This window comes from Trachurus japonicus, chromosome 5 (genome assembly GCF_045865225.1).
Source record: "Trachurus japonicus isolate A0001 chromosome 5, Traja_1.0".
Lineage (NCBI taxonomy): Eukaryota > Metazoa > Chordata > Actinopteri > Carangiformes > Carangidae > Trachurus > Trachurus japonicus.
The window spans coordinates 15,858,960-16,143,063 of NC_140911.1; the positions used below are offsets into that span (position 1 = coordinate 15,858,960).

At 41.7% G+C, this 284,104-nt stretch overlaps 3 protein-coding genes across 13 annotated transcripts; 1 reads left to right on the plus strand and 2 right to left on the minus strand.

Moving 5' to 3' along the window:
- The first annotated feature begins 371 nt into the window (after positions 1 to 371).
- On the plus strand, positions 372 to 9,351 carry cfap92 (cilia and flagella associated protein 92 (putative)). Its single transcript, XM_085776533.1, has 13 exons — positions 372 to 608; positions 799 to 983; positions 1,163 to 1,382; positions 1,670 to 1,783; positions 2,164 to 2,348; positions 2,478 to 3,343; positions 3,441 to 3,635; positions 3,868 to 4,141; positions 4,230 to 4,388; positions 6,064 to 6,240; positions 6,626 to 6,776; positions 8,536 to 8,729; positions 9,053 to 9,351. The coding sequence occupies exons 1-13, from the start codon at positions 380 to 382 to the stop codon at positions 9,242 to 9,244; spliced, it is 3,141 nt and encodes a 1,046-aa protein (XP_085632659.1). The 5' UTR covers positions 372 to 379; the 3' UTR covers positions 9,245 to 9,351.
- Positions 9,307 to 31,104, minus strand: acad9 (acyl-CoA dehydrogenase family, member 9). Its single transcript, XM_085776534.1, has 18 exons — positions 30,864 to 31,104; positions 29,187 to 29,280; positions 28,969 to 29,070; positions 27,551 to 27,657; positions 27,323 to 27,423; positions 25,423 to 25,501; positions 23,758 to 23,929; positions 19,999 to 20,072; positions 19,802 to 19,877; positions 18,462 to 18,532; positions 18,220 to 18,339; positions 17,996 to 18,124; positions 17,609 to 17,688; positions 16,300 to 16,426; positions 15,592 to 15,669; positions 12,281 to 12,409; positions 10,148 to 10,220; positions 9,307 to 9,842 (listed from the first exon to the last, which is right to left on the minus strand). Exons 1-18 carry the CDS (start codon positions 31,047 to 31,049, stop codon positions 9,742 to 9,744), a joined length of 1,899 nt encoding a protein of 632 aa, XP_085632660.1. The 5' UTR covers positions 31,050 to 31,104; the 3' UTR covers positions 9,307 to 9,741.
- A 3,763-nt stretch (positions 31,105 to 34,867) lies between these two features.
- iqsec1b (IQ motif and Sec7 domain ArfGEF 1b) lies at positions 34,868 to 238,867 on the minus strand. Of its 11 annotated transcripts, XR_015035841.1 has the most exons (17): positions 238,215 to 238,553; positions 165,574 to 165,681; positions 128,325 to 128,378; positions 58,002 to 58,281; positions 53,266 to 54,527; positions 52,491 to 52,652; positions 50,200 to 50,322; positions 49,180 to 49,346; positions 48,588 to 48,727; positions 47,940 to 47,969; positions 47,646 to 47,771; positions 47,444 to 47,543; positions 46,568 to 46,729; positions 45,439 to 45,615; positions 43,544 to 43,593; positions 35,486 to 39,908; positions 34,868 to 35,449 (listed from the first exon to the last, which is right to left on the minus strand). XR_015035841.1 is itself a non-coding variant. In XM_085776535.1 (16 exons), exons 1-16 carry the CDS (start codon positions 238,496 to 238,498, stop codon positions 39,384 to 39,386), a joined length of 3,750 nt encoding a protein of 1,249 aa, XP_085632661.1. In that variant the 5' UTR covers positions 238,499 to 238,553; the 3' UTR covers positions 34,868 to 39,383. The 11 variants fall into 11 exon arrangements, 10 of the variants coding, with proteins under 10 accessions (XP_085632661.1, XP_085632668.1, XP_085632662.1 ...); XM_085776535.1 differs by having other exon boundaries at positions 34,868 to 39,908; XM_085776542.1 differs by lacking the exon at positions 43,544 to 43,593 and having other exon boundaries at positions 34,868 to 39,908.
- Between the last annotated feature and the right edge of the window lie 45,237 nt (positions 238,868 to 284,104).

The window sequence follows — 284,104 nt, forward strand, 5'->3', positions numbered from 1 at the left end:
TTTAATAATGAATTTATTAAGGTGGGACTTTTCATTAATGGATTTTGAAATTGTGGTAGGCCTACTGTATCCTACAGGTGTTTTTTTTTTTTAGACAGACAGACAGACAGACAGACAGACAGACAGACAGATAGATAGATAGATAGATAGATAGATAGATAGATAGATAGATAGATAGATAGATAGATAGATAGATAGATAGATAAAAATGGGCAATTAAATTATAGTGTGTTCGATTAGGCTATTTATAGTGGATACTGAAATGTTAGATAAATACACATTGTGTAGTTCATACTTTAATAGACTGCATATAATTTAGGCTAACTAAACTTTTTTTTTCATTGTTTTTCATGGAAAATATGATGTAGCATCAGACCTCATGGCGGACGTGCCAGAGACAGATGTTTGTAAAGCAGATTCAGACTGCGATGATGGAAAACCTACAGATAAAGGGCAGGAAGATGTCCTTTCTCTTGAATCTGAATTACCACTCGTGAAACATAATGTGGAAAATAGGTCAAACTCAATTGAGGATATCACATCACAAACAGACGACCGCTCCTATCACATCACATGGACAGTTTACATTGCCCTTGCTGTTCCAAGAGGTGAGTTTTTCATGCAGAACCTACAATGGACTAACATAAGCACCACATGGATGTTTAAAAGTACTCAAATTGAAAGTTGCAAAATGGGACTGGTATTGTACTGAAATGTAGGCTACTACAAAGTATAATATAAGAAACAGAGATCACAGATTAGTTGCATTCTTTGACACAAATGTTTGTCCTGTTTTAGGGGAAGAAAGTGAACAGGCCAAGAATGCAAACAGAGACTCAAGTGCTTCTTCGGTGAAAACCTACAAAGCTCAGAGCTGCTATCATATTGAATACAAACTGTTCCCAGGTGATGAGGAGACAGTCAAAGCAGACCTAATAATGTTTGGACCAGTAGCTAAATTGTGCAAAGACGATGAGCTCCAGGTGAGCCTGAACGTACAACAATAACTGCTTTAGTGTCATCTAAAGTTACAGTAAATGACCTGTAACTACACAGGAATTGTTATTGACATGACAGGGTTTCTTGTAACTAGCACACATCAAAACATTCCTAGTGCTGTAAGTGCCTTGAATGCAATAGAAATGTGTTAATTTTGTGACAGGTTCTGAGAACATGGCATAAAGGAGATCAGACATGGATTGGTTGGACCCAGAGTTTCAAAGTCAAGGTCAACAGGGACTTTGTGATCAGTTTGCTTCCTCATAAGATCAAGCTGAAGGTATGCAACAGTAAGGACAAACTGTGCAGCCTGGCCCGCTATGAGAGACAGAAAGGCTTTAAATTGCCACCGGATCTGCCTGAGGATACAAAAGACATGTGCAGTGAGTACATGTACATTATGATCAAATCATCTAAACAAATTTAATATTATATTGCATATTTTCGCCTAAGGGTGGTATTAAGACTATATGCTGAATAAACTGAGAGTCTTATGTGAGAAGACAATCGAAAAACAAAAAAGGGAAGATCCAGCACGGGGCTTACAGTTTCAGTTGTCAGTAGTAAGTGCTTCACCATAAGTGAATACACTCACTGATTTAATTTGTATGCAAAGCAAAATTTCAATGTAAACCCTTATAAATAAGTTTTTTGTGACCCTTTTTTGCAGAAAAGATCCTGAAACCAGATCGCCAACAACCCATTTCTGAATCATATGACCTTGAGGACATAAAAAAGAATGGCACCACAGCAGTTCACGTCAGTCTCATTGGTTTGTTAGCAGGTGAGTCAAGTTTTTATATTTAATTAAACCTTAGGACTGTCAAGAGCAATATCTACTTGCAATGCTTCATTATCACCTCCAGTAAACAGTTTATTTGTCTTCACTTCCGTTTTAAGGGCCTGAACAAGTTAAATTAGTCCTGTTCAGCACATTTCATTTAGATTTATCTTGCGGACCATCTAGGTTGGGAATTCTTGCTTTAAAATAATGAATTAGATACTGACATAAATAAAATTGAGATTGCGAAATTAGGTTCAAGTAAAACTTCAAGGAAAAGCCATCTTTGATGTTTGATGTCACTATTAGAAAAGCTAAACCAATGGTAATAATTTTAACTTCATGTGAACATGTCTTGTCTGTTTCATTTCTGTGCTTGGCAGGTCACATCTCAGTGACTGAACGCTTCCCAGTCTGTTCATGTGGTGTATTTGAGGTCATGTGCAACATCTCTCTGGACAGACCTCTGTTATCTGACCAACTGAAAGTTGAACTCAACCCACTGGTTATCACAATTTTGTCAGCCAAATCAATGCCTTCCTCCCCAGTGCCTTTCCACGTGCTACAGGTGCGATCACCATCTCATTTTATGCTCATTTTCTTTCTTTTTGACTGATACTGATTGTATTGCAAACTTTAACACTGACCATTGAGTTTTGAGATTTAAGCCACTGTATGTTTCATTCCTTTCCCCCAGGAAAAATGTATGCCTGTGTATTGCCAGTACAAGTTCCATAACTTCAGCGTGCACAGAACAAAGCATCACAAGCATGGCCCCAACATCTACTTCAGAGATGTAAATGTGATCCTGACAGGCTTGATGAGTCCTCAAGAACTCCAGGAGTTCCTGTCCAGTCCGTCTCTGCAGATAGAGGTTCATGATCGAGACAGAAAGTTGGAAGAAACACCAAAAACTCCAGCAACGCTTGGCACAGGCTCAGATGATCGCAAGCGGAGTGACGCATCCCCATTCAAACATGAAACGAAGGCCTTTGACTCGTGTGGTATTGTAAACCTAGACCTGTCTGAGTTGCTACATGAAGAGAAAAGACTAAAGTTGTACTTACCAATCAAATGCTGCCCTCCACCTCCACGGCTGGACAGAAAGACCACTGCCCAGAACAGGATGGCGACAGATGCAGATGCGAGCAGAGATCCCATGCCACTGGCCCGTTACTATGATTCTAATTCTCAACTCAAAGTCACAGTCGAAATAGCTCACGCACTGAATGTCAACGATGATGACGGTTGTTTATCGGAGGCTTATAATGGTCCATTTGGCCGCATCATTTACCTCTTTCATTACAACAACGTCTCTGTAATGACCAAGCTGAGGTCAGAGATCCTCACAATCAATGCAGCCGCCTTCCGTCTGGGCTCACGGTCACTGGAAGACATAGAGAGGGCTCTGTCCAACTACAAAATTAACTTCAGGCATGACGAGAGCAAAGATCTGGATTTTGTCTCTGGATTCCACGTGCTAGATAAGAGGAGGCACATCTTTGTTCTCGAAGGGCTGAGAGACAAAGCAGTGAGGAGACTCTGGGAGGCTGTCCCTATGAAGTAAGGCTCTCAACCCCATCTGGCCTCTCAGTGTGCATTCACAGTTTTAGCTGTGCTGTCTGTATGTTCAGTATGTGTGATGGTTTTTTTTTTCTAGTGTAAGGGCCAGTGAGGAAGAGCAGGTGGTCGTCCGCTACAATTCAAGCCTGAGTTTCTTCAGGCGCATCTATGACTCATTAGATATGGGCTTGTGTCCAATCTACCTATCTGCATCACTGAAGACCATCATGAGACAGCCTCAGATTTACGTTAGAGGCATGATCTCCGAACCCTGCTTCCAGGCTTTGTCAAGGTAAACATGTAGTGACATTAAAGACGCATTTGAGCATCTTGCCAGTGATTCAGCATGTTCTACCCCACTGGCTACTAATCAAGAATGATGAGAATAAAAATAAGACTGGAACACAACACAAGATGATGATGACGTTCAAAATTTCTAAAAAAAAAAACCCAAAAAAAACCAAAAACTTGCATGAATCTGAAGGAAAATAACTGACTTTATGTTTTTTTTTTAACTTTCCTAGGCTGAGCCAGATGTGTCAAGTAAGACAACTCAAAGATGTGGTGAGGCACAACCTCTTCCCCTCAGCTGACATGATTCTCAGCATGAGCAAGGAATATGGCATGCATGAGGATCAGTGGAAGCAAAAAGCCCGAGCGAACACCGAGATGGACAAGCCCTCTCTGCCTGTCAGGATGAAAAGACATATGCCACTCGACATGAACAACAGAGAATATGTCAGATGGAAATGCAAAAATCAGGAGATGCAACTCCAGAACTTCAGGGACTTTGTTCAGGTCTGCAGGAACTAAATGGTGTTTAAATGCAGTAGAATCTGCGTAATTTATAGATTCAACTCATGCACTGCATTTTCATATATTCCAGGAAAATATTCAAATGGTGCAAGAAGAAAGTGAGAAGGTGCAGAAGCCAAAGGCTGCCGTGATCAGGATAGATCCACCCATGTCAGAGCACATCTACAGCATCCAGACCTTCAACTCAAATGTGCTTGCCAAGGAGCTGCTCCAAAAAGAGATGGCTAAGGTTTGATTGATATATGGCTACAGTGTATGATATTGTTTTGTAGATAAAAGCTCGCTGGCCAGTTTGTTAGGTACATAATGGGTTGGAACCGTTTTTCCTTCAGAACTGCTTTAATTCTTCGTGCATAGATTCAACGGGGTGCTGGAAAACATTGCTCAGAGGTTTAGGTCCATACTGACATGATAACATCACGCAGTTTCTGCAGATTTGTCAGCTGCACATCGTTACACAAATCTCTCCTCCTTCCACCACTTCCCAAATGTTCTCTATTGGATTAAGATCTGGTGATGGTGGAGGCCGTTTGAGTACAGTGAACTCATTGTCATGTTCAAGGAACCAGTTTAGGATGATGTCAGCTTTGTGACATGGCGTGTTATCCTGCTGAAGGTATAGCCATGAGAAGATGGGGCTGGACAATAACAAAGAGACCTGAACTGTTGGTATACGGCATTTAGTCCAGTCATTTTATGAGAAAAGGTTAAACAAATTGCAACAGAAGCAAACTCATCTGATTTTGTATCCTCAGCATGTCCTGAGTGAGGGAAAAAAAGCCCCGAAGAATCCCATTAGGGGAAAGTTTAGAAAAACACCCAAACATATCCCATTCATACGCATATAAAAAAATGTTTTCACGTGAATAGGGTAAAATTTTTAACCTTTAGATATCTCCATGAAAATTACTGAGTTGATTACTTATATTAAGACAAACAAAAAATGTATTACAAGTTTTTTGAAATTCTTTGTTAACATGAGAAAATTTGCATAAATTTGCATAAATTCCACCGTTTTGACGGCACATGTTGATATGAAGTTTCTGTGGTACCATGGAAATTTGAGTGAGTTGACTCCATCGGTCAACCGACAAGTTGACCACTTTAAATTTCAAGATGACTGCAATTTTTCAAGACATCCCCTAACCCTTAGTAGAGCAGGTATGACATGCTCCGTCTCTATTAATGCTCATGGGTAGCCTAAATTGGTTCCATTCCTTTTTTAACTGTAATATCATATTATATAACATATTATATGTTAACAAGATTGAACAAGACATTTTCACCTGCTCTACTCAATGTTTAGATCAGGTGTTGTATGTATGCAAATTAGCCATACGTAATTGGATTATGCACTGTTGGCTCATGTCATACCTGCTCTACTAAGGATGTGGCTGTCTTGAAAAATTGCAGTCATCTTGAAATTTAAAGTGGTCAACTTGTCGGTTGACCGATGGAGTCAACTAATTCCAATTTCCATGCCGGTACCACCACAGCAACTTCATATATACATGTGCCGTCAAAACGGTGAAATTTATGCAAATTTATACACATTTATGCAAATTTGCTCATGTTAACAAAGAATTTCAAAAAACTTGTAATACATTTTTTGTTTGTCTTAATGTAAGTAATCAACTCAGTATTTTTCATGGAGATATCTAAAGGATAAAAATTTTACCCAATACACGTGAAATTTTTTTTTATATGCGTATAAATGGGATATGTTTGGGTGTTTTTCGAAACTTTCCCCTAATGGGATTCTTCGGGGCTTTTTTTCCCTCACTCAGGACATGCTGAGGATACAAAATCAGTTGAGTTTGCTTCTGTTGCAATTTGTTTAACGTTGACCCCTTTTTTGGCCTAAAATTACTGGACTAATTGTGTTTCTCTGGTGATACCTTCAGATGCCTGGGAGGAGGTTCACCTACAGTCAGCAGTACCACAGTGCTACACTGGAGCCTGGAGACTTGACTTCTGTGAATGACTCCAGCTCTGCAGCCTCTGAAGTTTGGTTCTCGAGTATCAAGTCCACAGTGCACCCCAGACACCCAGGCAAGGCTCGCGTGGAAGAGCTGAGGAAGGTGATGTCAGTCTTCATCCTTACGTAGTGTGGGGTTTCACAGGAACGGGAATGAGTTTATTGGCATTCCTGTGAAATTTAATACAGGGATACAGTTTTTATCACTGTTTACTTACTTGTCCTTTTTCTATGACCCAGTGTGTTTAGGTTAGGATAGAATAGCGTGTAACATGACATGACTAACAATATTAGCCCTGCTGCCGCTTCAGTTGACAAGACCAGACCAGAGAATAATTTATCACCCCAATGGCAGTTAAAATAACATTTATAAAAAAAAATTCATAGATATAGGGCACTTGATTAATCTCCAGAGGTGTCCAGTGATAGCGTGTGTTTATAGTAAAGAGCCAAATTGATGACACTGATACTGTTCACTGTGCATGTAGCCCTGGAGAGAGAACATCCTGCACGCCAACACACTGAAGCCCACACTCTCACGCGACAGATGGGCCTGGAGCCAGCGCCACGAGGACTTTCAGATCTACAGCAGACCTCCCCCCGTCTTCGGCACTCCTTTGGACGCTTTTTACCTGGCTGGTATGAAGCTAATAATAAACAACTCTGCATCATTGTACCAGAAAACACTTTAAACTGTTAGAGGTGTTAGGTAATTTCACGTGAACATCTGTTTTGTTGTATGAATATGTATTTTTTCTTTTCTTCTTTCCTATGAGAAACTGGCCAGATATCACACTGAGATATTTTCAATGCAGTGACATCAGATGCAAGTGTGACGGCCCTGACAATCAAACTAAGGGCTTTAATGTGGGCCAGCAAACACGAGAAATCCATGAGAATGGCGTGTAGCCACAAGATGTCACTTACTGTACTGCAGGCCACACGACAGGCTGTGGGGCCTAGTTGCCAAAACCTAAAGCAAAACATACCCAAAAATTACATTAAAAAAAGTATTACATTGGGGCAAATGAGCCAGTCTCTCACACCGTTTAGGGCCACAATTTCCCATATTTTACCCTCTTTTTGGGGAAAGAAGAAGCTATATTAAAGTCTTTAAGACATAATTTTACAAAAAACTATCTCTTCCCCCGATTTCTCTCCGGCGCTCCAGTTATGACAGGGTTCAGAGACAAAGTAGAGACTCTGGGCCTCCTTTCCTCCTCTCTTGGAGCTTAGAAGATGGCTGAGAGGAGTCAATGCTTTGTTGTGACATCACAAAGGTGCAGATGATCCTGATGCCTCTTTTTGAACTTAGATGTATGAGTTGCAGTAGGCCCTACATCCAGTGGATATTTCCAAGCAAGCCAGCAGGTTTCCAGGGAAAGAAATAAACAGCAGCAAATGGAGCTGGTTATAAAACAAACCACAACAAAGATGATAAACATTCACAGCACAGTGCAACATCTTTATCATATTTTCAATACTCGATTTTCCTCTCGGACCTCATTTTGTCAAAGAACTATTTTTGTATGGTAGAATCTGCTCCGTGAAGCAAAACTAAACAAAACAAAACAAAACAAAAAACAATGATTATCCAGCACATGTGAGATGTTTCAAAGCACCACACCTAATAAGAATACGTTTAAGGGGTGTGGGTTTTGTGTAGGTGATGGGGGTGGAGTTGGGAGTGACTGCAGCAGAGTGTTATGTCTGGTTACATGTAATTTGTTACATTTTATGAGTTTGGTTTTGTTCAGTGAAAGGGTTTAAATGAAGGCAGTTTGCCTAATTTAAAACTGATGGGGCTCTCGGGGGAGGGAAAACTAGAGCTTAAAATGTGTCTTTGGACGACTTGAACCAGTTTATACTCAGCCATGCCAAACTATGTTAACCACTTGGCAGTCTGGATTGTTTTGATGCTTTTGGTACATATGGTGTGTTGCTCTCTTGCCACACAAGCTGCCTGTGTGGCCGTTTCATTTTAAGTATGTAAATGGTGAGTGATTTTATCCCATCTGGCGCAAGTGGCTATTAGAGATGAGGCTGTAACTAGCATGAATGCGCTGAATATTACACTTTAAGAGTATCCAGGAGTGGATTTTTTCCTATAACTGTCAGAGCTCTAAGCTTTTGAGAGCCAATATTGATATGTTTTGATTGAAGCTCCAGATGGTGGATATTTGTGCCAATATTAGCCTTAACTGCCAAGGAGCACACTCCTACACCACGCTGGAGAATATATTTGGAAAGTGGAGGACCCCAGTGAGATCAGCAGTAAACAAACATAATCTGATGTGTCCAGGCCTTAAGTGCAGTAAAATCATTCTCCGGCCTGTTAAGTTGTTGGTTATATGAAAAGTAAAGCATTAATCCTACTTAGCGTGCTGTTGGTCCTCAGGAGAGCGTCTGCTGCAGCATCGGCTCGAAGCAGCCAGAGCGCCTCTGAAGAAGATACTTCCTGGTAGCAGCACCAACCAACCAGACAACAGCTCGGTCTCAGGCTTCATGGGAGGAAACTCAGAGACGATCCAGGATCTACTGAAAGATGAGCCTGAGAAGTGTTCGCTGAGGAAGCCAGGCCTGATGCTGAAGGTACGGTGTTACGTTACTGAGATGAACCGTTTTTGGACAGAAACGATGACATGATTAATACAAAGAGAGTGAACCAAAGACTGAGAGAGTTGAAACTCACCTTAAAGCTCCATTAGGCCCAAAACCTATAAGTCTCTGTTGGTTCATCACTGCACCCATCCCCTCTCACGTTGTCAGTTGGTCTTTTGATTTTGTAAAAAATATAGCTGTAAAATACAGCTGTTCTTCAGTCCATTTTCACAATGTTTGCTACATGCTTGGCTGCAGTTGCTGATAGCATCTACTGTAAATACTTACTGGACTGGCTTGTATTTGTGTTGCAGCCTTTGCCTAAACCATCTGCGATGAACCTGCATGACAACGAAGCAGAGACTCCGACTCTGGCTCCAGGCCTGTGCGTCGATCACAGAAAGAACAACTCCATACCCAGACATTTCTCTCTTAACAAAAAGGACTACATGTCAGTTCAAGTTGGAACTTTTTATTTGAAAAAAAAAAAAAAAAAAGCTTCATAATAGTAGAGTAATATGAAAAGTTTCGGTCTTAATCTAATAATATCTTAATCTGTTGTTTCCTCTAGTGGGTTTAGTGAGCAGCACTCCTTCCTGTACAAGTGGACTGCGCTGCGTCCGACAGACACGTAGAAGAGGATCTTCACTTTTCAGGAGTGCATGAAGACTCCTTCATCAGCCATCCAGCCTTCCAGGAATACTTTACACCCCGTACTGTATCTTTCATACCAAATAAGCTAACCTCGCATCAAGTGCAATCATTTCTTACAGCACTAAAGTTAAAGAGCACTTTGGATTGAATTTAATAAAAAAGCAAGTACCATAGAACTACCATTACATCTGAGGTTTTATGTTTGAAGCCATGGTTAAAAAGAGACAGTAACTATTAAACACAAATCTCTTAATTTAATCTTTTAAATAATTTTCAACAAAATCAGGACTAATACAGATGTGAGTCACTGGGACAACGAATCTGACGGTGCTCTGGTCACTGGCAGAGCTCAGTATGTTCTTTCAAGAGGGTGAGAGCAGATGTAGGCTCTGTTCTCCAGGACCTCCCTGGCGATCTTCTTGATGTTGGCATCGTTGTTCTCAGGGGAGTCTGGAACGGATTGAGACGGGGATTAAAAACAAGCTGCTTTCATTAGGTGAATATAAAATAAATACAACATTCTCGTCCGTCTGGATGTCACAGGATAACTTGTGTACAGGTTGTTTATAAAAAACAAAAAGTGCGCACAGTGTGACAGTGAAAAACAGCGGGGGGGGGGGTTCGAGTGTTGGTATGTGGGGCTTGGTGGGGAAATTCCGCAACACATGCAAGTCTTTTCTACTGAGATGCTGTAAAAAAAAAAAAAAAAAAAAAGCACAGGGCTGTTCTCAATTACCATTTTTTGTTGTACTTACGTTTTTGCAACTGAGTCATCATGTAGTTGTTCTTAAAGAAAGCTTCGGCGCAGAAAGTGTTTGCTAGCAGCACCTTGAAATGAAACGAAACAACATAGGCACGTTACCAAAACCTGCAGGCATGAGGCCGACTGGTAAACAGACAAGAAAACTAAATGCAGTGCAGCAGGCAGATGCACAAAGTGTAATTACATGAGATCAAAGACTGACTATTGTGAGCATTTGTTGGTTCTATTTTCATCCACAAAAAGACTACAACACTTAAATTGGAAACATGACACACGCTTTCATCAATGAAACACGTGTTTTATAGAAAAGATTCACTTCACCAGGTACAGAACAGAACACGACCAAAGCAGATGGAAGTTTAAGACGTCAGCCTGTATTTGCCTTGTTGGTTTGGATCTCGTGTTACTTTGATCCCCAGATATTAACATCTATCTTTGGAATTGAATACAAATTAGATATGATCTCTGACTGTGGCAGCTGCACATCTCAAACACGAGTGGTGCAAAAGTGGATTAAACAAAACATCCAGTGCCGTCTTGAATGTTTCTCTTTCGCTTTGCATCCCTGTTTCAGATTATACACACACACACAGAACTGTCCTACAGTCTGTGTTTATGCTACATAAAAACTTTCCCCATGAAAATAAAGATGCAGCTTTTACAAAATAAGAATAACTGAACTGACCTATTTGAATAAATCAAAAGGAGGAGCAGATAAAAGGCCTGATTAAACATGTTTACAACATGAATGGAAAAAAAAAAAAAATTGGGTGACAACATGTCCTGAAATGCTGCGGCAGTAATAATTGCTTTCAGCAGACTACAGCTTCCCACTCTAAATTAAATCAACCTTATCTAATTACATAACAATGTGTGTGTTGTTATGACCGATATGTATACTGAGTAACCTGATTTCTGGATAATTATACTGTAATCTAATGAAAGGACCAAACTGTTGTGTATCACCACAATAGCAGTGAAGTACAACAGCAGTTAATCGTTAAACCACATATTCAGATGCTGCGTTGTTAACACTTGCAGCATTTATAAACAGTGAATGATCCATTAAGAAAGATTTTATAACAACCTAGAAAGTATCTATAGGTGCATCAAAGTATTGATGTATTGTACTGAAAGTGATGATAGTGGTATTCAGTGATCTAGCAGTGCTGTACCAACATCTGTGTTGCTTTTACCTGGTCACTGCCATTTTTCCTCACTCACCTCTGCTCAGTTTCTCTGTTCCATATACAGAAGTTGCTAACATGAAAACAACACAGTCAATATGACCACTTTTAATTGCCAGGTCCAGAACAACAACATTTATTGAACTTATTTTGTGTCATCGTTCATTTCTGCCAGTGTCCTGTGAGATAAAAACACTCTCCCTCTGCCTCTCACTGTCCTTTAAAGGAGACATATCATGCCCCCTTTCCACAAATTAAAATAGTTCCCAGGTGTCTTAAAGACATGTCTGTGCCATGCTTTGGCCAAAATACCCCAAGGATCAAACATCACAGCTCTTTTCATCCTCGCACAACAGCCCTGTTCAGCCCTGTCTGGTTTCAGTGCCTGTCCCTTTAAATACAAATGAACCACTGCTTGCCCCACCCCACCCCTTCTACTGGTCCCAGGTAGGGGTGGTATTATGCTAATTTGAAACCTAGTTACATCACTGGAAAAAAAACTGAAGAAACAGCTCGTAAAACCACGTGGATTTCAACCTAAGGAGCCTGAAAATGACACATTCTTTTGTCAATTCTCACATTTTGGACGAAGGAAGGCAAGACAAACACCCAAATATATGTTAAAGAGCTCTTCAAAAAGTGATATTTCAATAATATGTCCCCTTTAAGATGTGTTAGAATGGTATTCAACACCATTACTTAGCAGGTGACATGTTAGTGACGTGACCTGCTACAAGCTGTTATGAAACTATTAATTATACACGTTAAAAGGAAAATTAGCCAAACCACATGTGGTGTTTTGTTTTTTTTTTTTGTAGAAAAGAGGTTGTAGATCTGAGGAGTACGACTGCACCTCCCACATTTTGCAGAGAAACTACCAACCCCCAATGAATGGGATTTGAGTGTGTGTGTAGTGTATGTGTGCGTAGTGTACACACCTCATGGTCGTGATTCCTGAGGCCGATGCTGATGGAGCGGCTGGCTCTGGACAGGACAGCTGTCATGGCGTAGAGGTTGATCAGCACATCTGCTACTCTCTTCAGGATGAGCTGTTCGTCCACGATCGTCTGACAACATCAGTGAATAAAAACAAGGACGCTGTAATCATCCATCATTTCCAACCTCAGCAACAGTTAAAGTTTCTTCTACTTATGCGTCTGTGATCTGATGGGGGGGGGGGCTGGGTATAGTTTTGTACTTCATCAGGTAATTTAATAATTTTCCTATGAAGCTCAACCCGGAGAAAAAGGAAAAGTACTCGGAAATAAGATTTGTTCCTGGCCGACCTGCGACCAAGAGTCCATCTTTCTCTGGATGAACACTGACTCACTGCTGCTTAGAAAACAGCTGTGATTAATTACTTCCTGTATTTAGAGACACCGACACAGAGCAGAGTGACACTCAGATTATATCTCAGTGTATCCTATCTCTCTGAGAGAACCTTCGCAGTGGTTTTAGGAAATACTTCATCATCATCCGCCCGTCTCTCTTGTGGTGTCCCTCAAGGGTCCATCCTTGGCCCGTTATTATTCTCCATTTACATGCTCCCTCTAGGTCAAATCATCCAGAAACACAACATCCATTTTCACTGCTACGCTGACGACACTCAGCTCTATGTCCCTTTAACTTCCTCAGACCCCACCTCGCTAGCTTCCCTCATGGCCTGCCTTGCTGACATCCAATGTTGGATGTCTCACAACTTCCTCCAACTAAATGCAGATAAATCAGAAGTTCTTTTGTTCGGCCCTCTCAGCTACAACTCCCATACTCTTAACTGTCTTGGCTCTTTGGCAGCATGCGTTAAACCTGTTGCAAGAAACTTGGGTGTGTTATTCGATTCTCATCTTTGTTTCGAGGCTCATATCAAGAAAACTGTACAATCCTGTTTTATGCACCTAAGAAATATTTCTAGAATCAGACCGTTTTTATCTTTCAACGACCTCAACAAAGTGGTAAATGCCCTTGTTTCCTCCCGTTTAGATTATTGTAATGCCTTGTACACAGGTCTCAACCAAAGTTGTCTCCACCGCCTGCAGTTGGTGCAGAATGCTGCGGCCAGACTTATTACTGGAACTAGAAGATTTGAGCATATAACACCAGTTCTAGCTTCTCTTCACTGGCTGCCCGTCAAATTAAGAATTGATTTTAAAATTTTATTGCTAACTTTTAAAGCTCTTCATGGCCTTGCTCCTAGCTACATAACTGAGCTTTTAATTTTATACAAACCAGCTGGTAACCTCAGGTCATCAAACCTGTCTCTTTTGGTTGTACCCAGGTCTAGGCTGGTGACCAAAGGTGACAGAGCTTTTGCCACCTATGCTCCTAAACTATGGAACGACCTCCCTGAGGACATCAAATCCGCCAGCTCACTAATGAATTTTAAATCCCTTTTAAAAACCTACTTTTATAAAAAAGCTTTTTAAATCCCAGAAGGCAGCAGTAGGATCTATCTATGCTCTTATTTCTCTCTTGTATTTATCGACTCATTTTACTGTTGTTTGTTAATGTCTAATATTGTCCCTTTGCCGTTGTTCTATTGTTACTGTATTTTATATACCTGTCTATGCACTTTGTAACTTTGTTAAGAAAGGTGCAATACAAATAAAGTTTATTATTATTATTATTATTATAATATGTAAAACCTGTGGGGTCTAGTTTAGTGGGAACGGGACCTTGTACTTTTGGTAGATGTATATCTTTACAGGATCAAACGTAACTTCTCAGTGGGAGGAGCATCAGAGTATATGGCTGTGAATCACGTCTGAACCCACATTCATTAGAGCTCACGCAACGAGGCCTTCACCAACCACTTCAAGCAGCTAACATTAGTCTGATTGGTTATAAAAGCAAAATTACAGTTTCTTGAAACTTAATTTTGGTCTTCATTTATTTCATTTATCATTTACCCCACAATAGAAGTGCTTGTTTGTTGTGCTGTTTCGACTAGTTGTGATGTTTAAGAAAATAAGACCCAGACCTAACATAATAAATCAGCCCCTCCCCCTTCTTAGATTTTAAATGATCAATCATGAAGGCAAAAATACCAGAGACAATACTATAAAAATCATGCTGCTCTTTGAACTGTGCCTAAAAGGGGCTGGGTATTATACCGCACTAATAATTTTGGGAGACTCTTGGGGTTTGTCAACATTAAGCTGCTAAAAGTTGTGAATGTGTTTTTTCCCCCCCCATGTATAATCCCAGTGTTTAAATTTGTACAGGATAAACTGAACCGTTACAAAACACTAAAAGCCAGCACATTGAGGTTGTTAGGAAGACGACCTTTAGTCAACTCCAACTCTGTCATGACTCATTTTAAATGTCAATAAAGCCAAATATACAAAACACTACTTTTTTGTCATAAATTTCCTACACGCTTAAAGCTTTAAAACAACATTTTATAGTTAGATATTAATGTCTAACTAAAGCTCGGAGCCACCGACCCTACAGTCATCCATCGGTCCTGCTGCCTTTTAGTTAGTCCATCTCACCTTTTCATTTTTTTTTTTTTACCTAAGTTCCTCAAAATACCTTAAAGCTGGTGTAGGAGGAGTGAGTTTTGGACAGAAATACATCCAGCATATTGTCATTGAAATGGTGAGAGACGTCTTCACCTCCTCTTGGTTCTGTTTTCAGACTTTAAATACTCAGTGAAGTGTTTGTCGTCTTCTTTCTTCCTACATTTATTCCTACCCCAGGTCTCCTCAACAATCAATAGGAAAACCGACATCACTTCCACATATTGTTGACCGTTAGACTTAAAGGGCTAATTTATGTATTGTTTCAGCAGAGAGAACTGTAAAGTTCAGGCTCATGTTCTTCCGCTCATGAAAACTGCTGAGTGATGAGAGCCCACCGAGGACACTGTTGGATCAGAATAAGAGTGAACTGATACAGGAAGTGGGATTTGGAAAGCTGACCTGTTTCCAAGAGGTTTGTGAAAAGACATGATTAGAAAAGCACAGTCACACGGAGGCTCGGAGAAGAGAAGAGAAGAGAAGAGAAGAGAAGAGAAGAGAAGAGAAGAGGGGAGACAGAGGAGCAGCTGCCCGACAGATGAACACCTCAGAAACACTGATTGGGGAGATATGAACAGATCTCTAACAACATTACAAAACAATGCCTTCATTCAGAACGCAAATGCGATTTTTTTTTTCCCCCAAAAGGAACAGGAAACATTTGAGCAGGAAAATCTCCACAACCTTTTTTTTTTTTTTCTTTCCAGGATGTAAAATAAATCAGACAGTACCTTTCCATATCTGTAGAGCAGGCTCTCCACAGTCGATCCAAAAACGCTGATGTTCTGCTCCAGCTTCTTTGCACTGTCCTGTAAACAGAAAACTGTTGTTGTTGCCTCTAGAAAACACACAACACATCTATGATTAGGGGTGGGCGATACGGCGATATTAGATCGTGAAGGATTAGAGCGTGTAGACGATCTGCCAAAGTGCAGAGATCGTAGGATCGTCTGGGGCTCATTCTATAAACTGCAGTTCTATGCTGCAAAGCGCAAACAAAGGACATTTGCAAAGTTTGCTAAAAGAGATAACAACAGTTACTTTATTTGACCCTTTTCAATCAGCTATTTAGTGTTTTGATACACTTAAATCCTGTTAAAATGACTGTGTTGAATAAAACAAACAGTAATGTCTTCATTAATATTTTACTTTCAAGTTTATTGAAAGCTACCTTTTATGTTGCAAGAGTGCACTTTATCAGAGTGTTGTTGTTTACCTTTTACTATGTTGTTTGCACATGTTGGCAAAACTGCAACTATTTAGATTAAAATCTGTTAAGAAAGGTTCTTTGGCCTAAATTGTCTGTTTTTCTTTTTTCGATTTAAGATCGTGATGAAATCGAAATCGTGACTTCATTTAAAAAAAATCGTGATATGATATTTTTGCCATATCGCCCACCCCTATCTATGATCCTTTGAGAGTCACATTTATGTCCTTACTGCCATGCTGGGATGCACCACGCCGTCTTTTCCCGTCAAGCCGTAGTCCACTGTAGCTCCTAATGAGCTCTTCAGTTTCTTGCCGACCATCCCCAAAGCCAGCCCTATGTTTCCTTTCTTCATCTCCCTGGGGGGGGGGGGGCAGAGCACAGAAAATATTTTTAACGATTTAAACAACCCTATTGTGACGTTTTAGAAAACTTTTTACACACGAGAGGTCAGAAATGTATCACTGTCAGACGGACTCATGGGTAATTCTAAGATAAAATGATCTAATTTTCTTTGAAATAAGGTTTATGAACCTACTAAAAAATATCAACCAACTGTGTAGTGATTCAGCTCTACAGTTAATGAGTATTTCAGTGGGTTTGGTCCCACAATCTGTAATGTACATTTTAGAGAGACGCCTAAAAACTCTCATTAACCCAGACAGACGACACACTCCCACCACCAAACAGCAGACAGTCGGCATCCAACTTCTGAAACTATTGTACTATTATTTGTACTATTTATCTATCTGAAAGGATAACCTCCTTTGAGATAGATAAATAGTACAAATAAAAAAGCAACTGGACTTAGTTATTTGCAGTTGCTTTCGATTTAACCTCCTTTGAGATACTATGACCTGGACAAATGAGAATATGCACAGGCCTACTATTTATCTAGAAAGTGTCACAACATCTTTGGTCTTTATCAACTCCTGCCCATGTATCTGAATGTAGCTTTAAACAAAGCACCACACTCACCAAAGTCACAGTCTATATCTCGCCATATACTGTATACTGTTCTATAGTATTTAATTGTTAAGATGCTTATACAAAACAAAAGGTGACACTTCACTTAATGTGAAAACATAAATCCAAGCTGCATCTAGTGTTTTATTGTCCTGCCTGATTTTGCTGCTCTTTTATATAGCTAATGGAATAAAAAATAACAACAATGACAGTATTGTTGTGCAAAAATGAACAATAACATTTCAGTTTCAGAGTGTTGTGATGATCTGTGGCTTTTATATATTCCATATTTATTCCTGTGACTTTGGGGCAAAACAATATCTATCTGATCGTGTTCACTTCTCCCATTGAAGTGAATGGACTGAGATCTGCTGCTCTGGTCTCTAAGGGGGCGGGGAAGTGGATACACATGACACAGTGACAGGAAATCAAATCAAATCTGTCATGCAAGAGCAATGAGAGAGGAGCCTGAATAGTCCAGAGTTAATAAGAACAACATAGTTTTGATTGATTGATTGATTGATGTCAGTATTATATAAATATCTTTGTATTTTACAGCTTTCATGTCATCTTACTTCACTTTCGCTGTGAGCACTTTTCCGGCGTACTGCATCCCAGTGAGAGCAATGTACATCCGCAGGATTTCATTGGTCCCCTGAGAACAGAAAACAAAATATAGGAAATGGCACATCATCAATTTCACAGTATTATAGCATTCATATGGCGATGCAGGCGACACAAGTGTTTCCTCTTCAATACAAATGTTAAGATTTAACATTCCACAAATCAGCCATTAACTTTTTGTTGATTTGATTTAAAGGTCAAATGTGCCCCCTGATGGCCACTTGCAGAAAGGATCCTGGATAGGAAGTACAAATAATTCTCATCTAGCAAAAACCTTTCTGACGTAAAAGCTCCCAGACAGACGACAGATTAGGCTGTGTGATTATCGGTATCAGTACCTCAAAGATGGGCAGGATGCGACAGTCCCTGACGTAACGCTCGTACGGGTAATTCTTTGTATAACCCAGACCTCCGAGGATCTGAAGAGCTTCACTGACACAAATCCAGCCTCCCTCTGAGCTGAAGACCTGAGCAGGAAAGACGGAGAACGCACGTTATTATTACAACTTTTGTCTTGTAGCAGTTTTACATGAACCGAGTCGTAGAGACAAATCTGACTAACCTTGACCATGGCCGCCTCTACGGAGCAGTCAGGAAGCCCCGGCCTGTCCATCATCCCCGCGGTCAGGTACGCCATGCTCTCCATCACAAAGGCATTCAGGGCCATCAAAGCAAACTTCTCCTACAGTGACAGGACAAAAACACACACACACACACACACACATAAACACACATAAACACACACATGAGTCACTGGAGCCGCGGAGATGACTCAGATTCCTGTGTGAGAAAAGTCAACTGCACCTGAATCATCCCGAATTCACTGAGGCTTTTGTTGAACTGTTTCCTGGTTGCAGCGTACTCAGCAGTCAGCTCTACAGCCAGACAAAGATGTTGTCAAAACCCACACACATACTGTTGTACACACACACACACACAATAGTCTAACAAAAGGTTTCTCAGTTGTTTTTTATAGTATTAGTTGTCCTCAATAACATACTAAAAGTTTACCAAAATTTGACCACTAGAAAGGTGTTATTTTCAAGATGGCGTCCAAGATGGATAGGAAGCCTGAGGAGACACCACAGGTGAATAGGGTAAAATTTTTAACTAACAGATATCACCATGAAACTTCCCAAGTTTATCACTTACATTAAGACAAATATTTTTTGTATTACAAGTTTTGTCAAATTGTATGTTTAAATATGTAAATTAGGCAATATCTCTTTAAATATGCGCTAATTTGCATACCCGAAATCTGAACAATGGATAAAAGCCACTTTCAAAATTCTTGTTTTATTTTGTTGACATACTAGAGTCAGAAGTTTTTACAGAGGGGATTTTGAATGAATATCTCTCTTTATCACTCTGTAAATGAGAAAATATTCAATTCAAGTTGGTCGTGTTTTTAGGAGTAAAATGTTGTATAAATCAGGCTATGAATGATATATCAACAATCCCCTCTGTAAAAACCTTCAGAATATAGAAAAAACTGGAAGGTTTGGTGTCTGTAAGTGCCGCTGAAGTGGAGATTTCGGGCTCTTATACAACATTTTACTCCTAAAAACACGACCAACTTGAATTTTTAGGGCTGCTAGTATTTTCTCATTTACAGAGTGATAAAGAGAGATATTCATTCAAAATCCCCTCTGTAAAAACTTCTGACTCTAGTATGTCAACAAAATAAAACAAGAATTTTGAAAGTGGCTTTTATCCATTGTTCAGATTTCGGATATGCAAATTAGCGCATATTTAAAGAGATATTGCCTAATTTACATATTTAAACACACAATTTGACAAAAGTTGTAATACAAAAAATATTTGTCTTAATGTGAGTGATAAACTTGGTAAGTTTCATGGTGATATCTGTTAGTTAAAAATGTTACCCTATTCACCTGTGGTGTCTCCTCAGGCTTCCTATCCATCTTGGACGCCATCTTGAAAATAACACCTTTCTAGTGGTCAAATTTTGGTAAACTTTTAGTATGTTATTAAGGACATCTAATACTATAAAAAACAGCTGAGAAACCTTTTGTTAGAATTTTTTTAGGGTTAGGTGTTTTTTTTTCATATATGCACCCGCCTACAAACACACACACACCAGCTCTTATTCAGTTACGTCTACTGCTGCATTTGGTTTTTACCGATTAGTTTCTTTATCATCCCAGCTGCAGAACTCCCCATACTGAACCTCCCCGAGTTCAGGATGTTCATGGCAATCTGTCCAACACAAAGAGACAAAAATGACTCAACCTCACACACACACACACACACACACACACACACACACACACACATCGTCTCACTGCGACTTACAGACGGAGGGCAGTATGGAGCTTACCTTGAAGCCGCCACCTACTTCTCCGATCACATTCTCTACTGGCACGGGGACGTTGTCGAACGACACTTCACAGGCTGAAAAAGTGAAAAGGTTTCCTTAAGAACTACACAAATAACCCTTACATACCCTAAACATCATTCTTTTAGGCTGAAATTTTATGACTTTTCCTAAAGTGACCCAAAATACACACAAATGAAAATATTTTTAAATTGTATACTTTTGAACAGGTGCTACAAATTTTTATACACTGAGGCTGTTTCGGGTCAAATTTGACCCGTATCTGTTTAGATGGATTTTAGATCCACCAGTATGGGCCAAATCAAGGAAAATTGTGGTTTTAGGGAATCTTGAAACTGTGGAACTATACAGGCCATGTTTGTGTGTATAATTTATGGGACAGTGGTGACAGAAACAGAGTTCAAGGGGGACTTCGACACTGTCACGAGAACTGCCTGTGTTCCCACCACATTTGCCCAGGTTGCCACAGAGACAGACACCTGCTGGTCTTTGAGGGAGCATGGGGAGACCTCGAAACAGTGAAATAGTAAAACAGCATAGTAGTGATCATACAGTATGGTGCACAAATAAAAACAGAGGTCATCTGAGGTCAAGGGGTGCCTTGACACAGACACGAGATCTGCACCTGCAAGCACCTGCACCTGCAATGTAATAAAATAATCTATAAAGTAACAAATTTGAATCAATTTGCGTTGGGAGGGTGGTGGTGGGGGGTCATGACATAGAGGTTCCTGAGCTGCCATTTCAGTGACTGACATTGTGGCAGCGAGACTTGGTACAACAGGCCCTTTATCTGATCTTCCAAAAGGAGGAGGTTGATAGTGATTTGGTGGAGGATGTGCCAGAGCAGGAAGACAATGCTGAAGAAAACCATATTATATATAAAGCAGGGAGAGTGCATTTTTTTTTATAATAAGCATTTTATTATTAATGTTTTTGTGTTCTACTGTAAGTGGTAAATGTTGAATTAACCTCCTAAGGCCCAAGGAGTTTTTTTACATGCATTTTTTATTTCTCTTTGCTATTTGGGCTTATTGGAACCTAATTAGAATAAAAACTAAGCATCATCTTTTGATATGATGTACTTTTTGAGAAAAATGATGTCCACATATGTGGACTCTTGTTCCGAACTTCCATAAAACACAATTAAGTCACCTTTGTGTTATAGAATGAAAAATTCTTTATTTCCACCTTGAACACAGCAGTTTTTTTCCTGACTGCTTTTGCATGTATTAATAACACATACACACACATTTTTGAACATGTTTTGAATATCAGCAAGTAAAAAGCTAAAAGCTAAAAGCTGTACAGTACATTGTACCATTGTATGTATATGTATTTAGTGATTGAATTGTTATTTATTACATTTAGACAATGTACAGCTTTTTAGCTGCACCAGAGTTAGCTTCAAGCTAGTTTAGTTTACTAGCATATTACATTTTACTGACATTTTTAATATTTTTTAGGCCTTTTCTCGAAAATTGCATATCCATAATAAAATGAGTATATCTCTGCAACCACAAGGTCTATTTGAATACTTTTGGTGTCATAGTAAAGGGAAAAAAATGAGGAATTGCTGAGATGTGTAAATTTCAGTATATCTGTTACTGGTGAAGAGTAAATGAAGATGACACACAGAAAAAAATTAATAAAATTAATATTCGCCTTAAAAAAAAATCATATTTTTGATGAGTGCCCTTTAGAATAATGCTGATGAAGCTCAAACTCTCTATAAAATCATTGTACAACATGTGAACATTGTCTCTGCAGTGGTTGATTCTGATTAATTGAAGCAGGACAAAATGATTGAGATTTTACTACAAAATATCCAGGCGAACTTTCCAAAATGTCCATTTTTGGCACAGCTTGGAACCACCTGCTACTATAAACTATTGTTTAATCTTTATTTTCACACAATTTGGATAAACTAACTGAAAATAAATCTACTGGAACCGATTGTAAATAACTAACATAGTGGATTCAGTGTCTCTGCGCCCTGCTGCTCAGAGCAGCTTGTTTGGGTGGGTTTGGCTTTCAGCCTCTATCTCTGCAGCGGAGTGGTCGATTCGAGTGAGTGGCGGCTCATTTTAACCAATAGAGAGAGAGGAATGACGCTAGACCCAGGTCGATGTGATTGGCCGCACTGGCAGCCATGTGACAGCCATGAACCAATCAGATCAGCAGATCCACGTGCAGGCCAACGTGGGGTTGTGTGCGCTCCGTCAGGCTCCGTGCAGGCTTCCGTGCAGGGTCCTAGAGCCGTCGGATTTCGGCCAGGCTGGTTCAGATGTAAACACTAGGCAGAGTTCAACTGGAAATATTGTGGATTTACCCATAACACAACCTTTTCACGGCAAAACAGCAAAGGTAAGAGCAAATGTACGACCATGTTTTGGCCACGCAGTGTCTGTTTTTGCTCGACTTTGCTGGTTGTTGTCTTCTCCCTCTGCCGTGCTGCTGCTAGCTGCTGCTGCTAGCTGCTGTTGTTGAGGGACACCCTGATGTTCACGTTCAGATGAGAGGTCGCTGATGTGTTTTGCATAATGTACAGTAGTATACGAGCCAGAAATGTGGCGACTGGGTCCACACAGAGGTGCTTTATGAAGTTTGATGTCTAGTTGTTTGTTTGAGTAGTGTTTGGGCTGTGTTTGGGTCATATAAACATGGTTTTTTACACGTTGTAGCCCAGCTTCTGCTGTTTAATTTGACATATAATATGACCATATTCTTTCATAATTAGTGCACTGGGGGCTTATGCATGTCTTCAAGTCCCCCAAATGGGGGACTCTGGATTTTAACAGGTTTTAACCCAACTGATCTATGTATGTATATATGTATTTAGTGATTGAATTGTTATTTATTACATTTAGACAATGTACAGCTTTTTAGCTGCACCAGAGATACTTTTTTTCTCATTTTACATGTGTGCATGTTTACAAGCATTTTAGCTGTTTCGAGGAGCTTCAGTCCATAAGTACACATATGTGTACTTCACGTTTAGCGACATGCTAAGTTCTTATTTTTACTTTTTTTCCCCCAAATTTGCTTGTCATAACAAATGTCCAACACTCCTATAAATATCTAAATAAGAATAAGCCATAAAATAAGACAGGAATTCTTACCTGGTCGATGTTTGTGTATGGAGCGGCCACTTGAATCTTCCCTTGTGTTTGCCGCCATATTGAATTTTTACCGTAATATGCTTGACTCTTCTGACACCACCAGATGGCAGTGTAAGTGCCCAAGTATGTGTCCACAACACCCCCAATTCAGCAGTGAACACAAATATGGACATAAGAGCTAAAAAGTGCTGTCCACGTATGTGGCCGCTAAGCCCTAAGAGGTTAATATTGATAATTATGATTTCTTATGATATAGCATTTAGCTTATAACATATAGCACCTAATGGTTGCAGTGGTTAAACATGGTCATATTATGAACTCCAACAGTTCCACAAAGTTCATGCCATTTTAAAATTCAATGAAATATATTTAAATCATTGTGGCTTTTATGGCTTATGGCTTTTTTCATAGGCTATTTAAACATTCTAAATAGATCTGTAGTTTAAAATTCAATATAGACACTTACTATGAGGGAATTCTTGGTCCGGGTCAAAATTGACCCGAACCATACTGTGAAGGTATCAAATTTGAACAGTATGTAAGGGATAAAGGAACAAACTCAACAAAGGTCATTTATTCCCAGTACTCATCCTAATATCCACACTCATGGGAGACGTACTGTTGGAGCCCCTGATGCCAAGCTTGTCCTCCGGCTTGCCGCTGGTTATGCCCCCAAAAGCCCTCTCCACGATAAATGCAGAAATCTTGTCCTTCTTGACACCGTCCACAGTCACCTCCGTCCTGGCAAACACCGTCATAATATCTGCAGTCGCTCCATTGGAAATCCAAATCTGGTAAGACAAATTTAAAGACATGGGATATTTTATGGAGCCATTTCCCTGACATTAAAAGTTGGCATTGAAAACAGAATTTGGCATTGTAATAACAATTTTTGGCATTGAAAATAACATTTGGCATTGTAATAAAAGTTGTACTGACACTGAAACAAGTATCGGCATTGAAAAATGTTGGAACACAGGCATAAAAAATACAATATTTTATTTGGATTAAAAAAATATATAATTATCATGTAGTTTTCAATGTCAGTCTTCAGATTTATTCTTCATGTCCATCTTTTTCAGTGTGTTTTTTTACACTGCATTCCCCCCCCCCAGTCTCACTGGTTTTCAGTTTCAATTTTTTTTTTCTGTTTCACTGTTCTTTTTTTCAATGCCAAGTTACTGTCAGGGTTTTGTCGTGGAGGGGAGGGTCTGAGGGGAGGGGCTAGGGACGCATGAAGAAGAAATCTGAAGACTGACATTGAAAACTACATGATAATATATTTTTTTAAAAATCCAAATTAAATATTGTATTTTTTATGCCTGTGTTCCAACATTTTTCAATGCCGATACTTGTTTCAGTGTCAATACAACTTTTATTACAATGCCAAATTCTGTTTTCAATGCCAACTTTTAATGTCAGGGAAATAGCTCCATAATATTTAGGGTATAAAACAAAAAGGAGAGGGTTTTTTTTTTTTTTTTTCATTTTGAATTCAAATTTGAAGTCCAGACTTAAAGGGATAGTTCACTCTAGAATGATATTTCGCTCATTATCTACTCACCCTCATGTTGACTAAGGGCTGGAAGAAGCTTCAGAGTCCTCCGTCCCTTCTCTGAGTTACAGGGGGTCTTGGCGTAGCAGTGCATGTCCATATAACGGTTGCAAAGGGACACCAGAGCTCTTCGTAAAAAAACACACACAAAAAAACATCCAAATACCTCCATGCTGCTCGTATGTAATGTCCGTCTTGTGCTGAAGCCCCAAATTGCGTAATTGTCCCGAAATTTTTTTTAAAAAGTCTATATTTTAAGCTTGTTTGTAGCGGAAGCTTCTCGAAGCTCCTCTTCCTGGTCCGTCCAAATCTCGCGTTATTTGCGCCGGCGTCAGTGCAGTTACTGCAAATCACGCAAGATTTGGACGGACCAGGAAGAGGAGCTTCGAGAAGCTTCCGCTACAAACAAGCTTAAAATAAAGACTTATTTAATTTTTTTCGGGACAATTACGCAATTTGGGGCTTCAGCACAAGACGGACATTACATACGAGCATCATGGAGGTATTTGGATGTTTTTTTGTGTGTGTTTTTTTACGAAGAGCTCTGGTGTCCCTTTGCAACCGTTATATGGACATGCACTGCTATGCCGAGACCCCCTGTAACTCAGAGAAGGGACGGTGGACTCTGAAACTTCTTCCAGCCCTTAGTCAACATGAGGGTGAGTAGATAATGAGCGAAATATCATTCTAGGGTGAACTATCCCTTTAAGAGCATCTGATTCTTCTCACCTTGGAGCCGCTGATCAGGAAATGTTTCCCGTCCTCTGACAGCGTGGCACGGGTCTGAATGGAGGCTGCATCACTGCCACTGAAATGATCGAACAGAGTGAACGAGTGAAGCTCATGCTGAAACAGAAGGTACAGATGCCTTTACAGTTTTACACTGGCAATAGAAATGGCTCATTGATTGGCTGGATCTTTTCCCTTAAAGTATTATAAATGGATTGGTCAAAGGATGCGTGGTCAACATGTGTCGGCTATTTGTCACTACAGTGCTTAGAAAAAACATTGAAGCCACTCTAGAGTTTGTATCTTTAATTATCATTTAACCATTAAAAGAATGCGTGTTTTTCCAAACAATTATCCTGACGCTCATAGAAAGATTAAGGAGGGAAGATAAATATAATAATTATATTGCTTCTAAGCTTCTCAGAATGTGTCATTATCAATGGAAAACACACAAAAATACAAGTTGCCAATGATGAAATGTATACATGCCTGGAAAGTCTATGATGCACATTGCCCATTTCATATTTATCACACTGTATTATCTCACACACAGCTCTCTGTAACCTCTCAGTGACCTCAGTAATCATTAAACAGTCATCTCGTACTTTTGCTATTAATTGATCTGATCAGAAGTCACAGATACTGGTTCCTCATCCCCAGTGGTCTCAGACACGTCTGATCTGCTGTCATTAAAACCCTCCGTTGTTGAAGAAAATGCAGTTTTGGACACCAGAATACAGTATAGCTAATGACCGACAGAGTGAGACAACAGCAGGGGGTTGAATGAAGGGAACAGGGTCCTGGGTTGTCAACGACCTGAAGCAAAGCGCTCGTCCTGTTCAAGTCAATATTTACAAATATTTAAGCACTTTGGACAACAACTCCAGTTTTGGGTGTGTGTGAATAATTCTCATGTATACCACAAATACAGTTGGAAATATACAGTTGTGCTTGAGAGTTTACACACCCTAGAGGATTTTGTAACTGTGTACCATTCATTAAAGCAGAAGTAAGTGATATTTTTGTGTTAATATAAGTCTTAAATAGTTGTATCTTCCGACAGCAATCACTTACATAGAGTGTTTGGTCTGAAACACGGGTCTGTCAGTCCCTCTGCTCTGCTCTGAGCCGAAGAGAAAACATTTATCGTATCCTACAGTTTTTATCCAATGAGGAGAGAGAACGGCATGCAGGGCTGTGTGTGCAGCCAAGGGACGCCGTGAATGTGGCGACGTAGGGACGAGGACTGTTATGGTGCGTTCAAGGAAACTCGTATTTTTCCGACCGTGAAGTGGTACCAGTTCGATCTGGTGCGAGTTCACCGGTCGGAAGTTACGAGTGGCCGTTATAGTGACTTTCACCGGTAAAACAGGTCGGAAAAACACGAGTGGGTTGCCTGGAACGCTACAAAGTCGTAAGTTGTGACTTGAAGCTGTAATTTACGGTTTTAAAAGCCTGCCTGGAACGCAGCATTAGCGAAAACGACCGGACCACTTACTTCTGCTTTAAGGAAAACATGAGTGATCAGACAAAACAGATGTCTCTTATTTTTAAAAGCGATTCAAATTAAACTGTTGAGACATCCAGAAATAACACAATCATTTAAAAAAAAGATTATCAGAGAGTCTGACCAAATTTTTTTTTGATGGTACCAGACCGTGGCTTGGTATCAACAGAACCCCTCAATTTCCACTTTTATGAGAGCTTGAACTCTGCTGATTGGCTTTCTCAAGTCTTTGAATATCTTTTTATACCCCTCTTTATGTTTTATAAAGTTGAACAACCTTCTCTCTCTGGACTTTAGACAGTTCTTTTGCTTTCCCCGTGGCTCAGAAGAATCCAGCAAAGTCAGTGCAGCAATTAAATGGATGAAATGGTGTTTGTCTACGTATTCATTTACCTCCCAGGCTCGGTCAGGCAGAAAGCTGCGATGTGTTCTCCAGACGCCAGTTTGGGCAGATACTTCTGCTTCTGGGCTTCGCTGCCTGCGATCAGAATCCCCTGAAACAACAAACGGCTGTTAGCGAACCACACGAGGAACGGTCTCAAAAACCTCACATGGTGTCACATCAAGTGCTGCAGTCGTCATCATAACACGCCAGACAAACAGATCGATGACTATTCTCACCTTCAGTCCAATGGCCTGATGTGCAGCCAGTGTCACAGCTATAGAGCCATCTAACGAGATGATCTCTGCCAGTCGTGCATACATGGTGTTGGACAATCCAAGACCCCCTGAGATGAACAAATAATACATAAAAAAACAGTGTCACTTTGACAAACTGTGGTGCGGTATCGGGGAACTGCTTCATGATCCAGGCACAGGTGACGTCACAGGAGTTTCCTACAATCCGTTATTCAATAAACATGTTCGACAGCGTCACAGTGTGAGAACTCACTCTATAGACCCCAGGGCGAGAGATTAATAGGGAATAATCACTGTGAATGGTGATGAACAAATACTACTGGCTGCTACTTTCACTAAATATGTTGACTTATTAACCTGTTTCCCCCAGGACATGAACAAAATCCCACAAATACTGAGGCAGGAGGAGCAAACACAGCATCAGTACATACAACGGTGCATATTCATTATGGCCTGAGAGCGAGTCCATAGCACTTTGTTAAAGGGATAGTTCAACATTTTGGCAAATTGGCCCATTGCCATAATCCCTATAGTCATAGCAGTAGGTTCGTTACCTTTAATTGTTGGTGTAAGCTATTTTTAGAACGGAGGAGCGCAGCAGCAGGCTGCTCAGAGCTACGCTATGGAGGCTAAAGGAATTTCTTGGTTTCGCTCATCAAACTCATCAAATACACAACCCAACAACTCCAAAACGCTGTCGTGGACAAGTTGTGACCTGCACATTCACCACGCTATGAGATAATAACGGAACGTTACGAGACAGAGTCATTTTAGAGGTAAATTCATGCAAAACCGCTGATGCGCGTTGCGTTCAGGGACAGTTTTTCAGCAACCAGACTCTGTATTTACCCTGTATTTACCTCGAAAACGGCTCCGTTTCGTAACGTTACGTTATTATCTCATAGCGTGGTGATTGTGCAGGTCACAACTTGTCCACGAAAGCGTTTTGGAGTTTTGGGATTTTGTATTTGATGAGTTTGATGAGGGAAACCAAGAAATTCCTTTAGCCTCCATAGCGTAGCTCTGAGCAGCCTGCCGCTCCGCTCCGCCGTTCTAAAAATAGCTTACACCGACAAATAAAGGTAACGAACCTACTGCTATGACTATAGCGATTATGGCAATGGGCCAATTTGCCACAATGTTGAACTATCCCTTTAATCCCTTCACTTCTTAACCAGTGTGGTCATCGGGTCAAATTTAGTTTTTGATCAAATGCCATTAAAAATATCAGAAATCAGTTGCGGTCTTGGCCTCAGTATAAAGTGTTGACTGGACGTCAGCTGGCTACAGATGTTTCCTAACAACCAAGGTTCAGGTTTTACTGGTTGAACCTGATGTATTAAGGAGGTCTTCAAAGGATCTTAGTTATTCCTTTACAACAGGTTTCACAGTCATCTCACCGTACTCCTCAGGAATCATGATGCCAAACAGCCCGAGCTCCTTCAACCCATTCATAGTCTCCGGGGGGATTTTGGCTTCATGGTCAATCTTCGCTGAGTCGACTGGAAAAACAAACAGGAGTCAGGAGTAACTGTCGATTCATACGTATCACAGGGAGCCATTGGATCATACTCATTATTACATATTAACTGCATCTGTCACACAACACTTCTCTCACCGTCCTCGGTGAAGAATCTTTCCACCGGTGCAACCAGCTGGCTGATCTCCTCCGCTTCTTCATTTCCAACCTCTGGATAAGGGAAGACCTCAGCCTGGAGGGGAAAACAGCAGCAAAAGAAGAATTCAGATCTTTTTCTTTAGTAAAAACATAGTAAGGTCAAAATAAAACATTACAAAGGAAAAACTCTACAAGAAAAAAAAAAAAATCCAACTACAATAAAAGATGAAAGTATTGGTGGTTCAAGTCTCCAAATAACAGAAGTGGACGGATCCCTATGACTAACATTATCGCTCTTATATAGGACTTTAAAAGTATATTTAATCAAATGTCATTGAATACAGTGAAGGTTACAACCAGCTATAGTTAGTTACTCTGCATGAATATCTTATATAGCCTAACACTGGCATCTTTTTATTTCAGTTATTAGCAAATAATAACTGACATATGCATGTGTATGTGATTATTTTCTTCTGATTATACTGGTACATTTGTGAGCTTGGTCTTGCATTTCACTGCACTGTTTTTAACCTTGGTTTTGGCTTTGCATGTGACAAATATCTATCTATCTATCTATCTATCTATCTATCTATCTATCTATCTATCTATCTATCTATCTATCTATCTATCTATCTATCTATCTACTAAAACAACAAAGATAAAAGGTGTTACAACCATCCCCACCCTACCATTGTTTGACTAGCTGTACCAGCATGGTGGTTTGAAATAAACATTGATGAAATGACTCATATTTTACCTAAGAACCTGCTCTTTCATCTGAAACAAGTTACCTAACTCACACTTCAACAGTATCAATACTAGTCAAAATGTAGGCTTGGTCCAAAAGTTTCTGACCTAAAAACAATGTTTTTGCCTGTAAAAACCTACACAGCCATAGTGGACACACATGATATTGATCACATAACTCTAATGTTATCCCTTATTGGTGAAAGTGATGCTGTTAAAACCATCCCCGGTCTGTTTCTTTTTCCTCCTGACCTCCAGAGCCACTTGATTTATTCTTTTTTTTTTTTTTTACCTGAATGGCCCTTATATGTGACGTCGAAGTTACTGTTTGAGGCAAGGTTTTTTTTTTTTTTTTTTTTTTTTTAAATCAACAGCTTTATTTAAAAGAAGCTGACAAGTACAAATAGGTATACAAGGAACAGTATACAATGAAAATACAGAGAACATGTGCCTGAGGGGTGATGTTCATTATATAAGAAGGTTATACATATTACAAAGGTCTCTGGTTTTAATAGCCTTTTCATTTGCTGATTTGGTGATTAGCTTAAAATAAAGTTCCATTTCTTTTTGAAAAACATAAAAGCAAGGGGTTTTCTTAGAAAATTTACTTTTATGAATATGAAATTTTGCAAAAAAAAAATAAAAACAGATTTACTAAAAAGTAACATTTTCCTTCTTTCTTGGGATACTTATGGAAACCAAAAACAACATTTTCCCAAAGTAAAATAAAATCTATTGTAAAAGAGTCAATAATAAATTTGCTGAGGTCGGCCCATAGTTTTTTCGTGTGAGAGCAAAGCTGTTTGAGGCAAGGTGAGCTCAGATTTATTCAGGTTTAAGTCTCCCCCATCATCACACACCGTCATTTAAACTGGTTGCCCCTGCCCTGCCCCTGCCCTGCCCCAGACTATGGTCTCACCCTGGTCTTACCTTGTTCACCTGCCCGAGGAACAGGTCCTTGGCGTAGAAGAGGTTCCTGCTGTGGGTCTTGAAGGACCTCCGCTGCAGGTGAAGCTGCAGGTTTCTCCCGGCATCGGGCCTCACGCTGCGGGCGAGCAGCCGCTTCCCGACGCGTTGGGCGGTTTTAGAAAAGACGATCAACCTGTTGACGTTCATCTTTCTTCTTGCTCCGACATGAACCTTCACCTGCTCTGGTCCATCGAGCCGCTGCTTCACTGTCTGACTGAAATTATTTTACCTTTCACCCGATTCTGTCCCGTGTTGATGACGTAGGCACTGTGATGGTTAAATAACACGTTCACGGACCCTCGGAAACGGGAACTTCATCGGAATAAACAGCTGTTACTAAAAACGGTCCTCTATTTTGATTAGGCTATGTATTATCTAACGATAATAAAGATAATAAAACAAGAAAGATTTAAAAAATAAATAAATAAATAAAAAAAGGTGTTTCAACCATCCCCACCCCGCCATTGTTTGACTAGCTGTACCAGCATGGTGGTTTGAAATAAACATTGATGAAATGACTCATATTTTACCTAAGAACCTGCTCTTTCATCTGAAACAAGTTACCTAACTCACACTTCAACGGTGTGTAGATACTAGTCAAAATGTAGGCTTGGTCCAAAAGTTTCTGACCTAAAAACTGTAAAAACCTACACACTTATTGACACAGCCATAGTGGGTACACATGATATTGATCACATAGCTCTAATGTTATCCCTTATTGGTGAAAGTGATGCTGTTAAAACCATCCCCGGTCTGTTTCTTTTTCCTCCTGACCTCCAGAGCCACTTGATTTATTCATTTATTTTTTACCTGAATGGCCCTTAATTATATGTGACGTCGAAGTTACTGTTTGTATTATCTAACGATAATAAAGATAATACATAAAGAATAAAATAAAAACGGTATGTCCTAGCAGAGCATCAAATATGTAGGAGGAGGCAATATGAAATGTAAAGACGTCGAACATCATGGGCTCAGTCTACAATGCACACATGCTTATTTTCTTATGAGAGATATTTTTCTTTTTTAAATCGCAGCTTATTTGACTTTGACAGTTTATATCAACTATAATAAAGTAATTTACATATTTTTCCTCTTATGTAGAAATGTGACAAACCGCAAAAACGTTTGTATCACTTTACTATTGTCTGTGGTTTTATTCATTCAACTCAAAGATCAAAAGCATTGTTTTTACATTTATTTTCACTCTTTTTTTCTCCATGCGGACAGAAAAGAGCCTTTTCATGCACTAGACCTACTGGTGATTTTTTTTTCTTTTTTTTTTTACAAAAATGGATTTAGGTCTAGAAAATGTGCATTGTGTTATCCCACTATTGTAGAAACATGTAGGGCTGCTGTAGCAAGAATTAACCATTAACATGCAGATGTTTCTAGTATTTTCACAGAGAATCGATTGTTTCCTTTAACTTCTATTATGTCGTACTGGGTTTGCTTTTGTGATATTTTCGACAGCACTTGAACACACCACAGCAATGTTATGCCTATATGTACCAGCCGGTGGCGCAATGTGCAAAGGAGCTGGGGCTGCTAAACAGTAAAGGGTTGAACCATGGATCTATTATGGGGTTGAACAAGTTAATAAAACTGTGTTTTAGCAATTACACATAGGCCTAACTTTATTTTTTAGAAGTGGTGCATGAAATGTAGAGTAATGTCAGCAAAGAGTAAATAGGTTATAAAACAGTGAATTAAAATGACAGATAGATAGAAACAGCTGGTCTAGTCTAGTGTTACTGACTGCTCAGCTTTATAACACAGACCATTGTGTGCTGGCAGAGGAAACTGGTCCATCCCAGCTGCTGCGTGGTGGTGGTGACGTCGTCCGTCCTCCTGCTGACAATGATGGTGTGGGCCCTCAAAGCTGCTGTGGTGGTGGTCTATTTTTAGCTCCAACAACCTCAAGGGCCACATGGACAAACAGGGCAAACTGTCACTCAGACCACCACCTGCCACAGCCGGGCAGCACCGAGAGAAGAGAAGAACTAGTGCTGCTGCTGCTTTGACCTTCATCAGCAGAGTCAAAGTCATTTAGTAGTCAAAACTAACCAGAGACATTAGAATTTTTAACACAAAGGTTAAAGTCTGGCTGAAACAAAATCAGAACTGTATGCATTTTTAATGTGTCATGACTTGGCATGATTTTAGATGTATTGTACATTTTATAGTGTTGTTATGTAATTTTGATGTCTTTCTTCTTACCGTCTTTTTTTTCTACTAAAAGCCTAACTAGGTACCTTAAAAATGTGAACCCATAGACACTGGCTATTGTACAAAACCTCGCAGTGCAAACAAATGTATGATGATGTCTATACTGACCTATTTATTTTACTATTATTTATTTAATTTTCTACTTTTATATTATATCTATAGTATTCATGTTATGACCATGAAATATCTCTGTGCTTGATGTGCTGTGTTCTTTACTTTTTCTTTTTTTTCCTTTTTCCCTCTTCTCTTTTTCCTCCACTTATTTTTTCTCTTCATTTTATTTGTATTTTCTTTTTTCATTTTTCTCTTCATTGAAAATCAATAAACATATTTAAAAAAAAAAAAGCCTAACTAGGGGCGGGAGTTGGAAACTAGCATTAGCTATAATCTCTGTATGCAGAACATCAGTCACATTGACTTGTTTGTAACAAGTGGAAGTGTCACTATGTTAATAACCTGCATTGTCCCTATCAAATAAACTGAATTAAATTATTTAGGTTAATACAAATACCTCGGTGTCCCTGAAGGAAGGAGGCCTCGGTGTTGTTGGGTTGGATGGCAGGAGGAGGGTGGTGGTGGTGGTACAAAAACACAAACACGCAGCAGCCTGTGTGTCACTTCAAGGGCAGCAACATATACTGTTACTCCTCCTGAGGTGTTGTTTTCTGGGAATTTGGGGGATTTTAAAGGGAAACTCCACCAATCCTACACCCAGTGTTTAATTTAGGCTCCTCGTCATGGGGAGGAGAACCCACCCTGTGAAAATATGAGCTCTGTGTGTGTGTGTTGTGATGATGTAATCAGGATTATTGTAGCTTGAGTCAGGATAAACTTCACGTTTATAACAGAAAGACTGTGCTAGAAAAACTTGTGGCTGGGCTGGAGATGTAGAGAAAGTGACCGAGCAGGGAGCGTCTGAGGGAAGATGTGAAGTGTTTACATTAGGGAGATGATCCGGTCCTGAGGGCCAAACGGTTTACATTCATCAACTACACACAAATTACACATTGCATTGTTTGTTTAAAGAGACCCAGTAGGCTATACTGTACTTTCCTCCGACTGAATAAATGTGTAGCTAAATAATGTGACACCACCTCCATGCTGGGAGACAGAAATGTAGAAGATTTCCAGACTTTTATTTTGGCAATTTACTGTAGGTGTTTCTAAACTTCTGTCTGACACCCCTTATATTATATATTACATTGCATATTATATGCATAACTCCTAAATGCCACTTTGTCCTAAATGCAATCACAGTTATTAATCAGTGTTTTCCTACTCAGGTCTATGAAGCCCCCCTGGGCCAGAGTAATTATGAAACACATGCCTTTTCTTTTGGTAGAAAATCCTTCACGAGTGCAGGACAGGACTCTAAGAAAAAAACCTTATATTAGTGTGTGGTCATAAGATGTTGGCACTATTTCTTTTTTTCTAAGTGGAAATCAAAAAAAGAAGAAGAAAGTGAAGTCTGGATTTTGAGATGGCTTTAAGATAAAAAGCGTAGAGAAGTGCGACACACCCTTGGACTCTTGAACCACTTCCTTTATTTAGGTAGCACCACTTTAAGGTAGAACAACCTCTATAAGAGCTTTTCTAGGACTCTGGGGGAAACTACAAGAAAAGCCTAATGTGGTCTTAGGACTCTTATCTGAGGCCGCATTTAGGCAGAAACGCTTATAGCAAGATGGACTGAGAGTCATTCAAGAGAGGAAAAAGCAGGGACACCGAGAGGCAGCTCAGGTTTTACAGTATATCATTTTATTTTGCGTTCTCAACATCGTCACAGTACTAGTTTTACATCAATAGGGTTTTGTCTACTTAGAAACAGAATGCATAATAAAATAAGAGCACTCCTCCCTTCCCTTTGACTTCAAAAGTGGGCTGTGAGTGTGAGAGAACAGGAGTGTCCCAGGAAATACGTCTGAAGCGGTGGTAACTGTGTAACAGTTGGCTGTTCATCTCTAGATCCTATGATAATTCAGTCCTGACGGAGGCAGAGAGAAGCAGTTTGATGATTATGTAAATATCAGAGGGGAGCAGGAATGCACCTTCAATGTAACTGCAGACACTGAGTAGTAGTAGTAGTAATAATAATAATAATAATAATGATAATAATAATAATAATTTACAGAGTATTTACATATGTTTTCTCATTCTTCACTTCCCACCCACCCTTTAAATGTTTCCTCCCTACTTCATCAAGTCACATTAGATTTCCCAAGATGGATTTGCTATTTACACTCAGCAGTATACTGCAATGTCCTAATATTGTACAGTGAAAATAGAGGTGAAATGCATGCCGGAGTAGAATGACACAACTTCAAATGAAGACACACACACACACGCACGCACACACACACACGCGCACACACTAGCAGGCCAGAAATCATCTAAATGTAAACAAGCATCAGTCAGAGAAATCAAAACTACACTGAAAGTCGAGGCTCTAGTCAAGCCCGCTGATCGACAAAACAACAGACAGAGAAAGAAAAAGAAAAAGAAAAAGGAAGGAAAAGAAACAGTAGGCATCAATGGCATGCAACAAAGCACCTCACACAGAATCTGGACAGGTTTTACAATAGATCAGTCTTCTGACGGAGGAAGGTTGTGACCGAAAAAGACTTTGGATCAATATTAAATCAAAGCTATGTTTCCTATTGTTATTCCATAATGATTTGTCTGAGGACAGACTTGGTCATATGTGGAGTTGTGATGGGTCGGTCACCAATTCAATTTGGTTTAAATTATACTAACCAAGCAAAACTGGCACTTTCCTGACTCCGAAGCACAAAAACTGCACCGAAATAAATAATGTAAAAGCTGCATATTTTAACATGTTTGTCATATCAGAGATCGCATTTTGAAATGTTTTGAAAATGGTACCACTTTCTAATAAGACAACAGCTGTGGTTGTAACCAATGGTTTCTTAATGGTAGTTCAATACTTACACTTTACAAGTAAGTAATGATCCATCTGCATTGCCTGGACATGAAAACCTCCTCCATCAAGGTTTTCCCAGAATTACTTTGCCGTTCAAAGTCCTGACACGTCTCGGTTTAATAGAGTTAGTAGAGGATGACCTGAGGAAACAGCTCGTCACAACAAATATCTGCTATTTACTGTGAGAGATGAGGGGAAACCCTTTTAGTTCATCATGAAGACTGTTTGACCACTTAAAGCTGCCCTACTGTACGTCTTGTTTTACATTCAGTCTTTGTGCGATTGTGTTCATTCTCCTCCTCCTGAAACATTAACGAAACTGATTTTGTGGCGTATTTTACATTGTGCGACGTTTACGTTCCTCTTCTTTCTTTGCTATCTTTGCCTGGACTTTGCTTCCCCTGCCAGTCGTCCATCAGCAGACCAGTGTGCAACCGGGACAACAGGTTTGTGTATTGTGTGTCTTATTGTGTGCGTGTGTGTGTGCACAATAGAAACAAAGCACTAAGCACTTGGCCCACTAGTGGTCAAACACTCGACATGGTACTGTACGTTTAACTTCTGGAAAAATAACTGAAGATTACTTGGTCTAACATCTACAGTATATAGTATCAATAACTCATTAACATCGACAGCTGCAGACTGGATGGATTAGTGGAAATAATAACATCTGTAAGAGATGATTTAGTGAGGTTTAACACCAGGCTGGGTGATGTGTTTAGGACTGGGTAACCCAAAAGACGATGGGCTTCTTAAGGAAAGAGGAAGCATCGGGATTTAATAATAAACCACTGGTAAAGTTGATCGGTTCCATACACTGAACTGACTAATAACTTTGATGAGTTACAACTTATAAAGCCGTTAAAGAGGAGGCGTTATTAGGAGGCGGTACCTTGAAAACCTTGGGGGTGAGAACAGTTTGTACATCTATTTAAGAATACCGATCTACTGGATTTCACTTGACAACAGTAATGTGTGAGCCATCGACAGAGATGGATGATTAATTAATATGAAGAGTTCCATTCGTTATTCTGAATCACTGTCCGTCAACTATCACTTTGAATTCATCCTTCCTCCTTCACGCCGGCTGTAAGGATTACTTCTTTTTTTTTTTTTTGGCCTCTTACTGTACAGCTGTGATACAGATGTTGCAGCCTGAACTGCAGTTGTACACCAAGACCCACTATAGTACTGTGTGTGGATCAGGAAAAGATACAGATTTGGTTATCGTCTAGGAGTGCCACATAGTATATACTATATCTGACTTCAGCTTGATGTAATTCAAGAAGTCGAAACTATTCTACGATTAATTTATAACAACTGTGGACTGTAACTCTGATATAGTAGTTTGGGAATACACAATAGTTATAAAATAGCCTGAAAATACATCGTTGCATGCAGTTATTCACTTTGACGTTCCTCTTCTTCTCTGACATTCTCTCAGTTTGGAAAGTCCAGTTTAGTTGCTGCAAATCAAAACGGACACTTGCACTTCAGTGATACAATGAGGGAGAAATGACGAAGGACTCTGGAGGGGGGGGGGGGGGACAAGGACAAAGTCAACAGAACTAAAAACCAAATGGAACAACCACCAGTTTGCAATTGCTCTAAAAAGTAAATACATATTGCACAAGTTAAAAAACTCCATCTGGTAGTTTCAGCAGATACAGACTAAACTCTGCCGTTGATATCAACTACGTAGAACAAGTGCTGTGTCTATCACTTCCAACAGAACAAACGCTCCGGCACACCAGCCCTCTGCCTTTCGCTCACAGATACTACACACTACAGATACGACTGTGCTCAGGACGGCCAGGAGGTACAGCCAGCACATCCCATAATATGTCAGAACGATGATTGATATAAAACTGCCATTTGTGGTGAGTGAAGCGTACGAATGCTATCACCATCACATAGTGATAATTATTGATTTCTGTACTGTGGCGTCTTTTGTGGCTCCGAGGGGGGGGAAAAAAAAAAAAACGTTTGATGGAGAGGGAGCGAGACGGCGCAGCGCACGACGCACGACGCACTCGCCGCTCGACATGACGCACAACAACGAGGCCGAGGGAGGTACAGGGCACACTCAGCCAGCTGAGAGCTTCCGTATCAGGAGAGACGCCGGGACAGTCACGTTGCTGTTTCCCTGCTACACAGTTTGCACAGACTCCTTCGATTCCTATTAAAAAAACGTGAAACCTCCTCCTTCGCCTCGTCCTCTTCCCACAAACCGGACTGAAGGAATCCTACCAGGTCGCAGTAGGACATATAGAGCATCTCTTAGTGTTTATTGGGACTCTAAAAAAATAGTTTTAAAAAAATGACGGTGGACAAGCAGCCAGTACTGAAGGGGGTGTGAGGACATTCAGGTGAAATCTGTTAGCTCAGCAGCTCACTGTGGCTTCCTGTTTCCATAGTGGGGGGAGACGGCTCCAAAACCGATGAACTGCAGTGGATGAGACCGTGTCGGCCGGTTTGTTCTCCAGCTCTCAACAATCTTAACAGAGTCCTAACTCCAAGGCAACATTTACAGTCGTGTCCCAGCTTACTGAGTCGGCTACCTAATAGAAGATTGATCTCTTAACAGTGAAACTACGCCACCTATGTGCGAGTATAATACTGAGTTTTAATTGATGTTTAATTGTTCTGTAATAATAATTATAATAACAGCTGATATTATTATCTTACAAAATACTATGCACAATATACATTAAGCGTTTTTTTTGTGACTAAATTAGTAAATGCTTCAATAATTGGCACATTTATCACTGCTAACAGAGATATCACAGTGCACTGTGAGCTACTGCTACATTAAATACTCGTACAGCTACTGCTGAGGCAGACCACCTGTCTGTCTGTCTGCCTGTCTCTGTTCAGCCAACCTCAATACTCACACTAGATTAAAATCATTTTGTAGACATTGAAGTCGAGATTACTATTTACGTCTTCTGTAAAATACTAGTAAGTGAGATATTTGATCATGTTCTTTAATTTACTGAGGAGAAACAGTAGTTGTGGTCTTTGTGCATGCTCTCGCGTTGGCGTCCGCTGCTCCTGAAGCAGGCAGACGTGATTTATGACCTGGAACAAAATGAAAGGAACAACAGGAAAGTAAATGCGTTTGGGTTGAACAGACCGCCCCCGTGACGAGCATAACAAAAAGACGCTGAAAGAGACACAGGATCTCGTCCGGTTCCACGTCCCCAGACGAGCGATGCACAGTGCGGTCGCCTCGTCGGCCGAGAGCCTCGGAGGAAAAGAAATCAAAGTTCAGTCAGAGAGCTCGCAGAGGCCCCCCCCCCCGGCGCGTCTCACACCACCGTGCTGATGCCGCTGTGCTTGGGCTTGGTGCTGCCGGGGGCCTGGGAGGGCGGCGGCGGCGGGCCGTGGTGGTGCGAGCCGTGAGGAGGGTGGGAGGAGTGCCCCCCCCCCCCGTGGCCGTGCTGCGCGTGAGGCTGGTAGGGCGGCTGCTGGCCGTGGGACGAGGCCGGGTGGAACTGGTGCGGAGGGTGCTGCAGGTGGGCCGGCGGGTGGTAGTGGTGGTGGTGGTGGTAAGGCGGCGGGTTCTGGCCGACGTGGCAGAACTGGGCGTGGTGCGGGTGCGAGTCCGTCTCGGACCGGGCCGTGTGGTGCAGGTTGGCGGGGTGCGGGGTGTGGGAGATGAGGGTGGGGTGCAGGGCCTGGGGGGTCGGGCTCGGGGACTTGACGCGCCTGGTGCCGAACAGAGATCCGAGCAGGGACGAGGAGTTGGGCAGGGACTGGCCGCTGTGGCGGGACGGGCAGTCTCGGCTGGACGGGGTTCTCCGCCGCATGTGAGGGCTGCTAATGATGGACCCCTGCAAGAGAGAGCTCAGTCAGAACACAGCAGCAGACAGTCCATGTTTGATCTAGTTGGAAAAAGTCAAAGATAAACCCGCTGTGTGTTCAAATCTGAGCCTTTTTGTGATTTATTTATTTTAACTAGGGCTGTCAAACGATTAATTTTTTTAATCGCGATTAATCGCATTTTTTCCATAGTTAACTCGCGATTAATCTCTATTAAAAATATTATATATGGCGCTTTGGACTTTCAACCCTCCAAAGTGTTGAAAGTCCAAGCCAAAGTGTTATAATCTCTAGACAAACAACTTTTAGACCAGACCTAGCAGGCCTAGTACCTAATCATAACACATGATGCATGAAACTCACACAGAATTGAAACGAATTGCATCCAGTGGAAATTGCCCTTTAATTTGCTACGCCTCTGCCTGGCCATGTGCATTTGTTGACAACAGAAGCCGTCAAAAAATCAATACATCGCCACGTGCATTTGTTGACAACAAAGCGTCAAAAAATCAATGGATGGAGCTGTGGATATATGTTAGACTGTGTATATTTGTGTAGCAACCAACTTGAAGGTGCCTTACCGCCACCTACTGGACTGGAGGTCCCACACTCCAGTCCTCCAGTCCAGCAGACAGAGGACAAAATGGGCCGCGATTAACCGCGATTAAAAAATTTAATCGCGTTAATTTTTTTAATTAATCTAATCGCGATTAACGCGTTAACTCTGACAGCCCTAATTTTAACTTATTCTATCTATTTTGTTTTTAACTTATTCACTGCTCCCTGTGTCGTGCTCTAAACATGTTTTACAGTTATGTTATACTCAGGGTTCCTACACATTTGAAATTTCCAAATTCCATACTTTTTCCAGACCCTAATTTCCAGACTTCTCAGTAAAAAAAATCTAATAATTTGTGATATTTAAGTAAATAGACGTGCATAATATAAAAAAAGTATGCAATTTATAATTTCTTTTCATTATTCTGAATGGGTATGCCATTATGCAATTGCAACCAAATAATTTCCAGAAGATTGTAGCTAGATACAATAGCACATACAAAATAATTAACTCAAATAACTTCAGATAAGACCAAACCAAGATAAGATAAATAAAATAAATATATTTCTATACAATAGTTTCCATTTTCCATACTTATACCTGGAAATGTATAAAATCAAATTCCATACTTTCCATACTTGCGTAGGAACCCTGTATACTGGTACTTTTATGGGGCATTTATTGTGTTTAGGGATGTCACGATTACTTGTTTTGACAATTAATTGTGGTATTAAACGCCACAATTAATTAATCGTAAAGATTCCTAAATACCGTCACTTTCCAAAAAACATAACATGAAACGTAACATGAATTGGTAGGAATTTAAATGTTAGCGTGTCATTTTTTAATAATAAAAAAAAAAAGCAAAACAAAACAAAAAACGATTAAAATAAATGCAAATATTTGGTATAGATAACAATTTATGACCTGAAACATTTCCCCTGGGGGATTAAGAATTGGTCATATATTAATAGATACTTGAAACATTTTGTATAAATAATGAGTAATGTAATTATATTTTGACTGTATTTGATTTTACACATTCATAGTGTTGTGAAATTAATTAGTGCATAATAATCGTGATAATCGTAACACCGTGATTATTTCTCTGACAATAATCGTACCAAGAAAATGTATAATCGCGACGTCCCTAATTGTGTTATATCAGTGAGCTTGATACCTGTCCATGTCTCTAAGTGTTTTGCTTTGTGTTTTGTCCTTTTAAACTGGATTTACTCTGCTGCTGCAAAACAAATCTACCGACGGGTATTGATAAAGTTACTTGACTCGATTTGAGAGGGGAGACTGGCCTCTGCAGTGTGCACGGCCTCATCACAGACTCCGTACAGCAGAACTACCTGCATGAACGGCTACAGCTGATCTCAGATCTCATGGGATGGCTTGTCTTGTGTTGTGTAAAACAGTCTCCATTTCCTCTGTTTGTCTGTCCACGCTAACATCTCACGCTCCACACACACACAGCGGCTTGCTGAGCCTGTGAGAGCTGGTGGTATCTGCTCTGTCATGAACAAACAGATTCCAAGTCTTCAGGCTCTCTCTCTCTCTGTCTCTCTCTTCTCCTCCTGATACTGTGGTGAAACCCTGTCACTATTATATCTGGTTTCCATGGTTACAGTATCCTATTTAATATTCATGTGCCCCCAGTTTGAAGACAAAAGTGTGATGCTACAGACTGTGTACAGTAAAGTACGGTGTACGTTATCATTTTGAGCTGACAGGTTTAGGTTCATTGTAAGTGCACTGCTGACTTCATTGATGTGCATTGATGTTTTTAAATCTCTGCTCAGTGAGAAAAAAACAATTAAATATTAAGTCTTTTCTTGAGGAAACAAGAGACTGTAACTCAGAACATAAAACAGTCAAAACCAAGGTTTATGTTAAAGAAATGAAGCAGCTATTTCACAGCCATGCATCACATGCACATCCTTTTTGCAGTCTATGATGTGTGCGTGTGTTTTGTTTCATCTTTTGACAACATTGACTAAATTGAATCGGTCTCAGATTGTTTTGTGGTAGGTGTATAACTTCTTTAGTGACCCCAATACCAATACTACTCTAATGAGAGTAGAATCCATCCATACATATTACAGTACCTGTTCATCTTCAGGTGAGAAAGTGAGAGCTAAAACGTTTTAAATAAGAAACCAAAACAACATGGAGCACATCTGTTTGTTCTGTTGTCAGAAACATTGATTCATTTCATATTTACTGAATACTGATCTCTCAACCAGCCACTAAGCCAAACGACACAGTGGCCAGGGCCGAGTTCTTCCTACTCTATCTGCCTAAACTCATTCAGTCTGACATGTTCGCCAGCTAAGAGGTAGGATTTTTAGTAATGCCTCTCTCTTGGCAGCTTTGTGACAAAACAACATTTTTAAAGTCTAAGTTAAATCAACATTAAAAAAAAAAAAAAGTACAGCAAGGCTGATAATTGATAATAAACTGTTTTTGTGTGGCCACATTTAAACTTAAAGACAGAAAAAAATGTAGAGATCTGTCAGATTATCAGCAACTAACTTTTGCTAACACACTTAGCTGCATACAAAAGGCCCTGGCCCTCATCTGGCTTAGATTCTTTCAGTGCAAGTGGGACAAGGTCAGAGGTCAATGAAAGGAAGCAGTGCAAGTCGGTCACTTCAAACTGCGAGCATGCAGGAGCTGGAGCTGAGGCACAGCCAGGTTAAATTTGAGCAAACAGAAAAAAAAACAAAAAACAAAAAAACACACACAGTTCTGAGAATGGACAAAAATATAACCCAGTAAACAAGAGAAGGTGACTCAGGGGTGAGGGTTTAACGTCAGCACAGAGCAGCCCTTATACTGTATGAGTCGAGACTGTTATTAGTCATGCCATGCTGTACGTGAAGGGTTAGCCACAGCAGATCGGTCCCGGTCAGCCCAGCGCATGCACAGTGTCCAAGGTGCTCACAACAAAAACACCCAAAGCAGAAAAGAAAACTCAACAGTACAAACAAACAAAGAAACAATACAGAGACTAGTGTGTTGAGCGTGAGCGACATTAAAATCAGGAGGACAGCTCCACATCAGTTGCATCCTACTTACTTCCATATTGCTGTCTAGTGATCCTGCACTGCTGCGTCTCCCACGCTTGCCTGCCCAGAACATGTAACATGACAGATTAGACACGCCTGGTACTGTAAACACGTGAAGGTTCACACATCCCTTTGTCTGGTGTGTGTGCACTGAGGGCTCTAGCACTCTAAGGAGACGAAGATGGCACACGACTAACTAGCAGCGGACTGTCGGTGCGGCGGAGGGAGGTGAGTAAGGAGTGACTAAGGAAAAAGGGAAGAAGCGAGTCACTGCTACAACTCCACGACAAGCTCAGCTTCTGGGAAACTAATTTCCTTAGGTGTCTACACGGCGACTTCAGCCACAGCTGGCAGGACACCGTCCCATTAGTAAGAGAGTTGCAATCTCGCTCCCTTTGCTCCTCCGGTCCACATGTCGACGTGTCCTCGATCAGGAGACTGAACCCCAGATTGTGCCTAATGGCTGTGAGTCTTTACATGAATGGGTGAATCTGGAAATCCTGAACGTCGGTCCTGACCGAGTCACACTGGATCCTATATTTCCCATAAAGTAAGTTTTAATCAGATTTTATTTGACTAGCAATGAGCACATACAGTACAGGCCAAAAGTTTAGACACACTCAATGCATTTCCTTTATTTTCATGACTATTTACATTGTAGATTCTCACTGAAATTCCACTAATGAACCCTGACAAGGCACACATGTGAAGTGAAAACCATTTTCAGGTCAGGTTCACCTCTTGAAGCTCATCAAGAGAATGCCAAGAGTGTGCAAAGCAGTAATCAGAGCAAAGGGTGGCTACTTTGAAGAAACTAGAATTGGTGGGGGCAGAGATAGAGGAGGAGGAGGAAGAAGGAGAGGAAGAAGAAAAGAAGAAAGAGAAGACAAAGAAGAAAAGACGTGTTTTCAGTTATTTCACACTTTTTTTGTTAATTCCACATGTGTTCATTCATAGTTTTGGTGCCTTCAGTGAGAATAAAGGAAACACATTGAATGAGAAGGTGTGTCCAAACTTTTGGCCTGTACTGTATTTCTAACTCTTTCTGATATGACTCGGTGAGATCTAATCATCACATCACTACGACATCCACAGGGTCGTTTCCTTCAGCTTTGACGGAGCTAAATCCACGGACACAGAGGAGGCAGGCCGAGCAGCAGCAGCGATCCCCATGACGAGTAAACTCGATGTCAACTGCAAACCATGTCGATGTAATCTCAGAGACACTGTGTAATTCCTAAAACAGCTGTGAAAGAAAACACAGGCCTAATATTATATACAGCGCAGACTGCCGCCACCTCTAAATGCGTCGATCAAAAACAAACACTTCATTTTATCGCGATGTTGCTTCACTTCACTTGTCTAAACACAGTGTTGAGGTCACTGAGTCTGTGTGTGTGTGTGTGAGTCTGTGTGTGTGTGTGTGTGTGTGTGTGCGCGCAGTGAAGGCAACTCCCTACGCCCCGTCTGAATCAACTGCACAACATTAATTCCTCTTACCACTAAGACGCTCAAATTGATTGCAGTGACCTACATAGCTCTGTCTCCTCCCCTGCTGGTGACACGGGATTATTAGTTGATAGCCTCTAGCAAATCACACCTTGGGTCCATTCGCAAACACACACACCCGTCTCTCTATATCTCCCCCCTCGGTTCACCTGCGTCGTCACGGCACAGGACGGTTGCCGTGGCGACCACCCAAATGAAACCTGTTTTCGGGAACACGACCTATTCCAAGTCCGCCCCGCCCCCACAAAAAAAGATGTTGGTAGTGTCATGCCAGCATTCAGCTCAGGTGTACATTGTACACTGTACTTCTTCGTCTAGCACAAGGATGAGACATTACGTTATGTGTTACCATGGCAACACCCTCCTCTTTTCTCTCTCTCTTTTTTTTTTTTTTACCTGCATCTGAGAGGTCACGTAGGGAGCTGCTGAGGGCGCTCCTCTTTAAACCTTCACCAATGGCGTAGCTGTCGTCAAGGCTCGCTCGGCTCAGGTTGCCGTTTCCTGTTTCCTTCTTCAGCCCAGAACTCTGCGACATGCTGGGTCGCACCACCCCCTTCTGCTTCTCGAGCTCGGCTGTGAGGGACACACACACACACACACACACATGCACGGTTGAGCCAGACATCCTCACATGGTGTATACAGGGTTCCTACACATTTTAAATTTCCAAATTCCATACTTTTTCCAGACCCTAATTTCCGGATTTCCACTACATAAAACTCAAACTCTTATCAAGAATATTTGTCTTATTTCTAGTCAAAATGTCATTTCTAGTCAAAACAAATCTCATTATACTTAAAATAAGACTCATCACATAAAAAGCAGCTTGTTTTTAGACACTTTTTACTTCTTTCAAGCAGATTTTTCGCTTGAAATAAGTAGAAAAATCTGATAGTGGAGCAAGTTTTTTCTTTCTATTACGAGCACAAAAATCTTGCTTTCACTGGCAGATTTTTCTACTTATTTCAAGTGAAAATTTGTTTGAAACAAGTGAAAATGATCTAAAAACAAGTACATTTTTAGGTGACGAGTCTTATTTTAATTGGAAAGAGATTAGTTTTGACTAGAAATGAGACATTTTGACAAGAAATAAGGCAAATCAAATATTCTTGGAAAGATTTTGAGTTTTTGCAGTGTCTCAGTAAAATTTTTTTTAAATAATTTGTGACATTTGAGTAAATACCGTAGATGTGTTTCACATTAATAAAGCATGCAATTAATCATTTGTTTTCATTATTCTGAATTTGTATACCATTATGAAACCAAATCATTTCCAGGATATTGTAGCTAGGTACAATAGCGCATAGGCTACAAAGTAATAATGTGAATAAGACCAAACCCAGATAAGTATTAAGATAAATAGATTTCCATACATTAGTTTCCGTTTTCCATACTTTTCAAGACCTGGAAATGTATGAAATCAAATTCCATATTATTCCATACTTTCCATACTTGCGTAGGAGCCCTGTGTATATGATATGGTGTTAAATGAAGGCAGATTATTATCCACAGTTCTGCTGCTCACACTCTATCCGATACTTCTCCATCTCTTGGACTTCAGCGATTGATTCTCGCAGATCGTCAGTGAACTTTTTGCGGTCCTGAGGATTTGGTGCATTGAAGTTGATGAGGACTTTGATGTCAGCTCCAGGGATGGCCGAGGTCAGGCGGACTCCATTAGGGTAATCTAAAGAATAATGATATCAACACTTTAACCCCTGTACATAGAAAATAAACAGACCAATAGGGAGTCAATGGCAATAAGAGCTTTTTAAATGAAACAGAAACCAAACTCATGTCACAACAAGGGTGTAAAGAAGCTTCCATGAAAAGCTTGTATTGTTATTTCCTGAAACCGGTGTATGTTTGTGTGACCGCTGCCTGTGCTGCCAGACACAACTGGAAACGCTGGTGGGGTTCGTGTATTCATGTAGAATTCCTCTAGGGGTCGACAGAAGTCACGCACTACAGCTTTAATGTAGAGCTTGGCTAGGCCTTCAAAACAGACATTTCTTGGTATACTTTAAATATAGGCCTGTTATTTTGCGTGGATGTGGAATTAATCTTACAACTGTGGACATAATTAATATGTAAGAAAATTTATTGTAAATGAATTGCAACAATGAGCAACAAGGCTGCAGCAGCACCAACAACAACTAGTGCTGTTGGTTCAGAGTTGGTTCATCTGAATGCATGTTTGTTTTCTGGACTCGAGCTGCATCTCATCTCAGAGGCAGAAAGACCTTTTCTGACCTTTTTGAATAATATATTAGATATATTAGATTCAATCTAAATTAAACTGAAACTGAGCATTACAACCAAACTGAAATTGAAACAACCAATAAATATCACAACAAAAACTAATGAAAAGTCAAAAAATGAACATCGCTGTGGCACTTACATTGATTTTCAAAGAGCAGCACTTGCATGCCATAAAGTGAGAAGGACTGCCGGAAGCTGTACGTCACTGAGTTCTTCTTCTTCTGGAAAATTTTGGTAACCTATAAAAAGAATTTAAAAAAAAAAAGTGTACTACAGTAAATGAATAATATCAACAAGTCTCAACAAGTCTTTGTAATGTGCTGTCATGCTGTTTGTCCTACCACAAGCAGGTCATTAAAGAGGAAGATCTCCCTTTGGTGCAGGCCCAGCTTTTGTGGTTTGTTGGGGTCGGGCACTTCAAAAAGTCTGCAGTAACACACCAGCCTCCGGTGGGGCAGCGATAGTACCTACACACACACACACACACACACAATCATTGGTCTACTGTTGCCTTTCAAAGTACCAAACTTTATAAAATCCACAATCGTTACATCGGTTCTAGGAAGCCGCTGGGTATTTTACAAATATTTCCACTCAACCCTAAGTTGTAGACGGCATGAAGAAGCGGTACTTACGCAGCCCAGGCCGTGGTGTAAAGAGCCGATCTATAAAGTGAGCAGACATGCAAGAGTCATTTTACAGGGATCAGTGAATGCGTATGGGAGCTTTTACAATCCTGATATATCAAAGAAACGCCAATCCGCCTAATGTTCAACATGAAATACCAGCTACATTTGAAATCTGTCCTTTTAAAATGTTGCGTCTCCAGTGTGTGTCAACCTTAATGATCGTGATAACGTCAAGCTTCCTCGCACTTCTGCTGATTTGTGTCACTATGATGGAGGCAGTTTGATGAAGAGGTCATCCAATTCTATTTGAACACCTTCATGATTGTTGTTAATCTTATTTATGAATACAGCGCTTCTCTTGGCTGACACTCAGGGCAGAAGACATATTACAGTCATTCAGCGTGAAGGTCTCTCGCCCTGAAGAATTGATGCGTCGCACAATGAAGAAAGCGGCCTCAGATAAAGAATGCACTTTCATTTCTTTTCCTCTTCAGAGGATGTTGGCTGTGGGTAAGCCAGCTCTCACTGCGACAGCTTAGAGGTACAGTGGGTAATTTGGTTGTGTGCTCCTGCTAGATTCAGGTCTTGAAGAGAGGGCGAGATAAAAGCAGTCACACTCTACATGAAGGAGCCCAAGGGCAAACATGAGCTTACCGGCTTTTTTCCAACAATGAGTTTTTCCACTTTTTGAACCTGGGACACATGGTCTTCATTAGTCTTGAGCTCCCGCTTGCGAATCCGCTCATATATCCCTACCAGCATCTCTCGGGGGATGTCCTCCCCATCATCTACTCCTGAGGATGAGAGAGAGAGAGAGAGAGAGAAAAAAAAGAGAGAAGGATTAATGATTAACTGAGATTTATGAGAGTTGATGAACCCCTGAATTTACTTACACACTGCTGTGCTGCACATATTTCTCACAGTGCCGACAGAAACGTCCTTCAGAACTTGCTGAGGATGACTACTTCCCCTCCACTCAATACTGTACTTTAATTACTGACACTCCAATAGGCAGAGAAATGAGTTAGCCATGCCACAAAGCCCCTCTTAATACCCTCAAAATCTGTTGAGGGGAAACTAAAAAGTGCTTGGACTCCACAAAGCATACTTGACCATGACTTATGGAAGAAAAAAAAAACTTTTGCTATAAATATTAATCAAGGGGAAATGCATGAACAAAACATTTATCCTCGACACCACACAGCCTCAGGAGAATATTGGTTTTATGGCAACAGAAAAAAAGTACCTCGAAGGTTCTTCACAAAGTCCTCCAGCTTCATCTTCCTCTCAGGTTTGACGTTGGGGCTGTACATGTCGGTGTTGAGGAGGATGATGGCAAAAGCCAGGATGAAGATGGTGTCTGGGTTCCTGAACTGTCGCACCACACCGGGGTTGCAGATGCAGTAGCGTTGGCTGTTGAGGAGAGAGCCAGACACAGAAAGTGAAACTGAAGGTTTTCTCCCCTCCAGGCTGGAAGAAGAAGCAGTAAACTTCCTGTTCAGTGATTGGTTCCACTTATGGCCAGCGGTATCGATGCTGAGATTGATATTGAAGCTCTCCGCTATCTGCGCCGTGGTCATATTTAGTTAAAGAATCCTTCATAGCCTCAGGTCAAAAGAACAACTGAGCCTGTGCTGGTGATTGAAGACTGTCGATAGAGCCCGCAGCCATCAGACAGGCCATTAAACAACCTTCTCCATGAAAGAGAGCTCGTGATCTTATCCGCGCCGGGCCGCAGACGAGCGCCCAGATGATCAGTTATCATTATCTCCCCTCTGTAACACTGACTGTGGTGTTTACTGAGGCCACAGCGTCCTTGCTCGGTGATGACTGAAGCGGATTCTCTGTGGATGTGAGATCGCCTTTCTACCTGAGGTCTGCAGCAAATAAATGACGAATAACAAAACAGAAACATCTCCTGACCCCGAGGGAGGTTTTCCACAACTTTTTAAACTTATTTTCTTTAAAACATTTTGACTAATGATGTGGTAGAACAAAGTCAGGATTTAAAATAGCTTTGCACTGCTCCATTGATCTCTGCCTGAGAGCGTTTCAGTACGACAGTGACTTCTTACTGTCTTCTCTGTTTTGGAGGATAATGCTGTTTTGAGTATACAGTACAACCCATATCATACATATATAAACCACATCTGCAGAAACATCGCTGTATTTCTCTTCCATGTGGCCGTGGCTTGAAGCAGCCATCACTGATTCTGAGTTGGTCTGAGAGATGAAGCCGTGTCACGTGGCCCGTAGTGTTTCTTACCTGTAGGCCTCGATCAGCCGTTCAACCTTCTGTGCTTCTCCCTGGACTCTGATGTGAGCCTGGAATTTCCTGAGCGCTTCGTCCAGCTCCATACTGGAGAAGTCCATTTCATCCACCACACAGCTGTTGAGAGACACAGTCAGTGGTGATAAGACCATCAGTTTGGATAGGGACATATAGAGCACTGTGTCTCAGTGTATACATATAATGAATAAAAAATACTCCTAAAGTCTGTGAAAAATGAACCTGTCTTTTTATGGTAAACATGAAAGCCATTTGCTAATGATTTTTATGATAATCCAACTAAATCAAAGGATTAAAAATGCACCAATTGACCTAATTATAGTAACAAGCTGCTGGAAGGTTTCCCATAAAGATACTGTATGTCATACAGTATAATGTCTCTTTATCAAGAATGATGTTCCCTCAAACTGTTTGCTACCTTTAAAGGGATACTTTAATATCACACATGGATTCTCTGAATATTTGATGATTGGTAGTTGATGGTTAATACAATATTTAAACAACATACAACAATATATCAACATAAATGACAGGTTTTAGGACAGATATGTATTTATGTAATGTTTTGATGCAGTCTGGTTTTAAATACATAAACACATATTCTTATCAATGAGACATAATTATGCCAATATATATGAACTTCCAATTTCTAATTGGTTCCCTAAATTTACATGCATGTCCATACACAGGATTTTATTTACTTCATATGTGCAAATATTTCATATTTGGAAATTGAAAATATGCACATATTTCACATTAGCACAAAGGGTGCATTCACATTTCTAAATATTCAACATAAATGTGTTCCTTTACCAATATGAGAAATATCTTATTCACTCTCCTGCTCAGTTTGTGACAGTTTAGCTCGCCTGCAAAGCTTCAGTGAGTCTAATGTTTTTACCTAAAAGATTTAAAATTCATGATGTGGACACATCAGATTTCCACAAAGTCGGAGGAAGTAAAAGTCTGTCCTGTTTACTTTCTGGGTTGGAAAGATTTTTGGCCACTTGCAGAACTCCACAACAACTAAAAAGTATACAAACATGTTTTATTCATGATCACCTTATAAAGTTGTTGTGGCTAACGAGGTAGCAAACAGGTGCTTATCTAATCCAGTAGACGGGGAGCGACATTAGCAATTCATTTGGAGCGGTGTTTATGGTAATGGTAATATATATGGTAATATATGTATGGTATAATAATCACTCTCCTTTTAGCTCTGTTTTGGTGTCCATCGGCCCCAGAGGGAAATATCTGCCATTGTTTTTATTGACTAGACACTAACTTTATCTGGCTGCTGTTTGGTGCTGGGCAGGAGGTGTGCACTGAATATTTAAGAAGCTGGAAACAAGGCTGATGGGAGTGTTGAACCAAACAGCACAGCGTCAGGCCTTAAAACCAAAACAGTTTGCTCAAAGACACTAAAGAAACTCCACAGTAAGAGAAGAGGGGAACTGTAGAAACAGGTAATTGATTGAAGGTTTATTTGATCTATCGTACATAATATGCACTGATTTGTACAGCTTTAATGCAGGACTACTTAGCTGAATAATAAGTAAGTCACACTTTCAGTTAAATAAAGGAGCGAAGCACTTATTTTTGTGAGGATTGTGGCCTGGCTCTCCAGAGCTCCGTTACCTCACATGCCAGGATTTATAGACGTTTTCTCAAGGAGGCCTTTAGATATGCCTGTCAAACAGTCACTGATGGACCTTTCTCTGCTTTATCCTCCACTGAATCTCAATGGGCTCTGATAGAGCTGCTGTGCTTTTAAGTGTGCCTCAGATAAGTCTGTCCAGGCTAAAGCATGAAATTGAGGCGCAATTTGAATAATGCAAAGAGTCACTACTGGAAAGTACAAGATCTTGATGACTTCCCTTTATAACTTAGAGGAGTGAGAAATATACTGTAAATGGAAGCTGTATGTTTATCTGAGCATCAGAGCAATTTCCTGAGCGGATTCTATTTCTGTTTATTTCCTGGATCTAACTTGAGTCATTATGTTGTACTTAGAAACTCCAAAGACTGTTTGAATGATACGAGATTGCAAACTGGCAACCTTATTTGCAACTAAATGATGATTTATAGTTATGCTCCTAGGGGGCAGATAAACAGATGTGCACTGGTAGAGGTAGGGCAATAAATCAAAAGCCTGTTTTGGGTGAATCTGGGTGTTTTCAGGGTGATCCATCTGCACCTCCATATGACCCATCAGCACATAGAAACACGTCAAAGAGGATGCAAACACGGGGGCACTCGATACTCACTCGAGGACATCTCTGTTGAACTGTTTCTGTCTGTTACCCAGGAACTCGCCAATCATTTGCCTACTCAAGCCCTTCCTCTGGAGCAGGAAGTGGGCCACACCCACCGGAGTGTCTGGAACAAAGTTTCGCTCAATCAGATACTGGATGCCTTTTTCTGGTTTCCTGGAGGCACAGGAGAGGTTAGAGAAAGAGAGAGGGAGAGAGAAACAGAGACAAAAAGGGAAAGAGTGAGGACACAGTCAAAATTTGCGATTATCCCACTGCACTTCTGCCCCGGGCCAAATGTGTGTCAGATGAGGGACAGGATTTAAAGAGGCAGGGAGGGAGGTGGTGGGATGAAATGAGGCTCAGAGTGGGGAGGAGGAGGGAGCTACTTTTCTCTCTGGTGTTGATCACAAATGATTAAAAGAAACTTAATGGCCGACTCTGAAAGAAACCAAATCCACAATCATCTATGATTAAACATAATCACACAGGCTCAAGATGAAGATGAAGTGGGGCAGAATGAGTCCCAGGCTCATTTGCACCTTAAGTAGAACAGGCTGATAAGTTCTGTTTCAATCCACATCGCAGCGTATTTATCATACAGAAGAGTTTCATGTTGGGTTCTTCAACCAAAAATATTCTCTAAGCAATAAGTAATGGGCTGGATCCAATTTACATAACCTCTTCCATCCCTCATTGGGTACGTGATATGTGATTGTGCAATGCAGAGGCTAAAAAGTGCAAGCGATGCATCACGTTGTGTCTAGTTTGTGTAGTGGACCGCACATACTTGTTGAAGAGGTTCAGGCCGATGCGGTAGTGCCTCTTGCGGATGATGTCGTTGCTGAAAGCGGGCGAGTCCCAGCTGTTGCGAGTCTCTTTGTGGTACGTCTGCTTGCTGAGCGTCTGCTCCCTCAGGCTGTCTCTGGACGACGACTCGGAGCTGCAGTTAATGGTGTCGTTGGAGTTGGATGTGCTGTTGATGCTGTCGTTGTCGCCGTCCGAGAAGTCCGACTCCGACTTGCTCTGTCGGTTCGCGGTGCCGTTGATGGCCAGGTGGGCCTCCAGTTGCCGCGGCCGATGACGGGGAGCGTCGTCCTCCCTGGAGGGCCCGCGGGGCGGCAAGCCGTGGCTGATGTGTTTGGGGCTGCTCTGCTGGTTGCTGAGGCCCCGTTCGTAGGCGTTCTGTCTCTTCAGAGAGCTGCGGTCGGAACGGTCGCTCAGCTCCACCGAGCTGTCGCTGGGGGGCTCGATGGTCAGCAGGGGTAGGTGGTCTACCCGCAAGCGCTGCTCTTGGCACTCCAAAGAAGGCGTGCTGCGGCAGCTGGTGTCCGTGTCCCCCTTCTCGTCCTTCTGAGCCAGAGACCAGTAGTCCTGGGAGGAGGTGAGGGAGCGCTGGCGCAGGTCCGACTCCGTGCTGGAGGGTCTGTCCACGGACTGAGACAGAGGCAGCGGCGGCGACAGCTCCTCCTCGTCGATGTAAAGGGTCACGTCGCTGTAAGACGCCGTCATCTCGTCCAGTTTGCGGTGCTCCGAGGCGCCGTGGGAGGGTTTCACCTGACAGCCGACCTCCCTGTCCATGTCCTGGTGGCCTCTCCCCGTGTCCGAGTGGCCGTCGTCACCGTGGAGACTGCGGCAGTTCAGAGCGTCGTCTATGGACTCGGCCAAAGATTTGACCTGCCTGGAGAAGGCGTCCTCTAGTTCTGTGATGGCGTCTGTGAAGTCGCTTTGCGTCGTCGGGGTCTTGGCCTGCACGCCCATTTCCCCACCGTGCTCTGACTGCACCAGGGCGCCGATTTTGGTGCCGTCGTCTGTTAGCGACACCTGCTTTCCCTCGAAGTAGGAGCTGTGGACTTTTTCAGGTCCTTCAAAGGAAAACTGCATTCTCATATTGGATAGGACGATCCGTCTGGACATACGGTTCTCAGACATAGAGCTTCTAAGACGCTCAAAGTTCTTGTTCATCTGATACTGGCGGAAGGCTGTCTGGATGGTGCGGGCTGCATGCCGGGTTATGAAACGCCCACCATATTTGCGCTCTAGCATCTCCACCTGCAGGGACAGAAGGAAAGTTGGTGTCAATAGATCCCTCTGAGAAACAACTGGAACAGTCTCAACAGTCTGTTTACTGCCTTCGTATGTGTGAAATGTGAAATATTATGTTGTAAGAGACATTTCGGCTTTTAGTTTGGTGTTTTTTGTTTTTTGTGTTTTATTTTAGTAAACTTCCGCTGATACAGGAAGTGACGTAACATACTACGAGCAAGAAGGGGGAGATTTGAACAATGGGCAATCAGTGCCAGGTGTTGCTGATCGAAGCACACAACTTTTTGACCGTGCTGTGCCGTGCCTTAAAATAGATGTTGTTGTTTTACTAATAAGTTGGATTTTTCTTTAGTTTAAAGATTAGAAATAAATACCTTTTTGTTTATCAGTGGACATTAACACCATTGTACCAACACACGCGTCATTACGTTGATCAGCAACCGTGACTTTCTTTTTATTTGGGTTTGTGAAGAGAAAGGTCACTACATGTGAAACAATGGACCTTATCAGGAGTTGAATCATGGATATTTGTCACGGCGATGGCTCAGCTGTCGTCATGCATCACGGCTCTTTGGTTATGTCATGTGTGATGTGAATAGCCACATCACAGACTTGGCAAGAACACTGCCAACACGGCCTCACCCTCGCTGCATCACACTGCCTCTCTGATCTGTAGAAACTCAGTGTGAGTCCTTCATCTATAACCTGCTGGAGCTCCTATGTCACCAAACCACCACAGAGCCACATTAATGAGAGCTCAGCCAAGCCTGTCTAAATACAAGATTATTTTATCAGACAGGTTATATAATGTGTGCTGTTTGCTCAACAGTGGTTCCATTAAATTAATTTCAGCTGGAGTACAATGGTTTCCCACAGCAACCTGTTTTTAGAGAGAGACTTCATTCACAGGAATCTCTCAGATCACACCTGCAGCACAACACGCTTGACTGGTTTCATCAATATCTGTATATTCCAAGCAATTACACTTCACCAAAATAGGTGGCTTCTAGCAGAGAGCAGGATCAAGAGGGAACAACATTTCTTTTTTTCAAACTTATGAGGGTTAGTGTTTGCAGGTTGTTGTGTTTTTTGTGCATGAGTATGAAATTAAAAAAACAAATAAACGTCAGTCTAGAAATGCCAACTTTCACTTGAAAAACTAAAGCAAGACTATTACGTACTCTGGGAACATTGACTGCACAGAATGAAAAATAATGCTGCCGTTATCCACTTCTGTCACAGTTTCAGAAACTCAAGACAAGTGGAGGTGGCATTTAAAAAAGAAATGTAGGACTTATTAGACTCAGACAGACCCCCGGGGAAGATGGATAATGTTTGACTGTGATGAGAACCCAGTTTGACTGATAAACTGTTAATGGCCTAAATAATGATGGAGAATTGCTCTTGAAAGAACCCCCAAAACCAGGATTTATAGGACAGATATGATTATAGCTGGCCACTGTGGTGCTGTTAGACATTAATTAACCAAGAAAAGACTTAATAAAAAAAATGGATTAAAATATAAACTGATTAATAATGAGTGTTACAGTGCAAAATACATTTTATTAGAGGAAGGGAGACTATTACCACGCTAAGGAATCAGTCAGGGGTATAAACTAAAATGACTTGGAAACAGATCATTACCCTGAAGTTAAATGCCTATGATTAGTGTGCAGGGCTGTATAATGTCGGCTCACTCTCTCACTCCTCTACCTTTAACACACTGACCTCCTTTCCCCCACATCTGGACTCATGGTGTAAAATGACACTGCTCATGTTTCTCTGCTCCATGTGAAGGTCAAAGGGGATTCAAAGTTGCCACAAGGACTGTGGGCCATGACAGCGAGTCTCACTACAAGAGCCTACGGTACAACTGTGACTGCTTAACAAGAGGACACATGACTATTACTTAACTTGTATTTGACCTGTAGTAATGCTATATACAGTATATTATATAGATTATGAAAATAACACGAAGAGGTAATAAATATTTTAGACTATATACTTCATTATACATTCAGTTAATGCAGTTAATAGTTAATACAGTTCCAATTAATAATTCAGAGGGATGTTTTGTTACATTTTGACCAGCATTATCTGACAGTTATTGCGTTGTCGTTGACCTTGCACTGCTCATTGTACTTCCACAGTTTTCAGTTCTAGGTCAGTATCTTTAATACCCAAATGGATTTGAATGTATTCACTTTTAGTTCTTTCTATTTGGTGCATGGTGTTCCTCACTGGAGACAGTGAACTGTGAAATTACACACATTGCTCCTTTTTCCTACTCGTTGGTGGAGAGCCTCTCCCTGTTTGCGCTGACCACATTAGGTGTATTTGGATCTGGCCCAAAACTACATGGGTTCATTTTGGATCAGGGCCAAAATACCGGTCCTGGGAAAACCTGTACTCTACAGCCTCTATGGAAGAATATGTTACCGGGCAAAATTATTTGACAAAACTTAAAGTGGGGTCATTTTTTCAGTTCAGGCAACCTGACCTGTTTGCGCTGATAGCTGGTTAAATAGCTGTAGGCTCATATAAAAGAGCAACTGATGTCATCGTGAACATCCAGTATGATAGAGGGTTGTGTGAACCATATTCCTCTCAGGAAATAAAGAGGGCGTTGTTATAACACACACAGTTCAGTACTGACCACACATACTCTATGTGGCTTCTTTGGCCTTTGTCTTATTGCCTATTGCTCACAGGGGCCTGACACAGTCCGGCTGATGTTTGATGTATTTTTAACACAGTTCTCGCTCCACCCTTTATCCAGCAATAGATTATGAGCACTTGTGTGTAGTTGTTTGCTAGATTTGTGAGGACGTGCTTTCTGATACTACACATGTGGTTCTTCCTCCTTATTTTACCTGCTTCCACACACATTAAGTCCCTGTCTCTTCAGTGGAATCACAGCACATGAGCCGAACACTCTGAAAACGTTTTGCGCAGCTTGCAACACATTGAACAAACACTGTCTGTTTGTATTGTGATATGCTTGTGTGTGGTACCACCTTTTACTGTACTTTTAGTTGTTGTTGAGCTTTGTGTCTGTTTTATCTCTACAGGTCCAAGTCATGTTGCTGGAGCAGATTCAGCGTGCATGCTGTTTTAAACATTGATTGCTCTCTGTAGATCAGAATAACTGAATAACACAGTACAGTGCAGAGGAATAAACCATGTCTAAAATTAAGTTGCGCTCATTTATCGTGGAGTGGACCACTTTGCAGTAGCAACATTGACATATTATCAGTGTTGGTACACAGTAACCTAATCACATACTGTATCTCACTGACAGAGAAAAATTGTTATTTATCTGGAACCGTTTTGGAGGAATTTCAAAGATAAGTTAAACTCACTGAATCACCAAAACAATGAGCTTGAAATACAAATATTATTATCAATATTGTTCTAAAGTTTCAGACTGGTCATTCAACTCTTGGAGTCTCTGTAGTTGTGTGTCCCGCCCCCTCTCACCTGCTTGTCCTGGAGGTCTGATGAGAGCTCATAGCTCTCTGACAGGGAGCGGGAGCGCTTGATGGCCTCCTCCTCTGCCTGCTTGCGGAGGATGGACTGGGAATGCTGGAGTTTGGGTCGGCGGGGCCGCGGGTGGCCGGGCAGCAGGATGTGTCCGTAGAGCTGGCTGTCCAGGTGGTCGGGACCGAGCCCGCCACTGTGGGTCACTGGGACGCAACTGTAGCCGCCGCTGGGGTCCACAGAGGCGCCCACCTCGCTGCCTGGAGCATCACCTTCCACACTGCAACACACAGAGACACACAGCAGCACTGTGGCTTAGTTTGCTGAGTCATTTTCCTCAGGGCTTTGTGTTTCAGCACGAAGCACGTGACAGATGGGAAAAGTGAACTTTGATACTGCTGGCAGGGTATAAATATGAGTGACAGAATTTATAGCAGCAGTCTGAGGACAGAAAAAAGCTCGAATCATCCGGCTGTAAGACTGCGTAAATGTATCTTGATTAGAAGAAATGAAATGAGTATGAATAAATCAATAATAGCAAACAACCACATAGAGCTCAACAGACACTGAAATCACTGTGCCTTAATCAGCAGCCCACTCTTTCAGTGAAAACAAAGCAGCACAATGTCAAGTGTGATCAAAGCATGTGACGTGGTGTCTTGAATATTAAGATCAATAAAGATCTCTGTTTTCTCACAGGAGTACAAACACTAACCTGGACGTATGATTGGATAAACCACACATCTATTCACTTCCTCCACACCTCTTACACTGCTGTGATCAACTGAGAGGGCTGAAGTGCATTGTGCTGTGTGGTACAGCACCTGGAGACATCTCACTAACTGTAACTGTGAAAAAATCAAAGCTGCTTTTTTACTTGAAGGAAAAAGACAGAAACCTGATCTGACTGTTTTGCTAATGTGTGAAATAACAAGCCGTCCCTCTCCAGAGACACAAGCCCTGATTGTGAGAAGAAGCAAAATACTTTTTTTTTCCCAGATCTGGATGCCAATATACAGTAAGAGGATTAAAATGAATATTATTCTGTACATAGAAACTTCAAATGAATGCAGAAGCCAGCTCAGCAAAGAGAAATTGCTGACATGAGAACAAGGAAGGAATGTGAATATATATCTGAAACCAAAGTGAAGAAGACATGCTGGGAAAACTGTTAGTCACGTATTAAACTGCATAAAAAAACAGCCAGTGTGGATGTAACAGATACAACTCTGCAGACAAACTGATGGAAGAATCAGTGACGTCCGCTATTACATTACGTTGATATGGGTATAATATAAAGTTCTCTCTTCTCAGTGTTCATTTACTCCAGTGACCTATTATTATTAACTGAGAACTGAGTATTTGTGATTGACACTGTGGCTACGGAGCAACAATGGAGAGTAGGCTACAATGTTTGTTGCTTAGTTTAGTTTATCAGTGTGTCTTAGCATTTCTTAATTTTTAGCTTTTGTTTTTACATTAATGTTGTTGTCCTGTCATGTTTCTTAGCTCATTTCACTGCAATGATCTTTTATTATTGTACAGTATGTGACAAATAAACTCTCTAGAAATCTTGAACAACCCCTGACAAGTGGTTTGTATAGTGTATGTGTTTTAAGCGAAGCGAAGCATGTCCTAGTAGTTTACAATGCCACTGTCAGACAGTAGAAAACAATAAAGTCATGTTACAGGGTCCAGGCCCATTGTTACGTGCCTACGTAACATTTGACCTTGTACCAACAGCACAGTCAATCACCCTGAGAGAGAAAAATGCCCCCACTTCATCAAACAAAAGCTGGAGTAAGGAGACGTCGTTCAGGAGCTGACTTCCTAAACGACATGTTGCCAGTTAAAGACTAAGGTGAACTTTTTTTTTTTTTTTTTTGCAAAGTACGAATCAATATTCTTTCATTTTGTTTGTCAAAAGTTGATGGATGAAGTGGAACGGCTCAGAGCAAGGACATCTATCTGGGGACATCTATCACCATCTAACCCTGTCACATGCCTGCACCTCTGTGGGAGAATGTGTCAAGGTTAGATAATACGGGCTAAAATAAATCCTTTAATAGGAAAGAGATGTGATGTCCAGAGGAGGCTCAGAGCACTAAACACACAAAAGCTAAACTAGTAACAAATAGCAGCTGTCATTAAGCCAGAAGGCGGCATTTATCCCAACGTGTACATCATTCATGCACACCGGAAAATAATCAGTGAGAAATATATTGATGTACTATTTTATTTATTTATTTAGTGGGATGAGAGGACTTCTCATCACCTGCTTTGGACGATATTACCCTAGTAAGGTCTCTAGGTCTGACCCCAGTGCCTCAAAGCTTCGAAGCCCAGACTGTTGCCTGGGTAACCTACAGCAAAATCAGCTGTAGACTGTAGAAGTGAGACAAATCACCTGAAACCTGTAAGTAACAGCTCACTTACTTAGCTCAGCCACTGCTGATGTTAGCTGTGAGTCTAACATCTAAAGTCTGAGTCTGAGTGTGGCCTCTCTCTCTCTCTCTTATCAGCCGTCATCTGGGACAGAGACGTGGTTTACAGGACCCTGCTGGCTGCTCCACCTCCACCTCCAGTCAGGAAGCTGTCGTTACGGTTACTATTATAAGCACAGAGCGACTCGGTCGGGTTACAAACAGCTGTCTCCCTCTTGAAGGTTGTCGACATCACAGATGACGACTAACTTTTGCCCCTGACATAACTACTACAACTGGCAGAGGTCACCTGATTATGAAATCTACGCCACAGGCTCAAATAAGCTGCGTGAGTATGGGGTCGTAATTATGGCAAGGAGAAGGATGGCACAACATTTATATGATAGATGTTAACTTTTAAAGAGGTGGTGGCACTGTCAGACCAGTGGTTCTTCAACTGCACAGTCCTATCAAAGGAGTGATGAGATAAATGAGGCGTCTCAAGATAATTTAAGGCACAGAGTAGAGTAGAAGGAAAACATTGTTCCTTTGCCAATTTTTCACCTCCTCAGGCGGTTATTTGAATGACAGCGAGAATGTAAAGCTAGTGTAAACCAGCTATGATGACCTCTCTCCAAAGGTCAAAAACATGCCACACAAACTGAAATGTTAATGTGCTGTAACCGTTTCTGGGCAAACAACGGCAAACATTGTGGCCGAATGAATCAAAACCAGACTTCAGCTCAGCACTTGACTCACAGACATGAGGTTAAATAAAGAGACAAAGTTCCTGTAACTCCCTCTCACTTTAAAAAAAAGGTAATTTTGATGTTGAAACCAAAACAAGCTTTAACAATAGAGGTGGCGGATCACAAAATGTGCAAAAATATCATTTGAAATAGACCATTTTGTGATTAAATCTTTCATAAAATGTCCCTTCTCCTCCAACTGGACACTCACTGCTGACTGTAAAAAGCTCTTCCTACATGCTCAACACATTCTTCATCCTAAAAGGAACAGATCTCCTCTGACAGAGTCCTTTAATTAGAGTGAGGGGTGGGCCGTGGCGTCTGCCTCAGCAGAGGATGTCTAATTGGAAAAATATCCAATTGTTTAGATGGAGGAGCTCAGCTGAGAGCAAGGGAAGGCAGACGCCTCTAGGAACGCAGAGTGAAGTATGATAGCACTTCAGACATGTTTATGTCTTCGCTCAGCTGGTTATGTTGCTGGACGAGATGTTCTGCTCCAAGTTACACAAAAGAAGTCGAAAAATTCAAACAACAAAGACAAACAGCCTCATCAAAGTTGGGTGGTTGAGGACAGCCATTCATTGCAAAACACAGACGTTTAAAATTTCAACACATGGACCCATTCTTCTTCCTGAGGCGCAGAGGTCGAGTCACTCCAGCAGCCAAAGCATTACTGATCCAATTCCCTCAGAAAGCAGAGGGGAAGCAAGAGACAGAGAGAGATGACTTTGGTCCGACCCGTTGACTAACTGAGAGACTTCTGCTGTCTGTGCCAAGAATTCATCCAGCCTCATTAAAATTAATGCACTTCACCTCGAAAAAGAAAAAAAAAAAATCCCATTTTAAGTCAGAGGCAAAATGGATAAAAGGGCAGAGGAGGGTGATGAGAGGTTGCGGTTGTGAGAGTATGTCAAGGCAGAGGGAGGCTCGTTCTCAACCTGCAGTCATCCTCAGATGGAGAGGAAATTGGGCTACTGTCCATTGATGTAATGCATTTTCATCATAAAGGAAAACAAAAGGAAAATGGTTGGTGTTTCATCTTGACACAGACCCACAGTGCACGGTGCACTACAAAGCCTCCCTCTCAAGTCTCATGTAAAATAAAAATAACCCAAACTGCCGCTGAACTGTGAAAATCAAATACTAAACACAGACAAAATTAGTGTCAGAAAGGTTTGTTTTATAGATCATCTTTCATCTCAGTTAAGAAGGTAAGCCACAATGTCTGGAAAACAATTTCCACCTCTAGTTTATTTCAGGGTTTTAAGACTAAGATGTAGGCTACAGTATGATTTCAGATAAATAATAGCTCATTGAACTTAGCCACTTGTGGCATTAGGGTGAGGTGTTTATATACAGTAGGAGCACTCCCACTTCAGCAATTTAGAGTTGAGTCTGAATTACGTTCTGCCTCTGGTTACAGCAACTGCAAACTAATTCTTTCTCACCACAGAGACAAGTCCGGATCTAGATTTGAGGAACTTGTACATGAAGTTCAGGTATTCTCTGAAGTGAATAATACATATATAGGTCAAGAAATGCCCATTATGTGCTTAATAAATGCATCAAGCAGTCTTGCTATTAGCCATTCAAATGTGCATTATAACCTTACACTGCTCCCCAACCCGTAGACACTCTGTCGCTCACAATGTCTCAATGAAAGAGCCACAATTAAAAACATGTTACTCCCTAGGGCTATGGATGTACAATTGGTTAACACGAGCTTGTGTTCTCTCCTGCGTTTAGTAGTCGTCTTTTATTCAGCGATGAACAACACTGTACAGTAACAGCACTTAAACTCTGTCAGTATACAGTCTAAATACAGCGTGAAGCGGAACCGACACCGTAGTTAATACAATTAAAGAAGGATGTTGCAAGACAGGATCATGATCCGTCCATCTAGTGTTGCTGTGCTGCCGTCGATGGGTGAAATTACACAATGAGATAATAAAACACAACCTACGCTTCAGGTATCTCTGACGGGACTCCAATTAGTGCCTGAAGTTTGCCATCACCCGACACAGAGTGTTACCGTTTCAGCTAATTGGATAAACTGGGTTCGGACATTTTTACTGCATCTACACTTAGGAAGAGTTGAGCACTGAGAGACATACGGCGACGAGACTCCGAAAACTGTGGATCACTTCTATTACTCCAACACCAACAGTGTTTTCTGTTAGACCACCCCTGTGGTAAACAACCAGGTTCATTTTGTCAGTTTCACAAGACTCCTCCAGAGCCACAGAAGAGATTATACAACTGTTTTCACAAGATAAAAACTCCCCCGAGACGAGTAAATAAACTTTGACTTTAACTTTGTAACCCCTCCCTGCTCTTATGAGGTGGCCATCAAACAAATGTGGTTTTAAAATGTAAAGCCTCTACACTTATATCAGCAAGTTTTTATAGCAAATACACCCACATTAAAGGGGCGTGCACTTCACCTTCACTCATGTTAGATTACAGACACCTACTTAATCCAAAAACCCACAAAGTACTGCAGGGTCTCATGACAGAGCATAAACTGCTGGCTGATAGAAGTTTAATGGTGTGTTTGTAGAGGAAGGTGTTGGTGTTGGTGGAGCCAGCGGAGGGGCAGGTGAGGTGAGGACAGCTCTGGTGTCAACACCTCCTCTGGAGATGCCCTCGCCGCGCCGCTGAGTGGCTCTCCAAGTGGAGCTTCTGCTCACCGTGTCACTCGGCAGTGATGAATTAATTACTCCAACCTGCCACTCACCCACCCACACACACCCACCCCCTTACACACACACTCACAGTCTGCTACTTCTACTAGTCCACGCTGCGCTGTGTATTCACAGTGACTGTTTGGCATGTTTTGAGTAAGTGAGTAACTCTGAGAATCAGCTTAAGCTGATTAAAGATGAGTTAGAGGGCACTGGATGAACAACTGAAATATAACTCTGCTGCGTTCAAATTCTTGGCACACAGCGGGAAAAATCAACGCCCGACTCATCAGTGAAGCACTGCCCTTTGCTGCATTACTAATGAAGCACAGTATTTACACAAAGTGCACGCCTTGTGAATGTCATCAGCAGCTCTGTACCCTGGCACAAAATCTGCTGCATTAAAGGCAATTTATCCAATAAGGAGTAACAGCAGTTCTGTTGGACATTAGTAAATGCTTTCTCAATTGATCTCGGCCGAGTCTGGCAGCAGAGCCTGAATAAACGAGCGAACATTAGTGAAATGTACAATCTGCTTCACGAGACTAATCCGGAGCCAAATCAGTAAGTAAGGGCATGTCAAGCAACTATTAAAAGTATCGACCTCTGCACACAGCACACACACACACACACACACACACACTCAAAAAGTTGATCTTACCAGCTGTCAGATTCCAGCTCCAGTAAGGACTGAGTCCTGTCAGAGGCACACTGCAGACACCACATGTTGCCCTCTGAGCCCCTACACCGCACCTACATCGCTGCCCTGAACTCTGCTACTCCATCCCTGGGCTAAATGTAGCTCTCACAGCACTGGCCGCACAGCTCGGACACCTCTGTCGCTCTGGCGTTCTTTCATCCCACCAAGGAGGGGCGTTCTCAGGAAGAGGGAGGGAATTCCTTCATAGGAAACTGGGTCGTATAGCAGCAGGAGAACTGGTGTCTCACGGATCAAGAGAGGGTCTTAAACAGGAAGGGGCAACAAGTAAGAAGTAGAAATGGGAGAGAGCGAGAGAGAGAGAGTGAGAGAGAGCACTGGTGGCTTTATTAATAGCAAGGGGCAAGGATGAAGCCTGGGGAAACCCCTGGATATACTATTTTAGCTGTGGTCACTGGGGAGGTACAGTATGGCCGCAGTAATGTGAGCTTTACATCCGTACAACTGTCTTCAGATGTCAACCCTCAGCTTCATATGGAAGACATACACAGCACATCCTCCACTTTTACAACCGCTGATCAAAAGTCTTAAAAAAAAACCGAGTGCCTGACATGATACCATCACCACCGCGGTCCTGTGTCCCAGACAACAGCTGTGTGGGCCATTCGACCCACGTCAAGCCATCCTTTAAACAAACACTAAGCCAGCTAAAAGGGAACGTTTGACTCACATCTCCTTCCGTCTCTGTTGCTGATGTTTAGGGTGATCCCACACACACACACACACACACACACACACACACACACACACACACACACTCCACTCCTATTCCCCTGAAAATTGAAGCGATGAGGGGGCCTATATCCATTCTCGCATAATGACATCATTATCCAAACAACGGGTGTGTATCAAGTGGACTGAAGATGTTATCGGCCAAGGCAACCATGCAGTGTGAAGCAGAATGATAACAGAGCTAATAGGTTTAGTTTGGGTTAGGACACGCCGTGGCTGTAACGCCCTCGTGATGTCTGATTCTGCACTGTAGCCTTTAGTGAAGCTTAGACATTTATAAAATACATACCTCACGAAAAAACCTTAATCACCCTATATAATGTGGAAAATAATCCTTAATTGCAGTATATAATAAGTAAGAGGGAACAGGGAGTTGGTGCAGAATGCCTCTCCAATGGGCCATTACAGATGTAAATACACAAAATGTTTCCCATATGGTGAAGGTTCATGTTAAGTGCATAAAGTAACAAAACTATTTAACAAGAAAAACTATTAAAATGTGGCCAAAAAGTCCAAGATCCTACAGCTCTCTAGTGCTAGAGACTGTGATCCTCCGTGGCCTTAAGACTGAGATCAAATCTGAGTTTACATTCAGGCAGACCCTAATTTAAACATTAAGCCAAGTCCAACTCTATCTAAGCCAGTTGTCTCCTTCAGCATTAACCACAGCCGTGAAGCTTAACGTAAAGCTGAAGCAGTTAACACCCACTTACGTGTGTTTGAGCACAGAGAGGGACAGTTTGAGGCAGCTGCCTTTGATCAGACCTTGGGTTATTTTTGTCCCCTCTCATCTCTATCTTGACAGTGAGTAACCAGACTGTACAGACAGTAGTTAGGAGAGATGTGAGGTATTTTTACCTCACAGCTGAGATTGAATCTGTGCCAAACACTGGAGGGGATACTCTTGTCAACAAACCCTGGCTTCGGGACGAGCGCAAAATTTATGATCTGAACTGTGAATATCCCTCTATACTTATGATGTTGCGGTGGACAGCCTCGCTTGATGGTGGTGCCAAGATGGCAGTGACACTGAGCCAATAGAAAACTGAACTGTAATGAGATTATAGTCACTGTATCATTGCTTTCACCTCATTAACGTTGGTGGTAAGAACATAGTCAGTTTATAAACAGAAAGAGCTAATTGTAAGTTGTAGTAGTACTGTATCTCCAATGGTGTACGGCAATACTGGGATTTCAGGAAATAATCATATTCTCTTTTTATTATGTGTTAAGTACGGAGCTGGAGTTCTATTCAGAGTTCAAGTACACACCTGCAGGGATCATTAGTGATCAAAAGCTTCCTGAGTAAGACGTATCTGCTTTGTTTAATCTGTACAAACAGAATAAACAACAAATTCTGGTTTAAGGAGGATTAATTCTTGCTAAACACCAGAGTTTCTCCATCTGCCTTACTCCTCTGTTCAGTGTTTCCGCTGGTTCCCAGCGCTCACAAACTAAAATCAAACTACAATGTAGAGCAGAGGTTGTCAGGAGCCTCATCATTTTACTACTTAGTGGAAAACTGACCATGGCATATAGCAAATTGACTTCAGAGAGCCATGTGAATGCATTGAATATGAAAAATTCACACCCAACCAATCAGCTCTGTTTACCCCAGAAGAAAATGTTCATCTTTAGGAAGAGTTCAACAACTAACGAGTGAAACAATAAAAACAAAAATCTGACTTGGGGGGAAAAAAGTGGGTGTGGTCTCTAAAATCTCTTTCTCCTCTCATGGCTATCTCTATCACGATAATGAGCCCTGTATTCCTGCTTTTTGTTGTTCGGTCATCGGTTGTTACCATGGTAACATTGGTCTCAGAACCGACTGAGTCCTACCACATACAACCAAGAAAGTATAGAAGCTGGTTGTTTTTCCTCACTGATAGATCTGAATTCAGAGACTCTCAACATACATGATAATATCCCACCGCTGCTAATTATGTTGCTGGTTTAATTTCAAACCACACCACGTCACGTCAGGTTTCCCTCATGACCTTTAAAGGTGCATGTGCAGAATGACAACACCTGAAGAAACCACAATGGGCTGTGCACATGACAGGAATAACTGAAATATACTCCGGTCATGTTTTCTACAGTGTATTACCTTAACAAGATAGTTAAGGCGATGGTGCCAACCTCAGTTTTCAGACGGCAGCTGGCTCTTTCAAGGGCCTGTGTTGCAGACACACCTGTCTCACTCCACAGTGGAGACAACAGGGTCCTTCGTCCTAGCGTTAACCTCCACATCAGTCCCTGAGGGGGAGTCACAGATCTGCTCTTTAACTATAGGTACCATAAGACCCTCCATCATGTCTTCCCCTCCTTCAGCATTCAGGGTGCAACATGCCACTCCCACAGCGGTGATGAATTTCACATATTGCATGAGACTGATTCTCATTCAGCGGGGGACAAAAATAGAGTCGCTGACAGACACTGCATTTTCTGCTCTGCTTGGTAAGTAAATTGACCAGTTTGTGTGTGAGCGTGCTGGCTGGAGACAAATGTGTCTGCGCCTCCGTCCACCTTCCCCAGGTGCTGCAGTCTGCAACCCCAAACAACGGCAGCGCTCATTAGAAGCACAAGGAGCTGCGCTGAGATTCACAGCACAGAGGGAAGCTGGCACTCTGACGGATGTGCAGTTCAATGTCACCAAATTATCTATTCAAATAGCATTTTAAAAGCTCCAACTCCACCCCAGCATCACTCGAGTCCAGAGAAATATGTACTGTACTCCTCACCAACATACTGATCTATTCCTGTCACATCACTATGTTATAATACCAACATTTCTGCCCTAGTGACAGTTCTGACACCTGTGGTCACAGGTGGTAACAACTACAGCACCCAAACATGATGAAGAGCCACTGGAATAAACATGCAGACATTTTAATCTGTCATATGTATTGGCGGATATTGTTATTGCAAAGTCAGTTAGATGATTGTTTCTGAATTTTCATTAAAATTTTCCCTGATAAAAATAATGATGATGTTGAAGTTGGAGGAGATTTCTTAACATCTGAAGAGAATGGTTTGCAGACATCGCTGAGGAACCACAATATTCCATTTATAGTCTATGGTCTGTCGGTCCATATATGCAATTAGGTGATTTCAATAATATTCCTTTGAATTATACAACCGTAATTACGTTATATTGGTCTATTTATCAATGTAATGCCACCTTAATAACAATTTCTATAAAAATGATGAGAAAATACACTATCTATACTCATTGTATTTCATTTGTTTTTCCAACAACATCTGCTTCTGGGTCTGTTTTTTAGACCATTTAGTTAATAACGAACGATGACCCCCATTATTCCCTAACGTTAACAAAGGTCTTTTAGTAGGCTAAACCATCCATACACAGGATGCAGAACACAAATACTTTATGACAAGAAGGAAAAAAAACAAAACATTGTGAGTGCAATCCAGGCAGCAATTACATTTCCAGGGTAGAGTGTGTTTGTTGTAGCCTGAAATATGAGATTGTATTTGACCTGATTTCTTTTACAATCCACTCAACCTTAATTAGGAGCCAGAACTACATGTACACAAACACGCATGCAATTGAACAACAATTTAGTGAGTAATAAAGCTGTTTTCCATTACTCAACATAATCTTGGGCTGGAAAACTGTGCGCAGGCCACATCAACAACATGCCTGAACATTTATAACTATCTTCTGTGTAGCCATCATATCCTGTTTACATACACTGGGGAGTAAATTCATTTTGACATCCCAACGGAGATCTAGACAGCAACTGTCCCTGCGCTCTGGCCGGACTCCAACGGCTTCACCCACACCCCAGATGAGTGCAGCGAAGGCCCTGGGCCCAGCAGCAGGCTGACTGCATCTCTGCTGTCCACTGGAAAAGCTGTTCACTTCAACCCTCTAATCCCACAACCACCCACGTGCGGCCCCTTAGAGGGAGGCGGTGGCCCGGCCCTCTCAGCCTGGAGCTTCTCCACCAGAGAAACAGAGAGAGAGAGAGAGGGAGGAACTCATGGGCTTGTGCCTTCATCATACATATGCATTTCATAAAGCCAACAAGCTGCACAGTCAGGCGCTGGCACATGGAGACACAGTTGATGTTTTGCTGATGACCATATGGCCGTGGATCCATCTAATGTTTCTGCTCTGCTGTGGCCGTCCCTCTGACCAGGGTGCAGCACTCGGCTTATCTCTGCTAATCCTCCAACCGTAACTCTGCCTCCACCCTGTTCCTGAGCTGACTGTAAGCTGTAGTGCCGGGGCCGAACCAACACCATTAACCCACAGCATTGTTGTTGGGCAGCAGATACTGAGCACTCTCAGGAAGAGGCTGGGGTGGGTTTATAGGATAGTTCCAGTTTATTAACAGCCTGGGTCTTTTTTCTTGTCGTTTTGGCCATCGCTTATATCACCGTCCTCACTTGAGTGATAGCTGGAATCTGGAAACTTTGGTGACCAAGTCTGATGGTGCAGGAAACACAAGCAGTCAGAGGATTTGACAGGAAACAACCACAGAGATTAGTGTGTAATAATACCTATTAACACGAGAAAACAAGTACAAAGATCAAAGTTCAGCCAGTTTGGGTAATTCTAAGGCCTTATTACTATTATTTACTACCAGCCTACTTACTGCGGCTACATAAGGTTGTCAGATCTTCCCAGCAATTGGTTTAATTCTTAACTAGAAATCCAGATGTGAATTTGGCATGCTTACAATAGTTAGACATTTTCGGGAAATGCATTAAATAGATGAAATAACATTTTCATATGCTTAGCTTCACAACATGGCATTAAACAGGTAGAAGCTAGCATGGCTCTGTCCAAATAACCATCTGTAGATGGCATTTCCTGATTGGGCTGAGTGAGTTCATACTGTCTTTCAAGATTAATATTAATGAAAGTTAAGATAAAATTTCAGATTTGCTTTAATTCTGCCATAGGGTAGTTTGTCATTTTCCATATCTCACTTAGCAAATGTCGCTGCAGTTCCAGATGAAAGCAAAGAGCTTGTGGAGTCCAGTGTTATGATTGCTCATGGGAATGGTGGCCAAAATAACTAAAATAAGTCCCAAGTTGTAACAAACTGAATTTATCCTTGAAGTAAGCCATCAGATTTAATCTCAGCTAGACAAAATAAGGCATACCTCTGACTCAAAAATAAATGTGTCATTTCCAGGCACGGAGTAAATCCTCACATCACAGTGTTACACAGTATGGGTTAAGTTTTTTTTTATCATCGACTCCCATCTTCAGTGTTTGTTTTTCTCAGGTCTGAATGCTGTGCAGACGATCCCAGTGAACCCCGATGCTATCTGATAACTCCAGACAGGAAGTGTTACGCTACATCATCAACTGACACAGGAAGTTCAACTAACTGAGATTCTGTCCATAGAAAACTCCCTCCCAATCAGATTGCAGCATGTGATGCTAGATAACACGCACTGAAAGAGACAACTCATCACCGATCATGCACAGTACACACGCGACAGGACGTTCTCTCACACAGGAGACACAACAGGTCCCGACATGTTTAGTTTGCACTGAAAACACACGAGAGCTGTGCAGTGACGTATACCCGAGGTGCGTCTGGACGAGCTGCTTCATCAGTATTCATAAACACTTTGCTATTCCAGGAAGAGCAGCCCAGCTGAGCGTGCCCAGACTGTGTCTGAGAATGGCTGGACACTGGCTAGGTTTGAAGGAGGAGAAGACAAAACATGAAAACAAAGAGGAATGTAAAAGATGAGGAAAATTTAACTCAACAAGACAGATTTCTACACCACGCTGGTGTAGTTTTGCCATCGTTTTGTCTGTGTTGTTTGTTCCCATCCTCTCCTTTTACTCCACTGAACTCTCCAGGCAGCTGTGAATCTAACAGCTGTGAATCTAATTTAAACATCTGACTAATTATACCAATAAAACCTTGAAATCCTAACAACAACCAAGTCTTGGAAGCAGGGAGAGGGCTGGATTTTAATAGCTGGCTCACTTGGTCATTTGGTGCCACTTGAATTTGTCCATATGACGCACATTAATGGAGCAAACACCCACACATTTAAATTGTTTTATTTTGCAAAAATCCAGATCAGAGGCTCAGTGTAATTGCTCCCAAGTTTTTGCTCAACAGCCAGGTATCGGCACCGAGATGCCGAGGTTAATGGTTGTTTGCGTTAGTGAAGTTTGTTGGGCAGAAAATGTGCGACTGTTGCACATTTGCTTTAATGGGATTTTTTCCCCTGCTTTTGCCGAGGTTATAAGGTTGGGGAGCTGCAATTAACAGCTTCACAAATACCTCGGATCTGACGTGATACACTGCTTCAGTGTCTGCGTTTTGTCCGTCGTCAGCTCTGTGCGTTAAGTTGTTTATTCTTCAAACCAGTTGCATGAAATGGGATTTAACTCCAGGTGGAGTGGAGAGGTCCGACGCTGCCAAGTCTTCACTCGCCTGAATGTTCCACACACTTCTGCGAAAACTGAGTCTCTCTGTCTCAACTTTTTTTTCCCCTTTCCTCTAACAGCTGAGACCCTCTGCACATTTACACCCTCTAGAGGCGAAATTACATTTCAGTCGGCAAAACTCATTAAGGTGAAACCACTAGACGACGTACAGACACAACTCAGCACTCAATTCAGTGTTTTACAGAGGTACTTAAGTGATTAAATTCTATCTATCATGACAGCACCTCATGAAAAGGGGTCGTGAAGTTGACCCTGCACGACCTGAGTCCACCTCCACCTTCACCAACAATCTACCAACTGTGTGACAGACTAACCAGGCCAGTGGTGAACTATAGGGATGAAAAATACAGTAGATGAAGGCTGAATTATCTGCACAACCCTCGGAGGTCCTCCCCAGCTTATTCATTCCTCTCTCTGCTCTTCCCTTCCATCCAGTGCTGGCACAGGGTGGGCAGTGCTGCTGCCAAAGTGACTGATGGACAGTACCCTCCGCTGTCCGCTCTGAGCCCAACCATCAGGGCGAAATTATGCAGCCTGAGATCCTCGCTGAGTGGCCGTGACAGACTATAGATCCGCTTGCCACCCCTGCCGCTTTCAAGGACACTTTATCCAGACGAAAGGGAAGGAACTGGGAGCTCAGAAGGACCAGCTGTACATCATCTGCCGCGAGGCACAGGACTGAAAACTTGGTGGGGTGGGGGCAGCGTCTATTATCTACCACTAGGGAAGAGCCAAACCCATCTGGTTCAGGCCTAAAAAGGATAGTTCTCAAAATGTCACACACAGAGTCGGGAAATAAATGACAAAACGCAAGGTGTTAGACTAACACAGAAAATTAAATGTCATCCTGGATTACAAACATTAGGAAAGTAGCTTTTCTGTGGAGCAAAGCAGCAGCTGTAGCCTGCACCGCCAGCGAACGGATGCCAGGACTTTAAAAACAAATCAAGCCAGAGAGACAGACAGAGAGAAAGAGAGAGAGAGATCACTGTGAAGACAACAGGCATAAACCTACCTTTGATGTACAGATAAAGCTGAGATAAAGTAGCAGCTGACTCCTATAGTGTAACCTGACTGGTAAAAGTTAAACCTCCACAAAGATGTCCAAACAGGTAAGAACAGCAGGACGCCCTCTCCGCTCCTTCACACTGATGGATCTCCAGTGGAACGTGGATCTGGTTCTGGTTATTGTGGTTGGTATAAGCACCACCCTGCCTGCCTCTCTCCTGCCAGCTCCTGTCCCGTCTCTCTTTCTGTGCTGGTGTTATTATACACACACACACACACACTCACACTGAGGCTATTGAAGGACAGGCAGCACCTCTGTCTACATGCCGGCTCTGGGCGCTGTTGATGTTGGCATCTGAAATAAAGGCTGCCTTTCTCTTTCCTGCGTGTCCTCCTGCCCTCCTGCTGGAGTTTTCACCTCTGCCAAGGAGAGCTGCGAGGCTGAAATGGGAGTAAGGTTGTGTGATGGCGTTGTGCTGGCTGTGTGTGTGTGTGTGTGTGTGTGGGAGTGGCAGCCTGGTGTGACACACTTGATTACCCCGGCTGATTGGGGATTATTTTTGGCTTCCAATGGCACCCTCCTCGAACTGAAACTCTATGCTGTGTTTTCTTCTATAATTATCTCTTCCCAGTTGTCACGTCAGTTTGTCTGTCACTCATCTGACACTGAATTGTTTTCTTTTTTTTTTATTTACTGCATGCTATCATGTTAACCATCACATGACACTCAGAGCTCCCTTCTCACCCTGTTAATAGACTCCTTGTAGTTCACTCTGGGACTAAATATGGTCTACAGTATGTAATAGGAACAACTGTGTATTATATAACTTAAAGCTCCACTAAGTAATTATGGAAAACGTGTAACTTCTCCTGACAAACTGGAAGAAAATTATAACCAGACTATTATAACTCCTCCTTGCCACAGGGAGCTTTTCTAATCCTTTTGGTCTTTTTTTTTTTTTTTTTTTACACAGCATCTGTACAGTGATTTCCACCACTTTCACCAACATCACTTCCAGCAGCAGCAGGCAGCCATCTTCAGTGGAAAAAAAAAAAGCTCTAAGAAGCAGACTCTAAGCTGCTGGCCCTGAACAAAATATTTCACGGACAGTTGGAGACCAGTGGCTGAAGAAAATCACCTTTAGTAGGATAAATCACGTAAAGTGGATAAAGGGGAAAAATCTTTTTTTTTCCTCAGGAGAAAAACAACAGTTAAATTTGATTTATGTCAGTCAGGTGAAAACAGACGTCACTACAAATTATAGTTTCATGTCTGCTGGATGATGTGTAGCCTGAGTGAGCAATTTATAACAATAATTATTTTCTAAAGTGGTAGCCATAGAAATGTTGTAATTAATATGTCAGCTTTGAGGTCTTCATTCAGCTGCCCTGAAAAAAAGAACTTGAGTGTCGACGAGGAAACTCTCATTCTTGCTGCAGATGCACTAAAACCGCAGCCCTGATGCATTATCAGTAAAGAGCTTACAAGACACAATCTACAGACTCATAAAACTAATGCTGTGGTCTGATCACTTGACTCCCATTAATTGAGTGTATTCCCTTATATTCCAAAGAGCGTACTCGACCGTATGTCAAAAGTCGATCTCCATAATTTACATCACATGAATCTGCATCGGGCTCACAAATGGCCTCCTTAAATCGTGCTCTGCGTCATCAAATTGTGGATTAGCCAGTAAACACCAAATTTACATTTCCAATCTAAGCGTATGCTGTCCAATAGGTCTGCGCAGTATTTGTAATTAGACTAATTGTGAGTCCCATCTGGTAAAACTGTCAATATTAGTCTTTATACGCCACACACACAGGCCCCTGGTACCATCCATGCATACCAACGTACAGTATATAACAGAGACGATCGGTCCTTCAGTGCATCCTACTAGCTTGTTGCTTTTCAGCTTGTTCTGCTACATTTAAGATGCTATTTACACCATAATGCTGACTGTGTATATTAAAATATCTTTCACACATGGACCCTAGTTGACTTTTCTCATCCTTTCACATCTGTCCTCCTCATGAACACTTCCTCTTCAGATGTGACCTCTGCTAACCCTCTGAACCTATCCTCTTCCTGTCCGTGCCTGCAGACAGAGGAGCCCTCCCGCTCCACAATCCACTGTGTGGACAACATGTGTCAGCCTGCTGCAACCCCTGTCAAGGATGTTTTTGCCTTCTATAGAGACGCCTCTATTAAAGCTCCAAAACATGACAAATCTGGGTTGACAAGGAAGATGCTGTTCAAACATGCAATGCAAGTCATGGTGGTGTAATGTGAGAAAAGAAACATTATGAAGGAAGAATAGAAAATGATCTCATGTAACAGGGTGTGGAAGGTGGAGATGTTTGAAAGAAAAGGAATTTGCCTGACTCATGATTCTCATAATTACTGAAAGGATGAGAATATGTATAGAGCATGGGTGTCTTATCCGTAAAGTGGGGGTATCCCTCACTACTTCACCAGGTAACAAGGGACATGGAGAACCAGGAAACTTGAAAAAAACCTAGAAACTAAGAAAAACAACTTTATGAGTCTGACGTGTTTCGGCTCAGCCTTCATCAGGGTAATCAAGAAACACAATAGATTAAAAAAAATCACTATACAGGTAGAACGTATACGTAGGTAACATGTTCATTCATGTTCACATGTTCAACACATACAGTATGTTGCTTGTCTTGTTTCTACTGTCCTGTGTCATATGTGTTGTTAATCACCCAACTTGCACAATAAAAAGTAAAAAACAAAAGTATATAGGCAGATAGATAACAAGCTTAGCCAGTCACATGCATCCGGATGGTACGTTACCCTGAAGGACCTCTAGTATGTAGCTACAACACTGACAGGGTCAGATCCATTTATATCTTGGAAGAACACTAAAATCTCAGCAACTTTCAGATGAAATACGATGTGGGCAGTCAGCAGAACTTATTTTCCTGAGATAAAACAAGCACATATGGAAGTCATGAGGAGAAATGATTGGTAATTGTTTTGTAAGGATCAGAAGGTGAACTGTGCAATATATCAAAGAGGACAGGAAGGAACATTTTTGTGCTCCGTCCCAGTCATCATTTTCCAGAAACTACTGTTGAGGGCCTCCACTTCAACCATTTGTCAACAGTTTTTTTCTACTGCAGTGCGTCCAACGTGTGGGACTGAGTGGGACGGGGTTTGACAGCGGTAGGTAGAGTGAAGGAAAGTGAGACTTGAGAAGCACTGACGACAACGGTACCTCTGGCTGTTTTTTGAAGACGCCAGTAAGTGTCTCAGTCAGACTCCAAAGGCAAGAGTTCTCCTCAGACAATGATGTTTTTCTACAGGAGAACTGCAGGAGTTCCTGTCTCCCGAGGCGGTGAATGTGGTGTCTGACTCTCTGCCAACCCAACGGCCTGACAGGGCCTGCCAGTGTTTAAATAATTGCCAGGTATGAGCACTCCTCCCTACTGTGCCTGGCTTCCCATCCCTGAGGTTACCGGCCATGCCTCCTATCCATGGAAAGTGATTATGACCACAAAGGTCAAGACATTATTTTAAAAAACAAACAAACTATTAAAGCATTGATCTGATGAATTCAACGTTCATGTACACCATGGAGCGATTCTTGAACATTACAACCTTTGGAGTTACTAACATAACAGAAAGCTAATGCACAGTTTTAAAACCAAAATGATATCTTTCAACTAAGGATGCTGGTACTGGTGTGAACAGGAAGTGGGTTGTGTTCTCTGCAGGTGGTCAGTTGCAGAAAATACTACAAAGGAAGAACAGCTAAGACAGGAACCATGATTGTTGTTGCCATTACTGATCTGACCCAGTCAGGAGGTGAGCTTGGGTGTCTGTCGTTTTCTCAATCTCATTTTTTGATTATCCAGACAACAACAGAACCATTGAGAACTAAAACAGGTACAACAGCACCAAGAATCTCTGTTTGTCATGACGTGATGCATTTTAAAGCTATTATTAGTGGGGATGTAGTCTGAGTTCAGATGTTTTATCAGATGTTCAGATGTTTTTTTTTAAGTTTAATGTTTGTTATTAAAGTATTTTGGGGGGCTTTTTGTGCCTTTTACCGTGAGTTGAAGAGAGACGGGGAAATGTGGAGTGAGAGAGAGGGGGAACATCATACCACTGACTAACTATGTTTTTTGAGAACACCTGCCATCACTCATAAATCACTCACAAATATCTACACTAAAGCCAGCACTTCGGAGGGAAATTGCTGTCTCTGAAAGATTAGAATTGTATCTTAACTACATTATCTTCAAAAAAAATCTATGTTATCGCAGTTCAGTGCTATTATATTTACAGAAACACTCTAGAAGGAAATTTGTGCCAATTTATTGATTAAACTTTGAAGACCTGATCTTTGTTCTCCAAACTAGATCTCCACCTTTGGGGAAACAAAATATAAACTGAGTCTTGGAGAAAACAGAGCTTGTAAAGAAAGCCGCATGCTGATCTGGGCCCAGTAGAAATATCAATTAAATCAATACAACTGTTGGATCAATGAAGTCAGATTATCATCAGATTGTGAAATGGCAAAAAAACATCAGTGTGGAAATGAGCGAATCTTTGCTAGTCATGAGACCCAAACTGCTCCAACCAGCCGCTCTGTGATCCAGAGGTGCAGCATCGTCTCTCCTCACATTCCAGCGCCTGGAGGCTGAGCATCTCTGCCTCTGGAAGTGTTTTCCTCTGGTGGGGAAAAGCCAGCAGCTAAACCACAATCACCACGGGCCATTTGGCTTCAAACACGCGGCTGTGCTACGAGTGGAAAAACACAACATGAGGGGAATACCATGTGCCGTACGCCTCTGATAGCTCACTTTTGGCTATGGGAGACACCTGAAAAATACTTGAAGGCCCGGGTGATACATCACTGTCCGACAATGAGGAAAATGCTGTAGAACTCATACTATGGCGAGGGAACAGGTTCCTCTTCCTCTGCTATTTTATGTCTTTATGAGATAGACAGCAGTCAATGGACAGGATATGAGCAGTGAGAGATGACTGTAACACAGGTCAACAGCTGAAATCAACCAGAGCTGTTGCAGTTTAATGCAACTTCCAGCAGCAGCTTATTGAAAGGTTGGCTTTTGGCATTTACCCTTGTAATTTATAAGCACAAATGAGGCCAGGGCAAAACCGTACACTTCGCCCCTTGACACAGACACACAGAACATTTTATGTGCCGCACCAAGCTTCATGTGACTGAGCTTTTCCAAAGCACAAACTCAAGTCTCAAGTCATTTTCCTTGGCAAGACTAAAGGAAAGTACACCCACTATGAAAGCTTCATTCAGTTTCTGAGCAGGAAAACACATTATTTAAATGCATCCCATCTGAAGATCCCAATCAGAGTTACAGAAACAGTTTCTGCCGGGTGTTTGTTACACATACAAAGGATGAAACAAACACATTTTCTTGGTAAAGACTCTCATTCCTTTCAGCAGGAACACAACACAAATTTGCCTGAACTGGTCACACCTCAGTGAGAAGTGTGGAGCTTGCTGAGAGCGCTAGCCACAAGCCTGTGGGAAGTCTTGCTCTGAGGTTAAAGTTACTCATGTTTTAAACTTTGTAAAAATCCACTGCTATGATTCAGATTTAGTTGTTTTTTTATTTTGTTTAAACTCATAAAACTCATTTATTCTTATTTCCTCATTTAAAAAACCTGGATGACCACTACCACTGCTTGTGGCACATCACCACCTGACATCTGGGGACAGTTCTGAGGGAGGTGGAAGACACACGCCAAAACTAGCCAGCAAGGTAAAGAAAACCTTCTTTGTTTATAAAAAAGAACCAACAACTAAAGTATTATTCAGTAGTATTCAGTATGAACTTTTACAATACAGCAGAGTATCAGTGTGATTAGTAGAGGAAATACCAGAGACATGTTTCAGTCTGATCTGGACTCAGGTGAGACCAGCAGATGGATCAGAACTGCTGGTGTAACACTAACCTGTCCCCACAGGTTGATAGGATTAGTCCCTAAGGTCTGTGATGTATGAGACTGTGGTTGTGCGGACCTGTTCTCATGAGATTTAAGTACTAGATTAAAGTGGAACCACTCAGTTACAGTAGGCTACTGAATGATTATTTCACCGATGATTGTATTGAATAAAAAACACCATATGGGGCAAAATAAACATCTTTAGAATAATCTACTCTATGAGGATACAGGGATCACACTCTCTACTATCCAAATTTAAGCAATTTTGTGATATCGCTCTAATCTTTCCCCACAATTACAGTAATAGCCTGATTTCCATCCAGCCTCATGTTCAACAAAGCAACATAGTTTCTTTGCTTTGACTTGTAAGTAAGTAGCTATGTCTCATGGCTAAAGCTGCCATGTTGTAATAGTGAAACTAAAACACTGTGACACAGCGTCGTTCACAGCATACATCATATCCTGAGTGCTATGTCTGCTGACAGTAATTGTGGTAATAACTGCAAGAGACAGAGCGAGCACCAGCACAATAATCCCCTGCAGCTTTTCCCTGCCACATGTTACCGGGCCTTATAGCAACCTGTTGACACCAATCCCAGAGAGCCAGTGGGCCAATGCTGGGCATGCATAAACAGCCTGTAATCCGCAGTACACACTGGCTGAACCACGCAATTTATCGCTGGGCATGTGAGTGGCAGACAGCTGCGTGTGTGCATGAGGACGACTGTCCAATAGCGGCTAAATAATCACGTTCACATCTAGCACGCTGGGAGAATACACTTGTTTATATACGAGGCTCTAAACACTTTTCACTTTGCTGGGTCAAATGTTTCTTGTGTCAAGATCATAAATGTGTACCGATGTGTCACTGTTTATTTTCTCCTTATGAATACTGCTTTAACCCATGGCATGAACTACATGTTTATCATTGTAACTATGCCAACTAATGTAAGACTGTGGCATTGCTAAACCTTTGAGGGACACACAGGAAACCTCCATGACAACTACAGTGGTAGTAGTATAGTCGATGACTATCATCTGAAAGTTAGTCTTATTCATGAGTTTTGATATAAAGACACAAGTTTGAGAACATTTGAGGAATAAACAGAGATGTATTTCTATCCACCTATTTCCAAACATCAAAAACGTACGCCGGTTTTGCTCTTCCGGTGGAATTGTATGTTTACGTTTCCATGGTTTCAGTAGTCGTGGTAAATGCTTGGATCTTTTTTTTTTTTTTTCTTCATTGAAAATCTGTAAAACGCATGGATCATCACGCCAGCTTTTAACAATGGATATCACACGAATGGACATGTATTGTTAAAAGCCAGCGTTAATAGATCCATGCGTTTACTTTACCGCAACTATGACAACTGCTGAAACCATGAAAACAATACAATACAATTCCACCGGAAGAGCATTTTTTGACATTTGGAAAAAAGAAGCTCATGTTGTTAAAGGTCACATGACACATTAAGCAGCTGTACAATGCTTGTGTACACAGGAGCAGCTTCATCGGCGTCCTGCTGTCATCCACCTCACGTGCTTCTGATCCGATCCAATCACAACCTAAACCAATCTATTGTCTATCTATCTTCCATACATGTGTTACACTGGTTATGTGTCGGATGGTGACACACAGTACATTCAATACTGAGCCTGAATGCATCCTGTGTGTAGACGGTGACAGACTGATGTTGTTGCTGCTGCACCACGGGCATACTGCTGTGTAGACATTGTTGTAGTCTTTTATTCAAAGGGGAGGAATTCAGTGAGCAAGATTATCAGTCGAACTAGACATAAACACAACCACACACACAGCCACCTTTCAGTACCTGATAATACACGCTGCTCCAAGTATGGTGGTTCCTGTGTAAGCTGTGACGCACCAGCCAATTGTATTGTATAAACCCCAACTCTGCCAGAGGTATAGCATAAAACAACCATGATAAAACCTTAAAAACCATCACACAACCCTTCAGCAGTCACCGTGCTTCTTACGGGTCACGGTGCCATACTGTATTTTTGTGATACTGGGTTTTAAAGTACCAGTAAACACATGTAAAATGTTTCTGTCACCAGCCACATGCTTACAAAACTTCGGCCTGAGAAACTAACTGCCTCAGTCCTTTGCACAAATCCAGAATCTGGGTTATCCACCAACACTGAGCACATGTGAAGTATAGACATGGATCTAACAGCCTCATTGTTTATTCTCTGTCAAACGAGCCACATCGCATTAACTTCTTCAAACACAAATTTGAGGACTTAAAGGAAAAAAAAGGAGAAGCTGTCAGACTAGAGCATTACCAACTCAGTGTCGTCCATTTGAATTCGGTTCAACCTCAACAAACTCCATTCACAACCGTTTCCCCTGGAGTGGAGATTCCTTGGTGTGATAATGAATGACAGGGCAGCGAGCGGAGCCTCTGTCCGGGGCCCTTTCTAATGCCTTTGAAACGCAACGCGAGATGACTCATCAGACACTTGTCACAGCGCTCTGGCTCCCTCTCCTCTGCTCTGAATACTCCTGAAAAACTCCTCTGATGGGCCCATGATTTATTTAACACATGCTGATGTATTTTGCATTAAAACAGCCCTAAATGCTTCAGTGCACTTCACTGGTGGAAAAGTCTCCTCCAGCACAGATTTGGCTGTGTTATCCCCTCTAAACACTTTTTGCATCATCAGTTTTGTTTTGCTGAGGACAGCCCGGGTTTCAGATTCAAAGCGCGCAGGAAATGTTTTTGTAAATGTTGGACGACAAAGCAAATTCCCTCTGTCATGCCAGCTGAGATACACAGCATCTAAAATCATAAAGGTTGTACATTAACTCACAGACAAGGCATAGATCTTTTTTTTTTGTGAGCATAAAAACAACAACAGCACAGTTCGGACCATTTTAATTCATAACCACAGAGGATTTCATCATTGTAGAATTATCTGATACCAAGCAGCTTAATGCTGCATAATCTACCCAACCTGAAAATCCTGCCCCTGAGGATATAAACCAAGGACCGAAAAACAGATCTGGCCTCAGAGATGGAATTATATCCACCAAGATCACACAAGTCACACATAATCCTGCGCTGAGGGCCAGAGCCCCAAACTCATTATTGATGAATTAATGCATGCTTTGCTTAAAGAGAAAAAAAAAAACCTATTGTAACTGTATTAAGATATGCAAGATGAGGAGAAATGTTGTAAGGCTGAGAAGTGGCTGCATAAGACTGACTCTCCATCTAATTTGCAGTAATGGGGAGCATGGCACAGGAGCACATTCACTTTGAAAGTTGAAATGTTGTCTAGGTCAGCAGCAGCAGAGAGCAGCCTGATGTAATGAACTATTCCTGGGTCTGTTTAAAGGATCAATAGGGATTCATCACACGGCCGCCCTGTGCTCAGCAGAAGAGCACCAGGAACCAGGATGCAGAAAAAAGACACACACAAAAGAAAAGAAACAACAATCAATGCCCCCACCTAGTCTGTAAAGCTGCTTGGAGGACACAACAGCCTCTTCATGAAGGGAGAGGAGAGATGGAGAGAGAGAGAGAGAGAGAGAGAGAGAGAGAGAGAGAGAGAGAGGAAGGACAACAACAACAGTCAGGCACTGTCTGAGAAGTTGAAACGTCCCTTCAGCCTCAGTTTGCAGCGAGGCTGTGGGTGTCCTCCAGCACAAACATCAGCTGCCATGACATCAGACTATGGGAAGATGGGAGGAGGTAATGGCTGAGGGAGGGAGGAAGGGAGGGAGGGAGGGAGGTGGAGGATGGATGGTGGTGGTGGTGGTGGTGGTGGTGATGTGGTGTGGTACTGGGGTGGGGGGGCATGCCAGTGCAGCTGCTGCAGTCATCTCTGCCAGACACCTGCCTGGGCTGAGGGTGTAAACAGAGCATGCAGCCTGCAGCAGCACTCCTCTCTCTCTCCTAACCTCACCTCACACACACACACACACACACACACACACACACACACACACACACACACACACAGACACACACAAGCCAGTAAGTGCTCCTAACAGAGCGCAAAGGCAGATGACATTAGAGAAATTAAAAAAAATACAACAGCCATGAGACACACAAGACGGGAAGAAGCGAAAGCGGCAGCCCTACCGGCAGAGAGAGACAGCGAGCGGCCCGGCACACAGTCGACACTGGCAGGATGAGAGCGAGGGACCATCCTTACACATTCACCTCCAGCTGCACAGAGAGACGGCTCGGGCCCTCTCCACCCTCCCTCTATCTGCCTCCTGTGCTTTGAGCCTCTCTTTACCCCCCTTCTGTCACTCTCCACATGACTCTCTCAGCCCCTCCCCTCTTCACTCCCTCCCTCCCTCTCTCTCTCTCTCTCTCTCTCTCTCCAACCCCCCTGCCTCTCGGCGGAGTTGTGTCCAGCCTGATGCAGCCTGGCGAGTCCTTGCCTCTTACTGGCACTGCTGCAAGGTCAAGGTTTGTCTTTTGCACCTCGTCCCTCACAGACACGAGAGACAGAGAGAGAGAGAGAGAGAGAGAGAGAGAGAGAAAGAGAGAGCAGGTTTTTTAATTCACTCATTTCACCGACAGGCTCCCTCCTCCCGGGGTGAAGGTGTGGTAATTAATGAGATGAGCTGCTCTGAGTTTGATTGCAGGGAAACTGTGCAGACTTCTCTGGTAGTGAAATGGAAAATAAATAAAAGGGAGGGTAAATTATGACTGTGACAAAGCAGCAGCCGAGACAAAAATCAATCATCATCGAGATGGTTTACTCACTGCTTTTCTCTCCCTAAAAGGCCCCATCAGCAAACAACACAACCAGACAAGATAACTGAGTAACCTAGGTTACGGAACGTGAAGATTACCACAAATAGTGGTATTGATGGTGGTTTTCAGATTGAATAGCTGAGTTTTGGCACTGAATTACTAAAAAAACTGCAAGAATATAAAGATGTTTTTCCAAAAAAGAAAAAGACAAAAAAAAAGGCTTCTCAAAAGCGGAGTGCTGTTTAACACAACTTTGTTGTGTCTTGTCACTGTCACTGACTTGTCTTATATGCCTGAAGAAGGTCACAATAACCGAAAACTTGCAATAAATTGATATATGCACAGTGTTTTGAGTGTGCCATTGCTATTTTGTTGTTTTCTAAGTAATAAAACACTGTCTACCAGCAGCAAAATCAACCCAACCTCATATCAGGAGAGGCGAGCTTTTAAATCAGCCTTCCTTCTCCTCGGTTTATTACCTTTTCCTACTCCTGCTCTGAGACCAAATTCTGGACAATGAAGAATGTAGCTTTTATTTTTTGTTATCACTGTAGCGACTACTTTTTAAAAAGTCCATATGCAGATTAAGGGTGTTTAATAAGACAAAAAGCTGGTGTAGTGAAGCCGATGTCATATCTGGCCCTCTGCGTTGTGTTTCTCACGGCCTGCCCTACGTAGGTGGGGTTCGAACCCTGGTCTCCTGCACGGCAGGCGACTATGCTAACTGCTCCGCCGAGAGGTTGACAACCACTTGGCAAGTTGGTTAGCACGTCCTTTACGGGTGGAGTGAGTGCACATCCGTTACAGCAGCACCAAAAAAATAAAATATCAAAACAATACAACAATACAGTGATTTAATAATGATAACGATGACGACGGTCAACAAAAAATATCAGGGCTCTACAAACTCCCTTTGTCTAAATTCTCATCGCCACCAAGTGAACAGGCAAAAGATGAAGAAAACCACACCCATCTGTCCATCAACGCATGGATAGATGACACAATAAGTAAAGCCAGTACAAATACTGTATATAAAGACAAGCAAAAACCTATTTTGGCTCCTACAATCGCGTTTTGTAACAATCCTCTTGCGGAGCTGAAGCAAGACCAAAAAGAGCAGACAACAGATGATTAATGAGAAAAATACCACTGCAGTGTCATCATTGTACAAGACAGGACTTTTTGAACAAACATGGCAACAGCCACACGATGTTGACACTCTGTTAGTTAACTGCATGCGTTTCTCATTTGGTATCACTGGTATCACCAGAAAAGCCTACAGGAGAAAAAGATCCAGAACCAATAACATGATGATGCTTCTGTTGATACCTCAATTTTATGAATGAACAACAATCAGGAGACCAGTCAGAACACTACTTTTGTCCAGACTGAAATATTTCAACAACAACTGAATGGATGCCATTGCTGGTGCCAAGAAGCCAAGACCAAATGACTTCAGTGATTCTGTGCATTTTCCTCTGGCACCATGAGCAGGTTGACATTTTTATTTTCTATAACTATTAGATGGATTACACTCAGGATAAATAAAAAAAATCATGTAACTTTTCATCTACTGTTACCACCACCAGGCCAGAAATTTAAATTAGTTAAATACTCTGGTTCTATGACAAATCATATTCCCATCTTAAAGTGTGTATCATGCAGATGTTGGCACGCCAGCATAACATGCTCATTGTAGATGCTAAACATGGTAAATATTGAACCTCCTGAACAACATTATGTTAGCACTGTCTCTATAATTGTGTTGGCGTGCTGACATTAAAATTAGAGCCCCACAGAGCTCCCAGCACGGCTGTAAACTCTTAGATATGTTTCCTGTTAGGAAAGGTTCAAGTTAACATGTTCAAGTTTGACTAAACACAAATAGACGGACTTGAACTTTGCCTAAAGAAAGTAGAAAATGACAAGTGTGGTCAGGCTGGTCAGACTGTAACAGCAACTCTTGGCCCACATGGCTCATCCAGACTGAAATTCTCTACACAACACAGCAGCACAGCATAAATGGACTGGTCTAAGACTCTGCTTTGCTAAAAAAAAATGATCATGTTATATCTGACTTTGTTCAAACTGTCAAAACCTTCTGAAAGACAAGCTGATGATTGAGCATGCAGCTCTGTATCTGACAGCAGAGGGAACGTTAACCAACAAACACAAACAGAGAGAGAGAGAGAGAGAGAGAGACCTCAGAAGATAAGACTTACTGTTGCGACTGTAAACTGCATCTGGCATGGAGCGGCATTAATATCCTGAGCGAGCCTCTCTATCCACCTGGGAGGAAGTTTGCCAGGGGTCGTGCCCCCTTCTAACCCGGGCGCTTGCAGGCCTGTCGCCAAGACGACTGATGTGGCAGCACGACTGTTGTTGGTGCCAGGACGTACAAACAGAGAGACGGAGGGAGAGAGTAGAGACAAGTTGCTGCGTCTCCAACCACTGGGCCTATAGGATTACTGGTAATGGGATTTCCGACTAATGGCTCCTTCTGACAGGTGGTGTCCCCGTTTAGCTCAAGTTCAGCTTTGGCTATAAAAACATTGCTGAGGTTTAAAGCTGGCCTTTCTCCGTCCTGCAGAAACATCTTTCTTAGAGAGCTTTTAAGACCAGTGTGGAGACTTTTCTCCACAGAGAGTACAAAAATAACTACCAGTGGGCTCAGACCCACCACCTGCAAGCAAGTGATAATACCCTCAAGTAAGGTAGATTACTTAGTAGCATTGTTGTAAACAAGTAAAAGTATTTATTAGATCTTATTCAGTTTAAGGATAAAACTAGTTGTTACTAGTTGTTTACAGGATTAAAAAAATACATATAATATAATATAAAATAAGAGTAAAAGACAGGGAGAAATTCCCCACTTTTAGTTGTTAGGCTTGATCAAGATTTGCAGTTATGTTTAGAAAATGGTTGTAGAAATTTGCAATCTTTACACCTGAATCTAGATTGTGACGTCACTTCATTTTCTCCTTTTCAGTCAAAGCTCCTGGTGAGCAAGTACACATTACGTATCATATATTATAAATGGACTACAGTGTTGAATTTAAATGCCAGCCACGGTGTTTGCATTTGATCCAAACTGTGCTTGTGACATTTAGCGAAGGACTGCAGTAAACACAGAGCTGTGAAATTTTAACCCTTGCCGTTCAAAAAAAGTGTTGAGGATACAAATCTCCTTTGCTAATTGAAATCAATGTAACTCAAACAGGAGAGAGCAAAAACAGCCCCCTGATGGTGGCTACAGATGTTATCTGCTGCTGTCTGTTTGCAGCGTCAGTTCGGCCTCGCTGGATTGACTGGGGGTGAAGCATCATCCTCAAAAGTACAATAACCACTTGTTGTGCTACACAAACACATAGGAAACTCCTCAAGAGCACGTCTACTGTACCTACACGTCCCTCTCTCCTCAGCTGTATTTCTCTCGTGCACATTCAATAAAATTCACGGTGTCTAGTTTTCAATGAGGTGGGGCAGGGCAGAAAACAACAGAGTCATGGGGAGGGCGAGGCTGAGACAGAGAATGACAACAATAGCTGGAGGCACGTCATAATGTAATGATGCTAATGAGGATAAGGCAGCTTGTTACCTTTCCTCCATAAGCCTCTGAAGGCGGGACAGCTTGTGACATCGCAGGGATCAGCAGCACTGCTTCACACATTGCAACATGAAGCAGCATCAGGGTGTTAATGCTGTGCAGATGGACACAAACACAACCCAACCTGAGCGCCAGAGGAAAAAGTTGTGGGGATCAGTTCGCTCCCCTGCGTCTCACTCCTTTGGGTATATGAACATTTGAAAGGTTGGATGACAATAAAAGCAGCAGTGAAAAGATACTTTTAATCTCCCGTCTGTTTCTGAGGTGCTTGTTATCAATTTTCAACAGAAAGGCTGTTCCAACATAATGTCATTTCCCCTTGTTATTGAAAAAAACAACAACTTTCACTTAAATGACCGGCATTCCTCATCACTGCATCTGTCTCTGTTCCTAACACTTTCTGAACTCATCTTTAAATGATCATTTGCATCATTAGAGTTAACTTAAACTATTACAGCTGTAACCCCACCCCTGTCATCCACACACACACACACACACACACAGCACACTGCACATTTTCAATGGTTATTATTATTAAGTCGCTCTGTGTCTCTGTTTAAAAATCGAAGTTGCTTCATTAATGTTTACAACAAAGAGATTAGAGACTGATGCAACTACAGTAGGGGCTGCAATTAAAACATTTAAATTCACATTCATTCGATTTATGCAAAATAGATAAATTAATAAAACAAAAATATATATTTACATGTAAATGGAGCAATATACAGTTCAGGAAATGTAATTGTACTTGTAATTTGGTCTCTCTTTCCCTATAGCCTCACAGCTGTATGCCATTACTAAAACAAAAATAATTCATTTATTTGCAGAACATTACGATGTCACAATGACAATGACCTTTCGACCTGCTAGATATTTAGCATTTCACAGAGACTGTGAACTTTGACCTTTGACCACAAAATTCCACACAGATCCTTTAAGTCCAAGCGAGTGTTTGTGGCAAATCTGGAGAAATTCAAAGTGTTGCTGACAACATGACATGAATGGGACAGGCTGTGACCATGCAGCACAGACAGACATGAAAAGCTTTCACACAGAACGATTATTTGTCGTGTTGTTGAACTTCAAGCCGACCTGTGTTAAACCCACTCGTGAAACCAAACCCACCCTCATAACTGACATGTAACAAACTGAGAACACAGAACCGCATTGATGTCATGATTTGAATGAAAAAAAATAATGAATTTTGGAAGCAGAAAGAATAATTAACAGAACTAAAAATCAGAAATCTGAAAATGTAAGATGTCGGAGTAATTGCTTTGTATACAAGGCCATTAATTAAATAGCTCAGAGCGGTTTATAATTAGAATTTGCAGAGATGTAGAAATTACATAATAGAGGTAAAACCTTGACAAATGGTTGGTGTATTTCTAGGCTGCTTTTTTTCCAGGTTCATTATTTGTCAACTGGTTGTGTGAATGTGATAACACTTTATGCAGAAACATTTTATATAGCTTCGTTCTTTTTGAACGCCCTCTATCCATTAACTTGAATTAATATTACCGTACACTCATAGTGTTGTAATAAGTCCTCATAATTAGTTAATTACTTATTACCATGTCACAACAGTTTGGCACATTGCACAAAGAATTAAAAACCACAGCTACATAAAAAAAACTAAACTAACAAATATATATTATACACACTACACACCTGTCCAAACATGTTGTACACAGAAAAAAGAGAAAAAAGAGAGAAGTACTACAAGCCTGAACTACATGCCGAAGAAAGCACCAGTGCGGCTTCAGTTTTCAAGGTTTCGTGGTTGTGTGGGGAAGCGGCCAGTAGAGGGTGTCATGATTACAGTTTCCAGCTCCTTCCAAGCTCAGGATCATGTGCAGCAGCACTTTGATATTCAAGAACCAACAATGGCGTTAGAATGAGGTGAGAAGCCAGCGGAAATCTGGCACATCTGACTCTTACATCATCCAGAAAGAACACCTGATACCTTTCACTTCACACATGTCCTTCTCCTTATGCTTTCAGACACAATGTCTGATGTAATTCTCAGACCTGTTCCAGAAATAATTATTGGGGTGAAGCGTCTGTTTTCTGTTTTCTGATGAGGCAGAAGAAGTTTTTTTTTTCTGTCTTTTGACCAAAGTATTGTCTCCTGTAATTCTGGAGCCTCCCTTTCTTCTCCCACCAATTAGAGCCAAGCATGCTGAGTGAGGGGGAGGAGAGAGGATGGACCATCTCCATCAGCCTGCTAACCACTCAGGGGAGCTCATTAGAGTGGCCCGCAGCCCAGAGGCTTGGTGTTGTGCTGGCACTACTTCTGACACCACGTCAGTAACATCAGCTTCAACGCCACCGAGAGAAAGAGCTGGAATGAGACAGCAGAGAGGAGCTTTCAACTGCGTCTCCTGACAGCCTGTCACAAGGTGTCCAGATGTGAGGTGTAACTTATGGTTTCTCAACCGCGCTGATGTGTCATGATGATACAACTTCCTTTAAGCCGCTTCCTAATTGAATCAAGCTTTTTAATACGAAGAGAGAGAAAGAAAAAAAAGCAGTTCAAGGGGGACGGCGGCGAGACATAAACCTCTGAAGACAGTTTGCACGCTAGGTGGATGTAATCACACGACGCTTTAGTCAGAAGAGCACCTCTGTATGCCCTGTGCAGCGTGAGCGAGAATCTGAGAAGCCTGTGCTGTCGGGCTGGGAGGGAGGGAGGAGACGAGAGCCTTTTCTTCTGCTACGTGCGGGCTTTTGTCAAAACGTTTAACCATAAAATGCTCAGCCCCTATCACACCGCAGCCCTCATTCACTCCAGAGAAAGGCGTGTAGCCATACCAGACGGACCAGGGGTTGGCCGGCATAGCAAGCCATGCAGCATGTGTACATAGACCTGGCATGCCCCGGCGCCTGCTGTGAGAGAAGACGGCAGTGAGCGCTGGATAAGGTCCACTGACTCACCATGACAACAAACAGGCAGATGTTTGTGTGACCAGGCAGAGCTGGATTTAATGAGTGTTTACCAGCGTCCTGTGCAGAGAGATGTTGGCCACATCCTGCTGTCAGGCTGCTGTGTGCCACCTCACTGCGCACATGATGCATTCGTTTGAAGGAAGGTTTGGTTTATTACAGCTTGGGTCTTTTTTTATTTTTTTTTAAAAGGTCTGGCTATCAGACCATTCGGTAACAGCAACACTGTTGTCGCCAAGTCCAATGGTGAGATCATGGAAATACTGTTTAATGTCCTACAGCTTGTTGTTGGTTGACTGGATAGCAGGTTTCAGGTAAACTCTCAGGGAGTCCAGAGCTTGCAAGGTTGGATGCCGGGTCCAAGTGGGCCAGGCATGAAGCCAGTTGAGGGTGGTGCCTGCTTTGTAACAGGTCATTATAAGGCCTAGTTTCTGAACAGACTGAGTCTTCACTGTAACAGAACCTAAACCTGCTTTGTAATCAAAGAAGACAGGGACATCTATGCTTATAATATACAATATAGGACTCCTTTTTGCCTTAGTTGTGCAGGTTTCAAGTGCATTTCATCCATTTAGTTATCCATTGGGTTCACTTTCTGATTTACGCCAAAATAAAAATGGGTAAATAATGACGGCTACATTCCTGGTTTATTGAAAAACCAATAACCTGACTGCTTGTCATTGTGGCATTGCCAAAACAATTATTTACTCAAGCTGATTATTTTTGCTTCATTTTGTCAGTCAACAGTAACTGCTTCACCTATTTCTGATAACTATTAACCTCTCAAGTCACTTTTCAAGCAAAACTGAATCCTAGTTTCTTAAATATGAAGATGTTTCCGGTTTTCCTTTCTCTGCTTGACCTGCCAAATCCGTGAATTAACAACGCTGTTTCTCCATTAGGTTTGTATATAGAGAAAATGTTTTGCATTTTGTAAAAAACATAATTTTCTTGCTCTTGCAAATTACTTGTATAGAAACATTATTTCCAAAAGACAGCATTGGAAAAAAACAAAACAGATACTTGCTCTGCGAGTCGAATGTAATGATAATACACAAGAAAACAACCTGGGGCTACGGCGTTCCCACATCCACTTTGGAGAGTTTGATATTAATGTAGGGAGGGATATACAGAGAGGGGCAAAACTATCAAATAAGATCCTGTAGTTGTAATAAAGGAAAATGCCCTCAAACCTACCATTACCTGTCTGCCTGCTGGTCCTCACTAAAACAACCATAACAAACAATAACTGCTGATGTTTATTCATCAACACATTTACACTGAGAGCATCCTTGAACTGAGTATTCAACATGACCTCCTGTGACAAAGTGCCAAGTATGAACAGGCAGATATTAGACAATTTCATGGCATAGCCTATCACACAATCTGTCTAACTTCTGGACAGTCAAGATATTAGTCACAATAAAACGTCTTTCAAAAGTCTTGTCTCTCATAAAGTATAGTAAAGTTTCACTAGCTTCTAACTTATAATTGATAACGATTTTTCGTCAAACGCTGAACAACTAAAACTGAAAACAGGTGGAAGAATTGTTTTGAAGGAGAAAGTCCTATCTTGTTTTGGTGGACAAAGGGAACTCATACTGATGAAGTGTTAAACTTTGTTTCTACAGAGTGACTATTGTCCCTGTGAAGTTTACTGTCTTCCAAATATCTCACGGCAGTTCCATCTTGACTTTACATTACAGACATTCATAAGCAAAACCCAACTGCGAAAATGTCAGTTAGCCAACAAATGGGTTTACCAACTAATATCAAGCGTCTGTCCAACATCTGTTTGATGTTACATTGTCAAAGCTGGGTTGATGGAGGGGATCAGGAGAAAGCTGAATAAAGGATAAACAGGACAATGTGACAGTTTTTCAAAATAAAGCAAAGGATAAATGTCAGTGACACTCATTATGTCCCTGATGTCCATTATGGTTTCAGTTGTGTGGATAATCTGCTACAGTATGAATTCCTAAAAGGCTTTCTCTCTCCTGTATAATCAAATAGTTTATCTGCACAATCAACTGAGCAAGAGAGAAAAGCATGGCTGAAATGTTTCAAATAAACATGCAACACGCACACTTATAAAACCATTATAGACCTCCAGTGCAATTAACTACACCTGGATCAGGCAGCTCTTCAATCAGATACTAATATCTGCAAACTGCATGCTCTGTCTCTCCTATTCAAACCACACCCACACCCACAGAGTGACATTAAAAGCTAATCAGATGTTAAAAGGCTTTTCATTAGGGTCAGAAGAAGACAGATTGGTGTGTGGGGACCACTGACTGAGCAGCAGCGCTGGCCAGTAATTGCTAGTGGTCCACCACCTGCCCCCCAGTTACACTGCCATCTCATCCTAGTGCTCATAAAACACACTTCCACACACAGCTGTGTACTACTCACAGCTAAAAGCCCAATTCACTGTCATGAAACTGTCTTTCTCAAGCTTTATTTGAACCAACTTGTTTGGTGTGGGTTGACCAGAGGTTAATGTTTGTGTTTTCACAAAGGTGGGATGTGGGGGAAAAAATAGATGTCAGATATTTTAGCTGTTCAGTATCAGTACTAAATAAATCCAGCAGACTAATATTATGCTAAGTTAAATGTTAGCAGTAGATGGTTAGATGTAACTATATCATTTCTTATTACATTATTTACTCACAAAGAGGCAAAAACTGGTTTTCATTACTCTGTTGTCAGTGAACAACTTTTCACAACTTAATTTCTAACAAGTCCCTCACAATAACAGTAACAGCTCTGTGAGGCTGTGCTAAGTGGAGCTTTGAGCTAAATGTCAGTGGGAGCAAGAATGACAATGTAATCATGCTAATGACTGTGAGGCAATGTTTACATTCACCTTGTTAGTTTAGCATGTTTTAGCACTTTAGCACACACCAGCTGAGGTTGACAGGAAGGAGTGTGGACACAAAGCAACATAATCATTTGGTAGAGTCGGGCCATTTGAAGGTTTCTCAGCTGCGACCACCGGCTGGAACAACTAACAGAAATAAAATTCTTTCACTAGACTTTTTTAATCTTGTGATTTGGCTGTCAGCCAATAGGAGTTTACTCTTCAAGGGAATAATGGACAAAGACTGACGTGCAGTGTTTTTTTAGGGGTTTAAAATATTTCTGCACAAACGTACAGTACGTATTCACTTGACATGGAGACTGCTAAGCCTCTGTGACCATTTTCAGGTTTATTCCTTCACTGTTGGGACTAATGCATAATAATGCATAAAGTATAGCCCACAAAACATATTGGTGATGCTGTGTGTACTGTACTGGATGACTGCTGTCTGGATGAGCAGTAGGCAATAAGGCGGGGAACAAATAGATGATAACTAATACACACACACACACACACACACACACACACACACACACACACACACACACACACACACACACACACACACACAGAACAGCGAATCTCCTGTCAGCTCCATCCTCCCTCTTCTGAGTCGTCTCTCTCTCCTCCCTCCCGTCCTCTCAATCTCCTCCGCATTAATTATGACATTGGTAATAAAGGAAACTGTTTAACGGGGAGGAATTGCAAATGAGCAGGAATTGATTGGGCCTTCTCTCGTACTAATTGATTGCAGTCTTCAGCCACAAATAATAAAAGAGGAGGAACTGGAGGAGGTGAAAGACAGAGAGCAAGAAAATTAAAGCGGAGGGGCGGTGAGATGGGGGGGTCAAAGGCTACTCCATCCCTGGAAGGTGGGGCAGTGGGAGGAGAACAGGGAAACAAAGTGGGCAATAATAACTCGCTTCTAAATAAAGAACCATAATTACTGAACTGACACTTCATTAACATCTGTTTCTCACAGACTTGCACATATCATAATTTCCATTAATTGGCTAGATGCAAGACGCATGCAGAGACAGTATAATATGCAAACATATAATTCAGCATTTAGTTCAGTGTCTTTGAATCCGACAGGACTTTCCTCAAGGAATAACAGCACTAATGTGTATGTGGCTGGTTTTTACACCAATGCCACCGGCTGATACAACTAAGAAGTGAAAACAAAACCCCGGCGTAAACACCAGTGATGGATATTTTCCCAGAATGCAAGGCCAAAGGGTGTGGGTGAGTAGCAGAAGGTGTTCCAGGAACCATTAGCCCCCCATTGATTAGCTACGAGCCTGCACATTATAAACAACATCGCTGTGACTCGAGGTAAATAGCTGACAAACCAGCCCACACTACTGTACGTTTGTCATTCTAAGTTTTCTCAGTAATGAGAAAAAATATTTCCAAAAAAAACGTTGCTTTTTCAGGGTAAAGTTTATGTGTTTTCTTTGGATCTGATTACCAAAAGCTGCTGAGAGCAGATTGTAAAAAAAAAAAAAAAAAATACATATTCTTGAGGGATTGATATAAAAATAATAGATAAAAGTGCTTAACACTCTGTTTTGACTTTAAATCAAAGGCAGACTCTCTCCAAATTATCTTAAATTAGAAAAATACCATCTTGTGTCTGCTTCCCCAAACCCGCCACATGACTTGCCTGTGGTTTGGGGCAACAATTTGAGTTAAACAGTGATGTTTTAAGGAATTACATAATACATGACCAGCCAGTGGGCGGCGGCACATGTTCCGCTCTGCGCTGAGATAATGCCGAAACCCTCATTCAGTCTGCACTTCAGTGGAAATCCACCATGTTGTGTTTTGGGTTAGTTATGCATACACACAGTCACAATCTGGCAAGTGCTAGCTCCAGCTGTTAGGTGGAACTTAGCAATCCTTTCTGAATTTACAGAGACGCAGGGCGGAACTGTTCCTGAGGAGAAAATAATGGACTTTCTGATGCCATACTGGGAAAAGCACTTTGGAAACAGAAGGTCATGGCGAATATGGCCAATAGCTTGGATTTTAAGTGGTTGCAGGATCCTGTGAGAGGACTGCTGTGTCTTTAATCCGTCCGAGCGCCATTAGCAGGTGACACATCGCTGTTATCAAAGACAGGATGAGGCCGGGTTTGGCGGGGGCAGCCGGGGCCTGGCCTCAACTACCTCCTGGACCACTGACAGCCCAGGTTATAGCCTAGCCGGCGAAGAAGAAGTGATCTGCGCTCAAGGCCACTGTGGTCATTAATGTTTGATGAGCCCTGCTTCATTGAAATGCATAAAAGATGGACACGGACCCCAGGTGGCGGCTGCGTCCCTGACTGCCCCCACCACTGTCCAACCATTATTGACCGGGCCACGGGTCACCACTGATGCTAGAACTGGGCCAATTACGGCGGCCGACAGTGATTAAAAAGGACTCTGAGCTATACAGTTCCATCCAAATTATTGCGTTGACATTTAGTCATTGTTATAGCTGTTTAAATTCATTATAGTTCCATCCAAGCATATACTGAGAGCAATAAACGCAGATGATATTTCTGTCTAACCGAAACATTACAGCTTAATCTCCTGGTACTACTGACATAATAAATGTGGACTGTAAATTCAGTGGTTGGAAGTAATGAGTTAATTCACTCAAGTACTGTACTTATTTTTACTGTATTAGAGTATTCCCATCGTATGCGACCATATACTCGATTTTAGAAAGAAAGATCGACTTTCTATCCTGAGGTTACTTTTCAAATTATGATTTTACAACAAATTTAAAGGTTCCTTATCCTACAGAGGTTGATTACCATGTGTTATTTGATTATAAAGCAAATCTAGGTTATATTAATACTGTAAAAGTATCAAAGTGCTCACTCAAAAGAGAAATACACACACCGAGCCTTCAAATGAGCTGTCGGGATTTCTGTAATTTTATGATGTCACAGCGAAGCAGTCACCGTTCTCAGCTGTGACCCTCATGGACTCGTCATCCAACCTTCTAGGATTTGGTATCCCTGAGTGTTTTTTTTCCTGAAATCTGCTATACTTATATTCAATCACTCAGAAAATGGTCAGCCAATCAGAAGGCAGAGGCTGAGAGCCTGCTTGCTAAATTACTTAGCTTACTAAGCTACTAAAGCTCCAGAGAGGAGCCTGAGAGGGGAGATGCAAAACTTCTTTGTGCTTTTTTTTATAGATACACTAAATAAAACAAATTGCAGTTTGAGGCCAGGAAAGGTAAAAAAAAAAGGGCATTGACAGTGTCCAGGTTAGATATTGGTGTTGACTTTTCCATAAACATATGCATAAAGACAAAGGAAAGTGTGACCGACAGAGATTCAATTCCAGAAAGAAAAGGAAAACAGCACACAAATAACCTGCCAAGGCTACAGAGAACTACAGTACAGAATCAGATTACAGGTGGAAATAAGACACTGCATCTCTGAAATATTTATAACAGCTCATTACAATGCTGGCATTCAGTCGAACAACAGGCAACACTATTAAAGCACTTCCTTGTGCAGAGTTTACAACACTACACTATATCCTCCCGGTGTTCAGATTCTACAAAAGTGACAGAAATTCATGGACAGGTAGACGAAAAAAAAGAAAGACAAAAGCATTGGAAGCAGACAAAACTTTTCTGAAATCCCCAATTGTCTGCTGTGTCTGTCACTGCTGAGAGACACAGTCAAGGTAAATTAGCTTTTTACATAACAAGAGCAACTCTACGACAAGACAAATCAGGATGAAAAGAATTCCTTCCACGCTAAACACGTAAAAGTGTGAAATTGCTGAGGAATGACAGCTGGAATAAAGTGACCTTGAAATCAACAGAACACAGATGCCAGCTTCACTGACAGACATCAAAGCATACTGAATGAGAGGAAACGGCGTGAAGGTTTTCTCTGAAAACATAAACGAGTCATTCACATGATTTTTTTTACCACGAGCCAGTCAAGGTCTAATAATATCTCTTTCCCTGAATACTCTTCTCCTTCTGCCTGAGCATGAATCAGACCACACTCACCGTACAGTACGTGTTCACTTCTCCCGTCTTGCTGCTCTGTCTGTCTCCATATAGTGTTAAAAACCCATCGCTGCCTCAGGTGTGTTACGGCAGCGAGCGAAAGGCTGCTGCCGCTTTAACGGCTACGGTTCAGAGGGAGGCGCTGTCAGAGAGCGACTGGCTAACAGCTGACTGACTGACTGACTGACTGACTGCTCGCCGCTGTTTACACAAGGCCCTCTAATTTCAACCTGCAGGAGCGGGGAACCGAAATGGCTTTTACCTTTAAAGTGCAGCCTGTTGGAGGGGGCCAGGTCGACACTGAAGGCATCACAGAGTAGAAGATGACGCACCACCAGACATCTGCTCGTAGAAGACAAACCGCTGGCTCTGATCTGATCTGCTGTGCTTGCCAGGAAGTTGTGAGGGTCTGTAATAGTCATCAACTGTTGTGGAGCTGAGCTGAGGTATTGTACCTTCTCTCCTCGGGGAGACCGGGAGCACAGGATGCATACGAACACACACATGCACTGTACTGTGTAGGTCATCAGCTCCAGCTCCACTTAAATAAATAATACACTGCGCTCCTTTGGCTTGCAGCTGAAATGGCCAGATCAGGTTCCCCGGCATCTACTGTTTCACTGGCAAACCTTTTTTTAAAGCGCCTGCATTGCACACACACAGCCTTTGAAAAAAAAAAAAAAAAAAAAACACAGTGTGCTAAGAGTTCAAACAGTCTTGGCCAGCCTCTGCTGTAAAACCAGGCTCTTTAAAGAGAATTTATTAGAAAACAGCTCCAACGAAGCAGGTTAGACATTCCCCACAGATAGCGAATATTGTGGGAAAACCGGCGCTCACACATACACACAGATGGGGTTGGTATGTAGTCAGGCGCTGGTGGTGGTGGTGGGGGGGGGCAGAGTAGCAGGGTCAGAGGAGAGTGAGACCTGCATGTGAGAAGAGGGGAGTTATTGAGGTATGACTTCTGTCTTCAGGAATGTTCTGCAGGAAGATGACACGACCGTCTTCTCTCACACCAGGAGTGCTATCAAAGGGTCGATCTGTCAGTCCCAACAATAACACTGTCAAAGGCCCAACGGTGCACAGGACAGACAGAAAACAGTAGCCATTCTTCCTGCAGTGGCTGGGAGCACTTCAGTCTGAACGTGTATTATATCATTCAGCTTCCTATGTGAACAATGGGGTCCCGAGTTAAAGTTGAGGTGATCTAGTTAAGAGTCGCCCCCTCTTAGGACCTTGCATCTTTAGTAATGATGTGACACTGTGCAATTGTTTTCCAGCGTATGGGAAATAATGCTGTTAATTAAAGCAGATATCAGTGGAATGTTTTTGTTAATATAAGTCCTAAATAGTCCTATTTTCCGTCAGCAATCACTTACATGAAGTATTTCAGCCTAAACACGAGTCTCTCCGTCACTCTGCTCTGCTGTAACCCGAGGAGAAAATTTTCCTTGTGGGATACAAGTGTTATCCAATGAGGGGAGAGAACGGCATGAAGGGCTGTGTGTGCAGCCAAGGGATGCGCGTGAATGTGGTGACGTAGCACGAGGACCAATTGATGCCTGACAAGGGCGGGGGCTGCTAACTCATGGTGCGTTCAAGGAAACTCGTACTTTGTGTTTTTCCTTCCTGTGAAGTCATACCAGTTCGATCTGGTACGAGTTCACGGGTCGGAAGTTACGAGTGGCCGTTATAGGGAACTTTCACAGACAACAGGACGGTAAAAACACGAGCTACGGGTTACCTGGAACGCTACCAAGTCGTAGTTGTGACTTGAAGCTGTAACTTACGGTTTCAAAAGCCTGCCTTGAACACAGCATTAGCCGAAACGGCCGTGCCGATGATATCTGCTTTAAGTTGTTAAGTGTTCAAAGTTACATAGAAAGGTTAACCATTTCTAAAATAGCCCTCAGAGGTTTTAGCTTCTTTCAAGCTTTAGTTTTGCTTTGAGGCCACAGACTCTCTCTCTCTCACTACATTTATGCAACCGTAACACGACAGGGCTATTTATAGCTAATATGTTACCTGCTGAGCACCATAAGGCAAACAAACTTAGAGGAAGTTCACGGCAGAGCTGCGAGTGAAAGTAAGAAGTAAGTCTGAGTGAATGTTAGATTCCTCAGGTAGGAAGAACTGCAACTTTTACTGTCTTGTTAACCTACAGTATTTGATGATAGCTCACTGTCATGTTAGGTGTACCGCAAAGAAAAGAAATTAAACCAGCTTTAACTTTCTTCTTCAGCTGCCACTGTTACTGCAATACAATGACAAAAAGTATTTTATAGTGAAACTAAACTACATGTGTGGATAGTATATTGTAAGATGGCTGTTTAGAAATACCACATGTTCGACTTCAGCCTCCAGGTCCCGTGTGGTAATTTTTAGCTGAGCAGACAGAGGGGACTCCCAAGCCAAGAGGAAAAACCATGTCACCGTGGCGATCATGAGAAATCAGCAAAGACGGAAAAAGTCTGATGGCCAAATTACACAAGACGGTGTGCGTGTACTGGACCAGACAGGGATCTGAAATTCAATAAAACGGAGCGGACTTCGCTGAGAGGGAGGAACAGCTCCGTACTAAAGCATGAACTCCAGGCTGTGGCCGGCCGACCCACGGGGACTGGAATTACAGACCAGAGGAGCTTATGAATGGTGATTGGCTGCTGCTGACTCAGGCTGCTCTCGCCACAATAGCCACTAATTTTAGCCTTTGCAGTGGTGAAATCACTGTGTGGAACCATTAATGCTTTAACCCGTCCCCTAAAGAAGCTCTCTCCATCTCTCATGGCCGGTTTCAACTGTTATATAAAACATCTCAGGGAGGGAACTGTTGTGAAGAGTGTAGAAGCAACAAGTTCAGTGAACCCACCTCCTGCTGTCTACTGCAGCTTCAATCTGCTATGTACAGTATAATCACAATTCATCTTTTCATCTAGTGACCAATGCTGAAGCCATTCATCCACTGAAAAAATAATCATCAGAATCCCCATTTTCATCCAGCACTTTATATATATATCCTTCATGTTAATTAATCAATGTTATAAGTTAATTATGTGTAATCAGACATTTTGATTTCCATCTTTTTACATGTTTCTTGCAAGTTACTGAATACTTGTCTACACTTTGTGGCGCTACAACGTTTTTTGGATTGTTTGACAAAACATGCATACAAACAAGTATAAAGAGCGCAACTCCTACTTTGAAAACTTGTAATTTGCATTTTGCTGATTGATTAATTAGCTGAAAAATAATATAATTTGCAGCTGCAATCAGAACTCACTGAAAAACATTTACAGATTTGAGCTCAACCCACAAGATGCCAAACATTTCACAGCTTCCAGAATGTCAAAATCCGCCAGATTAACTAAAAGTGTAAAAAAAAACCACAAAAAAAAAACACAAGACAAAACAATGAGTGTTCACCCAGCACATGGATCAGCATTGACCTGACAGCGTCTCACCCAGCGTGCCACCAGCTTTGGAGTAAGAGGATTCCCCTACCTTATAGTCCGCACTGAAATGCAGTACTTCCACATTAGATTCCACATGTCCCCGACATCATCGGGACAGAAACTTGAAATTTGGATTTGTTAAATTCTCTGATGAGAGGGTAAGAAGTAAAAAAAAAAGAGCCAGATGTTTCAGGGAACTAAAGGCTGAAAACTCTCTGAATGAGAGAGGAGCTTACAGGAGTCCTCCTACCAGCATCCACTCAATGCCACTCCTCCTGCCTCTCTTCACTTGACCACAAAACATGAACTAGTCTTTTCTTGTTCCGCAGGAAAAATGACTAATTCTCTCTCCTGGAGGTTGAGTTACTGCTCCTACTCGGTTCCTTTTTCCCCTCTGTTCTTGTCTGAGGAGCGCAGAGCACAGACTTATCCAGCATTACCAAGTAAGGCCAGCAACTAAGTGGTCCAGACAGGGAGTAAAATCCCTCCTTGCTTCAGTGTGTAATGCTAGCGCATGTTCACATTCCTCCAGCCGGCTGCAGCCCCTTCTCTAGCAGTCTGTCACTTACTGCTGCCACACTATTCACCCCTGAATTATCTCCCTGCTGCTGTGTGCCAAGTGTGGAGGTTCAGGCATTGTTGTTTTCATCGTACATGTGTTGGATCGCACAATTTTTCCCACAAACTCTCAATAGATGGTATCAATGGTAAGAGGTGTGAAATGCACTGCTGCTGAATATGTGCAGTGGGTTTTGGACGCGCTACACTGTTTGATGTGCCACTTATCAACCATGTCATAACAGAGTTGAGGAGAACAACAACAAACAGAGGATTAACGTCGTTTTGCTGAGTCTGTAAGAGTGGAATGCAAAATAAAATTTGGTTAACTTGAGACTTGTGTGTGTATGTGTGTGTGTGTGTGTGTGTGCAGAAGAAAAAATATATCTGCAGGCCGTGGTAGATGTTAGATGTGAACAGCTGTGCAGCCAAAAGATCGGTCAGTGTGAGACTCAGTTGCTCATGTTATGACTCCAGATCTGCAGCAGTAACCACAGATGCCCGTCTCATGTCTGTCAGGATCACAGTCCTGGTCGAATCCTCACTGCACACGCCACATCGCTTACCAGAGTTGTGTTGATATGAAGACAAAATCTACTCTCCCTCTCTGTCTGATTATTGTTCTAATATACACACATCGTTTTTGTCATCTAAATGAGTAGATAGTAGTTGAAGTAGATGAGTAAAAGTCGGGCATTCAAATTTGATCATATGTAAAAGTGCACCAATATCACCAGCAACAGAGAATTTGCAATGATTGAATGTAAAAGTAAGTCATAATACTGTATAGAAAGATATTTTTCTACTTGTGGGTTTATTTTAATATTAGACCGATTACTGTTGTAGCTTGTCACTGTGATTGTAATTTTAATTACTTTGCATATAATATTAGGGAATTTCATTTAATACTGTTCTTCCACATCACTGATTTATACTTTTTGTCTGAATCGGCATATTTAGCATGCACAGTATAACTTCAATGGAGTCAAAAGAAGTAGAATTTAAATTCTCAAGTAGAAGCACATCCTGAAATGTGTAAAATATGTCTTTCATCAGTTTCCTACGGGCAGGGAATGATATATTGAACAATATTTGTGGATAATGTCTGTAGTATATTTGTGATACTTTATGTTTCTGTTCCCTCAGTCTTAAATAATTGATGATAACAGTTTGGAAAAGCAACTTTTCCGAGCAACATTCAGCTGCATGTAAAGGATACGCTGACACATAGTAATGCAAATCCTTCCAGTGAGCATGTGAGAAGTTTGCCTTTGTTATTTTAGACGTTCAAGAATAGCCAAGTATTTTCACTCCTGTTGGCCTCCGTGGCCTTCCTCTGAGCAGCTGCCAAACATATCTCCCTCAGTCTGTCCCCTCATCTGCCTGTCTATCCGTCCGTCTGTCTGTCCATGTGTCTTTGACCCCCTGCTTTTATGGTGGGGTCGGATCCTGGCAATCAGGAAAACTTCAGTCATTAAAAAACTCTGCTTTGTCAATAAAGTTCCTCTTTTGAATAATCCAGATAGAGTGAAGAGACAAGATCAAAAGCAGAGCAAACACGGCGGACATAATGAGTGCTTCGTACAGACCAGTCAACAGTGGGAGCATCAATAACACTGTGTGCCATGCCACGGGCAACAAAGCTCTGATTTACAGGGACTGCGGCTCCGAGTTGCGCTGCCACACTTGTACGCATTCGCGCAGCAGATCGATTTGACAGGGGGCTTCAGACTTTGATGTTTCCATTTCACGCCATGAAGGGAAATCACAGACAGAGCGGCTGGTATCAGACTGACCGCTACAAGGCGTATCTGCCACCGGGTGGTGCAGGACGGGCTGGCAGGCTGAGCGCCCTGCTGCGCCCGGCGTTGTGAATGAGCTGCTGGCAGAATATGACGGAGCTCAGTGTCTGTATGGGCCGATGCCTTCTCCTCTTGGCTCAGAAATGAATGGAATTAGTGCTCCATTAAAAAAAAAAAACTGCACTGTCTTTGTAACACACACATTAAACAATTCATTACTTAGAGCTTCTGCTGCACCCTGCTCTCCAGTTTGTTATACAGCAGGGCCTTCTCTGAGCATGAAAAACCAAATTAAGGCCAATAATGTGGTTTTGGTGAGCTGGTGTGAATCTGGAAAGCCTCTTGAGATTTATCAGAAATTCATCTGCATTTGTAAAGACTAGGGGTGACCTCCGCTGGGATCGATCTGAGAAAGACCATGGACCTACTTCATTCCTGTACAAAGCCTTTTGATGTCCTGAATTCAGTCCTCGGAGCACACGGCTCCCTCCAGTCCAGAATGAGCGTAGAATATTAAAGGCCACAGCTCTGTCTGTTAACTTCAGATAAAAACACTATAATCAGATGAATCCTTGAGGAAAAAGGGCAAACCCTCGATCTTTGTGCGAGGGGAAACTAAAATACATAAAGGAGCCACTTTCATGTGCAGTTATTCTGTCAAGAGAGAACAGTGATACATGGCAGGGGCTCAGGTCAGGTCCGCCTGGGTGTAAGTGGATGAAGAGCAAGTGTGAGGCAGAGTGGAGTCAGTGGGTGTGAATGATGAAAGGGTGGAGAGGTGGTGGTAGAGATCTTCAGCGCTGATGAACTACACAGTGTTTGGACATTTTGATGTGGGCCCGTGACCTTTTTTAACCTTGCTGCCTCAACTCCAGCTCTGTGTACAGAACAATCACAGGTACTCCTCACGCTTCGTCAGCACAGACGCCATTATTGTCAAGCCAGGCTACTAACAGACAGCTAAAACCCATTAGAAGGCAAACAGTGGGGTTTGACAGATTTCTTCTTGGGTCATTGATCTGTTGGAGTGGAGCGAAAAAACTAAGAGATGTTGCAACACAAAAACATACAAAGAGGCTATTAAGGGGGTCACTTCACCCACCTCACAAAGAATCTCCTCTATTTAGTTGTATCTGGATATGAAGATGGTGCCGATAGAGTGATCTGGAGCGGAGGTGAGTTAGGCAGTAAGTCTCAGCATTTCAAAATTATATTTCAAATAATTCAACATCTCTTTCCATAGACTGAGTTCAAATCGCTGTGGAAAACTCACAGACTTCGGGGCAGGCAATTTCCATCTACTCTCTCTACTCTCTTCACTTTCAATGCAAAACATGTTGTTCACTTTCATACTGTATTTACCTAGAACCATTACCAAGCGTAACTGATATGGCACATAAGCACTAGCTGCACTATTTAAACGTCACAAAACATCAGTTTATATATTTAGATTTTATTTATTTATTTATTTAATTTTTAGGTTTTTATTTTTCAGATGTATATCAGATGTCGGAGGGAGTTAATTAAAAAGGCCAACTTCCCTTTATACTTGTGTATTCGTGAAAGATAAACTGTCAGTAAAACCTACTAAATGCCATTTTAAGCATGTTATTATCACTTTGAAATAGTAAATAATTAATATAAATGGTGGAAATGTAGCAGGAGGTATCTACGCTGCTTTCCCCACTGGACATGGCTGAAAATTAAAACTCAATCATGATAAAACAGGGACAAGAACATCTCCAAAAGTCTCCATTTGGGAAGTGTTTTACAATGAAAAGAGGTCTATTCTCTGAAAATAACGGTAGGCTATACCAAATTACTAACGACTCACTTTGCCACCCTGTTAAAGCAACCCCCACCTCTTTGTACTTCTTCTCCCACCTGTGTACCAAGAACTTGGCACTGAAGCCCCAAACAGATGGAAGAGGTGATGCTGTGAGAGCAAAGAGTTACTTTTCTTAGTTGTTGCATCACTACAACACAGTGACTATGTGAGAAATCTGGATGCTGTTTAGTGTGTAATTCATCAGGAATACATAATGTATCCTTGCTGATTCACATCCTTATAAGAAGCAATGGGAGCAATGTTTTTTTTATCATTTTAGCAAAGTGACACTTTAAAAAAATGTGTTTTGGTTAAGAGGTACAGGAGTACACCCAAATATGGAGATTATGGAGAGGTACATGGGAGCAATTGTGTGGGTACACAATACACATAAATATACACAGCTCTTTTTTTATTGATCTGAACTGATTTGCATTGCATATACAGTATAATGTCTTGTAATTGGACAAGGAAATACTCAAATAATTGCAATCTGTCTGTTATTATTGTGTTTAATCAATCCAATTCAATTTCTTTATTTATTTTCTTTTAATTTATATAAAATGTGGTCAGATTAATATAATGTATGGCCTGTGCTTCAAAAAGTGTAAATAACAACAAAAGCAACAACAACAAAAACCAGACTGTTAAATGCTGCTGACTTTCCAGTGAAAGAGCAGGTCTGTCCTCACACTGACCCGAGCACACAACTACAGCTGATTACCCTCTGGCTCCCAAAACCACTCAGAGGCCCCGCAGCAAATGAGCACTCTCCAGTTCAACCACACTCAAAAACAATACAAGAGTTTGGCTCATCCTCAAGCTTAATGAAATGGGTCGCCAGCATCCAATCACCGGCTGGTATTTAAATGGAAGCACGCGCATTAAGCCGCATCGTGGGGGGATGTTTTTTGTCTTCACCCCCAGAGACACGGTTGGTTTGCATGGAGGAGAAAGTTGGGGGGGGGATGGGTGGACTCATGAATAAATATGGCCCGGAGGTGTGTGACAATTCACGCCCGGAGATGCTCCTCTTGAACATTATATCCTCCTCCTTTTTGATTACCATTCTCTGAACCAGACCGATAGTTTGCTCACTTTCAACTGACCCCACGGGTGTCTTTCTCATTACACTGAGAAAATGAGATGAAACACAGGCCAGGAACAGCGGCTAAAATTAGCTTTCACGATGATGTGTGCCTTATTTTGGCTGCAGAGTCATACACTGTACAACCCATTTGAATGTTTCAGGAGAAAAAAAAAAAAAGGTTGTGTGACTTTCAGGCTGATGTAAATGGGCCATTTTGCTGCCATATTGGTCCACAGCTCTTCCTCATCCTTCACCCCCTGAGCAGGGCAGCTGATGAGCTAGTGTTATAGCTTGTGCTGGCAACATAACAGGGACAAACCAAACAAAGAAAAATCCACACACTCTTCATCAGTCTATTCCCATGGCTCCTCCTCTCATAAGTAGATACAACATCTCTTTGATAACCAAAACACACTTTGAATTAATTTAATTTAATTTACCAATAAGTCCTAGTTTCTCAAATCACTCCATTAGTCTATCAATTTAGTATTAGTTGACATAATACCGTTTGTAAAGAAGAATGGTCAAATTGGAGCAGTACAGACAGACAGACTTTCAGTCTTTGATGACTTACTACATTTCCTACAATGCAACAAAGTTCTGTCTTTTTTTGACCCTCTGAATGCCAATGTCTTTCAAACTCCGGTTTATGTGTACAAACACATGCATTTACACTGAAGATATCACACAACTGTTTGCACAGGCTGAGTAATGCTCTCTGTGTTGACTGAAATGACTTTGACGTGTATAATCTGTAAAGTGCTGCTTTAACTTGTAGGTAATTAACACAGTATCAAAAACACGTCTAAGCACACCTAAGCTGAGCGTCAACAAATGTCATGCAAAAAAAAGAGAAGAAAAAAAAAGTTATATAGTCTGGTTGGAAAACGTTGGCTGCAAACGTTGGATTCTCAGTGGTGAACAACAACACTGACAGGAACAGCAGAGTGCAGCGCGTGTGTTGGCTCATGCTGTCGAGCCAATAACTTTGAGTGGGACCACACACACAATGGACTGAATACTGTGCTGGAGCTTGTCAGGGCCAAACCACAACAATAGCACTTCCTTTCAGACCAGCTGACCCCACTGACACGTGGGGCCCGTGTCCCCATTTCAGTCACCCTCAACATAGGAGAACAAAACAACAGAGGGGCTGTCCATCACTTAACGTCTGGCTCAAACATCACACTTTACGAGGCTAGAGGACACAACACAAGTCTGATTATCCCGGGCACCGTAGTGTGTGCTGGTTGAATCCCCACCGGATTACCACAAAGCACTGACACCATGTTATGGTATTATTCCAAATCTAAAAAAAGGGCCACGGCTGTGTGTCTTTTTCCTCAAGGCCTAGATGAAAGACAGAATTTTTATGCTTTAGCATCAACAGACAGTACATACTGCATGAAGCACCTTACCTTTTATAGAAACCATGCAGAGGCTGCAGACAGAGGAACTGCCAGTAATCCAAACAAAAAGCTTTGAACTTCAACATTTTGTCAGCCCGTAACAGAGGCTTAGATTAAAAATGTCATTCCGCGTGGGGTCCATAGAAGAAAAAACTTTTTTTTTTCCTACAAAAAGTGGCTTACACTTGGAAGAACAAGAGCGAATTCTGCACAGCTCAGGCTGAATGGCAACAACACTGACATCCCACATGGTGCAGTCCCATCTCAGCATCTGACTGTGCATCTGGCCCACATGGAGGGGGCTGGACCTCCATCCCTCTGCTCCTTTGTTAATCCTGAGTGGGTCCTATGCTGTGCTGTGCTGTGCTGTGCTGTGCTCCCTCTATGTCCAGATGTAGTAGTGATGCCTTGATAGAGATGTTATCCGCTGGACACCGTGCGTGACTTCTCCTGAAGTTGTTGGACAAAAGGTTTGTCCCGGCCGCAGCAACCCCTCTATCATACAAATCCTCCTCCTCACCCCACTGCTCGCCTCCTCTCTCTCTCTCTCTCTCTCAGCGCTCAATTTCTCCCAGTCAGTTAAGAGCAGAGCAGGTTCCTGTCTCCATCATTGCTGCTCTTCACAGTTGAGTTACAGCTGCTCCTATTGTCTAAGCAGCCACACACACCGACAAGGTTTGACTCTGCTGCGCCTCGCCAGGCCAACAAAGCACACAAAGGCCTCCCTCTGTGGCCGTATCAATTAGGCTTTATCAGATGCTGCACAGTCTCTGCCAGCCCGGGCTGCTCGGAGACGAGCTAATCAGCAGCAGCACATGGTGCACAGAGGGGCGAAGCCGGCGCCCACGAGGGACGGCCTCGTACACACACACACACACACACACACGCACATAAAGCCTGGGCTGGTTGCCAGGACAACCCTAAACAGCAATAAAAGACACTGATGGACCCTTGATGTGACTGCGGCTGATTGGTTGAAGAAGAGAGCCGAGGGTCGGGGTGAAGAGAACCAATCAGTGCTGTAATCAGAAATATTGAGCAGGCTGATTATTGGAGAAAGAAGGAAAAAAGAAAATCAGTGAGTGATCCATAATCAGAAATTCATGGTGAAAGTTGTAAAAAATAATATTAAATTAAGTGGAGAGGCCAAGTGCAGATGCAGGGGATGAATTAATAATGACTATAGAAAGATGGGTCATTAATAGTTTATGATTACATGTTCCCCAAAGTACAGATTTGTGCAACAAATCAGCCTGAGCCCCGTGCCACGTAGGAGCCGTACAGGTTCTCTACATGAAAAGAGAAAACGAAACATGCTTCGAGGCCCAACGTTTCTTGGATTCTTGTCAATACAGCGCAGTGGAAGAATGATTGCGTATGCAGAGTGGTTTACAGTATCAAAGAGAAACGTTGGCTCAGCTCAAATATGTGACTCACTTTCAACTTTAGCGGTGCTTAACTGTACAGCACGAACCCCCAACACGCCGGAGTGCCATGGTCACTCGCTGTTTAATACAGATATCACTGTTGGCTGGGTGTCGCTGCTCTCTCTCTCTACCAGGATGATTCTGCTGTCAGTATACTAACATCCTGGCAGAGACGTCTAAAAAAAAAAAAAGAACGCTGGATGTGAGACCGACCGGCGCCGCCACAGCTCACAGAGCCACGGACCGGGGCTGGGTGCGGAGGAGAGCTGCGTGTAGCGATACAGCAATTATTCAGCCTGGCACGCTGCTTTGAAGTGAGAACAGACAGCATTTTGTAAAAGGCTATGAGTCATGACAACATGCAGGGGAAATTTTTACAATACTGTGCACTGACTGAGGGATGATGCTGCAGACTGAAACACAAAGTCCCATCTCATTCTGCATGATAGGACTGACCCAGCTGATTGAAGCCCTTGACTAATCAAAGCAAAGCAATATTGGGGTCCAGTAATTAGTCAGAACACATTTAGTGACTCAGTGAATGAACATGGGCAGTAGGAAATTTTGTGTTCCACGTTCACTTTGAAGGATTTATGGCAGACAGAAAAATGAACCATCATAATCAAAGCAGCAGACACAGTGATACCGAGCCTTTCATCCAGACATAAAGAGAAATGCAGGCTGTAGGTGGAAGCAGACAAGCTGCCATTACTGTGGTGCTACCTGACAAGTAAAACTGCACATAACACAATGTGTGTGAGGGATTGCTAAACATTTAGTGCCTTCAAATCTGTCCAAAACATAATGCTCAGAATCTAGAAAAGCTATTCATAGATTTAGTTTTTCTACAAAGCTTACATTAGCATTGACAGCAATTAATTCATTTACGTAACAAGGTCAGCATCAAATTTAATTCCTATACTCAGCAAAGCCTTTAATTTTGCTTCTCTTTCAATCATTATTTTCTTCTGCTGATTACAGTAAGCATTGCTAACCAGCTAGCTCCAGCCTGACTGGCCCATCACATCACCTTTGGATACTGAGTCACTGTGGTGTCTGGTCCTCCCTGAAGTAATAGTACTCATCGTAACCTCTCAAACATGGCTGAAGCTGTGACCAAACTAACACCCCGTCCTGACATACAGCGATGCGACAGCGACAGCGACGCGAGCGAGGAAAAGTGATTAGAATGCGTAGTTTTCAATCAGCCTGTCCTGACGTGCCGCGAGCGACGTAGCGCCGTCCAGCGATGTCGCTCAACCCTGAAATTATCGCTTGCGTTGTCTCTATCTGGACGACATTTCGCGGCGGTGTCCCGCCCCTAAACACTTCTTATTGGTTGAAAAGTACACGCTGCTTTCTGTTGACAAGCAAGTTATCAGAGAGAGGAGAATATGAGAGGAAAAAACACTCAAAGATGTGAAAAACGGCAACCAGGAAATGCCAGGAATCTCAAAATAGCGCCACAAGTTTGTGTACGTCCCTTTATAATTCTGATTCTGAACCAATAGAATATACTTGCGACAAAATCATCACGCTGCATATCAGGACACCCTCGCACGAGTTTTCGTTGCCGTTTCGCTTGCTCGCTGTATGTCAGGACGAGGTGTAAGTCAACAGACGACCCTAGCATTGCAAACACTTGCTATATAGCAATTACCAAACTTAGAAACAGCTTCTCCTCTCTAATGTTGTCAATGAACTTTAGCTTTACTTAAATAGGCAGCTAGATGTTGCTCATTGTGTCGTCAGCTGCTCTGTTCAATAAAACCAAACCTTCATTAACTCCTATGTTTGTATTAAACGCTCAGGCTGTGAACATATACAGGGCAGCTTGCTGAAAAATGACCATGGACACATTGGCTATGATGAGCCATCCCTCTGGTTTGGTTTGGACAACTGGTCTGTCAACCATGATTAACCCAAGCATGTCAAATTTCTGTGCAGAGTAAACATGTTGATTTGCATTTTGACTTGCTTGAGAGTGCAACACATAAATCAGCCGCTGGATTTGCTTTAGGCTGATATCCCATGACAGGGTGAGACCCTGTCTGTCTGGGAAATGCCCAGATGTTTTCATATCAGCTCCCTGCAGACAGAGCAGCAGATCATGGTACATGATTGTTGTAATGTAATGTTTTAAAGATACTGTCCATGGTGACGGTTCTAATTTAAGCAGCACTTAAGGATGGTGCAGTGAAAGTAATTTCCTCTGAATTCATTCAGTGCCACGAGAGGACAGATTATAGACTGGGCCACACATGTTCCTCTTGCTTCATTAAGGACCAGTGTAAACACTTTCCTTTGTCTCACTGACAGACAGAGGGGGGTATCCCTCCCAGGGTGGGCCAGCAGCACATTACTGAGCAGACGGTGCAACCAAATGAGGGACCATCTATCATGTGGTTTCCTAGAGCCCGAGGTCTGCATGCAGGCAGAGTGAGATGTAGCCCATGCCCGATCACCAGTCTGCCCTGGGGTAGACAAAAGGAAATCCCACAGCAGAATTTATCATTAATTACCACTGCCTCATTCATATTGTTTGGGGATCATAGTCGGAAGTCTCATTTAGGATTCAATCAAAACTGATGATGACAAAATCCCAGAATTTGTGCTGACAAACCGAGACGTCACACTGACACAAAATGTTCTGCAACTACAAAACTGACCAAGGATCTGAAGTAAGGCTTGTCTTGTTGTCTGGCTGCACCAGATGCAGCTCTTCCTACTCCCAGCTGTGGGCTTTAGGTGAATCTGCTGGAGGAAAGCGTTATGGTAATAACTGCAGAATCCATTTGGCAACAGAGGAAGGACAAGCCCTTCACTCCAGCTGAGCTTTGCTTTAATTTGCAAACTTTAACTGACTTAGGCCTTTGAACCTATAGTGCTTAAAGCAGGTCAGGGTCTAACAAGCAGAATTATAAATGTACACGTCACTAGTTTGTAACGAAGAAAAAGACTTAAGAATAAGAATTATGGAAAAGTACTGAACCGGTTTGCACCAAATTTGGGGGAGGGATGTGGCTTCAGCCAAGGAAGAACAAATTATACTTTACTACAGGTCCAGCTGAAAGAGCAGCCGGGGGAATTATTTAATCACTTTCCTAAGGATAGGATAACGTTTTTTCATTAGACATTTCAGTTGTTTTATACTTGAAATTCAATTCAAGTATGTTTTTCCCCCCCGGATCAAAATCACAATAAACTAAATTGCCAGTGTTGCTCGATGACTGTATCTAAAATGTTGTATAAATATGAGTCATACAGTACCAGTGTTAGATAATCGATTTTTTTTTATTCAAGAAAGATTAAACAGCCAAAGGAAGGCAAATTGGATTTTTTTATGACCCACCGTAAAGAAAAGTACAGTAAGGTAAAAAGTGTGGCGATGTGGAATAAAGAGAAACAAAGTCTACCTCAGGAGGAAGTTATGCTGGATTGATGGCTCAACAAAACATGGCGATATGACACAGGAGAGCAGAGTTCAGGTTCGCATGTGAAACCAGCAGTTTATACTGTAACCATGGCAACAGAGATTGTCTAATGTTGAGGAAGTACTTATTTTAACCCAAATGATAATCCTTTTCTAAACCTAACCAAGCCTTGACTGTTATTATAGTAACCGCGGAGCCCACGATGTCGGCACAGAGCTATTTTCAGGAGAGACTTCTATGGGTGGAAAAATAGACCTGGTTGTTTCAAGGAGGAGGACTTAACCACCATTCACACATCCTATCCAAACACATACTACATGCTCCGTTTTGTCCATCTTGCAATACGATAGGAATGATTTTTTTTTTCGTGCTGCTGCAGTGAATATTTTTAAAAAGGTAGTTGTCATTTCCCGTTAGTTCCTTCGGCAGATCACCAAAATGAGATGATAGGCATGTCAATGGAGTCTGCAGCCCCAGAGTTAGCTGTGTGATTTTCCAGACATTCCCCCAAGATATATGAATTTTTGAAGATGCACCCCCCCCCCCCAAGAAAAAGTTCCATAAATTTTCAGCTTCAGAGTAATGAAAAGTACGCACAAGATTCTTCTTACAAATTCACAACAAAAGCAGAGAAAGGAGACAAATACAGCCTCACACATGTTCTCCCATTATTCAGTGGTTATTTTATCATGCAGCCATGGGCGTGGTAGTGGGGGGAAAAGTGGACCTGACTACCCAGGGCCCGAGTAGAGAGAGGGGCCCATGAAAATCCTGATTTTTTTTTTTTTTTTTTGTGATGTTTTTATTTCGAATGAATTGGGCCCTCCAATTAATTGGTGTCATAATTTATTTCAAATATATTGATAACATCAAATGAGAGAATGAACTTAATGTCACAGTTCTCCCAACATATTAGACATTCTGGGGCCCCCCTCTTGGAGATGCAAAATGGTTTAGTCCGCCCAACAGCGACCGGCAACAAGTGTAAGGTCAGACAGTGCGCCCAGATCAGAGACCTGTGTGCAGGACATCATGCTGCCCAAAAAACATAAATCGGGCTATCAGAAAAAGAAAGAGAGGAAACAAAAAGAAAGACGGCAGAACGAGGGGAGGCAGCTGCTGACTGCTTTCTTTCCCAAAAGTGAACCAAGTTAGCTTGTCATGCAAAGTCCAATTAAAGTTAACATAGTCCACTCCAGACAGCTGCTGCTTATATTTGTATGCTCACGTGAAGTCTTTAGCTTAGCTAGCTGCCAACCAGGCTGCTTGCGGCTGTTAAGTATAAAGACAATTACAGGCCAGCTAACGTTAGTTGTCAATATTAACCAGTTTCAGAAACAGAGAGTGGCGCAGCCGCAGCAGCTGGAGCAGCAGAAGCAGCAGTGGTCAGTCCTGGCAGCTCTTCTGAAGATGAGATTAGAGATGAGCAAAGACAAGGTGAGATCGTTGTTCAAGTATTCAAAGGCGAGCTCCCCCCTCCGACCCCCCCTTACGTTGGTATATTGGTTCGCGAGGTGGAGAGAGAGAAAGAGAGAGAGTGGTGCTGACTGGTAGAATTGCTGTCTAAATATGAGTTGTTTACCTGAAGTTTAAAGTAAGTTAGCCTTTTGGTTCAGTGTGTGTGCTATAGCATTTTGTCTACAGCAGAGCTGAAAGTGAAACTCCGTGCTGAGATTTAATGAATGATCCATCTAGCAATATTGCTGCTGCATATATCAACATGTAAATAACATACCAATATCACTGTAGGCTCAAGTGCACACTAGTAATATATTAATTGAGCAATAACGCAATTTATTATTTTTGTCTGGTAAAAAGCCTTAGCATTGCGGTGCAGTGCTGTGCTTAAAAGCTATTGTATTGTCAATGTTCAATAAATTCATGATGTTACCAAAGCCAATGAATAATCATGTTAAATAACTGTGATCTCACTATCAATCAAAAATGATTGTGATTCTGATTTTTGCCACAGATAGATAGATAGAGAGAGAAAGAGATAGGTCTGGGTGGTGAGAACATAGAAAAACAATTAGCTATTCTTCTCAATCTGGCTGAAAAATGGCTTAAAACATTTCAGAACCACTCATCAATATAATCTGATCTGATTGTAGTTGATTGTAGTAGATTGTATAAATACACCCCCCCCCCTTTTTTTTTTTCTCTCACGCGCCTCGCGGGCATGGATAGGGGCCCACTGACATTGAGAGTGTACAGGGCCCAGAATTTGGTGCTACACCCCTGCATGCAGCTCTACTTCCCACCTCGCTTTAGTATCATTTGTGGTTGCTCTGCCATTTGTAATGCCATTATAAAGCTCCATCCAGTTCTTAAACCACTATCTCTGGTTAGCCCAGGTTTAATTGCTTGAGGTTTAATAGTGAATTAAGTCAAGGGTTTTATATTTTCCTGACCTCCAATCCTTGCTTACACTGGACTCTCTTTACATAATATTCTCTCCATTTCCACTTGGTCTCACATCTACTGCCACACCAGAGAATTATAGTTTTCATTTGGGCAGAGAGGTAATAGTCCCTGAGGTTTCCACCTCTTTCCCTGTCGATGGTTAATGTTCCATATCTAATCTATGGTTTCTTCCCTTTCTGAACAAATCGTGAAACGTACTTCTCCCCATTTGTGACAATGCCTGATTATAACTGACAATGATGCAAATAGATGCAGTAGTTTTGGTGAAACAAACATTTTAATGGTCTCAATTATGGATGTCCAATCATTAATGTCTTTGTGAACACTGTAGTTGTATGTCAGCGACATTTCAGCATAATTTTAGTGAGTTAGTTACCTTTATTTAAACTCATGAGTACACTAAGCCAAGCCTCTTACAGTGCAGATGAGCAGGGTAATTCAATTTACTGGGTGTACTATCTGTTTTATATCCTTTATTGTAAGATCTTTATCTGTTTCATTCATTTTGATTGATTTATACAATTGAAGAGAAGTGTATAGTATCCACCATCAATTCCTTAACACCCACCATACTTATCATTCAATTATATCTTTCTTGAGGTTCACACCTACATCTACAAAAAAAACATTGATTATCACTGACACTCGTTTAGGTTTGGTTATGGTTTATACTTCCTGGGATCGTTGTAGGGACTGGCTGCCAGTCCTGCTGCAGCCATCTTTCCACAAATGTAATAGAAAGGCTACAAACTGAAATTGAGACGCAGAACTTTGTTCCAAGCTGCAGTCCCTGTTGTATGAAGTGTGAAGAAAAACTCCTCAGTCCCAGCATAAGCTGAAACTGGCAACCACACACAGCCGCATGAGGCCCAGACAGAAACTAAACAAAAAAAAGAGTGGAGCAGTAACATTTTATTCCAACCCCTGCTGGGCCAATGAAATGGTTGTTAGGATGTTACTGATGAGCACATTTGAAGATGTCAATATCAGAAAGAGGCTTACTTCAAGAAAAAAAAAAGTCTGTCGGCGGGAACGTTTGTTACTTTGATCATAAAAAAAAAGTTTCACTGCTTTTCACTTTCAGTTCAATCAAACCCAGGGAGAGTGGAAAAGAACATGACAAACACGACGATGCTGTTCTTCCCATGCATCACACATCATGCTACTCCTGTTTATGTTTCCTTACCACTGCAGGAGGACCTGATTATTGGGGGAAAAAAAACACAGTGGTTTGTATTTCCTCGAGAAAACCGGCAGCAAAAACCTCTTCCAGCAGCCTCACTTCTGCTGATTCAGTTGGCAGAACAGATCCCATTATCTTGTTTATCCTCATGGAAATTTAACAGTTTACCAAGTGACCTACATTTTCTCTACAGATTCAGGTCTCAGGCAGGCATCTGAAGAAACGCAGTTTGTTGCCGAGTTTATAGGGAGTCTGTAAATTTGCATGACGTGATCAAGATAAGAGCTTGATGCCTTGTTCCCTGGGAGTCCGAGGGCTGAGCTTTACAGGCGTGACTGAGAAAGTGGGAGAGTTGAGGATGACACATTGGTGCCATTATCTGAAGGCCGCACCTCAGCCCTGACCTCCGCTGCTCAGAGTTCATTAAAGGCCTCGCTCTCCGGCATCATATAATGTTTCCTGTCAGATATGGGGTGTGTTCCCTGACGCCGTGTTAATTCCCCCAATAGGAATAAGGCGCTCTCTCTGCAGAGATGGACGGGAGTGATGAACAGCCGGCTCCGGTCTTATCATCACCTTTACATTCTCAGCTCAGGAAACCAATAAAGATGGCCCGAGGCATCCTTTCTTGGCCCTAACTGCTCCCATGAGCCTGCTACCACCCGCGGGACAACCATCCATGTAATTGCAGCTATTGTGAGGCCACGCGGAGCCAGCTGAGGTCTAAAGAGGAGCGATGACTGGAGAGAGGAGGAGGAGGACGACTGGAATTACGTCTTCACGTGCCGTACATCAGATGTTGATTGATGGCTGTCTCCCTCAGCCTTGGTCCCAAGCTCAGATGCTGCCCTGAGGACTGAGCTCTTTTACTGACTAAAGACGAAAGCTTCCCACAAAGCTCCAGGTGAAACTCCTGACAGCTCTCTTTAGCCTGGCTTGACACTACCATGGAGGTGCTGTTGTCACATACTGGGAGAAGAGGAGGCTGCCACATGGGCGCACCCATTAAACATGTAGGAGTTAATGTATAAGAAAAAGTTAAATCAACGCCCTGCAACTCCAAACAAAAGATTTCATTATCCTCAATAAAGATGATTTGTTAAACCCAGACAACAAGAAATCCAGTTAACTATAAATATCCTATGTGGCTCATGCAAACTGCGTTTATATAAGGCAGCAAACTGTCACATTAAAGAAGCTGAAACTATACATTGATTAAGTAAAAGAGACTCTGATGTATTACCTGTTAACTGACTTATCATTTAATTACAGTCAGTCCACCACCACAAAAAAAGCATGTTATTTTCATGTGACAAATTGAGAGTAGGTTTGTTATCTTTGCTGTTCAACATCAACATTTTTTACTGAGACACATGTGAAGAAAAACAGCTTAAAGTCAAAGCTCTATTCACAGTCTATGGAAAAGAAATAGCAAGTGGTGACAGGTCTTTATAACTGTTGTCTCTGCAGCATACTGTATCAAACTCCTCTCCCTCTTGCAGCTGTAATGTTGTCTCCACCAAGGCCACTCTGCCTACTTTACTGTCACTTTACACCACAAAGAATGAGAACAACACAAAGCCAAGGGATGATGGAAACCGGAGAAAATACTACTTTTGTTCTGATGGATGGATCATTTATTCCCACAGATCGGTTTAATCGGCATGCGGACCACTGAACCATGCTAACAGTGTCAGTGTTTGAGGTTGTCGGCATTAGGGAGTGTTTGCAGCCTTCTCTCAGATGCTGCTTATCTCCATCGACCACAGCAGCCTCCCGGTCATCTGAGGATTAATCTGCTCTAAGGAGCACATTAGTAAAGCCTTAGAGGTGTGCTCCCTCTAGTGGATTGCTGCCCTAAAGACCAACAGTGTGTAAACACACCAGCAGAGGTGTGGTCACACTTGTCACTGTGCTTCACATGAGGTGAAAGCTTGGCGCTAAATATCAGTGACTGTGACTGTGTTGGCGGGTTTTTCATGAGAAGGCTCTTAAAATCCTTGATGCAATTAAAGCTGTCACTGATGGCAACTGGCATGAACAGTACAGTAGGTCGACAGTGAACATTACAGATTGTTATTACTGTAGGGGATAATATATAAAAAATTATTGACATTTTCCATTGTGGCTTTAACAGAGATTTTTATAGAAAAATAAATAAATCAAAATATTAATGTAATGATAACGTAACAATACCTACTACTGTACCTACAAACTGTGTGGTTCTCAAATAAAAGTACAACTTTTCACAGCCTTTTACTAAAACCATCAAATTTGTGATTTCAATATTTTTTAACCATTTATATAATTTGTTATTCCCTTTGATTAGGTGTCATTGTTGTGTCAAGTAATCAGAGAAAAAAAATCTGAGTAAATGTTAAAACAGCTCAGCTTCCAGCTGCTGGAGGTATCCCGTCTCTGGCTGATGGTAAAAAAAAAATCTCCTGAACATCTGGTTCCTACGTTCTCAAAGAAACAATGTGAAAAAAGTTCCCTGTTTCCTGATGTCAAATGTCCGCGGTGCAGCATTGTTGAAACACTGAGACTGGATTATTCAATGTCTGATTGCCTGAATCACTGACACCTAAAGGAATCCAAGGAAAGTGAAGCTCACTGTAACGCTGTTGAAGACACACTCACGGTCTTTTGTTGTTGATTTGATTGAGAGACCCTGAGAGGCAGAGGCTACCGACACGTGCATGCAGAGTCTAATCACCTGTCAGTCATCAAAACAGTTCTCTGATCCTTCAGTTCGCTGAAGGTAAAGAAGTATCATCGGTGAAATGTATAGTTTTATTGAACCAATTATTCCTGAATCTGCATCAAAGTTAAAGCAGAAGTAAGTGGTCCGGTCGTTTTCGCTAATGCTGCGTTCCAGGCAGGCTTTTGAAATCATAAATTACAGCTTCAAGTCACAACTTACGACTTTGTAGCGTTTCAGGCAACCCACTCGTGTTTTTCCGACCTGTTTTACCGGTGAAAGTCACTATAACGGCCACTCGTAACTTCCGACCGGTGAACTCGTACCAGATCGAACTGGTACGACTTCACAGGTCGGAAAAATACGAGTTTCCTTGAACGCACCATAACAGTCCTCGTCCCTACGTCGCCACATTCACGGCGTTCCTTGGCTGCACACACAGCCCTGCATGCCGTTCTCTCTCCTCATTGGATAAAAACTGTAGGATACGATAAATGTTTTCTCTTCGGCTCAGAGCAGAGCAGAGTGACTGACAGACCCGTGTTTCAGTCCAAACACTCTATAGAAGTGATTGCTGTCGGAAGATATAACTATTTAAGACTTATATTAACACAAATACATCACTTACTTCTGCTTTAAGATGGAATTTGACTCTTGTATCAGCTTTAACTAAAAACAATCAACGTCAACAAGTTGATGTTCTGATCACACCCATATTTAAACCACTCTTCATCTTGATCTCAACTTCACATGTGTAAGACGCTATCACAGCAACATATAAAAGACAAACACACATCAAATCCACCTCTGTTCCTGCTGTCACAATACAAGCCACAGTCAAAACTGGTAACAAAACTGTAGATATTATGTAATTTTTTGTTCTATCTTTTTTTGAAAACCATTTTAGGACATACTGTATACCGTATAAGGAAAAAGCATCTCAGAGTTCCCCATGGCATCAGCTGACTGACAGCCGGGAGCTGGTGTTGCAGGGAGACTGGCTGTCAGCCTCTGTAGTGTGCTACTACTCTGTGTTGTAGACAACAAGTGTTGATCCGAGGCACTTCTCTCTTTTTATTTAAACCTCAGCGGCCATCCTTCGCTATGTGTCTTCTTACAACAACAGTAGGGCGACTCATCGTGCTGTTAAATTTAAATTCCACAAGATGCCAGTTTCCTTAGTCTGCTGGAGCTATTCCCCACAATGACAGACTGGCATACACAGTGTTGAAACCACAGCTCCTGCTTAACCACAGGTAACAACAGTGTCACATGCATTTTAGCTGCTGGTTAGCTGCCGGTTCAGCTGTTGATCTTACCGTTATATGTTTCAAGTTTTTGTGAAAAGCTCATTAGCTTTGAATGTGAAGTCACAATCAAACAAGTCGATGAGTGCGAGGCAGCACCGCTATTTATTCATGAAGAATATTTGAGTAAACTGTGTATTATATAAGTCACACTTACAGCCTGTCTCAGATTATTAAAATGCAGGTTAGGTTTTAAAGATGTCAGGTTTTGTTCTTAGCGGAGATACTGTATCGTAGCCTCTCGGCGTGTTTCTCTGTGTTCTCGTTGCCTCAGGCAGGTAGAACTGGAGCCTCAGTGGTCTGATCCCGTCTTTGAAGTACTTTTGAGTGGCAAGTGTGTTAGGCGACGCCAAAAACGAGATGAAAGGTGAAGCAAAATGTCAGCGGAGCCACACTGCTCAACCTCTCATCTGTTGACTGCACACGGTGCAGTCTATTTAATGGTGTGCATCGGAACAAATGGAGAGGATCATATTGTGAGTGAGGAAATGAAGAAATTAAGGAGGTCAACAAATCATTAATTAGGGTGATTTATCGCAGCGAGACCTCCGCTGCGTAGAGGCAAGTATTTCTGACACGGATTCCTTTGAAATATTGTAAAGCAGAAGACACAAGCAGGTTAAAAGAGCAGCAAAGGTGCTGCCCATATCACACTGCTGTTTTATCACTCATGTGTCTGAGTGCAATCACCACACAACTGAGGCTGCATGATGTGTTTTGGCTATAATGTCAATGTCAATGTTATATACAGTACATACTGTATTTGCAGCCATGACATACAGTAGTTTTACTTAACAGGACCTGGTTTGCAGTTGGATTTCTAAGTATGCCGTTTTTGTTCTTGTGCATGTAAACATCATATCCGGATTTCAGAAAATAGGATACGCCAGTAGTGCGGTTTTGAGAAACCCGGTTTTGAGAAACCCGGTTTTGCTCCCCAGGGAACTGTGAAAGTATACGCCTTATCCTCAATGGCGGCGGCAAACCGCTTTTGGGGTGACGAAGAAACTGAGCTTTGTCTTTTAATAATGAAAGAATTAAACATCATTCGATGTTTCAGTGGAAACAACTTTAATACTGACCTGTTTAAGTCGGTGGCGAATAGACTGCACAACCCTGCATGTACTGTGTGTTGTAAAAATCAAACACTAGCGCCTGGTAAATAAGATGCAATTGTCACAAACGGGGATACTGGTATTTATCATGTAAACAGGGATATGAATAACCAGGTTTCTCTACAGTATGTTCATGTAAACACAGTATCCCGAATATGATCATAACCGGGATATTAGTCCATGTCCAAATGCACTGATTGACAACCTCTGAGTCAATGAGAAATAGGGTGGCTAATAAAGCTTAATGGTCCAAAAACCAGTCAAACTAGGCTGTTGCTAAACAGAATATTCCTCAGACTCCCAGCAGCTTCTCGATGAAGTGAAATGAGGTTGAGTTGACACCTGACCAAAATATCCACACACACACATCTAATTTTCATTCCATATTCTGAGGTTGTATTTGATATCCTCTGACCCACACATGTAATTTCCACTGAGGATTCAAATCTCATTTTTGTTGCTGCCCATTTTTTATGATTTTAGTCTGATTACTCACAAAAATGACTCTGACTCTCCAGCTGATATAATCCACATCACTAAGGCTCAGAGATGATGAAAATGTAAATGTGCTCATCAAGGTTCACTTAAGTCATTACCAGCAACTTAAAGCAGAGCACTTTTCTTTGATTGAATCCAGCTGTCTGTGCAGGCTGCGTGACAGCTTGCATTTATACACATGTAATCCGAGGTGTTTTTTTTTCTTACACGCCACGTCTAATTCTCTGCATTTTAAGAGCATAACTACAGTGATTGCGCACTGGCCTATGACTGCTTTCCAAAACATGGATGACCTACAACTCACCAGTCTGCCTGAATGCCTCCTGCGTAGAGGCACGCTCTGCTCACACACCTCTGTGTAGACACTATGTTTGACACAGATCATCACAAAATCATCAAACCAAAAACCAAAGGACACAGACAGTGGACTCACACGAACTGTGGTTCTTTTTGATGCCACACTGAATGTTGGAGCACACAGGCCGAACAACTGAATCATAAATTGCAACTTGAACTGAACTTTCTTTGCCCAGTTTCCCAGAGGAGGTGCAGCAAGTGTTAAAAATGCTCTATGCTGATTTACAGATAATAAATGAAAAATAAAAAGATGCAGAACATTATAAAAATGCTAAATTTCATACAACATGCTAGGGCTACCAGTGAAAAATGATAATATTGCAGCAATACATGTTTTTTAGGAGTTTCATAGCTTTTTTTCCCATCATCCACATCCACGATTATTTTTTATTTGCCATTAAAATGCTGCTTCCTCATTCTTCCTCAAACTTTCATTCATTCAATCATGTGCTCTTTTCCTCATTATCACTGAGCTTCAATATTCAATAGTTTTCCATTAAATCTGAATCAATTCATATTAAATCTCAACTTGCCTCAATTGTATGTTATCCAACCAACTTTAAGAGAAACAACAGTTTAAAATGTAAATACTTTTTTTTACCTTTTCCATTTGTAGCTTTAATATTTTCACCAAAGCACAATTTATGACATTATTAACAGTATTTACTTGGATGAAAAGCTCCACAACAGTGTGTCCTTCCAAACACAAAGGCCTGATCTTTCATGACAATCCACAGACCTTGAAGGCTGCTTCCTGCTGGATATACTCCAACCAAAGCAGTGCAGCTACAGCGAAGCTGTGAAGGTTTTATGTTATTGTGTTCTCAGAATGAATGTCCCTGTAAGGCCACTGTACTTCAGGAGAGTCAGACACTAAAAATGCTGTTTATATTAGTCTGAGCAGGTCAACTACCTGTGCCCCCACTCCACACAGATGTCTTTTATGAACAGAGTGTTTTGTATGCAGACCAGGTTTTGGAAGACCCAAAGAAAACTGCCCTCACTGTCACTGAGAAGCAGTAACACCCCACTTTTTCTATTTTTCTCCTCAGGCTAGTGGATTTAAGGATATAATATGACCCGCCGCCATCCTGTGCCAAAATATGTGAGTACACAAGTGTGATTCTCATTTTTTTTGTGCTGACAAAATCAATTATTTTGCTACGTAGATCGTCGAGTCAGATAAGAAATTTAATCAGTATTAATCTCCAAAACATCCTGGTGGCTCAGCAGGCAGAGCCATACATCACGCACTGGTTGATCTAGTCTCATATCTATTCTGTTATTTTTATTCTCCAATTCATATACCACCAGAAGGCAATCAGAAGGCTTTAAGTTTGCATGCACTACTGAGGGAAGGATATTTATGCGTTTTTAGGTTAGCATGGCAGTGGACTACAACACAAAGCAGAGTTTAAACTCTCACACATCAACCATATCTACATCAATGCATGTTTTCTTTTAAGATCAGACTCACACAGCTGAAGCCCCAGTGAGCAGCCAACTTGGAAGTCCCAAATGGCAGCTTTTTCCTACCAGCACCTGAAAGCAGCATCACAGCCAGAATCTAATCTAATCTAATCAAGCAGAGGGAAATCTTTCTGCCAAATATCACCCAAATCTGTTTGTAACTTTTGGAGATAAAAGACAAACACACAGGCAAACATGTGAGCTTCCAGTAATCACCACAGAGGAAAATATGGCACTGACACAAACAGACTCACATCTGCGACTAACGATTATTTGCATTATCAGATTGATTAATGTTAAATCCATAAATTTGGCAGAAAATACTGAAAATGTTCTACATGAGCTACTTGTGGAGGTGGCGGATGAGGGCGTCTGAGCCTCCAAACATCAGCTGAAAGTTTATGAGCTTCATTTCTAATTCAAAATTTTGCAGCTACATTTGTAGCCCAGCTCAGTCCAGCGTGCATACTGGTCACTCGTGGTGCATATGCACTGAATGTGATTGGTTGTGTGCCGCTGGTATAGTGCAATACACCCAAAATGATAACAGCATTATTAATTAATCTCTCTGCAATGGGTGTTGTATTTTCGCATGAATAGTGCAGCATAAACACACAGTCAGTCAGCAGTTCACTGAACCACATAATGTTAGTTTAGTGGATCATATTCTGCTTTTCTGGCTGTATAACTAAACACACCTACAATTAGCATATCATAGTAAAATTCTGTTGCAGCACCTGCTATTAATAATTAAGTTTCCCCTCATTTCCCCATAGCTGTAATTATCTGCCAGCACCAGTGCTGATGGGACATCTTCAAACTGCTTGTGTTGCCAAAACAGCAACTGACAATTTCAAAGATACTACATTTACAATGATACCAAATAGAGAAAAGAGATGAATGTGCATATTTGAGAGGATGAGGTCAGTGGAAATTCGTCTTTGACAAGGACTAAAATATTAATCATTAATTCATTAATAAATGTATTGTGTTGGTACATATCACATAATAGTATAGTATAATAAAAGTGTGATGACTAGCACCAGGGAGCAGTGTTTGTCTCAGTGATACTTCATGCAAACTGTCATTGGCCAGACAGCAACACTAAACATTATACTTTGTCTGCAGGCTGTAACTGACAGCTCCAGCCCGACTGCACAGCCACAGACAGATGTGGGCACAGGTACACTGAGTGTTCAGCATGGCAGGGCTGACTGCTAGCTAGCCTCCATGCAGATTTATGGAGAGGCAAGGCCGCTTTGATCTGTGATACTCTCAGCTGCGCCCTGTTGCACTGCCATGAAAGAGACTTTACAATTAGATCAATTCAACACAAACAGTGGTGGCAGGAGAGCGAATAAAAAGCTTGATCTATTTATGGTTTCTTCACACACACACACAAGCACACACACACACAATGACGACGCTCATATGAGGTTATTCTTAATTAGCTGCAGTGTCTCTTGCCTTACGTATCATCCGGCAATTTCTAGTCGTAATTACTACTGCCTGCTCCAATGTGCTGCAAAGCTCTTATATCATTGTGGCCAGCATCAATAGCAACTCTGCTGCATGCCGAACACACACTGATCTCCCACCACAGTGCACTGAGGCTAAAACACCAGGGCTAATTTGAGCAGCATTCAGCTCTTTTAAGACTCTTTGCCTTTGTTTATGTCCCATTAAAACAACAGTGAGCATGGGACATGGAGAACAGCGACGTTTAAGATTACACTGCCACCGAGTTCATGATTTAGTCATTTTCCAGGGCAGTTTAAAGCAAAGCACAAAAGCTGTTTGACACTGCCACAGTCATCTCTCAAGATGTAAAGGTGCACAGTGAGTAAGGCATTAAACTTTAACTAGCAGGGCTCCTAAATATTTTAGTGCCCTATTCATTATAGACAAGTGGGCAGACATCAGTGGAGAGATTTACCTACGTATGTGATAACTGTGGATGAGAAACACTGTTGACACCCAAAGGTCTTGGAGTATGCTCTGTGGAAACGTGCTGACAAAGAAGTTTCCTATAAAGTCCAATCAATCAATCTAAGCCACAGCGGTGCAGCCCTTCGCTGCTGTGTTTGATATTGCTGTCATGAAGAATGATACTGTATATGCACACACACAGTTAAGGCAGACAGCAAGATAAATGAGAGGGGCCTATATCAACATCATCCCCACCATTCACTGTGTGACAGATTAGTTTCTCAATAATTAACAGCCATTTGAGTGTAATTGTTAAGCACTTCTCTCGAGAGTCTTTACTCATTAATTACGTCATTGTTTTGTTTGGAAACGTGTTACTGTATTATTACCGCTCAGCTCTGACTGAGTCCAAAGATAAATGCAACACATTTACTACAAACCAGTGTGTTCAAAAAGTCTGGATAAAGCTTCACTAACTAATTCCATACTGCCAATTGATTTCATCACTTTTTGTACAGTCAATCCTGGCGACAAACCACACCAGATTTCTTTTACTGGCAGCAGGAGATCATCCAGTACAATTTTGAGCCCGACAGACTCACACCAGTTGTGTACGGTATAGAAAATTTGGAGAGAAAAAAAATACTGGCCAAGATATCAGTGCCATAGGCCATGTCCACACGTAAACGCAAACTGCAGAAACCGGATCCTTTTCTATGCGTTTGGGCCTATCATCCACACCTAGAAACTGATATTTTCACAAACTCCTTCTGGGTAGTACAGTAGACTTTTCGAAATTGCTGCGTTCACGTTTAATTGTGGAGAAGAGAAAAATCAGACTGGAAGTATGTATGGAAGCAGACACCTAAAGGAGTTTTGTTGAGAGTAAACGGAGTCTGTAACAGAATTAAAGAAAGGCGATGTTGGACAGATTGATTGTGTGGCCAGAAACCTTTGAAAATGTATGCTTTTATCCCCCACATTCTCTACCGACTTCAGAGTGCTCACTTTTCTATATGCACTTTTTTCCTAAGCTTTTCATTTGTTTTGAAGAACGTCGTCAACAGATAAAACTTTCATCCATAGTATAACTATAATTCCATTTTAAATAATTATTATAATTCTTTTTTCTTCTGTTTTGTTATCTATGTCTTTTTATCCAGAACAAATGAAGTCTCTGCCAGTTGGGGGGAAAAAAAGTGCTACATAAATAAACTTGACTTGTCTGGGTTGTCTTGAATAACAGGAGGCACAAGGTCTTTCCAGCAAAAATTAAACTGATCTTTTTTTTTTCTCCAAGTAATATGATATTGATGGTTAGACAGGCTACACAGACACTGACCTTGGTGCCCAACAATGGACATTTCTGATGGCAGTGCCTGCTACCAAATTAGGCAGAAAGTTGGTTGAGCAACAAGTGGAAGATTAGGTGCAGTTCTTAGCTTGCAAAGGTCTGGCCCAATGCGTTAGCGATGTGCTTGGTGCTGATGCAGAAGATATCAAACAGCTCTTGGAGCTTGATAGCAGTGTATGTATACCAATACCACAATGCCTGATCTGAGGTTCCCTAAGGAACTTAGATGAATGATCTGAAAGCAACCACATACACCGATCGTCACCAAACACTTCCTCCACCACATGAGGCCATAATGTGGGAAAGACAAGTCCAAGTTCAGGCCCAGTTATTTCTTGCATAGTTGGATATCCACAGAATCACATTCCAGTGTTAGGACACTCACTGAGCTTGTCAGGAGGGAAGAGAAACCCCAATCAGATTTTCCACATTTCCCAGTGTCACGACAGATTGGATTAGTTCTGGATTGCTCTGCCTAGCAAGTGCAAAACGGATGAGAAGCTGATTAGAGTCACTCAAAGCTCTCCTAATTCTCCAAAATACTTTTGTTTGAAAGACTGAAGGAACGTGTGTCTCAACAACAAGGCTAGAAACCCCTGTTGGCGTCTTTGGTGAGGTGTGAAGTCAGTTTTCAGTCAGGAGCTCTGTTTGGACTTAATGCCACCAGCTTTGTGCCAACACACCCACCGGCCACCTTGAGCTTGAGTGGGTTACACGATCAGCCATCGCCATCAAGACTGGCTCTGAACAAGCCTGGGCTTTGCAGCTTTGCCCTTAACTGTGAGAGGGGAGGGGCTGCTTGGTAATATGATGAAAACCCTGCTTAGCGCAGGCAAGCCTTGGGTGGAACAGATGGAAGCTCCTTCTTTCTTATGCAATCCAGCATTAGTGAAGCAGAAAATATGACTTTTACGTGACTCCCTGGATGTCAGATAAAATAAAGAGCCTAATGAACGTCCTGGGACGAATAGATGAGCTTTGTAAACAGCCGGGTGGTGAGATTAACAAGAGGTCAGCCCGGCCCCCCCAAAGAGCCCTGCTGCCTGGTACTGCCGAGACTGATTTGGTACATTTTAGTGAGCAACTGAGCATCACAACACAGTCAGTTTAAATAATGTGCAATATATCATATAAGCTTGATGCATGAAACTACATTATGACTTATCTAGTATAGTAAGTGTCAAGTCTGTCTTGAATGCCTGAACAGTTCCTGATTTTTTGCAGCTTTCTCATTAATATTGATCACCTTCATAAATATTAGCATTGCCAGTGAGGCAGTATTCATTATTCCATTATATCAGTCATTATACTGCAGGAGGTTCTGTATGTTTTTTCTGTAAAACATATCAATATTCTATGAATGCATATAAATGACTGTATATGGCTTATATCTTTGTCTTCTCCTGCTTTGGTGCCTTGATCCTCTAATTATCGCATCCAAAAATTTGATTGTGTTTCAGTGTGTTTAGTGGAAAACGACCATAAAGTGGGTAAGTGTATGCAGACAGCATCACACAGGCAGTGAGATGCTACATTTGAAGGTCCCAAATTGACCAAAACTGGGAGATTAAACAGAATGAGAGAAGAGGACGCACTGGTGAAAGGCTTTGAATAATAATAACACTTGAGAAAGGGGTGAAAAAAAAAAAAAGGCAGCCTTCTTGAGACCCCTTTCTAAAAATAGCTTCCACTGGTGTGACATCATCAGTGCTATGCAAATATCATCCACCTTTACTTCTGTCGGTGCAGCAGAAAAGACTGTGTGTGTGTGTGTGGAGTGTGTTTAACCCACAGCTGCACCTGTGAGTGTCAGCGCTGACGACATGGACACACACATAAACACATGCACATGCAAAGAGCAGCACACACACTGTTTCCTATGATACATTCACTTTCCTGCATGACTGTAAAGAAAGTGAGAAGATTAACTAATATGACTCTTGCCATTACAGTACAGTCGCTGGCAAATTCTGACTCTCAGATTTCCTTGACTACCACCTCACCCCCCCCCCCCCCAAAAAAAAGAAAAAATCCCCCAGCATGCAACATTTATAGAAGTACTCACAAGTAATGGTGGCGTCTGTGAATCATGGCAGAGCTGGGAACCTCTGTGTCTGGTCTGGGGGAGCAGGAGAGCAGAAAGCTGAGGCACACAGACTGGCATGCAGTTAAGGCTCCCTCGGTCACCCACCAACTCTCACACACCACCACACGTACACACACACATTCAGACACACACACACACACACACACACACACACACCCTGACTTGGCTTGCTGCTCATTCAAGCTTGGTCACAGTGGGGATGATGGCTCACATGCAGCAGTCTCATGATGTAACCGCCGCTGCTTCTCTCATTAGCAGCAGCCAAAGCACAAACTCTACTGCATTTAACCTTCGCAATCCATTATGCAGCACGTACATAGACTAGAACTAATACGTCTACTTAATCCTATCTATTAAATCAATATCTATTAGTGATGTGTGTTGTACAGCAGGAAATGAAAAGTATATTCTTTCATTTCCATTTATCTCTGAATCTGAATTCAGGTTAAAAGGCTCTTATTTGAAGCTTTAATATTTGAAGAATTGGCACTATTTTGCTGAATTACATTAATGAAAAAAAAATCCAACTTTAAATAATACATTGTAGGGAAACTGCACTGTTTTCTATTATGTCTGCTCTCACATGAATGTGTGTTTGCATAGTGGGTGTGTATCTCACTGTTAAAAGACCTACATAACATTCAATGCAAAGGCTCACTCTGTATTACTGTACTGAGAAGGGAAAAGGGGATTGGCCGCCTGGTCTCTATGGAAACCGCTGGCTGCGTTGAGGGCAGGTCCACAGAGGAAAAGGCATCAGGGAATCAAATCCTCTCTGCGTTTCTCATCCAGAGTTGATGAATCCTCTGCAGCTAATAGCAGCACTGTACAAATGACTGGGCAGGTACAGGACTAAATCACATTCACGTTTTAATACTGCTCAATATGAGCTGCTCTCACGCTCGCAGACACGCACAGTTGTAGTGAGTGGAGACGACCCGAGGGAGATGCTGCAAAACCTTCAACTTTAGCTCTTTTAGGTATTTTTCCTTGTTTTCCCCACAACAGACGAAAATGCTCACGGTTTTATATGCACTACTATTCACTGCCGCCACTGAGGCTGTACACAGTCACATTCACAGAGAGTACATAAATAAAAGATGTGTATACCAAATGTGCAACAACAACAATTCAAATCCACACTTGGTATGACACATAACTTTACACTATACACCTCAAAACAACCTCAATCTAGGGCTGGGCGATATGGCAAAAAACGTTATCACGATATGTTTTTCCATATTGATCGATTCTCGATATCGTCTCGATATGTATTTTTTGCTGCCGCTGCCAGTTCAAGCAGCATCCTGACTGAATCCCGAAGAAACCAGAGAATGTGTTCAGTTTGGGAGGATGACATGAGTTCACTTTAATGTTCATTAAGGGTGGAACAGTTCAATAATCCACAGTTTGATTTGATTTACATTGTTGTTGCTGGAGCCGGTGCATATTCTCATTTGCCCAGGTCATAGTATTTCAAAGGAGGTTAAATCGAAGGCAACTGGACTTAGTTATTTGTCTAGGAAGACGTTTCACCTCTCATCCAAGAGGCTTCATCAGTTCATGTACGCATCTGACCAGGCTGGGACTGTGGGACATTGTGCTGTGTGCAGTACTGGGACTGGTCCAGTCCCAGCCTGGTCAGATGCGTACATGAACTGATGAAGCCTCTTGGATGAGAGGTGAAACGTCTTCCTAGACAAATAACTAAGTCCAGTTGCCTTCGATTTAACCTCCTTTGAAATTGTTGTTGCTGTTGTTTTCTGTTGTCTTTTTTCTACCATACATCAGCTCTAAAATGTGTCAATCATGAGGCTTTAGTCTTTCTAGTTATTTGAACAGGTTGTAGACAAATATTTAGCTTTTTAGCTGCTCTGACACCAGGCTTTATGCCGAGCCCACTCTGATGAATCCAGGTGTGTCTGACTCTGACCTCAGTAGTCACAACAACTGTCAGACACACCTGGATTCATCAGTTTGTCCAATAATGTAAGACAGGAAGGAAAGGAGCCTGTTTGAGCTCAGGAAGTAGTGGAGCTGTGCATAAAGCCTATTTATTGATCTGACTCGGTAACCACGAGCGCAGTTCACGTCAACTCAGGTGATCTGCAGGTTGTTGTTTCACTTCACCGCTCCGACGCGACGCTCCGTGTGTGTGTGCGCGCGGCGCTGACAGAGAGAGAGGGAGGGAGAGAGGCTGTCGGCGCATACTGTGAGTGGATTTGACTCCGCGCGCACTGTCCGCGGACTTTTGCGGTTTCATAGGCAAGCATACAGTATCACATTTGAAACAGATTGAGTCCGCGCGGTCATAAAAATTGAGCTTTGCACGGAAGGGACCGGCGGACGCCCGCTTTGGGTCCTCGTCTGCCTCGAGTGCGCGCGGACATCCGCGGAGTCAAATACGCCGGAGTATGTGGGGGCCTGAGCCTAGCGCATGTTGTTCACACTGTACATGAGCAAACAGACATGTTACCGCAGAATAAACGTCACAAGCAGCTCCGTGTTTCCTCCACTTTCTGACCGTGGTAGGCTATCATCAGGTTGCTCTGACTCCACACTGACAGGCTTCTTTAGCCGGGACAGACGAACTGATGCTGAACTTTCACTTTATCACAGCTTGGGATCAATAAAGTATATCTATCTATCTATCCATCTTATCCTTCCTCCCTTTAGCTGCAGCAGCTCAAACAAGCTCTGCATGCTCAGGACAGGAGGCGGAGTATCAGACGGAAGTGTGGCCGGCTGCTGTCGCGCATATTTACTTTCATGTGATATCGAGGAATAGGGCCATAGCTTATTATCGAAATCGTTCAAAGATTTATCGCGATCCCGTATCGAGATCGTTATATCGCCCAGCCCTACCTCAATCCATCCAAATGTACAAATTGTTTTACTAGAAATTCAATAAATCTTTTAATATGGCAAGTTTTACCGTAAACATGAACTTCACACCATCATCAGTGGTTTGGTTCATAACTAAACATCTCCAAACCATCTGAAGAGGAATACAATCCCTCACCAGCTTCCCACCAATATACGATGTCAATGGTGTTGGGAATGCAAGGAACTATAATTTCATATTGTCTTATTGATATGTCCTGTAGAAAAGCTGTATAGTTGAATTAGACTTTAAAGCAGTACTAAAGAACTTTCAGTTTTGGTTGAGTTTGGCGGTGCCAGTGGCCCAAAGCGGTAGTGTTTTGCCTGAAGGAAGACTCCATTTCCCATGAGCACCAGCGCATAGCACCGTAAACATCCTGATCTCCCGACGCATGGAAATTAACAGAAGACGTCCAAACTAAGTTTCTGTTATCAGTGGATCATTTCACAGTAAACACATATACACAATCAGACGGAAAGGTGCCGCATTGCTGCTCCCTCCTCGTCGTGACTCGCAAAAGTGAAAGTGAAACTTAAGTGAGAGCCGGTTTCCCACCATGCTTAGTGCCAGAGAAGGCGATACAGACCATAATGATACAGACCCCCTCAGGCCATGACAGAGGTGTCATTCAACCTGTTGTAAGTCGATGTACCATCACAAAAGTTATGAAAATATTATATGAAGGTTGAAAAGTTCCTTAGTGTTGGTTTAACTATTCAATGAAAGTCACATTACATAGATGTTTGTTGTGCAGAGAAACAACTCAAAAGCTCCTCGGTGACACAGTTTAAAGAGAGACACACAGGCCCATATTAAGTAGTTAAAGTGGCTCTGCAGCTGATAATGGACTTGTCTCAGGGGAAGCGGCTGGTGGCATCTTGTCACCTGTGAAAAAGGACTATCGAGGAGGAGCAATTCAGCTGAGTGACACCACCGGCCACGTTTAGCATTTTTTCAGTATGCATTGAGCTGTCCTTTTCTCCCTGAACAAAAACCATGCCAAACCAACTGATGATGGTTTTTAGCAGGGGATGCACCGACGACAACTTTTCAGCCGTCCCTTCCATTTGTAACTGCAGCAAACAAGTGAAGTTTTTTTGTGGCCTCCTGGAAGATGTATGCCCTTATCAGGGAGAGGTAAGGGAGGGCGGACTCAATCATGCTATTGTGGGATTCGAGTAAAGGCTGGAAGTAGATGGAGGGGCGGGCAAATTGCTTAACAGAATGAAAAGCTGCACCATCACTCAGCAGATAACATGACTGCTGAATACGCTTTGCATGTATCACACGCCGCTGTACTCGGCTGCAGATTCCTCACAGGAATACACACTGTGCGGGGATGGCTCAACCTTTTTGACATGACAGGAGGCTAGGCATAGGGGAAGCGGCGAAACAACTATCGCAGACGAGGCCTTTACAGCAGTTGTCATGACAATAGCGATGGCTGAAAAGCAAAGATCCTCTCCGACCCCTCTCTGGAGATTCGCTGACATTCGGCCCCACTCTTCTTGGACAAAAACCACGGAGATCAGTGCTGTGGCTGCAGCTCCAACAGTGCCTCGCCCTCCTTGCTCTGTCTAGTCTTAAAGATTGTGAATGGTCCAGATGGGAGGTGTTTTGAGTCGCCTCACAGCCCGGGGGGGTGGGAATGTACAGGGGGTGAGTTTGTCAGTTTGATGAATAGTGCTGGATCAGTCGCTGCATGTGCTCAATGCATCGTGTGCATTTGATTTACCGAACCCTTCCTTCGATAGCGGGGGATCAGTAAAACCCCTGGGTGCCGTCATCTTGCTTTCTACACTACAGACACTGTGCATCCTTAGAGATATACAGGCTGGAGCGACACTGACAGCCACATCCCCAGTCTGATTCATCATCACCAATTGGTCCCCGGGGAGTCGGACTGGTTTCAGGGACTCGGTCCTCTGCGTTAAGCACCGATGGCCGTCTGCCACCGACAAATTGGAGCATGGGGTTGACAACACTTAGGAGGACATCATCAGTTGGGCTTGGTCTACACTCTACCAGAGGCTCTCTAGCATGTGATACTCTGAGTAATGAGACGACATGACGCCTCAGTAGCTACAGCCAAGACTGGAGAGAAAGGAAGGATGTAAAAAGATAGAGAAGAGCTTGATTCGGTAAACCCACGGACACGCTGGCTCTATTGTGCTTTATGGAGTGCTGTGATCGTTCAACAGATATTTGGCCTGTGAAATGTCCAAAACTTTGATTAAAAGGAGAATCATTGTCAGGCAGCACCTCAGACCACGGTCTCTCACTGAGAGATTTCCTCACTGTTTCTTATCCTTGGGCAGAATGGGCCTGATGGTCTGTTATGTAATAGGCTTATAGGAAGGAGACATGTTTATGTGGTACTTCTGGACAAGCCTGCTGAGAGAATCTCAGTAAGGTCTTCTCTTAGGCCACTAGAGTAAACAACAACAGGCACATGTACTGTATTGCTTGCAATTGAAAGATTGACAACAGTAAAAACAAGAAAGCAGAGGTGAAGAAATGATTCTTCACTTCTCTTAGGGGGAAGACCACGCTGGCTTCACAGCCAATGGTGGTCTACAACTGAGACATGGAGACATTCACTCTCTGGCTGGGGAGGAGGCTAGAGGGCGTAGAGTGGGAGGAGGTGTGTTGTTTCTTGTGGTAGCTGGAGGTTGTGTGAAGTCATACTGCTGTGACATCGACTGAAGACAGGCATTAGGGCCCAGAAGTGGAGTCTCTTTTTACTCTGAGAGGGGAAAAAAAAAGCCCGCGGCTCACTAAAACAACAACAACACCCGAACACATCACTGCAGTTACTGCACTACCCCACTCGCAGCTGGGAAAACACAGGAAGCAGAATGGGAGGGAGGCTGTGAAGTGGCAATTCAAACACAAGATTGTTCACTGAGGGACATGATGTCAGCTTACTGCGTTCAGTGTGACAAGAGCTATTATGCAGATTGTCTCATTGGTAAGGATAGGAGTGAGCGAACAGCGGTAATGGACTGTGTGTGTGTGTGAGTGAGTGATTAGAAGGAAAGTTTTTAAAGAATCACTGACTGTGGTCACTGTCTCCCTCCTCCGGCTGTCCTGCAGTAAAAACGTCAGGCCGGTTTGAGATACATTCTCATTTGTCATTTACTGACTAATGCTTCTTTCTGAGTTTATGTTATCCGGTAATAACCAGACTTTCACCGGTAAAATACGATATAAAGTAAAAATTTACAATGCATCAGCTGGTCGGAAAAAAGTCTGTTTATCTGAACTACCCAACTCACTCAGTACTTGGTGCAGCGTGATGTGCCGGTGTTTCTCAGTTGGGGGGAACTATCCCTTTAAGTACTTTCTGAGAAACTGAAGGAGGGATGTATCCACCCTTGAGCAGTGACTACATTTACTAAAGCGCTGTACTTGATAAGAATTTGACATAACTGAATTTCACCGAAATCCTCCTGTTTTATGATACTTAATATTTCTGTAAGAGAACATTTTGGTTTTAGTCTGTTTAATCATTTTAGAAACGAAGAAATGATTATCTAATCAATGAGGGTCAGCTGCTACTCTGAGTGGTATATGTCGTCAGTCACTTTAGACTGACTTTTTAGACAATGGTATTTATGTACTTTGAACTGTTTGTATGTAACTGTCGTGTATTTAAGGGTATAGTAGGGGTCCAGACTCTTGATACCTATGTGGTTGAGAGAGGCTGCACCCAATTCGGCCAAAAGTAAGACTCTGTCTTTATTTTGATGATTATTGTTTATTTTTTACTGGTTGTTAGGTTAGACAAAGGGTTGTAATAAATCCTCAAAACCTTGGTAGGTCTTTGGTGTTACTTATTCCTCAGCAGAGGGCAATGTTTTTGCCTCCACAATTTAAACTTAAGGGCATTTGAGAGGGAAACATTTGTACTTTACTTCATTCTTTTCACAGCTGTACTTTTCACAATGATACAGAACAAGACAAGACTAAGTCAAGACCTAGGACAGGTCTGGGCCACCTACTGTGCTGGTCGGACCGTGTGAGTTTTGCTTTTACCGCTGTCATGCATGCGCGCTTCTCTCTGTGTGTGTGAACGCCAATAACGGAGAAAGAGCGCTATGCGGAGATGAATGAACGGAGCGATATTGCGTTGGTAGAGCCAATGGTGAAAAATCTATTCGCGGTGGACATAATTATTTGTGGTGGGCCGCCATGAATGTATGGGAAACACTCCTGTATGTAGTCTGAAAAAAATCACCTGATACATATGTTAAAGACAAGGATATGATTAAAATATGATTAAGATAAGATAAGAAGGGCAGTGGCTGGATATTGAGGAGATTTACTTGATGGAAAGACTGACTTACTGTCTCAGAATGAAAGCAGGGACCTCGGACCAAAGGTGGCAGAAACGGTTTGTGTTAATACGAAAAAAGAAGTCTAATATGCAGCAGACATAATGGACAGGGATGTGCCCCACATCCACTTGTTACTTATTTTTTAAATATTTTTTCTTTATTCTTCTTTATTTACTTTTACTCTGGTTTTTTTTTTCATCTTCTATCATTTTGGTGACTTGCATCGTTGTGCAATGACTCTTGTTTATGTAAAACAAAAAAGCAAAATAAATAAAGAGTTAAAAACTGACTTTTAATCTTTAAACAGACCACTAGTACAGATTACAATTACTATTATAACAACAGATGAATTGACAATGTGAAAATACTGTATGGTTGCTTAGGGAAAAATATCTATATCTTGTCCTAATAAAAAATATTTCATTTTTAGTGAGACTGCATGCTGTACTGGTCTGTAAAAACTCATCACACATTTTCCCACTAATCATAAATTGTTACAGCCCCACCTGACCATCATTTAGTCCTGGCATCAGCATACACAGGATCCCTGAGCCTGTTCCTCCTGCTGCCATATGGGCTCTGCAAGATCACACGGTTTGCACATGTTTCTTTTAACTTCATCAGACAGCCAGGCCAAGAACGGGATTTTCAAAGTGTCGGTGCAGCGAACGTGCTCTCAACAAAAACAAGAGACAAGGCCATCAGACACGTTGCTTCCAGTCATCTGACCAGTTGTTCTCTGTGTCGTCGTCGTCACTGATTTGAGTGAACGCCCACATTTAATGACAGCAGTAATGGCTTTTTAAGGGTAGTGACTTCTGTGTCCTGATGACTGATGTGTGTGCACTTGTGCCTCCATCTTTGTGAGGCCTATAACTCAAATTGGTTCACAGTGTGAGGATAGAGTGGGAAAGTGAGGATATTGTGGTCCTCAAGCCTTTTAAAAGACTGTTGAAGGGTCAAGACTTGGTTCCAAGGTTAGGGTTATCTAATGTGTGTGTGTGTGTGTGTGTGTGTGTGTGTGTGTGTGTGTGTGTGCGTGTGTGTGTGTGGTCACAGTCAGGAGCCATTTTAAGTGTTTGTGCCAACAGAGGGCAGTGTGTTTTCACTCAATGAGCCCCATTCCAAGTCCCTCAGGACCTCTGCTTCAGAGCAAAAAGGACAGTGTCGACACACTGTTCATCTCAAAATTTCTTTCTTCATGGTTCGCATTAGGCCAAAGGCACACCTGAATAATTCATTTTCAGTCTCATTGCATGGAGACAGTATAGTGGTCTCAAACTGCTGCCCCCCCTCTCCCCTCCCCTCCCCCCGTCGTGCCTTACACACCTATACCTTGGTTGATGTTTTATTGGATTTCTGTGTTTCATCCACAGCTTGTGTTCTCACAGATCACCACCTGACCTGCGGGTCAGCTGTTTGATTAGAGCCCACTGTCTGTGTGCCATGTGTGACTCCGCACAGAGGACTGGTGTTTGTTGGTCAGCGGCAAAACCCACTTTAAAGCACAGAAATATTCTCACTTCTCTCTTCAGAGGGATGTCGACTGACAGACAGGGACGCTCTGGGACATAATTTCCGATATGAATGATATTCTGACATTACACAAAGCCGGTATGGGTGGAAATATCAGTTCTGGCGTGAGGACATTTTTATTGGGTGTTATCATCAAATAAAAGCAAATAAAAGCGACACCTATGCTGTATTGGAAACGTCCACATATACTTTACCTTATCAACATCCAATGCAATTTTATTTAAAGGTAGAATTGCATCATTGCGGGAAAGTGGTGCGACAGTGGGATGAAGGCACAGAACAACAGGAAAGTTGCTCATTTCCCCACTGAACGTGTTCTCTGTATGGAAAGGTGATGTGTTTGCCTTGACACATAAAGCTGGTGAAGTCAAAACTGCCGGTTGTTAATTACCAAGTTGCTGATTACATTCCCTCTTGTAATTTACTGCTTTAGCGTCACTTTAAAATGCGTGGCAAGGAACGCTCTTGCTGGTTTATTAAATCATCACTGCCAGTGAAGATGTAAAGCTTCAGTGAAGCGTGACAGATCAAATGAACATGAACGGTAAGGCATGCCGGGGTTAGAGACTGCAAGACATGCACTCTCACAACTCACAGACACACATACACACATACACACATACACACACACCACCTGAAATAAAAACCTATAGCTCTAACTTCAGTATTTCAGTATAGTCTGTAACAAAGGAGGAAGCATTGTCTATTTGTGTGTGTCTGTGTGTAGTATAATTTAAAATGATTTCAAACACAGATGCAATGACATCTGTCATGTGGCAGCAGAAGACTGGACCCTCAGTGGCCTCTTAATTAGTTAGTCAGTTAATGAGGTTGGTAATGTGTTTCACTGATGTATGGACAGAGCCATAACTTCTTGCTTGATTGATATCTAGTAGATTGATAATTCTCCCTGTCAGTGTGGCAGTAATAATTAATAAACACATGCATATCCCCAAACTGAAAGTAAATAAGGCACGAGTAGGACATTTATAATTAAACTGCTTCTTAAAATCTGTGCAGTGTTGTTTTTGCTTTTCATGGTCTGCTCATATCAGACTCATTGTCCAGTCGTGCGTTGTCCTGTCTCCTGTCCATGGATGAAAAGACAGAATGCTTAGTAGTAATTTCTGCACACCTCCAGATTATGCTTGTTTATACTGGGCAGACATGAAAGACAAACAAACAAGAACATTAAGATTAATTAAGCATATTTGACACACTCTTTGGCCTCACTTTACTGTACTGACAAACCATGATGCTCTCATGTTATAAAAGTAATAGAGGTCCTTCCAGCTCTGGTTCATTTGCTATACATCGAAGAGCTGATGTCACAATCATTAATTTTAATTGAGCAGACAGCTGCTTAGCTAATGTATGACATGTGTGTGATGGTCCTGGAATAAATGAGGGCTTGTTTGGCTCCTCACGTTCATCTCATATCAATCCAACACAAAGGCAAGCCCTGCCACACATGTATTTGAAATCATACACAGGGTGCTACAGTAGGTTCTTCCAGTTCCTCCATGGGCTAAAGGCAGCACTAACAGTTTGCTTTAACATTTTCCCTCCTCATCTCCAGCAGACAGAGCAGGAAGCTGCTTCTCTCAGGCCTGTCGAGCCACTGCAATAGCCCTCACTATGTACACACTATCACCACATCCTATTAATGTCATGTCACAGCCAGACAACAATGTAATGATGATTAAAATGATACTAATCGAAATAGCAAATGGCGGTCATTATCATTACGGTTAATTATCTCCCATTCCACTGCACAGAGTGTGACAGCGAGCTGTCACCGCCAAGTGAACAAAGAGCAGAGCAATAACCTGGGTCAAAAGAATGAAGGCTGTGACTCCACAGGAGGCGTATCTGAATGTATCCTTCTGATTCTCACAGCAGGAGGTTTTCACTGATACACTGTTGATCTGGATCGACATCAGCATCTCAGGGCTCCTTTAATGTTCAGGAATGTTCTGAAGCTCAGACGCTCACAGTGCCGATATGGTTGTTTAAGATTTTGCATTTTGAAAACAGCTTCGTCTGACATTCAGATTCAGAGGGGTCATGTGGCACTGTTCAGGGAAGAAGTATCTATGGCTGGCCTGACGAGAGGAAGGAAAGAAATGTGTTTGTAGCTATGTTTACAGTAATCCATCAACAGATTGTATGGACCTTAAAATTGAATCACAACTGAACAATCCCCAAGGTCAATGACAGGAACAACTTCATCTTAAAAAGAATCTAATCCAATCTGGCCTTGAGGCACTCATGGGGTCTTCATGAGTGATGGGAAACGACATTGTTCACCCAGTAACCAAGTCAAACTATCAATCTGGCCTTGACCCAGGGAGGGTCTCGTGCCCCTTTAAGTCCTCTTGTGGAAAAAGGGAGGGGCTGGGGGAACAAAGAGTGGTTGGATCTTTCACTGCTACTATCCACTGGTGGATCTGAGGCAGGTGAACAACATGGGATGCTACAATCTGTTGAAAATGACAGTATCACGGCTTGTACTTTAATGTTTCCCAAACTTCCAGCTTCCCTGTCTTTGAATTTTATTTTAGAAGTGATGTGGATGAGGTGTAATAGGGCCAATTGGAGGTTTCTGTTTTTTTTTTTTTCCGAAACCAAAAGTACACACACAAAACCAGTATTAATCTGCTTCAAAATAAGCTGTTAACACAAGCATACCCAATGCCTCCAGTGGCGAAGGTCATGTCATTCTCCAACTGTTCCATTATTATTACTATGTTATTATTTAATAGGTTATATTAGAAATATACCTGTTCAGAACTGGAACATTCACTTCGTGGGAGCCAAGTTATTAGCTTATCTGAGAAAAATAGTGCTGATGGTCAGTGATGGAGCCACATGCAATAATAATATGTTCCATGCCCTGTTTATGGATTGTGAGGAATCAGATCTGATTTTTTTGGGACCTCTGTCTTTAGCTTGTCTGTTAGCATTTTAGCACATGTGGCCTGCTGGAAACATGAAAACGCTGGAGAAAGAGTTTTTAACCAAGTCGTAGACTTTTGGCTGCAGCATTATATACTATTAATCAACTAACCCTGGCAAATAAAAGCATTCAAGTGGAAAAAATGTGTTCCTTGGGTGGGAACATCTCCTTTATGAGTTTATACAGGAATGAGAAGGCTACATGTTTATCATAAGCATCTAAATTAAATTACTTGTTGTTACAGAAACTTGTATTTGCTTGTATTATCACTATAAACATTATGCATTATGTGCTGTGTTAGAATAAAAAAGATTGACAGACAACTACTAATGGGAGCTAGGCCAAAGCCAGTGGTCATATAATTCTGCTTTGACAGCAAAACAGAAAATCTCATGCACAAATACATATTATGCATGCACACTGACGGTATAAATAGTAACAATACTGTATATCTGAGACCTTGAAATTATTACATAATGAATCAAATAATAAGTGAAAGTTAAAAAGAAAACAGGATATTTCTTCAAATCTGTCCTCTAAAGACTGAGTCCATAGAAAACGTGAGCTTCCCTCCACATGGACTGAATCTTTATTCAAACAAAAAGAGGTCACACTGTATGCATAACGTTTCAGCTAAAGTGGATCAAAACAGTAGCTGATTTGGAAGTAGGCTAATGAATGCAGAGCATTAGAGTCTGTTTCCACTATTCCTCTCAGAGCTTTACTATATGGATGTTAGAGCTCTGCTCAGAGAGAACCAAAACAAAATCATTCTGGTTTCTTCTTCTGCTCAGACAGAATCCTGCATTTCATTTCTCCGCTCTTACTAATTGTCAACTTTAAGCACTGCTCTATGGAAGATTATTTAAAACCTAATTTCATTAATTTGGGTCTTCAAGATTTTTTAAGAGATGAAAACAGCTCTCAGGAGTTAATGCAATCATGGATGTTGAATTTCTAACAAAAAAAAAGAATATTAAAGGAGAAAATAAAACAAGATTGTTCACGTTGTCTAACCAAGGAGATCGCTTTGTGATGTTACGTATCTATTAGCAACAATGATGCGATTAGAGTAAGTTAAATACCAGCAGCCTGAGGACATTGGTTGGTTATAGGTGGACTGGGTGCAACTGCAATGATCTTATCCACGTTTACACTGCTGAAGCACTGGATGGATGCAATTATTTTTTTGTGGCTTTGGCAAACTTCTACTGCATGAGAGAGAGAGAGGAAAAAGTAAGATAAAGATGAACAAAATGTAGTTCAAAACCTAGTGTGTGTCTGGACCACCTCGAAGTGTGGAGTCAGAGAGACGGGAGATTATCAGACCTGCATCTCTGTTCTTCATCTGTGATTTAAAAATCAAGGCCACATGAGTTACTACTAGTTACCAACTCTTTGGAGTTGAGATACAAGACAAGAAAGAAGAGTGTGTGGAAAGCCATCCTGAGTCCAACAGTATAGTACAAGTGTAAATGCTGCTCAGTGGCAAACAGATGATGTAAATAATGACAGTGGAGCTTGACTTTTTTCCCCCTGCTCAAATATTGCACTTGACCACGCTCGCACTGAGCGCAGCTTGTGGGTGAGAGAGGGATCTACGAAACCTCAGTTTGTCCACAGGCCTCTACTGGCACACTGGTAATATGATGTTAATATTGCTCTCATACACATAAATGTACTGAACACACACACACACACACAGAAGTGCTCAGCCTCAGAGCCCTGCCCCTCCTCCTACTAGATGCTTCATACTTGATGCTGCTGAACCAAATCTGCTGCACTCGGCTTACAGCCTGTCAGTAGATGGTTAAAAGAACTTAAAATGTGTTTCTCTTTTTAAAAAGAAGATGATCTAAGCCTTGTGTGTTGCAGGCCTGGCATCTTAATACTGACATTTTCCCACTCTTTCATTTGGAAATCCAAGACAGGATTACGCATGGTGTTATTGAATTAGAGTGACATGGCAATCCAATTTTTGGTCGTAGCTATGAATGGATCTGCTTTATATCCTGGCTGTGGAAATGACTCAGTGCACTATACAAATCTATCACCACATGCACGGCAATCAGCACGTAAAAGTAGAGCAAATGAAAGCTTAACAGTTGGGAAAAGAAAAAAAGGGGGGAAGCAGATGAAAAGAGCACACTGCACTTTCCTGCAGCAGCAGCATCAGCAGCAGCACTACAGCAGCAGAGCAGAACTGATCACTTTCCTACTCCATTTTAATTTGTGGTGAACACGGAGAGCAGCTGTCAAACTGCCAGCAAGTTGGAATTTGGTTTTAACTCAAGTCTGAGCTGTGACACCTCCAATTCCTACATCAAGTTCTTGAAAACTCTGCTTGTAACCTGTTGATAGAGTGAACATTAAGCAAACAGAACAACAACACAACGCCAGAACGGTGTTGAGAAAATGGAAAACAGAAATAAGCAGGGACACTACAAATGTGGTAAATGGTAAATGGACTTGCACTTATATACGTAGCGCTTTTCTAGTCTCTCTAACCACTCAAAGCGCTTTACACTGTAGGTCACATTCACCCTTTCACACACACATTCATACAGTACAACGCTAGGCACAGCACGGGAACTAACCATTCACACACATTCATACACCCAATGGACGCATCGGGGGACAAGTGTGGGTTCAGTGTCTTTCCCAAGGACACCGCTCTACCTCCTGAACCACAGCCGCCCACTGGTGTGCCTGTGTGTCTGTGGACTACTACATCTTATTTTTGATAATAAATACAGATGTATGTGCAGCATTTCCCATCATATATAACTCATAATCTCCCAGAATTGGCCATATCATACTGTACACTCATATCTGTCAGAGCTGAAAATGATCCAAGTGTTAAAAGCGCATCCTAAAAATGCATTTTAAAACGGCATAAGAAGTCGGTTTTGAACGTATGTGAATAGGGTTATGATATCGCTAAATTCCACCGCATTTGAGAATTTCTGAAAGAAACATTTATACTTTTTCTGATATATCTTTAATTCTCAAATCACATAAAGTTAAAATTACCAAATGCTTTCAACTCCATTCATCCATCCAACAAACACTGCCCCTGTGCTGCAGTTTTCAATGTACAGACTGGTATAACAGTTACCAGTGCTTCATGTCAAGTACTGTACTACACATGTTTTACAGAAAAAACAAAAACCTGGCAACTCGACCTGTCAACTGCACCGACATTACTGTTTTTTTAATTTATTTTTTCCCCTGCATACAGAATCACAACGCAGACGCCTCTGTCAACTTCAGTGCTGCCTCTGCTGTAGCTCTGACAGAAGTCTTGATGGCCGTCTTCATGCAAAATGCCGTCTTCCAACAAGCACTGCACTGCACTGTCATTTGTAACATGTCATTTGCAACTGTGGCATTTCACTGATGTGGTGGTGGCCCTGCACCATAATGAGGACAATGCAGCTCAGAAAGCTGCTTTAAAAAATCCCAAAGAGGAAGAAGAAAAAAACCTGCTGTGAGCCTGTTATATATTTTACATGAGATGTGGCTATGCTTATACGGTTTGAATGTAAATTCCGCAGCCACTTAATTAGGTGAATGTAAATGGAGCATCTCCACATAATTACTGTCAAGTTGGACAACCTAATGATTTTTCTGCACCCTGGCACAGTGCCAACACCAAACAGCAGCCGCATCATTGATAACATGGAGGAGATCATCATCAGACAGATTCTGGGCGACCAGCTGGTGGCAGAGTTGTCAAAATCCCCAGTGTGGGGGGTTAATGTTTGAAGAGACCACTGACATCTTTGTCACCAAGCAACTGGATCTTGTTGGGAGGATAATTTTCCATCATTAAATGAAAGGGATATTTAGATTAAAACTACTTTAACTGATTATGTGTATTAACCCACGTGCACACACATGCACAAACACGCCTTTGTTGGACCTACAGTATAAAAAAACACCATTTTGGTTATGACAACTAAGAGCCAGTCTACCATTGACAAGGACTTGTCACTGCCATTCAGACTTTAAAATACACCTATGATAGAATTAAATAGAGTACCTGGATGGTATCAGTGATGAAAGAAAAAGGGAAGTGAAAGCGAGTGCATGAAAGGAGGAACGAGCCAGAAAGAAGTACAGCTGCAGGCGTGACAGAAGACTTAATGTGACCATTATCTGGTTCTTGAGAAATTGTGAACTAGAGATGAGCATTCGTTTCCACAGCGCGGATGGCAGACGGAAAATTAAAGAGCAGCCACGACTCCTCCGGCTCTGCTAGCCTGCCTGCTCTGAGATGACCTCTAGCTAGCTGCATGTGAGAATGTTTTCTTTACTTTATAAATAACTAATATACTTGAAAAAGTACAGTTTCACTCGCATTTTCCACATTGGCTCAACCATCTGGTTTATTTCTTTTTATTTGCGGCTGCTTTATTGAAGGACTTTCATCATTATCTTACTGTTTTTACTCGACTTCATTTTCTCCATCCTTGAGCTCTAAAACACATCTCTCCTCTGTAACCATGGCTACAACTGATCATATATCCCAAAAAGGGCGCTGATGGGGGTTTTGTAAATCACCCTAAGCTATAGTGGCTGAGGCGTTCAGTGCAGTCTTTGTATGAATTTGGAAGAAGGGGAAGATGTTTCCAGTTCGGGCTAAGGTTTCATTTACATTTAAGATCACTGTCATGTGATAAGCAAAATCCAAATCAGATTGTGTTTGCATTGCACAGCTTGGACGTGGTATATTTACACATCCAAGCAGTGGATGTGATGCACATATATCTACAGTGTAACCAGGGATGACATTTCCACAGACATGAAGAATGGTCACAGTGGAGCTTAAAAAGCACGTTTCACAGTCACATCACATCTCTGAAAAGGTTTACTGTGTGGAGAAATAAACATTTCTATTTGTCCTTCGTCTTCATCGTACAGTATAGTAGCAAACACTGCTGAAGTAGTGAGTGGTTGAGTCCATTCGGCTGAATGTGAATGATTTACAGTATACTATCATAGAAACACACGGAAACAATGGGCTTCAGCATGGGAACTCTGCATTAAAATACAGATACAAAATCAGGGTGAAGGGGACTGGAGTCATCATCTTTTCCAGCTATACCCTACAGCACCAAGGCTAGAGTGTGCACCACTGACCCACACTGTGCAAAGTCTCCGTCCGCAGAACAACAACAGCAGCAACATGTTGTTGTTTTTTTACTGAACTGTAGATGACCTCTGCAAGGATGTCTAGCTGCTGTGTAAATTAGGATATCTATTCCTCGGAAATAAACATGGCCAGTGTGACATTGTGATAATAACACTGCACAACGTTTTAAGAAAGCATGTCACTGATTTAGTATAAATCCTATAACGCTGTCTGACAATACTCAGTAATTATAGTATCAAAAATCAATATGTATCATTATTTTTCATTCTCTCTACATCTACATCACCAACAATGTAAATCAAACACCCATATTTCAGTCAGACTGAGTGTTGGTTATGTGTGTTTATGCTAAGCAGCCAATAAGTTGCTACAGTAACCTCAAACAGTGATAAGAACTCTGGTATCTCAGTGCACTGCACACACCACTGCCGGCACATACACTGGTTTTTATAAACACTGGGTGCATTTGAATGTCGACTCACATACAGTAAATCACACAGGTTTCCTAAGTTATCCAAGTTAAAGTGAAGTAATAATACAAAATGCAATTAAAATAACATGAAATGAAATAACTACCTTTATTTGCTGCATTCATTATAATCATTATACGTTTTTCTGTTTACACTGCAATTACAATTTTACAATTCCTAACCAGAAATAATTGTGTTTATAAGCTTGATGTTTTTCATCATCGTTTAATATCCTTATAATTTATTGTGAGACTTTATGTAAACTGTTTCATACTGTTTTAATGTTTACTAATCACAGTTTTAGAGCCTCACAATATAAAGAATGAAGCCTCATTAAGACATCTCTAATGAACGATGATTCAGTCCAGGGTAAAAAAAAAAAAAAAAGGATTTGCATTTGGAGTGATTGTAGTATGATAAACTGATGCATGTTTTTATCTCAGTTTTACAATCAGTGAAATTGCTCCTCTTTCTTCTCCATGTCTGTTAACCTGTGGCGCACACACTGTTCTTCATGCAAACTGATGGATTAAGGGAGGGTCTAGATCCATTAATAAATAATTATGGGAGTGGAGATGAGGCCCATGAACAATCCCCCAATTTCTAAATGAGTAGTGGAAGCATATTGTAAATACATTACATGGCTTTCTAATTTCTGGCTTAGTGCGTACACATACAGTAGTTTCTGTCATTAATCTACAGAGAGTTGCATCTGGCCTCTGGAGTTTTTCATATGTAAAAATGAGTGAGGGTTTCTTTTTATGTGGCACCAGTTTTTGATCATTTAAATGGCTGTAAATAAAACACTGTCATATAATCTTTTTTTTTGCAATTGCAAGCTTTAATTAGCATTAACAACTGTTATGTGCTGCTAATGTGTTGCTTCTATTTTACAGCTTTTCTTTTACTGAACGTAGCATGCTAAGAAGCTTGGCAAGTCGCTAAAACGTGAGAGACAGCTGGACCATCTCCTTATTTTCTGTTAGAGAATCACTGTCCATTCTGCCCCGACAAAATAGTGCAGCTCAGAAGACATAGTCTGACCTCTGGTATTACAAATGCAATGGTGGCTGAAGCTCTTGGCAAATGACTCCACCGCCACCACTTCCTGGCTAAAAACTATGTTTGGCAGCAGAGAAAACTTTCAAATAGCCCATTTAACGCAGTCCAGCATGACTGCTTGTACTTCTCTTGTGGTTTTCACCAATTTCTGAGGGACATATTTCACTGAGACTGTAACAAAACAGGACATTTAAAGACAGATGGACAAAGTTAGCTGTGGTCTTATATTTGCTTCAGATAAATACTGGATTGGATTCGGCACATAATGAGAGCTGTGGAATTTGTCATCCATTTGTTGCAGTGTTGTCAATTCTACAAAAGTATTTATAGGACGGGTGATTAAAGGACAGGCTATTTTCTCAAATTAATATTATACACTAACAACACAAAGGTTTCTGGTCTCTGTAATTGCGCCATACAAACCGAGGAGATTGATTGTAAACAAAACAAAACCGGTTTCCTCACTCAGCTGCAGTGGAAGAGCAGCAAAAACATTCACTTGATTTGATCGTTATCGATGGATAAATCTCAAAATATATTTTACACTCAACAAAACACTGTGGATTTTGTCCATAACTCCATCATTACACACTGAAATCTCTTTAAGAGAGGATTAGTATCTTTGTGACTGATATAAAGAAGGGAAACAATTACAGATAACAAAAAATCATTGTGAAAATGAGCATTTGAATATGGTTTTAAGATGGATATATCTACATAAAGACTGTACGTAATGGCTAAAAACAAAACCTTTTCCTTCTTCATATTGATGGCAGATCACTAAAATAAAAACGTTTGTAATGATAATATGTCTTTCTTTGGAAAGCACTGACAAACCATGTTGCTCTGATAATGGCAAACTCAGATCACTAAGTTCTCATAAAGCCAATTAACACAAAAACATGTGTTCAGATTGGAAGCCTTGTTGGTGCAGGGTGCCTGTACATTTGCAATAACCTGTGGAGGTAGTTGTACACACATCACATACTCTACCCGGGTCAGATGCAGGACAGCAGAGACCAAAGACTGGGTTGTATAACTGTAAAAAGCAAGAATAATACCTGGTAACAAATACCACGAATTATTCTTGCTTTTTTACAATTGTACAAAACATTTTTTGGGGGGTAGCCCAGTGCACTCAACTTTTTCCATCAGAAAAGCCATGTGCATTAATGCTGCGTCAGAGCTTCTTTGAGAGGACATCCAGTATGATTTCTTGCTGTAAGGAACAATGTATTTCCCAGGTGGTTGTCAGAACATGTATCATCCCAACTGAGGAGGGATGGAAAGAGGAGATGAGCCTATACTCTGAATAAATTGAAGTCAAGCATCTGTGGATTTTGCTTACAACAGATAAAAAAGAGAAAATGTCTTGTAGCTGCTTATGCAAAAGTCATTTGAGTTTTGGGAAATCCCAAAATGGAGGCAATTATCAAATAATAACATTCATTTTAAAACCATGCATTTCCAAAATCTAATTCTGTGCTTTGCTGGACCATATCAGTAAGATATAAATTGGCACAATTTTCCTTTGAATCAGAAACTACACTGTTTATTATACCAGCCAACAGAAAAAAGATCAGTTCAATAGAGGCTGGAGATAAAATAATACGTTTAGACAGACAGAGGAAATGGGTGAGAAGTTGGAGAGACAGAACGCAAACCAGTGACGGCCAGAAAGCACAAAATACATCCATTACCCACTCTATTCACTGTGGCCTTGTTCTGGCCTGCAGCCTCATTACCATGCTGGCCTCCTACAGTACAGTAACATAAGCAAAACCTTGCACATTGACAAAGAGGAGTCTAAGAGCCGTCTATTGCATATTGTATACTGCAGTCATATTTGCCGTGCTCTAGCACAAAAAGTCTGCCTCCGGCCGGAAGGGATGGAGAAAAATAATGTTTATACGGCAACTTCCAGAAGCTGAGTTTGATTAGGAGGAATATATTGTCTTGACCCTGGACCTGACTGTTCAGCATTGTGTTGGCAGGATGGATGAGTGTTACTGACTATTTAGTGGCAGCCACATATCATTCAATGATCTGCTGTTCACAAACAGAGACACTGGTCACATTTTGCCCACATGCATTTTTTAACACTGTCTTTGAAAAGCCAGTGAATACTTCTCTGAGAGCAGTTTCCATATAGTACCAGAGCTTGGCCTGACAACTGCTGTGTCTTATGAAGGATGCAGTGATTCAATGTGAAAGACAATAACACAGATTGACTGTATGAGGAGTCTCAGCTCTTCAGAAATGGAAAGTTGCCACAGTTAGGCGTGGGATCTCAACGGTTCAGTGTATCTGAGGATGGTAAGCGCCTCCATCTTCTACAAGCAATGAAGGAGCGCACATACAGAACATGTCTTTAAAATAATGAACTCAGCACAGACAAACATGAAATTCTCTGAATCTGGACAAGGCAGAGCAGCAAAAAAATGTCAACTTAACATGTGGAAATTCCTTGCAAACAAAAGAAATTGCCATGGGAAAAGACACTGAACTTACTGCTTTGTAGCTTTAGTGTGTTGGATTATTTTTCATTCTTTATAGAGTGGGTGGAGTATTAGACTTGTGGTGCAACTGATGGATCAAATTAACATTTGTTAAATGATTATATTAACTGCATTGGATATTATATATATTTACTGTATATTCAGTTACATTTTGTGGATGAACTTCCTAATCAGTAAACCAAAAAGTCTCCTCCTGGTTTTTCAGTAATGACATGCAAATTCCAGGAAGGAAAGCATGGCCAGCTAACAGAGTGCTGCAAACATGTGATGCAGCATATTGGCGCTCAGTGATTAGCTGATTACAACTGCACCAGATAATCTGATGCCATGCTAGGCCACTACCCCCTTTGGCATGAACTAACCTCCAGAGTGGTGGCAGAACCACCAATCAATACACACTTGCACATACAATCACAGTGATGACAAGGAAACGGTGAAATGTGTAACATGGAGCGTTGTAAAATCTGTTGCGAGGCATCACGACTTTAGTCGGCGCAGATCGAACAATCTCAGCATCTTGCTGTGTGTTTACACGGCTGGGTGCACTGCGCGTATGTAAGCGTACACATGCAGCGAGGGGGTGGGGGTGGGGGTGGGGAGGGTATATATGTTATACGTTGTCGTCCCCGAGGCAGCAGAGGGGTGAACCATCAATCCGTCAATTACAGCTCAACGCAGCCCCTTCTCTCCTCCCTGAAGGCACAGTGAGACACATTTTTGTGAGCTCAACAACCAGCCACTCCCATTCCCAGAGATCTGAGGTGGAGACACACAGGGCTGCTGCTTTAAAACACGTCCTGTGAACGGGAGGTGAGGGGAACACCTACAGTATAGTATTGCCGCAGCTACAGCCTATCAATATACAGCCCAAGAAGCTGCTTAACACCAATTACAAAGATAATAGCCCCGTAGCCAAAACATAAAGCACACTCGTTCGTTCTCTTTGCACTCGGAAATACCCACACGGCGTTTGATGGGGAACAAATTGTTGTTTTAATAAGTAGGGCTTCGTTGGCTCTATAAAGAAGAGATAGAGCCTTGTTCATTTCAGTTATTCCCACACTGGTCTGTTGAGTCCATCGGAAGCAAGGATTAGTCATGTTCTTTCAGTTTGGATGAGTGTTACTCCTGGGCGCCAGGTGGTGGCGTCCTCTGTCCTGAGGGCCGGTGAGGTACGAGGCTCCATGTGACCGGTACTGAGGGACACGCTGGCAACCTCCCAGTCCCTCGCCAGCTGTCTCTCATCCCCTATCATCCACTAATGCACATGGCCAAAAGAAAACACGCTGTCCCTTCACCCTCTGGCTCTCCTGAGGGTGGAGGGGCCACAGGACTGTCATTTATGAGAGTCCTTCACATCGTGAGGGGAACATGGGTAAAAAAAAGCCTAACCATCAAGTGGAATATAACCACACACATAGTGAGTAAGTAAAAAAAAAAAAGGGAGGACAAGTGGCGTTCTTCCAGGTCCAGAGAGTTACATAACAAGTGGAGAAATGGATTTGCTATTGTACAACATCATGGGTAAATCCCTGCTCACGGTTAATCGCTTTCATTTTAATGACGCAGGAAGGAAGTTCGCCATAACATGGTAATTACAACCGGTGAGAAAATGCCAAACCTTTCCACCACTGTTTCTTTATGCAGTGTCACACAGGAGACTGTGGGGGATCTAGGGGGCTTAAAAGACTGACAGCCTGAGAGACAGATAGAAAGGACATAGTACAGAGGGTCTGAGGATTTGTAAAGGTAAAAAAAAAAAAAAAATGAAATTCCAACACCCAGAAGACAGAAATTATTCCAAAAGTGTTGGATAAAGTAATTCGGCCTTGCGGAAAAGGTCAGTTTGGCAGCAGTTTGGGTCTAATGTCAGATTTCATATTCAAAATCTTGTTCTCAGGCAGGAAAAGAACGGGTTGCCTTACTTTAATTCACATTGTGCCGCGATGTGTTAAATTGCTCCTGTGTCAGAAAATAACAGCCCTTCACACTGCAACACACGCCCTTGTCATTAGGGGGAAGCTTGTTCTGAACCCTGGCGTTTTCATCACAGGAGAGATGTACGTGTGTGTGTGTGTGTGTGTGTGTGTGTGTGTGTGTGAGGGGGGCGGGGGTGGGATTAGGAGTCACGCTGTTTCAGGAACACCCTTCCCCTCCCTCTGATAAACAATCCATCACTAATTGCTTGCGACACAAAACAGACGACAGCAGCGACGTGGATGCGATCGCCTCTGTGACGCCAAAATACGAGTGTATCAGAGAGCAGCTTCCTGTTCCCGTGGCTTCTTCAGTGCAGCCAGCTGCATACAGCTGCAGCCAGCCAAGCATAACCTGTAAGTGTTTTAATAGATGGAGGCTGACCTTTTGGAACAAAGGGCAGACAGTAGTGCAGCATCAGTAATACCATTAACCCTTAATTAACTAATAAACATATCCACATTGATTTACCTTCACGTCTCCTGTTTCCTTCGGCTCCACCAATTAAGCTTTCATTTGCACAAATAGAAAGTCCACTATGGATCGTGGTTTACCACAAGGCCTCAGAGACGTCCACGGTAGCAGAAGGTGCCACTTTGCAAATATAAAACACATCTACACCAGCGCTTATTAGCTAAGTGTTACACTGACAGGTGTTTATTCATATCAATGGGGTTAGACCAGCTAACAAAAACAGCTGTGTAAAACAATACAATTTGAACAGCACCACAGACGACAATTTATATTAAAAAAAAAAAACACACCCACAAAGGCAGGATTTACTGTCCTATTAGACTGCATACTGAAAGTGACCTAAGGAAGACACTGCCAACAGAGTGTATAATTGACTTTGTTTAAAGGTTATACAGTCAATTTGAAAACAGTATCTGCCTTTATTTACATTAGCAGAGGGACAGGTTTATATTAGAAACACTGTAATTCTCCCTGTTCGCTAATAAATGAAAATTCCAAGCCTTGTGTGTGTTTACCTGCTGTCTTCAGAAGTTCAGTATTATTCCCTTTTCCAAAGCAACAGTTGCAGCAGGTGTTTCACTTTGCCCAAACCGTTGTTAAGATAATGAAACCTAACACTTTACATTTGGCCACAACTGCTGGTGGTAAATCAAGACAGTGTATACAGCTACAGCTTTATATTGGATGGCTTTGCTCTGTGTAAAGCTGCACATTTGTAGCGATATGGTGTGTGGGGGACTGGGGGTGTATGTGTGTGAGCTCAGATTAAAGGTTAAAACAATTTTGGAGTTGGAGCAAACTGTATATAAAGTACAGTAAATGTAAATACTGGAATTAATTATAATTCGCTCTGGGCACAGAGCCTGGTCTAAGTAGAACATATTTCAGTGTATTGCAACACTTCATGAGTCCAATGTATGAACCTATACTGAGAAGAAACTTGAGTTTAAGGTCCTGGTGAGTCATACAATCAAATAAAAGTTGCAGGAAATTCTATATAGCTGGTGTAATGTTGCTTTTTAGTGTACAGTCCGTCCAAGCACAGACAGCATTAACACATCTCTGCCTAAATTTGTGTGAATAATCCAAGGTGAAATTTTGCGCTTTTTCAGATGTTATTATTCACACTATTTTTGTCCTATATAATAGTATAAATTACTGTAAATATGATGTGGAAACTGCTGCAGAGGAGAAAGGCTCCATCTGAACTCACAGGGTGTAATAAACAGCTCTTTTCTGCCTCAGGCTGAAAGCTATGATTAATGTATGCCTCGGCTTCCTGAAGCACTTCTATATCATATTGTAGCTGCAGTATCTTAATGACAAAATAAAGGTCATGTTAATAGCAATAGCAAGGAATTTATAGGCTAAATATAATAAAAGCGTTCTCTTCTTTCTGGAAACAGAGAGGCTGTGGTTCACTCACAGCTCAGTGCCTCCATGATTCCCATGATTACACACAAGGCAAACACCCAGCAACACTCTATCAAATATTGTGTATGCCTGGTGCGGACCGAGATGCCCCGTGGCCTTTGTGATCAGATTGAGTACCACCAAACAAATATTTTTCCTATGTCTGTTGTCATACACACTCAAACACACTTGACAGCACCATTAAGACAATCAATATCTGGTTGCTGTGCTGTCAGGCCGTCTTTGTGACAGTCATGTCCTCAAAGCCTTGACATAAACCATAAACGTGCACAATTCATAGAAATATAATGGCTCAATGATAAAGATAAAGATGTTTAGTGCTAGAGCTAAACATTGGCTTAAGCAGCAGCAGAAATGTGAACATTAACTTCTCTCAAGTCACTGTCAATACAGCATTCTACTAATGTTTAATGTATTTAATTTGTGCAATTTCTTAATGTAAATTTTGTAGCTGTGTTTATTTATTCATGATAACTATTCACTGTATTATTCACTGTATTTGTATTATTGCACTTATTGTAACGGTATTCAGTATCTTTTATCCTTCTTTAGCCTGACCAGGGACAAAGACTGCAAATTAGCTGAAGCTAGACGTCTTGTATGCATCGCATTTTTCATTCTTTGTGGCAATGTTGTATGTATCGTCCCTGCAAAATAAACATTAAAATAAAATAAAAATAATATATACACGCTAACTGCCACATCCAAATTGCACATGTAATGCTCCTCCAATTACTTTTAAAGGTAAAATGTGTCACAACATTGCTGTGCATTGTTAGCACCATAAGCCGTGTGATGCTCCAGAGCAGGGCTGCCCAATTTGGGGCCCGCTGCTCATGCTTGATTTTTTAATTTTTGAAATTCCTATTACTTTCCCACTGTGATGTATGTTGCATGTATGACTCCGACCACTAGGTGTAGTCTGTCACCAGTGTTGCTGTTAACCTGCTGGGAGTGTTCATAGAAGAAGAGACAGGAAGTAAACAAACAAGTTATTTTGACTGTATCCAGCCTAACCCCCAGAGCTCCGAGCTCCAAAGAGCTTTAGCACGGGGAAAAGTGACGGCAACAGCACCGGTAGCGGCAACGACGACCGCAACGGGGCCGATGAGGCTGTTGCCCCCATAGTCATTACTGCGGGTAACGTAGCTCCAGTAAGCTCTGGAGGGGAGGCTGGCCGGCCGTGCAGCCCAGCACAGGGCGCTGTGTGTGGGTGAGAGGAGCAGGGAGACTGGGCATTAGCTGACTGGGGAACAGCAACAAATCCACATGCTGGGTCGACACAAGTAGCAGACAGTGCCCTTCTCAACCAGAGGACCAGTAACTTTGCTTTGCTTTAACGGTGCAGGGCTCCAGACTAACATTTGTCACTAGGAGCACAGTGGCTCCTAACTTAAAATTTTAGGAGAGCAAGCAGGAAATTTAGGGGCACACACTTGTAAATCGACTTGTAAAGCAACAAGTTAAGCCTATTCGCGATACTCACTCACATTGACCTGCCACCTGTAATGACAAACATCTGATTTTTTGAGTCTTCCCTTTCATGTTTCACCAGCGTTACAAAACAAAAGACAGGCAGATTCACTGGTTTTGCACAATTAACCTATGTTATAGTTATATTTAATTTGAATATTTAGTTTTGGCCCGCGACCCTCCACCCCGATTCATTTTTGGCCCTTCACTGAGAAGAATTTGGGCACCCCTGCTCCAGAGACATATTCTCCAGACACAGCGAAACATGTTTGTTTGATAGGAACCAAAGAGTTGTTGCTTAAAAACTCTCCTTTACTTTGTGATACCATCACAAAGTAAACCCCCATCGTCATTGGCAGATCATCCCATATTACAGAGAAACTTAATTTTTCTGGAATGGTTACATGCAGACCACCATATTGCTTTAAGTCATAAGCAGACACCAAAAACACAGTCCTGTCACATGGAAGATGATGCTACATTAGAAAGAAAGATTAGAAACATTACAGTCCTGGGGAAGTTTCAGGACTTTCTTATGAGGAGGTTTTAGGAGGTTTTTTTTTTGTGTGTGTTAAAAAATCTCAATATCAGCAGCAGACAACAGCAGCTAACTATAGCTTCACTGATGGTGGCCTTTTAGTTACTGTTGCACATGAGTGTGTAGCTAATGTCCTGTTGGGACATGGGTTCAGTGTATGTTAGCGTTACTAATAAAGTGGCAGTGCATATTAGGCAACCAGGTTCCCATCTGTCCATTAATAAAGTTATGTCATCTAATCACAACTCATAGCCGACTGCTAGAGCAGGTTAACCGGTGTAAGAATATACTGTCAAAAGAAGCTGATGACTGTCTGCAAAAATAAATAAAAGCAACCCAGTCATTAAAACTTCATCCCAGTGGCACAAGCTGTGTTCTTGGCAATAGTCTTGTTTGTTTACAGTAATTAATCTAATGAGTCGAAATTAACATGGTAATGATTTGTTGATGTTGAAATGCAAAATGTCGTACCTTAATGAATGTCTTCAATTCTGCTGATGCACCTGTTGACAAGCAGGTGCCAGCGTGGAAACAATGCATGACTTCCTTGATTCATTGTTGCTGTTTTTTGGAGCAGGTATTGTTCTGTACATGACTAGCTTTGTTCTATATATAGTAACACCCTCATTCACAGTCATTAAATTTTAAAAACTTGCAACCCGACATAGTTTAGGATCATTTGATCTTCAGCCAATGCATCTCAGGGGAAGTGTTGGCACGGATGCAGCTAATGACCACTATAAAGGAAAACACAGTTGCTAATCAGCACAACTGTACCGCTCAGAGGTTCAGTGTAGGTACGGCCACAGTGAGGGAGGGGGACATTAAAGCAGACTTGCATCTGTGCTGACCAGCAGCTCATTGGGCCACTGCTGGAGGTTATAGATTTAACATGCTACGCTCAGAGAGCAATGAGGGGGACTGTGTTGTCGATGCTAACCACATTCAAAAAAAAAAAAAAAACAGCAAACATCACCATCCACCATCCGAGTCTCGTGGACAATGTCTGGCTTTCCACCAGCATAAGAGAAAATAACACACCATGCCCGCAGGAAAATCCAATATGCTGCTCTGTTCCAAAAGCTGTGCTGAAACTGAGTAAGTGAATATACTGGGATTACATTTCACCCTCTACCCTCCCAGATGGCCCCTAATCTCAAATTACAAACTGCTTCCAGACAGCTGGAGAAATGAAAAGTTGCAGACCTTGAAGTGATGCTGAGGGTACAGCTCTCTAAAGCCACAGTCAAGAATGACCACTGCGTAGAAAAACTTGCAAATGCGTATCCAAACGAACATTGATTAAACCATGAGCCAGTTTGGATGTAGCTTCTCTTGGACAATGTAAGAGGGAAAAATAACAGTTAAAACTCGTATTTCTTTCAGTTCAGGACTATGAGCCTGTTAAACACGGACTAAAAGGATGAATTACCATCTTTTTGTCATTACAGTACACGAGTACAAGACTGCACTCAGTGGTAAAAAAGGGCCTCCAGTTACAAATGAAGAATGAACTGATGTGTCACAAGGCCAGAAGAAAATTGCTTTTTCTATTACACCCGTGTAAAATACACTAAGAGCAGAAAACAGAACAAAAGTTCACCGGAAAGTGAACACCTCCACCAAATCATATCCTCAGTCAGTTATTACTTTGCCAGTGTTGAGAGTAACAGCTTTCCTAAAGTCCTGCAAAACTGCAGAAAAAGCCACAGTTTTTTTGGCTGGTTCACTCGTTTCACTGTGATCAAAAGTAACATCAGCTAATTCAACATGGGTGGTGACCATATTGTGTCACCAACACCAGCTGGGCCTTTGTTAAAAGTCCAGCGAGCGACACATTGTGGAGTTTGATTTCATGTGGCTCTTTTGATGTGGAGCCGTTTCTATGTCATCTGGTTGGGGCTAATGAAGAGAATGCAGAGGGATCAATGTCGCTGATGCTGCTGCTGGCCGGGAGTGCAGTTCACTCCTGCAAACACCCTCACATTTATCAGTGGTGCCAAACCCCGGGCCGAAGAGTCTATTTCACTGCTGAAAAGTCCCAAGAGGAGTGAGGAAAAACTATCCAGCAGGGCCAAATTCACCATCGATTGGCCTCTGCGAATCACAAAGAGGGAAATAGGGAGGGGGCTGGAGAAGTTTGGAGCTGCTGATCGGTGGGCTTTACTGAAAAAAACCCTGATTTCATACAGTACGTACTGTATCTGCAAAGACGAGGGTCATTTCAGGCGAGGAAAAACACACGCAAACCTAATTTCTCTGCTCACTTTCATCTTCTCTGAGTGTGAAGTTAGAGCGATGGCTATCACCAAAGGAGCTATTCATTACAGAGTGTAAATCTTTGAAATGCAGAACAGTGCTTCTACTGGGATGTGTAGTGATGCTACGCTGTTCAGTAAACTGGCCAATCAGCCAGGGTGAATCTAAAAAAACATGACAAAGGAGAAGAACTGAGTGCACAGCTAAGATTCTGTATTGAGACTGCTTAAAACTGTTTTAACTCCAATCAAAGAAAACAGTTGAAAAGTGTCGATAGACGAAACAAACTTCATTAACAAAAGACTTTTCCAGCATCTGTTCACTGGAGGATCTACCATGCCCTGCTGGGAGAAGGGCAAAAAAATGCAGGAAAGATTATGACTAAAGCATCTGCCAGCACACAGCTTCTGCACAGCAAGTAACACTGGAGAGTCTGTTTTTAGGCCAAACTCTGCTTTGAAAAGGTTGCAAGACCCACCCACTACAATGCATTTCATGTCTTGTCCAACAGTTTGATGATGGGCAACAAATGTCCCACGTAAATGCCACTTAAAGGTGAGCTGTAAATGAAATTAAGGCTTGTCAGCAATACGAGAACATTTTGAGTGAAGGCTTGCTTCTTGCCAGGGCTCTGGCTTTTATTCAATAATTTATGAATCATATTTTTGGATTGAAAGAAAAGACAATACTACTGTAAAACAGTGGCTTGACGGAAGAATCAGGTTATTAACTACAAAAGAATCAAGGGTCACACTGACTCGAAGTCTTCATTAATCTGAACAAGAACAAACAAAGCCAGTGTGTTGGTGTTGGTGCAATAAAATAACAGCTTGAATGGCAATGCTAAGTGCTCACACCCAGCGCTAAATCCTGTGGAGTTTGGTTACGAGGCAAAAAAGAAAACACGGCACTTTCCATCTCAGCGAAACTTAATTTTTTTAAAGCCCTGAAAGTATGCACAGAGGGAAGCTGAAAGACCCATTATGCAAATAATCTGGGCATTTATCTGTGTGGATCCGGCTCTAAACTGACACAGTGGCAATGTGTCCTCCAGAAACTCCCAGTGTGGCTCCTGCCGGTGAACTCAGCCTCCCAGCAGGGCTGAGGATTGGACCTCACATATCCACGCTCCGCAGGCTGCATCCAAGACTGTCGGCCGAGCTCACACATACTCATGCATCCTCTCACACCCGATGGAAAGTTAATTAACTGCCTTTTGGAGGCGGCAGTCCTGTGACAGCCCGGCCACTGGCTCAGCCCTATTACCCAGCCTTTAACAGTGATGAATTAGCGCTCCTTCCCTGTCTGCCTCCCCACCCCCCACCATTGGCGGCTGCAGCCCAGGGGAAGGTGCACTACTCAGCTTGGTCTCTGTACGTCATACATCAACTCACTCTGATACGGGAGACCAGAGTCTTAGTAGACAGGAAGGAAATTAACGGACAAGGCGCCAATAACAGAGATAATACTGACAAATCCATCAGTAGAAATCATGGATGGTTATTAGGTGTTCTTACTTATAGCACAAAGCAGATAGAAAAAAAGTGAGACAAAGTAGACACGAGAGCCCACTGCTCAGACAACAACCATCCTCCAAGACGACCTTACAAAATAATCCGATGTGTTGTGAAAGTGGTAGACACTGTGAGTCCTGCAGGTGGTCCAGGCCAAGGCGCAGGGACAGACCTGCATGCTCCAGGAAAAAGGACAAGAATTCAGGAAAACATTTAGGTTGAAAACATCCAACACTAGTCTGTAGTCAGTAAAAAAATCTCACTCTTATGCTTTTTGAAGAAGCAGATTTAGAGAGTAAGGTGACAAACGGTGTGCTGATGGAGAGTTTGATTTCCTAAACAGCGGTATTCACAGACCTGATGGGAGCACTCATCAAAACTGAGGCAGCAGACGTAGGGTTTGCTTAAAAAAAAAAAAAAGTGACAGAATTCTACAGTTTCCAGAGTTCAATTCAGTAATATCGTCCTTTAGCAGAGTTGGGCCAGTTACTTTAAATGGTAATGATTTACTTATTGTGAATATTACTCATTGAAAAGTGACTAAATAGCAAAGGAAACTGCTTATATTACGCATTACATGATTTCAGTGCTAAGCTGTAATCAGCATGACGTGATGTGAGATGTCATGGTTTAACAAGCAGCAGCATATTTTCAGGTATTTACTGTCTTCTAGCTTTGCCCTGACAGCTAAATACAGCTCTGCAGACGTCCTCACATCGCAGAGAAGCTGTGGGCTTCATGTGACCTCCGATTCTGAACAAATCCAGACGAGTCTGAATGAGGTCTCACCTGTGACGATCATTAGCAAATCACCGAAGAGGACAAAAACAAAACATGCGGCAACTTTTGGAGTTTCTCCAAAGCCTAAACCTCCCCTCACATCTGGAGCCCCTGGTATTAAAACCCTGTTACCGCCAGGAAATAGTTGCAGGAAATATGGTCACAATCTCTCCTTCCTGAGTTACAGTGTCGAATAAAGCCAGAAGTATTTCTGTGTAACATTATGATGCTGCAGGACCTTTGTTCTTCTGGCTATAAATGCCATCACATCATAATTTCAGCCTGTTACATTTAAATTTGAGCCATAATTAACATGAATTATAATCAATAAGGACCAAGTGGACTTTTGTGCCAAACCTAAAGGGATTCCCTGGAGAGACATTCACCAGCCCATCTCTGTGTTTTGTGACATGACCTTTGCCCTTGGCCCATTGAACAATTTAATTAGTTCATCCTTGCGTCCAAGGGAATGGTTGTGCCAAATCTTAACTAATTTTCCCAAGGTGTTATCACATTTAGCACAATGTGGTAGATAGACAATCTGAAAACTTGTCTCTGGCTCCAACTCTGGTTAGTGTGGAGGTAGAATGAGATAAGAAACCCCATGCAGGGTTGGTGGAAAAGTATATGGCCCTCCAAGCTCCCACACATTATAAAACACCAACAGTATATATTCAAGGACAAGTTAGATTTGCTCAGGTTGTGAAAATCACCTCCGTAGCCACAGCAGGCATTATACTGTTAACTGTTTTCACAGACTGGGTAGTAAACTGACTAGACATGTAAAAACTGCCCCTTTAAAGTTGTTTAACTGTCACTTTTACACATTTAAGAATACACAACAGTGCTATAACTCAAATCCCATGTGTGCTGTAAAAGCAACAACTAAATAACAGTGGGAAACAAATCACACTTTAGGTAATTAGCATTTAACGGTGCTAAAGAGTTCAGTAACAGCCACCCACTCGGGTGAGAGAAAACGTATTTCTGTCTGCTTGTGTTCAAACGAATGTAACTGGGGCAGAGTATTCACGGAAATCTATTAATATTCCCTCAGCTCCAATGACAGGCATTGTGGTTATTTATAAATCCTATTCTGACTGCATGTGCCGAATGCTGCGTCATAATCCCAAACAATGAAACAGATGCAAGGAACGATCTGCAACTTTTTCCCCTCCCCCCTCCTGTAGCTCTGTCCTCGTGCTGAAAATTGAACATGATTTTAATTACAAACAAAACAATAGCTGCTTCCGAGACACAACAGAGGCTATGGGTGCAGAGAGAAGTAAAATCCCACGTCACACCCCGTTACTGTTGCAATCTCAGAGCAGGCCGGTAATGACAAGGTTTTTTTTTTTTGTTTTTGTTTTTTGCATACATGGATAACAACTGTTGGTGCGACAGAGATAGAGAAAGTGCAGAAAGGAAACATAAACCACTGACGAGTTTAATGGTGCCGGGCTACGATTTGGGAGGGGACAGATACATCAGTGAGCCCCGTTGACATCAAAGTGTGCATAGATGAAATGAAGGCGAAGTTGACTGAGTGGTGTGTGAGGCTAACTTTGCCCTGACACAGCCTGCATGCCGATCACATACACATACACACAAACACACACACACACACACACACACACACACACATATATACACTGCTACTCCCCTCCCACTTCAGAGGCAAAGCAGCGCAGCCATTTGTCAAGGGTATCGTGGGCTGAGGAAACCAGCCACTCAATATGCATCTCAGCACAAAAAAATACCAACGTGAGCCAGGGGCAAATTAATATTTTGTTAAATCAGGCAGTTCGTGGACTGAATTAAGCAAGTTTCCGACTGACAGGATGATTTCTGTCTCCAAACAGACACAGAGAAAAGCCCTAGAAGGCAAGGTGAAAAAAACAAACAAACAAAAAAAAACTGCTGATTACTTTTTACTTTATCCTGGTACAGTCAGGACCTGACAGCACACTTTCAAGACTTTTGCTTCCCAGTCATTCAAATGACTTACTTCCAAGTCAATGTGAAACGGGAGCAAAGTCATACCAGACTAAATTTCCCTGACACTTTCCTGACAGGGTTGCCCACCCGACATCATGCATATTAAACAGTCTTATGAAAGATTCTGTATGGGACCTGGTTACATGTGCAGATATAATGAAAAGAGAGGGCTGCACTAGAGAAACGTATATCGTCGATATGCACAAAGACAAAGGGCATAGACGTGTATGCAAATTCATCTTTCAAGCTTTTTCACGGAGGGCTGAAGAACTGCACAATAAACAAATGAGACATGATTCATATGAGCGCCAACGCACAACATCAACATCTACACAGCTGCATTAGAGGTTGATGTTGCAGCAACACAAGGATGGTCAAACTTCATTTAACATTCACAGCTAATTCATCAAATCAAGAGCAAAACAAGACAGAACTTGTGCTTTCCTAAATCAAGAAAACGACTGAGGTACAGGGACACAAATGTAAGTGAGGTGGGCACCAGGTTAAAAAGAACAGAGAGGGAACAAACCTGTCAGACTAAGAGCTGAGACAAAAGTTTTCCAGGACCGTTTGACCCTGCTGCTTTGCTCTGTGTCCCACTGTCAGTGATTCAAAGGAAGCCGATGAGAGTGTTTACACCGATTACGTCATTAGAATGAAACTAAAGCCAGACCAGGTGTGCTCCTTATTGGGTCTGTGCTTGAAGGCCACATGTTTCAAATACAAGAGGGAACATGACAGTGCTGTGTGTGCATCAGTATGAACCACTGCAGGCAGAGTGATACCTGATACTGTGGTTCTGTGATTTACACTAACCAGTTAAAGACAACTTAAAGCTTATTAAATTCAGATGTACATAAAACAAGTTTGCTTTCAAAACTAGATTAGCTGGGGTAGGCAGGATTTGTTTTAAAAACAAAATATTAACTTTTTTTTTTTTAATTGTGTTTTCCCAGTGTGTTTTCAGTAAGGAAAGTGTGTTTGAGGCAATCACAGTGTTTCTCTATGTCTCTGTATGCAGCAGCCTGAAAAGCCTATCTTTGAACAATCAAATCTATTCTGGTCTGTGGGTTCCTGATTGGTTGAGGGGCTGGCCCTACTCTGTCCTCCCGATTTGTTAGGACAGAGTAGGCGACACTCTCTAAAGCAAGACCCTTGCTATACTGTCTATAAAAGAATATAAGGCTACGAAACCAAACACATTTTATATTATAGTGATTATACGTACACTTAAAGCAGAAGTAAGTGATATATTTGTGTTAATATAAGTCTTAAATAGTTATATCTTCCGACAGCAATCACTTATATAGAGTGTTTTGACCGAAACACGGGTCTGTCAGTCACTCTGCTCTGCTCTGAGCCGAGGGGAAAACATTTATCGTATCCTACAGTTTTTATCCAATGAGGAGAGAGAACGGCATGCAGGGCTGTGTGTGCAGCCAAGGGACGCCGTGAATGTGGCGACGTAGGGACGAGGACTGTTATGGTGCGTTCAAGGCAACTCGTAACTCCAACCTGTGAAGTCGTACCAGTTCGATCTGGTACGAGTTCACGGGTCGGAAGTTACGAGTGGCCGTTATAGTGACTTTCACCGGTAAAACAGGTCGGAAAAACACGAGTGGGTTGCCTGGAACGCTACAAAGTCGTAAGTTGTGACTTGAAGCTGTAATTTACGATTTCAAAAGCCGGCCTGGAACGCAGCATTAGCGAAAACGACCGGATCGCTTACTTCTGCTTTAAACAAATATATTCATGGGTAGTTTATTCATATTTTGCCAATAAACATTGCCAATTATTACACACTGGACCTTTAACGTGAGTGAAAGAACAACAGTCACACTACAGATCAGTGGTCGCTGTTGCCGGTGTGTTTTTAAAAAATAGCCGGTTTGATTCTTGTGTCATGACTCTTCCAGTGACGACACACGGCCAATCAGTCGCCGGGACTATCCCTAATAGAAAATAAAACAAGTGCAGTCAAATCGAGCACTATTGGAAAAGGGCCATATGATTCACAAGCAACTTAAGAGTTGTGGACTGTTCATTTTAAAAGTCACATCCATCAATATTTTTCTGTCTGCTTCTGTTGACAAAGCTACAGAACATGATCTCTGCAGTTCCCTCCAATCTATGAGACCTTTGAATCAACTCGTTGTTTTGGTTTTATAGCCTGCGGCTTTATTGTTTTGGTTCACTCTCACAGTTCTCATTAACCTCGTTTCATGAAGTGTGAGCTTCCTGTCCAGCACCAAGCAGCATGCAGACAAAGTTGTGTCGTGTTTTTCATAAGATTTTAGTGTGACAAAGAAAACGACAAGGGTAATTAATTATTGGACTTGAAATTATTGATTCAAGAAGTCGCCAGAAAAACGTTACTCTAAATGAAAACGCAAGTACAATACATGAGCTGTTTGCTAAAACACCTGCAAACACGATTATAAAAAAGTGGCCAAAAAAAGAGCTGTGACATTACGGAAGACCACAAGTCTACAAATCCAAGACCAGTCAGGTGCAGCAGAGGAAACCAATCATCTGCTGCTGACACTTTGGAAAAAAAAAAAACAGTCCAATAATTTGCCTCTAAAACAGCTCCATTGTGCAGCAGTGTATTGCTTCAGTGCAATTTTACCTGCAACAATGTGTCAGTTCCTCTGTGCCTCTCAGGGGTTTAACATAATTGCATTCATTATCCAATCTACACACCTACCTCCTCCGATTGTAGGTTTCAGCTTGACCCAAACGTAATTCAGAACACAACTCCCTGGGCCATTGTAATTGTAATTGATGTGCACTTGTTTTTCATGTTCTTCGACAAATATTTCCTAATTGAGCGGGACAGCTCAGGACCTCGCTGTAATGAATGCAGAACGTTTATGGCTCAGTCTTCATGCTCTCGTCATCTCCAACATTTATCTCTTAAGCAAACACAACTGGCCATGTCTTTCACCATCACTTCCTACACAGGTTAAAGCCCATATTGTGAGGTTTTTCTTTTTCCTTCAGAAATCGCTCTCAAGCTCAGCGCTGGATACTCCATAGCGAGCCAGGCGTCGAGAATAAAAACCCTTTGAAATTGCCATGAAGCTTTTGAAGCCTATGTCCCACTGCTCAATGCTCTCAGGGTTTTCATCTCTCCCCATCTCTCCTCATTTGCAGAGGAGCTCGCAGGGCCTCGCTGAGCAGCTGTAATGAAGCCCAAGTAAAGGCATCCAGAGACAGGAAGGACTGCATGGACGGGCGGGCAGGGCTTCGCTGTGCTGCAATCTATGTGCCGCAAGACGCTTTATGCAAACACCCTGCTCGCGATAATCTACAAAGTTGTAGCAGTGCAGCAAGGCTTGTCACTCATTTTCTAAGATATCCTTCAACTGTTTCAGCATTTGTGAAGTAATGCTGAATGTTAGAGCGACTGCAAGGACAAGATGTGACGTCACGGGGGTCTGTTCTGCCTGCTCTATTCCAGAAAATAGTTGGTCCCCCCTACTGCGCTCCTACTTCACTTCTGTTGTTGTAATGGGCTGGGTTGTTCATTTTCTATCTGAGTGGATTCGGAGGATGAGGATGCCACCTACCAGCTCGGGCACAGCGGGCGGTGGAAGTCTTCATGAGCAAAAGGAAAAGATTGACAAACAAAGAAACACTCAACAGCAGCGTGGGGAACGGCAAGATCAGAGATTAGGTGTTTTAGCAGGCGGACAAACAGTGTGATGCCATCAAGTACCACCAGGACAGAAACGTGTGTGATGAGATAGACTGTCAGGAAATGGGCTTAAGAGAATTGTGGACTGATGAAGAAAAAGTGACTTTAAACAAAAAAAAACCTTTGATTTACCCAAAAGAAGCGGACTTCCATTTGCGACAGGGGTAACTTCTTCTACACGGAGGGGCAATTAGCGTTAGAGGGATCTCTGAGACGTCTAGAGGCAACGAGGCGTGTCGCCTGCAACATAAGAGGAGAGAAGAAATTTATATTTCACATTTACAGCAGCAAAAATAAAGTCAAATTCCAGATGATGAATGATGAACCATTACATGTTTCGGTTGTGCAGTAAACTGTGTTGCACCGTACACTCATGAGGGGGTCAGACGGCGGCACGCCAAACCCCCACTGAGCTGAAAAAAAGAGATTACTTCTGTCCATGGCCCGGAGCTTTTTAATGCCTTCGAATCAGTGCCGGGAACTCTCATACATGCATTATCACAACGGGCTGAATCAGCACACAGAGCTCAGTGCCAGGTAGAGAGAGGAGGAGGAGGAGATGAGACATGATCAGAATATACCAGGCTGAGTGTAAAGTGAGGCAACAACAGAGCAGAACAGATATAAACAGGAAGGAAGCAGAAGAGAGAAGAGAAAGCAGCAGACTAGTATTACATCCTCTTATCCAACACTTTAGCTTCAATGACCTCGCACATCACTGAAGCTCCACTGACCGCCAACGATACATTTTGTCAAATTTTTTAACAAACAGCAGTACTGCAGATATCACACAAACAAACAGGTAAAAGCTTCCCGACATGTTAATATTCTCAACGGTGAGGTCTCCACAGTGGAAACAAAGTAATGTGCTGTGATCACCCGATACGCAAGAGGTCCTCATGGACCCATGGAAAACTGACTCGATCCCGACAAGCGTACATTCATTCGTTTTTGAAAAGAGAGAGGCTTCAGCACAGGAGAAACAAGAATAAACTCTGAATAGGACGAGCAGGCCCGATCAGAAATGTGTTTGATTCCCTTTCAATGAATTCAATCTGTTAACAAGCAGCTGTGATGGAAAAAGATCAGCATCAATATAATAATGTGAGGGAGTGAGTCGAGCGTGAACCTTTGTCGAGGCCAAAGACTTACACACGTCTGATTATTACCTGATCCAGATTATTATCTGGATGTGCACATATTTGTGCAAAGTCATGATCACGACTGTGTTTCAGCTTGATAGTAAATGATACGGATTTGCTTGGTTCAGCACTTTTAGCGTTATCCTGATGATAAAACACAGAAAATGAATGTAAAGCCGAACCTGAATAATTTGTTTATATACCACAAAGACAGATTCACATAAATAATGTAGGATCCTATTTCCACCTCCTGCACCAACAATAAAATATTCAGTAGCTAATTGGGTGATAGATGGAAAAGACAAAGTTCTCAGCAGTTTATTAACTGTGACTCATGGTCATTTAGGTCGTTTAGGGTCAGGTCCAGTAGAGGCCTCTACAATACACTGGTCTAAACACTGTGTCACACACACACAAAGGCTTGAAGGGAAATCATTCTCATCCTTCCACCCATCCAGCCCCCATCTACTTCCTTGTTGTTTGCTGTCTCCGCTAATGCAGGAGAGAGGAGCTTTAACCTTCTCTGATTCCTCAGAGCACCTCTCCACATTAAATTCTTTGGAGAATATTAAACCTAAACAAAGAGTTACACTTTAAGCGGCTTTAAGCAGAGCTGCAACCAGCAATCAGTCAGGTGGTGATTTTAGAGGAAGATCAGATCCATGCTGAATGAATGTATTGACTCACACCAGGTGCAGTCATTGTTCACAGCTTTGTTGAGTCTTGCAGACACAGTGACACACTGCCAGGTACAAATATGACCTCACACTCCAGAGGGCAAAGCCAGTCCTCATCTTTACCTCTCAAGATCACAAATGCTGAAGCCATAAATGACTGATCTTTTTTCTCATGTTAAATACACACTGTTTAGATTTTTAACCAAATTTCCTTTGTCATTCAAATTGATGTGTGGGAATTTTCTGAGAACAGAAGATTGGGATCATTTTACAGCTCTGTGAGGTTCTTCAAGTCCAACACTTGTCACTGCAAATATTCAGGTGTGCAAATATTCAGGTGTGCATATTAATAGTGGTGCCTGAGGTGCGCCAGGCAACCTTTGCAATGTGTTTATCGCGCATGTTGACATCGCAACACGATGAAAATGAGATTAATCGTACAGCCCTAATTATGATCCATCTAAAAATTTAGATGTTGTTCTCTAATTTTGCCTCTCGTGAAATACTGACTCCTTCAATAATTCTGCGAGGACATCCGTATCTTTAAATGAGTTCTGTTTCAGACACTGTCCAATTTTGTGTATTATATGCTACGAGCAGGGAGCAAAGTCTAGGCAAACGTTTACTGGACAGAAGTCACCCCAAGCAGAGGGCAGGACATGGCCAACAGTGTGAATGGAGCGTAGGCCATAAATAAACCACCTATATCTCTTGGTACCTATTTGCTGCAGCTGGCTGAGTAATGGAAGAAGCAGCCACTTGTCACTGAACCGTCCCCCAGAGTGAGGACTGATGACGACTGGTACATTAGATAATGTGCTGCCTCTGGACAACTTTGTCCTGCTCTCTGCTTCTGACCGGCATGGTCTGCTGACAGCATGAGTCCAGTCCCACACCTCCACAACTCGTCACGACCTCCAACTTCAGGGGAAAAAAACAAAAAGAAACACACACTGCCGGGAAGAGTTACCTTTCAAAGTGTTTTTTCCTGAGAATCCTAGTTTCAGAATAAAATGTTCTATGTTCTTTCCTGGGAAAAAAAAAGTCCTTGCAAAGTCATTCTCTGTGAATTGATTTTTTTTTTTCAACGGTCTTCTCTTTTAACTGCAGAAACAACCGCTCCAGAGTCTGATAGGCACATGGGCATCAAAACAATCACATGCTGAGACAGAACATTTTCTGCTATTATCAGGAGAGTTTTTGCAAGCAACAACAGCAGCAGCAGCAGCACCAGCACCACACAACTGATACACAGATGCTCACATCAGTCTGGGGCTTTACTGCTTGTCACCTGGGTGTTTCTCATAAATCACTGTGGTGGACAGCCAAGGGAGCATCAACTTAAAGAGGTAGCTGGTAAATAAAAACAAGCATGAAAAGAGACATCTCTGATTTGGCCGAGGTGAGAAGAGAGCAGGCCTGGATGTGAGGAATATAACATCGCTGGTTCAGGGAGGGAGGGAGGATGATTGGGGAGGGAAACACTTTGGATTTGGTCTGATAGGACACTCTCAGCAACAGGCACAGGCACTTCGGCTGACCCCTTCGAGGAAGCAGCTTCAACATCTGGTGATTTATGTGGAGGCTGCCTACTAAATGCTACTGTTGTTTTTAACACTATCACACCAAACCGTTTAAATTAAACTTTTTTGGGGGGTCAGCCCTAGTGGTGTGTGTAAAGTGCTGTTTGGTTTAGAACGTAAAAAATATGTAAATTATCAAGAGAATTAGAGAAAATAACTGTTTTTATCCATCTCTATTACTGAATGTCAATTCATACAGTACTTCACTGCACTGATCTCTAGTGAATTTCATAGACACCATCATCACTAGTCGAGTGTGAATTCCAACAGGGTGTTGTCCCAAATCAAGCACTGTTGTTGTGCACTCACTGGAAATGATCCTGGAAAATCACAACATGTGACCTCAACTGTTGCCCAGTGAAATATCTGTTAACATCTTATTTAAAAAAAATTATAAATAAATAAATTAAATAAATATAAATACATTTTATACCGTTCATTCCTCTCTTTCTCCGTCATTCTCGTTTAAACACACAGTAGTGCGCAAGACTTGTACGGCCCGATACCCCCCCCCAGTCAGACGTTACGGTTAAATAGTTAATGATGGTTAAACCTCTGAACTCATTGCAATGTGATGCAGCTTGTGATGTGAAAACCCATAGTGAAATGTAAACCTAACAGCAGCATTTCCATATGCATAAACCTGCCCCAAGGACAAACGGGTTGTGCTCTTTGCGACCCAGAGCTGCCAGTAATAATCTCTCATCCACGGAGGTGAAGTCCTGGATGGAGATTTCCCACTGCCTGCCATAAGCTTCCTGTTATCACTGGAGTGCAGGTTCTCTGCTTACATAATGGTGGTCTCTAAACACACTGGCTCTCAAAACTTCTAAACCGTCAGAAGGCTGGCAAAGTGGTTTCAAGGACTAACTGAGCTTAATGATGGTACTTATTAACTGTAGCAGTGGGCACTTATTAAAATCCCAGTTTGACTGTGCTGACTGTAACTGTTTGTTTCCCATTACAAGTGCTGTCAACATACAAGTTACATATTAAGGGCTTCCTTGACCACTGATACAAGACCGACTTGGTGTCCATGATTTAAGACTTACAAGTTGAGACAGTTGCCCTAAAATGACTTGACTTTTTTTAATTGGATATTTGAATTTTTGTAAATATGGCAAAATAACATTGTTGTTTAAACATAAATGGATGATTTCTAGTGCAATGCCCATGCCTGGTGACAAATTAGGATGTGATAAACCAGCAGAGGCCAACACACAAGGTAGCTGCTAACTAGCTAACAGAGCTGAGTGTGGAAACTGGTGTCGATCAGAATTTCATAAACCTTGACTTGTGACTTGACTTCATCATTTGCGCCACAGTAAGCCGGCACACGCCTGAGATTTGAAGGTTAAGACCTGCGACCTCCCTGTGATCTGTGGAGGTTAAGACCCAATTCCACTGGTCAAAACAAGCACGAAGACTCTCTCTCACACACACACACACACACACACACACACACACACACACATGGCACCATTACATCCAAGGTAAACACCCTCCCATACAGTGAGTACAGATTGATTCAGATGTTCCTTATTTTAGCAGTGATGTGAAACTACTCAGATCTGTTACAAAGCTTTCCTCTTTCCTTAGAGCTGTGAACTAAGCACAGACTTGGCGTCTCTGCACTGATCTAAGTGCAGATCACCTGTCAATCAGACAGTTACGTCTTTGTTTTGTCTGTCGGTTTGAATGTGTGTAAGACGTGGCTCTCTTTTCTTTGTGGCCGCTGAATCGCTGTTTTTCTCACACCAGTCACCAGACAGGGAATAGGCACAATGGACATTTACTTGAAAATGTCATGGATCAATACTTTGCATTGTAACTCAAAGTGACACCTCTGGAACGACTGCTGGAGCGACAGTGGACAAATGTGCTCTTAATTGTAGCATGAAGCTGCACAGGGCACACCCCGTATTGAAAATGACACATCCTGCCTGCTCAGGAGGGGTGAACACGGGTTGTGTCACTTTCAGGGTCGTGTGTCAGTGCGGCCACACTGACTGTGCACAAAAACAATCATCTGCATTTGGTTTTCCTGAGGGAGGGAGGGGGGTTGGAGTCAGGTTTCAGGGGTGATGGTGTTGGTGAGGAGTCAATACTGTACACTCCCTCTCTTAATCAGCACAGTGCAAGGTCAGTTGTGGCAACACAGTCATGCACCGCTGCACCATCACCGCTCCAGCTCCATCCATCAGGGCTCGGCGCAAAGTGAAAGCAGCTTCCAGATGAGGAGGAGATAAACACAAACACAGGGAGTGATCCGCACCTTGATACAACACACAACTCCTCTGCTGACACAAATCCCAGGAATACACCCCCCCCCCACCACCACCTTTTACCTCCTCCTGATGGATGAGTAGCGTGTACTTCCACCGGTTATGTAACGCAGTCTGCCGTGTGCCGTACTTTTCAAAAAAGCAGGTTTTAAGCGGTTTTGCTTGATAGGCTATAATGCGGAAATCCTAATCTTTCTCTTTTCACTAGATATGCTGCATTATGCCCTGGAGTCTGTTAGTATGCTTGCTCATGGTATTACTCAGAAAAGAGAGGGACATCATTTTCTAATGGTGGTTATCCAAAGCTATTCTTCTCCACGTTGAATAATGTTATTTTCCTTTATTATCCCAGAAACAACAAGCTTTTGGTCTCACAGAGGTCATTGTCAAGCCCTGATAGGTTTATAAACTTGTCCCGCACTGAATACAACAAGATTTTCTCCAAAAAAGAAAATTAGATGATGTAATATAAGTGGTGTTCTGAGTGATTTAAAGATCACCTGACGATATCACTTTGACAGAATCCAATTAACCTTTGCTGCTTCACAATGAAGCCTCTGGAAATAGCCTTAGCTGTAGCAGCTTCGCTCTATCACTTTCTACATCTCATTTCTCTCATCAGCATCAATGGAGTCTAGAGGGAGAGATATTTTCAGTTGTAAAGACAAAATTTAATTATTGATGGCGCCCATTGCCCACCTCATGAGGCCCACAGAAAAGGAGACTACAACACCATTAATTATTGCATTTTATCATGCCTCTGAGTGGGAGTGGGATCTGTGTTACGGGAGGGCTTTGTGTTCAACTGGGCCACTTCGCTACACTGTGCGTTGCCAATACCACCACAGGCATATTGCTGATAGGTTCAATGAACCACTTCACAAAACATTCATGGCCTGCATCTCCTTATCCCCCAAGAGCAGATCAAGGAATGAAAAACAAACACAGGCCTTGTAACACAAGTATAATCAGGAACGTGGGGCTTGTCTGGCTGCGCAATTCCTGAAGGATAGGCTAACATACTGGAGGGGAACACCGGATAACAAAGTACGTGGCAAAGACTCAATAGCTAATTCCTCTTCTTTTTCTGTCGAGCATGTTTGCAGAGCTTCACCTTTGTGTTTCATGGACTGCTGCAGGAACATAATTGCTAGTTTCAATACCCTCTCAGAGGCAACAAATTAAGACCTCCAATAGGTCTCAGTCTCTGGTAAGGTGCCAAATACAGCGACTGTATCTTATAAAATATGTCTATATACAACTAATTTGCTTCTGGAGAAAAGCCTAACTGCTGCCTGAGTTGTGTTCACTGATGTCAGCAAGATTAATACAGTTGTATAAAAAAATAAAAAGTGCAACTTCATTAGGGTTGTACAGTTAGAAATAATAGTATAACACCAATACTGAGTGCTTTGTTCAATTCAATTCAATTCAAAGAACTTTATTTTTCCGGAACTTCATTTGTGGAAAACCGTCAGTGCAAATTTAAACAAGATAAATAGATAAATACAAATGTTAAAATGTTATTCCTTTACCTAATGGGCCCCATCCCAGCAGCAAAAAAAAAACACCAGTTCAATACTAGTCTCCTCCTGATATCACCTCTGTAATGGAAGTAACAATGTTCAAGCACTCATAGCTCTTCTCACTAATTCTACAGCTTTTTACACACCTCACAGAGCCACTAATGACCTTATCTTAGCAGTTTGCTATACAAGTAACTGTCTGAAGGTAGCACAGCCCCATACCAGAAACCACCAACCAGTTCATGTTTCACACAAGTCCTCCTGAGTCACCAACTCTAATTATTGGCAGTAGTTAACAACACTGGAGAGACCACAGTCAAGTGTGCTCAGCTCAATGTAGCATCCTGTTTAAAATTGCTGGCTTAAGTTAAGCAGTAAAATTGTTATTGACGTCTTTAGTAATGGCACCTGATCTGAAGTCAGTCAAATCATTTTTTGGGTACATTATGCAAAGACCATGTCAGTTGAGCCACATGTCATGATATAACTGCTGACTGTTGAAGTGGTGTCCAGTAAAAGACATGGGCTTTATAGATAATTGGCAGAAGACCTGGTATAATTAGCAGAGACAGCATAAAGCCCATGTTGGATGGAGCGGCCCTATCTAAAATCTGCCTGAGTTTATTAGTACAACACCATGACAACCCAGAGCTGAGAGCAGGAGGCAGAGTTGCAGTCCTACACGCTTCCCTGCTCCTCTATCAGAAGAGTTACCCACCTAAAACCCTAAAGGCCTTGCACACTGAGTCTGTTTTTTTTCGTATGCGTTTTTTAATCCGTCACTCAATAAAAATCGTTACAGACCCCATGCAGTCCGATGTGTTTTATTACTATGCGTATATTATATATTCTGTTCCAAACTTCGGAAAGGGAGACAAAAGTCATCATGCAGTGAGGATGATTTTGTTGTGGTCCTCTCACTCGTCAAGAAATAAAAAGACAAGACAAAAAGAAAATATTGTGTCCATCCAATCCTGACAGGACGCCAAGAGTGAGGGGACCTGCTTGTAAATGAGCTGTGGAATTATCATGATCACTTCAACAGTTTATTTTAGGATTTCAGTGGCCCAGTTTGGTTATTAGCTCTACTGGAGCCACACATTAAAAAGAAGATGACCAATTTCCATGATCCTGAACAGCGGCCGGCACATACACGCACAAACACACACACACAAACAGGCAGCTCAGCGGGATCTGACAGCCTTGAAACACTGATGTGAGTGGTCAGAAAGACTTCTCGTGGATGCGAAAAACGCAGAAAATCGAACATGTTGTTCCGAATTCTTTAATGACAAGCAAAATTTTCAGAGTCAGTGTATAAATGCAATTGACACAGCATGAGGTCGAATTTATTTTTTGACGTGCGGCAATTTCGAATGAAAAAAATGGACTAAGTGTGCAAAGGCCTTAAGAAGACTGTTTGCCCCCAACCACTTCAATAAGCTAAAGGGTTTTTGTATGTTTTCTCTGCTACCAAAGGTGTTTTCTTGCCAGGAGTGGGTGGCCAACTTACAGCTAACATTGCCATTGCTTTCCACCACTGGAGGAAACTCTTGGCGAGTAAAAGAGTGAGGCTGATGATTGGGTAGTTACTGGAGCTGCGGCCATTTTTACTCAAATGTACTGATGAACTTTCAATGAACTTTGCAGATAAGCAGCAGATAGATTAAATATCAAAGTTAGTCCGCCCGACTTTACCACAAGGTTTTCCTGCCTAAGGTGATATTGGCCGTCACCTAAATGGTTACAGCGCCCATGAGGGGGGCGATTAGATGTAGCGTCTTGCACCAACTCCCCGTTTAAAAGGAGGAAGGCTGTGTGTGGAAAGATGTCACCTCCAAGATGTAGAATGTGTATTATAGAAGAGAAACAGGACCGCTGACTTATATTATCAGAACAGACATGTCCTGTGATTTTCAGCCTTGTTTCATATTTAATAGAAGGGGGACAATAAAGGCCAAGCCAGGGAAAACCCTGCACAGTAACACTGAGTTTGCAAACTGAGTATTAATACAAGACTAATAGTCTATACCTCAGCATGTGACAGATACAACTTTGAACTGCTGTGTAGTTGCAGCATCATTTATATCTGAAGCATAACATACAATATGGATATTTGGACTCTGGAAGAAATAGAGCAAGGAGACTGGAGAGAAGAGGGAGCAACTAAAACAACACAGATGCAGCTCCAAAAGATGACCACTCAGAGAAGAAGGGGAAAGAGAACAGCAATGTAGTTCAGAGAACACTGTTTTAAGTTGAAAAAGAGCAACAAAATGTAATTTCAGGTAATAGGACATATACGACCTGTAGTCCCCCCCAACAAAGTTAAATCCCCCCATGTGAAGCCCTTAGGTGGGGAATTTCCCCCACTTTTGAAAAATGAATTTCTTTTCAAACTGATACCATTCAGGAGTTACGGTACCTTCACAAAAAAATGATTTATCCTCATTAGTATGCAAATACAAGCAGCCCGGGAATCTAATAAGATCTTAGCCTTCATAGTGAGAACCTTTATTGTATAACAGGTTTGTATCATGAATTGTACTTGACTGTGTTACCCTGATCAGCACTGGGACAGAGCAGAGCTACAGTAAATGCACGTTATTTTATGTTAGCCCTGAAGTCTCTCTTACTCAGGTGTGTCGGTGCATACCACATGAAGGCCCATCACCACTGGCCACTACAGCCCAGTTAACCTTGGCGAGCTCCCTCTCACAGACTGCCATGTCATCACACAAAATACTGCATATCTCCTATACTTCCTCACAGCTGCAATGATGCAACACTTTAGTCGGTGTGGGCTCATGTGTTACAGCAGCCAACATGCTTGGGAGCCAACAGGAAGGCAAAGGGGAGGTGAAGGGTAAAGTTACTGACAGCTCCGCTTGCTTGCTAAATGACAAATCAGGTGCCACACTTACACACACCACCGATACTGCACTATACAACAGTACACAACAGAGATGGGACCTAGTCACACATGTCTCAAGTCTTAACCATCAAACCTCAAGTAAGTTGCAAGTCATTTTTTTCGGGGCAAGTCAAGTCAAGTCACAGGTTGGTCAAGTCCAAGTCAAGTCACCTTATTATTGCAATTTTACCCACAGAATCTATCAATAAATCAATAAATTAGTAATTGTCAGTTAACATCATTGGCTAATTTATCCAACCTGTTTAAAAAGACAATCACAATGAATTGGATTTGCATTGTAATTACTAATATTCAATAAAAAACGACTAATGAGCTGGTGCCGAGAAATTTAGCGGTTTATCTTTTAGAACCTGTTTTTATATTTGTCAGTTTCATTTAATAATATATTGTGAATAGTGAAACTTTAATTTATTTCATCTTAAGATGAACATTCTAGGAAGATATCACAGCTGTATTACACCGAGTTTAAAACACAAAATTTCTAACAGCTTACTCATGGACAAATAATTGCCAATTCATGCATTCACCTGACACATAATAACATTAGTTCTAATTTGAAGCTGTGGTTTGGTCTCTACCACCTCCTCAGAGAAATGCATGGTTCTGGCTGCAACATGTAACCAAAACAACAACCTAAAACAGGCCAGAACACACTGTGGAGCTGATCTGAGCATGGTGCTCTGTGGGTTCATCACTAAAGGAGACACCTTTCATATTACACAACATTATCTAGTAGTAATTGTATACAAATAGTACTAGGGCTGTCCCAATTAATTGTGCACAGTCGATCGAGTTGTTTTCGATTATGCTGATGACATAAAGACGTCGACACATGCAACACACAGTCGAGGTGTGAACACGTGTAGGAGAAAAACGGAAATGGAGTACCACAGCAGCACCACGGCGATGAACGAGCACCAGAAGCGGCAATATCGTTCCGTTCATTCATCTCCGCATAGCGCTCTTTCGCCGTACACACACACGCTCAGAAGGGCGCATGCATGACAGCAGTGTGCAGTAAAAGCGATTCAGTCCGATGTTGATAAGACGAAGTATTTAAATAAAGGCTTTTGCATTCAAGTCTGAAAGAGATGACAACAAACTTACTTTAAAGTCACAAACACAGAAAATGACCTCTTTCTCACAACACGTGTCACATGGATTTTGTGGATGTTAATTTCTGTTGCAAACAAAAGACACAAATGCCTCCCTGATACTGCGGTAAAGTAATTACAGAGTAGCAAGTTGGGGCTGAAAAGCTGCTGTAGCATATATTATTGTTGCTGTTACAGGAAACTTAGATAACTTTGAATACATTTTCAATTTCCAAACCTCAGCATGTAGAAACACTGAATGTTTCAAAAATACCAAACCATTTGACTGCGGGTCATATTCACATGCATTATTAGTGAGCGTTGCCATTTTACCTTCCCAACAAAGACAACAAACAAAATTAGAGTTTGTTACTTGGGGCAGTCATTAAATTGCCATGAAGAGGCAGCAGGAGTTTTTTAGAGGTTTTTTTTTTACGTGAAAGCAATGAGAAAGGGAGCAGTGTCAACAGTAAAATGAAGGAATAAGGGGCAGCCTCATTTCTAACCAAAATGATGTGGCTCTATTTGTCACAACAAAAGCTGCTGTACTGTATAGACTACAGGCCAAAGCGTGCTGAAACACTGGGACTGTGTTTCAAAAAACACCCTCACTATATGGCTTTCACGCACTATTCATGATACCGAAATGAAGACAACCCTGGCCTCATAGCAACACATTTAAGAAACTTGCAATGCTGCTGTAGCTGTGCTGCTGGATGTATCACAAGATTCCAGTTTAACTACTCACACACATACGTTTTGGGCCTCACCAGATTGCAAACCAGTGTACAGCCATTTTTGAGAGCTGTGGGAAATTATCATAAAAAACCTGTTAATATTCAAATTTGAGTTTTAAGAGCGGATGAGGAAGGCCTATGACCCTTTAAGTACTGTATGGTCCTGCTGAAGTAAGGCTATGGTTCTTTTGATTGTGCCATTAGTCAACATGTTACTTTCATTAACCTAGAAATGTCTAGAAAATGAATCGTCAACAGCCACATGATAGGGATGGATTAATAATTGCTTATTGATCTCCCTACTTTAATGGTGCCTAGCTTCAGTTCAGGCAGAGCACAGACAGAGCACTGAAGCAGTGTTTACAGTAGCTGACTGGTACAGTATTAGCAGAGACTGACTGCAGAATTGACTCCTACCTGTTCAGTTTGAGTCAGTGAGTCAAATAATTGTTTGTCAGAGAGCTACATGACAGGCTTTGAATTCCCAGAGGGTGAGAATTTCCTACATAGTGCAAAGTAACATGAAACGGTAGAAGTGAGACAAAATCAACTGAATTTGCTTAATATCCTCTAACTAAAAAAAAATTAAAACTCAAATCCTCCAAAAGCTATTGTAGCTCTTAGTCTCTTTCCGCTCTTGCCGCTCTCACTGCTTGGTTTGCTCCTCCACTGATTCTGCTCGGTCTTTTGAGCACAGTTTGCAGATTCAGATGTTTTTTTCAGCTTCTTTCTATCACAAGAGATGACAAAGCTATAAATGCAGCCCTAGCAACATACCATTTGCATCAATTTCTACATAGATGTTTCTTTATATCAGTGGTTCTCAACCTTTTCCAACTCAGGGCCCACTTGAAAATCTCATGCTCATGCATTCTCACATGTAAGACACTCCAGTTCAAGGTATTGCTAATTGTAGTAGATAAATGAGGGCACCTATGAACAGTCTTTGGGTGGATACACTATTTTTTTTAAATATACAATTACAATATTTATTTATTAATTTTTTCACAAAAATCATATTTTGAAAACTAGGTAATCATTGATTACTTTATATCAAATCTATGTTATCCTATTTCTGCTTTTACTTGGTCTAACCAAACACAAACTAACACAATGTCAAAACTGTTGACAAAAGGTGCTGGCAATGTTCCCATGACATGTTTTAACACCATTACACCTTGAACCAGCAATGATCTGTGACTCCCCGAGGTTTTTACTTGAGAATGGGTCACTGCATAGTGAGCAACCAGCAACGTTCAATAACAGCAACAGAAAAAAGGCAACCTTAAGGGGCGTTCACACCAAACGCGATAGACGTGAATGGAGCGGCAACTCTACATTGAAAACCAAGGTAAATTGCACGATGACACGTGATTCAGGCGGAGGCGGCGCGAATGGAGCGTCTGGCGCGATGAGACGCGGCGCGAATGAAGCGGCGCGTCTGAGGCGTCTGGAGCGGCGCGAATAAAGTTGAAAATATTGAACTTTTCAGGCGGCATCGCGCCGCGACATCCAATCAGCGACGAGTTCAAGCCAACGACGTCACTTCTCTGTACGGCTGTTTACACTCAGACCAACATGAAGGAGAAGCTAATTGTATATGAGCTGTGTGTGGGCGTGTCCGGTGTTTCTGACTTGTACAGCAAGTACAGTGCAGCAACGGTGGTGATATCAGCCACGATCGACGTGGAAAGATAACGGGTTGAGAGTATCGGTTTTCAAATTAACGGGCAGAGCGTCTAGCGCGAATGAAGCGTCTGACGTGATTGTATTCGCGTCTATCGCGTCCAGTGTGAACGCCCCTTTAGATTGACATAGTTGTTATGTACGGTGTCAACTCATCACTTAAAGGTTGACTATGTAGAATTACAAGAACAACAACAGAAAAAGAATTCCAGCAGTCGATTGCCAGACCGTTGCTAGGTAAAACGGGCCGTTGCTAGGGAGTCCACTCTGATCAGAGGACAGCAGAGGAGGAGAGCTAAGCAGGATATTTACCTTATGTTTCATTTTTACCGTCATTAACAGCATAATAAATGACTTGTAGCTTGTTACAGGGACAGTGGAGGCTCTCTGCCTTCCACACCGCTGCTGCTCAGAGCCTCCGCTGTCACTGCTCTCGTCAAGTTGGGGAAAAAAAAAAAAAAAAAAAAGGAGCTCCGTGGCACCGAAAGTTCGCGACGATAAACGTGTTTATGACAGATAAGACTATCCTAACAAGTATATGATAATCCATTGATCCACCGATTGATTATTAAAAAGGCTTGGTTGGAAACAAACGCATCTGACCGGGAGGAGGCAGGAAAACAGCGGAGAACTGAGCCACATGTCGGCTACAGGCAGGTACGAATGTAAACAGAACGTTGACAGATAGTCAGTTGTCGAGCCCGTCAGAAAAATTAAAAATAATAATTCAGACTAAAACAATTTTTTTTGTGGAAAAGCAACACTTTCATTCTGTACCCCTCTAAAGGCCCCATGGATGTATTATTTTTGAAAAAATATAGCTTTTAATAAATATTCTACATATTCAACCTTTAAAGCAGAAGTAAGCGATCCGGTCGTTTTGGCTAACTTCTTGTCAGCCGATGGAGTTAGCAGGCCCCGCCCTCGTCTCTATATCACCACATGCATGCGCATCCCTTGGCTGCACACACAGAGAGGACTGCCCCTTTATGCCGTTCTCTCTCCTCATTGGATAAAGGTTGTAGGATACAAGGAAAGTTTTCTCCTCGGCTTACAGCAGAGCAGAGTGACTGACAGACCCGTGTTTCGTACTACTCGTAATACTCTATATAAGTGATTGCTGTCGGAAGATACAACTATTTAAGACTTATATTGACACAAATATTCCGCTTACTTCTGCTTTAAGTCTTGAACTCAAACACCATCCAATCCATACTGTAAAAAATTATTATCCTGGCTGAGCTGATTATTTTTGGACACAATATGACACTGAGTGAGAGAAGTCGAGATTCAAAAATCACTGTTCTACCAGCTTAGTGGAACTATCCAGTAATATTATGTACAGTGCAGTCACTATAACCTGCCATTCACTATTCAGCTCACCTTCTCATGTCTTGAAATGTTTAATAGTGTTGGCTTTTACAAGATTTAGTGCACATGTTTAAGGCTTTATGACTAGTTCTTTCACATCTCCCTCTCGGAGCAGAAACATTTCTGTCAAACTTCCCTGCATAACCATTTGCTAAATAAATAAATTAATAAATATCTTGTTGAAAGTGTCAAATACAAATGTAAGGGTGTTAGCGAGGTATTTTGCACCAACTAAAACAAATAATTTTCTTGGAGAATAGTTATTGATTCAAGTCAACAAACACAGTGTAAAGTGACCAACATCTGCCTGCTGGTAAATATTGGAGCTTGTACATTTGTCCAGCCTCTGACCGGACACCTGCAGTGCCATTATTGTACCAGTCAACTGTTCATTTAAAGCCCTCACAGCTGGTAAAACATGGGCATCAATGTGGCAGGTACATTTGATGATTTTCATTATTTCCTAACATGTGTGTATTGGATAAAAGTGTAAATTTCCTGTGAGCTCCACTCAGTCGTATATGGGTCCCAGTATTCATCAAAACATTATTGCAATAAAAAAGGTCTTATCCAGGAGCTCTTCATAAGACACTGCTTAACCATACACCTCTACAGGGATGTCTCACACAGGGTTAACAGAGTAACAATACACCTAGCATCATCTCTCTGGAGCTGGGGTTATTATTACCATAATCTACCACACACCAAGCCCAGAAACCTCCTTCATATCGTCTGGCTGCTGTAGAGAAAACTGAGGTAATTCCATTTCTCCAGATCCACGAAGTTCTGTCTGTTATTGCACTGAAGGCCTTTACACGGCTTCAATATCCCTCCAAAGCATGAGCTCATGAGAATTCATCCTTGACCCGATAAAGAGAGAGAGGCTTTATTCTGTCAACAATTCAATCCTGTAATTCTTTCCCATTTCATAGGCTGATGGAATCTTCTTTCACTGTGGTTTCACAGTGGCTGCGTCTTCACAGAATTATACTCTCAGCACACAAAGCCCTGACTCTCTGCAAGGTGAATGCAATATCAGCAACAGTTATGGATGACCACTAGTATACCTCTGCCAGCCAATATTATAGATCAATACAATACCTTTACAAAACGCCTTGAGGCAAATCTTGCTGTCAAAATAAAAATGATATACATTCTATCTTCATTCTATCTATCACCTTGCGTGACTATATCTATCTATCTATATATCTATATATATATATATACACAGTATATATATATAATTTTTATTTTTATTCATATATATATCACCCAAATCTCCATCAAAAATTTGTTCGTTATTTTTTTAGCTTTTTTTTTTTTGTTGTTGTTCAGGGAGAGATGAGTGGGAAATGACATGTGGCCAAGATGAACTCAGTCTGGTCACCCATATGGGGTGTGCTCTAACAACTCAAAGCCGCTTCTAATGCAGATTTTATATAGCCTACTTTATATTAGTCAAAGGGCCTGATCTACTCATATCCAAAATAAAAAATCGCTAAATTGCGTGTTCGTGGTAAAAATTTTGCGTGTTTGGTTGGCATACGTTTTATGGGTGATCTATTACTGTTTTTACTGTATGTTTTAAACATAATAAATATGTGTTTTGCTAACAAAAAAGCTAGCTGAAGACTAGACTATGGGAAACAGTGATCTGTAAATGTTGGAGCTTCTTATAGATTAAATTGGTAATAGCAAGATAATTGATGGATAAACTGATAACGAAATTATTTTAGTCCTAATGATGTAATGAGGTGTTTGAGGTAACACAGTACACGACTCTCCGGCTGATATTTTTGCAAATCTACGACATGTCCACCCCTCTCTGATCTCAGATCTTCAGCCACAGACCGTCGCAGCCCCGTCAAACCGGAGCATCTATAACTGTAATGAAAGTGTTGTGCTGCTTGAAAAGAACAAGATGTCCACAGTGTCTCGATTCATTTTTTCAGACATCTCACTTTGTCTCAGGACACCGTGCTGCGTCTTCTGCAACATGAGGTGGGCAGAAATACTCAGAGTCATCACCACCACCATCCATCAGCTCATACATGGTTTGAGGGACAAGGGTCTGAGGACTGAAATGGATTTGAGGGTTCAGATCTCAGTGTTTGTACTCATTATGAAGACTTCTTGTGCAGCTGGCATTACCACCTGGATGAGTGGATCGTAATCATATGAAGCCGAAACGCATTAAATCCAGGTGTACACATGCACACGATGCATTAAGGAGTCTATTATGTAAACTACCTTTGGCCACAGTAATAACAAAGTGAGATGCAATGCATTTTTCATGTAGATATTAAGCAAAACAACCAGAAACTGGAAAGTGTATGCAGATCCAACCAGAGGACATGTGGAGTTCACAAAAAGCACAAACATAATTCTAACACTGACTTGAGATACTGCACAACCTGCATTTTAGTGAGCTAAAGCCAGGCTGAAATTCAGTTTGTGTTTACCGGAGATGCTTTCCATTGCCAGATGTAAACACTTGAGTCACAATAGCTGTGGACAGAGTGTGAATACAAGGTACAAGGCATCCTGTCATCTTTTAGTGTTTCTGTACTCTGTGCTCTTTGAAAGGAATCATGGCAAACAACATCTGTGTCTAAACACAGATTCAAAAGATGTCTCTACAGAACAGTCTTAATTATCAGCTGCATTTTTCCATTGTTTGAAACCTCAGAACAGGTTTCTTCTTTAGATAAACACATTTTTCCTGTATTATACCTCCTCTTGTACTTCTTTTTCGTTTTGTGCCCCTTATGTTCAAGCATAGCATTGATATATTAGTAGTAACAAGAGAGCTATACTTCCTCTACTTGGAGACTTCCATCATCACCCTGTCCTCTATAAGGACACAAGAAAAAGTATGTGACCACACGGCTAATAAAAAAAAAGAAAGGAAAGGGAAAAAAATGATGGTGCTAGGAAACCTCAATGGAAATTAGAGGTTTGGTTGAGAGTGTCTTGGTCATTTAAAATATTCAAAGATTTTACATTTACATTCAAGAACTGTTAATCTGCATGAAACTTACATAAAGGGTTATGGGAATTTCTAAAGGAATCTCTTGTCCGAAGGTTTATGTTTATAAAGGGAGGCAATTCAGTTTTGTGGTTACTACTGTTGTCAGTGGGTACCAACTAAGATGACTCCAAAAGAAAAGATATAAAAGAAGAACCCAATAGTGACAGCTAAAGGCTTACAGGAAACAATTGAGCTGCTGTTGACTCGTCTACTTGGTTTAATAGAGGACGGAGTCATGGCAGGACATGGTGAGAGGTGTTCACAGTTCACAGAGAGGCAGTTCACCATCGATGCAGGGGAACAGAGTTCTCAAAGAATAATGGATGAGGTGAAGGTGGCTTCCTGCCAGGTGAGGCTCAGTGAGAGTTTCAAACTATCTAGTGACTAATCTATCCATCTTTTGGAGTGACCCAGTCAGACCCCAAACCTTAACCCAGACGAGATCATCACCCCAATAAACTAAATACGTAACTCCAAAGCCAGCTCCATAAAGAAATGGTTTTCCTAGTAACTTGACTGACCTGCACAGAGTCCTGACCTTAACCCAATTCAATCTTTGGGATGAACTGGTGTGCCAACTGTGACCCAGGCCTCATCACTCAACATCCGTGCTGGACTGGCTTGCTGTGGCTGAATGGGAGAAAATCAATCAGGCAGGAAAGCCTCATCAGCATATTCCAGTCGCATATCAATATCAATGGCTCAACTGAGATGTGTATCATGCGGGTTGTGTGCATAATTTTGATAATACACACATTCATCAATGGATGAACCTGACTCAACCCTGTATTCAAATTACGTATAATTTGTTATTATAATATTCAAATACTGCTCTTTTATCAACTTTAGAGCCAATCATTCAAGGACAACACCTTTCTCTCTTCATAGCCCCATCTCAGCTTATCATGGCTGCTTTTTATAAACTATGTCACACTGTAAGGAGAGTTATGACCATGCAAAGTCAGTGTATTGTGATTCCAAAACAAGATAGCCCCAGAGGAAGAATCTATCGAGGAAAGATGAGAATCAGAGAGGAGACAGTTCAGGAAATACTGTAAGATCTCACTGTTTCCTGAAGGTAAACAATAATCTTATCTGGGTAGGGGTGGTACTGACAGGTGAGTGAGCGCTGCAGCAAAAGTCCAGAAGGGTTCAGGAAAAGCGGAAAAAGAGGTTTTAGTAAATGGCATGTGACTGGAGTGGTGTGGGGGAAAATGAGGTAACAATGTGTTTAGAAAATAAAAAGAGTACCGTACTTTCCGGACTATAAGCCGTTACTTTTTTCCCCGCCCCGGTGTCCCAGCTCTCGTCTCTGCACACTGCACACAAACTCGCTCCATAACCCGTAATCTTTTGTTTATGACAGTTCGTAACGTTATCCGGTCGCTCCGTTTATTGATTTTTCACTGGCTTCGTTGTCAACCAATGCACATGGGCGAGAGGAGCGTAACCAAAACAGCGGAAAAGTGAGCGGACTTGCACAGTTCCCTACTGTCTTTTGTGTAAATATCTCATGTTACAACATGAAAACCTGCAGCTTATACGTATATTCAAGTGCAGCCTATATATGCATTCTCTTTTAAAATTTAGCTGGTGCAGCTCATACTCAGGTGCATTCTATAGTTCGGAAAGTACGATATATGAAATTTGGGCAGCATATACCCAACACTTCGCAAACTTTCAATTTAAGATCTGTGAATAATAAAGACATCGCTCAGAAAATTACACATGGATTACTTACTGACCTGATCGAATTCAAGTCCAGCTAAGACACAGTGTTGAGAGAATCATGATACTACACTTGTTGAGTTGGTTACATGAAACTGCATGAACAAACTTAGAGGGAAAAAAAAAACTCTTTGCTTTCAGACCAGCAGGACTTGGCCAGTAAAATCTCAGTGGCCAGAACCAACCCGTCGCAGGGAAACCATCAGAACCACAAATAAATTTCAGAACTCTGCCTAACTCTCATTTATAGTGTAAATTATGCACAAGGTTTGCTTTAGCTCTACCTTGGCACTGTCAAAACACTCCTCTGATACCTCAGAGCTGTTTCAACCTACATCAAACCAAATCATTGTGGAGAACTCGTTTCCCTCAGCTCCACATTTTTCTCTAATCCTAATCTATTTGAGAGGATTTTTTTTTATATGAAATCAACAAGAGTTGGCAGATGCCTTGTTCTGCATTTTTGTCTCAGTGCAGCTGATTTAGTGGGAAACTGGCACATAAACCTAAGCTTAAAAACACACAGGAAATTACAAGCTGAATGAAGCAAAACAACCTATTTGGTTCTTTAACCTTGGGCAGATGTGCATCCAGGCGTGTGTGTAATGACAGATGCCAGCATGACTGTGGGTCACCACAGCTTCCAAAGAATGTCATGTCAGAGCCCAGCGGTCATATAAGCAGGCAGATCTTTTCAATTCACTGGAAAAATGGAGGCGGAAAATCCCATCCTTGAAAGGGCACAGCTGAAATGCATGGAGGGCAAACTGTCTGTGATGACTGTCAACTTCACTCCTGCAACCGAAAAGGACTCTCTTCAATTTAGCTGGTGTTAGGCCATGTGGGGGAGTGTAACCAGCCAACCCTAATAGGTTTGACAGACTCCTCCATTGTGCCTAGGTTGTCTTTCATAACCCACCACATCCAGCTAATAGGGCTCTTGTCTTTCCTCACTCTCCCTGAAGAAAAAAAGTGTCAGGTTTTTGGCTCTGAGTGCTCAATACTCAACTAATGAGAGTGATCTATCAGCCGTATTGAATTCCACTCCAAAGATTGAAACAAACACAGAGGCAGAGGTAGCACTTTTACAGCTTCATCCATGTTTTTCCAGACAACGCTACCGAAGTGTAGCAGCAAATCCTGTACTAATGGCATAATGTTGCTCTGCCCATACAAAGCTGCTTCGATGAGACACTTGTGAACTTCAGATATTCTTCTTTGTCACTACTGTTTACAGATGACCAGGCACAGTGAAGGAAGTCACAGGACGGAGGGGGTGACGGGGCGCAAGGTAAGCAAGAACTGATTGAAAACATGACGACATGCCCAAAGGAAATCATACGCTGTCAGTGTGAGACCAACAAAAAGATTAACCTGTCCTTTGTCGAAAGCAAAATCAATGGCAGATCGTAAACAAGTGAAGCGATGGGAGCTCTGGCTTGAAGTCGGGGGCCCTGTCAGCCGACAAGAGATGGGGGAACATGAAACTCTTACTGAAACCGGCATAGATGAGATAGTCACAGGAGGAGCTTTGGAGATTGAGATCAGTGGGCTGATAAAACTGAGTGAATGATATCATCTGAGGATGTGAGATAGCCAAGGTTTCCCCAGAATTTGTCTCGGGATACAAAACAGAGCACTTAACATTAGCACTGAAGTACTGAGTCTGGGTTATCAGTGGCAGCCACTGTTGTATTATGCTGCAAGTGGGTGGAGACTATAGCCGTGTTTCCACTACATGGTACCGACTCGACTCAACCTTTTTGCGTTTCCATTACGTAAAAGTACCTGGAATCTGGTACCCGGCACTATCTTTTTAGTCCCTGCTCGGCCACCGTTCCAAAACGGGTGAAGCGGTACTAAAATGTGACATGTAAACACTGCAGACCACTGATTGGTCAGATAGTCGTCACCAGCGGCCGCGGGTCATCAGATATCACCACATTTCAATTAATAGCCTAAATGTTTTAAAAATGAACAAACTATGCAAGTCTGGTCGCTTTCCGCTGTTTTGCTACCCCTCCATCTGGCCATGTGTATTTGTGTGGCGGCCTGGGACAACCCGTCGGAAGTCGCTGACGTTCTATTGTGGCAAATAGCCAAAATAGGTGGAAAAGTACTATTTCCATGATTTTGATATTTTGTGTGATTCTGGTACTTTGAACTCCCTACTACATCGTGGTGAATAAGTATTTTAAGAAAACAAAACGGAAAGTTCCTTTTTTTATGTTTTGGTGGCGAGTAAAGCGTTTCATTTCCAGCTGAGCCACAGCACAGCTGAGCTGCAGCAGCAGCGCTAGAGGAGACAGGTACGTTACCTACGTTTTTGTAGAGGTAACATTCAAGGACCCTGGGAAAGCAGAGAATCCCGCGATTCAGATGCTTTTTTACAGATGAACTTTATCATAAACGGTTCGGAAGTTATAATATGCTGTTGATGTTTTGTAAAACATGTGCAAGTGCCAATGATAAGTTTGGTTTAGCGCCGATGCTACGTTCTATTTAGCATTGATGCTACGTTCGGGTTAGCATAGATGCTACGCTCGGTTTAGCATCTGTTCCCGTACCACGTGATTACACACACACTATACGGTCCCTTCTTGTCATAGAGGAACCATTCAAAGACCCTTGGAAAGCAGAAAATCACACGATTCAGATACAGTTTACAGCTCATCTCCATCATAAACGGTTCAGAAGCTGTTTAATGTTTTGTAAAACACTCGTCTTTAGAGGGTTAAAACAGCAACGTTCTATTTAAAGCCATTTTTCTCACTTTTCAGTTCTTTGGTCACAATAGATTAAAATGCCCATAACTTTTGATCTGATAGGGCTTTCTCAGTCATTCAAACAGTTATGAATGGCTGAAAACGTCTAGTTTATGGAAATGGAAAAAAAAATGAAAATGTCAAAATCCCACCATGTGAAGGGTTTTCCCAGGCCACCACACATTTGTTTACAATGAAGCCGGCGAAAAATCAATACATGGAGCGGTCGATAACGTTATATATCATATACGATGTTACTACGTCTAATTTGTGTAGTCTTAACTGTCATAAACAAAAGATTGTGGGTTATGCAGCGCGTTTGTTCGCGGTGCCCAGAGATGAGAGCTGGGACACCAGGGCGGCAACTGAGTAACTACACAACTATACAAAATTCCCCCAACAATCGGCTCGGAAAACGTTCGGCGCCGATAATCGTAAGTATTAAACATGTTCAATATTTACGATTATCGGGCCGTGGCCGTTTCAATCAAAAGTCATCTTGTGTGTGGAAAGCCGGTGCCTGCTTGCCGAGCTCTGCTGGCCGAGCTCTGCATGCTGCTCGCGGCAACAAGCCACTTCTCCGCACAACACCGGCAACCCCACAGAGAGCCACAGTGCAGCCCTGGTGTTACATGAGGTTCACACAGACATTCACGCATACACAGGAGATTTCCTGATAGCCGATAGCAAAGATGGTAGCACTCATAGCCGGCCACAGCCGGCAATAGAGCAGCCATGTTTAAACGATCATGTGACCGCCGCTCACAGCCCGTCATGTGCCAGCGCACGGGTCCCTATTATATATATATATTGGACAGCCGCTTGACTGCTCGGTGTCCGGAGCCACAGACACACACACACACAGATGGGATCGTTGTAAAGGCTGAAGTGTCCCGCTTTCATTAAAAAAAAAATTACGTCGCTCTCATTGTCCATTCCGGAAATTGACCCGAAAGAGTAGCTACAACGACACCCCTGGTATCGCTGGTGATGCCGCGGATCTCTTTCTGAGTTTTCTGACCGGAGGGTCAAGATTCTGAAAAATCTTAATGTGTGTGGTGTGCTGTGTTTGGAATATCGCAGGACACCACACACAATACGATCAAAACTGTTCAATCACAGATTTTTTATCTTCATGTGTGGGGTCTCTCACAGATAAAAAATCGGTTGAGATTTATAAAATTCTTTATGTGTGTGGCAGGCTTTAGTTTCATTTTATTTTGTTAAGTGGCGTCTCTATGACGACCAGCTACTCTAAAGGCGGTAACATCCTGTAATGGCAACGCTCTCTAGAATAGTACCTGGTACCAGAGCTGAGTCGAGTCGAGCCAGTATCTTCAATTTATATGTTTGAAATGAGTTTTTGAACTATATTTAGAGGATGAAAAGCAGTTTTTTTGTTTATTTGTTTGTTTTTTAAATGTAAATTTTTTTTTCCCAAATATCAAGATCAGCATTAGCACAAAAAAAAATCCATCTCAGTCAGTCCCTAATAATAACAAAAAATAATCATCATAAACAGCGTCACATTTTTCTTAATGGGTATTCTATGGTAAAACCTTAAAATCTGAGAGGATAATGAGACAGCATGGCTTTCACTGTGATTTTCAAAGGTTTTAAATACAACATAAAAGGGAAATGACAAAAGCACACATATTCTCACCCACCACTACTGCAATCCAGTTATGCATACCAATTTATTGTTCTCCGTTGTTATTTCTACCTCAACTCAAATAGTGGCTCTCTGTGGTCTGTGGTTTCTTAAAATACTGATAATACAAAAGAAAACAGTGCATTGTTTTTTGTTTCTTCAGATCATTCACAATGGAAGAACAGAATTAACCTTAGAAATAAGTCAGAAGCCCTGATAGCACTTACCAGCCACAACAGCTCACTAAGTAAGCCAGCTTGTTGAGTTTCTGAAACATGAACATAGTTTACTGCTACAACAGACTCCAAACCTTGCCTTCTTATTAAGCCATTAATACTGCAAGCAGGAAAGTTCAATAAAAGTGGATTTATGAGTCAGCTCCCACCTTTGTTTCAGGTGTCTGTTCCCTCAGAAACCAACACCATCAAGATTTACTGTTGTTGGTCAAAGATTCTAACTGAATAAAGTTTTCTTTGCAGAAAAAGTGTACATAATTCTGCAAACAAATTTCCACACTGCTTAACTGCAAAACATTAATGTCTCTGGTAGAAAGTAGTACCAACAAAACTATGTGCACAGTTACTACTCAATGTGTTTTTGTTCTTGAGACCCACCATCTTGAGTCCAAAGACCACACAAAACATTATTCCTGAGTCAGTTATTGCCTAATCCTGAACTAACTGCAACAGTTCTTCAGGTTACAAGACTAAACAGGAAAGAAGCCATGTGGGGGAGCTTCACCACTGTGTCACCAACAGCTACATTCCTGCTGTATCCTCCTTCCTGATGGATGGGTCGTCATCTGATGACCCTCTTTGTTCAGACTGAGAGGTAGCACAAAAAAGGCAAATGTAAGAGACCATGTAAGCACAGAACATTCAGCGTTTTACTGTTATCCGTCACTTTACTTCTTCTACCTTCCACATTCTAGCCTTTCGTGCCCCATTGGACTTTTTTCATTTTTATTTTGAATGTTCTCAGAGCTTAGTAATAAGCTTGGCGAGAAAAAATAAAAGTCGCATTATCACCAGCAAGAATGATGGTCAATTACAACAACACCAAAAACCAATATATATTAGGACCATGCACTGTGTGAAAATAAGGAAATAGTTGGAACCTAGTGTCAGTTGGTTTCACCCCTTGGCTCATCTCCTCCTCTCCGACCTCACATAGCAATAAATAAATGTTTTTCTCTGGTTCTATTGTCAAAAAATGGAGAAGAAAGTTTAAAATAGAGACTGAAACCCAGACTTTTAAGACTAAATGGTGCCGCTGAAATCCTGATATTTTCCATGGTGTTGTCTGACAAAATAAACCTTTCTGCCACTCGCTGAACAGAGTGGATGTGAGAGCAGCATTAATGGTGACTATCCAGTGACAATCCACTAAGTTGGCACCAATGCAAACTGCAAATGGCCCATTATAGAGACTCTTTGTGTCAAGTCATTTTGAAAGGGCAGTCGCCAGTGGGAGAACTCCTACTTAGTCCTTGGGCCAAGACCCAAAATTTCACATATCACATTCGCAAATTCTAGTTGTGATTTTTTTATTCCTATACACGACGTTTGACCAACGCGGAGAGAGCAGGAGAAGCATGCTCCCTGTGCGAGGACGCGCGCTACGCTTCCGCGGGCAGTGCGTCCGGGAGACCCAGGTCCGACAACGCAGCAAGGAAAACAACACGTGAGGAGGATGAAGATGAGCTACTGAACGATGAGGAAGGATTTAGAAATAAAAGTCCCCCTCAGATAAAAGCCTGCCCCAATAAAGGCTGGGTCTCCTGGGCAATTTTGTAAATAAAGGCCCCGGTCCTCCTGATGAAATTAACTTAAAGGTGCCATATGTAAGAATGTGGCCAAAAACGGTTACTGCAGTCAAATTCAAAACACAGCGATCTTGTTTTTTCTCCCAGCCGTAGCAGCAGCTCAGTGGAAGCAGACCGGAGGCTGAAATGCCACTGACGCTGCGTGACTGGGAGAGAGAGCTAGGTGGCGCAACATGCCAACACGTAAATTCAAAACATAATACATGATTTGCAGTCTGCAAAAAAAAAGATTTTTAATGCGAATACTCTGGCTGTACTATTGTTGTTGGTGAGTTCATCATGTTATATGAACATTATTCCTGAGTCTCTGTGACATATAAGGAGGATTTTTCGGCCAGTTGCTTTAGATTTCTTACATATTGTACCTTTAATTAGAATTTTGGTCAAGCCAGAACGTATCGACCAATAAATCGACCATTCGACTAGGAGTTTACAGCCCAAGAACTATGACACCAACACAGTTGATCGATCGGAAAAAAATTACAGCTTAAGTGAATTTACTTTCCGTGATTTAAAGCAGGTTCTTGAATGTAACTCGGTCAAAGTTAGACGTATCCTCACCATAGACTGTAAAAAATATGGACGTGGCATCCGTGACGTCACCCATTGGTTTTGGGGAGTCGTTTTTATGACTCAAATATGGCGGCCTGAACAGCGCCATGTTGGATTGGCCGGCCGAGAACCCGCCCACTGGCCTCGAAGCAGCTGTCCCCGGACTGTCACTCAACGTTTCCGCGCCCTAATTGGCCAGAATTTTAAACCTAATAATAGTATCAAAAAAAGGAGAGGTCACACGCACATCCGTACCAAAAACTTTGGGCAGGTGCTGAGCCAAAAATGCAAGACTTAAAACTTTCGTTTTAAATCTAATAATAGTAAAACGGTAGAGTTAAAAAAAAATTCACCTCCCTCAGAGTGTGTGTGGGGGTAGAAACTATCGGTTGAGACCAAAAAACGTGATGGCACCAGGCTTTGATCATGTTTATTGAGGATGTAAAATCGGCAATTTTAACATGGGGGTCTATGGAGATTTGCTGCTTTCTGGCACCAGCCCCCAGCGACAGCCGAGGGGAATAGGGATGGGAATCGAAAACCGGTTCCTCTTCGGAACCGGTTCCAACTTGGATCAATTCTTGGAATCGTGTGCGTGTCTGCTTTAACGATTCCCTTATCGATTCCGTTTGGTTCAGAAACTCGCGCATTAATTGATTAATGACGTTACGTAACGTTCCGTTAAAATCAATCTTCATTATAAATGAGGGTGCTTAGTGTTTATATCCACGACGTTTGTTCTCACAAAATAAAGTTAGTGGCGTGTCTGTGTGGAGCGGAGCTGCTGACAGATGCAGCTGACAGCGACGTTTCCTCATCACTAACCTGTGAGCCAGAGCCACCCTCCGGTCCTCCCTCCCTCACGTCGTGAGGACAGGACAACGTCTCCTGAACAGGCTACATATTCTTTCTGTTTTTCTCTCTTTATTCTAACCACTTCCTTTCAGGTTTTGCTCGTAGCCACGTGAAATGGTGCGCCCTGTGTCTTTTCTCTGGCACGCTCTCTCTCTTTCGCTCGCTCACTCGCTCACTCCGCATAAAAACGAACGTTATGAAAACAATAACCTACAGATGCGTACAAACCATGTAATGGAAACATTGTTAAATTCCTCCTGTGAGCACAGCTGGCCCACAGCCACAGTGGTCTAGTGTTAACCTGTCCAGGCAGGTCGGTCCTGTCAACTTTTTTAATGTCAGAGTCATTTATGCAGTGTTTTCAACCTTGGGGTTGGGACCCCATGTGGGGTCGCCTGGAATTCAAATGGGATCGCCTTAAATGTCTAGTAATTGATTAAAAATAAATAAATAAATAAACTAATTATTTTTCCACAATCTTAAACAACTATATTCTTGATATATTCACTTTCTTGAATAAATCAAGGTCAAATAAAATGCAGCACAAATATCTGAGCTTGCTCATCTTGAATGAGGGTCACCAGAAATTTGTGATGTCAAAAGGGGTCATGAGCCAAAAAAGGTTGGGAACCACTGCATTAATGCAAACAAACCCATTTCTCTTTTATTCCCTCACCCAATGAGAATCGATAAGGAATCGAATCGATAAGCAATATCGATAATGGAATCGGAATCGCTAAATTCTTATCAATACCCATCCCTAGAGGGGAATGCAGTTTTTAAACGCGGAAGTGAGCTTCACTTCTCAGACCGAATACTGCCCCCTTGATCCTCACAATGTTTTGCAGTTCTGTTAGGTCATGCATGATGTAGGCTACATGCTGACATGTCAGACTTGTATGGGCTCGGAGAAAATCGCCTCATTACTTTCGTTGATTTAAAACTTTGCCGGCTCTGCCACTCGTCTTTTTGCCACTTAGTAAGCATTCTGCAGTGACTTCTGAGTACCGTGATGTCATGTGCATACCCTATAGGGGAAAATAAGAAAATGGGAAAAAAATATAAAAAGCTGCTCCTATGAAAAGGCTATCATATTTTAATTTAAGTTTATATTGACCCTAAAGACAATTTAGTGTAGGTAAATTGACCCTAAAGACACAGTTTCCTTGCAAACCTGTGGGAAACACTGGACCCAAATCTGTGTGTACTCTCCTGTGATTCTTGTCCCAGGCACAACGTTTAACAGCTAGTAATCACAACAAAACATTTCGTCCACCTCCATGTTGAGTGTACCAATGAGATAAAGGCTAAATGATGGAAAGAATTTTTCCAAAAAGACAAAAACATCACCATGCTCTTTGCTGAATTCATTTCCGTCTTCTACTTCAACTCAGAAATCAATACATCCACTCCTAATGAGGTGAAAAAAACACTGATGAGGAATGACATGTTTGCTTGTAGAAAAACTGCAGTAACACTGTTTTATGGCAAATGTGCCTCCCTGACAATCAACGTGGCTCCAGCAGCTGTCAGTCCAATCATAGCAAGGATTAGGATAATTAACATTTTCTAGACGCAGAGAGTTTTTCAATCAAGTATAAAGTTTTAATAATCACAGATGAATGGGGCTGCAGGGAATTATGCATTGCATTTGTTCATGTACTTCTCCACAGTGCCTTAACCTTCCATCTGGAAACACACTTCATCTGGGTGAAAATTACCTACGGTATTCAATGTTGATTTTAGGCAAAAATAAAGGCGCACTAAAACCAAAAACCAATGAAACCGAGTTTTAAATACAGCATGACCTCGGCATGCCGTGCGGACAGAGTCACACACAATGCAGAGACTTCCCGGTAGCTGCACAGGGAATGGCAGGAATCTTGGATAGCAATGTGGGCAAATGCAATCCAGGCATGCTGTAATGAACTGGCAGGGGGCAGCAGCCAAGCCAATTAAATGATATGAGCCTGACAATAAGTGGTTTTCATTATATGACCCCAAGAAACCCACTGCAACCAAATTTAATTATCTCACAATACAAAAAAAAAACATATTACAATTCCCATTACAAGTTTCAACTTGCAATTTCAAAGATTTTTATATTGGCTAAGGTGCGAGAACTAAAGTGCCTTTCTAAGTTTCAATAGCCATCTCACTTTCTTGTCTGTGTAAAGCTGGGACTAGGAGAATGCAGCTTCAAAAAGTGTAAAAAGCCAATAAATGTGATTTCTCTCATATTTCATTTCTGGTTAAGTGCTGTTGCCCTCTCCTGTGGGTAGAGAAAATAAGCTCTCACGGGCTGCTGTACAGCCGGTTGTCTTAAGCCAGGTTTTCATTTTCTTCTCAGTTCCTGTGTCAATTACATCTGTAGTTGTTTAACTGAACAGGGTAATGAAATTAACCTTTTCACACGCAGAGCAATACATCACAGCACAGCCGAGGAGGAGAGGCACAGTGGGCAGGGTAGCAGTGGCTGACTCTCTGCAGGCAGCGCTGCGTAGGATAAGATGATAGAGATGCCAGACTAGACTATAAATACATAAATCCATGTTGCAGATGTCCAGTGACATCAATTATTAACAATATTATCTCAATACAAACTTTGAAAAAAAAAGGCACTGTCTTGTACTTTAAGACTGTAATTTAAAAACACGATAAATGTAATGACATGGTCCATAATTTTACTTGTTCCAGTTAAGATGCAACATCTGGTTACACAGCCTGACTGTAAGCTGCTTCTTTCACATGTGTACAAGGGTTCAAACTACCACGTGACACTTTTAATACACTGTCCTCATTCACTTCTTTATGCCAGTGAGAGTAAACACACCTTAATTAAATCAACCATTAGTTGGTAATAAGGGCATGATCCCTCACTGGCTTCCCTCTCAAACAACTGCTAATCACTCTTGATGGAGCGCTCGGCCAAGCTGGAGGAGTTTCAGTGGCTCCATCGGTGTAAATATTATGCTTATATACCACATGGTCAACTTACTTCTACTACTTGAATATATGAAGGTTTCAAATATATCCGGTAACGAGTCTTATCCACCATGTAATGTTTCAGTGAGAGCTTGTCTTAATAGATCTTTTGTGTTTACTCATTCAAAGCCTGCCCATCTTATAACATGTATATTTTATGTGCCATGTATTGTGAATGTAACCATCGCAGCCTTTTGTATTGTGATTAGAGAACATGAAAGCAAGAGCCATCTATTCTGTTATGCACATTTCTTTCAGCTCCTCTCTTTATCCTACTGCACAGGGGAGACCTCAAACGGTCACACACTCAATGCGCACATTCTCTACAAACATATACACACTCACACACAGCCACAGGCTCATTACAGGCAGCATGACTGAATTCCAGTGTTTTTTTTTCTATCATAATAAGATTTTAATACAAACCAAAATACTGTGAATTTAGGCAGAACAGGCACATCAGAATCTTAACCACAAAAAAATGATTAGCTCTTTCGTGCATTTCCAAAATGACTCATGAAATTATCCTGAAATTAATTTACTCGTGAAAGACAACTTCTGATGGAAGAAGACTGATACAGAGCAGAAGTAAATAGCGCATTTGATTGCAGGTAATGTACAATATTAGCCCAACACCAGCCTCAATTTGCTGTCTGCATGATGGAATAAAACAAACCCTCAATCTTATTGGAAGATACTATCATTCTCCCTGTGAGCAGAGAACCAAACAGCACTACAGCAGGCTGCCAGCAAGGAGTGTGCGTGTGTGTGCGTGTGTGTGCATGTGTGTGTGTGCGTGTGGCAGGGGCAGAGAAGAAAATATTAGTGGGCAGTGTAAGGGTTATGGCACTCAATGGTTAAAGTCTGGGTGATTTGACGTGATGACGTCACACAAATTGTGTAAATGTTACGGTACTTTCTGTGCGGGTAAAATTGTGAGGGACAGCGGGGATTCAGACTGGGTTTTTTTTTTACATGGTAACATGTTAGTTGGCTGCTGCCCACAATAGCTCATAGCAATTGAATGCAATAGGGAATGTTCATTAATTTGGTGATCCATAATTTAACGAAGTGACAAGTACAAAAAAACATGAATACAAGTCGGACCTCTCACTTCAGTGATGTTACAGTAACGTGGCCTATACCTTCAAAATTGGCTCCACTCTCTCTATCGGACTTCTCTCTACATCCTTGTAAAAGAACTTCACTTTTGATAGGCAGCTAAATCAATACACATTAGAATTTATTTTGGACTATAAAACAGCCCGTGCTGAAAGAGCGCCACGCCGGAAATCCGGCACTTTAAGTCATGATGCTTTATGTTTCTGATTTGGGTAAGGTATGTAATAGCTACTGTATAGGTAAGGCCAGAAAAAGTCTACAGGAAAGGAACGAGTTGAGTAAGTCAATGTAAATGTCATGAAGATGTGGGTGTGTGTGTGTGAATGTGAGAGAGAGAGAGAGAGAGAGAGAGAGAGAGAGAGAGAGAGAGAGAGAGAGAGAGAGAGAAAAGGCGGGGATCAGCTGAATCCTGTAGGTTGGCCTGGGCAAGACATACAGTATATTGTCAAAGAGAGAATGACTTTCACTCTGGCCGTGGTTAAAGTGCAGACCTCTTCGGCTGCACTTCTACAAACCTGATTGGCACTCTTACTGCCATCTCTCTTTGTACTGTGTAGTACAGGCTCAAATCTGACAGAAGCTAAGTTGCCAACCAAGGTGCAGATCAAAGTCTTGACAAAGGAAATATTAGCTGCAAGTTCTGGAGTATATTCTGATATGGTTGAACTCCATCTAGGAAATAGATATTGATACATACGATGGACCATCCTTGAGTGTGTCCTTGTTTTGATGGCAGCCGCCATATAGGGAGACACATGAACAGAGCAGCCTTCATCTAATGCCAAGTGGATTTTTATTGATTTCTTGGTATGATCTCAGCATGTTAGTAAGGGCATGACGGAGAAATTCAATCCGCATTTGAATACAATAAAGGTCAAAATGAAAATGTACTATCTTGTTTACTATCTTGACTTTTTTTTTACCTCTTATATTCCCAGAGTATTTTCTTACCCTCTAAAATAATCTAGTCACAGATGGTTTGAGACTTTAAGCTACTGTATCTGCAAGACTCCCATCAACACACAGAATACAGGTGACAACTGCGGTGAAGGGATTTTTGTCTGTGGCGCTGACAGCACTGAAAACTTTCAACAAAGTTCTGTTTACCTCCATTGTCGGCTGGTGGTGGTGGCAGAAATGACAGAGTTGGATATGGTGCCTTCAAGATCTGAATGTCTGCCTGTCTTGGTGCATTCATGCCCATCTCATATAGTCTTATCAGTATGATGGTAAGAAGTGACTAAACACCATGCATGGAGGGCAGGGCAGTGAATCTTTCAATCAAATCTTATTATCTGATTTGAGTACACTCAGTCCACTGAGTAAGAACATGAAAAAAACATGGAACATGGAATGACCAAAAAAGTATCTACATATCGTAAATTCTCAAACAAAAGCAGAGTCTCAAATAGACCTGGCCGGTCTCCTATACTGGCCAGGGGCCTCATTTATAAACGCTGCGTATAAAAGAAGGAGTACGCCACTTGTAAGCAACATTTGGGATTTATAGAAAACGAACTTGGCAGGAAAATATGCGAAATTGATACATTTGTGTGAAATAATCAAATGTAACCTTTCACATATCATAAGGATATAATGGCAAAAACGAAGAACGAGGCATAATTGATATTGATAATCCCGGGAGTGCGTGCCGTCACACGTGAAACCTATATGCAGTTTATCTGTGCATATATGCTGAATATATGCAGCATATATGCACCGTATATATATAGCATGCGTATGAAAACTGCCAATTGTATGTATGTCACATACAGATTCAAACCTATATTAAAACCTATAGGTTCTTTCCGTGTGGGAGGATGTAAATAAATATCAGAAATATCAATAACAATGACATTTAATAGAGCCGTGTAATAAAAAAAAAAGGTGTATCCACTTTTTGTGAGCTTTGATGTCACAGCCCATAGACTGTCTTTGGAAGTCGGTACCCAAGACGGCGCTGCGACCGACTGCGACCGCTGTGTGACGTCACGTGATATCTATCTATATAAATAGATACTTAAGTATACAAATACAAATAGTGAGTCATATAACTATGAAGGTAATTATATTTTGACAGTTAACATAAGTCATAACAGCCCAAACAAAGCTCAACTGGGTGTTGGAAAATTATTTTCTCTTTTCTCATTCACCGACACCTTATAGCAGGGGTGGGCAATTATTTTTTCCAGAGGGCCACACTGACTCCGGTGAAGGGACGATTCAATTGAAACATCAAATATTTATTGCTGAATTATATATAATTATATATTAGCCTCTATAACTACATATATTTGGTGGAAATGATGGCATTACAATAGGCTGACAGCCCAGAATCCATGTAATCGCATTTTAAACTTATATCCATCACAGATCGAGATCACTGAAGAAACATGCTGTATTATGATATAAATATGGACTCAAGGCAGATTGTTTTATCAAAACTTACTGACCATAAATGACTGCACCAATTAATAATGTTCACAGACACCTGAATAACATAGGTTAAGCACTCAGATCCTTTTCTGTTCTGATTCAGTGAGACTGTTCTATTTGTATGTAACCTTTTATTTATGAAGAAACACAATACTCATTTGCTGCTGCCTATACAGCACCAACATGAAAAAAAAGACTGATTTGATTACAAGCGTAGCCATTGGTGGATGGAGGCTTCAGACGAAGGTGGCTACAATCAGTCATATGGTCGATCACGTCAGAAAACCCAGCGATCTCATAAAATGCTCTTTTAATCACAGTTTGCTAAACCTTAGTGTTTGGGAAATAATAATTAGGTGCCGTGATGGGGCTTTGTAACCGTCAGCAGTTATGACATGATTCGGCTAACGGAGGGTTGTGAAACACCGGCCCGGTCAGAAACTCCGCTGTGGAGAAAACCTGCACCAGAGCGGCTCCTCTCTCTCTTCAGAAAGAGACTGAGCAGCCGTCTGTCTTCTACCTGGAGGAGGTTACTTTCTGTGATGTGCAGGCTCCTGTTCTAACAGGGCTGTCACTGTTTCAAACAGCTGATTAGTGTGCATCAACGTAATAAAAGCAATCGGGTCATAATAGCAGTTCGGCTCGCACTTCGGCTCGCGGGCCGGATTGAGACGGCATGCGGGCCGGGTCTGGCCCGCGGGCCGTAAAATGCCCATGTATGCCTTATAGAATTAAAGAAATAAAGGAAACTTTAAGACCTATAAGGACTGTTCATGTGATTGTGAAATAAATTAACGCATAATAATCGTGATTATAATATCGTGATACATTCTCTGGCAATAGTCGTACCTCTGGCAATAGTCGTACCAAGGAAATCTGTAATCGTGACATCCCTATCATCCATCCAATCGTTCTTACTGAGCAGCTTGTATTTCTGCCCCGCTGATCGAAAAACAGCTTGCACCGACAATTAAAGGTAACGAACCAACTGCTATGACTATAGGGATTATGGCAATGGGCGAATTTGTCTTTAATAAATCTGGCACAGTGAAAGGAGCTGTATATCTTGTCTGTGGTTCAATGGGAAATGGGTTGTCATAACACTAAAACTAATATTTGTATAATAACTGCATCATCACCAGATACTGTGTGCTCTGTTTTCTCTGGAGGAATATTAGTTTATCATCTAGGCTTTTCATTGTGGGGCGTCTGGGCCGGCAGCAGTCTCCAGCTGCACAGTAGTTCATTGGGGTAAAACAATACAGTGGCTGTCATCAGTTATTCTTCCTTATGGCTAAGAGCTGGGAGGAGAACTGCTCTCACTGGTGCTTAAGATGCTCCTCTCACTGAGCAGGCAGTACAGAAGCTGCCTGTGAGTGTATAAACACGGCTGTATGTGACCAGTCAGGTGAGCAGCTTGAGAGAAGTGGAAGGCCAGAGGGGGAAAACAGCTTGAAGCCTCTGTCACAGTCTTTACATTAATCTGATGAATTCATATCATTCCAAAGAAAATGCTGCAATTAGACGACTTACTTGAAGGGGCAAAGAAAATCTTACAAAGTTTTTCGTAATGGGCCTAATTTTTGGGAACTTCGAGCTGTGAATTTGCCATCAAGCCAAGATGACACGAGACTCTATATACTGTTTGTTTGTTTGTTTTTATCAAGCATTACTATACAATATAAAAAAGAAAGGAGGGCACAATGCTCACTCCCCACATCAACCTGAGGTAATAAATGAAACAAAACATTATCAGGAATAATAATACAAATAAGATACATTAAGAAGAGAAATGCATCCAAAAAGAAACTCAACTAATATGTTGAATAATATGATTTTCAAAGTTCTTTAAACTATGTCTTGGAGAGAAGAGAACCCCTGTTTTTACAGCTTTACTTTGTAGGAAACCTTCGTGGTCCACTTGGCTATGACAAGGGGGCAAAGCTTATAAATATTAACTGCCCAGTAATAATGTGATAGCAATAATCTGGAAGGGTGATGCCACCTGGTAATTTAGGAAGCTGCAAGATAGTTAAAACAACCATTTTGGCCAGACCAACCTGTCATGAACAGCAATAGAGGCAATTTGTCAAAACGCAACAATCAGTGCGGCCTCCTAGAATCTCCGAGCGCCTCTGGATAAACTTCTCAAATATGCAGTCCTAGGCTCCAGTATGTTATTAGTTTACATGGCTGTGAGTTGGTAATTCACTTGATAAAATGTGTTTGTGCACAACAACAATGGATCACAGCTCAACCCATCCAAGTGTAATGGTATGACCTGATCCAAACAATCTACAGATACATTCTAATCACAACCTGGTAGATGATTTAAATGAGCAAAGTTTAGGTTCATGTTTCAGTGACAGATAGCTACCCACGTTTTTCTATAGTGTCAAAATAGAAATGTTTGCACCACCTGCAGAATTCAGATTCTTTCACCTGTATCCATGTTGAGAGAGGATGAGGGATGTAAACAGTCACACCAGGCTGCTGTGCACTGGGGTCAGTGACTGATCTTCCTCATGGCAGCAACAGTTACCCAGCAACTATTTGTTTCAAGTTCAAAGTTGTACAATGCATCTTGCTGCAAGTCTCATAAATTAAAAAGTAAAAACAAATCTGGCGCTGTATTGTTAGCATGAAATAATCACACCAGACCTCTGCAGCACATTCCTCATTTCCACTTGAGGCTGCTGTTTTATCTCTGATAGAACTATCAGCAGGTAAACTGCACTGTGGGTAACATAGTTTGTTGTATGACACATGACTGCAATGATAAGCCAGTGGGAGCACTCTTTAGAGGGTGTTTGATAGTGTTCACCTTTATATTGGGAGCACAAAGTCGGGCTTGCTGACCTAGACAAAGTTCTGTAATGTAGGAGAATAGAAGTTTTCCTGCATAGAGAATTTGGTGGTGGCCGCCACCGCTAAATTTCTTACTGCCACCAGCTCACGAGTTTATTTGTTTTGTTTTGTTTTTCCTGGCTTTTTATGCATTTATCTTGAAAGGACAGCTGGAGAGAGACGGGGACGGGGAGAGAAAGTGAGAGAGGGAATTGACACGCAGCAAAGGTATTGTCAGGTGGAATCGTGCTATACTAAGTGAGATATACGACACTTGCAGCTCAGCGTATTTAATCAGAGATTCTATCGAGTGTTTCGCAGGACCTTATCTTCATCCAGGAAAAAACCTGACACAGAATATAAATATACATACATTAGTGCTGAGTTATTAACGCAAATCAATTTTGAAGGCGTCAATTTTTTTATCGCAAGACTAACGCCGGGGACACACCGGACGCAGAAGCGCCGCGGGGCACCAAGAAGCGGAGCCAGTTTCCTTTCGGTGCCCATGTTAATATGTTGTTAGCACCCAACGTGCCGCGGCGTACACCTCCGCAGCCGGCTCGCACCCTGCAGCGATCGTTTCGGTGTCTGGTCTGTTTTGTGTACGAACCGCGAGCAATCACGTCAATCCTGGCGGGAAGTCAAACAAAGAAACATGAGAGAATCCGGTCAATTTTCAAAATTAAAACAATTTTCAAAATAAAACACTGTGATTGGTGAATACAGTAGGCCAGTGTGTGTGCGTTTGTAACTTATTTGTGTTTATTTAACTATACAGAGAGCGAGAGAGATGAACACACACTATTGATAGATTTTGTTTCAAATGTGAATGACTGCTCAAAATGAGAATGTTAGTGTGAAATATAACATTACTCGTTTTCAATAAAAAACATTCGCACAAAGCAAGCCTATCCAATTTTCCATGTTGATGAGAGTATTAAAATGATAATTCACAGGATATTTAGAAGAGATAAAAATGTGTATGTGTACAATGTAATAGCTGCACTACCACATATAGGTATAGGTAGGCTATAATGTGACACTGTGAGCACAATGAAAGGCGATAAGTCACTTAATAGCACGATATTAATGGCCATAACATTTTAATTTTCTGTAATAATAATAAAAACCTGTGGCAGGACTTCTACAGCATATTGTGACCATGATTCGAGGTGTAAACACTAATGCCTTCAAGCCCTTAGGAGAGTATTTAATATGTGCAAGCATACTGCACAGATATCATTCCTAATTACATCTGTGACCACGGGGAAGTCATAACCACATGAAAGACAAAGACGTGCGTCACTAACGGTGGCTACATTAAAGAACACGGATTACAAACGAGAAAGGCTGATCTAAATCTATCATCGCTGTAGCCCACAGATGACAGCATCAAACATATCAACATCAGTCTGCAAGTGTAATGGCTCAGCTTCACAGAGAGGAATGCACACGAGACATCAGCTATCTTCTGGGTCTATTTTAAGGCGCTTTGTGAAAAAAAAGAAAGAAAAAGAAATAGGCAAGTGACGTTGCCAGACAGCAGCAGTGTTTTCAGCCGCTGAATTTTGTTGTTGACGTTTTTGTTTTTCTTTCTTTTACCGTGCATCACATGCACGCTTCCCCACTCTCTCCCACTGCATGTGTCAGCAGTAATTATTCACCACGGAAATGTTCATCTGAGAGGAGATGCATCTGAGAGAATATTTAGTGGTCATTATACACATGCGAGGCTGTATTCCTAGGATCACTTAACTGGAGTCTAAGACAGCTCCGACACACCCGCAGTACTTAGTATGAGATGAGAGTTTATTGTATCTGTGCAATCAGCATTCCTTCCTGCAGAGATGAAGTCTGCAGTCAATACGCATCCCCTACACATCGAGGAATATCCCATTAACTAATTGGAGTACATAACAGTAGGATATTGCATTTGTCTAAAATATAGATACTGCATATCTTTCTGCCACATTAAAAAAACAATTCAATACAACAGTGAGATGTTCACTGACAGTATGTTATCAATCCAGTCTCTTCAAAAGAACAATAGTTTAAGCAAACTATTTAAAGGGGGGTTGTGTGGAGCATTTTCACATCAATAAATCATTTGGAGAAATTAGTATAATTAGCAGAAACAAATGAGACCACCATTGAGAGCAGGCCTGGCAGCCTCTCAGCCGCACTCTGCATTCTTACTTTTGTGTGCCACCACGTTAGATTTGGCTGGTGATCTGTTGGACTGCCTTACAGCACAAAAACAGGATGAGGGTCTCCTGTTGTGCCAGTGCAGATGGAGCTGGAGCTGTCAGAGTTTTTGCCAATGGCAGATGGTGGAAGGAGTGAAAGGCAAATGGAACCATGCTTATCCTCTTCAGTGGAGCAACTTTAAAGTAACTGGTGTTTTATTGGGTGATGGCATCGCCAGCAAGACTGCTACCATCAAACTGCAACGCAACAACAACAGCAACAACAACAAAAAACGGTTGCAATATGCAACTTGTTTGTATATTTAATTGTTGAAATGAAATCCGCGGTGGATAGCTAGTTGTTTTGGTAGCAGCTAAACTAGCACGTTGCGATAATGTGTACAGGGGATCAAGTCTGCGCTGAGTACTAGATGCGCATGTGCGTCACTAACGGTGGCTACATTAAAGAACATGAGAGTGCACGAGAGAACACGAGAGCGCGCCTGGGGCAAATTCAATACATGACTGTTTAGGCTGTAAAAATGTCCTAAATGACGTTGGTTCGAGTAAACTCTGGACTATATCCCTTCAGGACACTTGGATTGCAGTGTGGAGGAATAATATGAAATGTTTTTTTGTGTAGTTTTATGGACGTTTTTGTGTCGGGCGTTATTTTTCTCATATAAAGTTTTCGTTGGACTACGAACTGCCCTCCTGGGTCTCCAGATGCACTTTGAGGAATAAAAAACTACTCCGGAGTATTCATCAGCATGAGGGTGAATTTCATTTTTTGGTGAACTATTCCTTTAATTACTTCAATCATCAATCACAAGCTGACAAACACAACACTTGGCAAAAGCAGAGCAGTACAAATCTTTGTGGTATTTTTGGCAGTCACCATCAAGAAGGTCTCGCTTCCATTTCCTCTGCCACTGCCCATCAATACAACTTATCCAGAGCTCTGAGCTCATTTCTTTGGGCATTTGGGAGCTAATATAACAACAAAGAAACTTTGATATCTGACAGTAGTGGATGAAACAGAGATGATCAACAAGGTCCTGTTTATTGGTGTTCAGAGGTATGTTATTATGGGCATAGAGATGATATAGGGCTCTGAAACCTAAAATGATCCAAAGAGGATCAACGCTTCCACCTCTTCAAGTTCACTTGTCAAATCCATTTTTTTGTGTTTAACTCTAGCTGTGTAGTCTTTATTAAAAGTCTGAGGAATGCTGCTCTGAATATCATGTCAGGAATTTAATAATATATGAATAAGAGAGCTGCCTTCTTTCAACTTGGGTTTTTACTGTGCTAAGAAAGTTATGATTTTTAGTTGAGCTTGTGCCGCACATTAACCTGAGGGAATATTGGAACATTTCCCCATTTCACTCTCTACTACGATATTCAATGTAATAAGAATAGAAAATTTTGAAAAAATGAAAGTGAAAGAAGAAGAATCTAAGAAAAATCATTTCACCTAACCAGGTCAGTATTCTCTTCACAGTGAAATGTGTCTGGTTCTGTGTCCTGCAGCCTGGTGCTGTGTCAGACCTCCAGTAAATATAGTCTTGTTATTAGAAACCATGGGACTGTTTAATAATGTATGTCGGCTCTGATTTCTTCAGAGAATGTCACTCGGAGACCCTCGTCTCTCTCTCCGTCTCTAAAGCTGCCTCCCCGTGTGGGCAACACATGTCAAAGTTGAGGCAGGATTTTCAAAGTAGCCTCTTCCTGTTGCCTTATCTCCATCTCCTCTCTGTTCCTGTCATTCAGACCCCCTTCCAGGGCCATGCTGCAGCTCTGACCTCACTTCCTCAGCCATTTCCTGCCCTCTGCTCAAACCCTGCTGACTCTGAACCGGAGCAGGTGATGCACTTGTACTACATCATTATGAGAAAAACCTCAACAAAACACAGCCTTTTTCCGCCTTATTTGAAGTCGGACTGCCGGCAAGACCATAATGCATTGGCCACAATAAAACGGCTCTTCTTTCCACCAGAGACAGATATCCTCGCTGACTCTATCCATCTGTGGCACAGGCTATGAGATTAATGTTATATTTCTCTTGTGTCAGTTTCACAAACAGACACAAAGGGTCAGAGACCTCCCTTTGATATTCTGTTGGTAATTTTAACTGAAAACCCTAACTTAACATATTGCATGGGAGTTAGGAAGTTGAAACAGCAATAATGAATAGATGATGACTGTACACCTACACTGAGAGTCTACATAAATATAAAGTGATGGAAAAAGCTTCAATTAACTGTTCCCAGGGCTCACACAATGTTGTTGAAATTTGTATATATATTATTTTTTTGCATATCAAACAAATAACATTAAACAAGCCAACTGCCAGTCCACGCTTTAGACACATACACCTCTGCCCTGTTACTGTGATTGGTCTTGTAAAGTTGCTAAATTGCTAACTAACGGGCAGCTCAGTGATGCAGTATTAAGCTGAGCAGTGGCATTTCCCCACTGTTAGACTAATGAAGGAATAGCTTATCTTGATCTTGAAAGAGTTTAAATTTGTGCTACATTTGGAGAGAAACTTGTCTTCTGCCGGAGCACGCTACCAACACCATTATTTGAGTACTTGATCGTAGAAAACATATTGATTATTTAGCAGAGCTATAAATCCCTGCTGCAAAACAGTAGTTAAAAAACTAATGGCAGAAATATTACTACTTTAATTGCACTGATTGCAACAAGTCAGAGAAAACTGTAGTGCTTTTCCATGGGATGCCACTGAAAGCGCTTCCTCTCTACTGGAAGTGAAACGTGTACGTCAATATCAATGTGTGTTTATATGTTGTCTTGTCCCCCAAGCCAAGGTGGTGCTCACTGGCGCTCAGGGTGCTGTGCAGCTGCCCAGAGTTGCGGGCACGAGGCTGTGGACCATCATTAGCAGGTATTCCAAGCAGACAGACAGTCCCAGCTTGAAGCTTTCCCTAGAAGCCTCAGATGAAATGGCACAAATAATGAGGCACATTATCAATCACAGGCAGGGGGCAGCTGGTTCAGAGTATATGTGCCACACATACTCTCTCCCTCTCCATTTCTAACACACACACACACACACACACAGCCTGCGGCGAAGAGAATGGAGCAGAGGAAAAGCACAGTAGCCTCAGAGCGAAGCCCAGAGATCATTACCCCGAACAGCACTTTTGTTCCAACTCATGGCTGCCGTGGCAGATTGGAGTATTAAAAACACACTGAGTCCACCCATGGATTAAATAAAAGTGGAGAAAGGTCAATGTCACAAGAACAAACACAGGTGCTGCGAAACCACAATTAAGAGACAATGGATGGTCAAAATGTACTGAGGTTCACAAAAAGTGGTGGCAAATTTCCAAGAGGCAGCAGCTAATAGAGAATCATTTGTTTACAAGTGACTGAAGTCCCAAAATGAGCATTAAATATTCCTCCATATTTTTCTACAGTTGTATTTCTTTTATTTTTAGGTAACAAATGCTTAAAACCAAGAGTCGACCAGCAGTTCTTCGCCACCTGCTGTGCATAAAGTGCACGTGTGGTGATTTGATCTCCTTCCACAGCAGCTTTGAGAGCATATACGGGTTCAAACCAGTCTAGAGACAGAAAGTAATGGTCTCACTTTTATCTTTGTGTCTACATAAGACAGACTGACAGTGTCGACTCGTTTCAATATTTGAACAGTTGGTGGAAGATTCTCCTCAGCCAGAGTGATCTATATTTTCCTGCCCCATACCCATCAATCAAAGACCGAATGCCAGAGAAGTGTTAGCTCCTCTGTAACACTATATATCGCTTTGAATTGTAAAAGTTTCATTGAGGTGCTGTTTATGTTGTTTTTCAACAAGAGGGCAGCAGATCAACCCATTGACAAGTAATCTTGATGTAGCAAATATTTGCTTATTTTCGCATCCAGCAAAGACCAAGTGGTTATGTTCTTCATATTTGAGCTCTGCTTTGGTCTCAACCACGTCCTGAGAAAAAACATCTGATTCTTTTACTACTGGGTGCTCCACTTCGCTAGCTGTTAACTTCCTCTTGCTGTATTTTTTTTTTCCATTAAAAACTGCCACCTTGGGCTTGAAAAATGGAAATAATTGATTATAACCACTGACAAAAAGTCAAATCAGTAAAGTTGTGGGCTATGAAACCTAATAATTGAGAGGTGCTGAAATGCAATGCAGAACTTATTGGAACCGCAGTGTTGGGTGATCATTTTCCATGGGCTCACAACAACAATCAACACATTTCACATTTATTTTTGATTCTGCTGCCATGTAGATCTTTGTCTGGTCTTGGAATTACTGCAATAGCCTTGACTGAATACTATCGTGCTATTTGTATAAACAAAGTCAATTTAAACTAGATTTACTACACACCGCCACTCAGACTGGTTTCAGATTACATACTTGTCTGTCCAGAGTGATAGAGATTTTTTTTTATCAATTTGTGTGAAATTTTCTCATCATTTCTGTGTTAACTCAGTTTGTCCTTCCTCCAGGCATCACAGAGGCATAGCGTTCCCAAGGCCAAACCATGTTTTGTTAAGTCACCAGTACCACACCTTTGACCCACCTAAATCCATTCAGGTCAGTGGTGAACGTATGTGCCAAGATTGAATTATTTCTGTTAAGGCATAGATGTCGTCCACAAGAATGGGATGCACAGACGGATGGACAGCCCGAAAACAATATGCCTCTGGCTCAGGCTGTTGCCAGCACGGAGGCAAAAAAAAAAAGTATCAAGTATCAAAATGTGAGAGTAATGAAAAGCAATTTTGAGAGCTGGCCTTGGCATTAGAACAACCACCATACAGGATTATGTAACTGTAGCCGTAGGTGCTGCCATAATCCCCTCCCTCTGACAACAAGTGCCTAAATCCAGAGCAGCGGCCAGGATTTATAAGTTCACTGCAGTTCAGACTGTCCGAGGCAGGCTGCTTGTGGTGTGGCGTGGGAATCTGTAGGATTAAAGCCACAGAAATCACACCGGATACAACGGCCAGGCTGCACATCTGTGACCAGATGTCAACAGAAAGGGCCCCGGGATTGTATAATACGCCTCTTCATCCTGACGTCAGGACACGACAAAAGATCATAGGATGTGCCTTAATGTTCTTTCATTTCCTCTACAGCGTCAGACACATGGATATCCTTCCGCAGTCTGGCTGTTGTTGTAATATAAAAGATATGTGAGCTCTGCGTGGTGACATAAGCAGTGATTTGCACAGTTACAAAATAAAATGCAAATACTGATGTCTTTGTTTGTTTATACAAACCTCCCTGAAACATTTTGAGATCATTACAAATCCTGATACCTGTTTTAATTAGAATATAATTAATGATAGAAATGATTATTGTTGAATTTACACAGAGCACACACACAGGCTCCACTGCTGGTGTTTAGACTGCAACAGTTAAAAGCTGAAATGACTCCATTTTTTTTTCTACAATTAACGAGGATCCAAACACCACATGAAATACAGAAGAGGTTATTTGTAGTGATGAATAGAGCCATTTACCAATTCTGCATCTTTTATCTAATTGGTTTCACAAACCGTGATCTTCACTGTTTCATTCTCTATTTTCCTGCGAGACCTAAAGCAACTGACAAAAAATCATTGGGTACGTAGTACAGTGTTTAGCGGCTAAAAGCAAGTATCCTCATGAATTCATGGAGAATGAAGTGAGAGTTGAGGAGTCGGACACACATCCTCAAATAAATGCTACTGTTATTACATGTCTACTAGATGTGTAAATATACAACTATTGTAATGGTAAATTTGAATATTCCTTTGTTTTAATCACTTGTGACGTCCCTACCCCCTGCTTTCCCTCCAAGGTATCAGATCCTCTTTTGTTTGTCACCCATTTGTGTATTCTAATATCTAGACCTTGTAATTGCATCAAGTTCCAGAGACACCCAACCTCTCATTTCCTCATGATATACTCAAACCCTTTTGTATTTTAAAGTGCATTGATTAGACCTCTCAATCACACTCCAGGATGTCAGTGCCAATACCTGAAAAGATATCCTGAGTAGGGGGCTGACCCCTGCAGCAGACAAAGGGGTGTGGAATATACCTGAGGGGGCGTTCCTCAAGTATAAATGTTTAGGTCTCCCCATTGTCTGGGTCTTTTCTTTACCATCACTCGGATACGAATTGACCTTTTCTTGCAAGGAAATAAACACATGTCGGCCGGCAAGTCTCTATTTCATTCTTCACCAGCAACAGAGAATTTCCACGACACTATTTACTATAACTATGTGTATTCCATAATAGTCTCACTTGCCAGACCCTCCTCCAGAGAAGAAGGGTCGGGCTGGTCCGCCTATGATTCTGCGATCAAAAAAACGCTCCGGCCGTTTGGAATTATTTCAACCAGTCACAATTAGGGATGCACATGATTAACCGTTTAACCGTTAACCGATAACAAGAACTTTGACCGATTAATGCTATCGGTTATTTTTTAAATTATTATTAGGTCCTTATGTCGTCAACTCATGGGGGCGTGTCGACACGTGCAGAGTTCACTGCCTTCAGTCATATTTTGCAGCAAAAAGTTACACAGGAGGACTGACAGTATGTGCAGCAGCCCCCATGACGGAAGGTCAGACAATAAATGTAGCCTACACGGACATAGATGTGAATCACCTGTAACTACGGCGCTGAGAAAAAAAAAAGAGGAGGACGTGGCTGCTCTCCAGCCTGTTCACCTGCAGCTCTCCTGCAGCTCCACAGAGGAGCTGTCAGAGGAGCTCTGCTGCTCCTTCAGCCTGGTGTTTGGCTGCACTTTGTATAAAAACACTTCTACGTTGGACGATCTAACCTCCATATGAGCGCAATCAGCTGAGACAGAGCACAGTGGATGTGGCGCTGCTCTGTCCCAGCGCACGTGTGTATTTAACGGCAAAAAAAATAAATAAATTGGAGCGATAATTTTTTTTTTTTTTTGGTGCGCCGCAAGCATCTTAATCTTATCGGTTAACGGTTAATAATCGGTTAACGAGTGTCGGTTATCGGTCAGAAAAAAAATTCAAAATGTGCATCCCTAGTCACAATTGTTGAGGTCGGCGCCATAGCAACGGTGCGCTTGCAAAATATTGCCGGTTGGAAACTGGATTTGGGTCCGCGGTGTAACGATGGTCGGCAATCGCTGACGGATATTTCTTCTTCTGTTCAGCTCATGACACGGATGTATAATAGATCCATGGTTCGGTATTATTGTTTGTTGATGTTTCCCTTTGCCGGGCGGACTGTGAAAGCTGCAACACGGAGGCGGGACTTCCGCCGGGTGGCTCGTTCCGGCCAATCAGAGGCTAATCGCAGCAACACACTTCCGTCAGGCCAGACTAATTCCATAATAACTTTGTATGTAATTGTAACAGTGGGTCTAACAAAGCACACAAAGGCCTTTGTATCAGGCCTTCATAATAAAATAAACAGTTATATAATCAGTGTATCAGTATTACTGTATAGGTATAAGCTGCTTGATAACATTTCAGTCTATAACTGTAACTACCAATCCAGCCTCAAATCTCTCCTCTCGAGCGCTGACCTGACTCACCTTCAAATAATTGACAGAAATTAAGTCTTCATGTCATCATGTGCAATTTGTACTTAATTTAGCAACAAATGGATAGTGAAACCAGCAGCAAGGGGTTGATAATCCTGCTATTCTGGGCTCATGACTTTTAGCACAATTAATATAGCCCCAAATTGTTCATGGGGATCTACATCAGTCTGTCCTGTTACATCCAAATTATACTCATTAATCAACAGCTAATTACACGAGGGCACAAACAGGCATTTGGGAAATGGTCATGTGGGGAGGCTAGCTTTAACTAGTTCCCACTAGTTTGGGCTCAAAACCATCATGGGACAGCCTCCAGAGATGAGCTTTGATCTTGTGGCCTTCGGAGCAGCGTATTTAACAAAATAAGACTCAAAGGTCCGTTTACAAGCATTTCAGAACTTTTAGTCCCATCTCACGGTCTGCATTTTATCAGTGAAGGAGAGGACAGACAGGACAGAGGGAGGTCAAAGAGCAAGTCATCCACCAGTCAAAAGGTTGGCAGTTTGATTTGGCTCATTCTGTCAAAGTGTCTTTGGGTAAGGACACAGAATCCTAAGTTGTTCTTCTCAAAGGCCAGGCTGGTGAGTGTGGCTGTGAGGACAAGAGGCAAATTATAGAGCACATTCTCCCTGAAGTTACAAAAGCTCTATATAAGTGCAGACCTTTACCGTAGTGAGAATCCTGCTGCCATTTGACTGAGACCATGACAGATGCTACTAAACTGAAGGCACTTCAATGGTTTTGCACAATCAGTCCAATAAATCATGTGTGCTTACAATTTACATTACTGACAGCTATTCTACTATTTATGCAAGTGGAGCAGTAATTTTTAAACGAGTTCCCTGCAGGGGTTCATTGGTCTCTGTTCCTTTCAGTATGCTTTTAAAATGAGTTCTCTGAGACATGAAACTCACTAAATACAGCTAATGTATCACACTTCTGTGCTTTTTTTTTTGCTACTTCCTATTAAATCATGGAGTGATCAGTGAGTTATTTTTATTGGTGCATCTAAATGCTGAATTGTAAGTCTGAGCTCACTCCATTCAACTGAGAGGCAGGAAATACATAAGAACTTATAATTATGACCCTTGGAAAGTGACAGGTCACTGGTCCTTTGACAGGAGTTACCAGAGGCTTCCCTGTAGGACAGATCGGGCAGATAGGGCAGATAGGCATCTCTCGTATCAGAACATCTAACCAGCTTGACAAAGATTGATACACACAAACTATTCAATACCGTAAGGTGTTGATCTGCACTACTGACAAACCAAAACACAATCCCCCAGAGAGAGAAACCAGGACCCTGAACAAGAGAACTCCTTATCAGCTGTCTTTGAACACCAGACCAAAACCAATCACAGCATTGATTTGGTGGGTCAAAGGTCATGAATGAAGGTCATCAATAGATGATAAGAGAAAGATCGAGGATGACATGCACAGTCAACGATAAAAAACCAACATGCGCACACAGGGGTTAGCCTACCTGTTAAGTCAAGTCCCACATTCAACCACTCTTTACAGTATAACATGAAATTAATCTGAACACCCAAGTTAAAAGTATATACCTCAGTCAATACAGACAACTAACTAATCTACAGTAGCCTGTTAATACTGACCACTTACAGGACTTGAACATATTTAAAAAATAATAATAAAAAACAATTCTGTCAGCCGGTAGCATGCCCACATGTACCCACATTCATCACAGGCTTGCTGCTAAAGTCCTTGTTGAAAGGACAAAAAGCTTCTCCTTGGGATATACGTCATTTCCATGGAAGTATGGATCATTAGAAAGTAAAGTGCACCCATTATAGGTACAGGTATTAACCACAGCTTTTCATCACCGGAATTTAATTGGGAGCGAGGCAGAGGAACAGCAGAGAGGAGATGAGTCACAGAGATCTGGCAGCCGGTGAAAGGAAACCAATAGGGTTCATCTGTCACAGAAAACTGTGAGGAGCTTGTCGCCAATACATGGCATTCATTATCCTGAGAATATATTCAAGACCTCTTCACCTACAAAGAAGCTGGAGAAGAAATTTGAGATCCTGATACCCAGGGAGGTAAGGGTGCAGCTGGCAAAGACAGGACTGTGGAAGTGAGAAGTAGGTGTACTTTCAGCTGCAGATGTTTGTTATAATAAAGTCTTCAGCGCTCTGTGCTGTAGAAGATGCTAATTATAACTCTTTAGGGGATGAAAACAAGCTTTCTACCGACAGTTCCTATTTAGCATTCGACTGAAGAATTTTAGGAAAGGGCTATAAATGCTTCCTCACATGGTTTGACTTTCAGGAAGAAAAAAAAAATAGACAACGCTTGATCTATTTCAGATAATTCTGAGGTGAAACCGATTGTTAAGAGGCAGCTTGGACAGTCTTGAGAGAGAAAAAGACAATCCAGGGATCTTTAATCAATAAGAGAGTCCTTGGACTTGCAGAGAGTGTTTGGAACGGTCAGCTGGCTGCCTGCATGCTTTAGTGGTATATGGCTTTTACCTTCACATAGGGCATGAGCAGGGTCAGTTAACTATCTAATTAGGTTGCAGAGAAGCTTTTTCCTATTAGCCTAACTATCATATGCTGCATCATGAGGCAACAACAATGACTCATAATGGATTTAGTGCCACAAAGACATGTAAATTGGTTTCAGGATGGGGACAGGGCAGCTGTGCAACATGAAAATGCATCACTTACTCACCCTAATCATGTGGGTTTGAGCCTCACTTTAATTTAAATAGGCACCTGCAGATCATTGCCTTCTTAGTTTAAATGTTCCATTTCAGGGTAACATGTGCAAACACATCCAGGCGTAGATTTAGCCCAGCATCTACCTCACTTCGAGCATCTGGAGACCATTCAACTTCACTTATAACCTGCGTAATCTCTGCTAAACTGCTGCTAATGAGCATGACGACTTTAAATATCCTCAGGCAGTATCATAGTAATAGCTGCTATCAGTAATGCTTGTTGAACACCATCTGAAGTTTGCAACCACAAGCTATTGATTATAACAGACCAAGTACGGCCCACAACATGCTGCAGAACATCTTGGTGTTTTAATCGCTGCAGCCACGGTGACGGGTTAGAGCCGACACAGCCTGTGGGACACGTGGCTGCGTCGGACCCTGCACATCCTAGGTAAAATCAATGTAGAAAAGTTACAAGTGGCAGGAGGCACAGACACAACAGACACACAGGCAGCATGAGTACGCACACACATGAATACCCAGCAGGTCAGCAAAGCACCAACCAGACATAATCAAGCAGACAGTGTGTCCCAAGTCTTAGGCTGTAGCAGCAAAAGACTAATGGTATTCAATTATGAAATTGTTTATGAATTTGACTAAACGGGAAAAATTCCCATTGTTATATTTTAGTATGTTGTAATTCAAGTGGTCTGAGCGCCAAGCTCTGCACCCCTTGTCGGCTCAGCTTTCAAACTTTAGGAAATCTTGCTCTTGATGGGAGGCTCTGGCCAATCACATGTCTTTTCAGACAGTGAAGCGCAGTCCAGTGTTTCCCCCAGAAAATGTGTTAGTTAAGGTGGTGTCTGACCTGTCGACGGGGGGGGTGGGGGGGGGGGGGTAGCGCGGAGATCTGTTGACGGGGGGGGATCGGGGGGGACGCGCCGTGCCGTGCCGTGCCGTATTAAAGTTTCGCTTTCAACACGCGCTTCTCTGTGGTGTGTGTGTGGGAGAATGCGGCCATCGTCCGACGGGGGGGGGGGGGGCGGCGGCGAATATCGCTACATTTTTTTTTTTAAGATGTTAGTTTAGGCGGCAGCTCTTTGTTGTTAAGGCGGCCGCCTTAACAGGAAAGCGCTGCGGGAAACCCTGCAGTCCTAACTGTGCGACTAATGCAGATCTGTGTGCACATTCATCACTATCATAAGTGAAGTGTTTTAAGAGATGGAGAGAACCTGCTGTTGTTTTTATGGACAGGAAACAGGCTGCTGACTTCATTTCCCTCTAACAAAAATGTGTGGTGGTGCTTGGTTGTGTAGGAGGATTAGCAGGTAATGAGTGGCTGTGCTGTATGTTGCTAATAGTTTAGCGTTATGCTAACCCATACCCAAACGCTCACAGCTGCAGCTGTATTGCATGTGTGTACTGTATGAGGCCCAGGGACGGTGGCTGCATATTCAAATACTGGTACTGGTCTAGGTTTCTGCCGATGACAGCTTCTGGAATTTGTGATTTCTCTTTCAAAAGTTCCACATTATTGCTAAATATAAGCACAATTAACTCAACATATGGCAACTGCAATTGTTCAGTTATATTTAAAAAATCTATACCGGTATTTTCTCTCCATGAAGTTCAAGACAGTCCCCATATACCTTCATCTCGCAATTAGATTTGGTGTATGAGCTATTATTGTGACTACTTGCTCAAAATCTGAACACTGAAACAAGTGCAGGACATGAAATACAAAGCCACAAATAATGTTAAATAAAATGGGGAATTTTTCCACCAAGAATAATATGCTTCATAGCTTTATACGGTTGCTGTCACTGCCACATTATGAAGCAGGTTCTTTTATTTTATTTTTAGACAATTTGAGTATTTTTAGCAAGTCTAATGTATGTCAGAGGATGTTTATTTTAACATTGATCACAAGAAGGAAAGACGACTTACAAATTCATGCAAACCTGCAGTTATATCCTATTTGCATAAGAAACAACCAAACTTGATTTGCCCACTGTTTTTCTCTGATCAACCTTTCCATTATAAATACTGCCCTTGTTTTGATGCTTCTGTAGAATCCACAAAATAACTCCAACACTTGGAGGCACAGTGTGCTCTTTTTATACATACTGTATACCACAGCACAGATACAAATAGGCTATACCAGAGCACAATACATCTGTGAGGAATCATCAATGAATGAGCAATTTCCTCTCATAATAATGTTTCTTACCATCATCTTTTGTCATTTGCACCTTTAATAAATGTTGTTGGCATTCCTCATGGTGCTACAGAAGTCATATATTACTTAACACCACCCCAAATAGCTACATTCTTTCAGCCATATCGGTGTCTTTGTAGAAGAAAAATGAATCATAGTGGCAAGAGGGGGCAGGTCATGCAAACACACCAGAGAGGCTTGTTGGGGTGGAAGGCAGTGGAGCTTGGATCTCAGCCCTCCTCACCCTGCAGATACGTCTGCATCTCCTCTGTCGGACCAGCAGTCATAGACCTGGAGGGCTTTTGTTTACTGATCCACTATCAGCCTGGCAAGCAGGGGACCGGTCAGCAGCTTGCAGGGCCATTCTGCAGCATCACAGAGCCATGACCAAGTCCACCTGAGGACATCTCCAACACATTTGTAACACGCAGTGTTAATTTCGTTGACAAAGACTATGATGAAAAATATTTGTCAACGAACCTTTTTCATGGACGAAAACTAAATAAAAAGTCAGCTATGATGTCAAAGACGATGACAAAATATAATTAAGACTTACAGTCAACAAATAAAAACCAGACGAAAATGTTGGGAGGGACGAATGGAGAAGAGATCCATCAGGTTAATCTCTCCGGAAGCAGAGCCACAGCTGCAGCACATGAAAAGTTTCAAAACAAAACTGGCCTCGTTCATTAGAGTCCTGCGGTGCGCCCGGTCTGAGTGCAACAGTGTTTCATGAACAACACAGAAATATCAGCGCCAAGTTCAGGACAGCAACGAAGAATTGACATCTGATATAACAACAAGGACAATGTTCAGGACCCTCTGTAAACCGGAACAGAAATCGCAGGGATCAACACCATCAGCTAAAACTGACATCTACACACAGCTCATCTAGAAATGCACACGAAAGGTAAGCACACACGCTAAAGTTATTTTATGAGATAAACCACCTCTGAACTGTACAATTATTAGACAATCGTGTGTGTGTGTGTGTGAGAGAGAGAGAACTGGGCGAGAAAGAGCAAGATCATAACCTGATTCCCCCCTTATTCACCCTCACAGATACAGAAGACGTCTGATGATGACACAGATGAGCTGCTGTGCAACCCAGCAGCAGTTCATCTCTACAGCTTTCCTCCGTTCTCCAAGAACAACAGACCAAGGAGCAGGCCGGATGGATTGGACACACATTTATAGATAGTAGATAGTAGATGGGAGACTAACTGTTCCAAAGAAAACTAAAATAAGCAACTTGATTGAAGCTCAACATGAAAGATACAAGAACATGAATAAAACAAATGTGCATGCGACCAATAACTTTTCTAGGTCGCACCTGATGCTGCCCCGGTGAAAACATAAATTTATTTCACAAGCGCATCACCTCTCTGTATGACCGAACTCACACTCATGGTAGGATCAGGGGCGGACTGGCCATCTGTGTAATCTGGAAAATCACAGAATGGCCGGTAGTCCAGGACGGCCTGACTAAAACTAAATAGTATAGTCAAAAGACTAAGACTAAAACTTAATCAGAATTTGCTGTCAAAATTAACACTGGGAACAAGGTTACGAGGCTGCAGTCAAAGCTGCCCTCTGGCAAAGATACAAAAAATAACTTGCTTTTTTTTTGACACACATACCTACTCTGATCCATACACTCTATTTAACATTTAAGTGATATGATATGTACACATTTCTTGACTTAACTATTGTACTGTACAGTGAGCTTAACTGCATGACTCAAAATACGATCATATGAGTCGAGTCCAGTGTAGAATATAAACTTCACTTCTCTGCCAGTTCAGAATACAAAGACAGTGTAAAAATTTAAAAATACAATAAATCCACTCTGCCTATCTTTTGACAGGCCCGTATAGTTCTCATGTCAGAGCAGGACACCGGCTTTATTTTAAGCTCAAGTAGTACAAGGCATTAAGGAGGATTCAGGTGCTCCTCCAAAATGCAATTTATTTTTCAAAATTTGTAATCTCAAATCCTGTGTTGTATATTTTTTATGTTTTGTGTTTTTGTTGCCAGTGACAGAGCTGTGGTGCTGCTACATAGTAGGCACTACAGCCATCTGTAGACACAAAGAATGAATTAAAGACTCCACAGCTGTTTTGTTAAAGGTGTACAGAAATGGCCGTTTGTCCTGTTTGTCGCGCCGAGTTGTCCCGAGCTGCAACACGAGTTTACCCGAGTAAGGAAAACGAATTTGATTGGTCGTTATCGAGCGGGCGGGATATTCAAAGCTTGGGGCCAGAGCAATAGATATAACAGATGTTATAGATGTTATATCTATCGCTCTGCTTGGGGCGAGACCGAGCTCCGTGTGTGTGTGCGTGTCTCAGACGTTTGAATGACGGATTACGGATCCAATATCAGTGGCTGATGAATCGTGTACAGGCTGACGTATAATCCGTGCGCCTGCATTATCCAATGCGAAAAAAAAAATACACACTTTCATCCCGGATTTACTCAAAAATAGAATTTTGCACAAAGTTTGGCCTACATCGTCTGAAAGATGAGTTATCACATTAATTTTATGATCCAGAGTGGGCTCAAATTCAGTTTTCTTTTCTGTACACCTTTAAATGTGGCTGTGAAAATGTAAGGCATTGTTTTAACAGGAATGACACAAAGTGCTATAAAGTTTAAACACATGCTAATGCTCATTACAACTGGAGTAAATTCACCGACACATAAAATCACACATTCCATCAATTTCAGTTCCACCCTGAATGATTTTCACTAAAGACAAGGAGGAGGACAAAGAGCACTACCACAAAGCATGCCACAAAGACATGAGAAAATGGTACACTCAACTTTACTTTCAAACTGCAAAATCATTTAATACTTTATGTATTCCTCTGTGACGGCGTATGATTACCCTATCTGTTTTTCTTCCCAAGGATAACTATGACTAGGGTTGCCACCCGTCCCTTAAAATACGGAATCGTTCCGTATTTTGAAATAAAATAGTGCGTCCCGTTTTGAATCAATACGGGACGGGCTTTGTCCCGTATTTCCGAGTTGTCATGAATGCTGCATCACTTCGCACGTGTTCTGTAAAGATCCAGCATTTAGTCAGAACTACAACAAAGCAGAGATCTCTCTGTAGGACACTTTCTATCCATCGCTCTTTCACCGTTATTGACGCTCTCTCTCTCTCTCTCTCTCTCTCTCTCACACACACACACACACACACAGAGCAAAGGGCGCATGCGTGACATCAGTACGCGGTAAAAGCGAACTCATACGGTCCGAACGCGGACCCCCCGCGCCCCCCTCCCTCGTCGGACAATCGGACCACCCGCCACAGTCTCCTTGCTTTATGTATCCATAGATGTAAACACGTCCTCGTGTTGTCTTTTGTTGTTGTTTTTTTTTAATCCACTGCTGCTCTCTGCACCCGGACGCAGCACAGCAGCAGATTGTAAGTGAGGGTGATGTCCTGCACCCCCGGCTTAAAAAAAAAATCCTAGAGGAAACACTGCTCTGCTCCATGACTATACTAAATAAATGTGCCTATTCAAAATCACTGTGCTAATATTTCAGTGTGCACTCATCTGTTTATTTTCCAGGTTAAAGCAAACTGATGTGGCATAGTTTTTCCCCTCCAAAAAAAAAAAGATTATTTAGAGCATTGGTTCCCAACCTTGGGTCCGGGCCCCCCTCAGGGGGGCGTCAGAGATGTGAGGGGGTCCACAGAGCTTTGTCTGTTCTGAGGTTGTGAGGTTATCAAAATTAGATTTGTGCATATTGATATTTTAAAATTCCAATAACACATCCAATTGGATAATCAAAACCATCAAAATCAATAGGAACAAAAACCTACATACAACCTACCTGCTTATACTGTAGGGACGTGATAACAATTATGACACAACAAAGGAAAATTGACATAAAGACAAAATAAGGATGGCACAAAATAGAATAAAAAGGCTTGTCTTTGACAAAAGCAAGGGGGGGGGGGGGGCTTTGAGGAAAAAAAGGTTGGGAACCACTGATTAAGAGGAATGCACACCAGAAAGGAGTATCTGAAGAATTTAAATAAGAGAAGTGTTTTTTTTGTAAATGACTAATTCGTCAACCAAAAATTAATTGTTAGATTGTCAAAAAATTAATCGCTAGACTAATCGACTAATCGAAAAAATAGTCGATAGATTAATCGGGAGAAAAATAATCATTTGGGACAGCCCTATTTTATATTATTATTATTACATAAACAAAAGCAAACTAACTCAGTGGGTGCTGTTTATTCGTCTGACCTGCTGTTGCTGGTAGCCTATGCAAGCTGGTCTTGAACTGGTCTGAACATTAGCACAGTGTTATTTCTGATCATTTTGTGCAGATGCATTTTTATTTGATTTGCATACGTTTCAAACCATGGTAAATCACTGTTAATAATAGGCTTTATGCACAGCTCTACTACTTCCTGAACTTAAACCACCCAGTCCTCCCATTAAGATGGCCAGCTCTCTGACTATTGAGGTCAGACACACCTGGATTAATCAGTTTGTCCAATAATACATACAGGAAATAAAGGAACTTGTTTAAATGTTCAGGAAGTAGTGGAGCTGTGCATAAAGCCTATTAGACTGTTGTGAGGAATCATTCCATGTGTAACATGTGACAGCCTCTTCACATAGGCTATAGGCATTAATATGTATTACTATTATATTTAAGTGGGATATTGCAACTTTATGTTTTGGATCAAACAAGTAGGCTAGCCCGTCCTGGCCTTAGCTACGTCAAGTGATAACCTCAATAAGGTGCACTGTACCTGCCCCCATTCCAGTTTAAAATATGTGTTAATACAAGAAATTGAACGTGTACAAAATACATAGGCCTACATGAAAAGTTGTGGCGTTTTGACCCGGGTCCCCCCCCCCCCCCCCCCCCCGCCCGGTCGACATTTGGTCGAGTGTCCCTTATTTTCACAACTCAAAGGTGGCAACCCTAACTATGACAGAGATGCCACAAGTCTGTAGTTCTTGCGCACTCACGCAAGGACACATCACCACGAGTCGAGATGGTAACGTTACCATAGAGACGCTCACCGTGCAACTCCCATGATCCTACAATCCAGCTTCTGATCATCAGCACATCCACCACTGACTCTAACAAATCAACAGGTATCTCACACACAGTGAGGCGGTATAAGCACTTAATGTTCATTACAGCTCTATGCGGTGAAATCACTTGATTCACAGCAGTCACACACAGAAATACAGCAGGTGCACACATTTTACAACGGGTTAACAATGACGTTGCTACAGATTTGATCAGTCGCTCTGACTCACCCGTTTGAAATTCAACCGCCGGGGTCTCGCGCTCAGCTAACGTCCATATCCTGGCTCCGTTGTTGACACACGGAGAGTAAAAAGAAAAGAGAAAAAAAACTCGTCTGCTTTCGTCAGTTCGGCAGTAAAGTCATCCTTTCCCCTTCTGTCTTTCCTCTTGTGAACGAAGCCTCTCTGTGAGTTTGCTAAATTGAAATATTTAGTCGATTTGCTTGAAGAAAACCCGCTTGAATCTTGCTCAAACTGACGTCCACTCACGCAGGTTGTCACGGCAACTGACGTGCCACGTCATTGGCCAGAATTTAGATTTCCCAGCAACCCTTTACAACATTTTTTATCTTCATCTCTTACTGTAAATCATATCTGGACACACTTAATTTTGCAAAAACTCCAAAGCTGTAAAAACTTTAGCCTTATGTAATGAATTTGATTTATTTTAATTTATTTATTTTCACTCTGTTGCTCTCTTTATTTGATTCATGCACTATTGTCATTATTATGTTGTTTTTTTCTTTTCTTTGTTTTGTTATTTTCCCAAAGTGCATTACCTCAAGCATTCCGTGTTCTTATTGACAGTTGCCTTGTACACTACTTTGTGTAAATAAAGTTTTTTTTTAAAAAAAAAAAAAAGGAAAAAAAAGCAACCCTTACTTCATAACTACACAGGCACTACAGTAGTAGTCTACTTGCCAACAATGAGTACCCGGAAATGTTGAGTACCCCAAAGTTTTATGTTAGAAATAGATAGTACGGGTCTCCAGTATTCAGAAACTGCCGGATGCTAACTTATATATATTGGGCAATTAGCACAATTGACATAATTAGCATACATTTGCATAATTTCCTATATGGGCAATATTTCAACAAAATTGACTTGGCTGATCTGGGCAATATTGGAGTGGTTTTAGGGGTTATTGATGATGCTGAATCCATTTCTGACATTTTCAAAATTCAAAATGGCTGTCTAAACCGGAAGGGACCAGATGAAATCCATCAAAATCGGCCCACTGGCGGTTTAAATCTGGTCACTACCGGTTTAGACAGCCATTTTGAATTTTGAAAATGTCAGAAATGGATTCAGCATCATCAATAACCCCTAAAACCACTCCAATATTGCCCAGATCAGCCAAGTCAATTTTGTTGAAATATTGCCCATATAGGAAATTATGCTAATTTATGCTAATTATGGCAATTGTGCTAATTGCCCAATATATATAAATTAGCATCCGGCAGTTTCTGAATACTGGGGACCCATACTATATATTTCTAACATAAAACTTTGGGGTACTCAACATTTCCGGGTTCACAATGGGGCCCTATGGGCTGGCAAGTAGACTATAGTTGTAAGATCATGTTTGATTGTAACATAACCTAACTCTAATTGTTCACATTTCAGGTTATGTAAGTCCCCAATGTATTTTCATGTAACTTGAGGTAGTATTTCAAGTTAAATGTTTATTTAGTTGATGTATAAAGCCAAAAATGATTCATGTTCCACTGCCACACTATCGCTGTTTTCCAAATCACACAGACAATTGGGTGTTTTCACAGCAGTGCACCTAAGGTCACTGGTACGTAATTATGTGATCACAGTTTAGAGTGTGGCTGAGAAGAGAAGGCTCACAGCGACCACAGCTGTTGATTTAGCAGTCAATCTTGGCTCCAACCTTCACCTGTGGACACAACCTTTGGGTAGGCGCCAGGAGAATGAAAGAAAATCATACAAGCAGTGGAAATGAGGTAACCAATGGTGGACAGACGACTGAATGAGAAGTGCAGTAGTCAAGAAGGACCTTAGTGTTGACCTCTTCACATAGTGATGGGTTCTTTGCTTTGGAGTGGTTCCTCACAAAAACCTGCTGGTATAGGGGCTCTCTCTCTCTCTCTCTCTCTCAATAGGCAGATGGGGGAAGAATTGTGTTTGGGAAAAGTGGATGGATCCTTCGATGGATGGTACTTCACTGTGTGTATCTCCAGTATCATAACGATAAATTAGTTTAGTGAAAATACTCTCCTGCTGTTTTTATAGTTGCAGTGCTGGCAGGGGTACTGGAAATATGTCAGTGTCATTCAGCCTGTTACTGTGGTCAATGCTGACAAATCCTCAGCGAAGACTGAATGGATATGACTGAAATTTTTTGATGATATTCGTTCATTCATTCATGACTTTTCAACATCTCAACCTCTACAGTATTTGATGGATTTGAACAAATGAACAAAACCATCAAAACTACTTTTGCAATTATTTTAAATATCACAATAATATCATATCGAGAAACAAGTATCGTGATTATATCATATCACAGGGCCTCTGGTGATTCCCTACCCCACTGGACTTTGTGTGTAAGTTTGTTGGTAACGGTGCAATCAGATACCTGAGCTACTGTACATATACAGAATATGTTGCAACATGCCTTACCCTACCTTCACTATAGCCTACTACACCATAAGTCTAACACTAGCTTCTCATGGTGACAGAGCTACTACTTCTCTGCTTAGGGTATTGATAATGGTGTTAATAGGATTGGCACTAGCACATTCTTAGCTCATGTACTTTTCAAGTGCTGTAAGGTGCATGCAGTGGTCACCTCCACTGGGGCTGAGGATCTGTTCAGTAAACATTTGTTTCTGTATTTACCTTTAAAAGGGGTCTTGAAGGAATGACCCACTGATCTTTGTTCTTGGAGTGCTTCCCTGTGACTTTTTATGTAAAGAAAAAATGTATCTACTCAAAGTCATCATAATGGTGGCAAAAAAGATGATAACTATGTCCTGGTGTAAGCCATTACCCCCGACTGTTGATCAATGGAAAGAAAGACTTCTCAGGGTATACACAATGGAAAAAATAACAGCAAAGCTCAACCTTGACATGGCCTTATTCAAGAGGAGGTGGAATCCACTAATTACTTACTTTGGACTAACATTACAGGACACCTAGATGATTCAGCATAGACACCTACAGGCCTGGACCCTCCAAAGTAAAAGGGTGTATTTCTGTTTTTATTATTTCATTTCATGAGTATCAATCACCATGTAAATTCTACTCAATTTGATTTTTACATAATTATTAATATTTTTATTATCTATTCAACCATTTATTTTAACTTTTAGCCTCTGACACTGTCATAAGAATATGGAATAACCTTGCCGATAGGTTCTCTGTTCATGCTGTTCCTATTTTTGGCCTTTTCTACTTTTTTACTCAGATATGGAACAAAAGAATTTAAAGCTTTTAACAAGAATAATTCTGTAAGTGTGTTTAAGTATGTAAAGCTTGAAATATCAATAAAGACATTTGTTAAAAAAAAAAGGGGGTCTTGAGTTTAAACATGAGTCTGACTCTGAGATAAACAGGAAACAGTGAAATTAATGCATGCATCTGATAAATCATGGCACAGAGCTCACTCACATATCACATTAGGTATAATCTAGTTCTTGGTGTTTGTATTAGACTGAAATACACATTTAATGGGTTATTATTGAGTAGAAGTGGAGTATTTCTATTAAAATGCAAAACAATGTGAAAATAGAGTGAATATACAGTGAATAATAGATGTGTGAAATATAGAGTGCATCATGCTAAAACACAGCATCAACAGCAATTTAAAACAGGTGTTTCTTAATAGAATATGGGTATATTATTAACAATCTGATAAAGCATTTCTAAGTATTTATCTAGGTCTAATCTGACAAGACTAGGTCAAAAGCTAGAATATGGCTGGACTGCATATATTTACATTCAGCCTGCAGTAGTGGCAGCTGGTTTCAGCCCTCTCTCCGTTTGCTTCTCTCCTCCTCTCTGTGTTCACATATGCAGAATTTTAATTCAGCCAAATTCCCAATAAAGCTGTTCTCATTTTCTGTTTCTGTTGTCCGACAACAAAGCAAGTATGAAATAGTCTCTGGAACACAGCCCATTACGACCACATGTTAACCAGCAGTTGCTTCCAAACCGCTTCTCGCCTGATGCTAAAATCCTGAGTTTCTCACAGCAGCAGCATCTGACAACAACATCAAACACAGTCAGGACAACTAAAAGACAATGGTGGTATGTTTTTTTTTATTCACGGTCACATGAAAAACATCACTCAGACAAAGTTATAAGCTCATTAATTCTACAGAAAGTTGTTAGGTGGTAGGTTTTTTAAGCCAATAAAGGGATCTGAGAGTTTCACCAGTGGTGTAACCTTATCAAAAACTTTATCACTCACTCAGTCAGTGACATTTGTGCTTAGGGCTGGCCCTGCTGTTGCAGTCCAGACCAAATATAATGTATTCATGGTTGATACCCAGAGACTTAAAGAGGCCAGTGTCATTTCAGCCAATGTTTAACAAACACTCACAAAATCCACAGGATCAGAATAAAATCAGAGTGGAAAATCTTTGCCTCTGGAGCAGCTCTGGTTTTCAGTTTGCTGGATCATGTGAAATGAGATGGAACTCATCTCCCCGTGCTGTCAATACAGCCATACTGGCTGCTTGGCCTCCAGGATGGTCTGGGCCCCGAAGCATAAACTGTGTAGATATCACAAATATTTGGAGCATTTTAGTTCTGAACAACACTTGCAAAGCATTCAGTATTTCATAAACTGGTAATGGGTCACTTAAAAAAGGATATATACCAAGGCCACAGAGTCAACATTTCACTTTGAAAGGAAAAAGGCAGGAGAATATTTGTCTGTTTTTTGTGTGTTTTTTTTTTCTATTTCTCCTTCAAACTCACCATGTGGCTTTACAAGATAAGAGCTCTCCTACGTTGTCTGGGTTTCATGAAGATTACAGAAATTATGCTTGATCACAACAGTAAACCAACAAACTTCATCTATGACAGTGCATGGGGAGGAATACAAATTTGTTACAATCACAATAAACCAGAGTTGAAATGAAAAGTCGACAACTGCAGAGAGACAGATGAATGAAAAATAATATGATGGAAGACATATCATTTATGAGACTCTGAGACCTTGATATATGGTGACCTCCTTCAAGTGGGTCAATCAGAACCAATTTTGAGAAAAGACAAATGATTTTGAACAAACACCATTAGATTAAACCTGCAAAAAACAGGCTGGAAATGTCAAGATGAAAGCTTCATGATATTACAGAGGAAGTGGGCAAATTCTGTGTGTATGTGTGTGTGTGTGTGTGTGTGTGTGTGTGTGAGAGAGAGAGAGAGAGAGAGACAGAGCTCACTTATATTCACATTTGACCTTTAGATATTCTGCACCATGGGACAGATGACAAATATCTGATCAACAGCTTCTAAAAGGCACAGTTTATGTTTGATGGATGGGAGATGCTGAGATGCATCGATTGCAATTTTCCTGGCCACTTCTAATTTTCTATTAACAATTAAATAACTTGGTTACTTTGCTCTCTTGAAGAATGATTATCATTATTATCATCATTATCATTTTCAATAATAAATGCAATCTGCATCCATTTTCACCAGCAGCATTATGATTCATTTATTGTTATCCAGCTGAGAAATCCAGATATACATCACAAGTTAATAACAGGTCAAAACTTCCACACAAGAAGGATTTGTATCTTTGCCCCCTTCCTCTTGAGTTTCCTTCATTCTGCTGCCTTTTCTTCACAATGTGATAGTTTCTCTTTGGCATGTTACTCTTATCTTGTCCCTCGGCCTCCTCCATGCACTGTTCTGTGGTGTAATGTAGTGTAGTTTTTCATTTATTCATGCAACTTTGTAAGAGAAGGGTGTTTGATTTGATATCAGCTCTCCCTGCTCATATAAAATTACTGTGGAGGTATAAATCAAAATTGCAGTTTTAATTCAACTAACCACATAATTCTACAATCATGCAGCTTTGTGGCAGGCAGACTGAGATATGGCGGGGCTGTGATAAAGAGAGTCAAGACACAGGAGAGAAGGTGCTGAGTGATCATAAAGCAGATTGTTGGAGTTGTCGCAGAAAAGTCGGCGACAGCTGCTCTAACTCCATTTAGTCAGAGTTCAAAAACGCTGGCAAACCAAAGTACTCGTTTCTCTCAAAGAGAAGTGATGAGAGAGAAGAGAAAAGGAGGGGAAAAAAATCAGCATTTGTCCTTGTTATAGCGTCAACACGAATTCAGCATCACATAGACGTGTATTTCCATATTTTGTTGTTTTTATCATTTGTGCATATTATGTCCTACACAGAATGTCTCCTGCAGCAATTGTCACGTTAATGACTAAACACGAGATTCATCCCGCCGGGATAACGCGTGTGAACTTTCACATGGACAATAGCTGGTTCACGCCTTCCTCCGTGAAATTGCAATCGCAGGCTGCTCCATAATGAGGCTTTAGGTTGACTGTGACAGAGCAGATGAGCAGTGGTCAGGCCTCTCTGAGAGCCGGGTCCTGCAGCTGGCAGAGGAATGGCTTCAGCTCAGTGATAGATGGCCTCCATTTACACACCTGATAAAATCCTAGAGAGAAATGTTATCATCTGTTCTCAAATGGACGGACGGTGTCAAGGGGAACTCAGCTGATGTCATCTGGCCGGGTGAATACTAACACTGTTATAGTACACAATGGGCACCATTTTCAAGCAATAAATATGTAAATAGGCAAACAGTGGTGCTTAAAATAATAACAAGATCATCAGTGTGTATCTCTGACACTGCATGTTCTTGCCTGAACTACCCACTTGTTCCTTCAAAGATGGCTTTTCACTGTTACTTATATGGTGTTTCACATGGTTGCAGCCCACAGTGTGTTTCATTTACATATTATGTTTTTGAGGGTAGTGACCCCAGAGGAATGGCTATATTTACCATTGGAATGCTTTGTTGACATTTCTTATGGTTATCTAAAGCTGGCAGACAGACTGCTGGGCACTCAGGTTTGTCCAGACACAATTCCAACAAGGTCTATTTACAATAATACCCCAAAAATGTACACTACAAAAAGAGTGAATTACAATGGTGATATGATTCAACATTATTAAAAAAATATATTTCCTTCAAAGCAATAGTTTACATTGACAGAATTTAAAAACATCATTTACTATAACTTAATTTTGTGCTGTCCTTTCTCATTCGCTGCCAACACAGCTATGGCTTCCAACTAGAGATGTTTTGGCAGTGTGTTGTTGTGCAGTAAGTAGCTTTCACCAGTTTTATATTAGGCTGCCACATTACCATGGGATGAAACTACACCGTTTTATTAAATCTGTGTATTTCATTACCACCGAACCTGCCTTTCTGCTCAGTCCAAACCTTTTCACACACAATTCCCCTGACTATTCACAACACAGAAACTCACATCGAACTCCATCTCAGAAATGTTGACAAAAAAAAGAGAAAAGCTGTGCTCCTTTGTGCTAGAAAATTAATCAGTGGGCAATGATAAGATATGTAATCAATGAAGCACTGAGTACTCTCTAGTTTCTGTCGATGAGGCCACTTTTCTTTGTCATGTAGTGTCGGACATAAAATGAATGTCCTTAGCTTTTGAACTGATGGTCAAATAAAACACCACCTTGGGCTCTATGAAAAATTAGAGGCATGTTTTACTATCGACAAAATAATTGCAGATTTATCAATAGTGAGATAATCATTAGCTGTGGCCATGTTTTGTCCAATGCTACTTTAAATAGGAAGTTTAGATTCATATCTGTCATCTAAAATACTATATATTGAATATTGAAAAAGATATTACAACAAGCTGAGCAGAGTTTAAACAGATCTTTGACAGCTGTTTTTGTTAATGCATTCAGCATATCCTCGGTGACTTAAAGATGGAATAAATAGTATTGTGACTGTAAACTAAATGAGGTTGTCTGTTTAGAATGTAAACCCACATTACCTTCAAACCTGTGCATCATAAATCAACTTCAGCTCCACTTCAATCAATTTCTTGGCAAAAATTCAAGAAAAAAAAAATTATAATTCATCATTTTCTACTCCGGTAAACAATATCCCACACTCTTCGCCCAGCACAGAAACAGTGGCCCACATTCAGGAGGAATCAGATGTATAATTTCAAGTAAACTTATGATAGCTTATTCAAATATTAATATGGATTCTGACAGGGGATGTTCATGAACTTTAATTAATTCAACCACAAAGCTGTTTCAAATTAGTGTTTCCTCATGTTACAAATATTGAACAGCTCTGTTCCAACCAGCCGTTCCTACTTATTATCAGTAACCTCAGGATAGTAACCATCAAATATATCATGTACAGTATTACATGCATCATGTGGTACTGGAGGCACTATGGTCAACTAAGATAAAACACAAATAGTATAAACCACACTAAGGATATATATCGAGAACTGATACTTCTGTATCATGTCAAAGTTAACATCTGAAGTGTCATCCACATGTTCAAATCCTGAAATGTTACTGTGCTTATGTCAATGCATCTATTAAAGCAACACACAACTTTTACAAGATTTCATGTTAGCTCGCTTACTGTGCGTTCACACCAAAAGCTTCCAAAGAGTCAAAAACGCTCGAGGGTGGGCGTCAGACAAGACAGCTCCCAAAACGGCAAATATTTTCAGCCGCTTTGGTCGCTCGTCACGTGACTGACGTCAAAGTTCGATCGCGCTGGTCATTGGGGAGCCGAAATACGAAAAAAAAAGGCAGCCGAAGGACATCTCTATTCTGACAGGTTGCCGCCGAACCGCGTCATAGCTAATTACCCTAAAGTTAACCATGGTTCAACTTCCCATCTGGTGACGCTTCGGACACATTGGAAGTGCAGTGACGCCACATGACGCTTTGGTCGCTTGGATTGGAAGCTTTTGGTGTGAACGCACAGTTAGGCCAAGGCAGTGATGCAGCTTATTATGACCCACGGTTGTGTTTATTTGTTGTTATATTGAATATGGCACTGAGAATCATTAAATATAATTTGTATTGATACTGACCAAAAAAAATGCCTCGTAACCCTAACCCTACCCTTCACATCAGCCTACTGTCATCTGCTGACGTCAAACTCCCAGTTTCTTTATTGCTAAACCAAGTGGAGCCTTTACAGTTGGTGTAAGTCAACGTGGCATTACACAGCCATTATTGTCATTGTAGAACAAAACTTGTTTTTAATTGGAAATCATATCAGACTGGCATTAAAAGCAACATCTAAATCATTATGAGGGAAACATGACTTCCTGTTAATTTGGAGATTAATTAAGTTTTCAATTTCACATCACAATCTCACACCAGGGGACAAACTCAACCTCAAGCAACCTCGTGAGAGAAAGTTTGAGCTCTCATTTGTGTTCAACGTGTAATAATTTACTTCTTCACTAAGGCAAAGCATCCATTTCTCATTAGTATCTGCCTTTTAATGTCCAGATTGTGCGATAAATCACCAGTCCCTGCATCCTCTGATGTGCAGTTTGTATTCACGCTCTTGCAAGTTTAAATGAATATCAAAACTCCAGAAATAATGAACAGCATACAGTGAGGTAAACAGGATGTTAAATATTGAGTATAAAAACAGAGAGTAGCAGATCTCTATTACCTCCAACACCCTGCATGAATATTTCATTTCAGAACGTATTCTCCTTTTGAAAGTGTATTTATTCTTCTCATCTTCTGTATTCAAATGGCAGCCTGTCAAGACCACCCTGGGGCTTCAAAATCTACAGTGTTCTCCATGTGAAATGGATTTCTGCTTTGGCTTTAAATGCATCACAAACAGTGTATATTTCACAGCTTGCCCACAGCGGCTGTGGCATATGTGCTTACTCATAGAGTCAAAACTTTGTTATATTCCCGACCGATTTTAATACGTCCTCTGGCACCGTTCACTTTTTTTGACTTCTGATTCACTGTGTTTTCTGAGCTGCTGACCAGTGAACTATTATTTCCCGCAGCGCTGCACACATATGCACACAGACGCGCGGACACACACTGACACAATGAAGAGATGAGTCCTTGGAGCAGCTCTTGGAATGTGTGAAGGTTTGTTGGTTGTTTGTTCTACTTTGTGTGAACGTATTGTGATGGAAACTAAGCATCTTCTTGAGCAGAGCAAAGAAAGAAAGAAAGAAAGAAAACATTTCTACATAAAAACTGAGCTTCCTGTGTACTGGCCCCAGAGCAGGGCTGAATTCATTCTGGTTTATTACAACTTGACTCATCTGAATGTTGAGTATGCATGTATTGTTAAGACAGAACTGAGACTTAGAGCCTGTAAGTCACTGTTATTGTCATTATTAATTAATCTGTTTTCCCCCTCAATTAATTAATTCAAATAATTACAGTTTTCTATCACAGTTTCCCAGAGACAAATATGACGTCTTCAGTTTTGCTGAACCGACAGCCTGGTTCATTTATGTAACGATAAAGCAACAAATCTTCACGTCTGAAAGCCAAAACCTTAGAGAAGTCTGTGTTTTTGCTTGAAAAATCACAACAACCGAAATTTTACAAAGGCCTCCAGTTAAATGTTCACTTTGCTGTAAAATAGTTGTAGGAGGTCGTACACGAAGACCAACACCACACATTTCCTTGATGATAGAGAAAATGTTAAGTTTCTGCGCTTCCAGCAAAACAATCAGCAGCACAGACGTGTTGCTTTACTACTGATTGCTTGGGCACAACAAAACAAAAAAACAAAATAACCCCCTTCAAAAAGAAAAAAAAAGTTAATGTGAACATGATGACATGATGAAGCAACGGAGTAATAAAATATATGAATTTAGATTTTCAGGCTGGATGGAAAGTGATCAGTGATGTTTGCATCTGCTTGTCAAACACTCTCCCTCCTGACTACAAATCTGCTGCCAACACACAGGGCTGGACTATCCACTGAGGAAGAGAACAACTTCCCCTGAGGACCAGAAATTCTCAAGTTCACTATTAAGCCCTGTGTTGAACCCATCCTCAAACTCTAATAACATCCATTGTGTTCACGAGGAAAATTCTCCAAAAGAAAGTTTTAATCAGTTCCTATAGTATAGAGGATTACGAGGTAACCACTTCCATCAAAGTTTCTCCAGCAAAGTAAAAGAAAATACTTTCTTTTAGGTGCAATGTGGTGGTGCTGTTATCATAATCACTAAAGTGCACTGGGAAAGGTGTACGCTACCAATGATTACATCCCAACCAGTGTTTACTTTAAAGCGAGTTGGCAAGGAGGAAAGTCAGGGTGGAAGACGTCAGCTGATTGTTACAGGCAGGTAAAAAAAAAAAAGTGATAATATCACTGACGAGATGCAGTAGATTTGTCAGGTCTGAAAGTGGAGATGAAGCGGATCACAGTCAGAGCGCATGACAGGACAAGAAGTCAGAGCGAGGGCTGTGGCAAGGTGACACGGCACAGAGTATTAATGCAAAGCTCAGGCTTATGTGATTTTAACTTCACTTTTCATTCAGTACCCCTGAAGACATTTTTTTTTTTTTTTAAGTATATTTTTTGGCGTTTTGTAAGACGCAGGACCCGGACCGGGGACTGTAGCCTCTACATGGGGCGGCCATCTTAACCACTGCGCCACGCACCGCCCCGCCCCTGAAGACATTTTAAACTACAAGACCTGAAATGGTTAAAGTTTGTGTGTTTCACATAAAACAACTACAAAAATAATATGTCAAAACACACACACACAAAAACTGTGACACAAAGTCAGCAACGTTTTGTAGTGGGGCTAAAAGAAAAAATTCAGTATTGATTGATCTGTTTTTTTGATTATAATTTATTTTATTTACTAATTTACTTTAGTCTTTAAAATGTCATGACATGGTGAAAAATGTACAAGGTGACATAAGACTTCCTCAATATTTATAGTTTATAATAACCCCTCAGGATTCACCACAACTCCTAAAATATGTTTCTTGTAAAAAAAAAAAAGCGTTTGCTCGAGCCAGAAGGCAACAGTGCACATGCACGTATGTGCACATGATCAGCATGGTGCCACCTCCGCCTCGTTCAGAGCCAGGAAAAACCCTGAGTAAACCTCAACACTAATGATGCAAATGTTTGCAAACCCAAGTGCCAAAGGAATCTTTTATACTGCTTTGTTCAGGGCTACAGGTCTACCAACACACACACACACACACACACACACACACACAGCCTGACCTTGATAAGAGCCGTGCGAGTTGTGAACTTTAACAGCCAAATAAAGCACAAGTAAACAGAAAACAGCAGCGTTACCACAGTGGATTAGCCCGTAGAGCTGACTGTGGTGGGAACAACATGCTCCCACTCCATCAAAACACAAACACTGGCTACATACTCAGACCTTGGAGCAGCCTTCTCTCACCTCCCTGATTACCTGGAGTCACAGGCCGACCTGCCTTGCATAACATTACACTCTCTGAGTGTGTGTGACTTTGTTTTAATACGGGGTCCAAAACCTGGGGGCCCGTTATACTTGTGGGGCCCAACAGCCTTGATGTAAGGGTCAGGAGCTCAGCTGTGATGGCTAAGGTTATGATAAGGGGTGAGGGAATGGGATGTGTGTGTGTGTGTGTGTGTGAGGGGCTGGGAGGAACGGAGCTCCACCATTGGCCCTCCAGTCAAGGCCAGGACTGTACGCTGACAGCAGTCAGCACAAAAAGAACAGCTGACGTGGCCCAACTGCTGACTGAACGCAGGGGACAGGACTCCCTCTCAGCTGTGTTTATGTGTGTGTGTGTGTGTGTGTGTGTGCAGAGCTACAGCTTTGAACTAAAAATATTTGCTTTATTTTAAACCAAATATGAGGAGTCTTCAAACACAAATCTTTGCTCTTTCCACTCAGGTGTTACAAGGCCAGACTGAGAGCGGAGAACACATCCTCTACCTCATAACTATTTATAGCCCTGTACAAACGATGAGTGTGCAGATATGATAATGATGTCATAGGTTAAAAGGCCTTACAGTGTTGCACTCAGCACAAATAAACACAACCAGGATATTGCTGTAGATGCAGCTTTGAAGCAAAAGCAAATTTAGTAACGGCAGTATTTTCAGCGGCAGAAGAAGTGGAAGTGGCGGCCCCTGAACTTGTGCTGGAATCATCAAAATATCTGTGAAACTAAGGAGCTAATCATTCATCACCGGAGATGCAATTTCATACAAAGAGAAACGGCGAGGGTGGAGAACGAGGGGGGGCGGGGGACAGATGATATAAATTTGTTGAACATCAGTGTTTATGCCTCTAATATCTCCGGCTCTATTAGATCACTGCAGGTGATGTTGCAAATCGATGAGCAGGAAACTTTTATTTACACCGGCACATTTAGATCTTATTGTGATATAGTGAAGTCTTTGAAGTTTTTTTTAATGAGACTCCCATCGATTTCACACATCAAGTTCAGTCTAATGCCGTCTGTTTGAAGTCGGAAATTATAATCTCGATGACGTCACGGTAATGTCATCAGGGTTATCTCACGGAGTCTGCATCCAAACACCGCGGCAGTGGGATCTGGGATCTGGGATCTGCTGCCACTCCAGAGGGTGGGAATGATGTGTGATTAAGTTGATCTCAAGATAGCTCATGGGAAATGTAGGCGAAGGCTTGTCAGAGCATGATCCACACGTCTGTCTTCAGTCTGTGTGGAAATGCAACACTAAATCTCCGTTAAGGTATTTCCTAAGGCCGCTCCTGCTCACTTATAACAAGTTAAAGGTATCTGGGAGGTATTTTTCTGAAGGAAACACTTCTTCCGGTTATATAATAGAATAGAATATCAATAGATTCCTCTGTGATCCCTGAATGCAACTCTATTATAACAACTTCATTCTATTAAAGCAGATAACAGCGGCACGGCCGTTTCGGCTAATGCTGTGTTCAAGGCAGGCTTTTGAAACCGTAAGTTACAGCTTCAAGTCACAACTACGACTTGGTAGCGTTCCAGGTAACCCGTAGCTCGTGTTTTTACCGTCCTGTTGTCTGTGAAAGTTCCCTATAACGGCCACTCGTAACTTCCGACCCGTGAACTCGTACCAGATCGAACTGGTATGACTTCACAGGAAGGAAAAACACAAAGTACGAGTTTCCTTGAACGCACCATGAGTTAGCAGCCCCCCGCCCTTGTCAGGCATCAATTGGTCCTCGTGCTACGTCACCACATTCACGCGCATCCCTTGGCTGCACACACAGCCCTTCATGCCGTTCTCTCCCCTCATTGGATAACACTTGTATCCCACAAGGAAAATTTTCTCCTCGGGTTACAGCAGAGCAGAGTGACGGAGAGACTCGTGTTTAGGCTGAAATACTTCATGTAAGTGATTGCTGACGGAAAATAGGACTATTTAGGACTTATATTAACAAAAACATTCCACTGATATCTGCTTTAAAAAAAAAGCAAACTGTGATCCAGGACTATGCACTGTTTATGTTATCTTGTATGGAAAATATTCATACAGAAAATTTTCCATTTTAAAATACAAACTTAGACAAAAGTAGGGGAAAAAAAGTGTTTCCATTCAATTCAATGAAGACAATGTTAAAATCAAAGATCGCCCACAATGTCTCCCTCCCTGTCTGACTGCTGTGTGGCAAAGCCGTGGCTGCCATCTTTGATTGTGTAAACTTCAATAGAGACGACCTGGTTTTGTTGGTTTAACTCCTGTTCTCCTGTCTGTTAGCTTGCAGCCGTCTGGAATCAGTCTTTGGCAGCCAGTGCATTTCCTGCCACTGAGCGAGTCTGTATACTTTCAACACTGTTTCACATTTGATGAGCGGATCCTCCCCCTAAACTGTCTGGCTTCAGGCCAATAACCAACACAGGATCCTGATAGATAGAAAATAATCTACTGGATCAGGAGTGGACATTGATATCTGTTTATTTCTATAAAACATCAGAACTCCCTGGACAACGCCCATCATCATTTCATATGTGTCCAAGAGTCTAAGCTGCACAGACTGAACCGACATCAAGGGAAGCAGCAAGCGTCCCGTCTCATTAAAGAAGTTAGACTCGTGAAAATATAATGAATGACACATACAGACCTTGACTTCAACTCACACCGACATATCATGTGATTTTATATAGCCTGCTGCCCTATATCCAACCAAACAAGGCCGGTGGCTTCAAACTGAGGTGTTGAGCCCTAACACTCAAAAACATTTGATATGTTTATTGTAAAGATTGTTCCCATACTGCATGAACAGTGACAATCAGAGAGACCCAAGAACATGTCAATTCATATTTACATAATATTACAAGAGGCTCAAGAGCTTCATAAATGTGTTAAAACTAAGTTAAAATGCCCACAGTGGGCGTAGATACCTGAACACACTAATTATTCAATTAACCCTGAATGTTGAGGCAGCCAAGATGGAACATTTTTTGTAGTGTGGCACCGGGAACCTCTCCAAACCAACTGCGTCGTTTCAAATTAAAAGCCTTGATAAATCCAAACTAACTGCGTCGTTTCAAATTAAAAGCCTAAGCAAATCAGTCAGTCTACTAAAGCCTTCAGAAAGCACACATCTGACTGAGGTGGAACTTCACCACGCAATGGGCTGTATGTGTGTGTGTGTGTGTGTGTGTGTGTGTGTAAACTTGTTCTGTGACAAGGCCACGGCAGACAGCTCGCTGTTTCCACTCCTGTCACAATAATGAAAACAAAGTCACACCACCGACCCCACGGTGCTCTGGTGCAGGTTTGCGCTTTCCACAATCCACACAATATCTAGTAGGCTATTCACGCTGTCACACGCACTGTGCAGTGCGCCTAACGGGATCCACGTTACGCAATCCGCGTGTCAAACCGTGTGTATCTTGAAATAATCCGGGACAACGTCTAGCTACGGTACAAATTACACGCACCATCAAAAAAAAAAAAAAAAAGCGGTGCCTTGACAAAGTGGCAGAGAAAGTAAGCATTTGGTTTCCCTGACCGGGGGGGCGAGGGGTTGATAAACCCACCCGCCAACCACACACGCATAAATACACGAATAAACACACACAACTCCAGCTACGGAGCAAACAATTGTGGTGATGCAAAGGAGGAATATAAACTTCAGCAGCCACACAGCATTTGAGCAGAAGACTGACAACCAACTTACTTTTCCTGCATGACATTCTCCTTGATGGCTCCCAGGGAGGAGGAGTGGTTCCCCTGCTGGAGTCTGCAGGTGGCCAGGTGCCGCTGGTGCTGATCCTTCAGACAGGCGTTTTCCTTGCAAAGATCCGTAACCTGGAGCTCCAGCTCCTCGATCCGGACCCTCTGCTTCTCCAACAGCCCCTGCTGGGTCTCGATGATCTTGTTTAGCTCCGTCAGATACTCCGCCGCCTTGCTGGGGTTCTCTGTCGGGTTCTCCATCTCGTAAAAGCCCCGCTGCCCGTCCATGAAGGCAAAAAAAAAAAAAAAAGAAAGAAAGAAAGAAAGAAAGAAGAAAAAGAAAGAAATATCCACCCAAGCGCCCTCAGCCTCTGACACACACACACGCACGCACGCACGCACGCGCACACGCTCAGTAGTAGTAACAGTGAGCGCTGTCAGACCCAGAGACCCTCCGTGGCTCCGACATGGCCGTGGCTCGTCGTGTAGTAGTGGCCGCTTGGCCGTCAACTTCTCCGGGTTTGTTGCGCCGCTTCGCTTCGCGCCGCCGCCGCCGCCGCGTCCACCAAAGCTCTGCACTGCAATAGCTTAACTAACCCTCAGCCCGCCGCTCCATACATGGGGAAAAGCGTTTAACTCTTTCAGGGCTGGAGGCTCCGCGCGCTCAGCCAACCACCACCTCTCCCTCTCTCCCTCTCTCCCTCTCTCTCTCCCTCTCTCTCTCTGGGTTTTGGTGATGTGGGAAACAAATCACGCGGCGACTTTGGCCACGTCCAGCCTGCCTACTCAACAGGTAGGTTGAGTTTCTGTGGTGCAAAAACAACACACACACATACACACACACACACAGGTGCGCGCGCTCACCTCACTTAGACAGCAGATTTCTCTGTGTATCCCTGCTCTGGTGTCAGATCTGTGTCCATGCATGAGGTAGATTTAGCACTGACTCCACATCCCCTCCCTCCACCAGCCCCTGCACACACACACAGCAAGTCGATTCCTTCCTGGGTGCCTGGAAATAGCCCGTTCAATCAAGTGAAGGAAAACAGAGAGAGAGAGAGAGAGAGAGAGAGAGAGAGAGAGAGAGAGAGAGAGAGAGCACTTTAACATATTAGAAATGTTTACATATGTTTATATAAATGTGATAGTTTTGTAATCCTTATAAAGAGCCCTTCATGCATGGCTGGATTATCTTGTCAGGGGGGGGGGCCCTCAGGGAAAAAATTAGCTTCCAGGGCCCCCATCTGATTCCTGCACTCCCCCCTCCCTCTCTCTCCCTCTTTATGCAATGTATTCATACCGATATATTACTTGGCCTTGTTGCTTGCTGCATGTTTAAACAGATGGATGTGTGAGCACAATGTAGTAGCCTATGTTCCCGGACGGAAGCAGCAGAGCAAGGTATCAATATCTATTTAGTTTATATTGACGTTTTATCTCTCCTTAGGAACTGTTGTCTATCTACACACTATTTGTAGTCATAGGTGTCTGTCTGATAAATGTCTTCACTCCACCGTCCGTGAGTCTACTTTCCAAGGTGAATCCTTTTTTTATGAACTATGTGCTCCACTAAGTTCACCAGCTACTCACTAATTTTGTCAATGAATGAATATAATGTGAGTGTGTCTTGTCCCCTTTTTTTGTCTGCAGACAGCTGCCTGCTGGAAACAGTTCCCCGTGGCTCTGAGGAACTGAGTTTGGTGATTAGTCCCTGTGGGATTTTCAAGCATCATAGCAATTTGATGATCAGGTAAAGTCCTTATGTTGTGTTATCTCTTAGCAGTGCATATTTCATACATTCCTAACCAAATTTATAGTAAATGAAATCACCGCAAACCAGATGTGAAATTGTAAATTTGGGTCTTTTGAAGCCCAAGCGGCTGTAGAGCCCTGTGTCCACTTTCCCCACAGTCTTCATACCAGGAAGTCTCTTTTCCCAGATTTTTTATTAACCTCTCTGTCAGCTCTGTACTCTTACTTTTCGCGCTACCTTGACCAGTAACCCAGCTTTAAGTGCACAGCTGCACCACAGTTTAATGCCACGTTACACTTTATTAAACCTGCAACCTGCCCATTAAGCTGGCATCAGCATTAGAATATTCATTTTAAAGAACTCCTCCAGAGGGAGTATGGGTATTAGAGCGAGGGGAGCTCATTAAAAAAAACTGGAACCTATAAAATCATTAAGATGTTTTCTAATACTGAACCATCAACCACCCCCCCCCACCTTCACCACCACCACCACCCCTTCCTTGGAGGACTTTGTGTGTGTTGGTGGCTCAAGGGGCTGAGGTGCACACAACATGATCATAGTGTAAGTGCTGTGCTGTAGAAACCACAGCCATGTCCTTTGTTAGATATAAAAGCTTTTTCTTCTCCCAGAGGACCATTGCTAATACAGCCCATAACTGATCATATGCAGATGTAGCAGCTGTCTTTGCATGTGTGTCCTCTCTCTCTCTCTGTGCTAACACCCTTCTCACCTGACCTTTGCCTGGTAATTTCTAGTATGAATGCTGTTGCATACCCTGCACCGGTGTGGACCACTCAGCTGGTCCCCCGTCGCAGAATTACCATTTAGGACCATTAACCAGCAGCCGTATAACAGAGAACCTGCTTTGCTTTACTGGGAGCTGGAAACACACTGCACCACTATCATTTAGATCAGTGGTTCTCTGGGCTCCTTGAAGAGGCTCCCAGGAAAAAGGCCACTGATTGATTTTTTACTATAAATCCCATCCATAAATAACACAATGACAGGATGTGGGGCTATGTTGCTCATGAGGATCAAACACTTTCTGCAATAAAACATCTAAAAGCAAATATCTAATCAGAGGGGGGTCCATGCATTTGTGTCAATTTATTGGTTAGCCTAAACATAAGAGATACTCATCCGAATTTCTACTTATTTATTTATTTTTTAATTGACAGGACAGCTGTAGAGAGACAGGAAATGGGGGTACACAGGGCCGGCCGCTGGCATAAACACTGTATGCGGTTGTTTAGGGCCACAGCCGTTAGGTGGGGGGCCACATGATCAGAAAGGTACCGGGGTTCATTCAAGTCATTTAAACATCCTGAGGTCTGCACGTGCACGCTATGAGCTTTATATGTAATTTGAAGTCAATATGCAGCTTCTTTATCTCACATTTGAGACATTTGGTGAAAATAGAACGGCAGAATGACAACATTTGTGCTCAAAAAGTACAAAATTTCATTTTAGACTTGTTTTCTACACTTATCTATTACTGTATTCATATCCTATTTCAAGCACAAAAAAACAGTTCATTCTCATGACTGAAGATGTGTTTTCACAAGGGATTTGAAATTTTTCAAAAAGCAGACCTCAAATTTCCAGCATTTGGCCTAAATTATTTCTTTCTACAGTGTTCTAGGACAAACTGGCCTCAGTGTGCTTACAGCGGAGGTTCTAATATTTAGACATAAAACACTTGAGTATTGTTACATCTGCAAGTATCTTAAAAAGATAAATTTAAGAAAATATGTAAAAGTCGAGAAAATGGCCTCAAACCTCAGAGGGCATAAACACGTCTGTATTCAGTTTTAACCAGTGATTTGGTGTTTGCGCTTAGAGTGGGCCACAAACAAAAATCTTGTTTAGGGCCACCAAAATCCTAGGGCCGGCCCTGGGGGAACAGAGTGGGGGAATGACATGCAGCAAAAGGCCACCGGTGGAATCGAACCGGGTGAGGACTATACTGTAGCCTCTGCATATGTGAATTTCTGGTGGTGAATTTCTTGGGGACAGTAAATCTGTCTAGCTACAGTACAAATTACACGGACCATCAAAAAAAGAAAAAGCGGTGCCTTGACAAAGTGGCAGAGAAAGTAAGCATTTGGTTTCCCTGACCGGGGGGCGAGGGGTTGATGAACCCACCCGCCAACCACACACGCATATACACGAATAAACACACACAACTCCAGCTACGGAGTGGAATCGAACCGGGTGAGGACTATACGGTAGCCTCTGCATATGTGAATTTTTGGTGGTGAATTTCTTGGGGACAGTAAATTATTAATCTGAATCTGCTCTACCCACCGAGCTTAACAATGCCTAAATCTGAAGTGAAAGATTTTGGTTAAATGTTTGAAAAATGAAAACTGATTAATATATTTGTGTCACTTTCAGTTTACAGCCGGTTGCCAACACCCAAGACTAGAGTTCATCTCCACATCACTGCAGCAAGGTGTCATCAACACTGAATTGACGTATAGATACAAAATAAACGTTGAGTTGCGTAGTAAAATTAATTCGATTTTTACATGGACAAAACCTGAAAATGAACAGAAACGATGATCATGCACCCGTTTGAACTCGTAAAGTCCCTTCAGTAAAGCAGCTCGGTAGGTATAGGTACACACTTTCATGAATGATGTGTCCGATTTAAAAAAAACTCTTAAGTTTTCGGTTTCTTTTCAGTCATAACAGGGTAAGAGGAACAAAACGGAGGCAGTGGCATGAAACAAAACCTCGGGCCAGACTCATGGCAACTACTGTACACCGTTAACATTTTTCCTGGAGCCAGTAAGGACACCACACACACATCTCCTCCTGCTCTATACTCTACTCTACCTCCATACATCTCATCATGTGTGAAAATGCAGCAGCTTCATCTTCTGTCCTCGCTGTGTGAAATCATTTCTGCACATATCCAGAGCGAATGAAACACTACACGGTCTCCTCTGTCTGTGGAGAAAATGGTATTTTTTCTGTCAAATGTGCAGACGACCCAGGGTAATTCTGTTCTGACATGCCACCCCACCCCCCAACACACACACACACACACGTTTTTATAGATTATACCTTATATACCTTATATCATGGTCATCACCAGCCTGTTGAGATAATAAAACCATTTGTCTTTTCTTGCTTGCAAAGAGACAAAGACAAGCAGATATATCCTTTAACGCACTATGACTACATCACCAGGCACAAACATGTACACGAGCTTGTTAGGTGGAGCTGAATCCCCTGTAAGGAAGACAGCCATTATAATCAATCCCATTGAGGATTCTTTCTATTTAATGCACAGAGAGTGACAGTTAAATTCTTCTCCCTGTGTTTAAGTTGTTATTGAATTCAAAGTAAAAGTAAGATTCTGTTCTCTTTTCTTTTTGGCACACTGGGATGTGTTCTCATGAAGAATAAAATAAAAATAAAAAACAGCGGGAGAGGCAGACCACATACGAAGTCTGTCATTATCCCTGACACTCATTTGCTTTGCAGCTGCTGGATGCTTCTCTCACACAGTGGTTGCCCTCTAGTGGTTCTCCGTGTTCAGGACACAGGCGAGTGATGGGACCAGTGATGTTTGACAACTCTGAATCCATTTCCTATAGCTCAGTACCTTGGCGGTGGAGGGTTTTGAGCAATGAAACGTCATGATAAGACACAGAATTTATCTAGTCCTGTCTGCTAAATGCAGGGCTCTAACAGCTAGAGGGAGGAGGAGGAGGAGGAGGAAGAGGCTCGCTCATTGTCTACTGACAGACACAATACAGCGGGGCTAAATCCTCCCTGCCATCACCTGCCAACCACTTTGATGCATTGCACCACATCTCCCAATGAGAAAGTGGGGAATGATAATGTGCATAATTCACAGGAAAGATTCTGTGATCCCTTCCTTCTAGAAATCTTCAAAGCACGGAAGGGTAGAGGCAGAGTGAAATGCAGAAAGAGGAAATTTTTCCCCCCCTCTTTTTCAGAAGTTATATTTAGACATTCAGGGTATTCTTCTCTCCTACTGATGTATTTGGTTCGTTGTTGCGGCTGCACGCCGCTCGGCCACAGCAAAACGCACACGTAGTTTTCCTCCGCGTGCCGTTTCCAGCCGGTATTTTCTGGAGCTTTGGCTCACACGTCGAATCTTCAGCTTTATGTGGGAATGAGAGTGTCATCTTGCAAAAAGGCCAATGTATCAAAGGTTGCTACAGTAACAGTGATAGTACAGTAGCTGCTGTAATGCCCGATCCCATATCCCCCCCCCCCCCCAGATGAAAGAACGACACACTGGAGTGGCTGAAGTGCTCATCTCATGCTCCTGTGCAGACACCAATAAAGCAAAACCTGGGCCAAAGTGTGAATTGGAAAACACACTTGGGAGCGTCTGTTATTCTTGCCAGCTCAAAGCTTGTGATTCAGTTTGCGATGCTGTCTTTCTTCATGGTTTAAAATGTTTCGGGTTTTTTGTTTTTGTTTGTTTTGTTGTTGGGTTTTTTTTTCAAAACCTCAGCAGAGAGTTTCCTTTTCTTCAGCATGGTGAGTTACTGCTTGAGACGGGACATTGTTGTCCCTAATGAGTTAAAGAGCTATAATGGCCTCAAATTTATGTACGTGACCTCCGGAGGCTGCTTGAAATTTAAAATCCGACTCAATAACTTTTTGTTTTCACTGTTCCTAAAACACATTAGTGTTTTTATGGACCTAAACTCATCAAACAAGATTTATGGTTTATTTAAAATCAAAAACAAAGGGTCCAACTGGCTTAGATATACAACCCACATAGGAGCTGGGACAGAGAATTTTCCTGTAGTGTGTTTGTGGTGGGTTTGGGGTCATCTATTGTGTATTGTATGGTAATTACTTTGTGTGTTATAATAATATTGCTCAAATGAAGGTATGTGATTTGATATTGTTCTATGTTCTTTTTAAACTTTATGCCAAGATTGCTACAGTGAGATGTATTTGTATAATTTTGTAGACTGTGCAATGGCAAATATTTGAAATCTTGTAATGTCAATGATTTGAATTACAGTATGGCATGTGAAATTGGACAGTGGTGGGTTATGTGACCAAAAGACATTTGAACACACCAGGTTGTTCGCTTAAAATAGATCACAGCAGAGTGAGTCCTATCAGTGTGCGGTGGTTTGCTTATTTTTGATCTAGCCTCTATTAGTGTTATTGATGTAAGAGATTCTACAAGGTTAGCCACCAATCTTATCTTATCTTATCTTATCGTATCCTTGTGATTGACCATTGGATTCAGCTGTGGTTATTAATGACACCCAGAGTGTTATTAATTCATCCTTCATTTGCCGACAGCAGCAGTGATATTTCTGTCATATTTCATAATGATGAGCATTCACAATGAAGGAGTTCAATAAGTATTTCACTAATGACAAGAAAATAAACAGAGTGCAAGTGATGGAACTGAAGAAAACATCAAAAGTAATTGGAAACTGCAAAATTGAGCACTGAGAAGCAATTAGTGTAATTAGTTAACAAATCCACCTTGAAATTTGCTTGGTTTGTGGACTGCAAAAGAGAAAACACACACGCACACACACACTGTCATTTCCACTTTATATCGCACACTTTTTCCTTTTTGAAAACTATGCATATATTTTGTTACTTTCATTGCTTCTTTAATTAAAACTTGCAGAAATTCAAGTAAGTGGGTTAACTTTAACTGCATGTTCATTTTTTGGGAAATGACTTGTAAAATTCACACATCTGACCCCGGGGCTTCAGAGCAGCACTGTGAGGGAGGTTTTTGTCACAGCCCCTGCACAGTAGCTTACAGAGCATTTCTTTAGGTTTACTTCAATCTAAGGTTTAACAAACCTTGAAACAGTGGTTTAAATGTGTTTTGAGTGTTACTGGAGCCTGAAAGAGACGGTCCCTGTCATAAATTCTACCAAGTCCCTGAATGCAACCGGAGAGAAGAACACCATGGGGACAGAACCCTAAAGTTTCAGCTCAGGTTTATCATTATTTTTCTGCAAAATTGACTAAAACCTGTGAGCTGGACTGAGCTAGAAAGATTAAACCTAGCACCAAGTCTGCAAAATATGTGCATATGCTTCTCAGGAAATGAGTTCAAATCAGCCACATGATGGTGCTGGTCAAAAATACCATTTTCAGAAGGCCACGCCCCTCTCAGCGTTTTCTGCCATTCACCTGAAATTTGGCCATGAAGTCTGCCATGATGGATTCTTCGCTCATCAGAGTATTGTTAAAGGAGCATTATCGCAAATACAGCAGTAATAGCATAAAATAAGATGAAATATGCAAAAGATAGGTCGGGGGGAGCCATAACTAAATTTACAAAAAAAAAATAGACAACAGTGTAGTGTCTGTGGGGCAAATGCAGAATTTGTCTTTGATATGATGTAAAGCCGTTGTTGCCGTTGTTGTGGTTGTGCGCGACGTAGAGCTGCCACTTCCACTAGCGAGTTTTCTTTTTCCTTTCCCCAATCGCACGTTCATTCAGCCTGGTGAGGGAGGAGGAGGGGTGGGGGGTGGGGGGACTTGTTTTTCTTATCACCGAACGAGGCTGCTCTCTCTCTGACAGCTGCCCACTTGTTTATATCTGATATGCTCCGCCTGGCTCCATCTAGTGGCCGAATTAAGAATTTGGATTTGCGATAATGCTCCTTTAAAAACAGTACGATGAACAGAACTGTTTTTAGGTTTTACTTATACAGAAGTTATTTGTACAGTAACTGGAGTAATAAAGAGGAAAACAGAGGACAGAGCAGCCGCAACAGCTCAGGAATGTGTTTTGAAGACACATTTACATTTGATCGCCTCCAGAAGTGGTTTAGCAGATCCCATCACAGTCTGTCCTCAGTGCATCTCAGGCATTTACACCTGCACCTTTTGACTGGTGCAGGAGCAGGGCTCTGCTGACTGGCAGTGACATCGTCATGGGCCATAGTCTGAGAAATGCTGCCCTAAAGGGTGCGTCTGTGGCCTGGGGAAGCTGTCTACCCAAAATAAAGCTGCTCCCAGTGATCAGAAAACATTCAGATCATCTATTTGCATTCCAAGCATGTAATGAGATATTTTGAATAGTGTCACTGTCGTGTGAAAATGGTAGCCTAGTTTGATTTGTTTGTGTGTCTATGATGGTCTTTTGGGAATATAAATACAGACTGCAGACTGGTGATTTCCCAGGATGCCTGAAACATACAGTACTATACTGTGCATGCATGACAACACCGGGCTCTACTCTGAGCTGTACTTTGCGTGCTGTGTTCAAATGCAACTGTTAAAGCTGCATTTGAACTAAACAGGATTTTTCCTGTGGCTATGCTACATTTTTACCTTAATTAAAAAGCTCCCGAGTAATTGTGATATTTAACTTCATGACTTGTGACTTGTTATGAGTGAGAACGGCGTCTCATGGCAGAAAACCAACCTCCACAATCTTTTGTTTATGACAGTTAAGACTACTTATATACATGTCGTAACATCGTATATGTTATATAACGTTATCCAAAAACAAATGCACATGGCCAGGAGGAGAGTTAGCAAAACAGAGGAAAGGCAACCAGGCTTACATAGTTCCTCTTTAACAGAAGACAATGTTCAAACTGTCTCAGGCATTGTTTGTTAATTGTTGGTTTATCAGAGTATTGCTAGACAAATTCATCTCTATATAGAGAGACATATACAACTACACACATATGAGCCATATGAGCCTGTATAGATAATCCTATAGTGATGGCACAGTCCACCCTCTCTCCACCATCTCACCCTCTGTCATTTCACACACCTTTGTTATTGTGTATCTCAGGTTGATGATTTTTGTTCTTTAGGAATGTGCGATAACCAGATAACATTTTTCCTGTGATTACAAGAAATTTTAAATGTTGTAATTTTAGCCATAAAGGCACTATACAGTATGGAAGTTTTTGTTTTTTTGCCAGTGCAAAGATGCCAGTTCTGGTAGAAGTGAAAAGCTACATAGAAACATATGGCTGCCGTTGTCTGGACAAAGTCAACATGTTTGAGCTCAGAGCTACCGGGTTAGCTACCGGGGCGCCCTGAAGGGAAAAGTTATTCTAACCAAGGGGGCAGTTGTCGGTCTGAGAAGTGAAGCTCACTTCCGCGTTTAAAAAACTGCAATCCCCCCAGCTTCCTCTGGGGGCTGGTGTCAGAAGGGAGCATTCTCCATAGACCCCCATGTTAAAATCGCCGACTTTACATCCTCAATAAACATGTTAAAAGCCTGGTGTCGGCACGTTTTTTTTTCTCAATCGATAGTTTCTACCCCCGCACACACTCTGAGGGGGGTGAAATTTTTTTTAACTCTACCGTTTTACTGTTATTAGGTTAAAACTCTGGCCAATTAGGGCGCGGAAACATTGAGTGACAGGTCCGAGCAGCTCCGTGGACAGCTGCTTCGAGGCCAGTGGGCGGGTTCTCGGCCGGCCAATCCAACATGGCGCTGCTCAGGCCGCCATATTTGAGTCACAAAAACGACTCCCCAAAACCAATGGGTGACGTCACGGATGCTACGTCCATATTTTTTTACAGTCTATGATTCTAACCAAAATCTGTTTCTAGACAAAATTATTGTTTTTGTGCCTAAATCTGTTATTATAGTAACCATGGTGATGAATGTGAGGGCTCCTTTTTTGGAGATACCTATATGTTAAAAAAAAACAAAAAAAAAACTACCTGTATGGTTGTTCTGGTGCAAGGACTAGCTGTATTATAACATCTTGTATTGTGAATGCAACAATGGCTGAAGGAAAACAAACACATTACAAATAAAAACGATCATTTTATAAATTGCTTTTCATATGCTGTGCTCAGTGTTATCAATTTCTTAAAAGCAGGATACATGATACATGATACATGATGCAGCCATTGCAGACCCATCCAAGGTTAGATGACTGACTTTTCAATAAATATTGGTCATTTTTAGATATATTACAGGCTTGGAGAATACAATGCATATTGAAAACACATCTGCGCTTCTTTGTCCGTCTGACAAAGCTTTGGCTCCTCAGCTGAATTTTCTCAGACAGCCGAGGTTCTCAATACTGAGATCCATCAGTGGCCACCACACAGTGTATTTCATTTGCCTGTGTCCAGTATGATATCAGCACTTCCCATCGTCTGCCTCGGATAGATACGCACTCAGTCGAAGCCAGCAGTGACATGCTATCTAACATCAGACATCTGTGGTTAGTTTGTCAACACGATGAAGACAGGTGCTATGACATCCTCTCCTCTTTAGTCAAACAAAGAAGACAATGCTGCGTTCAGTGCTGTGTTATTTTTTCAAAGATAAATGTTTTCTGTTTTTTGTTTTGTTTTAATTAAATCAATGAACATTAAGTTGCTCTGTTACAATTACATTTACTCATTTGGCAGATGCTTTTATTTAAAGCAATTTCTATATTCCCGGCTACCCAGAGATCAGTCCATTTTAATAGCACCATGATAACACTGATGGCCGTTATCATTTTGGTATAATCATGACACTAAATTTCTATACTGTTTCCTGTCTAATAGTAATCAGTGTTGGTAGCAGAAAGTGCAAACTGAGGCAGAAGCCTGGCTGTGCCAGCTGAAAATATTTCAAACTGAGAAATAATGTGTTATCTTGATGCTTTATGACTCAGGTTGAATGTGCAGAGATAAGACACATGCCAGCATGCTGCCAACATCTGTAGCGTCAGTACATTGGCTGTCAGATAAAAGAACTGTGAGAAAGAAGATCAGAGGCAGAAAGGGCAACTAACGGGGAACTAAGAGAAGGTAAATAACAAGTAACAAATTACATAACTCATACCACATATTTATTAGGACTAAAAATGTATTTAGTATTTAATAGTACAGTACAGTGCAGTATGGAATAGCACAGTATGGTATGGTATAGTACATATGGCCTGGTACAGTACTGTATAGTATAGCACAGCGTAATGTAATATAGCATTGTCTATAGTGCAGCATAGAAAAGCATGGTAAGGAGCAGTACAGAAGTATGGTATGGTATTATATAGTATGGCATGGTGCAGTACAGTATAGTATAGCACAGCATAGTGTATTATACTGTAGCTATATGGTACCTGCAGTCATAGCCCAGGCATTAATCAGAGCCACAGCTTTAACCAGCTCAGCCAGGCAGAGCAGAGCAGAGCAGCAGCAGCAATCACAGCCAGTAGCTGTTGGATGGAGCAGGGATACATAATGTAAAATGTCATTGTTCTTTTTTCTGTTACTTAGTATCTGCAGCACGCCAGCAAACTGACAGAGCTGGCGGTGTATTACAACTGGACCGCACCAACACACTAGCCTGTTACTATAACTACACAAAAATTAAGAAGAGTTAAGTGTGAGGAAATGCAAAGCAGGTCAGACTAAAATGATGTTTTAGTCAAAGTGTTTCAGTTCATTTTGGCTCATTTCTCTAATGAGAAAAACATTTTTCAAAACATTAAGCTCAAACCTTTGAACAATTAGTTTGTCATTCACTGATTTCTCACTGCACTGAGAAAGACTTAATACAATTCTCTACAAATCTGAACAAAAATCACTTAGGCTATGTTTCACTGATCAAAACTGATTAGCTGATTCTAGCAACGGGCAAAGCAGTTCTTTAGAGGGTACTGAACCACTAGAATCAGTTCATTAAAAAGAGTTGTTCAAAAGAGTCGTTCACCAAATTGTTCAGTGCTTTTGGGAATCCCGACTGCATAGTGCATAGTCCGACGATACACAGCCGTCCTGACTCACATTTAATACACAATATGTCCGGCACAAATGGATTTTTCAACTTTTGGTTCGACCAACGCAATATTGTTCCGTTCATTCATCTAGCGCTCTTTCTCCGTTATTCACGTTATTCACACACACAGACGAGCGCGTATGCATGACAGCAGTGCCCATCAGACGGCGGTCCAAGCCTCTGCTACAGTCTCCGTGTAAACCTGTGGGAAACACTGTAATATGTAGTACGTTCACTGACACACAGTACGTTCACTGAACTGACTACACAGTGAACCTGAGCCCTCAGCCCTGAGTGGTAGTATGTTCAGTGAACAGATCACTGAACGCGCCGTGCACTGTTCCCTCGCAATGAGAGGACCTGACAGTCTCGGCCACCCGTTTTCCTAATAGGATTCACGACTGATTTATGGTTTGCAACAACCAAATCACGCGGCATTTCCACTCCCAGCATGCACGCTCACTGCTGAGCTCAACTGAACTGAGAAATGAAAGAATAAGTTCAGGAAGTGATTCAGTTCAGTTTGTTCCCTCAAACCATTCGTTCATTTGAATGCAACATTTGCGATGACACAACACTAGCTTCTCAGTGAACCTGTCTAACTCTTCACAGAAAAGTGTTAGTGACGCAGGTTGGGGCCGTAATTCGGTGTCATCGTGCAATAAAGTTGGAACAGCCCATCCTGCATCATGACTGACAATCCTGGCCAGCAGGTTAGTGTCGCCTCAGTGACAATAGTTGTTCTGCTGCATGACTCCCCAAAACATACAAATGAAAGCAGGGGCAGAGTGAAACCTGGGCTCTGGTCTCACAGGGGCCATTTGAACAAACAGTTACTTTACCTAAAGCCAAGTGTGTTGGCTTCAGTTTTCAGCCCCAGACTCTGCTGCTTGCTACAAATACATCCCAGTGTTGGTGTTTGCTGGATGTGCAGAGGGAGATGCTTGCTCACACATTATCACAACAACTTCATAATGTGACAAAATGTCAAGTTTGTACGTTCAGTTTGTTCCACTTCTGCTAGTTGTCACAAGGACACACAGATGCAACTTTAAATAAGTGTGTCCATTTTCAAACAAACAAAAAAGGTTAAATTATTAATGGACGCCATTTCTTAATTTTAAATAAATCCAATACATTATTGGTTAAATTGCAGCAGGTGCTCCATTGTTGTTTGGTGTCCACTGGAAAACTTGCAAATCTGTCCTCTGTATGATATTACTGATATCATTCTCTGTATAGAGTTCAGGTTATATGTGACAGCTGGTGAAGCGAAACAAACCCAGGCTCAGCATATTCTCTGGGGTTGCCAAGAGGCAATCTGAGAAATTAAGGAAATGCAGCTGTAATTTCCCCATGCAGTTTCCCTCACTTTATTATTCTCCTATCCTGTCCTCTTCTGATCCACTGCTTTCATTAATGTTTCTGCTGACTGTCTTACTAAATTATCAGTCTGATCATTTGAATGAGATTTTTGGGGGCTTGTGTCTGCTCTTTCTTTTAAATTTCAAACTAATAAATTATATTTGGCAGATAATTTGGGCTTCAGGCAATTCAGGCAACAGGTGGCCAATGTAGCAGGATTACCTTAGGGAAACCAGAGGGAAAGTATAGTGCTCAGAAAAACCCAAAAATCTAAATCCAAACATTGAGATTATTATATGAATATTCCCTAAATTATGTCCTCCAGTAAAAACCCAATAGGTTGTTTGTTAAGCAATTTAATATGACATAGAATTTTTCAAGGTGATACAGTAGCTAGTGGCTGCAATGAATAAGACGGGAGCAGAAGAAGAGATGTGGTTCTCTGTGGCTGTTGTCTTGGAGAACTTGTTGCATATGATTTCTTACATGAAGATACATTATTTTTGCAAAATTGTAGAAAAACTCTTGAATATCATGGTGTTCTCAATATCCACTTGGTTCTTCTCCAAAAAATCCAGCAAACAAACATCTGTCAAACACACCATCAATATGCACAAAGCAGATGCACACAGGACCTACAGCAGATGAACTGGAACTGGAATCTAACACAGTTGATGAGTGAACGAGGTGCAGGTGAGCAGAGCTCCGGGACTGCAGGGCTGACCATCAGTGGAAACAGGTGTGAGGAATGAGGGGATGAGGAAAATAATATTCACACACTACTTTTAAACAAATACATGATCATACTCATAAATATTACAATTAACCTTTTCAGTTGTGATTCAGTGAGACTGTTCTATTTGAGTAGATAACCCAAACTTTAACAGACATGCATCACTCAATATAGTATTAAGCCCTATTCGCACGGGATTAGTATCACCTGGGGACCTCTGGTAATTTGTAATAATTGCGGAGGACGTCTGTGATCTTAATCCCGTGCGAATGCCATGTCAGTAATTTGTAAAGTAAAAATTCCCCCGCAAATTACCTACTATATTTCACCGAAGACCGACGTTCCGTGGTAAAACTAGTCCCGTGCTAATCTGCAGTAATTGAGGGGCATTTTTTGTTTTTGTTATTTTTATTGCGCGCCTTTTCTACTTCTTCCCCGGTTGAAAACATACTGTACGGGTTGAAACATGGAGGCTGCGGTGGAAATCAACGGGCACCGGAGCAGGAGTTGCCTGTGAATGTTTTCCCACACTGTTATGGTTGTGATCCATGTTCACAGCGCTTAGCGCTCTCTCTCCCTCGTCAGAATGCCGCTGTTGCTAGGTTCCTCACAGCTATCAGTTGCAGGGTTTTTCCGCGTTGCCGCCATCTCGCTTTCGCACCGCACAGACAATGGATATGCAACGTGCGCGCGGTTTTGACGTCACATCTGGGCCGTGATGTCAGTAAATTCGAGTAAAATACAGACTTCACTTGTCCCGCGCGAATTTCCTCGCAAGAAACACAGATGTGGGGGGGTAATTTACAAATCACAGGTAATACTAATCCCGTGCGAATAGGGCTTTAGACTGGCCTCCGCTGACAGGTCCTTGTGGTCAAACACTCAAATGAGTGGGAATGGGAACTAAAATGGGGCTGCTAACACAGAGCCAACCAATAAAGGAAGACGCACAGACGAACCGACAGAGACAAGGGGGGAAACACAGAGGCTGAATACACCAGGGAGAAACAAGACACAGGTGAGGGAACTACACACTGAGGTGAGACACACGAGGCAATCACAGGGGACCTGGGACATTTCAAAATAAAACAGGAAACACTGAAGACAGACAACGGGAACTCAAAACTCAAATTAAACTTACCATGCGATTCATTTCTTTGTTAGATGCTTGAACTGTTTATGGGCAACTTGGCTTATTTAAATATACCAATGTACGTAATGATGTTTTTGGTTTATGAAACAGCCTAGAGAGAATGACAGGTGCCTGGTTGCTGTTGTTAGTAGTTTATGGGTATTAACTATTATTGTCAAGGCTTGGCATCAATGATAGAATCTGAAGGCTATCTTTTTCTTTTTTATTTCTTCATTTCATTTTGACAAGACAAAACAACTTTTTTTTTTTTTACTTGTGGCAATTCTGCCCATTTCACCGTACCACGTCACTGCAGTTGGGAGACGTCACAGCGAGTTGCGTCTGTACCAGTGTTGACACTTTTACCAACATGTTTTTCACAATCTGAAAAATGTATTTTGGGGGCTTTCAATCCCACCTTCTTCCACACAATGAAAGAGAGGAGAAATAAATGTAACACTTGAAAGCGAGTGAAACACATTTCAGCAAAATAGCACTTTGCAGTTTTGTAAACATCTGTCTGTGGCAGAATATTAAAAATTAATCAAAGCAAGTGTCTCTTTCATCAAACTGACACTGGAATAGGGTATCGAGGGTTGGGGGGGGGCTGCCAGATGTTGCATACTAAATCATCACAGACATAAGTAGCAAAATGTGGATGATACATCACAGAAACGGTCCTTCTGCAAAAAGATAACCAGCCTATTCAAAGTGTTTTCATTATCAATAACTGCGTGTCCACTCCTTTCGTTCTGTTTGTATCTGAACTAAGCAAAGACACGGTGACGGAGCAGTTTTCATCTGGCACTCGTGCGTTCTCAATATGATGGGGCATTGAAAGTTTTGCAGCACCACAATGAAACTGCTGCCGTCTTGCTCCATCCTCACTGTCAGCACAGGTATGTAAATTAATCCTCCCAGCTGAGGAAATGTGCACTCTGCTCACGTGTTCTACAAATGTGTCCCGGTGCTGACAGTCAGCTGAGGGCCGAACCGACAGGCAGCAGCAGTTTGAAGCGTGTGGGATGCGGTGGTGAGCCCCAACCTGCAGTCGATAGTCCACCCTGGCTGGAAACTCCTGGTGAATACAGGAGGAGTTATACTGCTGTGTCCAGATTTACATTTACTCTACACATCACACCCGATGGCTTCTGGGAATAATATCTTACTAAATCATATTTCTCTACTTTGTGAACTGCTTTAGCTCTGCATCAGGGTTTGTATTAGCCTAGTCTCTGCTGTTAAGGAAAGGTTACTGTCAGGACTGGAAGCGGAAAATGACATTTACTATTGTTATTGAAGTTGTAATGGCCAAAGGTCATTCAATTTCTGGTATTCTTGGCCAACATCAGACACACTCTTTGATGTGGTTTCCGTTGCATTCAAGTGGTGCTACTGAAAGGAGAGAGGTGAAAAATCAATCTTATTGGAGTAGCGAAAAAGAAAATTTCAATTCTATGCAAAATGTGTCCTCAATCTGGCTACAAGTAGGTACATCTGTTTTTGTGATTTTTATGTCTATGGTCAGTTATTTGATTTCTACCAGATGGGCCAATCAACTCACAAGCAACGTAATTGCTATTTTACAGCAGACAGTGGAGGTGTGGGCAAGAGAAACAAGTGTACGGTGCTCTATGATGTTGTTTGCCCCCTTTTAGGACTGTTTCATCCACTTCACAGGAGGCAATCTTTGAGGAAATCCATCTATCTAGAGCGTCCATCTCTTCAAAAACCATTAAAAAACTACGGCTTTTTGGTTGGCAGCATGTGGTCCAGCCACAGTGAATGACCTGCACCATGAACAGGCAAACTAATGATGTCACCTGCGTATGTGTTGCTGCTGCCATAACTATAATGTTTACACTGAGTTTGCCTTTGATAATGGCATACAGTAATAGTAATTAACAATAATTACAATGGTTGACGAGTGATTGGCTTGTAATCAGAAAGCAGTCACATGATAGATAGATAGATAGATAGATAGATAGATAGATAGATAGATAGATAGATAGATAGATAGATAGATAGATAGATAGATAGATAGATAGATAGATAGATAGATAGATAGATAGATAGATAGATCAATCGATCGATCGATCGATCGATCGATCCAACAATGTCTACCAAATGTCTTGTTTGCTATGCCTCACAAGTAAGGGTGCTGTACAATAGTTGATATGCAGCTAGTTTGCTGCAGTGGATGTATTTGGTATTTATGTTCAGAGTCTGCTAAAATCTGTTGTTTGAATATAGGAAAATAAGATAATATCTCTGACACCAAGTGTTTTCCAACCATTGTGACCTCCCTGAGTTCCACATTGCAGCAGTTTACTTTTTTTTTCTCTTAACAATTTTTCCTTGTGGTGAAATTCCCTTGGGTGGCGCTGCTGACGTAACAAAATTACCTTCTGCTCCTGGCTGGCTAAAGACACACTCAAGTTCAAATGCATCATTACCAGCCATGAGATAATACTCCAGCATGCTAAGTGTTGGCTTGTGTTTGGGGTATGTTGCAGGAGAAACAAAGTGCCTACTCAGTTGTCAACAACATCTCATGTGGTTTTGGTCAGACCTTGGTTTGTTCTCTAGCTAGTTTGCCTTGTTGTTGGGTCCGATCAAGGTCAGCTCTTGTTCCCAAAACTGGACGAATTCAAAGGACCGACACCATCAATGCACAAGATCAAGATTACTAACTTTAGAGGATTTCTGTGTAGTTGTTCCTGTTCACGTTAAACCAAAACTAACACTGAAGGTTTGAGAATCTCTCCAGTTTCCACAGTCTAAATAATGTACCTAAACAACCATTAATTTATTTTCCACTTTCTGAAAGTTGGTTTGCAGAACCATCTTCAAATGGCTTTTTTGTCTTTCATTTATTCACTGTAATGTTATGGATTCAATGAGGCTTTTATATGTAAATTTCAGGATTCTGTAAATATGTGCCACAGCTGTCAATCTTTCCACGTCTAGTGGGAATTATGCATGAGCATGCTGATGCAAGTGTGTGTATATCTACAGTCCAAAAATGTCAATTATTCTCACTTGAAGCTGGAACTATATCATAATCCCAGCCATTATAATTCTGTTACTGGCTCCAGCTTCAACTTTGGCCCGAAAAACGTCCAACCAAATGTTTCTGTCTATTTGTGTTATACAAAGAGGCAGTGGAAAAACAGCAAAATCACTTCTGTGGGAATGCTACCACTTTGTTTACCCCCAATTAAACATCATTCAGTGAATGACTCTTCTGTAATGGGACCTATTCAGGGAAATTGACAACAGTATGTAATTCGGTGCAATCACGGTTTGTTTCTGCAAAGAGATGCTGGTGTTTAATAACCTCACTGCTGCTGTCACATGTAGTCACGTACAGGCATGCTAATGTACCACACAGATTCTACTCATGTGTTACCGCTATTGTGTGTCCTTTTGTCTCCTTAATACACTCTCCATAGCCATGCTTGAGGATTAGGGGATGTAAACCAAAGAATCACATCACCAGTCTCACAAGAAGTGAGGCAGTGATGGCTGACAAGATATTTACAGATTCAGCCTGAATGAAATTTTTTTTAGCTGAAAGCACAGGAAGCAAATTAAAAATGTGATCAAGAGTATAAGAAGGAATACCAGTTTGGATGTTATGTCAAAGACATCCATGTGTGTTGTGTACTGTCCTTAATTTGCATTTTACAAGCTAACCCTGCCTGTCATCAGTGAAATAAAAGAGAAAGAGGTACCAATATCCCTCATGGCAACGCCCCTGAGCAGTTCTTTCCTGCTAACATGGCTCCTATTAATGAGTGGGGAGAGAGCCATAACTTTACTTTCAGTTGTGACCAGGACTCAAAGTCCCACTATGTTGTTTTTCAACCTTAAAGTAATGTTTCTAAACTCATTGAAGAGGTAGAAACCAGTTAATACAGTAGGATGAATCATGCTGCTGCTGCAGCCTGAGCAGGGTCGCATCAGCTGCAGCCAACTGCACTAAGTAACTTTCCCGTGCGGGTAGGAACACCGTGGTCCTGGTACACCGCAGCTCCAGAAACCAAGCTCAAGCCCAGTATCCAAGTGCCCTGTGCTGGGCTGCACGGCCGACCAGCCCATGCTCTGGAGATTTGCTTGGAACTGGTACAGACGACGGCAATGGTACCGGCAATGGCTTGGCACCAGCACCGGCGGCGGCGACAGCAGCGATGCCGGTACTGGCAGCGTTACCGGCACCAGTTCTGGCAACGGCAACAAATTTACATAGACTACGAGGTAGCAGACAGTTACTCTTCTCTACCAGAGTACCAGTACCACGAATCCTACATAGTGTAGCTTTAAAGACAAACTACGCAAGATTTGCACCTTAAAGCAGATAACAGCGGCACGGCCGTTTCGGCTAATGCTGTGTTCAAGGCAGGCTTTTGAAACCGTAAGTTACAGCTTCAAGTCACAACTACGACTTGGTAGCGTTCCAGGTAACCCGTAGCTCGAGTTTTTACCGTCCTGTTGTCTGTGAAAGTTCCCTATAACGGCCACTCGTAACTTCCGACCCGTGAACTCGTACCAGATCGAACTGGTATGACTTCACAGGAAGGAAAAACACAAAGTACGAGTTTCCTTGAACGCACCATGAGTTAGCAGCCCCCGCCCTTGTCAGGCATCAATTGGTCCTCGTGCTACGTCACCACATTCACGCGCATCCCTTGGCTGCACACACAGCCCTTCATGCCGTTCTCTCCCCTCATTGGATAACACTTGTATCCCACAAGGAAAATTTTCTCCTCGGGTTACAGCAGAGCAGAGTGACGGAGAGACTCGTGTTTAGGCTGAAATACTTCATGTAAGTGATTGCTGACGGAAAATAGGACTATTTAGGACTTATATTAACAAAAACATTCCACTGATATCTGCTTTAATAAAGAGCTTCAGAGTAATTGTGATGGTTAAATGTCTTGAGACTCTCTGCCTTCCTGGGGTCGCTTGGCCAAAAAGACCTGGACTGCTTTACAGCACTACAACATAAACACGCTGGGTAATCTGTAATCTCTTGTTAACGTATTCCACCTCGGTAGGAATCGCTCCACGATCACACCGGAGCAATCGTCACACCGGCTTCGTTGAAAACAAATGCACGTGGCCAGGGGGGAGGGAGGAGGGTTAGCAGTGAGTTTTATGACAGTGAAAATTAGGGGTGTCATGATTTCGATTTTTTTTATCGAAATCGATCGAAATTACGTCATGGTCTCGAGCATCGAAGTCAAAGAGAGGATCGACGATCACCCCCCAGGGAGGTGTGCAAAGCCATGCACGCACGCTACGGAAAGTTACGCACACGACACAGCACATTGTAGCTGACGCCACTAGTTAGCTAACCTGCAGATTATGACACCATGGCAAGTGCAGATAAAGGAAACGCTGCACCGGAGCTTGAAGCAGCTCCTGCTTCTCTTAAATCACCAGTATGGAAATATTTTGCATTTCCGGTGAGTTATGTAAGAAGACCACAGTGTGTAAGATATGCTATGTGCGTGTACCATACCCGGCCACGGGAAAACATGGCAGGACACATTTGCCGGTATCACAAAGATGTAGATTTGACAACTGGGAAAACACCATCACTAGTCCAGCCAACTATTCCATCCTCGTTTGCAATAGACCTCAGCTCGCGCAAAAGCTGTAACTAACGCTATAGGGCTATTTATAGCAGCAGACCTACAGCCTTATTCGGTGGTGGAAAACGCTGGATTTAAACATTTGATTAGCGTACTTGAGCCACGCTACAGTATGCCCAGCAGGTCGCATCTTACAACAAAAGTGTTGCCCTCCATGTATGAAGACGTTAAAGAAGAAGTTTTGGGGGGTCTGAGCAATGCAGAGTTAGTTGCCTTAACAACAGATGGCTGGACCTCAAGAGCAACAGAGAGTTACATCACCGTCACAGCGCACTACGTCAATAAAGATTGGGAGATTGAAAGTCCAGTCCTTCAAACTCGCCCCATCTATGAAGCACACACAAGTGATAATTTGGCATAAGTGCTAAAGGAAGCGGTACTAGAATGGAAACTGGACAGACAAAATACAACCATGCCTGTGACCACAGATAATGCCAAAAACACTGTCAATGCCTCAAATGCAGCTGGATTGTCACCACATATAGGATGTTTTGCGCACACAGTGAACCTGGCATCCCAGAAGGGGTTGGGAGTAAACCAGATTTCTCGTCTTTTGGGCAAAGTCAGGAGGGTGGTCACCTTCTTTCACAAGAGCACGACTGCAGCAGCTGCCTAAAAGGCCAAACAAAAGATGCTCCAGCTTCCTCTTCACAAGCTGGTTCAAGATGTCACTACAAGGTGGAACTCCAGCTATGACATGCTCACACACTACTCAGAGCAACAAGTTGCTGTTTATTCTGCACTCACAGAGAAACATGTTAAAAAGAGTGCCAAAGATCTCATCACACTCTCTGATCAAGATGTGACTATTCTGAAAGATGTGGTTCAGGTTCTTACCTTGTGTGACCTTGTCTTTTATAGACTCAGGCCTCAGGACAAGGGACCAGCCAAAACCCTGCAGAGGACCCAGAAACTGCAGCAACCAGTGAAGGCAGCCCCCCAGCAAAGAGAACAACACTCAGTGAACTGTTTGGTGATTTTTTCAGCGCAGCCCACACTACATCATCAACACCAAAACCATGGTCTGATGTTGTCAAAGAGGAGATATCGCTATACAAGATGGCGAAAGTCATTTCTGTGGATGCAAATCCACTGAAATGGTGGAAAGACAATGAGCATCAGTACCCAAATTTGTCCAAACTCTCCAAACATTATCTTGCAGTGCAAGCAACAAGTGTGGCAAGTGAGAGAGTGCTCTCCACAGCAGGGGACATTGTGACCGCTCAAAGAGCAATCCCCTTCTCCAGAGAATGTGGACATTCTCATCTTCTTAAAGGGACAACGAGGAGTTTTGGAAAAGCGAAGCGTCTTCACACTACATTTATGAGCCTCCACGCACCGTGAAATTCTTTGACCGGCGAAGACGGACTCATGTTTTCATTCATCAAGAATTAAAGTCAGAGGTTCGAAGACGATCACATACCGTCGTGGTTCCGACCATAAATGGCGATTCGGCGGCGTTATTCTCATGACTCGCCACAAAACCAAAAGTAAAGAAACACTGGTCGGCTCGACCAGCATTTCCGCCACCACTAATAATAACAAAATAACGATAGAGACAAAACGATATATTTATCGAAAATGGGCCCATTAACAAGTGTGGGTAGCGGAGATTCATCCACATTAATGTGAGACTTTTTTATAACCAAATAGAAACTCCTCGTTGTCCCTTTAAAGACAAACTTGAAAATGTAAAAATAACAGTTGTCTTGTCTGGCCATAAATATGTAAATAGTTAATATTTTGATTCTAGGGGATTTTAATATCCACGTTTGCTGTCTTGGTGAACCTATGGCAATGGAGTTTGTAAACCTTATTGACTCTTTTAATTGTGTTCAGTTTGTGTCTGGTCCCACACATGAACGTGGACACACACTCGACCTTGTCCTTTCATATGGCCTGCCTGTTCAGAATTTAGAGATCTGTGATACAACGTTCTCAGACCATATGCCTGTTCTGTTTGACATCACTCTCCCTAACAATTCAATGAAACCCCATGCTGCAGCTCAGCGCTGTCGTATCTTAAACCCTTCCACTGCTGCTAATTTCTCCACTGCTTTCAATAACTGTGTTTTTCCAGAGTCTATGTGTAATTCTACTGATGGCCTTAATGCTTGGTTTCACTCAACTTGCCAATCAATTCTAGATTCCGTAGCACCGTTAAAAACCAAGCAGCCTAAGGCCAAACGTGAGCCTTGGTTAAATGAAGTCACTCGTGCCGCCAGACGCGAGTGTCGAAAAGCGGAACGAAAATGGAAAAGAGATAAAATGCAAGTGTCCCTTCAAATTAGGGCTGAACGATTTATCGTTTTCTGATCGAAATCGCGATTTCAAACAGCGCGATCACGTGATCGTCAAAGCTGCGATTTTTTTTAGTGCTCCTGACTGACCTAGGATCTGTTTTCGACTATTTCACACATGCATGCCGTCTCCGTGCCATCCTGCCACTTCTGTCCCATATGATGGTGACTGTCGTTCACACTCCAACACAGTAGGTGGCGGTACTGCACCTTAATGTTGGTGCGCCGGCCGCCAGAGAAGAAGAGCGGCCGGCTGCAGCATGCAGAGATCACATGATCACAACAACAACACAGACACGGGTGCATGGACAGGTCGCGCTTGCCCGCTAATACGCTATATTGCTCTAAAGGTCGGTGGTCAGATTCTTCTGGAAGAAGACCAGGTGGTCCACATGTTGTGCCGTGTTACGGTCAGGTTACGGTGCGTTCACACCGGGCTCGAGTAACAGTGCTAAAGCCAGCATTAAATTAACGATGCTAATTTATGTTAGCCTGTCTATGGCGTTTTACATTATACGTTATCATTAAGCTAGCGGGCTTTATGCTTAGTTGTGACACTGGCTGTGTGTTTTGAACGTTGTTTCAAACTATGTGGGTTTGATTAAACATCTTTGATGCTTAAATATTGCTGCTTAATATATTGCTTTACTCCTCTTTTTATTTTATGTATGCCATTTTTACTGTAAGGCAGGCTATAATCTTCAATTTGGAGTGACAAATAAAACCTTGAAGCAAGAAGATTTTTGCCTTTTGTTTGACATTGATGTACATACAGTAATTCAATAACAGTTGTAAATAAGGTTTAATTTTTAATATTTTACAGTTCAAAAGTAAGCTCACTACTGTCTGTCCCATAGAAGAACATGACAGCAGCAGCCTGTCAGTCAGCAACAGGAGGATCTCCTTTGTATTAGAATTTGAAAAATATAAATCGTTTTTTTTCCACCACCCCTAATATCAGATCAATATCGGTATCGGGCCGATATTGAAGGCTGCAATATCGGTATCGTATCGGAAGTGAAAAAGTGGTATCGGGACATCCCTAAATGTTACTGTACATTATGTATATTGCACTGAAACATGATTTGAAGAAAATCGTGAAACAAATCGAAATCGAAAAATCTGCCAGAAAAATCGCAATTAGATCTTTTCCTAAAATCGTTCAGCCCTACTTCAAATTCTAAAAGACCGCTGGCGACATTACCAGAAAATAGTGAGAGATGCCAAAAGAAATCATTTCTCAAATATCATTCTTTCAAATTATAACAAGCCCCAAGTATTATTTAAAATCATTGACTCAGTCCTTAACCCCTCGCAGACCGCAGGTATGGAACCATCTCCTGCCACTTGTGAAACCTTTTTAGACTTCTTCACTGGAAAAGTCTCCTCATCCAGAGCGTCAATTACTCCTCCTGCCTATGATCCCTCCATCCTGGTCCCCTGCTCTGCTATTTTTAATGAGTTCGAACCTGTTACTATGTCCCTTCTACAGGAGATTGTTGGCCACCTGAAACCCTCCGGGTCTCCAAGTGATGCGGTCCCTCCTAGACTCTTTAAAGAGGTCTTTCCCTCTGTAGCTCCATCTGTCCTCACGGTTATAAACAGTAGCCTGTACTCTGCAGTTTTCCCGAAACAGTTTAAACATGCAGTGGTCCAGCCTCTGATTAAGAAACCAGCCCTGGACCCCACAATCCCTGCAAACTTCAGGCCTATTTCTAAGCTGCCATTTCTTTCAAAAATCCTTGAGAAGATAGTGTATAGTCAATTAATGGCCTTTCTGGAAGAACACAATATTCTCGAAACATTCCAATCTGGTTTTAAAAATCTCCACAGTACAGAATCAGCCCTACTGAGAGTTTTTAACGATATATTTTTAGCTACCGACTCTGGGGACAGTGTGATTCTTTTACTTTTAGATTTAACGGCAGCATTTGATACAGTGGACCACAAAATTTTAATTTCTCGTTTAGAACACTGGGTGGGTATTAAGGGCTCAGCATTAGAGTGGTTCCGATCGTACTTAGCAGACCGAACTTTCTGTGTCAACATTGGTGATTTTATGTCTTCCTGTGCGCCCCTCCCATGTGGGGTACCACAAGGTTCGGTCCTAGGCCCTCTTCTGTTTTCACTATACCTGCTCCCACTGGGGTCCATCCTACGCAAACATGGCATATCCTTCCACTGCTATGCAGATGATTGCCAGATTTACCTGCCCCTCAAAAAGAATAATGCATCTTCTTTGAAGCCACTTTTTAAATGTCTTAATGACCTAAAGGCCTGGATGGCACTCAACTTTTTAAATTTTAACGAAAATAAAACTGAGGTGATGGTTTTTAATGGCACTGCTGTGACTCCATCCATTGATCTAGGTTCACTAGCCCAATACTCAAAACCTACTATCAAAAACCTTGGGATAAAAATGGATCCTGGGCTAAACCTTGACAGTCAGATCACGGCAGTTGTGAAGTCAAGTTTCTTCCAACTGAGGCAGTTGGCTAAAATAAAACATATTCTCTCAAGGCAGCACCTAGAGATGACCATCCACGCTTTTATAACTAGTCGGCTTGACTATTGTAATGCCTTATATGTAGGGGTTAGCGCATCCGCCATCACCCGTCTTCAGATGGTACAAAATGCTGCTGCACGCCTTTTAAGTGGCATAAATAAACGTGAGCATATTACCCCCATTTTAACTGCGCTACACTGGCTGCCCATTCGTTTTAGGATTAATTTTAAAATTCTTTTATTTGTTTTTAAGTCTCTTAATGGCCTTGCCCCACCATACCTTTCTGAGCTGTTAGAACCTTACGCCCCTACACGCCCCCTCAGGTCAGCTGACCAGCTGCTCCTGAAAGTCCCGAAAATGACCACCAAACTTAAAGGGGACCGCGCTTTTTCAGTTGTGGCACCAAAGCTATGGAATGACCTGCCTCTTGATATCAGACAGGCTCCATCGCTGCATGTTTTTAAAAAGCGCCTCAAAACTCACCTGTTCTCCATAGCCTTTGACCCCGTTTTTAACTGATGTCTTTTATTCTGCTGTCAGTTATTTATTGTTTGACTCACCTATGCGCTATGTTTTAATTGTTTATTTGTTTTGTATAGTGTTATTTTAAATGCACTTTATTTTATTCTTTATTATTTTTCTGTTGTGTTTTATGTACTTTTAGTGTCTTATGCCAATTGTATATTTTGTGTGTGATTTTGTACAGCACTTTGGTCCACTGGGTTTTTAAAGTGCTTTATAAATAAAGTTGGTATGGTATGGTATGGTATAACTCAAAGAGCTTCTCCAGATAACAACATATCTTTATTAAAGAAAAAAACTTGAAAGAAGAATGTAAAAATGGCAGTTGTCATTCTCAGGGGACAAAAACTACTATCTAACTATTCTAACTATTCTATTATCTCTAATTGTTCCATGACTTTGGACATGACTGTTATATTTTTTTTTTATTTTGTTTGTTTTGTTGCACATGATCGTAGACTAGACTAGTCTGAAAATGGCATAGGCCTCTGTGCTGTAAGAAAAAGAAATCAAAATCGAATCGTGACCCTAAAATTGAAAATCAAATCGAATCGAGGATTTGGAGAATCGTGAGCTCCGTAGAGAGAAAAAAAGACCAAAACAGCGAAAAAGCAACCGTCTTGCATAGTTCCCCTTTAAAGACTGCAGCTTCAGACTCACTATTTAAATCTAATGAAAAACAACTTCAAAAGTTTGGTGACAGCCCCAAGAAGTTCTGTTCTGTCACCCCCCTGGAGAGGAAACGCCTCGTACTTTGAAAGCTGCTGCAGTGGGTCATGCCATGTAATTACTCTGATACAAATTAGAAGGCTAATTAGCATTTTTAAAAACTTTTTCTGATAAAGCCTGCACACTTCTTACTCTAATGGTAAAATGGCTTGTTTATTGTATCTCTCCAGCCACAGTTTTACTTAGAGCAAATACGTTTCAATAGTGAATGCATACTTACTGTAAAGGTAGGGTTGAGGATCTGTGGTATTCTGTGGTACTTTTTACTGAAATGCTATCCTCTCCACACCCCGATTGCAATCCATTAATTTAATGCTTTTTCACAAAAATTTCAAAAAGTCAGTCACCTGTGGAACGAACAAGCCTGGAAAAACACCATCCAATCATGTTGAACAAGACATTCTCGACGATTGGATTGCGATAGGGATGTCACAATTACTTGTTGTCACAATTAATCGCGGTATTAAACACCGCAATTATTTAATCGTAAAGATTCCTAAATACCGTCACTTCCCAAAAAGGATGATGTTGGAACCATATCGGCAGGTGTGCGCCAAAATAAAGGTAAATGCACAGATACTGGTCCATTTACCTAACGTAACATTGAATTGGTAAGAATTTAAATGTTAGTGTGTCATTTTTAATGAAAAAAAAGCAAAACAAAACAAAAAATGATTAAGATAAACGTAAACATTTGGTATAGATGACAATTTATGACCTGAATATTTCAAACACTTCCCCTGGGGATTAATAATTGGTCATATATTAATAGATACCTGAAATATTTTGTGTAAACAATGAGTAATGTAGTTATATTTTGGCTATATTTGATTTTACACATTCATAGTGTTGTGAAATTAATTAATGCATAATAATCGTGATAATCGTAACACCGTGATTATTTCTCTGACAATAATCGTACCAAGAAAATTTATAATCATGACATCCCTAGATTGCGATGTGTCAATCAAGCTGCCGTCTCTCTCTCTCTCTCCCTCCTTGCGCGTACCGCTCTTCCTGCACTAATCACGTGTGCGATCAGAATCTTCAATGAGTAACGACCGCCGAAAAGACAACGGCAGTGATACAATGTACCACACTCCAGTGGTAGGTGACAACGTAGCTCTAAGCTGGGTGCTGGATGGTTTATTATGATGTCAGGTGTCTTCTTTCTCGTGACTGGGCCATGAGAAAAAGCTGGAGGAAAGTTTAAGATGCTGCGCAGTGTCACGCCGTCACGGCGATACTTTGCAACCCACGGTAATAATCCTAATGTGAGCTACGCAGCTTTCCGTGGTACCATCGTGTGTAGCGAGGAAAGGGGCTCGGACTTTTGACTTTTGACTTGTGTATTTTCAAAATGTGGCCTGCTGCAACCGTTTTTCCAGGATCTCCAACCCTACCTTTAACGGTGCGAGTAGATGTCCTTATATTATTGTACTGTTGAATAAGCATAATCACAATTAACAGAGGCAACAGACAAACATCCACCACTGTATACTGGGTAACATGGGTAACTGGGTAACTTTTAATCTTGGCTGGGAGGTATGTGGTTGCACAGATCTGTCCGAGGAAAATCTTACCCCTGGGTTTCTTTGGAGAGGACAGTGCTATTAATCTCCCACTTAGAGAAAACCTGTATTCAAGCAGCAGGTGAACTGCTGCAGGCGACAGTCGCACTTTACTCATAGCAAACACACAGCTTCTATTACAGAGCCTCCACACACACTGATCGGCTAAACATAAAACTGCCCCATGGTGATGCTACACTGTGTGTGTGTGTGTGTGTGTAGTGTGATGAGATGAGATGAGTGCCTGGCAGAACTGGAGCTCCAGGATGGTCATTATAATCCTCCAGCATAATCTGAGCCAAGCTCCACACTCCTAGTTTGTTTAGATTGAATGGTAACCTCTGACCATGATGTGGCAGTCACTCACACAATCACTTAGAGTTATGTAAATAGAGGTCAGGAGCCTCAGTTAATCTTCACATCAAACATCGGGATGAGGAGTGGGGTGGGGGGGCCGACAGACTGGATTGAGTGTTTCAGAAACTGATGGTCTGCTGGATTTTCACACTCACAACAGTCTCTAGAGTTTTCACTCTGAGTGTTGTGACAAACAGAAAACATCCAGCAAGCAGTAGTTCTGCAGATGGAAACGTCTTGTTGACAGAAGGGAAGTGGAAATAAAAATCAGCCCAAAGCCTTTCTTTTTCTTTTTTTTGACTGTTCAGTCCTGAACACTGAACACTGATTTTTGTCCATTATCAAAGTAAATACCAACACCACATTTAATGAGTGCATTATTAACATTAAATGAAAAATAATAAGTCAATAAATGTAGTTAAAGCATAGGCTACATACATTTAGGTTAAGCATGCTTCTCACTTTAATCATTTTTTGTAGTAATTAATTTTGGTCATTCATTCCTGTTTCAGTACTAACAAATAGAAGTTGACCTGCATTATAATGAATTTGAGACCTAATTGCCAGAGTTTGCCCTTTGGCAATTTCAACAGCCATGTCATGTGTATCACGCACATGATAATTTGTTGCAACACAGAAAATCATCTGTGTGTTCTGACTTTAACGCGTGTGGTCAGGTGTGACTCACATGAAACAGTATGAGTATGAGTACAGTATAACTGAGCAACAGTGTTTACAACTCTGGAGGGTTCAAAATGAAAATTTTCTTCAACTGCACTCAAATTATCTCTAGATTTCAGAGCATTGACTCATTACATGTAGGAGGTTAAATCAAAATGTATAATTCACACACCCTCAATGGAAAATATCAGGCACCAAACTACAAGGGTCTTTTCATGAATGAATACAATCACAATGAATGAATACAGTCACAAATCTCCAGCAGGAGACTAAATGTGCAGCGTGGTAGTAGCAAATAAAGTGGAGAAGGGTACTATGTGAACATGAGTCAGTCCTGACAACTGCTGTCAAGGACAGGGGGCTTGCAGCTTTCAGCCCGAGAGGAATGGCCCAAATATAACGTTGTGTTCACAAACTGCAATGACAAACAAAAGACTCTACCTTTAAAGACAGCACCAAGATTCAAAGTCAGAGAGTCAGGTCAAACAGACTGAACTTCGTCCTTCTGCTTCATCTCTTTAAACAAGTCAAGCTGCGTTGTGTAGAAACTTGATTGTAGGAATGTAAGTAGGACTCTATTGACATCAGTGCCATATTCTTCAACAGTCCCTTAATGATTCCTGACCAGTCTTCTGTGTGGGGAAACTGAAATTAATGTATTTCACAATGCCTGTGTGATGCATCAAATTATCCATAAAACCAACCACAGATTGTGTGAGCTTGTTCTGGTCTGCGGTCCTCGGCATGCGTATGATACCAGGAAAAAACATCTAATTACTGGGAAAAAAAGAAGATTAAAAAGAACGAGACTGTCTTTTGCATGCAGAGGGCCGCAGATCTGGAACGAGCTAGATGAGAGCTTGAAGGTGGAGACGTCCATCTCCATTTTCAAGAAAAAGCTAAAAATTAAATTACTTAGTTTATATATATAAGCTGCAACCATTGAGCATCTGAACCATAGTAAATTGAATGTAAATTTTATAATCATCTGCTTTTTTATCTACATGTTATGAAAACCTACAGTTGGTACGCTTGGGGTCCACGTTTTCTAATGTCTGTTAATGTTTCATGTACTGTATTGTAGTCTTGTATATGCTGTATTGTTTTGTGTTATATGTATCCAGGCTCCCGCAATAAGCTTTTGGTAGCTTCAATGGGAGACCTGATTCACACAAAATATGTGTTGTGTGTGTGTGTGTGAATAAACTTCATGAATTATACAGGTCAGACCTGACACTCCCACCACACTAAACTGTTTTATTCCACCTGTTAGTCAAAATCTACATAAACAAATATACCTAATACCTAAAAATATGAAATGGTGTTCTTCTATTTCTATTTTCTAATAAACTGTCAATTCAATATTTAAATAACAGTCAGTTTCAGTTGATTCCTTTCCAACTTCAGTCCAATCAGTCCAGAGTGGTGACTTCTTGGCTGAAGGATAGACAGATGATATTCATGTCTTGAAATGACGTCCACCACTTGTTATCTGGACTGTCCCCCACAGAGCTGCGGCTACTGCTGGACAACGTGAGATTAATTTGGAGCATGTGCTGGTGGATGTGTGAGATTTAACAACAAATGGAAATGTTGTGTTTTTTATTCACAGTCAGGTCAATGGATAGATCACTTAATTTTCTGCATTAGACCGGTGTATACAAATATTACTGATGTAAACCAAACACTCAGCGGTGACCCTCTGATCACAGCTGAGTGTTAGAGAGGATGTGCACGATGGAAGCCTGTTCTCTGGGAGTAGAGAGGCTGGTATGATGTTACATTAGTGTACTGCTCTTATAATGGCCTTGCGAAACAAGGTTGCCTTTCCATTTAACGAGTACAAACAACAACCAAGCTACAGATGAAAAACAGCACTGAAAGCCAGTTAAACTCCTCAGTGTTTGAGGCTCTGGGTGTCATCTGTTGGAGGTGATGTTTGTCAGTGTGAGGCTTCAGTTCCTCCTCAGTTTTTGAAATGAGAGAAGTAAGATGAACAGTGTTTCGCCGGCTGTGCTGTCAGCTCTCAACTATGTTAGTACTGTAAGTCACTTATCATAACTTGCTCAGTCCAGGTTGGTCGATGTATTACATCTCTGGGACGCCCCATGGTGCTGCACTAATGTTGTATTGCACCTCATTAGCTACAGTATAACGCTAATACGGCTAGCAGTAGGATGCCACTGTTATCACTATGACTTTTTTCTTGACAAACTTGAAGTTTAACTTCATCTGCATGTGATATATAATTCAGAAGCGCAAACATCGGTTTGGTTCAAGTGATGCTCAACAGTGCTCATCTGTGCCCACAGAGGTCAGCACAGTGCAGCAACTTTCACCACACCCCCATTGAGTAAACACGCCTCACACATTATTGAGGCTCACACTAAGACTGTTTGTCTGTGAGACGGAAAAACAGAAAACAGCATAAGGTTGTGTAGCCACGCCTGCTGCTCTGCAAGCCTGTGCCTTGAGCTAAGTGCATCGTCCCTCTATAATACTCTGAGAGATGATGTAAGATGCTGATGTATTGTAAATATAATATCATGTTCACTATCTTAGTTTAATTTTAGTAAAACTATTTATATAGCACTTCTCAAAGTGCTGCACAAACATTAACAACAAAGCAATATACGACAGAGAAAAGAGATGCAAGTACAACAGAGAGAATTATAAATATGTGTGTTAAAGCAATAAAGTCAAAATAATAGACAAAGAAATTAAAAACCAAAAGCAGAAAGCAAAGATAAAAGTTCTGAAATTAAGAATTAAGAGCTGGTTCATAGTCTTCAGGCTCTAAAAGCCAATTTACAGTCAGTCATTTGGTTTTTAGCCAAGACTTTGGTACAAATTTGGGAGAAAGTTTTGAGGCAGAATGCCTGCCTGTTCTCCCTCTCTCTTTGACCAAAGCCTTAAATACCCAGGGGGCAAAATCCCAGTTTTTTGAAAAACGGACACGGAGCGTTGTAAAAGGTTTGACACCAGAAATGATATCTAGGAACTTCAAGGATTAAAACCTGGGTGGACAACCCGGTCAACTAGCTGCTGGAAAGCTACAGGGGGCCAAAACCCCTTTCTGGGGTCATTTTGATGGCGAAATGATGTAAATGCAAATATTTAGGTACATAAATAGTCATACAACTATGAAATTTGGCAGAGAGTATCTTGACACATAGGGGGAGGCATGAAAAAAAGATTCTGGGGTTTGTTGCAACTCAATTTTAAGATATCACCCCCAACATCCCAAAAAAGACCAAAAAAAGTACTGTTCGCCTGACAAATTCTCATGAAAATTATTATTTTTCAGCACTTTATGGAGAATATCTATGCTTAACATATATATAGAAAATTTCCTTAATTCATAAGCTTCCATTTGAGTCCAAGATAGCCTTTCTACTAGCTACTGGAAAGCTACAGGCTGTCTCCAAACAATGCAACACCTATTGTGAAAAACTACATGTTAACTGGCATGATCAGAAACCATTCTATTTCTGGTCTCCCCAAAGTGAACAGATAGATAGAGAAGACTGTTGGCCACAGCAAGTGGGGCTTTGGAGATAGAAAGGCTATCTTGGACTCAAATGGAAGCTTATGAATTAAGGAAATTTTCTATATACATGTTAAGCATAGATATTCTCCATAAAGTGCTGAAAAATAATAATTTTCATGAGAATTTGTCAGGCGAACAGTACTTTTTTTTGTCTTTTTTGGGATGTTGAGGGAGATATCTTAAAATTGAGTTGCAACAAACCCCAGAATCTAGAGCTATGGTCGCGAGCCATCACCGCCACCGTTGTGTTTCATTGAGAAGCCACCGTTAATATAATACATCCATGGAAGCCACAGTGACATGAATGAGGCAGGAAGCTCCTCTAACTTCACACCATGGATCCATGGGCTATTATCACTCTCATCACTTCTTTTCTTCGTCTGTTATGACGGTTGCTGGGAGCTTCGAGGCCCATTACCGCCACCTAGATTGGAGTGAGGACTCGAGTTTTTTTTAATTTTTTTTTTATATTCACTCAGACGTATTCGTCGTGTGACTGTGTGCACCGAACCGTGACCCCTACGGGACGAATACATATACCGTTACACTCCTAGTTACCACTGATGTGATTTTAGCAATTAACGGAGTTAGCATGCTAATATTTGCTAATTAGCACCAAACACACACTGCGGTAGTCTACGAAGAGGCTAAATGGCCAGAAGTTAAAATGCAGTATTTATTATTTACTGCATTTTAATTGAATGTTTGTGCCAAATTTGAAGATGTTCCATCAAGGTGTTGAAATATTAAATATCCATGAGAACGGGACATTCAGACAGAACCTGAAAACAATATGCGGTCACCTGTCACCATAATAAAGGCATACAAATTGAAACAATAACAAAACGAATGAGCTGGTGATTGCAATATTACACTTCAACAACTAATAATCAATGAATGAGCACAGGACAATAACATGGTTGAACTGTGTAGCAGCAACCAAATGCCGAACTGATCAACTGTGACATCAGTGCCACACTCTTTTAAGCCATGGACACTGTTCCTAATATCAATTCAGATTTGGACTGAATGCTTCCCATTCAACACAGATGACACGCAGCGAATTGGTTTCTGAGAAAGCAGTAAATGCTGAAATCAGGGCTAATTAATCCCATTGTCAAGGATTTTTTTTAAACATCTTGTCAGGCTACACTGAAGGGGCACACACGATTGGATAAGCTGCTGATAGGAGGAAATCCCCCAGTATTGTTCAGAATTCCTGAGTGTCAGCCAGCTGGAGAGAGAGATAAAACACAGGCATAATATTTGAGGAGGGAGGTGCAGATAGAGATGGTACTTCCTATATGCATCATCAGTGTTGCTGCCAGTTAAACTGCTGAACTACAGATGTTGTGATGGATATGATCTTTAAGGTTTTGTTTATTGGACGGCTCCATTTCCCCAAGTCAACTGATTTTACGAGGCACTGTGTGATAAAAAATTCATAAGGCTTCTGATTTAAGATCTGAAATAACAGACTACCTTAATGTGTTTGAATCACAGCCTAGGGGCAGAAAGTAGCATGGAAACATTACCATATGGAGCTGTCAGCAGCCACTGCTTGTCGAATACACTCTGCTGTAACTAGATCATTTATCCTTTATAACAGCTTCCTTGTTGCATCACATGTGTTAAAGATAAAAACAGTCTTATGACTTAGTTGAAATCATACGAAAGTCATAATAATAATACATTAGACTATTATAGCACTTCTCAAAGGCACGCAAAGACATGGTGTGCATCACTGAGAATAATATGATGAAATAATAAGGGTGATGTATGGAAAAGGCTCAACTCTAAAGTCAAGTCTCATATCAAATTTACATTATGTGTTGTAGTATAAGTAAAATATTAAGTTTTATTGTTGGAGCTATCAGATATTCCTCTGGTGTCGTTGGTATTCCTGTGATCTAGTATTCCATTAAGTTCAGCTACTACTAATATTTTAACAGTTGAGTAAAATAGAAATGTACCCTAGTTGTTGAGAAGGAGGAAATTATCAATAGGGAGCTGTTCTTGTACAGCATGTTTATTCTTGCTGTTAAACTGGACATTTTTACATTAGAGAGACTATGGGATTGACTCTAGTGGTCGTTTGATGATCTGCAGTTTTCAGCTTCTTTTTTTGAGCCCTATAGGTTGGTGTTTGATCTGTTGGGGAAGTGTTGGCTGCTGTTTACTGACAGACCTGATAACAGCACCTTGTTTCTGTCCCCTGGCTCCAAACCGATTGTGTGATATTGTGAGTGTGAGCTTTTGTTATAGGCCCAATGTCCTGTGCGAGTAGTGTTGTAAATGGATTTGGGATTTTAGGGTTGAACTGCCTTTTTTTCCTTTTAAACTGTTCTCTCCTGCTTTGGCATTTACCTTAGGGAGTCAGGTTTAGTGTCTTTTGTTTCATTTATTTTCACCCAAGGTAAGTCAGCACTTTCTGAGGAGATGAGCTGAGCTTCCTCTTTTTGTTTTGTCCTTGCTTCACCCTGAAGTTGTTGGTTGTAATAATTGTTGTTTTTTTCTCTTTGATGATAATAAACCGCCTCACTTTATTGATGAATCAGTATTTTGACCTTGGTTTTGGGGACCGGTACGAAATCTCCTTGTACTTTTATGCTGTGCTTCCACTCTTCTAGACAGAAGCACAACAGGGGTTCAGTAGTTTATCTGATCTGAATGCAGTTCTGAACCAGTTCATGAAGCTTTCTGAGCTGTTTTATCACGTGTCGTTTCAACAAATTAAATGTTGATTATATAACTCAAAATGACCAAATGTTTAAAATGTATGCTACAAGGCAGGAGGATACAGAAATACAAGGTGGATGGAGGGAGATAGTATAGAGTAGGGCTGACCTCCAAAAGTCGACTATTCGACGATTCGATTCGGAGGGGTCTGATTCGACTATGAACCTCATAGTCGAATCTAACCAAGACCCTACCATTCTGACTATATGGGGGTGCCCACGGCTGCTGAGCATAAATTGTTACATAGAATATCTTTTTTCGTTATAAAAAGCCTATTTTGATACAAAATCTGCCTACTTTCTGTTAATAAAGAGTTCAAAATGATCTGTGCATTTAAACGGTAGTCTTAGCTTCTTACTACGTATTAATAAATCACCCACTGCAGTTGCACAATCAAATGAGCGGAGGTGAGCAGTAGGACCGTCAAAGTCACGGTACTCAGAAGTCACTGCAGAACACTCACTGAGTGGCAAAAAGACGAGGGGCAGAGCCGCCAAAGTTTAAAATCAAGGAAGTCTGACAGTCTAACTTTGTCAGCATTTATCATGCATGACCTGACAGAACAGCAAAACATTGTGAGGATACATCTGACTTTGACCGAGTTACATTCAAGAACCTGCTTTCAATCACGGAAAATAAATTAACTCCAGCGGTGATTTTTTTTCGATGGATCAGCTGTGTTTACCGTTTCAAGTGTCAATAGTTCTGATGGTTAGACAGATGAATTAGTCCCTAACACATCCTAAAGTTTGACATGTCAGAGTTTTTCAGAAGAGGAACTTGTTTTTTTCCGACTTCCGAGTTGTCATGAACGCACCATCAGTGTCGGGAGTCACAGCTGTAATCTCGTCCCTCTGCAGCCTGTCTGTCTCTCTGCCGGTGCCGCGGTCACACTGTGTGTGTTACAGGATTGATTAACGTAATGTACGGATTGTCGAGTCCTTCTGACCTCCGTTTGTTTTGATACTACTATGTTTTACCCGGTTTCTCTGTGTCCACGACCACCACTATCCTTCATCACGTTGAGGGATGTTTGATTTGCCACTCACAGTGCGAGCAGGAGCGTTGTCCAGGGCAACGTAACATAAACGCATACCCTGGCTCACTAAAAATCATCATTGTGGGAAATAAATAAAGGTATTTGTTTTACACCTCCCATATTTTTTAGGTGGTTTAGCTCTTTTGTTTGAAACGGGGAAAAGTCGCAAATTTGCTGCTATCTTAAAAAAAAAAAAATTATAAAAAAAAAGGTTCGACGATCAGTCGACTATGGCAAATTCTGACGAATCAGATTCGACTATGAAAATCCTTAGTCGAAAACAGCCCTAGTATAGAGTGTGTGTTATAATGTCAGAAAACAGAACACAAGTCTAATGTTTTATTAGTAAGGTTCAGTTGTGTAAAATTCATAAATCCAAAAGAGCTCCCTTCTTGAAAGCTAGTTAGTCAAATTATTTGAAGATTTGGTTTGGTAAATGTCTTCTAAAAAGACTACATGAGTTACTAATGTGAGGGTGAAAATTTGAATGAATTTGAATGTGAAATGCTGTTGCTTTTCAAAGGATATAAATGTCACATTTAGCAGGGAAAGTGGTTTAGCAATTATCGTTAGTGCAACCAGTTACAAAGGAAGCTATGGTGCTATTGTTCCAGTCCATACATTTATCATTATAACAGTGGCAACCAAGGTACAGCACACCTGTATGAGACGTTTGTCATACCTGGAAACTGAAGCTAAGTTTCATTCCAGACATAAAATAGTCATGATCAGTTGTATTATCCTGAGCTGTTTGAGAAGATGAACACACATCACATCATGCCCTGCTGTCAGTTACTTGAATTTGAATTCCCACATGGGTCCATATAGTGGTGATGATTGACAATCATCACCAAAAGCATTACCTGTCAGTCCATGTGACTGTGAAAGTGGCCTCAAGTCATCTCTAAAACATCCGCAGCCATTACATCTGCGTTTATTCTCATGTGGTCCTAATCAAAGTTGTTTTTATTTACCTGGCGAAAGGATCGCTGAGCTTATGCACACAGACAATTAAATACAGTCCTTCCTGTGGGCTGCCTTGCACAATCAAAGTCTTTCACTGTGGCCCACTGAACAGATGCAAAGCTGCAGACAGCAGCTGGAGAGTCGGTGCCTTGCCCAACAGTGCTTTGACAAAAGGCGGCTGAGGAAGAGTGTCACTCTTTGGTGTCCACATGGATGCTAAGAAGACGTTCTGTTCTGTGTTGGCGAAGAGCAATTAGTATTCTCAGAGACACATTAGGGGACACCATTAGAGTTGATGTAATCCAATAAAGGTAGCAAGTCAACATTGGGCTTCCAGGGGAGAGCAGAAATGAGAGTTGTTTTGACACACGCACAAGCATGCATATGCACGCACTTGCACATACGCACACAGGCTCATTTAATTCATTACTGCAGCCTACACATAGAACACAGCCTCACTCTAGATTTGCTAATAGTGTTGTGTGTTTAATGGTGTTGAACTGAACCATGGCACAATGTGCAAACAGCTAATGGCTGGAGCAGCATGTAGTCCTCTAAAGTTTGATCACATTAGAGATTGAATTTCTACCTCTGTGGCATTCTGATTGCAGGATGCTCATTTCCTTTTAGACCCATGTTGGTAATGTGTTCGACATTTTTGAAAGACTTGAAAAAGACAGCAAACTTCTGTTTGCTCTTACATTAAGCGTACAAAGTGTGATTAGCACTTCACTAAACCCCCCTCACTGATGGCAGTGTGGTGTGAAAATGCAGTCATCTCTCAGCTTGTGTTCTGTTGCTGACCTGCTGGTGTCCTGCAGAGGCTGCCCGCTCCAGCCTGACCTCCTGCTGTCTGCCTCTCCCTGCACATGTACATATAGAACATTACACCTCAGATGAGCTGTGAGCCACCACAAAACAAAGCAATACAATCAATTATGAGTGGGGATGCATGGCAAGCTGCTCTAGCCAGCAGGTTCAGGTTTGAGCTCCCATTTCACTCTATGGTCTATTGATTTTGCTAAGCGCGGTCGACATTCCTCCCCTGCTCCCCAGAAGGCGCAGGAAGCAAATGATGCTCAAAGAGTAATGGTCAGATTTACCAATGTGCCGAAGTTGCTTTTGTTGATGTACCATAATCCAATACACTGTTATTCTGAGGTATGTCTACTAACTGCAGCTCTGCTTCCATTAGCGCAAGCACATTATGTGTGTATGTATACAAGTATTATTCATTATTTCATATGACTCGTAAACCTGTCTTCAAAGTAGGCTGCATAGACCGCCATAACAGACTTCTATTCAGGTTTCTTAAAGTGGTTCAGTTGTCGTGTTTGAGTCAGATACAAAAATAATTATTCAGTTGGACATTTTAAAATAGAAACGATTAGAATTTTTGACACTTGATGTAAGATATCCATCCAGAAATCCACAATAATATCTTTGAGAAAAACACTTCTCATTGGACAAAAAGAGTCAAACTCAGGACTTGAGAGAAAACACCTGCAGAATTAGATTTGTTTGCTAAAGTTACAAAATTCAACAGGAAAAGCCCATGTTCAGATCAAAATGAACAAATGCAATCCACATTCAGTTGGCCCTTGTCATCATCTTTTCAGAGCATCTACAATGACATAAACCTCTGGTCAGACTATTCTCCTTAGACCGATGCTGCTCCAGTGGCAGATTTTTTATAAATGACAAAAGACTGCATGTAAGGGGGCAGGCGAAGCTCAGAGTGAAAGAGCACTGCAGCAGAAAATCACACATGTGAGGCATGGTCGGGGGTAATGAATCTAAAAAGAAAGTGTGGGCAGTGGAGCTGGCTTTTACAGTGGCTGATTCCCAAATGCAAAGGGCCATCGAATTGGAAGAACTGGCAGAAATGTCCTCAAAGCTTCATGTTGATGTCATCAAGGAAATGCAAACATCAGAGCACAATTCCTCCTCTGTGAAATCACAACACCTGTGTTCCTGGAAACATCAATTGTTTTCAAAGCGCTCGAGCAGGAAGACTTGGCAGCTGTGTCCTTGGTGTCCAGAGATGGGTACGAGTGGATTAGCTGATGACCGATCACCAATTCACAAAGATTTTCTATGAAGCCACAATGTCAGCTACTGATATCTGTCCTGTTGGAAGGACCTGGTCAATGAAGCCAGACCAAGGTAAGAGATGAAGATGTAGTTCTGAGGTCAAGTCACTTCACAGCCTCACCGTCCCAGCACAGCAGAGCGACAGTGGCCAATGTGAATTCACTGTGTGAGTTCTGTGGCTGAGAATCTTCTTTAAATTACACTAATCTCCCAAGAGGACAAGCAACACAATGCAGAGTGTAAGGTGTACGATTTGGTGCCCATCAAACACATGCCACTCTGCTTGTCTCAACATCTGTAGGACAGTGTTTTCCAAAGGGGAAGACGGCCAATGGCCATGGAAAGCAAGGTGCCTACTGACAACAAGGTGTTGTGTTTAGACAGGCGATGCTGAAAGGTTGTGAATGAAGGGTTGACTGCAGGAGAAAGATAAACCAAGATATATTGATGTATACAAAATAAATGCTTCCTCTCCTGATGTATGTTCACTGTCTTCTCCCACAACCCACAAGATTTCACAAATATGAATGTATCTGTATTGGTACTCAGCTGTCAACAAAATTAAAGTCAATGGGTATGTAAACTCTACACTCATGAAGAATATTGTCAAACTTGTGCAAACATCTGGCATTGCTGCCAGACTCTAGCATAGCTCCTTCTGTAAATGAAAAGAGATAGTAGAGATGTAATAAAGTGAGGTTGGCAAAGCCATGGCACATCCAAATATATCATTTCTGCAAATGTTATGAGACTAAAGTTGCCACAATACTTCATTTGTTTTCTGCAATATGAAGGTATATATCTCAAGCATCTCTGCTTATGTCACATCATTCTGTCAAGTCTGACCAAAAGTATCACAACTTTATTGCACAAAACCTTGAGCTCCAATGGGACTTGATTACTTTCAAATGCAAGTTGGTAAAAGTTATAATTGTTACCTATTAGGTTAGGGCTGCACGATTTATCTTATTTTTATTTTCATCGCGATGTCACATCGCAAAGGTTGCCTGAAATGCGATGAGTACGTTTTATTTACAGGCGCACCTCATACCTGTAACCTAAGCTATACCACTAGACGCAACGTAACAACAACAACGGCCGACTTCCGTTGGGTCCCTCATATGCCGCGCCTTAAGCGCATCCATGTGACGTCAATCGGCATATTTGTACTGGCATGACTTCTCATGTTTAGTCGACTTATAATTTTTGGAGTTGGTTTACGAAGGGGAAGTTTTCCACTCTTTTTATCTGTTTTTGGTGTATTTGTGTGGCAGTATTACAGCACCACTACAGGCCTGGCATATGTACTACAGTATACCAAGTTTGGAAAGACACAGGAACTGTATGGTTAATATGCACACCTGAATATTTGCTTACTCATCGCTGTATTGAACAGTGTCATCGCACATCGGACATTTTGCTAATACCGTGCAGGCCTATTACTGCTTTTCTATTATTGACACCCTACACTTTAGATCATGTGCTTTGATTATTTAAACAGAGCCTTGTGAGTTCTCTTTTAAGTCGACCTCGCTCATTCAGCTCTGTCTTTCTTCTGGGGAGTTTATATTCTCAGTTCAAAGATTCAAAGTAAAACCTGAAAACATTTGACGTCAAACTCTGCATCAAGATGACATCAAACATCCAAACTGAGTAAATCCATCATGATGCACGTTTTTTTGCAACACTGAACATCCACCTCTATGATTTATTACCTTTACAGTGGTCCTCCAGTAGCTAGCACCTAGCTGTTTTGTTGATACTCTGAGTGTGAATACTTCGTAGACAGAAGCCTCTTGTGGATAATTCATGGGCACTCTGAGTCACACAGTATGCCTGCAGCATTTAGTGACATTAAGAAGGGTCATTGAATTGTCATTAAACTGGGACAAGAGGCTTTTTCACTCCCACTAAATGGCACCATGTATAACCTTTGTTTTGAAATAAGCAAAATCACACAAAACATAATGAATACGTATGATGCATATGTTGGGTATGCGTAAACAGAGTGAAAGGTCATCATGTCATCACTGAAACATGAAGCAGCTACAAAGGCCTACTTAAGATTAATATGTAAAATGTTTTCCTGGAATTAAAACCTATAAAGTCCATTAAAGAACATTGGAGAATAGCAATAGCCTGGCCCAGGGGACAAGGAAAGTGGTAGGATGGCAGATTCATCAGTCTTCTTGGTAAATATTTTATTTTCTGTACTCGCCATTTCAAATGCAATTCAAGCTAAGTGACTCCAAAAACAAACAAAACAACAACCAAAAGAATCTCAGAAAATTAACTTGTGAAAAATGAATCAAAGGGCATGAGTTGTACTGTATGAGCATGTTTTTGTTGTTTCTCTGTGTCTGTCAGGCTACGTCCACACAATTATCTTTTTGGTTTTAAGAAAGCATTACGTTCTCCCCACACAGTTCATACTACCACGCCTGCAAATGCATATCAGGCGGCCACTCACATGCAGTGATTTATACACCAGTGTCGTCAGGAAGCGGATGTGAGAAACAGCAAAAACAAAAAGTAAGTCCAGAATTTGCTTAACTTGTATCAACAATGAGGTGAAGAAACAGTAAGAGGGACTTGTGACAGCTGAGATAAGATCAGAAAGCATGCCTGTCTCATTGTTTCAAAAGTCTCATCTTCTGCCTGTCTACACTAAATGCAATGTTTTTCCCCCACAACTCAAAAGTCACTGTTTTGGGGGCTTTAAAACACCACAAGAGTGTTGACACAAAGCATAAAAGGTGTTAGTGTGGATGTAGCCTAGGCCTGCTGCAGCTCTGACAATCATTCGTACTGTGCACTCAATGTCAGACTGGACAGATATTGGGATGAAATGTAGATGCTACAGTTTGGATGTGCAAGTGACCTAGAGATTCAACAACGGTCTGGGGGTAAATACCAGATTATATCCACTAATCCCCAATGGAATTTAGATTTTCACTTTATACCAAGGTCTATTACCTGACTTCCTGACTTAATAACACTCAGGTGTGCTCCAAGGAGACTGAGTGGACACAGGAACACAAACGTAGCACATGGCCTTCATCCAAACATGCAGACAGAGGAGAGGAAACATTCAATATTCTCACTAAGCAGAGAGCAGGGCGAATGAATTAAGCTCTGATTTCTGGCAGCTCATTAGCATTCTATTGTACAGCTCTTTCACCGTGCATGTACAAACCTCATCGAGACCTTGAGCTGCACTATTTTTCATGGTGGGTTACGTAAGACTTGTGGCACTGTGTGTTCTGCTCAGCTAGGTTAAATACAGAGTAAGTGCAGGGGACAATCCATCATGAATCGCCTCTCAACCCCCACGGGTGGGAACCCATGCTTCTGCTTCTAATAGTTGCTTTAACTCATTTTTAATGTTGGACCATGACTGTAAGGTAGAAAATAATGAGATTCATAAAACATGCTTTGTGTGTGAAGGCACAGGATTACATTTTTTTTTTTTTTTTTTGCATTTGAAGCAATCAGACAGTCATCTTTTGTTGCAAAGCTGATTTTCCAGATTTTAGGATGCTGCACTGTAACAGCAGGATATGCCCGAAAAAACTACACTGCTCCCTAAAAAAGCTCAAAAGAGGTCAAGGCAAACTATTTTGCAATTTTGCACCTAATTATGCGTTTTTTTCTGGACTCTATGAATAAAGTAGCACATTTACGCTCTTCAAAGATAATGTGCAGACTTTGTTTTTATTCTATTCTGAAAATCTCATTATTATTATTAGTCAAAGTTAAAAAAGTAAATCAGAGATATGGTGGTTTATTAACCTTGACTTTAAAAGATCAATAAATAATCATTGTAAGATTAAAACCCATGACAATCCCAGGCTACCCCCCACCCCCCACCCCTTCCTAAGATGTCACAGCTTTGTTGCAACAAAGCTGTGAGAAACACTGCACTCAATGTGGTGTATTAAAATATGCTTGACTCAAAAAATAAACTCACAATCCACACACATTTCACATATCAGACTTGCATTAATTCCTATCAGTCGGTGTCACTTTATCTCAGTGGAGCAGAGGACAGATACGGTGCCCTTCATCCTGAACAACACTACGAGTCTATAGCATCACATCGTTTACATCACTGTCAAATACCAATGGGCTTTTGACAGCAGGTTTGCTTCTTTGTAATGCAAAGTTTTAATTTCTCATTGTTCATATTTTTTCATTTGCATTTTCTACAGACAGGGCATGATCAGTAAATGATTTGACACACAGTTCAGAGAGGAGATGAGCAGCTAAATACAGAGCAAATCCGCACTGTATCTTTATTGATCAACGGTCCAAGAATTAGTGTTAAAAATGCCCAAAGGGGCTGGAACAACATCTTTTCCAAAGGATACAGACAGGCAAGTACAAAAGCTACCAATATACGTAAGTTAATGTTGCATTTCGAAACAGCTAACCACACCCCTTTACTGTAGGTCAGAGAAAGTGTTACTATTTCACACAAGGAGCAACACGGGGATGAAGTAAAGTGAACTGTCAGAGGTAACAACTGTTGGATTCTAAGCAAAGCACACAACCTCAACATCACTGTAAAAATGTGTAGTTTGATTTAGTTCTGCCCTCTTCTGACTATCTTTTTACCTTAACCTGCCTTTCCTCTTTTCATGTTAACTATAATATCCAATGTCCTCAATGTCTTTAGTCTCATTTAGTTCTTAGCAGACAGCCTTTTTAAAGAGACCTAAAAGCTTTGATACATGAAAATGTCTTGAGCTTGTGTTGATCACAGACCTTATTTCATTTCTTATTTCTTAACCGAATACTAATTCACAAAACCCATGGACTTGGGGACGAAGGAACCCCGGGTATATGCTAATCAATTTGCAGGTTGTAGTCATCTTTGTTATAGAGCATCTTTGGTTTTGATAAGCTTCCCACACTGAGACCTTTCAGTCGGACCTGACGAATGCTAGAACATCTGGAACTGGATAGCTTAAGGGAATTCATTTTGTCTGTCAATTTTCAATAGCTAAATGTAAAAGGTACAAAAAGAATAACCTCTCTTTTGTCTGATATCAAAGAAAACCTAGCTATATGGAACTGGAGTCTATCAAATGAGTAGGCTAGGCCAGGATGAGCTGTGGAAACCACCAGACTCCATCTCTGTCCCACTGAATCGGGAGTGTCTCAGTGAGTGTGCACTAAAATAACATGTGGATGGAGCAATACAAAAGGCACAGCTGGGCAGGAAGTACCAGCAGTGCAGCAGAACTGGGGCAGACACTCTTTGGAAAACAATCAGGTTTTTAATTAAATACATAAAAAGAAAATACAGGTACCTGAACACAGGGGACAGGCAAATAAACTTCCATGCTTCCAGCTTGTGTTCCTGTATTTATTCTGTATTTCTGGGTCATTAAAGAACAGTCCATGATTGGTGTGTAATCATATTTGTCTTATACTATTTGCTTTGAGGTGGTCTA

Excerpts from the sequence above, each read along its gene's own strand:
- cfap92 (XM_085776533.1), top strand. The coding sequence starts at position 380 with ATGGCGGACGTGCCAGAGACAGATGTTTGTAAAGCAGATTCAGACTGC. Across the intron at positions 6,241-6,625 it reads GCGTGGAAGAGCTGAGGAAG|CCCTGGAGAGAGAACATCCT; the intron begins GTGATGTCAGTC and ends CTGTGCATGTAG. Across the intron at positions 8,730-9,052 it reads AGCCAGGCCTGATGCTGAAG|CCTTTGCCTAAACCATCTGC; the intron begins GTACGGTGTTAC and ends TTTGTGTTGCAG.
- iqsec1b (XM_085776535.1), bottom strand. The coding sequence starts at position 238,498 with ATGGACGGGCAGCGGGGCTTTTACGAGATGGAGAACCCGACAGAGAAC. Across the intron at positions 47,544-47,645 it reads TCTTTAATGACCTGCTTGTG|GTTACCAAAATTTTCCAGAA; the intron begins GTAGGACAAACA and ends TTCTTTTTATAG. Across the intron at positions 39,909-43,543 it reads CACTAGACAGCAATATGGAA|GGGTCCATCATTAGCAGCCC; the intron begins GTAAGTAGGATG and ends TCTCTCTTGCAG.
- acad9 (XM_085776534.1), bottom strand. The coding sequence starts at position 31,049 with ATGAACGTCAACAGGTTGATCGTCTTTTCTAAAACCGCCCAACGCGTC. Across the intron at positions 25,502-27,322 it reads TGCCTGACCGAGCCTGGGAG|TGGCAGTGATGCAGCCTCCA; the intron begins GTAAATGAATAC and ends CGATCATTTCAG. Across the intron at positions 17,689-17,995 it reads GCATCCTGCCCATCTTTGAG|GGGACCAATGAAATCCTGCG; the intron begins GTACTGATACCG and ends TTCTGTTCTCAG.